The following is a 257,735-nucleotide window of genomic DNA, read 5'->3' as shown; positions in this document are numbered from 1 at the left end:
ACACATTGCATGTGTACTTGAGCAATATATTTGAATTTTATGATGCTCAAAATACAAACCCAGGGCCAGCCCGAGGTGTACCGACCCCAGGGGGAGAGAATCCGTCTATCAAGTACCGCTTAGCTCGATGAGTATAAAAGCAAATGTGGAAAATAGCATTGATCCTTACCTTCCCGTGCCGTGGAAGTGGATTCCGATGCAAAGGAAAATAACAGATTGTTATGGAGACCGGGAGACACTTTTATGGGACGGTCGTTTACGACTCGAGATAAAAGCTGCCTGCTGTCTGCCATCATTCGCCGGTATGGTGGAGTGTTTGCCAGCATATTAAAACACACCGAAACTGATATGCTAAGTGCCTGTCGTCCCATTGCGAGCAGTGCACACGGGTGAGTGTCCAAACAAGATTATGATATTAATAAATACACACGATATCGTAAAGCTGCATTGCTATCTGAGTACGGGTACCTTTGGCAGCCATGCACCACCAACAAGTATGCTCCCTGCATCGTGTTACAAATGTCCGCTTTGAAGTATTTTTTTTTTTGGCAAATTTTGTTGTTGTTTGTTGAGAAACAAATTAAATCATCGTTACCACATTATTTCTTAAATCAAGATTACAGCAAGCAATTAACACATTATCACGCTAACAAAGTTGCGTTTGGCAGCTCAGATAATCCGGCAACCGAAACACACACACTCGGTTTATTAAATTTGCTTCCCAGTACGGGCACCCTGGACCTGGACCGAATCAAAGTAAGCGCACAGCTCGATTGTTTTGCAGCAGCTACACTGTGTTAAATTTGGCTTTTGTTAAGGTTTCATTCATTATTTTCGAAGCGGAGTTTGCTTTAAATATCCTGCTCGTAAAATTGCTTGCTGTTGGTGGCTCCACGGAAGACCTTTAATAGATTGAAGTTATTAATCATTTTTTGGGTTTTTTTCTTTTGTTTAATATCCAAACAGGAGCATTATTTTTCATTAGCGTATTAAATGTGTTAACCTGCCCGTGACGCTACCTGTGACGTGAGTAATGAGTATTGTGAAGCATTGTAAACGGTATTGGTTTGAAAAATTGAGCAGGAACCAGTTTTGCACTTAAAACCATGTAAGTTTCGTTAGTTGTGCTTCACTTTCTACTCATCAAAACAGGGGTAAAATTTTATTCAAACGAACAAGAAGGTGTCGATGTAGACCGGGTGATGATGATGTTTAAACGCTCTTGAACGTTCTGAATAAAACATGAGCGATTCGAACTGAGATCATGATAAAATTTTCATGCTGCCTAACATCCGACCAAGTGACCTTTTCGGGTGAAATTAGGGTTTTCCCAACACACACCCATAATGAAGATGCCTGTTCGGATCATAGGATGGGGCTCAAAAAATAAAAAATAAAAACCACGAGCTCATCATTATACTGCTACTACTACTTGTGGGGTAATTTTAAATATTTCGATAGTCTTCATCGTTTCTGAAACCAACTGTAAGGTTTAAACACTAAAGGATACAACTTGAAATAATTTATGCAGGACACTATTTTTATTTAATTGGAAATTATTTCATTGAAATTTAATCCAAAAATATCCTAAGGTTCGTCGTGTGTGTCACAAAAGAATTTAAATTAAAAATAAGTACTTTTCACATTAAATGCGCTCTGCACGCAACTGTCTCAGCTTACATGAACCAAGTACGAGAGTCTTTACACGACTTTGCTGCGCCAGTTTTCTTTCTCCCGTGCTGTTCCACTTTGCACCGGTCGTTTCATAATGGATAAGCACTGAAATAGAAGTCAGGAATTCAATTTCAGTCCCGATGTCTTTAATGATTTATTTCGTGAGGTCATGGATGTGATCATTTCACTGTGTGCTTTCAATCGATTGTCTATACCTTTTGATCGACATCTCGCAAAGGAGCTGGAGCCAGGTAAAATTTGCTGTTACCTTCTTTTTTTAATTGCCAAAGTAGAAGAAACATTTGATATACTTTCTGCTCTTTGTTTGTCTCGTTCAAATATCAAGTTCGAGACAGCCTGCATGCTCAACCGTCTGGATGCTAGTCACTCATCTTAATACACCCATGAGATACGCGTGAGATACGTAGGAGGCATTCGGCCGATACTTCGTGCGCTGTCGGTTGAAGCTGAGTGATGGTTTATTCCACTTTACGTAGATAGAAGTTTTGAAAATAATTTGTCTGAAAGGGTCATGCCGGACATATGATGACTTGCTAGACTTATGTATACCATGAAGCTGGAGAGCCAGTTCCAAGTTGGCACTAGGGAACGATCCAGAAAGGGTTTGATGCCTTTTTCGGCCGTGTAAAGACCGTATCAACCACCAACTCGTGCGTGCCCTTAAATGAAAGAAAATAGTTTAGAAATGGACACTATAGAGCAGTTCATCAGGAAGGATAAAGTATTCTTGAAATTATATTTCGATAACAAACACCGTAGAATAGATCATTGGAATAGCTAAGCTTGCTGAATTCTAATACTATAGGTCAAACATTTTCCAGGAAGCTTTTAATGGCAGCTCAAGATCTCTCAAGACAGTTGAGATAAAAAGAGAATAATGTATGAAGAGATTAAAAAATGAGCTGTATGTTTTATAATAAAAAAATTGTGTGAGCCATAAATTATAGGATAAATAACTTCATTCTCTGTTTCCTACTCTATCGAGTCTTCTTATTCCCTAGAACAAACCATACACACACACACACACACCTTAGTAATAGCTCATTGAAAACTCTAAAGTGTGAAGTCTAGGCACGCACCTTGAAGACACATTAATTGCCACGCTGAAAGGCACTCTTCCGCACAGCTGACAGAACTATCGCCATTCTCGCCAGGGATAGGGTGCAAAGTTTTGCTGTGCAGCATTCAGATGGGTGCCAGCTCCATTACGCTGCGGAGTAGTCTGAACGACCTACATCAATTATAATTAGCCTCCGTGACAGACTGGGTTTTGTGATGTGCAAGTTGAGTAAGTTACTAATCGAAGTTAATGCGATCGCACTTACTTTGCAGATACCCTCTGGTCTTGGGCAACAATAGTCGCACCCAAAATATGCACAAAACTTTCTAATGACATTATAAAAAAAAAGTTAGGCTACGGTGGAAGACGATGGAAAAGTTTCCGTTCCTGAAGGGAGAACTTTGAAGCGTTGTATCTTTACGAGGGTCCATCGTGAATCTCATACGAACGCTGTACGATTGACAAACCATCCAGCTGTGAGAAAATTAAGTTACGGAAGCTGAAAATATGTTAACCCCTCTATCATTAAGACAGAACTTAATAATGTTTCGCACAAAAACCAAATCACCCATCCAAACTAAACGTTCAACTAACCCACCCTAACTTTTGCAGCTCCCAAAAAAGGTAAAAAATATGTTAAATCAAACAAATCGCTCGAGCAAAGTGTGTTCGTGTGATTGTGTTATTACCGTTTCGCTGCTACCACTGTGTGCAGTAATCGTCCAAAGGCGAAACTTGAAAGTACCAAGTCTGCATGACGTTGAATGATTGACTGAAATGGGTCAGACAAACAAGGAAAGCTGCTTGAAAAGAGCTGAACATTAAAGATGCATCCGCACGAAACCGTCCCGGCCCCGTGCATTGCAGCGTCCGGAAAAAAAGGGTTGTTTGCGTTGCTAAACGATAAAAACACGTATTTAAATTTGAGCAAATACAAGGACGCTGTGTGTGTGTGGGGGTGTTTTTCTTACGATTTTCACGGAGCCATCCACTGCCAATGATTACTCGTTCCGTAGTTTGGTTTTAAGCAAAACGAATCGATTTATTTTTGCATTGAATCAGGTTCAGATTTTCTTTTTAGAATAAGCTGTGTTAGAACTTTCTCGTACCTTACACCACTGCAGGTTCTTTGTTTAAAGTTTTTAGTGCCAGCGTAACTTTCTCTATTGTTACATATTGCACCGCTCAGTAGAATAGAGAAACTGAGAGTAATATTTTTGAATAGTGTGAACACAATGAACTCGCTGTTCAAACAATTCAGATTATTGTAAAAAAAAGTTCAATTCGGGTTATGTTATACTTGGGTATTCTTGATAATACTTGTAACTTAGAGATGGGAATAATCACTCTTTACAAACAGAGTGAAAGAGTGGTTATAAGAATTTGAATCTTTGATTCTTTCTTTACAGATTCATGAGAATATCTTCTTCTTCTTTCTTGGCCTAACGACCTCTTAGGTCATGCCTGCCATTTCTGGCTTACTAGACTTGATGATACCGCATGGTTGGGTAGTCAAACCTCACACTATGGGAAAACGGCCCAGATGAGATTTGAACCCCGTTCCTGCCGTATGAGGCAGGGTGTCGCTGTCGTATCTACTGCTATCAAAACATATATTGCTCGACATTGATCCTTTAATTATTCCTTTAGGATTCAACTCACTCTCACTCTCTGTGCTGACTAGTGACTCACGTCTTTTGGTTTCAACTCACTCAATAAGTGTGAGTAAGTGATTTGTTCCCCCCCTTTTTGGCTTAAAACACTCAATAAGAGTTAATAAGTGTTTCAGTACTGTTTGGGTTCCTTACATAAGTAAGTAGAGAAAGAGAGAGAGAGAGAGAGAGAGAGAGAGAGAGAAAATACAAGGGTATTGTTGCGTCCAGCAACAAGCGCTCCTCATTTAGTATGCGTTTCGGATTTTTAACAGTTTTTAACAATTCGAATGCGTTGTCATTTTAGTACAACATTTACTCAAAATTTAAAATCAGCTGCGTTCATCCGCTACGTGTTGAAAGAGGCTCATCAGGCTCATTGTGTACGCAGCTTAAGGATTATTCGCTCCGCTTGGCTGTCAAAACGTCGTGGGCCGTTTCGTACGCGACAGGTATCCTGTTTATGTATATCCCTAAAGTCGGCTGAGGTAAAAGTCTCGAGAAGGCCCCCTTCAGAATCTTTTGTGTGCAGCATTGTGGCCTATCATTTTTATCGCACAGTGGGATTTTTGTATGGTCATAACTCGTTTGATATAAACATTGTGGATTAATCCTTAATACTGTTACTAGACAGCGAGTAGAGCATGATAATCTACATTGTCAGAAGTGATGTTATTATTTATTATTTTAAATTCTATTATTCTTATTTTGGTAAAAGACTCGAGAAGGCCCCCCCCTGACAAAATTTGTTAGGCGCTGTAGGATTTACGCCTAAAGGTATGCAATCCGCAGTACACGTTGCGAGAGCTTCACAGTGAGCTTTCAGTGTGCTTTCAGTGTGGTCAAAATTGGTTGAAGAAAGTCGAATAAAATATTGTTATTACTTGATTAAAATCCCCTCTCCGCTAACTCTACCATTCATTTTGGGTTACAGGGGCTTCTTACTAGTTTTCAGTCGTACTAGGGGTGAACAATCGGGCCTAAAACATGCACGGCGTTCTCGGACGGTAACGGAACAGTAATTCGATGAATACTTGTTACCTTGCATTGATATTCAACAAAGGAGGAAACAAAAGAAAATCATATTCTCAAACCACTTGTTACAATGTATTGTATCAAGTTCTACTCGCTGTCTATTAACAGTATTAAGGGTAAAAGACTCGAGAAGGCCCCCCCTAGAATCTTTTGTGTGCAGCACTGTGGTCTGTCATTTTTGTTGTACAAAGGGATTTCTGTATGGTCAAAACCCATTTGATGTAAACATTGTGCATTGTTCCTTAATACTGTTAATAGACAGCGAGTAGAACTTGATACAATACATTGTAACAAGTGGTTTGAGAATATGATTTTCTTTTGTTTCCTCCTTTGTTGAATATCAATGCAAGGTAACAAGTATTCATCGAATTACTGTTCCGTTACCGTCCGAGAACGCCGTGCATGTTTTAGGCCCGATTGTTCACCCCTAGTACGACTGAAAACTAGTAAGAAGCCCCTGTAACCCAAAATGAATGGTAGAGTTAGCGGAGAGGGGATTTTAATCAAGTAATAACAATATTTTATTCGACTTTCTTCAACCAATTTTGACCACACTGAAAGCACACTGAAAGCTCACTGTGAAGCTCTCGCAACGTGTACTGCGGATTGCATACCTTTAGGCGTAAATCCTACAGCGCCTAACAAATTTTGTCAGGGGGGGGCCTTCTCGAGTCTTTTACCCTGGCTGATTCTTACCCGTGCACCAAAACACTATTCACTCTAATTGAGTGAGGTAAACCAAAAACAAGTGAGTCAATAGTCGGGACAGGGAATGAGATTGAGGTTAAACCCCAAAAGAGTGAGCCGCTAGTCAGCACAGAGAGTGAGAGTGAGTTACAATCAAAAGGAGTGAGTCATTAGTCAGCACAGCGAGGGAGAGTCATACAAACTTCTTATGCTGAGTTAAAGCCACTTACTCCTTTGCAGGATTAGGTTAACTCACTCCTCTTTCTTAGTCAGTGCACACATCTCTTTTCCACACCTTATAAAAATTTCTTTTTCAATGAGTTATCTGATGAAGTTCGTTCGGTTTTACAAAACATGTCAATCATGAAAAATACACATAGAGTTTCACTCGAAGACATTTTACTCTGTGATTATTTACACAAAACACAAACACATGTAATTTAGTTGCATTTTGATGGCAATATACTTGCATTACAACAAAATCATTCGCATGGCCAGAATGGCCACCAAACTTCACTAACTATTGATTAGAATCATTGACCTAATGGCTAAGTTATGGTAATTCCCATTCGAAAGCAAACGAGCGTGTGTCTCACCCATAATCGCCCTACAAATTGATATAGTGTGTGAGTGTATGTGTGTGAGTGCCCATTATTGGTATGGTGTGTGCCAAACTTTGCCACACCACACGGCAGCTAGACATATCTCGCATACGACTCCTAATGTGATGCTTCGTTCGTTTGTAAATGCAGAGAAGCAATTAGTTCGGGTGTGGTGAACACGTTACTGCTAACCGTTATGTGTAACCATTAGGGAGAGCGTAGTCAGCGTACCTTCGAAACAGAACGGGAAGCGCAGGGAGCAGCCGGAGACAGCAGGACGACAGGAACAAAACCTATCATTTTCCACACTGAAGTTTAGTACAAAAGTTTAAATAGGTAAATTACAGCTTTTAACCAAACCCCGGGTACGTGTGGGATTTGCCCGTCGGCCAGCATACATCACAAAAGCTCGACTGTTCGGCTTTCAGTAACCTACCTTGGACACGTTTGCGAAAATTGCACATCGCAGCAAGGTGCTGCGCCAAACTCAATTTACCTACTGCATTTATAATGCAGCACGTTGAACGTCCTGCCAAAAGGTAGGAGCTTATTAGTTGGCAGCTACTTTGCACAACATGGTCATCCGACCCGGGTGCATAAATCCATCCATCGTTTGTAGAGCAATAACATCAGCCGGCATCATATGTCAAGCATCCGTTTGGGACCTGGTTCTCGTTCAATATTCAGGCGGATCAATATTCAGAGTCCAAACTCGGAGCGTTCTCCCTTTCCGAAACATAGCAGCAAAACATGGTTGCATGGCCGGTAGTGTACACCACAAAGCATGATAAACATCTTGAAGCGTACTTTTTTGTCATGTTTTTGTGGGCACTGAGCAGTTGTGATTCAGTGGCTGGTTTGCGCCCTTTTACCCTGTTCTTTCGGTGTTCTCTATCCTGAAAAACAGTATCAATTCTTCTAGTCTATCATAGAGTCAATCAAAGTAATTACTAAACACTTTGTATTCCTTATACCAGCCATATTACACCAGTAAAAACGCATCATTAAACCTTCCACAATTCATCCTTCGCCTGTAGTTTCTTTAAATTTCCGCACCATTAATAACTCATTCCTGTTCCAGCGGGGTTTTCACACTCACACACACACACTAACGCATTTCCCCATCCGGGGCAGTTCGTTTGCTTTCACTTTCTTTTTTACGGACATCGTGCAGTACGGCGCGTTCATAAAGGAACGTTTTTATTACATTGCCATAAAAGCCGGGAATTAATTAATAATACAAACACGCGCCGTCTTGACGTTTGACGAGCTGACCACAGGAAATATCGATTAGTTCGCCTTTGCTTCGGCGTGCCCGGCGTACATTCATCATGCACGGCTGGAAAACGTTATTGTGTCGTTGACGACGACGACGGCATCGTCAGGGCAAACGTGTTGGCCGATTTGGCCGGCGGAGCTTAACTGGCAATGATGCATTCCTGCCGCTGAACAGCTTGCATAATTAATTTCTTCTGTCGGGATTTTTCATCCATTTTGGCACGAACAATTGGGATGGTGGAGGGATTTTTTTTCGCTGAGCAACCAGTATTCTTTTACTGTGGAACAATGGATTTTTTTAAGGAAAACTGCAACTTATTAAGCTTTTTTTAGTAGCGAACTATTTAGGTCCTTAGTTGGTAAGGCAGATTTTTAAATAAGATGACAACCAAAAAATACTTCTACCAGCTGGAATCATTTACGTGCCGTTTACGCCTGAGCACATAAACGAATTTTGGGACAAAAAATCAAGGAATTAAAGCTGCGAAAAAAATCGCCAACCATTACAAACCAATAAGTGTGCAAAAACTCAGGATCAACAATTTCGTACCTGACATATTTGCTTCGCCCGAAAAACCAACCATTTGTCATTTCTGTTCTGACCGTGTGTATGTTTATTCCTTCTTTGATGTTTCCCTCCATTTTGCTCCCTACATTCTGATACGTATAGTGCGTTCAACCAGTGCGATATGCGTAAAGAAGATGCAAATTTCTGCTCCATTGGTATGAAACATTCCTTCCTGCCAGGTTCGGGAAACGTGGCAGCTTAAACAATGTTTCCGCCAGCCACCATTTTGCATGGAAGCGTGTAAACCGTCACACTGCCGAATATTTTTACCAGCGCGAACATCCAACGTCATCCGGGACGGTTTGTCACTTAAAGCGCTCGTTTGACACCTAGGCATCCTTTTTTTTCTGAGCTCTAGCTTTGCGCCGTTCGCTGACGCCGTCCGTCTAACGTCTAGGTGTGCTGCCCACACGGGAGACACCCCATTTGGAAGTTTATTTTCCATTATTCGCCGCACGCCACGCTTAATGGGCAGCCGGTCGGTCAAGTCAAACACGAGGAAAAACATTTATTGTAGTTTTAAGGAGATAAGTTAACTGGCGCTGTTCCCTTTGTTTTATTGCTTGCGAAGAGGTTCGGCCCGGAAGATGGGAGAAGAAAAATCAATAGCCATAAAAAAAGAAGCCCCCTTCCCAGGCCGCTATCGGCCGGGAATCAGACGAAACCGGGGAACATGTTGATTCCTGCCCTTCCCGCTCTAAACCCAGCCAGCCAGTACCAAATTAAGGTCACAATTAATTACCCACTCGTGCGTTTGCGTTGCTCGTTCGCTTGGTTTTCGATCTCGGCGCTGCTGCTGCTGCTGCTGCCGGTACGGGGTAATGGTGAACGTTGTCCATTCCTGGAAGGACCGAGCCGAGCGCAGGAGCTTACGGTGGTGGTGGTGGTATGTGCGCCACGAACTCAACCCCCATTGTGGGCCGTTGGAAAATTCCATCATATCTTCTTCAAAGCGCCACGATGGCCGGTGTTCGAATTGAGTCAAATCGTTTGAGGTTTTTGAAGCATTCAATTCCTACCGGAGTATCATGGTTTGGGGGTCAAAAAAAAAAAATGGTTTGCTAATTTTACCTTCAATCACTACAGCATTAATGTTTAATTTAAATTCAACCATAAATCCACCGTTCATGTACATGTAAATGTTTGCACTTTAATTAAAAGACTTTCCCATTTTTTGTTTGTCCCAGCCTGTACGTGCTAGCTGACACATTTCTGCTTTAAAATAAGAAAGCAGGGAAAACAGGAGAGCAATACGTTTGCGTTATAATAAATACACTTTGCACCGTTAGTGATGCATCAATTTACTTAGCGACAACTTTAGCGCAGACGGATCGATGCTGATGCGGGTCAGTCTAATGGAAGGTTCAATGGCCGCCTTTGCCCGTAGCTGCTGTAATGTAGGGTTGTGCGCGATGCTGAACTAAGCAAAATCATTCCCTTTCTCCCAGTTCCACGGTACTTGGCTGGAAATAACTAAAGTGCTATACTAAACGAGCAACATGAGGCACAGCACAGCAACAACAACAGCAAAAAAGTGACCCAACACGCCCGTTTCGTGCTGTAATAGATGTGTGGAGTAGGAGGAAAAAACAAAATTATCATTTCCTGGATATGGTGCCGCAACAAAACCGGACCCGGAACGGTGGCGTGCGGTTAGCTTTTGCATTCCTTGGTTGGTTTACATTCATCGCTTAAATCACCGCGCGTTCCTTGCTGCGCTCTACATGGCTCGTGATAAGCGGCAATAAATCAGACCGCAGCGCATATAAGCAATTTCAGAGACAGAGACGAAAATGAACTTAACTAGCGGTATGGGTGAGAAAACGGTACGGTAATATCAAGTGACTGCTGGGTGGGTGGGTCACTTATGTACAATTTTGTATCAAAACATTGTCTGATTCTAGGCTTTGCTAACAATTTACTAACCTCAGTATTACATGTACATTATGATGATGATCGCATCCAAACCTCCGCATAGGCTCGAGATGGTCGAAATTATGTTTAAGATATGTGTTTATACTCTATTTCAATGTGCATTTCATATGTTTAAACAAAATTTTAACTCAAGAACAACGAACGAATGTTTGAGGATTTCAGACCAATTAGTAGCAGGAGGTCACCTCCTGCCGAGCCCTTCAGCTTTTAGTTTTATAAAAAGTTTATGTTATAACTCATTTTTTTGAACTATTAGCAATTTTATTTGCATTGTAGAGGATAAAAAAAACTTCATCATCGCCACTAAAAGTTATGTTGGTAACGTATTACAATCTTCTTCTCAGTAATTACAAACAAGAGAACAGACCATTTCTGGGACTAGGGTAACACATTTAGCCTTAAGGCATCACACGGCATCGAGATGATACGGATTTTCTTAATAAGTAGCTAAATAACTCAATAAATAAGATAAATAAGATAATATTTAAAAAAAAACTATTTATCACAAAACTGACTACTTAAAAATATAAGCCTGTTACGGTATCGAGCAGCTAAGATGAACAAAGGTTAAAAATCGAAAGATTTCTTAAGGCAGATTCGCTTCCACTTCGTTTGCATTTCCATTCGCCTTCTAATGTACGCCCAAACGAATTCCTTTTCGTTGATGAAAACTATCTGTTTGTGCTGCCGTGCAATACACCTTTATTGACTGAGCAATGCTTTACAATCCTGTTGGACAAAATCAATAAAACCACTCGCGCCGCATCCGTTACCCCGTTTGGCCCAACCACCCAGCTCCCATCGGTTCATGTTTAATTTGACTGCCGATGCTTGTTGATTCGAGGACGCGCCACATGCTAGCTGGTTAGAAATCGAAAATCAATAGATATGAATGAATAATGCCCGCACGGACAAACCGCACAGGGGAGTGATTCAGAGCGCTCGTTTTTTTTTTGCTCTTTGCTGCTGTTCCACTAAGTGGGTCATTGATGAACCTTCACTGATTATGAAGTTCATTCGGTTGCGTAGGCTAACCTTCATAATTTCAACCGATCAGCTTAATAAATTATTATTTACCGGTTTTTGTTTGCATAGTAGAAGCATGATACAATTGTGTCTGAATAACTAAAATTGTTTCATTTATTTTTGAATGCTAGAATGTGATATAGACACAAGTTAACTAATAGAAAAATAAATGAAACTCTCTTTGTTTCTCTCTCTCTCTCTCACTCTGTCTCTCATCGCACAGATAATGCTCTGGATAATTAATCACACATGAGTACTAAATTTGGGATCCTGATTCAATTCCAGTGCATAATTCTTTAATGTGCCACGAACCACCACCATGTCACGGACGACGGAGACGGTGTACGACATGTATCGATTTTGGACTCAATGGGGTCGTATATCCACGAGGTTGACCTTACCTTCCTGCCAGTGTCATCGCTGGCCAAGCGAATGATGTACCTATACCCCATTTATTATTCGTTTGTTATCCTTATCAGTCAAGCGATTCTTTGTCACGGTGTGCCGTGAATACCTTAAAGATATTTGGTTAGAAAATGATCGGTGCGCAGGAGGGAGCAACTACCGAGGACGAAGGACACACAACATTTTCTTTGGCTTCTGTAAGCCCTATTGTCCTTTGCATTGCCGACAGAACAGGCCTGTCACAACAATTGATTTAAATGTAAGCACAACCTTCATCCCATCACGCTGTACACAATTTCACGGGTGAGCTAATGCGTCTAATAGGAATCATGATTGCCTTTCAATTCCTTTCCCTGACCTACATCATGTTTCGAAATAAAATGGTGCGCAGAATTTGCCGCATTTGCATGCAGGGGTTTGGTTTAAAATTGGAATTGAGGAACAAATTGTGAAGTTCTATCTGGCTAAAAGTAATAAAAATGAATCTTTCAGAATTTGATGACGTTGAATAATTTATTTCAAAAATTAATAATAAACTCTTAATAGCATTAAAAATTGGCCCTACCTCAGCTATTAACAAACAACATTCTATCGGTTGCCCTCTATATATGATAATGTCACTCAGCCGCCACTTTCCAGGAACGGAAAACGCATCGTTGTTGACATGGTCAAAATGTCACTTCATCAAATAATCACCAAGCCGGCAACCCTTATCATGTATTGCTTGACCCCGGGGGCTTAGTCGTTAAATTTCGTGTGTAAGATAGCGAGCCGAAGAAAGCAAACAAAAAGCAAAACAAACACTACGGTCGATGGCACAAGATCATTGCACTGGGATTTCCGCCCACCAGGCCTTCAAAACGTGACTGCAGAAAGCGATAGGTTGAAAGCATCGTTTTTGGGTAGGCTTAAACAAACACGGAGACTATTAGATTACGCTCGACATAGCACTTCGAACCTTGTGGCGGATAAGAAGGGGTTACACATTTTCCGAAGGATCTCAAATCCTAGGAGAGGCGTTTAAAGTTAGCATCATCGTATGTTAGAGAAGACTTTATCATCGAATAGAAACAGCTACTTCCCATACATACCTGACATATGGGCCATTTAGACCGTACCGGTAAAAGAAGTTCGTACAAACAACCAGGCGTCTCCATCAAACGTTTGTTGTTTGAGTGTATTTAATTCAATAAGCTTTTTTCTGTTCAAATAACGACAGCATTTGCAAATTATGTTGCTGACATACCTTTTATGTAAGTAGAATAAATGGTGAGCCCACACACTCATGATAATGATTAGAAACACCTTACCGAACGCATCGGTAGATTCGCACATTGGCTTTCACCATAGAGTGTGCGATAAGCAATACGGTCAGGCCACCGGTAATGAATAAAATAAAATAAAGTGTGCGTTATATGAATGGGGTACGATAAGGGTCGGTTGAAGGAGCTGGCTACCATCAATACAAATCGTTCTCTTGAGGGTTCACAGCTCACAGAACATGTAGGTTCCCTGGTACGTAGAGTCCATCACATTTCCTTCACTGTTTGAGTTGCTTTATAGAAATCGTTCGAGGAAGTAGTAATATAGTATTATTGCTCTATACCACGAAAAAGTGGTTCGAACCATTTACTTAAAATAACTTTACTTGAGAATAGAAACACACTAGTAACTGTTCACTTATTCACGATGGTTATGCCGGTCGTGTAATGGGTTACACAGTTCAAAACGTAGCCAGAAAGTCAGTTCTGGTTAGTACAAAAATAAATAATATTAAAAACATGTGTAACTTAAACAAATATAGCTGAAAAAAATCATAAATTATCAACAATATTAATTAAAGACCACATTAGCACCACGATGAACTTTCGCACACAGTCTACACTGCAGGTGAGTTTCCATTTTTCGACGTGCCATTAAACTTACACAAAGGGTGATTGATTTCAGCATAACTTACAATTAATACAGCCGCCGGTGAGAATGCGTTACAGCTGAGAGAAGGCACCACCGTTTCGTGAGTTACTCGCGATCAACAAGCGAGGCCACCGTCCGCCTTGCGTAGAAACCATGCGTCCGTGTCTGCCGTAACAAAAGTGAAAACCAGCTGCTCACCGTCAGCCGAAGAGAGATGAGCGACTGAGCAGCGAACGGTCGAGCAATAGGAGAGTCACACAGCCAGCGGTTCACGGGTTCTACTGGCACATCCCACCCACCAGTAACCAATCTGTTCGGGTTCCCGTCAGTTTATTTTCAGTATCCGGCGAGTTGACACACAAAACGCTGCACCGTCGCAGTCCGACACCGTCAAAGGGGTTCGGTTCCTACCGCTTAGCTGCTCTGTAGCCGTCTGTCTGACATTTGTAGCGAGTGTCGTGTCGTCGTTTGCGGTGCACTGGCACTATGTTTACCGCGTTTCTGTGCTCATTATTGGACCTTTTCTGCTTCGCATACTTTTCGCCAACCTGTGCTTGATACGGCGTCCAACATCAACGATCACGCAAGCAAACGGTGCGAGCGAACGAGCGAGTGAGCCAGTAAACCCAAACCCAAGCAATAACGATCCTTTGCCGGGTAGTATAGGTAGTGGCTAGAGAAGGGTGGCGATATCACCCATCCGATACAGGATCGAAGAGTTTTCGTGCCGACAGTGGAAAACCTTTAGGGTGCCTTTACACCCTCACCCTCTCCTTCCCTATCTTCACCCTGCTGAGCATGCCCTACATTGCGTGCCCTACGTTAGCTCGTGTGTGTGTTTGTGTGTGTGTGTGTGTGTGTGTGCGGCTGTATATGTGAAACTGTGCGTGTTGGTACAACCATGGTCAATTGACCTGTTCAGGGGTTCTCTGCTTCTCAAGCTCCGGCGTATTTACACCTTCTCATCCTTTCCGGCTATAAAGGATAGTGAAGTCCTGTAGCGATGGAGCGAACGTGTAGAGTGTGCGGTCCACCCAGTCCAAAACCTGGGTGGCTTTGCAGCGGGTTAACGGGCGATGTTCGCGAGTAATGTGCAGAAATCATTGCGAGCAGGATATTGGTCAATCTGAATATTTTAGCGCCGTCCCGACCGGCACAGTCCCAGCGGCACGCTAAGTGAGACGTTTCTGTTTGCGTACGTTTGACTCTGTTCTGCAGGTGGCGGAAGGGAGCAGTTATTAAGTGGGGTGGAAAGTTTGTGTGGTGTGGGTTTTACCCACTATTGGTCGCTCAAATTGGTGCATCACGTGCAGTTATTAGGTGAAGCGTAAACAGATTGTAACAGAAAGGGCATCAATATTTTATGCAGCCCGCATAAAACAAGCGACGGCGTATCCCGCTGGCGATGGGAATGCACAAAAACAAAACCATGTGAATGTTAGTGCGCCATGTGTGAAATTACATCGTCACCAGAACCGTTCCCGGCGTTCGCTGGCGGCAAAAGCTGCTCACCTAAATGGTACGATTTCAGCTCGATTTGTGACCGTCCCGCTGTTCCGGTTCCTGCTGATCGTGCACCGGCTTTATGTGCATGTCGGTTGTTTTCCCACCGCCCATTTGGCAACATGTGTTTGTGTGCGTGTGTGTGTGTGCCGAAAGACGGATTGTCGTGCGTCGTCCGGTGTCGACCGTAGGCGCATCGTGCTTTTCGTGGTCATTTTCAATTCCAGCTCTTCCGGGGCCGACCGCTGCCCGAAAGCAATTTTCTTTCTACTCACGTCACTCAATCTGCCCCGGTGGTAAAGCCCCCCGATTCTAACTGCGCTCGTTTGCTCAGGTGGAAAATTAAATTTTTAATATAGCATTACAAAGTTAATAATTGAAAACCTTCCACGGACGTGGATTTATTTTGGCGGGTTCAGATGCCGGTGGCCGGGTAGTTTCAATGGCGCGCGATGCTTCTGTTTGCTGGACGTATAAGCTCTACGATCTGCCCTCCCCCTTTTTCCTCGTTTTCACCCCCTCTTCCAGCGAGTTCCTAACGTGCAGCGTTTATTTCCGTTTCAGCGTATTTTCTTGTGCCATTAATACCTTTTGCAAAGTGCAGCGCATATCAACCGTACGCGGCGCAGTGTGTGGTGGTGTGTGTGTGTGTGATAGGAAAATCGGCATTTTGCATGGATTGTTTTCATGACGTTTTCCACGCGAAACAACAATAGAAACCGGTGATTTAAACCTGCAAAAATTGTGTTACAACCAATGCGCAGCTTTCGTTGAGTGTAACAAAGCACAAACAAATTTATTGTTTGAATAGTTAAAGAAAGCGGAAGTGCTCTCGTGGCGAGATTAAAGTGAGGAAAACCATGTCGGTGGTGTGATCACAAAAGCTGTAATTTTCATCACACATATCGTGCTACGGCCAGTCGTACGGTGGTAAGCACTCTGTTAACCGAATCTCTATTCACCGAACCAACGAAAGTGTAGACAAGCGCTACTCCCAAGGCATAATTCGCAGGAGGTTATTACAATTTTACCGACTAATAGTGAAAGTAGTGAAAGCCGTGAAGTGCTATATAATATAATCACCAACCTAGTTGTTCGTAGTGTAGTAAGTGATCACAGTGCATTGGTACGCACACGGTAGTTGGTGCACATTAATCGGTGGTTATCGCGGCGCACAGCCGTACGCTATATTTATCGACCGTCTGGTGGATGTTTGCACCCGTCTGCACCGACCCTTTGGATGTATCTTTTTATCAGTAGATGTTGAGCAAAGCTCCAATTTTTATACTCTACACGGTAAGTTTATGTTACATTAAAATACCAATTTTCTTTAGTTAATACTGTTCAGGGATAGTGCAGAGATAAGTTTGTGCGACAAGACATCGGAAAGGTGACGTCTGACACCGTTCAATATCATGCACCGATAATTGCTACCCAACAATCCCAATCGACCCCTTTTTCTCATTAACAAATGACAGCCGTCAAGGTTCATGCGTTACTCCTCCAGAGAGGGAGAGAGAGAGAATGAGAGCGAAAAAAAAACAACCCCCGACAGCAATCGTTATGCTTTGTTTCATTATTAAACTGTTGTGCTGCCTGTGCCGTTCGTATGACCTGTCTAGCAAATCCCAAAAGGAGACAAACGACACCGCTCCAGCTGCTTTTATTTCACTAATTGGATGGCGAGAATATAACGCAAATGTGTAATTAAATCGAAAAATTATTCCACTTCTTCCAACCGGTCCGCCCGTTGCGACCGGTCTGCGTTGGTCTGCCAGCAGCAAGCATCCTTTTATGTACGTCAAACTCCTGCCAGTGAGTTGCTTATCGTGGTGAAGGAAATGGTCGATAAGAAAGGGAAAGCGAAAGAGAAACCAGCACACGCCAGTGCCAGGCTGGAACGGCACGCAAAGAGCACTGGAAGCAGCATACTCCATAAAGCACATTCTTTGGCACTCTTACACAAAACGTTGATTTGTTCCTATACCTTTTGACCTTTGCCGGATCGCGGGAGTATATTTGCCTTTCCGAGGCCCGATTCCCACTGCGCGGCAGTAAACAGCTACTCCTTTTGCTCTATTCCCCAACGGCTCATGAAATTTCATGCGCCGTGTGTTTGGAAGTGAGCGCTTCTAACCTGAAATAGATTTTCCCCACTTCTATCGGCGACGTTTCCTTTCGGGTTGGAGAACGATGTGTGCTGGGAAAAGCTTATGTTTCGCATTGTGCAAATGCGTTTGAACCGTATACGATTGAGCCCACTCGAACACGCACGACATCGGGTCGGGGCCACCTCAGGTAGGAAGCAAATGGTTGTAGTATTATTATTTATGAACAGCACCGGCTGAGCTCCCTTCAATAGTGCTCAGCTAGTTCGCGATGGAAAGCTGTTGGGTACGAATTAATTATATCGCTGATGCTGATTTATGCAGACGGGGTAATGTTCGACATGTCTAACACGTGCTTGAAGACAAACTTGCAGTTTTAGGCATTTCGTAAGAATTTTGATCACTCGATAGGCGCTCATTAGAATTTGATAGAACAGCACAATTTGAATAGTAAATGCGTTTTTAACCTACATTTCCACGTAATCCCAGTGAAGCAACACACGGCATAATCCCTTGTTTATGGAGATTATGTTCCATATCGACAGTAAACAAATCAGGGTGCTGTAGTGCACGTAATTTAACTAGTTCTATTTCTTCTTCTTCTTCCCTGGCACTACAACCTCGGGCGGTCTCGGTCTGCCATTTCTGGCTTTCTATGACTTGATTTTACCCGTAGCAAAGTAGTCAGCCCTGCGTACGGGTGGGCGGTCTGGATGGGATTTGAACCCCGGTCCTGCCGGGGTGAATGTTGTGTGAAGACCGGCGCCGTTATATTTAGTGATGGAATATTCGAGATTTGGAACATTCGAAGGCCCAATCCCTAGAAAGATTCGAAACTGAATCGGATTCTAAATGATGGTTTCGAGTCCGATTCAGATTCGATAGGGATCCAAACCCATTTTTGATTCGAAAAGGAACCGTCTTGGATTCCGATTTGGATTCGATTAGAATCCGGTCCGAAGATGAGCCAAGTTGGATTGGGATATGGTTGGGATTCGATTGAGATTTGGTTGGGATTCCCATGGGATTTGATTGGGATTCGATTATAATTCCATTGAATTACGGTTGGGATTTCATTGAGATTGATATTCGATTGAGATTCCATTGAGATTCGATTGGGATTCGATTGGGATTGGATTGGGATTTAATTGGGATTCGATTGAGATTCGATTGGGATTGGATTGGGATTCAATTGGGATTCGATTGAGATTCTATTGAGATTCCATTGGGATTCGATTGGGATTTGGTTGGGATTCTATTGAGAATAGGTTGGAATTCCATTTGGATTCGATTGAGATTCTATTGGGATTCGATTAGATTTTTTTCATTCCCAGTGAATTGTTATTCCATTGGGTTTCGATTGGGATTCCATTGGGATTATATAGGGATTCGATAAGAAATAGATTGAGATTCAATTGGAAATCGATAGGGATAGAATTGGGTTTCGATCGAGTTTTGATAGGGATACGAAAAGAGCTCGTCTAAATGAAATAATACTGTCATAACGGAAGGGATTGGGAGTCGGATTTTTCGGATCCTTTTAAGAACTGGTTCTAGAAGATTCGATTCCTTAACGAGACTCTTATTTCCCATTACTAGTTGTACTTACATAAATACAAGATTTCTATACGACACATTCATTTCGTTACATGGATCAAGCATTCATGTTAGAATGTTGCCCCCTGGGCAGAATGTGCTCCTTAGCTTATTTGCCTAGCTTTTCAACTCCATCCCTGAAATCGATAAGGCTCTGTTTCAAATGGGCACGAACAAACAAACGACAAATAGGAGACAGATTATAGAGAACTACCAGCTCTACAAAGTTCTTCAATTCACAACTGTTCATCAAACGGTCTGCCCTACTATCGCATCACGTGTTGGCCCTCGTCGAAGCCTTGTACCGCAATGCTGAAGATATTTCTATTAATAAGTAAACCCAAATACTATACACCCCGGTACCGTTCGACTGTTGACACATGCCCGTAAAACGGTGAAACAATCCCCACCCGAGAAAGAAAGGCGTATGAACATCACACGGAGCGAGCAAAGAAGCGTCGAGTTCGAGCGGCTTTTGAAGAAAATAGAACGTTCGATAGCCGACGTTGAACCGGGACCGATACACGCATTGGATCACAGGCCCGGCATTACTTTCCCTTTTCCAGGAACTGGTGCAGGTTCCGTTTTTTGTTTTTCTTTTAGATTTTCTCAATTTGACTGCGTTCGCTCTCACCCACAGCGCGCTCCCACTTTCCTGCCTCTGCGGCTACTGCTCCTGCTCACCATTTCCATCACCGTAGCGAGCAGTATTAACGTTAATCTTCTAGAACCTGGAAGTGCCCCTTTGAACCCGCGTCCTTCACAACGCACGAATTGGCTATTTATAAAGAACACAGAAATACTCGAGATCTGCCGTGCGCGGTGAGACGCGTTGGCGGTGGCGGTTCGGGTGGTAAGCCAAACGGAGAGGCAGTATCACTATCATAAGAAATTCGTAATTGGATGTTTGAAAAATAGACCTTCGGAAACACCGGCCCGCCCGCTCACCACGACACACACACACGCATGGCCTACTGTCGGGTTTTTCGGGAGAAACACAACCTTGAACTTTGCGAACATTTCACTCAATTTGATGGCCGGCTGCCGGAAAATCGACACGATCGACACGGCCCCGAACGCGTCCTCCCCTGGGGAGTGCATGTTTACTTTTTTCTTTTTTGGCTGACATTCACCAGCAAAGTGGGAGGCAGAAGTGTTCTCTCGCTCGCGTTCAGCAACAGCAAACGGTAGAGGAAATTAGTGAGCTTCATCTTGGCCCCGAGTTTCGGATTTCATTGCTTTCGGGAATCGCGTTGCTTGTTGCTTTCCCGCCACCAACAAATGGTACATCTTGAAAACCCCTATCGCTGACCAGATGGATGCATGCTCCGGCTGGCCGGAATTGACTTTCGTCTGCCGTGCCTTTCGGCGAACGGTTCTAATTATGAGCGGTCGAAGCGCGAGAAAACCGATACGACGATCAGATGAAAGTGAAACGCAAACGCGTGGTGCTTGAGAGTTATGGCGTTTTCAAAAGGTTCAATTTTTATTTTCCCACCGCCGATTAAGGTTTCAACCGTATCGTTCGTTTGAAAGTTTATGAATATTGTATGCAAAGTGCTCACTTCGCACGCGATTTCGTATTCGTGCCGGACACGAGAATGCGAGAAAGTAATTTTTTCATCGTGATATCGAACGTGTTGTTCGGTGCAGCAAACCCGTTTTGTTCACAAAAGAAACACACCCTGCCTGGTGTGTGCTCCATCTTTGCGCCACTTCTATTTTGGGTTGTCGGTATAGTTGTTGTGGGCTACGTTCCAAAATAACCTTTGGCCATATATTTCGTTTGCGATATGCAAACCATCAATGTTCATTTATCACCTGTTGATTGCATGCCACGGAGAGCTCTAATAAGCGTGGCGTAGCTTGTGTGCGCTGCCGTTTTTCGCTTTGATCACGCTGTCAATCTGTTGCTGAGGGCCGTCGCAGGGACAGCTGATAGCCCATGCCTGCCGAAACTTATGTCATAGCTGTCAAACTAAGCTTGAGAAGGATCACGGACGGCGGAGAACCTCAGTTTAATTTCCAGAGCACCTGTCAACCTGGCAATGAAACAGATCCGTCCCGTTTAAATATGATACGGGAAAGCTCCATTATCCTCTATTTACAGCTTTCCATATTTATTTGCATTTTTTTTCTGGCAGCAAAACAACAAAGGTTTTTTGGATCATTGTTATAAATATATCACCATATAAGTTCTCTTCATTTTCTGTTAGGCAAACTCTTAAAATTACACTCCTTATAGCGTGTTAATCATGGATTGAACATCTCAATCATGGTCTGTCACCACATCTAATGCTTTAAGTATTATTGACACCTCAAAGCAACCGTAGCCACACACACACACACCATCCATAACGACGCGCATGTTGACAGCTCATTAAACAGGAAGCGTCGCATCCGAAAACCCCCATCGCAAAAATTCAATTTCCCTTCGGTTAACCTTACTTTGGAGCAAAGTTGAAGATTTATTTCTTGATCCCTCGTGGTATTTCTGTCGGGCGTGTGGCTAAAGCGCGGCCGGGCTGAGATGCCGGCACGAAAATCTGATTATTTTGCATGAGCTTGTGCAAAAGCATCCCGGCAATGGGTCGTCACCCCTGGCACACATTGTACGCTCCTTCCGTCGCTTCTTTGGCTGTTGGTGGGTAGTAGCGCCCCGTATTACCGGTTGCGTGTTTATTGATTTTCCATGTGGTCGTAAAAATGGTCGATAATGCCATTTTTCATGATTAGCGCAATTCGTTCTATCCCGATCTTACCCGAGTGGAGTGGAGCACCGTCTCTGTTGCTATCGGGGGAAAGCTTTTGCATTGAGTGAAGTACAATTCGTGGAAATAACATTGGTGTTATGTATGGTTTTTCTCTTAGTTACTTACTAACGTACTTCGTTTTAGTTCTTAAGTACCTTATAAAAAAACTTATGATTAAAAAAAACACTTCATCAGCATCCTTCACTTCCCAACTCTTGGTGTAATTGATATCCCCTAGTTCAATCACTGTTTGACGTTTCTGCTAACATTCCCAACATTCGAGCCGATTTAAAGAGCAGCTTATCGAGATCATGCTTCCAGAAACACTTTGCCGGTATCTTAAGCTTATCTGTTTTGCACTGAAGAATCCTCTGAAGTGTGGACCGAAATCTACCAAACTCGTGTTACCTATGTTACCGAGTAGTACTGATGAAAACCTTTCTCAGAACACTGCTGAGCCTTGACTTGGGTAGGAAATTTCCACTGACCTTCAAGAGGCAAAAGCTTTCACAAGCTAGAGCAAATGATGGAAGCGAAGCGGTACCAGATCTTTACAAGTGGTCCGACAAAATGTGATCCTATTTCGATTGTTGTAGTATTAGGCAGCAGGTTACGACTTTATACAGTGCACGTTCTAGGCTTTAGTTTACTGTTACTCGAGAGACTAAGGTTTGATTTATTGTACTAAAACGCAAATGCAGTGCCAAACTCCAAAATTACCCATATTTTTAATGATAAACTTCCACCATTTTAGGAGATTGAAGTGTATCTTTATGTTTCCTTCCCTTCGTCAAGCTAATGTTCCCGGGCACATTCCCGGGCTGCTGGTGGAAGAGGAATAAAAAAGACACATTAATAAAGCAATATGCCATCGAGATTATCTATCCATCGTTTCGTATTGCCTGCCGTGACAAACATTACGCGATAACTGATGTGCATTCGTTTCGCATTTGTCGCAGCTCCGGAACCATTTTGCACGAGATAAAAATTAATGCTTCTGCCGATTTCACCGCATTTGCTATATTAACGACAACAGCTCCAGTGACAGCAAGAGCAATAAAAAATCATTAACCCTGTCGTTGAGCGACAGCCACGGTCGGGCTCGTTCGTTGAACGTGGCGCACCATCAAACCACAATTTTGGGAGCTCACACACATCAGCATGATTACAGGCGGCTCGAGCGCTCCGGCCACAGCTCGGACGGTTCCGTGAAACCACACCAGTGAAGCTTTTGATATTTTTCAAATCTTTGCCAAAAACTTGGGTGGGTGGTAGGGCTTCATGCTCGGAGTGGGCGTTTTTTGATATTTCAGTGCTGTGAGAGCTAGAACCATCTGTTTGAGCACCAATCCTCCACCGTCCTGTTTCCTGCAATCCAGCATAGAAAAAAAAAACCTTGACCCCCGGTGTGTGCTGTGGCTTGTGGTTGTAAATGTTTATGGGTTGTTTTTTTGAGGAATTAACTGTACACCCGCTTACACAAATCTACTCGCGCAAAGAATGGTTCTTTGACTTTACATTCACTCTAGCAATGGAAGGCAGGCAGCTTCACAACAATGCTCCAATGTGTTGTGCGACTGATTTTCTGTCTGTCGGTGATATGGTGGTCCAGGGCTGGATGATTTTGTTCCTTAAAGTTACTCCAAGGGATCCTCCAGCTCCAACCGGGAGGCTCGGGTTGAGACTGACTGAAAACAGAGCCGCCTTACGTGAAACAGTAATCATGCTTTACAGCGTAAAGGGCTGGCTTGGGTAACGTTTGTAAAATTCACGGCCATACCCGACGCGTCCTTTCCGTAAACCTCTCCATTCGTTCTGAAGCCCATCAACCAACCAGCTTTCACCTTCCGGAGCCCCTATTGAGCCATGTCTTGGTGTTTCTTCGTGCTCTTGTTCATCCTTCACTCAACAACAACAACAAAACTCGAAGGGAGACCAAGCACTCGCTTGGCAACCCATTTTTCCCTTTTTTGTCTGGCTTACAGCTTGCGATTCTTCCGCATAAATTATTTACATACACCAAGCCCCCGGACCGAGCACTTTTTACATTTTAATGTGTTATCTCTTTTTGCTGTGCTGTGTTGATGGGTGGTTTGAGTTTTTCCGCGCGCACACAACGCGGGCTGCAGACAGTGTCAGTTTGTCGTTTGGCGCTCGGTTTTTGGCCGGCCCCAGCTTGCATCCAGTCGGTGGTTTTGCGCCGCGAGGCGATGCCATTACGGTGCTGCTGTTTCCTTTTGATTGAAGTGCCCCGTTGCATGTTTGATTTTCATTAGCAGAACGCAGCCATTGCCTGCATTCCGGGGCAAAATACCGAAACAACTCACATACAACTCAGCTGATGGTTTACACCCAATTGCTGCGCAAACATGGTGTAAGCTGAAGAACGTTGTCCATGCTGAATGGATCGTTTCCTTTTTTTTCTGTGTGTGTGTGTGTTGCTGCTTTTGGGAAAACGTTTTCCGTTCTGCTTGAGCTGCTCTGGAGCAGGCGAAGAAGCTTTGTTATCTCGGGGCACTAATTGAATGTTGATGATGCTTAATGCTTGGCCAGCTTGAGCACGGGAAACACACACATTAATGCGTTGTACATTGTGGAAAGGTAAATGTTTAGCGTGATACAATTCATGGCACACAATTTGCGTGTAATTGTATTGTTTGCACAATAATTAATTGCTAACGAAGAGAATAATTGCAGGCGGGCAGACACGGCGGCTGGATTCGCATTTTAAACTGAAAATGCTCGGGTATTAATTATAGCCATATTTTTGTGTCAGTCCTTAAGGTACGCCCTAATAAAAACATCTTCGGGCTCTTCTTCTTTCTTGGTGTAAGAACTATTCCTTATAGTTTTTTCTACGTCAGGGAAGGTCGAAATGAGATTTTATACCGATCTTTTCATGTAATCAATTGGTGACTGTATCACTCTACGTTCGAGCCCCTCATAAGGTATTTTTTCCTTGGCACTATATCCTCAAAAGGTCTCAGCCTGCAATTTCTGGCTTTCTGTGACTTGATTTAACCCGTAGAAAAGTAGTCAGCCCTGCGCAGGGTGTGAGGTTGTCTGGATGGGATTTGAACCCCGGTCCTGACGTATGAAGACCGCCCTCTTCATATTCTTACTATCGCTATAATTTGAAAATAAATCATTCACTAAAGATTGTTATTAAAAAACAATGATATTTTTTAATTATATAGCACGGCCTGCCGGTATTGCTTGAAAACCAATGATCTTGCTTATAAAATCGAGCGCATATTGGAACGCGAAATTTGTGTTTTCTTCTGCGTGTGGCTCTATCATCAACAAGTTTCGGTTACCTTTGGTTCAAAACATCAACGCAAACGCGCCGCAAAGATCCCTCAGAACGGTTTCCTGGTTAAAAGCGTACGGACATAGCGAGACACATTATCGATCCAAGTCATCCGCAAGGCCGCGAGCCCGCCAACAGCACACCCCTCGTAAGATGAATAATTTACATGAAATCATCATCTTTAGGTTGAAGTTCTTGGAGAGGGGCTTGCTGTTTCGACTCCATTTCTCGGAATATGGAAATCGATAATCGGGCGCATATCTCCATGCTCCGCTCTCGCAAAGCAGCTCGCCTGGTGAAAATGCACCTCCATTCAACCTGAACCCTCATTTGTTAGATGAAGTTGAGCAGCGCAGTGGAAACTTCCCAGGAATGCATACGGGAGTTGCTCGCCAAGTGTGACGGAAAGCATTCCTAGCATTTTTTTTTTGCTATATTTTGTCATCATTCCCGAACCGATCGGTGAATAGAAATTGTGTGGACTAACGGTGAGGGGCTGTCGAAGCTTGGCGAGACCTCGCTGGCAGCTAGAATCCGGTGAAAGCCGGTTGGCCAATTTATTTCTAATCATGACGAATGGCATTTATCGCTAAACGTCTTACGTTTGTGGAGCAATTTGGCTTACCATGATCGCATGCAAAAGGTTTGGTAGCCAAAATGGAACAAAAACTGGAACACACAAACCCGGTGTAAAAAGTGGGCCACAACACACGCACACGCACATAGACAAACATTCAAACAGAACAAAAAGCAAAAGTGAGGCAAGAAAAAGTCAAATTGCGTGCGTGACTAAACGCCGTACGCCACATTGATCTGTTGGACGAGATTTGGCAAAAAGTTTTCCCTTCACCGTCAGCCACGTTAGGCTACCATTTTCATCACCCCTCCTGCGATGGAAATTACAAGTAAGCTGGCGTTCTAGTAGCACATTTCCCTTCCAATACTTCACCCGCCCTGCGAACCATGCCGTCGTGAAATTGAATCCTCAGCCCGAACTGATTTAACTTTTCCCAGTCAGGCTGATGTCGCATGTTGTCGGCCATTACCGGTTCGCTCCGCCATGTTCCGGCTGCGAAAACCTGGGCAAGCTCATAAACGCAGCGCGAGTTCTTTATGTAAGCACCCGTGGAAAGTACGCCAACGCTCGCGGTGATACAATGGTTTGCCTGATTTATATTTATACGCTCCCGCCGCTTCTTATCAGTCATCGGTTAAAACATTTCAATAAAAATGATTTCAAAATCATCAACGTTAATGCTATGGTTGTAAGCGAAAACGGTACAGAGAAAAGGGTGCTTTATGACATCTGGTTTGAAGGATCAAAGGAATAATTGCTGGGGCCGGTACACCGGACCGACAAAGGCGATAGTGACGCCAGTCTTCACATGGCAGAATCGGGAATGAAATCCTATTTAGATCGTCTCCTCGTGTGTATGAATTCAATGTCTGACCACGGGTTAAATCAAGTCAAGGAAAGCTAGAACCGGTACAGCGAGACGTTTCGAGGTTATAGTGTTCAAGGAGAAGAACGAATAATTATTAATTCCTCTTTTCAAGTGAAGTTCAAATAAGAGCAGTTCTTATGCCTTTTCAAATCCGTACACAACTCCATAGCATACGCAAAACGATTCTGAAACATTGCCGAGGCGATTGCCATGCAGGTCTTCTCACGATAGAACCTGCATCCTTGATTTAGCCCATCCATAACTGCATAGTCAGTCCTGCGAACGGGGAGACGTTCCAACCAGGATTCGATATCCAGTCAGTCTGTATAAAAACTAGTTCCTCAGATTGATATCTTCACTGGGTGTACCAATTCGTCTACACGAAGCATAAACTTCAACAGTTTGCACTTGTTTTGAAAGCGAAGTTACAATTTTCTCGTTAAAAAGTTTGTGCCTCGGATTGGGCGAATGGAATTCCAAGCCAGCGGGAAGCAAAACTAATGACTATAGAAATGAATATTCACTGTTTAACTGTAATTATCACGCCCTTTGAACATTATAATCACAACTCAAAAATGAATATTTGTGATAAATATTCATTCATACTAGTCCGCTGGACTAGTGCTGGTGGAGTTGTGTGTGAGGAGTGAGTATTGACTTTCATCCGGACCGTTCGCAGTATCTGATGCTGTACCTTCGATGCTGTGTTCTATGTCATTTAATGGCCGACATGACCTCGTTAAGCCAAGAAAAATTTTGACAGACTTTCAGCGAAGTCGAATTGTAAAGGCGCATTGTTTTTCTTAGTATGATCCATACATAGACAATCTGTATCAAAATACCACATATATCGAACACAAGGACAACTGGAAAAATGCCAAATATTTGTGACATTTCAATATTTTTGCATGAGCAAACATGGGCAAAAACACGAAGCACAGGTATTCTGTTCCGTGTACACGATCTTTATTAACATTCCAGTTCAAGTTAAAACACACCTTTGCACAATGAAGCTCCATCAGATTACTTTGACCTTTTGCGGACTACCGTCCGATGTCAGCTCTTCTCCATATGCTTACTTCAAAATTCCAATGACTGTTCCAAGTGGTTGCCGTGTGCTGTAACCGGGCCGTACGGGAAAGCCCACACTTTTACTGAATAGTAAGTACAGAGGGAAGAAGACACCGATGTATAGATGAATGTGTTTGGTTTGTTCGGCTTCCGTAACACACATTCTGCCTGCGCGATTCCCCCCTGCCGTTTGCACAGAAATCTCTCCAGGGCTCTGAAGGACCCTACAGAGCAAACAACAATGCGGAAGCTATCTTGACATGGTTCCCATGTAAGCTGTCGGTTTATTCGTACTGGTACCGTTTTCCGGCAGTACACGAGCGTCAAATTGCTGCACGTTTGGATAGTTCAAACCTGCTGAATAATTCGCTCCCCTGCATAACCGTGGCGTTTTTGTGGTCATGACGCTGGACACGACGTTATGACATTTCCGTTGGGTTTGTATCGCAGGACCTGCACAGCACTTTAGTTGAAGCATGTTTTGTGTTAGTGCCCGTGTGCGTTTATAAGACTAAACTTTTACTAATATAAAATGATACTTTTTTTATTGTAAAAGCCACTCATTCATTAATATAAAGCAAAATATTTCAATACTTAAAATATGACGAAAACTGTCTTTTTCGCAATGCTCTAAACATATTGCTCGAATAGAGGAGAGCCTTTTCCAAACCAAGAAAACAAAGGCACAAAATAACTAACATACTCACTATTTAATAACGTTTCTGTGTGTTCCTTGCCATTCAACCTCACGGGAACGTCATGGGAAAATCATTTGCCAAACTTTTAAAACATGAATGAAGCTAAAGCTCTTCCAACTAACTTTTTGTTTTCTCAATGCGTGAGCCTCAGGCATCTCTCGAGCGATGGCGACTTATTCCATCCCGCACAAAGGATATAGGAACTTTAAATGAGGTTTTAGCCGTATGTTTCTGTCCCCTTTTTCTTTGAGGCTTTCCCGGAAGAGAAGACTTTAATCATACGTATCGCTCATTAAATAAGTTTTGGTTCAAATGGCTTGCGGTAACTATTGTGCGGGCAGAAAGCTAAAATTTTCGGAACTAAATTGCTTAGGGTGAAGAAGCTCTCATTACTCTATTCAATTGCACAAATTACCAGCTAATATTCTGTATGTAACAAATAATATTTTGAAGATAATATTGCATTGAAATTGAAAAGAGGATTCTTTTGTTAATGCCGTAAATTCCTAAGCAAGCATATTTTGAAACATGAAAAAACTGGGTGACACCTGTGGAAAAGAATTCCAGCGTGATATGAATCGATTAAACGAATTTAACTTTCCTCATTCGCTTCATTCGCTTCGTTCGCGTTATCCCATCGGTGGCATAGACCCCAGAAAAGACGAGATCCCTTTTCTTTGTGCCATACAAATCTTTTATTCCTTAGCTCAGTTGTTAGACTTTCACTTCACCCTGGCACCTATGCGTTCCCTTCTTGTATCCTTATCCTAACGACCATTCCTACACCTCTATTGTTGTTACACGTATTGAAAGGATACTTCAAGCCGAGAAAAAAATATGTAAGCTGCCATGAAAGTTTCTGAAAAAGTCGAATGAATATCTTCACATGCTATATGAAAGGGATTTTAAACAACTTTCTTATTATTGTTTATTATCATTATATCCCACTTAAGAGTTATGAGGTCGGACGATTCGAATACAATTTAAAAGCGCAGCGCGTGGCATGTCCGGTTGGTGACGATTACTAATACAACTATATTCACGGCACATACGGAGAAAGGTATCAAAGGTACGAAAACGGGTTCGGTGATCTTATAAGTCAAGCAGCTTCCTTGGGCGAAGCGGCCTGGTTGGGACGTATAGATTGAGCCCAGAGAGTAGTGTTGGGGAGTCGATCCGGTAGTCCAAAAGTCCCGCAACAAATAGTATCTGAGCGTTGCAGTTACGCTGGTTCAGCGACTCAATACCCAAAAGCGCACAGCGAGCGTCGTAGTTCACTTGAACCCTTCAGAAGCGCAAAGCGAACCGGGTGAATTTGAGCTGGATGGATTCCAAACGGGCTAGGGGCTGAGCAGCAGATGGCCACCATATAATGGAGACATACTCCAGCACTGATCGAACCAAGGAGCAGTAGAGTAGTGTTCGAGTTGTTCGTGGAATCTCAACTTTTCATCGAGGACAACTTTCTTCTTAAACTATTGATAATTTTACAATCGTAGAGCATATCATTCCTTCCTTCTTCAGAAGATTTTTTATAAAGCTGTTATCACAACTAAACAATGCATACGTGTCTTTTTCTTCTTCCTTGGCACTGCAACCTCGGTAAGGTCCCGGCCTGCCATTTATGGTTTTCTGTGACTTAATTTTACCCGTAGCAAAGTACCCCGGTCTTGTCGTGTAAAGACCGGCGCCGCTGTCGCCTCGGCCACCGAACTGCCCCATACGTGCATACGGGCTGAGTCGTCCGGTGTCATTCTCATGATGTGACCAGCCCACCGGAGCCTGGCGAGTCTTATTCGCTGCACGAAGGTGAGATCATCGTACAGCTCGTAGAGCTCATCATTGTAGCGGCTCCTCCATTGTCCTTCCACGCATACGGGGCCAAAAATCCTTCTGAGCATCTTCCTCTCGAACGCGGCTAAGAGGGCTTCGTTAGTTTTGGATAGAGTCCCTGTATCAGAGGCGTATGTGAGTACTGGGACTATAAATGTTCTGTACAGTCCCAGCTTCCGTCGCGACAGGTATTTAGAGTGGAGAAGTTTCCTCAGGCTGTAGTATGACCGGTTGGCAGCCAGCAATCTTGCGCGTAACCTTCCTTTTGCTAGCCACATGATGGCTTATTAGACAGTATGATACTACGTAGTTGGATACTCAGTCCTCTCTACAGGGAAACAGTTCGGATGGGATTTGATCGCAGGTTCTCCCATATGAAGACCGGCGTCTAGAGGTCTAAAAGAACTAAATAATAGTAAGGTGTTTGAAGCCTTCCTAAATATAGCAAAGGATAGTTAAAACCTTATATTAACACTAACCCAACAAAAATAACTTAAATCAAATGTTAAAATATCGAGCGATATGCACTATTAACGGGGCATTCCGACAAACTGATGTCTTCGATTACTTTGACGGCATTCATTATCCTTCCTAGTTTATGCCACAAACGTGAGATTCCTGGTACCCTACCGACAACGAACTTCCACAAAGGTTTTTGTTTCCGAAATACGTAAAGCTGATGTTATCATCAGTTCAAAATAGTTAGTTCCATCGCATTTACAAAAACAATCTAAATGAAGCATTCGTCCCGTTCCACGAATCGTGCTCAATGTCAACTCCCACCCTAATACCACCGTTGAGCTGTTGTATCCCTAAAACCAGCGGATTACCTTTACCCATATGCTCACATGCTCAATTTTCACTAGCCTTCCCGCACTCGGCCGTTGGGTCGTAAAAATGATTTCGTACCCATTTTGGTCGACAACTGCCGATTAGCCCTCCCCCCCAAATGGCAAAGGTTAGGCGTAAAAGCGAGCGTGTTAAATCGGTTTCGCTCGTTGCTTTTGCCATTTCCTTTGCGGAGGTTTTGCCTGGCGGGTGTGAACAGCTAAAGTTCACAGTTCATGAACTTGATGCGTACAAAAAAAACGGTCCCCAAGACTTGTCGGATGCCACACGACCGCACGGACAAATGGATGCAAAGTCGGCACGATGCCAATTTTCGACACCTGATCCGTCGGCATGATAGAAAGGAGGCTTTCGATCACCCCACGCCGCTACCCCCATGCAGGTTTGCAACCGCCACACTCAGATTTGTTTGTTTCACCAAATCATTACAATCAATTGCGAGCAGATGCTAACTGTTTTGCTTTTTTCTCGCACCGATTCCATTTTCCGTACGCCAAACCGTTTACCAGCTTTTCCCATCGCCCGGGACTCATCCTTGAAGCATCCCCGCGAGCGTCTGAGGGTCAGAGATGTCTGCTGCGAAAGGAATAACGAAAGAACGAACACAAAAAAATCGACCGCACTCAAGCACCAAAGCAAAATGAAAGATCGATTCACGGCGTCATTGCCTGTTCTGGCTCACATCATTGCTGGCCGCATTTCTCGCGCGTTTTGCTGATGGATTTTGACGGTTGAAGTGATTTTGATGAAAATTTAAAATAAATATAAACAATCGCTCACTTCCTCCAGCCGGGAAGCCGATTTGAGGTATATTTCACACCATTACGGGAGTGAATCATGCGGTGCTAAAGAAGCGTGGTTGAAGCATGAATCGACATCTTTTAGGCGGATGAGAGGTTGTAATAGTAGTAGTGCGGGTCTGTGCCAACCACTAAAAAAGGTTAGAGGAATTTCTTCCGTGTTTTGGCATGGATTTCATGAAATAGATGTAACGCAAAAAAGGTAAATTATATTTAACTGAACAGCGTAAAGCTTTAGGAAAGTAATGAAATCTTTGTATTCTGTTGAGTTTTGCATTGAGCTAGCATTCGTTTAAATATTTTAAACCTTGCCACAAGCGGTGCTTTTTTGCATTATGTGTAATTGAAGCAATTTCCAGAAATATTGAGCACTTGATTCTCATCAAAGGCTGTATTTACATGATATAACTCAATGTTTATAAACGGAAGGATGTAAGTATAATCAAATATTGAATAAATTAGACCAAATTCCAGGATTACACATAGTGGGAAAAGCAGATGGGCGTATGAGAGTTCAAGCGATCTGAATTTGAAACAAAATTCAAAAGTACAATGAACTCGTGAGTTGAATCAGCTTTAATCTCAATGACAGATTACTCATTGATAACCTCATCCAAATCAATAATTATGAGTCGAGATTCGTTGAGGTGTCAAAGAGCTTCTGACGGTTAACGGTCACTTCCAACTGTTCCTTACTGACTCACACACACACGTGCACAAATTTACTTAAAAGAATCGTATCGCCCGTTTACGTGATGTAGTCCACTTCTTGGGTCAGATCTAGCTATTCAGACCAATTACATGCTACAGAACATCCTAAAGTTTGTATTGACCTACTCCAACGACACAAAATCGAATATTGCACCAACAGTTCTTTGTAAGATAGATTCTTTTTTAAATGTACCATTAAACCCAATCTGTTAGTAATCGCACAATTGGTACCGTCGAAACTGTTTTAACCACTTCGGTACACGAACTCAGAAACCTTGAAATCTCCCTCCGAAAACAAGGAATTCCTTGGTTCTCGCCAATGAATACACATGACCATCCTGTCTACGTCCTGGTGGTGGTTGGCTGTCAGAAGAGCAACAAAAGTTCTGTAATCGATATAATTTTCATTATAGCACGGAACACGTTTCACCTTCCACGAAACAAATGGAGCCGGCGCTCGGGCCTAGCTTTTGGCATAGGAAAATAAATAAATATACTGCGTGGGTGGTGGTGGGTGGTGGTGAAACACACAAAGAAAACAGTAGCATCTAACAAAGGTTAGAAATCGGAAACTTAAAAAAAAATGTTACCAATCTATCGAGCCATCGAAGCACCTACCTAATAGTAAAAGTTGTTAAACCTATTGATTTGTACTCACGGTAACTTTTCTGCCGCATGTGCCTCGCCGAGGCATATCTTGTTTCTACGGGGAGGTCATAGGGGCAACGGGGGTTTGGAACAGGGATGCGGAGTTCAGTATTTTGTTTCATTAATGGGTGTCGTGGAAATGTTTTCTCTGCATGAAATTAGATACCATATTATCAGTACCACCGTTTCAGATACATTCTGGTTGTGAAAGTTTATAGACCGCTTACCGGCTCGATACCGATCTTCCTTTGTTTAGTTTTGGTTTGGTGAATAAAACTAGGTTAGCATTTATTTGGGAGCTTTATGGAGCGTTTCTTTCATACGATAGTTCTTCTTCTCTTCTGTGGCACTACAACCTCGAGAGGTCTCGGCCTGCCATTTCGCTTTCTGTGACTTAATTTTACCCGTAGAAAAGTAGTCAGCCTTTCGTACGGGGAGGCGGTCTGGATGGGATTTGAACCCCGGCCCTGCCGTGTGAAGACCGGCGCCGCTGTCGCCTCGGCCACCGGACCGCCCCATACGATAGTTAGTAAGAGCAATAATATCTTCGATTTTACACGTGGAGATTGTGTGGATTGGAAGGATATATTGGAGTATAGAGCTCATTGGAAATATCAAACGGTGAATGATCAGATTTGAAGGACTAGTACAAGATCTGCGCGGTCTGGCAACCTTGATGGTAAGGACTCCGGTATTCACAAGGAAGGAGCAGATATCGATTCCTGTCTCGACCGTGTCAGCATGCACAGCACTGATTTCTTCTTATTATGTGGCTCTACAAACTCGAAAGGCTTTGGGCTGGCATTTCTGTGACTTGATCTCACCAGTAGCTAAATACGGGCAATAATCTATTCGAGGCCTGGTATGTGTCCTTGCAGAAGAGTAGAGAGGCTCATCAGACTAACTTGTGTAATTTTTAGAAGTACTCATTTCAACGTACTCACTGTTATTTGTTTAACAAAAGCAACAAAGCCGCAAGATGTAACTACTCCCAAACTACAATGAGTCCTTCTCCAAATACGTTTTCTCTCCACAACTTGAACCAGCTTAATGAATCAAAGTTCTTAATGCTCTTCGCGCACACAGCGCACCACCGCACCGCAAGCAAACAAGACCCGAACGCTAAAACAACCCGAAAAGAAACGCACCTTTGCTTGCCCGGTCCGTAATTAACCCTTCCTCTTTACGACTGTCATGGTTAGTTTATGAAATTTCATTAAAATTTAATTTGACATGCCGCACGCCTCTATCGGTAAAGATCGCGGAAAAATAGCGTATTTGCGGTACACCGCCTGGTACACTTCTGACAAACCGTGGCCAAGCGACGGTTAATGACAGTCAAACAAACCACTCCCCGCGTTTCACCAGCATGAGCGGCCATGGGTACAGATGGGAATTATTTAGTACTATTTTTATTCATCGTCAGACTTTTTTACGAGCACCTTCCCGCATCTTGATGCTTCGGAATGACAGGAAAAACATGTTTCCCCAGCCCCTGCCAAAAAACAACACTGTCCGAAGATGTTATCCCCTATCAAGGCGCCTAACCGCACCCGCACCAAGAAGCGGACGGACACATTTACCAAACGACAACGGTTTTAAAATCTTGCCTTTCACGTGAAAGTGATAAATTTGCAAAACATCTCCCAAAAGAAGAAACGGCTTGTCCGGACAGTGGCAAAACAATGTACCCTTTGCGTTGTTCCGAACTGGTTACAAAGTGAGTGGGATGACATCGCGCGTGGTTGTTTTTGAAAGTTATGTGGCTGCAATTTCAAACGTAGACTTCATTGCTCGTTCAATCTGTGCTAATGATGAGGCAGAATTATTTATACCGCCGAACTGGCACGGGAAGAGCAGCACCACCGTCGCCGCCGTCGATTGAATGAGACGAAGTTTGACTTGTAGCAAAGCGGCTTACCACAACATGCTCGAGCGCCTTGGCAGTAAGCGAATGTGACATTAAAACATACCGAGCGTGTTAAATGCGTACCTAAAGCCGACAAAGTCAATTAAAATCATACGCATAAATGTGCAACCGCAAGTGGCATAAAAATGGTAATTTATTTATGTTGTCACGTAAATACGGGCCCGGTTGCTTGGAAGATGAAGTTGCCAGGGCCTGTTGGTTGGAAAGTTTGTTCAAAACATTACTGTAACATTAGCTGCATCACTCAAAGCGTTACTACAGTGCGATGCATTTGTTTTATTGCATTTAAAAAAATGACTATTCGCGGTTTTGTTTCAGTGGATAAAATTTTATAACGTATGGTAAGTGACAGACTTTACCATGTTGCCAAAAACCTCCCAGCCACGGCTATCACGCTTTGAGGGCCGAAAAATGTTTTTCTGAATGAAAAATGTAGATCTTCTACTTCTGCTTCTTCATTGGCACTCACAACCTGGCGAGGTCTCGGCCTGCCATTTTTGGCTTTCTGTGACTGGAGGAGCTGGCTGCTCCCTTGCGTACGGGAAGGCGGTTTGGATGGGATTTGAACCCCGGTCTTGCCGTGTGAAGACTGATACCAATAAATGACCTTTAACAAGTCATTTTTGGCCTGAGTTAATATAGTGAGTGACCGGAGAATGATTTTTTTTTCGCCTGAAAACGGGTTTTTAGCTGCCGTGGCCGGGGACTATATATGTTGTGACAGTTATCTGATTTAAGCAATAGATTACAAAGCTTTCCTTACTTATCAGGCGCTACAACCGCTTTGCGTACTTGGCCTGCTGCAACAATCCTCGATACCGCTCACGGTTTAGTGCCGTCGTCTGCCAATCCGATATCCCGGCCGTTCTGGCGGACGCATCAACGCCATCACTCCATCTCCAGTTTGGGTCTACCACGCCTCCTCTGTACGTGTGGAAGACCTAGAAGGACTTTACGGGCTGGGTCGTCCGGTGTCATTCTCATGACGTGACTAGCCCACCGATGGTGAGATCATTGTACAGCTCGTAGAGCGCATCATTGTAGCGGATCCGCCATTGTCCTTTCACGCATACAGGGCCAACAATCCTTATAAGCATTTTCCTCTCGAACGCGGCTAAAAGGGCTTCGTCAGTTTTCAGTTCATGGACAGAGTCCATGGCTCAAAGGCGTATGTGAGTGCTGGGCCTGTAAATGTTCGGTACAGTCCCAGCTTAATCTGTCGCGACAGGTATTTAGAGTGGAGAAGTTTCCTCATGCTGTACTATGACCGGTTGGCAGCCAGCAGCCCTTGTGCGTAACTCAACATCAATGTTGTTGTCGGTGCTGACTTTTGACCCTAGATAGGTCAAGTTTTGGACGACTTCGAAGGTGCGGTCATCTGTCTGTACATCACCCCTGCGTAAATGAGTGTGCTGGTGGTGCCACTATCATTTTGGTTTTCGCCTCGTTAATCTCCAACCCGAGGTTCTGTGCCGCTCGCTCGATCCTTTGATAAGCTTCTGCTACATAGGAGAGCCTCAAATCAATGATGTCTATATCATCAGCGTATGCCAGGATCTGGATTGACTTATAGAAGATGGTCCCCGAAGTTTCCACCTCCGAGTCGCGGATGGCTCTCTCTAGCGCCAGGTTGAAAAGGAGACAGGCAAGCCCCTTCTCCCTGGCGCAAGCCCTTGGTGGTAGCAAAGGGAGCCCTGAGAGTTTTCCATCCACCTTCACCTGGCATGTGATGTTGGCCATTGTCATTCTTACAAGCCTGGTAAGCTTGGCCGGGGTCCCAAAAGAGCTCATTGCGTCGTACAATTTTACCCTGGCTATGCTGTCATAGGCGGCTTTAAAATCAATGAAGAGATGGTAGGAGTGGAGCTGTTGCTCCGCCATCTTCTCCAAGATTTGCCGCATCGTGAAGATCTGGTCCGTGGTTGATTTTCCGTTTCGGAATCCTCTCTGATAGTTTCCGACTATCTCTTCGACGAATGGGACAAAGCTTTCCTTTTCCTATCTATTCCGACTGCCATGCGTGCCGTAGACACGTACTTACGCATTATACTTACACTTACACTAATACTTATCCTAACCACTAACACTAACATAGGAATACTTATCACTAATACTTACTCTAGGTCTAATGCTAACATAATTATACTTAAAGCTTATACACTACAAAGTGGACGATGCTGAAAAGGGACGAATCCGGCATTTTGGCTTAGTTTGATCTATTTATGAGATTGTACGGAACATCAAAAGATCTGGAACGGTTGTGCGAAATTATCTAAAAAATCTCAATGAATATGGTGCGAAGCGACGTATCAAGGGATACACCAAACTGCAGCCTGACAAAAGGGAGGAAGCCGGTACGAAGCAACGCAAAATCACTTGAGTTAGCGAAAGATTATTGGTAAACTTGATATAGTGTACAAAAGTACTGTAAGTCGTGCACTCAATACGTCTTCGCAAAAAAAATGTTATGAAACATAAATTTGATCTACTGAAGTTTACACAAACCCACATGAATTGGGCTAATAAATAGGACCATTTAGTTTTTTAGGATTGTCTTGATTGCTAAGGCTATTATTAGCATGATTTGAGCATGGAGATAAAAGACGATTCAACATCAGGGAAATTTCGGAAATTAATGTTTTGTGGTACATCACTTCCTACCAGCTGGATATCAACGAAAATGAACTCAAACTCTTACTTCGAGATCCTAAAAGTTGGTCAAATTCTGGACTTTAATGGACCGTCCGCTCAACACCGTTAAAGACTTCAAAGCATGCATATGGGAATACTACAAAGTAATATTAGAATATTGTTTAATGGCAATTGGATAATTTTTTCCATTCTTGGATAGTGCGATAGAGAAATATTACAATATATTCGTGCAGCTAAAAGTATGCATCGCACTGTATCATCAATATGATAAGAAAGCCATCTGCTAAACTCTGAACTATATTTGACAATCTCGCTTCATTCTTGTGAGTTTGAATCTTCTAGCTTACTAAAATTGAAGTAATATCGATCTGCAGACTTTACTGGTGTTCGAAAAACGTTTATACCTCTTGCAAACGTCCTTGACATAAAGTTGGTTAATGTTTGCCTCACTGCAACCGATTTTACTACATCTACCAAGCCGCACTGCCACCATTCATCTTGATATTTTATCTTCGCCCTTGGACGGAAGATTCTCGGTACAAGCTACACGTTCCCGGTATGCACTATTATTTTGTGCCTCTACCTCGAAGGAGGGACCAGTCCTCCCGGGACCCGTATTGTAGGAAAAATCCGAAATTGATGCTTTTCATTTCACTTTAGTGTGAAATCTTTCGAAGTGACTTTCACTTTACATTTGGTTGCTTCGCATTCTTTCGTCCTTACGAACCTGTTTTAACGCTGTTCCATCCTCGCCGCTGATGGAAAAGATGAAAACAATAAAAATAAATAAAGAAAATGTATACCGCTCTCTCCCCGACATCCCCAGCTGGTGGTTTAACAATGATCAAGCAGTCAAGCGGCAAGGTGAGACAGGCAAACGAAATCTGAACATGCACTTAGCCGGTCGAAGGCTAAACACGCTACCATTGTGTAAGGATACGTGTGCCCTTACACCATACACGGTCGCCAGTGACAGTCGCTTCTTTCGCCTAGCGAACACACACTCGGAAACACATCAGACAACTACTTCCTGCAACGGTACGTGCTCAAGTGTGCGCTATCTTTCCGTTTCGACGTGGTCCCGTGGTGTGACTCCGAACATGCCCAGCGTGAATGTTCCAACAGAAAGTGTGTGCGCTTCGAAAGCTAGGGCGGTAAATCACATCACCGCCGGTGCCCGTACGGTTTCTCCCAATTTGAAGACGCAATTTTTTTGACAAAACACATTTCCTTCAATCCGCCACCCCATGTGCAATGGCTCTATGCAGCACGTATCGATAAGGCATTCAAAACCACTTATTGTGACGTAAAAATAGCGGTTAGAGCGGATGGCAAAACGGCTTCTTGCGAGTATCGAAAAACGAAACCAACGCTTTTTCTTCATACCGATGAGATTTATCGATTTAACATAATCAAAGTGTCTTCAGGTACCGATTGTAGCGCATGCCAAACGCTGCACGCAACATTTCTTTCTACAATTACATTTCAAAGTTTTGATTAACTGTGGATTTGACGTTTGGCTGTTTCGTCATGTCCGGTGCGTTTCCGACAGTCTTTGTCTGCAACGATCTTTAGCTGCCTTGCTCCGACTGGTGCAGAAATAACGAGCTCGAATTATCTGTCGATAAATGTGTGTCTTTGCCGTTCTTGGTTAGTAGGTTAGTCAGTTAGTCCATTGGTTTTCAATTACAACATCGCCCCGACTCAACTGTGGCGATGCAGTACTGCTAGGAGCATGGAAGCTACGCTGGACCGCAAATTAGATTTTTATCTGTGATATATTACACAACGACATCAAAATGCCACTATTTGTTAACCAATATTTGTTAACGCTATACTAATCGTTTGCTCGTTCCGTTCATGAGATCTTCTTCTTCCTTGGCACTTACAACCTCGGTAAAGTCTCGACCGGCCATTTCTGGCTTTCTGTGACTTGATTTTACTCGCAGAAAGGTAATCAAGCCTGCGTGCGGACAGCCGGTCTCGGATAGAATTTGAACCCCGGTCCAACCGTGTGAAGACCTGGGCCGTTACCTCATCTGCCATCGATAAAGGCGGTCAGTTCTCCCATGAGTTCAGTTCGGTTGTTTGATTAAGATAAGATTGACGCTGTCCAAAAAAGAATTACGCGTTATGTCCTGCATTTAACTCCGTGGCGCAATATAACCACTCGTCCTTACTCGTTGTTATTATTCGGACAGCTACTTGCCTCATACTTCATGTTTGTTATTTGGCTTTGATACACTCGCTAAGAGACTTGATAATGCCCTGTACATAATTTTGTCGGTTAGATAAATGCACCTGATCTATTGGCTAGAAGGAACCTAAATGTCCTTCCCAGAATGCTCCGTAACTATGGGCCATTTAGAATAGACCTTGGAAGACGTTCATATAGCGAGAACGATCCTTTAAAAGCGATGGATCTTAAATTTAATTAGCATTACGCGTTGTTTGACTGGCACTGACCTTTTAATTTTTTCTGAACTTATTTTAATTCTCATGCATCTGTCATCATTTTAACTATAGTTTGCCAAGATTTACTTTAACTTTACTGAGACAGTGATGTCTGGCCAACTCCCTTCTTTCTAACCTGTGGAGCTCACTGTGCTTATAACACAGTGTCTCCTCATACGGCTGGCTCAAAGTAATATTTTGATTGCAATATTTCCTTCGCATTACAACAATCGTTCTATTTTGACATCTGTTTTCTAATCATAAGAGTTACTAAACTAATCTAATTTGACCAGGGTACGGAAGGCAATTCTAAGCCATTCTTCACCGCAAACAAATCAATGTATTATTGTACGAATAATTTGTGACAGATATTTCCTAAACATTACCTGACCGTGTCACTGCCAATCCATCCATCAATACTGTGACGGAAGCCCGGTAAACTTTATCTCAGTTTCCAGTTCCACTCCATCTTCCCATGGTACGAAGATGAATGGACATTTCCTTTGCCCCCGTACCACATTGCTAGGAATCGATATTTTTGATTGAGTTATATACCATGCGATTCGCATTCACTAGCACAACTTTTCTGGCAGGTTCTTTTTTAACTTTCTCGCTCTCTCTCTTACTGTGGATCTCACTGATGGAAATTGGATTAATGTTTTGCATAATTTAATACGACCAAAAACTCCACTGCATTGTTATACCCGCAACTCACTTAAAAAGCTGTCTGCATAACTTCTGCGTAATCTTCTTGCCAGAGCCTATTAAATCATCATCACGTTGAGCATTAAACATAGTCGGAGGCTCATGGTCTCCACCTCAGGAAAGTAAATAAGACCCTTGGCAGGTCAATTATGACTTGGCTTTTTTTCTGTTACTTTCTCTAGAAAGAACGAACATTCTTTGGCAGTACCGATGGTGTGGGCTGGGCTTCCAAACAAAGTTATTGAATTACACTTTTCTTCATAAATATGGTAATTTAAACTTTCCCTGTTCTTGCTGCTGCATACATACATTCGCAAATCATTTTGATGTATAATTTCACTATGGTCGCTGTGTAGCACACACCTTCAAATGATGCTACCTTGCAAACAACCGCAATGCCATTGCTGGAACGTTCTTGTTTAGGCAACAAAATGACTAAGCTCCAGGTAGAGTTCTTTTCTAGCTCTGTTCGCTTTATTAGCAATTTGCTCTCTTTACTACACTCGAGCTTCAATCAATTCGTTTGTTCGACTCCCAACTGACGGACGTGATCGAATTATGGTCCATCAAACTGACACCGTTTCTCATTTCATCTTGCCTAAACATCCAATAGGCAGTATCGTAAACACAAGTCAAATCTTGTCCCGATTGAAATAAATTCCCCCCCAAAAAAAACGTAACTGGAGGCACATTGTGGTTGTGTTTTTACGAGACGTCCAGCACGACACAAACAGATTTTTTTTTTCGTGAAACTCTTCTAAATCGGCATTGAATTGAATGGTTCTTATCGCACAAAACAAAAAAAGGCGGCAACAAACCACAAATGTTCACCACCGTACAATTTATACCGGTCCCTCTCTCTCTCTCTCTCTCCCGAGAACCCAAATCCATCGCAGACAAGGTTTCAGTAGCAACGGAAACAGGGATTGTTATCCCAATGCCCATCGCTTTTCGACTACTCCGGCTGTCCTGACGTGTCCCCCGAGCGAAACAGCTTAATCCCACCGTTGCACCAGTGTCACGTGCGGCCCGCAAAAGGGGCGATGGGAAAATGTCAGCGCATTTAAGTGGGGATCACGGCTGGTGAAGCACCTAATACGTGGTGAAGTAGCAACCGTTTTGTGGAGACGATTGTGATCGCCTCGGATGGATTACGGGTACGGGTGAGTGCGAAATTAGGCTCAAGGACTCGTACGCTTGCTTTATTTCGACTTCCGAGAACGGGCACGCAGCTTTAGCTGACTTTTTCCTTTTGTGGATTTGTAAACTCGTCTTGAAACGTTGGTTTTTATGTAACACATAATTAGGTTTTACGTGTATGCACATAAAACTTTGCACTTGATACACGCTACCCGGTCATGCAAAGTGGCTTTTAATCTAAATTCTATATAAAAGTCAGATCGTGCTATGAGCTGCTATTAGAAATGAACCTAATTTCATGACTTCCGATTATTTTCAGAGCGTAAAGAAAATTGTCCGTAGTTTTTAATAAATTACCACCTTTAACTTCTATTACTGCACGAAAGCTCCATAAAACTTCAAGGGAGTTAAAGTATGGTCATAAATTAATTTACAACAACCATATTATGAGCGGCACGATCAGAATAGTATGCGTAGGAACCAAATTGATTAATCTTATGAAGATTATTTTATCCGTGAATGAAGAGGCACAAAGAAAACATTCTCAGTCAATGACCTTACAACTCAATACATCACACCTGACATGTTGTTACAGCTTGCAGCCCCTAATTTACTTCTTCTGCTCTATATTTGACACATTAACCTTGGTCTTGGTCTGCCATTACTAGCTTCCTTGACGCCACTAGAATGTCAGTTCTAAGTACAGGGAATTCTTCCGGATTGGATATGATGCCGCTCCCTTCATGTTAGGTAAAGCAACGCCAGCTGTCGCTCTCGTTAATTATTTTACACTTATAGTGAAATCATTTCTGAAACAAAAATAGCATAAAAGAACAGAAAATTTGCCGTACAAGTATCTGATTGTCACCGCAGAACTAGCCGCAATCTTGTACGCACTATTGATGATAGCAGCGAGACCTTCGGATCAGTACTTCATCTTTACAGATAGTCTTAACGCTATTGAAGCACTACGATTCCCGAAGGATGTAAAGAGTCAGGATTTCCTAACCATCAAAATCATAGAATTGCTTGGCTCAATGTTCGACAAGGCGTTCAGGATTTCGCTAATTTAGGTACCTTCTCATTGCGGAATATCCGGCAACGAGAAGGTAGACTCACTGACCAAAACAGGCGTCCAACGAGGCGCTTTTTACGACCGTCCAATCTCGGCCCGAGAGTTTGGAGAACTTTTCCTGTCTCGCTGGCAGAGCATGTGGGAGGCGGACGATCTCGGGCGATTCCTTTTCTCGATCTCTCCGCAAGTTTCTTTGTGGACCGGGCGTTCATACGCATGATGTCTCGACTTATGTCGAATCATTTCGCGTTGAATGCTCATTTGCAGCGTACAACTCTGGCTCAGACGAAGGTGTGTGGCTGCGCTGACGGATTTCACGATGTGGATCACCTTCTGTGGTCCTGCGTGGAGTTTGAAACCGCAAGACCCTCCTTGTTGGGCGCAGTCGAGAGCATCGGCAGACGACCGGGGAACAGAAATAAGGCAAGTGTTGGCGACTAGGGACCTCGCTTACATGCGGCTCATCTTCCGATTCGCCAGAGACAACGGTCTCATCCTTTGATTCCGCATATCCGCCACTCCTTGTTTGTTATAAGTTGTGTTGTGTTGTGTCTTTGTCTTAAGTGTTTTTTTTTTGTGTAGTACCACGGGGGGTCCGTAGACGGAGAAACTGTAACCGGGGTCAAAGTCGACTCTGTCATACGAAGGGAGGCAGAATTTTCTGTAACAGTGTTCTTCATCTCTGCCTAGCCTTGATAGAGCGAGTTCGGCCTTGCTGGTGTTGGGTTCGGAGGTGGTCGGCAAGTTCAGTCCCTTGATTAGCAGAGACCCTGCTTGTTAGTTCGATAACGAACCGTTGTTGAACCGACCACGCGAAGGAGTGATCGTTTCGGGAAATCTCCACGCAGATTCCTGGCCTTGTCAGAGTTGCTTGAATCAGGCGGCTAACCTTTTTTCCTGGATAACCAAGAGAAGTTTTTAGCGGCGGACTCGCACTTCACTAACTCGGCGTGGTCAACGAGAATGCCGTAGCTCGATCAGACGATTAACCTTTTTTCCTGGATAAACAGGAGAAGTATCTAACCGTGGTTCTTGCTTGGCTTAATTTCGCCTAATTCTTCCGACGGAGTGGGGAGACACCAAAGTGCGTAACCAATTTCCAAAGGGAAGGCAAAGGTGAAACTTTCCCGATTCTGTATGGATACCCAAACAATGAAACACAAGCTTCTTCGTTGAGGTTTGGATTACAAGTCGATTTTATTCTCAAAAAATCCTGTCTTATATACTAAAATTCTGTGGGATAAAGAACCTGAAATAGCATTACATCGATCTCCTTTTTCCTAATTCGGTATGCTGATGCGTTTGACCCCCGCCTGGCGTCGGCTAGTGTAGGAGGTCTGTAATGTTACAATATCTGGCAATTGTTACCCTATCGTTTTATGACCATGGGTAATGCATCGTGCATCTGTGGTTCAAATGCGTATGCCTATTTTCGTATTGCCTATTGCCTGCGCGCCGTTTATTCTATTCGTCAAATTGGTCTTTCCTTCACTGCCCTACGACCGTGCCTTGATCTTCGCGTTGGTCGTTTTTAATCGCGCAATGACAATGTATGCATTGTGTTCTAGTGTTAACCCTTTTCGGCCCATGTGCTTCACTTTCGTTTTTATTACATGGCTCGAGTTTATTTATAATTTTCATATGTCTGGATATTGTCCCTTTTTCGAGATGTTTTATGACATACCCTGACATGTTACCATAATTTCGTCTTTCTCACGGTATGAGGCCTCTCTGTGACTTAAGGTTGTTTTCCTAAGATAATATTTTCCGGTGAGAATTTATCCTAAACGAAAGATATTTAGTTATTTAAAATTGTTCCTCTAACTCTTGCATGCCAGTCATTTTAGCTCAATTTTATTTTGTCGCGTTCGCAACACTGCTGTTACAGGATGGAACTCACTGATAGCTTCTGAGTTCGGTGCTGGCCTGGTCGAGCTTGGGCTATCACTGCTGGGCAGTTTGAGGAACACTGTACGCAGGCAAATGTTTGTAATGCCCAGTTTACTGTTATCTGTGTTGTATTGTAACAGTCCAGATCCGCTACACGGAAGGATGTTCCGTTTCACACACCACACTACGACCAACATATCAACAGAAAGCAATAGACCTGGACCAAACCATCGATACAACCTCCACAATAGACCCAAACAACCAAACCGCAATCTCCAGACACCTACAACCGAGCACGCCCGGGATAAGGCGAAATAATAGGGAGGCATGTGCCTTGGTTATTTTTTGGACATTTGTACTTCGTCAGCACATGCGATGCTGACAATACGGCTTCAAGCCGTCATAATTAATACAAAAAAAACTCTGCTTGTTTGGAATTATAACCTTGAGATGTCTCAACCTGGCAATCCTGGCTATCTGTCACTTGTTTAACCCGCATCTGGAAAGCCGGTCCTGCGTACTAGAAAGAGGTTCGGATAGGATTTTATCCCCGCTCTAGTCGCGATATCGCCTCAGCCACCAAACCACCAAACAAATGAAGCATCGACGACAAATCTTCGTACGTTCGCCCCCCTCCATCAGCATCACGAAACGTTTAAAAGTGTATCGTAAAATATGTTATTGCAACCACCACTTTCCACACGGTGCATTCCAGCATGACGTATCACACCGTCCAAAAACCACAGCCCAGAAATAGTGCACGCTTAAGTAGAGGCTTAAGCTTTATAACCTACTAAATTCCAACCACCACGAACCATCTGCTAGATAAAACAAACATTCTGTCATGTTTGTAGCAATTTATAGTTTTGCATCTTCCCATCGGTACGGTGCACGGTGCACATCCGCATGATGATGGAAGAGTTGCCGTCGAACGGTAATATAATTCCTGACGCTGGCACACAGATTGCGCAGCAGGAAAAAGGTCTACAGCAAAACCGGGTTCCTGTGTGCATTGCAAAAACATTACAACAGATGATTTATTATGCAAAAGGCTGGTGCAAGTGTTAATAGGTGGCTTTCGCTGGGAAAACTAAATGGACAGATAATTAAACATGTTTTACGCTAGACGTATAGCTGCTTGATGTTGTTAAGCATTGAAAAGACGAAAATCATCCTCTGAACGCTGTTTATTTGCCTTTAAATATGACAGCAATAATATTCACAACAGTTTACATAAAACAGTCGAACGAATCTCGCTCTTAACTCGTTACTCAATCCTCTCGACAATCCAAATGCAACTATCGACGTAAAGACTGAACGGGCTAGTAACTTCATCAACAATGATCATCAAACATGAACGAATGATAGCGATAAAACTTTATTCTCCGCTTTACCACCCCTTTTCGCGCACTAATGATATTTTTGCTTCAATCCGAAGTTGTTCCCTAAAAACGCCAACACTGATAACTGGCGAACAAAAAGGAACCCTCCATTTTTGCTTTGTTTTTTTTTTTTCTTCTGCGCTCAATCTGTTGATGTTTCTAGCTCGCCATTTTATGAACACTGACGATGAGCTCATTTGGGTGGTTTCGGTAGAAGGAAGGCACGCATCGCTTCAGATGCTAGTGCTCGTGCCCAGGTACCCGTGGAACAATATAATCGACCCCATCCATTGGCGGATCGTTTGATGTTTGATGTGCGTTAAATCAAGCGCGTACGCATCCGATTCACCCAATGCGCCAATTCACCCAGGTCTACTAGCGCGGGATGGTATGAGCATCTATTTACCTTAGGTTGGGGCCAGAATCGACAAAAAAACCTCCAGTACGGCACGGCTCATTGCGCCGTTGAGCAGATGGTTTTGTGGTACCTGGACCTGTACGTACTCTGCACTACTGTGTGTGTGTGTGTGTGTACTGCGGCGGATCATATTCCAAGAAAAGCTGGTAGTGAAGCAAAAATCCTTGTGCCACGTTTTCCCGTCCCAAAAACACACATAGACACACTATCCAATACTGTCACTGTTGAAGAGTGTGTTCGAGGTCGCCCGGGGAACACAAACGACAACTATCGCTAAGTGAAAGGAGCTGTGTGTTGGCTGATAACCGACCAAACCGACCCTTTTTTTAAAAGCAAAATGGTGAGAAAAAGCTTTTATGCCATCAATCCTTTGCGTACCTGGTAAGACGGCTGGTAAGACTCCAATCTGTCCCGTCCCACGGTACACAGCAACCAGCCAGCCTACCAACTATCATTAACAAGAAGGGTATGGCGGGTTTTATGTTTTTCGAGCGAAAGTGGCCGCACGGAAATGAGCACAAAACGCTACCCGGCACGCGAAAAACCGCGAGCCGTTTATTAATTGAGTTTGGACCTCGTGCATTCCACCGAATGCCGAATGAACGCAAATGTCCTGTGGCCGTAATTACTTCCATTCGATACGCTGGGTGTTAGTTCGATAACGAACCGTTGTTGAACCGACCACGCGAAGGAATGATCGATTCGGAGATCTCCGCGCAGATTCCTGGCCTTGTCAGAGTTGCTTGAATCAGGCGGCTAACCTTTTTTCCTGGAAAACCAGGAGAAGTTTTTAGCGGCGGACTCGCACTACACTAACTCGGCGTGGACAACGGGAATGCCGTAGCTCGATCAGACGATTAGCCTTTTTTCCTGGATAACCAGGAGAAGTATCTAACCGTGGTTCTCGCTTGGCTTAATTTCGCCTAATTCTTCCGACGGAGTGGGGAGACACCAAAGTGCGTAACCAATTTCCGGAGGGAAGGCAAAGGTGAAACTTTCCCGATTCTGTAGGATACCCAAACAATGAAACACAAGTTTCTTCGTTGAGGTTTGGATTACAAGTCAATTTTTATTCTCAAAAAACCTGTCTTATATACTAAAATTCCGTGGGAAAAAGAACATGAAACAGCATTACATCGATCTCCTTTTTCCTAATTCGGTATGCTGATGCGTTGACCCCTGCCAGGCATCGGCTAGTGTAGGAGGTCTGTAATGTAACAATATCTGGCGATTGTTACCCTATCGTTTTATGACCATGGGTAATGCATCACGCATCTGTGGTTCAAGTGCGTATGCCTATTTTCTTATTGCCTATTGCCTGCGCGTCGTTTGTTCTATTCGTCAAGTTGGTCTTTCCTTCACTGCCCTACGACCGTGCGTTGATCGTTCTTTCATGAAACTAATCGCGCAATGACAATGTATGCATTGTGTTCTAGTGTTAACCCTTTTCGGCCCATGTTCTTCACTTTCGTTTTTATTACATGGGTTGAGTTTATTTATAATTTTCATATGTCTGGATATTGTCCCTTTTTCGAGATATTTTATGACATACCCTGACATGTTACCATAATTTCGTCTTTCTTACGGTATGGGGTCTTTCTGTGATTCAAGGTTGTTTTTCGCTGAGAATTTTATCCTAAACGAAGATATTTAGTTATTTAAAGTTTCTCATCTAACTCTTGCATGCCTGTCAGTTTAGCTCAATTTTATTTTGTCGCGTTCGCAACATTCCGGCCCTCGTAAAACTACAAGTTTTACCAAATAATCGCGACGTATTACTGCCATGATAAAATTCAAATTCTCCCTTTGAGTTAATTTTCCTAATATTTTAATCAATTGAATTGTTTAGACTCTCATTATACGACACCTGATTGTAATTGCACGCAATTTGCCGTTGATGGTTCATCGATGCTTGCAGTCGGTTGAAGAAACCAATTTACAGTTGTTTAGCCGGTGAGGATGCGTTGGTGCTCGTAGGTTGTCGAGGCGATGACGAAGCACGAAGGAGATGATAGTTGTGAGGCATAATTCACTGTTGTTTGCACATTGGACTACTCGTAGGGCTGCGCGTTGGGCGTTGAAGCTTAGGTACGACTTTGATTGACACGATTTTCAAGAATCTCTACAGGATAAGAGATGTTGTAGTTGCTCGTTGATTTCACACGTCGTCGTCTTAAAACACGATGGCTTCAGTTGGGCGATTTCTCAAGTGGCTACGATGTGAAGAATAGTCGTCATTTTGATGCTGGATTTTAAGATTTAGATATCGATAGTTGAAGATGCATTGTAATCAGCTGGTCGACCAAGATTATAGTTTAGACCGCAGTAAGGCGTTATGCGGAAACTATTGTAGATTTGGGTGTTGTTCAGCTCTGATTTAGTTGCACAGAAGAAGTGATTCTCTTACACTTTGTATAGCAGGTTTTTCATCTTCTGGAGATCTCAGCATCTTGATTTCCCTTTCCATCAGACTCGGCCTATATGACCAAACAGTAGTCTCTCGATGGCGTAAGCAAGACATACAGCATTTGTTCGACCTTGAACGTTTGATAGTTGAACATTAGCTAGCTTTCTTCGTAGATTATAGTTGTGACTTTGCACACCCTTTGAAGTTCCACTTTTTTGTTGAGATAGCCAATTTCGTATCTAAGCACTAGCCAACCGAATATTACCGCTTCGTAGTTCCCTTCGACGTTGACCGTTGTCATCTAATTGTTGATAGCAGACCAACTGTTTCTTCCGGATGAAGAATGACGCTCTGAAGACTTCTCTGATGCAGATTGAACTCAGACGTTACTGATGAAAATGCGTTGCTCTTGCGCGGGTGCGTTGCAATTACCTAACTTTTAATATATAGAGAGTCATAGTCGATTTTCGAACGTTTGAACTAATCTCTTCACTTCTACTCTTTTAGAAAACTAATGTGTATTTTTTCTCGCAATGTCCATTTGACGATCGTTTTCTACTTTGAATTTTTGAAAGTTAAAATACTTGAACGCTTCATTTGTGTCGATTGGATTTGATAGATTTTCTTGTCTTCTTATATCATTTGTGGCATGCAAGAGGCTATTTTCTTTTGCGAATAGTTTGTTGGTTGCAATCAAATATGTAATCAATCCCCTTGTCGTATTACCCAAAACTTCAGCTGAAAAGAGAAATAACATGATTAATATAAAGGTCGATAAATTGTTGAACAATACCATGAGGCCTTTGATTAAGCCAATAAACCCTTTTCCTATAGGCTTAATCGTTTGTGTGATTGCAGTAGCTTTCTTTGAGCTGGCTGTCAAAACCTCGTAGTTCCATGCATCAGGAATTATTTGCTTACTTTTCATCTTTATTGTTGGTAATTCTTTATCGATTACCTCTTCAATCATATTTTCTTCATGAATTCCTATGAAACTACATTCAATTGGTCCTTTATTGGGTAGCCTTTGTTTCTTGTTTAACGGTGGTTCAAACTTTTGTTTGCCGTTAACATTCAATTCCGCCAGTTCATTGACTGGGCGGCAGTATTTCCTGTGTAAAGTGTTTACAGGTGTAGATCCTTTTCGATCTTTTTTCATCTGTACTTCCATAAAAAAGTTGGAGTTTGCGTTGCAGGTAGAAATCCTATTTCTTTTCTTTTTTGTAGTTGGTGCCTGAACAACTGAATTTTCATTTATTAATTTGTAGCCTTTTTGACGAATCTCTCCGGATTTGTCTCTCTTTGACTGATAGCTATTGATATCTCTGCAAATTATTTTTTCAGATTTTATTTTTCGTCTTTTTGCTGATTGTTCTAAGCTTGACTTCGCAATATCCGTAGAAAGAGAAATTTTATCACCTGGTTTTAATCCACACTTTTCTACTGAAAATTGGTTGGATATTGGTTTACGAAAACTTTTTTTCTCTTGTACTATCATGGAATATTCTTCTTCTTGGCTTTCGGTTGTTTTTCCGTAAATTAGCCAACCTAATCTTGTCCTCATTGCTATCGGTTCGGTGGGTTTACCATATTTATGTTTAAACCCCATCAATAAATGATTGTTATTCAAGCCGATCATTATAGTGGGTCGAATATTTTGGAATCCTGAAACTGGAAGATTAGCAAGGTGAGGATATCTTTTGCTTAGATCATTATAATCTAAAGATTGAACAGGTAATTTCAAATCTTTAACTGTTCTCACATTCTTCAGTTGAAAACCCTTTTTAGTTGGACCCTTGATTCTTAATTCCACGTTTTGGCTTTTAACGTGTTCAGTCTGTTTGCCTTGTGTCCATAGTAATTGGAGCGGTTTTACTTCCCCATTTAGGTTAAGTTGACGCGCAACTTTTTCTTCTAATAGGGTTGAGGATGAACCAGGGTCTAAAAGCGCATAGGTTTTTATTTTGTGATTGCCGTTTATCAATTCAACTGGCAACACTTGGAAGTGCGTTGATGACGCTGCTTCTAGTTCTTGATGATTGTTTACTCCTGCGATTTCAATATTTTGAGGTACATGAAGCATTTTATGATGCTTATCGGTGCATCCATTTATCCCGCATATTTGCGCAGATCTACAATCATGTATTGTATGATTGTTAGATTTCAAGCAACCTAAACATAAACCCTTATTTTGAGCAATTTTTATTCGCTCAGATGGCACCTCATCGACCAATGCATAACATTTGATCGTTTCATGAAGCTTATTGCATATTAAGCATTTGCTAGCTTCTTTCGAATTCTGTTCGAAATCCTTACCCCTTTGGATTGGTTGTTGAAAACCTTTGTATGGGATTTTTTGCTCGTGAAGATGAACGCCTCCACGTTGGGTATGTGCGGATATTGTTTTTAACATGTTTGCCGTTTTAGCGAAAGGTCTCAACCAATCGCATAGGTTATCTAGAGTTTGAACCCTTAACGGTGATTCCGCTTCAGCCATGTACTGGGCTCTTTTTTCCTGAATTTGGTGCGGTAGCCTAGCAGTCAACTCCAATACCAGAGTGTGATCTTTCAGGTAGTCCGGTTCCCTCATCAAGTTTACTGTTTGAATGAGGTTTTCTAAAGCGTTTACCATTTCCACGACAATGCTTTTGGAATCTCCTCGGATTTTATACAGATTATTACGTAGTTCAAGATACACTAAATCTGTTCTCCCGAAGGAGTTCTTTAAGCGTGTCATTATTTCTGGCACGTTTGTAGAATCCAGCATTAATTGTTGAACGCTTTTGAGGGCTGGTCCATATAAGGCCTGTTTAAGGCGGTTTAAATTCTCTAAATTAGAGAATGTTCCCTCCTCATTAGTATCATCAAATGTTTGCTTAAAATTCGGCCATTCTGCTGGATCCCCTCCAAATCTCGGTAACTGCATAAGCGATTGTCTTTTCAATAGCGTCTCTATGTGCGGCGATCCTTGTTTGTCGCCCGCAATAGTTGTTACTGCTTTTAAAAATTCTTGTAATTGCTCCTTTGATTGTTCTTGTTGACCAATCAATAGTCTTGTGAACATAGCCTCTGTATCCTTACTAGCAGATTCTTTGGGCAATCTATTAAGTTCATATGCTATCTTTTGACATTTTACGCAAAGCCAGCATTCTTCCGGCTTTGGTTTACGTGATAGTTTGGCACATGTTAAATGAAACCATCTATCACATTCATAGCATGAAATCATGCTTTCTTCGGAAGTGTCTTCCGCCACGCAAAATCGGCAACTGCCGGATGTGTTCGTGGTAAATTTGTAAGGCATCTCGGCGGATCTTTAAAATTCCTACTCTGAGCTATAGATAAGAAAGTTCGACTTACCGTTTTCGGTGTTACCTTTCCTTGACGTGCCCGGTAGTTCAATGTGGTCTCGATCTCGCTGATAATTCACTCCGGAGTCGTACTAAAAAACCATCTGCGCCGATAGTCAACTGACTTATTCCGTTAAGATACGCCTTACGAGAACTCTTTCCCACGTGCCTATTGCTGATAAGCTTCCTTTATGCACTGGTAATTTTATGTCCTCAATTTGTTTAAACTCGAGCACTTTAATGCGATCGCAACGTCATTCACTCGGTTAACTTATTATTCCGCGGTTGTCCACGGACTGATTGTTAACCATTTATGCTATAATACGATTTCTTTCACAAGCATAGACGTCTTCACTAAAGAGTTTTTCTTTCTCAAACATTTAAAGTTACTTTCGAGTTTGTTTCGGATGTGAACTTTTTTCGCTCACTCCGGAGCCGTATTGTAACACTATTGTTCTCAAATAGTAAAATAACGTACTCCTTTTAGTTCTACCTTTTTGGAAGAACTTTATTACCCTTTGGTATGGGTTAGTTCGGAGCCGTGTTTATTGCTTATATAAAGCTTATATCACGCACTGGCACTCACTGATGCTCTCCGATTTTGTTCTGCACTTGTGCACATCGATATGATCGCAACGGCACTCGATCGGTTAACTTATAGCACTGTAGTTCTTACGTGTTTGAATTGTAAACCGTTTCACTCGCTGCAATTCACTTTATTTTTCACAAGCGCAGAATTTGAATCTGAACCTTTTTGAAGCACTGCTTGGTGCGGGTTCAGTTAGAGGCTGTTCTTTTGGCGACAGCACACCACGAACGTAAGTTCGCTCGAATGAGTTGTTAACGCGCGCGGATATTAACAACTCCTCTCTGGAGCCACCATTTGTTAGTTCGATAACGAACCGTTGTTGAACCGACCACGCGAAGGAATGATCGATTCGGAGATCTCCGCGCAGATTCCTGGCCTTGTCAGAGTTGCTTGAATCAGGCGGCTAACCTTTTTTCCTGGAAAACCAGGAGAAGTTTTTAGCGGCGGACTCGCACTACACTAACTCGGCGTGGACAACGGGAATGCCGTAGCTCGATCAGACGATTAGCCTTTTTTCCTGGATAACCAGGAGAAGTATCTAACCGTGGTTCTCGCTTGGCTTAATTTCGCCTAATTCTTCCGACGGAGTGGGGAGACACCAAAGTGCGTAACCAATTTCCGGAGGGAAGGCAAAGGTGAAACTTTCCCGATTCTGTAGGATACCCAAACAATGAAACACAAGTTTCTTCGTTGAGGTTTGGATTACAAGTCAATTTTTATTCTCAAAAAACCTGTCTTATATACTAAAATTCCGTGGGAAAAAGAACATGAAACAGCATTACATCGATCTCCTTTTTCCTAATTCGGTATGCTGATGCGTTGACCCCTGCCAGGCATCGGCTAGTGTAGGAGGTCTGTAATGTAACAATATCTGGCGATTGTTACCCTATCGTTTTATGACCATGGGTAATGCATCACGCATCTGTGGTTCAAGTGCGTATGCCTATTTTCTTATTGCCTATTGCCTGCGCGTCGTTTGTTCTATTCGTCAAGTTGGTCTTTCCTTCACTGCCCTACGACCGTGCGTTGATCGTTCTTTCATGAAACTAATCGCGCAATGACAATGTATGCATTGTGTTCTAGTGTTAACCCTTTTCGGCCCATGTTCTTCACTTTCGTTTTTATTACATGGGTTGAGTTTATTTATAATTTTCATATGTCTGGATATTGTCCCTTTTTCGAGATATTTTATGACATACCCTGACATGTTACCATAATTTCGTCTTTCTTACGGTATGGGGTCTTTCTGTGATTCAAGGTTGTTTTTCGCTGAGAATTTTATCCTAAACGAAGATATTTAGTTATTTAAAGTTTCTCATCTAACTCTTGCATGCCTGTCAGTTTAGCTCAATTTTATTTTGTCGCGTTCGCAACACTGGGGAAAATGGGGCGCCCTGTTTCCAATTAGACAATTGGAAACTTTTTACCGAAAAAACGGCCCCTTTCGGGGCTTTGGCTGCACGTCGAGATGGTGTGAACGTACGAAACGGGGGTAAAGGGTTTCTGGATGTATGGCGAGTCCCACCGGGATCGAAACAACCACCCGGACTCGGGGTAGAAGAACGCTCGAAAATCGATACTGAAAGTGGAAAGCTTTTGCACGTAATCGTATCATTCTCGTTTTGGGGAAGGGCCGGCAGGAGCGTACCGGTGGTGGTTCGGTGGTTATTTCACTTTCCATGTTTTGTTGCTGTTTTGTATTTTAGTGGTACCGTACCGTTTTGGTGTGTTTCCCGGCTTGTTCTTACTGTCCAAGTCATTCCCCTTTCGTGCGGGGAAACACAACTCCCTAATTTTCGTGTCATTTATGAGACGGTAATTTAATCTTTGCTTTCAGCGCAAAAGCGAACGGGTTCTTTGTGGCAAATAATGCAACAATGGTGGTAACGCTTGAAGAAAGTACGGTGTCGGCTTTTGTGTGTTTGTGCAGTTGATGCAGTAGACGTTTTCTGTGTTATGAACTGCAAGCGTTAACTGTATTAATCCTGTTATGGAACAGAATGGAGCATAGCCGAGGTGAAACTGTACGACGCAATTAGCTCTTTTTGGAATTATGGCCTAGCTTGGCCAGGTTTATAAGAATGACAAAGGTCAACATTACATGCCCGGTGATGGTGGATGGAAAACTCTCACAGCCCTTTCATGGGCTTGCCTGTCTCCTTTTCAATCTGGCGCTGAAGTGGGCCATCCGTGACTCAGGGGTGGAAACTTTGGAAACCATCTCCTACAAGTCGATCCAGATTCAGTTATATGCTGATGACATACGCATCATTGGTGTGAGACTCTCCTATGTAGTATAAGCTTACCAAAGGAACGAGCGAGCGGCACTAAACAACACCAACGGCCCTGCAATCAAACACTGATTTACGTAGGGTCGATGATGAGATTGAGGCGGTCGGGTGGCCGAGACGATAACGGCGCCGGTCTTCATACGGCAGGACCGGAGTTCAAATCCCATCCAGACCGCCTCCCCGTACGCAGGGCTGACTACTTTTCTACAGGTAAAATCAAGTCACAGAATGCCAGAAATTGCAGGCTGAGACCTTTCGAGGATATAGTGCCAACGAAGAAGAAGAAGAAGGTGCACAGATAAGTGATCGCACTTTTGCTGTCGCCCAAAACTCCTATCTATGGACAAAAGCCAGCACCTTCGACTACATTGCAGCTGAGTTTCGCGCAAGAATGCTAGCTGCTAACTGGTCATATGAAACAGGGACTTTGCGTACTTACTTACCTATCAAGCGCTTCAAGCGCTTTGCGGTCTTGGCCTGCTGCAACAATCCTTGATACCGTTCACGGTTTAGCGCCGTCGTCTGCCAATCCGTTATCCCGGCCGTTCTGGCGGACGCATCAACGCCATCACTCCATCTCCAGTTTGGGCCCACCACGCCTCCTTTGTCCGTGTGGACGTCCTAAAAGGACTTTACGGGCTGGGTTGTCCGGTGTCAGTCTCATGACGTGACCAGCCCACCGGAGCCTGGCGAGTCTAATGCGCAGCACGATGGTGAGATCATCGTACAGCTCGTAGAGCTCGTCATTGTAGCGGCTCCTTCACTGTTCTTCCACAATAATCCTTCTGAGCATCTTCCTCTCAAACGCGGCTAACAGGGCTTCGTCAGTCTTGGACAGAGTCCATGTCTCAGAGGCGTATGTGAGTACTGGGACTATAAATGTTCTGTACAGTCCCAGCTTCATCCGTCACGACAGGTATTTAGAGTGGAGAAGTTTCCTCAGGCTTTACTATGACCGGTTGGCAGCCAGCACCATTGCGCGAAACTCAACATCAATGTTGTTGTCGGTGCTGACTTTTGATCCCAGATAGGTGAAGTTTTGGACGACTTCGAAGGTGCTGTAACCTATCTGTACGAGCTGTGGAAGAGTTACTACAATGACGAATTCTATAAGCTGGACGGCGACCTCACCACCGTGCAGCGAATTAGATTCGTCAGGCTCCGGTGGGCTGGTCATGTCATGAGAATTGCACCGGACGACCCAGCCCGTAAATTCGAGAATAAAGGAGGCATGCTACGCCCTAATTAATAAATTAACAAACGACGGCACTAGATCGTCAGTGTTATAGAGGAATGTGTCAACAGGCTTTGTAGCGTCTGACAAGTAAGTAAGTAAGCAAAATGGAGTACCGAAAACAAAACATTTTTCACAGCTTTTATACGTTGCTCATAGTTGCTTCAACAACTTGGGTTAAACTTGCAAAAATAAAACTTCATTCTTCATGACACTTTAAATTAAGATAACATACGGCCTCACGTGCACACCATCCACGGCATTCTACCATGCATATGTTTCACCAAAACAAAACTAAAACGAAACAAGTCTGCTGGATCCATAAATTTATCCAAACTAACGAAACCTCCCCATTTCATGCGAAAACTACTCTGCAGACGTGGTGGGGTTGGGCAGGGATATACATCATCAACCATTAGGGTCATAGTGCTTTGCGATGTACGCTAGGTCTCGGCTACCGTATTTAAAACTCATGGGAGAGGTCGTGACAAAATGGTTTCATATAAGGTTCTGTAGACGTTTGACTGTAGGTCCACTTTCCATCGCTTTAGAATCGTTAATTAAGTTAATTGAATCCAATGCTATCTCTCAAAAGTTTCATCAGATGATGTTGGAGCTGTGAAATGCAAAATTCCCATAACAAATGTATCTTTTTCTTCAATCTGGGATTTTCATTGCAGACCAATACGTAACACGAAGGATTCAACGTAAGCAACGCAACCCAACCGCACGCAACCAAACAAACAAACAAAATCATTACCCAGTGGACCACAACCGTAGGCAACGAATAGTTTTGTACCTTACTGCAACAATTTGTAACCCGTAGACACTGTAGGCACTGTTCCGTCCCGAGAAGGAAAAGATGTCCCTACAGAATGATACCGATCCGGCAACAAACTCGGGCTACGGCAGCTCAGACGAGACCGCCTCGCTGTTGGTGATGGCCAGCACCAACAGTAGCAGCAGCGCGACCACCACGTCCGGCTCCAGCATCATATCCACCATCAACAAGCCCAAACTGGCGTCACACTCGTCCTTCAACGGCCCAACGATGGCCACCGGTGCAATCGCGGGTCCAAGCAGTGCCATCGTCAACCCGAGGGCACTGTCCGCCACCGGCAACAAACCGATTCTCATCCGGCAGGATCGCACCTCCACCTACCTGGCCAGCCCGCAGCTCTCCGCTACCGGGCTCGGCGGCTCGGAGGAAAGTGCCACCGGTGAGGACGACCAGCACAATGCCCGCTCGGTGCCGGATATTGAGCTGCACTGTCGGCTGGAAGCGCCGGCCATCGCCGTATCCGCGTCCTGTCACAGCGACGGCGGAAGCGGGGGCCGTATAGCCGCCTCGGATCGGGCCGCCTCCACCGGTTCCGGTACCGGCGGCTACCAGCTGATCCCGTACAACAGATGTCGCGCCTGTCGTAACTGTGATAGACGTGCCTCAACTACGCCGATGTCTTCGCTAAAGCTCACCCGCTCCGTGTCGAAGGAAAGCGTCCGGAGCGCGCTGCACAGCCGCCTGACCGTGCAGCACTCGACCATACCGCCCGTGCTCATCACCTCCTCGCCGACGTCCGGCTCACGCATCATCCGCCAAAGCTCGCAGCCCGAAGCGAGCACCCTGTCCTGCTGTGCGAACCAGTGTGCGCATGCCTGCTCCATGCCCAGCTCGTCGTTGCGGCAGCTTCGCGAACCAGGCGACGGTATCGCCGGCATAGCGGCCGACTCCATGCGCATCAACGGCGGCATGCGGCAGTTCAAACAGGTAAGCTTTGCTTGCATGCAACTCGAAACGGCTGTTCGGGTCGCTGGGCCGCCGGAGAACGGCGGCCACTATCGGGCAGCGCGTGAGAAGCGCGAACAAACACGACCGAGCACGTGTACGATTGCTCAAAAATAAACGACCCCACAAGTACGGAAATAGAACCTTCTACCCACACACACACACGGAGCACCGTCAGACATCCGTTGCCGTGGGCTAATTTTCCCATCGTTTCGAGCGGCGGAATCGTCGTGGCGACGGTGGTTTACAACATATTTTTACTTCCAACATTACGACCGGGATGAGATTCTGCCGGTTCTCGCATGTGGTTGCAGCACATTGAATGGCAGCGAAAAAGGGAAAATCATGTTTTTAATTCATCCTATCGATGCAAATCGCTGCCACGCTATCCTGGGTACCCTTCCGGCAAGCCCACCCGGCGGCAAGTGGCAAATTGAGTGACATACCATAATTCAAGGACGCCAATTTGCTCCAAAGCACACTGCACGACCGTAACAATGGAATACGCACTCTTAGCATAATGATTGATGGTGCCGTGTCGTGCCATTGTTTCTTTACCGCCGTTTCCCCGTTTTACCATCCCCAAAACCGTTCGGGAAACCCGTGGGGCAACCGTATCGATCTGAACACTGTGTCGTGGCACAGTGTGTTGCCCTATCTGTGTGTGTGTGCTGTTTATATTTGATTTCCCACTTTTTTTTTTGCTCCTTTCGTCTGCCTTTAATTCGATGACATGTTTTTTGCTCGTTATCCCAAATCACTTCATGTGACGGAACCGGGATATGACCGTGCAGGTTCGATTTGTTTTCACTGTGCGTTCTCGCTGGTAACGAGTTGATTAGCTTGATTCCGTCGTTCGGACCATCCATCGGCCCGAGATTGTTTCAACATCGCGGAAGCAAAAGGTTTTACATTATTGGTTTGGTTTTTCATTCTAAATTTAAAACAACGTCCCGTGAGGGGAAATGGATTGATATTTATCGCACCATCTCCTGGTGCCGAAATTCCTAACTTTTAATCAACTGGATTGATTTTTACGAAGACAAAACCAACCAAGAAATACTTTGCAAATGGAATAGTAAAACCGAACCAGAAGCCTATCGGCAGATGCTCTTAACAACCGATTTGTGTCCTCAGCATTCCTCAGATAATTTTAACTATAAAATACATTATATTAAGCTCCTTTTTTTATGACCATCAATATCAACATCTTCCTTACTATCTTTCAACAAACAATCCATCCATCCACGTTTTCCATCCAATTCGTATTCTTCTGTGATCGTTACCTCCACTACCTCTACTACTACTGCCGCTGTATCTACATCTACTACTACTTTCACCACTACTACTACTACTACTCCTCCTTCTTCTACTACTTCTACTACTACCGCCACTCTACATCTACTACTGTCCGGTACCACTGTCACTAGCTGGTTGCTCGTAGGCGCGAAAAGGAACAGGTGTGTGCATTTCGTGCCAACGCTTCGATTGTTTAGTGCTCCTCTACCACACGCTACTATTCTGGTGCACCCGCCTATGATCGCGCAGTTGTCAACGATCGGTTTTTGTTTTTAAATTCACCGCTGACAGAGTGTACACGCGTGTTCGGTCGAAATGCGCGTGTACCGATGTGTATTGTACTGTGTGCAGCAATATCCCGCGCGTTGGGATATAACTTTTCTTTGGTTTCTGTTTTATGTTATCATTTTCTTTTTGTGTGTCTTTATTATTATTTTAAATATAAAATTTAAAGGCTTTCATAGAGAGTAATAGTGAGCATTGTACATACAGTCTGCTAATATGATGTAAGATCTTGAGAGAAAACAGTAATTCACAACTTAGTTGTGTGTGTGTGACGTGTCAAGCAGGTAGCTAGTTTAGAGAAATAATTTTACTCTTCAAAGGAAATTAGTGCATATCCGCAGCTCTAATTTTTGTTTGCGTGTGCGTGTTTGTTTTTCTTTCATTTAATGGTAAGTAAATGCTATAAATGCAAACGATGACTTAGTACGCGCTTTTGGATGTGTGATCAAGATTACGCCACTAATGGAAGTGTGATTGCAACCGTGTTTTCCTTTAGCCAGTTTTCACTAGATCTAGAGCAAAAATCGTCTTGCAAAATATGTTTTATCTAGCGCGGATGAAGTAGATAACGTACAGGAAAGAACACTTCCACCAATGTTTCCTTTCTCTCTTTCCATTTTTTCTTTCTCTCTCTCTCTCTCTTCTTTCTCTTTCTCTTTCGATCTCGCGCGCCCTTGTTCTGTACCATCGTCGACGACAATGGCTTGTGCTTGTAACAAATCAACCTCTTCAAATCGCTATCGCCGAGCGATTCCCCGATGTCCGTTTTCCGACCTAACGTTTATCTTCTACTGACCAACTGCTCGCCGATTAACGTACCATCTGTTTTGTCGCTTCTCTATCCTTCTACTACTAACACTACTACTACTACTACTACTAAAACCACTCGCAATCGGTTTAACCATGCCCCTTTGGTCGGTGCGATGGACGACTGCCACGCTAATCCGGTTAACACTCACCGATAAACCAACGAACGCATTCCTGTTTTGTCCTGCATTGGACTGCATTAAACACATCACATCACACCACTGCAAACCCGAACCTTCGAAAGGGTGTGCTACTCTGCCCACAGACACTGTCGCAAAGCCGGAGATCGCGCTTGAGGCGTGCCTTCACGGAGGCCACGAACGAGATGACTTACGCTAGAACGGTATAGTTGGTTTATTACTACCCTAGAGCTTGCTTCAAACTTCCCAATCCCCGTACGATAGCCTACACCGGGCGATCCCAACCTGAGCTCTGTTTATGTGCATCTCTTGATCAAGTATCTCGTACCGTAGATTTGAGCGTATTTGAGCGTATGGCACGTGATTAGATCGGTAGTGAAGTATTTCGGATACCGGATACCGGTGCGCCTCGCTGGCGGTATCCGACCGGGCCGCTTAGCCTTACTTCTTTCGGTAGCGTAGCTGCTCGTTAGTTTCAATGTTACAATATACTTAGTAGAGCGTAATGTTTATTTTATTATTTGGTAGAACACTTAACTATATTCAAATACAATCTTCTTCAAGAAATTATATCAGCAAACTATCAGTTATCAAGTGGCCGACAACTTTATGCTTTCCAAGATATGTATCAGTTTGTTAATTAGTTATTATACAGCACAGAATACAAGTATGTAACATTGGATTTGCACCTTCAGGAGTAGTGTTTAGCCATTTTTTTTGGTAAAACATAAGCATGTCAGTGCTACAGAACTGTTAGCTGCCAGCTTATACAATTGCATTAGGCTCTTTACATTAGTTTTCAAGCAAAGCTGTTTGTAGTATCTTGTAAGTCATTTGTTTAACTGCAGTGCCAATAGTTTTATATAGAAAAGCATGCTTGTTGCACTTTTTTGACATAATTAACCTCAGAAGATTGGATTGTCTTATTATTTTTAGCTAGTCGCTATAACTCGGTACATAGTACCTGGTAACATTGATCAGAATACTTACTTACTTATCCGGCGCTACATCCGTTTCACATTCTTGGCTAGCTGCAACAATCCTCGATACCACGCCTCCTCGGACTGTTTGGAAGGCCTAAAAGGACTTTAGAGGCTGGGTTGTCTGGTGTCATTCCCATGACGTGACCAGCCCACCGGCGAGACTGGCGAGTCTAATTCGCTGAGATCATCGTAGAGCCTTTGTCTTTCCACACGTACAGGGGCCAAAACTCCTTCTGAACATCTTCCTCTCGAAAGCGGCGAACAGGGATTAGTCAGTTTTGGACCGAGTCTATATTTCAAATAATTTAAAGAACCGTCATGATCAACGAATTCTAAGAAATGTCGTATCTTCCAACAAAATCAAAACAATGAATCAATAAACTAGGGAGGCTAGACTTTAGCTGCCTCTTCGCCCAATGCATCACAAAGAAAGCTTCTCGTTAGTCGTCGAACTGTTGAAATTCAAACGCGACCTATAACGATTTCTTGTCTGTGTGCTTCAGCTGCAGTGTACCGTGAAGCATCACGACCTGCAGCGTACATCACAGCCACACCACCTAAAGAATCTGCCCGGTGAATTTGATTAAAAAACTTTCCTCCACCTCCACTATCGCCACCGCGGGAGCGAAGAATAAAAAGATCGAAACAAAGTTCAAAATTAATCTACTGATGCAATTTGCAGCTCTTTTACTAGCGCTCTACGACCGGGCAAAGGTTGGTCGTCAATCCTCGAAACGCAATGAAGAAATAGTATCCTCGGTCGGGCGGATTGCACTCACATCGATACACCGCCAGCAACGATCGGCAAGTGTACCGAAGCGTATCGATGCACGGATCCGTTCTTGGACAACGTCTCGAACATCTTTTTTTTTCTGACACGCAAGCAAACTGCAACATCAGCAGCAGCGGGTTGATGGCGAAAGACAAACTTTGCGATCGTGACTAATTTCCAACCAACGGCTCACCATCTCCCTTTTTTGCAAGCGATGGTTTCTGCCGCTCGTATCTGGAACGAGGGTAAAGAAACTCCGGACTGTACTGTCCCTCCTCTGCAGTCTTATTAATTGATGCCTTTTGTTGGCAGACCAGCGATGGGAAAGCAAAAGGGGAACAAAATCAACCTGCAAAGCAAGGTGGTTCATCAGTTGGCAAGGCGTAGATTAAAAAGGTTTCGAAACCCTGGCCGGTCAAGGTGAAACAGGCGGTATAGACTCAACCGTACCAGGGCCTGTGAGCATCTTCACCGCACTCACACGACAACGCGTCCATTTTAAATCCGGGGCTCATAAATAAAGAAAAGAAGGGGAAAGGATTTAGAACTTTTTGCCGATGCGGTGTGCAGCAGAGCTTATGAATTTTAGATCGAAACACGGGCCTCGCAGAGTGTGGGTCTGTTACTGCACACAAAAAGCCAAGAAGCTGAAGCTGTGGCACGGTGTCGAAATCAATTTTCAGCGCCAACGTTGCGCTACCTCTCACAGTTTTCTCATCTCATACACACCACACACGTGCCCATTTCCAGCGCGGTGGGTGGTTGAAAAGCTCTGCACGAATGCATGCATAAGTCGGTTGACGGGGGAGAATGCATTTGTAATGGAAAGGCGACATAAGCACAAGCGGTGGAGAAAAGTTTTATGCAGATTAAACGCTCTTATCAAATTATCATAAAACATGGATCAAGCAATGGCTTAGCGTTTCGGTCACACTCGGAACTATCATGGTGCAATCCAATCTAAGTCCGATCGATGTCATTGGTGTTCAATTTTGTTGAATTTTGATTACAAACCAGTCGTACACGAGCATCACAAAGACATGTCAATCTGGAGCATGAAGACAGATCAGATTATCGTACGCTAGAAAAATGTAATCCGAAGTAGATTATATCGGTTTCATTATGATTACACCGTAATAATATTGTATTTAAACTAATTTTAACTATAAAAAAAGATTCTAGCATTCTCATAACCTCTTTGCTCGTTGATTGAATTAATAAAAAATTACAATTATATGTTTCCTGGCATTGAGTTCGATCTGCCCTGCCGATTTCCGATTAATCTCTTTAATTAGACTTAATCAAGTTATGCGGTAGCTAGTAGTCGGGGTGGTAGTGGTGCAAGCCTTCGAAATGGACCTTGGATTAAACCTCATCCGGACCGTGTCTCCCTGCACGCACAGCTGAATATTGAACTACAGGGTAAAAGCAATTCACGGCCCAAGTCAAGTCACAAAATTCGAGTAAAGGCACCCTTCGAGGTCGAGGTGAACTGCCCACAGAACAAAATGAATACAAGAACATTTCGTTTATTTACATCGCTAACCAATTGATCAAACTGTCTTTTGAGGCACCATTAACTCCTAGTTCTAGACCAAATAACTCCTAGTCGCTGACAATTTACAAAAATTAGCTATTCCAAGCGCTTAACAAAGCACTTCGCTCCAGCATACCACACCACAGCATACCAAACCTACTTTACCAACTCATTGTTGAAGCTTTCACAGCGATGAAGCAGTTAATGTTAACGCCACGTGGCTTGTACGTTGTCACAAGATCCTTCACCGCCGTCCTTCGGTTGGTATTTCTGTTCCAAATCATTTCCCGTGCATGATTAATGATGTTACCGACATTCCGTGTCGGAATCGTGCCACCGATGGCATTTTACTATATGCTGGTTGGCAGTGAATTCGTCACATTCCTCTTTCACCGAAGAATGCCGATCGTCGATACATTTCAATCATAAGCTCCTTCAATCGGCGAGTGTGCATTACGCGGATGAACTTACACACAATGTCCATGTTTACCTTACGTACGTTGCAAGTCCTTGCCGTTCCGCTTGTTCCAACGGCCAATGGTGCTGGCAATGGTACTCTTTTTTGTGTTGTACTTCTTCCATTTGTAGCCAATAAGTAGAGCCAATCAAGGACAAATCGCGGATCAGGGAATGGAAATGCCAACGCACACTAACGGTATTGGAAATCGATCAGTCACTGTGGCAGCTAACCCTAATCTCGGCCAGTAAGCTTTAGTGAACATTTGTTTCGTAGCCTTCGAGTGCGGGGAACGAAGAATAGGCAAGCGACGCAAGAAATGGTTTTGAATTGTCATTGATTTTTCTGATGAACTTGAAGCAGTATGAGCTGGTCAGAAACAGGAGTGCTTTTCACGAGACTCAATAAAGCAATATGCTTGTCAAACAATTGTAAATCCTTGGTCCACGAAGTATGGAGCAACTTTTAAATTTATTTATGTTCAATGTTCAAGTTGTTCAAGCCGATTTCAAGGTTCTGGGACACATCATAAATGTAGGGAATGTTTGATAAGTTGTTATATAGTTTAAAAAAATAGTTTTATATTCATTTTTTTATAAACTCAGTTGTTGGAGTGATTTTTCAAGATATTTCCATGATGTCTTAGCTCGCCATTGTAGACCTCTGGGTAGATGTCTGAGCAGGTCCTGTTCTGGATAGAATCTACGTCTTAGAGTCGTATATGAAAGCTGATAATCTGAATGTTCTATACAGTCCCAACATCGCTCAGCTATTTCCTCTGGATACATTCTTGTTGTATCTGGTACATCATCGGCATTTAATCTAGTTGAAAAATAGCTCTTCTTCCGAAACGCCAAGATTATTGCTGATGTTGCTGATGTTGCTGATGTTGTTACCAAGCAGTCATTTGCTAATGCTGGTGATACTTTTGCTAACCAACGTGATTCTTTTTATGGCGGCCCGTTGGTAGGCCCATTAAAAAATGCGGCGTCGGTCTTCACACGGCACGACCGGGGTTCAAATCTCATCTGTAGACGACATAATGAGTACTGACTATCCAACTATGCGGCATCGATAAGCCTAATAAGCAAGAAATGACAGACATGAGCTAATAAGTCGTTAGACAAAGAAAGAAGAAGGATACTTTTATTGAAACATAGTCTAGCTATCAAAAAAAAATTTTAATTGCTGAACATCAATACACTGAAACATGGTTTGTTTTCGCTACAACACAATGAAATTGGGTAGTAATTAACACAACGCAACGATAACTGACACCACATTAGCACCAGTCTCGTCACTCAGGCATAAAACGACGCATCACTGTATCAACATAGTTTAAACATTGTGCCCATTTTTTTCCCCCTCTCTTGGCGTTGTTATGTGCCCCCGTATCCAAACACTCGCATACATATATTCTCGGCAAAATGTGTCCAATCAGCACGCTACCTCCATCTGGTGAAAAACTTGACTTTCCTTCGACCGGCATTACGGAACAGCAGGTCGTCAAACGATGCGGCCCCCGGCACGGCGCCAAGTGAGTCCTACGCAGCTGTCGATGTAAATATTTGCTGAATTTATTATTGTACGTCACATACCCGCCTCCATTCAATTTTCCTTCAGTCGGTCGTTGCCTCACTGAAGGCAACAACAAAAAACAAAGAAAACCCATGGGAAAACCTCAAAATTGTATGAATGAGTTTATTTCGGCCTTTGTTGCGCGTCATGCCATTTATCCTTGCAGTTGTTAAAGGATTTAATTTTTTATCCGCTTATGGAGGAAAGTCATCTCAGCATGCGCAATACAGCGTCAATGGTGACTAAAGCGTTCTGGGCATTTTTTTTTCTTCCCCGAGAAGTGAACTTTACCAAAGTGCCGTTGCGTGATTAACTTATGCTTCCATGTGCGGCAAGGTGCTGCTTGAACAAATTTGGTGTATCAAAAATTTACCAAAAAAACTGAAAACGTAACACGTGACCTTGCGTGACGCCTTCCTTACGGACCGAAGCGCTATAAAGAGGTCCGGAGAATATAGAATTTTTCATAATTCAGCACACCCTAGACCCTCCCAGCCTATGCCCCTGCGGAATAGGCTTGCGGTCACATCCATCTCGCCGTTGGTGACCCTAGCCACCGAGCCAACATCGATCAGCGAAAGTAAGCACCGAGCTTCATGAGCTGGCCCATTTCCCCAAAGGGGAGGCTTTCGGAACCCTGCGATAAGAGGGACCCCCGAAAATCACCAAGGAATGAACGCGAACCTGTACGTACCGCTCTCAAAGGGCTACGGTGAAATGGGGTTTGGCAAATAAAATATTTAGTTTTGCACGTAATCCATTTACCATTAATGGAACACTTGGGTCACCTGTGGCCCACACCCCGAAACGGTGCTCGTACAGTTACGTTTCTAATTAACCTTTTACTTCGAGCGGATACGATAGCATACCATAATCCAGGCTTTCGAGACTGCGTGAGTACATCATTTTCAATCATGCATACTGCATTCGCGACCAAATCCAAATAACTGCAGCTCGAATCCGTAACTGCTCGATTTGAAAAAATTGCTCGATCTCGGTGGAACTCCTTTTGACAGTCAGATACCACCTGTCGCCTGCTCATGCCAGCCTCAAGCTCAAGCGTTTTCGGTATGTTTTCCTTCCGAAGGGCTGCCGCACGCACACAGCGGCAAGCTGTCGTGTACATCTACAAATGCGCGTAGCAATGCCAAAATATATTTATTTACTGAGAGCGTGTTCCATCGTTCGGTCCGCTCCGCTCCATGCAGTGTTTGGCGATATGTTGACTTCGATCATGTGCGCCTTTACCGTCCATTATCAACACAGTTAAAGAGCCGGTGAGAGAAGAGCAGATAAAATTGGCACTCTGATGAACTGTTTTTTTGAGCCTGGTGTTTGGAAGTGTTTGAAGTTATAGTTAACTGTCATTCACCCATTCAACAAACAAGTCAAAATACTTAACTTTATACTACTGGATAACGAACGATATTGTTTGATACACACAGTTAGCACAGTGGTGAGCATTGTCTCTATATTTACTTACGTACCAACATTCACGCAACCGTTCATCTCTCGCGTTTCTTCTGGCTCGTCGATCTCTTCATCCTTGTCTGACTGACTGACAGCCAATTTTCACAGTCTCTCCCGCTCTCTTAGCAAGAGTTTTCCGGCTTTGTTGTGGAAAACGCTAGTGTGGAAATGCTTCTACTCTCCGCAAGCTGGACAAAGCAGCATAAAGAGCACAGACGTTTCCTATCGTTTCCCTTTTGATGGGATTACTGACCATGAAAGAGAGAGAGAGAGGGAGCGCGAGTTTCAAGGCGCTTGATGAGCGTGAACTTGCTGCTTTACTTACTGCGCTCAGCCATGAGCACGTTAGTCTGTCTTTAGCGTTCGGTGAGCTTCGGTGTCGGACCGTCTGTAAACATCATTTTCGGGTCTTCTAATAAAACGGAGCAGTTGCAAACACAACCACACCAGAGCAGGACTGTGTGTGTTAACGGAAAGGTGCTGATAATCTTTCCACTGGAGCATTTGTGCTTAAATCACTTATTGTAATAGCTTAAGTAACTCCAAACCTACGCAAAGGTGCTTCCATAGTCGCATCACAGTGTCCTTTTTTATTGTTCAATGCCTTAGACTTGGGTTCGCCCCTTATCAATTTCTCCTATCACTCTATGTGGTGGTGCTCTGCGATGTTTTCATACATGTCTGTGTGTGTTTGTGCGCGTGTTTGAATGTTTGAGTGAAGCGAGAGTAAGGAGAAAATGCAGCATCACAAAGCTGTTCCATTATCATCACCGTCCCAAACACCATCGCGGATCAAAAATAGTGGAAACTCTCCCTGGCTTTTTTGGGATGACTTTCCGGCAAACTGTGAAACTGTGCAAACGGTGCTGCTGTGTTCCAATGGGCAGAGCAACTATGTTTACAATAGTTCTCGTTTCATTTGAACATAACTCGTCGGCTTGAGCTGTTAGAAGTGATCTCTGTTGGAAGACGGACGATTTGAGCGAAAACTTCCTTACGCCTTACTTCACGGCGTGTGAACAGAGAACGTGTGTGAGTGTGAGTGTGTTTATGTGCTAGAGAAATCGAGACAACCGAGAGCGTGAGGTAGTCCCGACGCGAAAATTACAAAAACTAACCCGCCCAACCCAACAATATGCTGATACTGCCATTGTCCAGATCTGCAAACCATGCCATAGAATCATGGCCTTCGACGTAGGCCAGCGTAGTATGCAAATACCGTAGGGATAGTGCCCAAGATATTGTGGTAAATGCTTTGTCGTCCCTAAAGTGTTACTAAATGTGAACAAAAGCGTGGAAATGTGTAGTGTTGCCCATTTTGCATTAAGCTGACCCGCTGGCCCGTTAGATGGCACAGAGAAGCTTACTGATTGGAAGAACATTTGTTCCCTTCCTTGACGAACCCTTCGCATATTGTACTCAACGATTTTCGAACGCAATATTCCGCGCTGGTAGCTCACCAAATTTCCGTTTGTTTTCAGCAAGAGGCTAAACAGTATCTAAATTGCCCTCAAGTGGAGTGAAGTGCGCGAGTGGTGTAGTGCGTACGTAGCCATGTGTTAAAATTCGAAGGTTCGTTCTATGACCTTAACCCCCGTTCAGTGTTAATCGTGGCCGAAAAACACATATTTCTACCACTCAGAATCACAACAGCGCCATCCGAAAAAACCAACACTAATCGAATCGCTCGTCAATACGCCCTGGCGCTGGCAGTGAGTTTTTTGCTGCTTATCGGTGGGTAAAGAGCTGATACCTGGTGCCAGAAGGTGCCAGCGTACTCCTCCTTAACAGCTCTCAAGTGTTTGCCTGACCATTGCAGAGCGTGTGAAGAAAAATTCCGACGGCTTATTTTTATGGCTTAAGTGCGAGCAATCGCCTTCCGACCCCTGAAACGATAGCAACCGAAGGTATTCAATAGCGGAAACCACCGACTGGCGATCCCTTTCACCCGATAATGGCCTCCACCTTAGTCTGAGTGTCATTATTTTCTACCGCTCGTTCGATAAAGCGACACCCTTGAGAAGTGCCGCCGGTTCCCATTTGGGGGAAGGAAAAATATTTTTCAAACCAAATATCAGTGTGCTTACACATTTGCACCATCCGCAGGATTTCACTCACAGCGTGCAGTGCTGAATCGTCCGATCGGTTTGCGCAGGAAGAACACACCGAATTAAAAGTGATGCGAAAGTAAACAATGGTGCAGCCTAAAAAATAAATACGCCCTCGAAGGTGCGTTCGTGAAAGTGAAAGTGTCATCTGTCTCAGATTCGGGTTTGTGCCGTTTCATGTGTTGTGCGTGTGGTGCGGTGTGAGCTGAAAATACGCTGTTCCAAAAATTTTGCCACTAGATAAGAGAAACATCTGCAGTGGAAGAAACATCCCGTCTGTTTGGCATTCAGTAGCCGCTAAGAACGACCGGCGTTCCCATCACGTTGTTCCCCATTGTGCTCCGACCACGGCATGAGTATCGAAAGTGTTTCCAACCGATTGAATAGTGTGTGGAATTTATGATAATTACTCTGGTAATTTCACGCTCCTTTTATCCTCTTCGTAGTCTAGCTCGAGTGTGTTTTGTAGCTTTGCATAATATCATTTGTCTTTCTAACACTGCTTGGTAGCTCGTTTGGTGTTGTGCATTCTTTGCCAGAAAAAAAAACCCTCCGAGAACTATGCTGTACTATGGTGCAGTGTTTAATGCTTGAAATTCATACTAAACACTGGTCAAATAAATAATTGTTTGAAGAAATCCTGTCGATATTGCCAAATAATTGCCATACAATCGCTGCACTGGTACAAAGTACCAGGCGTCTCCATCGTTGTACGGCGCGCGTATAGTTCTCGGAGGAATACTTCATCTATCAGAAAATAACTCTTCAAAAGCGTCATCCTCATCACTGTTCATTCAATACTACGAACCAATAGCTACGATTCCGTGCTAACTTCTTACAAACCACTCATTTGCAAATGTTTCTTGCATAGCTCTGTAACGTGTCTGTGAAATCTTTTCAACTGCAGCTCCAACCAACTGCACTTCCCGGTGGGTTTTGAAACAATATGAAAATAACCAAAACCCCTGCCCGGTCAGCAACAACAGTACGCACACGAATGACATTTTCCTTACGCTAATCACGTCCGTCACGATATGCATTTTGCGATGGATTATTGATGGCCTTCAATCATCATATCCCACTGTGGCGCACTTCGTTCTGCACGGGAACCTTTCGCATGCGAGCCACGCCATCGGTCGGAACGGAACGACTCAACAAATGCAAACCATTAAAGATTCTTCTGCCAGCCGCAGCGATCCCGACGGACTGTCGCCCGCCCTCCCTGCAAAACTGCCATTCTTGCCGCGCGTTATTATTTGTGAACGGTACAGCGTGCGCCGATCCATCACTGATTTACTTACGAATTGAAATCTGATACGGGGACGTCCATTTGTTCTCATTTGGGTGCCGCTGTGCCTCGCTGTGCCCGGAGTCACTGTTGTTAAATATTCATTGTGCCTCAAGGCAAGATTGATGGATTCTGGGTGCGTTGGTCTGACGGTTCCGTCCGTACGCATCGTTTCGCAAGAAACCTGCCAATAATTGTCAGTTGAGGCTGACGATTTCCGATGAAATCTTATAACTTTAACTTCTCAAAGTTACCAGGAAAGCGTCTGTTTTCATTCCTAAATCAAGTTATTGGAAGTGTCACATCGACACACACACACGAGTCTCAAATCCCATTAAGTTTCGATGCAATTACGTACGAAACACTCGGTTTATTGTTACTGCAATCAAATATGAAAACAAACTCAAATTATAATGTACTATGACTTTGTAATTAATTCCCTTCTACGACGACGACGCCTCTTCGCTCTCATACTCGCTCTCTTGAGGAGCAGCTGTGAACGATATACACGCTTCTTGATTAAATCAACAGCAACTGTGAGGACAGTATGAGACATTCAAAGGTGTTTTCCATCACACACACACACTCCCAGCTGCTGGTTTGCCATCGGGGAAAACCAAGATCAAATGGCTTGTATCTGCAACGTTAATCGATGATGTTTACTGTGTAGCTCTGACGTGCTGAAGTCCTTCCAAGCTGACTGTAATTTCAGCTCAACCGCACCAACCCCCGGGACACACCGATCAAAAGGCTGCCCCGCCATTTTGCCCCAGTTATCTCTAATGGGCTCACACACATTTTCCCAGGGAAGAAGCGGTGGTTGTCCTGGGTGCTGCTGGTTCATCCACAGCATCCATCCAGCCAGTCTATCTCGGCCGGTAACACGCTCTTCATGTCTTTTCGCTAAAAATAACCCTTTATTAGCGACGGACCTCTCCCCTTACCCGGTCCGGTCCAGGGTGGGGAAAGCAAACGACCGGTGCGGTAAAATACTGTTTCGGTCTCATCCTAAATATACACTTTTGCGATCCAACAACTCTAAGAATGGGTTCCCGACTGACTTTACAGCTCCGATACACTTGCTTTATGGCCGCGTCCACGCCACATTCTTCAACATGTCAACAGCCATGACGACAGCAATCGTTTCCCAATTGATAAAGCCCCGTGGCTAGCGTGGCCGCAACTTCCGGAACAGTCTACGGCACCGGCGCTGTTTCAACTAATGGTCAAACTATTCCGTTGACCGTCAACGCTCAGCTCAACGACCCCTGGGTTTCCGAGCGGGCCCGTGGCGCATTAGCCCGGACTCGATCTTGCTATTCTTGGGTTGTCTGGGGGTCTTAAGCTACTTGAAGAAGTGCGATGCACGGATCGCAATCAACGGGTTAGGTAGAGCGTCCCGGGTGACGTGCGGGAATGTGCTCACACACGCCGGCACACACAAGCGCGCGCAAAGCAGATACGTTTCAAGCACAAAAAAGTTTAAAAATAACCTCCAGCATCAGCGAAACAGCAGCAATTCCGCTCTTTTAATTACTCACTTCTAATCGTAGCTAATCGCGAACTCATCCTACCCATCCGGCAGTTTCCATCGTCGTAAAGTTGGTGCTCTAAAGGAGAGAAAAGAAAATAAAAGCACACTGGGGTGGCTGTGGTCGTGAAAGAACGGACACGGTTAAATAAAATCCACGCACCGCACCAGCAGAAAAACAAGCGATCGCGCGTGTTCCGTCGAACAGGTGAGCGGTGTGGTTTCTCACCCCCCGTTTTGCGCAAACCCCCGAGGGCCGAATCGGGGCCGGGCGAGTGGATAGATTCTGGTCGCACCTGCACCCCTTGACAGGGGTATTCGCCGGACCATCCGGCAGCCAGTCCAAAGCGGAGTGGCTCAGCGTTGTGTTGTGTGCGTGAATAAAAAGTAAAGTTGCGATGGACAAGCTGTCCAACGGCACGCACTAATGACAAGTGGCAGGCTGCACTGTTTGCCGAACTCTCTCGACGTGCGTGTCTACTATGATCAGCGGCGCGTCAAACAGCGTTCCGGTTCGGAAGTGCCAGGAATGAAGCGTTCGTGTGCGATCGGTTCGTATTGATCGCGGTGTGCGGAAACAGTGCTATTTCACCAATTTCACCACGCAGGATCGATCAATGGTGCATGCGAACACTCTCAGCCGGACGCGATCGATCGAAAGCAAGCGATAAATGTCTTGACGTTGTCACATCTGCCGCACCCTATAACACAAGGTGATTACATCCTTTTTTAACCCGTTGGATTTCTCTGTTTCTCGTTTGCTAGCGTTGTTGCTGGAATCGCTTCCTTGTTTACGATTGTTTGTTCGTTCGGTTACGCTTTTTTGTTTGGACAAGTGCTAGCGAGCCTGCTGCGAGTGGAGCCCAAATTTAACCTCCATTTTAAAATTCTTCTAATTTGTTCCACATAAGCAGGTTAGCAAATTACCCTTGCTTCGGTTGATTGTTGGTTTTATTTCCTTACGGCTATCCATTCGAATTCGTTACTTTACTTCAGATAAGTTCGATGAATGTTTCCGTTTCATTAAGCTGAGTTCTTTTGTTCGTTACCCGAACCCCCATTGCCTTGCGTTTGTTACTGCATGACCTCGTTATTCGTAAAGCTTCTTGAGGATCATCAAGAATCCGATCGCTTAAGTGTTGTTCATCCCAAAACCTTGCCCATTTTGCGCTTCTTTTTTCTGAGCATGGATACATCGTTTTAACCCATCGCATAATCCCCCCCTCCTCGAACCGTACGCCCTCATCCATCAACCGGGCGCCGGTTGAGACACTCATGCTGCGCGCACTAAATGTGTAATGCTTCTGGCAGAGCAGAAAGCTCCGAGTGCCACTCCGCGTTGCAGTGATTATTAAATAAATAAACCTGTCACGAAGAGCAAGCACCAACGAGGTGTGGACATTGAAAATTCCTGTCCTTCTACACCTACCAACGAAGAAGGAAGGTGCATAAATACTTTCGAGCTTTCCGGGTGGTGCTGGAAACCGGAATGCTTTGGACCGTTTGGATCCGCTACCACGTTTTGGGTTTCTGCTGTGCGAACAGAGCGAGTCGCAAAAGAGAAGCCTTTCCTGTTCTAAGGGGGCACCGTTGGCTCGAAAACACTACCGAGATTGGGTAACACCTTCGTGTTCCTTCAAACACTGCAAAGGGCACGATTCATCCGCAACGATGCGATGCACTTGTGTTGCTTCTTATGTTCGCCATTTCTGTTTCAGTTCCTCTAGCGACAAGTCTTTCGCTAAGATGCTTATGTTAGTTTATGTATAACGTCTTAGTTCGCGTTTCCCTTGCAATATAAATTAGATAAATTTCACGGCTAGCTTTCGGAAGGAGATTTTTCGATTCAACCTAAATAAATTAAGTTATTCGAACTTGAACTGCAAAACGCAGCGTTGTCTTTTCCAGTCGGTTCCACACTTTTCAAGGTGAATTTCGTCGCAGCTGATCCGCGTCCAAGACAGGAACCCAGTTTTAATGCGCACGCAAAATCGTAAAAAGAGACCGGGATGGGTCCTTTCTTTACATAATCGAAACTAAATGAAACGAACAAGCCGTCACCGGCTAACGGCAAATATTTTATGATCTCACCAGGATCAAAGCTTTCCCCCCCAACGCCATCCTGGCTCGTTCTTGCATTCCTGCTCCTTCTCGGGTGTGCGTTCGGTTGAACTTTCCCAAGGTTTTCCCCTGACGCGGAGCGGTCAGGTTGGGTTTACGATAGGCTACACTGGCGACGGTGTCCACCTTACGAAATCGATCAGCAGTCCGGAAGGTGGAAGGTGATTTATTTCAACAGCTGCCACAGCAGAGACTGGTGGCCTGAAAATAGACCGACCGAACCACCCCACTGTGCACTATCGCACCACAAACTGGGCGAAATAATTAGTGTTCTAACGCTTACATCTAATTAATCCTTTTTTGTTTCCCTTCGTGCACAAAGCGGCTGTCGATAAAATTTTCGGACAAAACGATTCGAAGAAGAGTCTAAGGGCAATGTAAATCATCAAGCCAACACACACACACCTCCGACACTTTGAATATTAAAACCATTCACAGTGTTGCAACTTGGTACGTGATAGCAGCAGCCTTCAGCTAGTGCGTCGATACTAGCAAGCAATACCTTACTTACTCATGCGTATGGTAATCGGAAGAAAAAATCTGTGTCCCGGTGTGCTTATGCAAAAAAGTTACCAATCTTACCAACGCCATCAACGGCTTTAACCGTTGGACATTGGTTTCATGTTTTGGTTCGTTTACTGCTCTGAATTTTTACTCATACAATGCCTTCCACGGAAATGAAATACCGATCCTCTAGAAAGAAAAAAAAACCCTCTTAAAATTAAAACCAGTACATCCCACGGGTACGCAATTAGTGATGCGTGTAAGGACGCGGCAAAAGCGTATCCATTGACTAGCCGACTTAACGTGTAGACTCACTTGCCAAACGCTGTACCGAGGATTTTCTCGTTCCGTGTTGGCGGGTGTGTGTGTGTGTGTTTTTTTTTTCTTCCCCGTTTGAAACCCCTTCAACGGAAAAGAGATTATTTTACCATTCCAATTCCACACCACGGCGAAGGTCGGACGGTCGCTCACGATCCGACCGAATAAGGCAGGGCCGGAAAAGAGTACGCAATTTGACGCCTTGCCTTGCAGCTCGTCGGGCCAAAACTTGAACGACCTGGTATCTGGTACATGGGCCAAACCGTACCCAGCGGCCAGCGGCCCCAACAGCAAATCCGTTTGCCGTGGCAGTGGTATTAAATTTTATGTTTCATGTGTTTAATGTAAAATTTACGATCAATCAATGGGCCAGTTAGTTGAGGTTGCTACTGCTACTTTTTACATTTTCTTTCTGCTGACGTTCGCCCGTTTTATTTTTTCTCTCCTCCTAAACTGAAGCTGGGGTTTTCCGCACTCACAGATTGTGCCACAGTCGAGGGCAATAAAAATGCAACATCTACCGACAGCGTATTTGAAAAGAGGGACGGAGAGAGAAAAACACACGGATGCGTGATGCAATATGAGTGATGGGGATGATGGCCGTTGCCAAAGGTTGTTGTTTTTTGTTGTTGTTGGTATCAGAAATGCATTAATCGGATTCCGAGAGGAACCTAAGACCTGGTTTACCCATAACATAAAACAGTGTCGCTGAGCAATTTAATGTGAGCTGTCATTATTTATGAGCTACAAAACTGACACGTACACAATAGACGAAATGTGCGTTACAAGGCGTTACGTTACTACCTTTGATTTTGTGCCTCATTGCCACAAATAAATTGATGTTCAATCGTCATAGATCGTTTCTTTTTTCGTTGGCATTTGTTAACATTCAAGTGCATCTGTTACCTCAATTACACCTTAATATGCTGCTCTTCACCACACACCAACCAAGAAAAAACAAAAAATCCTTGAGAATGTGTTGTGTTTTGCTACTCAATTTACGTGGCTTAGTATATTATTGGAGAAGATCTTTTTCTTAGCACTTGAATAAAGCGATGATGCCAAAAATAGACACTACCAGACCGGCCGAACCTTTTCCCCCATCGAACGGAACGACCATACCACACCAAAAACATTTCGCTTTTCCCCCATCAACAATGTTCGACGATCAGCGAAATACAGCGATCGGGTGAGTGAAACGCTTCTGAGGGGCTGGGAAAACGACCAGCAAAAAAAAGCAAACAAACGGTCCATTCATTTAAAAAAGAAAACGCACCCTACGCTCACGCTAAACAGACTTACCGGAAAGTGCGATCGCGCCATGCCGTTCGGTGCCGCAGTTGGCGGTGTCCTGATGCCGGTGCGATGCGTGTGGATGAGGTTGGCTGACTGTTTAATGTTACATCGTTGCATAAGTGATGGGCAGGTCAATTAATTAATAACCAGCTCTGGGTGGGCGCACAGCAGTCACATCATACCTGGTGTGTTGGGGTTTTCGGCGAACACCATCCGGGGGGAATTAGCGACACCGCCGGTGTCTAGGGTACCCGGTGTAGGCACAATGTGGCGTTGCATAAAACGTACGTTGTGTTTTGAAGTGCTATGCACACAGTTTAGTGCCTGTTAATAGTATAACGATCAAAGCTTCTAAGTTTATGATTGAGCATATTGTCGCTTCACTTTTTGCCACCCGATTCTCAGCAATACGTTGCACATTCACTCAATTTACAATTTAAGTTAATTAAACGTGTTACAATAGTTTATTCATTCAGTATATGTCCAGCCGAAGCTAGGACAAGTGTATTCATTTCATTACACTTTTTTTTATAAAACAGTTTCAAAACAATCCCAAGACGATAACTCACTTGAGCATATCATACCACTTTACAGTCCTTAACAAAACTGTACGAACACCTGTTTTGTTTTAAAGTAAAAGAAGAACTAGATGACTTAGCTAAACATTATTTGGGAGTAAATTGTGAAGAAGAATAAAAAACACCAAATTTAAATTTTACTACCCTTCTAACCATTTTTTTTGTGTACGTTCAAAATTCATCCATATAACATTACTGCATGAACACTTAACGATAATATGTTTATCCGCTAATGTAATGGCCTAATTTTTTTTAGTAGCTTTTTTTTTGGGTAAACATATTTTTGAATAATTTTAACAATCATCTTCGCCTCCTTGCCCTACAGAAGGGAAAGAATTTATATATTTAAGATACTGAATTTGTTCATTCAATTTTTATGAATCGAAGTATGTTAATGACCTTACAAATTATTATTAAATATGAAAAACTATTGACAAACACCAGAAACACTTTGCCTTCCATTGGAACAGAAAATGAAAAACCTAGTATAAATATAAGGTAATCTATTTTGCGAAAGATTGTTTGTAAAAAAAATTAAAAAATAAAGCGAAACTGTTAGTTTTTCGTAAAGTTATGATTCATGAAAAAAAGATAGTTAACGACGCGTATTACAATTTCAAAATTGCTTCAAAACGTTTGTTTTGTTATTCTTTATGACTCACTTGAAGATTAATTTTAACCATCTCTTCGAGTTGTTCTTTTATTCAAGTTTTTTAAGCAGGTGTTTGTATAGTTGTGTTAAGGACTGTACACACATTACTAGTGTCGATAAGCAAATTATCCACAAGCTTTTAAACAAAACACTCACGCTTTTGCAACAGTCATGTTTATTACCATTATAAACTCTCTCTTTCGAATTGCACGTAAATTATAATGCATAAACCACGGCCCTGCTCGTTATCGTGAACTACAATATACAAAATATCGTACCACTACTTCGCCCGAACGAACAGCATGCGAAACAGAGTCAACAATCATTATCCATCAATACACAGCAGCGAAGACACATCGGGTTGTCGCGCACAGGCGAAAGCGATCGTTTTCAATTGCAGTACAGCTATAAACAGTTTAGATTCGTTTTTTTTACCACTCCTGCTTCCGTACCGTTCGCTCGTGAATCCGCCCCGGGTGCATCCCGTCTGAAGTGCACCCTATCCTATTTGCGTACTTGACCACGCGAAGCACGAGAATGTGGTGGAAACGATGGCACCGATACGATTGCACCGTGGCCCTGTCTACCTTTGAAGAAGACGATCCATAACGGAGCCACAGTGAGTTATGCGGTAAAATTGAACCCCACGATGACGTTTCGTAAGGCAACGGACCGAAAGTAACGTCCTGGGAATGAAGCGGGGAGGGAAGAAAAAAAAACTATAAACTGGCTGAATAATTGAGTGCACCTTACGTAATGTCGGAATCAACGAAAGCGATTCCGTAGCGATTCCGGAAGAAAAGGTAAAGATGCGGTGCGGGGCGAAACTAGAGCTCGACCTAGCATCGATCCACCATATCCACATCCATCAATGTTTGTAGTTTACTGCTCGTGAAACCTGCCCAACGAACGGGACCACCCGGCTGTAAAGTGTCTTTCGCCATTTTCTATTGATTTTCATCCAATTACGGTCGAGTGGTATCGGTGGCATCGTGAATTAATTAGTGTAGGCTCCCCCTTCCTGTAGCTTCAAAGCCGCGCCGAATATAATGGAGCTGTTTTTATCCATGCCATTCAGGCTAGCATCGAACCTGCTGATAGGTGGCGTGAAGGGTACGGAAAAGAATACTGAAGAACTTATATCAATATTATGGGTTCTCAAGTGCAAGCTACTCTCGATTGCGGTGGCGGTATGGTGTAACGTAGCAAAATTCCAAGAATAGTGCAATTTATCTTTAACAATCGCACATTAAATTTTTTTTATACTAATCACTTGAAAAGCAAGCCTAAAACTTCAGTGAATAAAAGTATAAACTCGCTCACTATTCAATAAATCATCTTCCAAGCGCATCGGCCACAATTCACGACACCAAGAGCAAACAAAAGAACCGACTGTCAATCTCAGTACCTTCCCGTTCCAAGTACATGACTTACAGGAGAAAAACTTTCCTCCTTGCCATCTGTGTCATCTTTCTAACGCACTTGGCATTCTGCTGTTTTTTTGCTTCATTTTCTCGACACCTCCGCACATTAAAAAGCTCAAACGGCCAGGCATCGCTTCCCGGCATTTCCGGATGCAGTCATTAATGGCCGTAAGGGAATGTGCGACCATTTTATGCACCATTAAACATAAAATGTGCATACTTTCCGTGTTTGTGCCGCAGGAAAATTGAATTCTTTTCACATTCCACCGGAGCACAGATAGTTTTCCCGTCCACGTAGGTCCAAGGAATGTGAGGACAACGATTTGCGTTCTTCCCTTTTGGGCGGTGAAACTTTGGTAAAGAAATATGAACAAAAGACGCTTAGGACAGCTGGAATATCGGTCAATTATGATGAATTGGGAACACCGGTTGGGATTCTAAAAAAGAAAGTCTTTTCCTTCGAAAACCATTACAACGAATATATTAACAAAGACATAATAGCCTTCAGAAGGACAACTGCTCTAGGAACTGCTCACCCCATGATGTAGACTACATCTTTATCGATTTCCGTGTTGTGTCCATCTTCACCTCGCCACAAATTTCATTTTCCAACCGGTGCGAACGTGGCACCCGTACGTACTCGGTGACCCACATTGGACGGCCTGTTTTCTCTCGATTTAACAAGCTTCCTGACATTCGTACTGTCACTGCAGTTATTCCGCACGGTTGCACGACTAAGTATCCGACCCGACGGACGCGTCGGTACCGCTGTGACATGTGTGTTATTAGCATATTGCTACCTGTCACGCACCGTTTTCGTAGTCGCACCAAACCGAGGTGCCAGATTAAGCGCAAACCGTCTGCCGTGGTCATGTGCGCAACCATGCGAAACGGCAATTGTTGTTATGCGCAAAGGACAGTCGCAGACGCATCCTCCTGCTGCTCCTCCCGAGCACCAGGATACTTGACGAAGACTAATGGCCAATCGTGATGGATCCTCCACCTAGCTTTCTTATTCGTCTCGTATTCGTCATCGTATTTATATGTGTGTCACGGCATATAGCCCGCATTAAAAGATACATAGAGAATATTATTTTTAGACCCACACCATACGTGTTCGGCGCATTCACTCCGTTGCGTCCGTGGCTGTCTCTATCACCGCCAGCAAATGCAGTGTAACGGTGCGTTCCACTGTTTACCGCATTTGCAATGCGTGGATCGTTCTGTTTGTAAATAGGACCGCCGCTGTGACTGCATTTTCACTACACGCACGCCAAACCTTTATGTCGGCCTCAGAGCTCAAGCCCCAGACAGCCGGGACAAGTAAAACGAGCTGCGACTTGGCCCCGGTGGCAAGCGGGCTGAGCCGAGAGGTAGCGCCACGAGATGAAACAAGAAGCTTCCTTAATTAAAATACTACATCTTTTCACCATTTTCTTGTGATGTTCCGATGAGCGCTGAGAAGGGTGGTAAGAATGCTGGTAGCTGGCAGAACAATGCAATGGATAGCAGGCAGGCACGAACGCCGCCTAACACTACTTACTATGTAACCGGCAACAGACGTGCAGTGTTTGTAATTAGTTTTAGTTTGTACAGGCTAACGATGATCAAATAGCTGCCAAAAAATGAAATTATAACCCCCTGCCACACCCGTCGTACCACATCGCCGTCACGTTTTTTTTTTTACGATATTCGCTCTACCGAAAGCAGGCAGGCAGTGGGGGGCCCATTGCTGGGTGCGTCACATCACCCTAATGGAATCGCCGTCGCCGAGCGATCTAAGGTACCGAGGAAGACACTATAGAACGCTGTGCCGTTGGCTAAACGAGCCCTGGGTTTGCTGGCAGTTGGGGTGCTTGTACTTACACCTGGCAAAACGGTACCGGCACCGTCTAGAAACGCACAATTAGAAGACATTCCACAGCTACATCCACCAGCTCATAATTGCTGGCAATACCGAAATTCGACGAAAGTCGCTTAATGACGTTGATTCTAGCTGATGTAACGATTTAGATTTCTCTGAACATTTTTAAACATAAAACTTAAAGGGAGTTTAATTAATTCCCTTTAAATAAAATTTAAAAGGTATTCTTTCTGAAACTCATCCCTTCTAAACTCAATGTTGCAAATGCAACAGGCAACAATCTGCGAGAATAAATGAATTAGACGCCTTCTCTACATCCGTTAATAAGTGTATTTTTTTTGTAATTTTTAGTTACACTTTTGGCAGATAAAAAACTTAACGTCTTCCTTCTCTCGCTTTATGGCTGGTACTGCCGTGTGCAACGCGGTCATTCGCCCTTTCCCTTCGCTCTCTTTCTCCGGCTCTCTCTGGCTAGGTTTTTTCTCTTCGGCTGCGCTCGTGGCTCATCCTTAAGTGGCTGCGTACTTCCGCGGTCAGCTGTCATCGCACTTGACGTTGACGTTGTATTTTGTCAACAATTAAGGTTGTCGTAGTTTGAACATCTTTCCTTCTTTTCTAAACAAACAAAGATGTAAATTCCCAATAAAAACTCGAAGTAGATGGTCGAGCTACAAGTTTTCTATCCAACTTCAAGCTAACGTAAAGTTAAAACTCCTTGGCCAACTCTAGGATGCAGTCAATTAAGCTAATGTGTCCTACTTCTTCGTCTACGGGGTAGTCCGGTGGCCGATGCGATAGCGGCGCCGGTCTTCACACGGCAGGGCCTGGGTTCAAATCCCATTCAGACCGCCTCCCCGTACACAAGGCTATCTACTTTATTTATTTTATTTATTTATTTATTAATTATCACGGCTAGGAGCCGTATTGTCAGCACCGCATGTGCTGACGAAATACAAATGTCAAAAACAAAAAATTCACAAAGAAATTACCAAAGCATTTCCTCCCTGGTATTTAGCCTTATCCCGGGCAAGCTCGGTTGGCTAACTACTTTACTCCGGGTAAAATAAAGGTAAGAGGTTGTCGTGCCAAGGAAGTAGAAGAAGTCCTACATCTTGATATATGATCATGCCATGTGGTTTACCACTTCCAAGTTAATTTTTCTTATTGACTTTTAAAGGAACCGGGTGGTCCGATGGCCGAGGCGATAGCATCGGCTCCGGTCTTCATACGGACAGGATCGGGGTTCAAATCCAATCTTGGCAGCCTAACTCAACTAAGAATAAAATGAAGTCATAGAAAGCCAGTAATGGCTGGCTGAAACCTTTCGAGGTTGCAGCGCCAAAGAAGAGAAGTTCCCTTAATTTTCTATAACATAGGTTTGACACATTTTATACATCAAGAAACATTATAAAATTTTATATCCTTCAATATTTCATTGCTATATTTAAATAATAATAGAAATGTTACACAACCATGAAAGCTTCATCATCAATTTAAAAAAAAACCCCAAGAAGAAAATCAAGTCCTCCAAGATAAAACGGAACACACTTGCACAGTTATTTTCGATGTTTCATCCAGCCGGAAACTCATCAACACAACTTTGCCCTCCCATCATTTGCTCGATGTAAATAAACACCTCAACTTCAACGACTTGTGTCCATCGTGAACATTTTTCCCAAATTTACTAAGCATAAATTCCTTTCAAAAGACACCGACACATCAACTCCAAAATAGAACGCAAAAAAAAGAAACCTCTTCCGAAATGGAAAAAGTTTGAAGAAATTAAGTTTTTGAATGAACTTTGTGTTACTGTCCCATGCCGTTCGCCTTTTCCTTCCCCAACTCAACCCCACAAACTTTCATGCTTGTGGTGATAAATTTATGGCAATAGTATTTGCCTCACCTTTCAAGCACCGTCCACACACTCGTGCCTGGGTGTGTGCGTGCGTGTGACATTTTTCTATTTCCTTTTACGGAAAATCGAGTTTAGCGGGAAGGTTACACGGCCCAGGTGATGGAAGGTGGCGTTGGTCATGAAGGTGAAAAATATTTATCATTGCGCTTCCATTTCATTTCCACACGTTTGCCCGTCACACATTACATCAAGCCTTGGCGGCGTCGACTTACGCATCAATTGTGAAGCTTTTGTCGGTTTTAACAAGACGTAAGTTCCCCATTAGCTGCTGCTGCTGGTTCATAAATCACCGGCGAACACCGTTGTCATCAAGCTTGCCCCACTTGATGAAACTGCTACACTGGAATGAAACTGCCGACGAGCTCGGTTCCAACAGCGGGTAAACGCTGTTTGAAATTTTTGTCGCTTTTCTTCACACACACAAACGAGCAGAATCTTCGGACGTGTTGGTCACATGCCCCCAACCGACGTTTGACACGTGGGCGACGTCGAATCGCACAACAACAACAACAACCACGGCATGCCTCTTCGATGTCACACGAATACACATCCTCATTTACTTCGGGCGGGAGTAGAGCGTCAGTAAAAAAAAGGGGTGGGACAGTACAGAAGCCGAAACAAAAAAAAAGCGAAAAACACAAAAAATAAGGACACCAGCAGATGGTCGATCGCAGACTCCACTCAGCGATGGCAACAGATCATTCGTTCACAACATTTTCTTACCGGTCATTGAGCACGACCGAATCGGACGACGGAATTCGCTTGCTTGCGATTCTCAACCCCAGCTACAACGTCACCATGTGAACCGTGTGTGTGTGTGTGTCTAGCTGGGATGAGATATTAATAAAACATCTTTATGTTTATTCTCACTCACTCACACACCGTTGGTCGCTCTGTCCCTTCCCCTCCGCTCTGGATGCCACTAATGCGTAAAAGGCATAAGCATAAAGAATTGCTGATCTCGTTCCGCTTTCTACGGTCAAACGAAATGTCATGTGAGCATTTTCCGGGGGTGGATAAAGTGGAGCACATTGGATCGTTACACACTCACACGTATCGGGGCGGAATGGCGTATCGTACGATAACAAATGATGTTCTTTACCGTGCTTTTGGAGCAAAAATGGACACAAATATGGAGCACAAAATGATCGTACACGTACGATATCGGGTTTCTTAAAAGTGCAAATATAGATATGTATCTTTCAAGTTATATTACGTTAAATTAAACTTTACCAGCTGTTGCAAATATTAAATCAAAGACCCAATATCCAACCAACATGAGCTTACCTCACAAACCAATTCTTCTCAAGAGGACTTACTTTACCATTTTTAACCTTCGTAGCTTCAACTATCCTTAACAGATTAGAATGGAGGCTGAGTCGCCAACTGACGCTTCAAGGTTTAAGTTCTTCGCTCCCCCAAATCACTAAGACTCTAACAGTAATTATTTGAATCGTTAAGCGAATTCACATTCAATGAGATCAACGTGACGTTTACGTCGTTGTTCCCAGTTTTATTCATCCGGTTTAGACATTGTTGGTGAACACTTTCTACGTCCGACTAACGAGCCTGTAATAATGACAAAGTATTTATCAAATCAAATCTCAATAACGCTTAAAACGCGCAACAAACTTTGCCCCTATCTTTGTCACCTGGACGCGAATAGCGTACAAGTATTTATTCGGTTTGGATTTCGGGGCACCATCTAAAGAATGTCCTGCTGCAGCAAAATAACAACTCACCGGTGGAGCAGATGAAAGAGAAGAAAAACAATGAGTAAACGATTTGGAGCAGCATTTTCCTAAATTTTCCCTCTCTTACCCACCCACCCACCCCCTACCAGCCACCTGTATGGCGATTGTTTGTCCACCCAAAAAAAACTTTCTCCGACGCTCTGGCTAAGTTTTCCACAAGCGTGACGATATTTATCTTTCGTAAGGCTTGCAGGTGCGCGCCAGCGGCCAGCAGATTAGCATAAATTTGTAGTGTTCCGTTCCGTCTTTTACCCAAAGTCAAACGCCCGCCTAGCGTCTCCTACAACCCGGTACGCTGCAGAATTATTTGTTTCACCATTTTTCCACAAACAACTACCAACGCCCACAGTCTCCAAAGCTTGATAGCTTTCCGCTGAGATATTCCAAGCTGGTCGTCGGAAGGTGCAAATCAACCAGATACTTGCTTCCTGCTCGGGCCGGGCAAGAAGAGCCCAGGAACGGGGTTACGCGTGTCCGGCACGTGCTGTTCGCTGTCAAAAGCGGTATCGCACCGTTGTCGCGCCGCACTACGGTCGGGATTCAATTAGCGCTTAAATTTATCACTCAATTATGACTTCAACTCAACGGTAAGCAAAAACAATGATACAGGAATCTTGTTGTTCTACCGGCAAGGCGCACAATGGCACCGAGTAGACCGGACAAGGATTGGGCGACGGCTAAAACGATTTATTTGTTCTTTTAGAGAATTCCCCTGTTCTTATCGTAAATCGCTTAACTTTTGGCGAGAAATCATTTACGCCTCTAATCTAGCGTGCCAGACCCGACCCCGCAACTACCCATTTTCGAGTGTAGGAAACGCCTCCCAACGGCCCAACGTCAGCAAACAAGAAACAGGGAGCGGTAACGCTTACAACAATGATCACGGGTAGGATTGCCTCTCGAGACTTTCGCCCCGTGTTTTCCTGCAGTTAATTTCCCACGAAGCAAAGGACAGTGAAAAGTTTTGCAAGTGTTGTTATTTATTTTTCATTCAGTAACAAAATTGCTGCCCAAAAGTTATTGAAGGATTTGTCAGAGGAGGGAAAATTGGGTGGTCCGCGAAAACAGGATAATTATTTAAATTATCCCACATTTTGGTTGGGCGAATCTTACGACAACCATTTATCGATGGACTTGGGCAAATGTTTAGCGAAACACATCAATTTAACCCACCGAAAAGCCGTAGTTTCAAGTCCTAACTTACTCACAGCACCACAGTCTCGAGTGGTCCCCGCAGTCCATCGCCGACTACGATAGAGTGAATGAATTAGTCAGATTATGGTTGTTTGGGCTTGGGAGGCAAACTTTTAATCAACGGATCACATGCCATCGAACTGCTTTTATTAATGATTGTCTAGCAGTGATTTAACGATCTTTCTTCTCCATTATCTAAACCTCATAAAATCAGAGCGACGTCTGCAGACGCTGATGAATTGCTTTGAATTCATAAAAACACATCGACGACGACGTTTTAATTAAGAAACGTCCTTCGCGGACGCTTTTATCGTTGTTCATTATTTATTTATGTCATTTCTTTAGTTTTCCCCAAAATTTCTTTTTTTTTGTAAAAAAACACTCCCGAATAACCTCTCAAAACCCGCCATTTGCTTGGGCAGGAATGTAATTTTCGAATCACATCAGCATGATTTTAAATAGTTAATATTGATTGTGTGTGTGTTTGTTTTGTAATCGCGAATAATACATTTCGAACCATTTCCTTTGCAAAAACAAAAAAAACCTGCGGTATCTTTTTGTATCTAAATTTTGGAGCCTTAGCTCTCTCTGAGTAGCTGTGACCAATACCTGCCGGGCACGAGAACAAGTACGCAAACGCAATCAGACATGCCGGTAATAAAACCGGTGTACACAGACCGTCGAAACGGTGGCAGGAATGGTTGATATTGGTCGGGTGTGCGCTACAATAGACACACTTACCTCGACCGTATGTGCTGCTCGACGATGGTTCCGATGGTTGCCTCCCGATTGCCGCGCAGTTTCGCTTATTGCTAACAATATTGTGCTTCCAATTTCTTCCTTCCTTCGCATCGCACAGCTTCACCATTCAATTTGCGCCATTTTATACATCAAGCCCGAGCGCCATCATCATCGTCATCATCAGCATCCGCAACCCTGCTCGAATGTCGGACAGTGCGAGCATACCCTGTGCGTCTTGGTGTGTGTGTGTGTGTGTGTGAGTGTGTGTGTGTGTGTGAGTGTGTGTGAGTGTGTTTGATCGAGCACTCTACCCGCGCGCACACACGACAGGACCTGCGGATGTGTCTGTAGCCGGTAGCAAATGTTCCTGCAGCATCAGCGCCACACAAGCTCTATTTTATCCAAGAAAACAACTTTCCGTCCTTTGCCAAATGAATGGGAGGCGAGGGCGGCGGAAGGGGGGAAGGGGGGGGCGTAAACGAATTCGGCGAACCTGATTGCGTTGCCCCGTGGGAAAATGGGTAAATGACTGGGGAACTACATTACGCCATTGTCAGATACCGGGCGATATTTGCGTTCCATGCGTGTCCCGTCCCATGTTTCTGTGGGAGCACGGCCGCCCCGCCGAACACCAGAGGCTGGAAACAATGCGTAAAGAAGCAACTGCCCAGAAACGCCAAACCGATACACACGACGCCATTTGTTATGTGCACCATTTTTCGACGATGTCGTTCGATGACAAAAATTTTACCAACTCGACAGCTTTCCGATTCCGGGGTGGAAACAATGGACGGCGACGCATCGCCTGTGGATGGGGGGGGGGGGGGGGACAGGTGGCGAGAAGCAAGGTCAACCAGCATGAAACCGATCGTGACCGCAGCTAAAATGACAGTTTTGTCCAAAAACAACAATACCGTCCAGATGAGCAGGCCCTGATCGAAACATTGCGATGGTAACGCACCGTGGAACTGTCATTTGCAATTGTTGACATTCGCTTTGACAGCTTCCAGGACACGTTTCCTGTCCCACACCGGCTGACCATCGTTCGTCATTTCCGCACCACGGTCTGACGGCCAACGGTCCGTATCGTGAAGCAATGGCCCTAGTGCCCTCCTGCAATGATCCAGCGGAAGTAAAAAGAAAAGCCCCCAAATGAATCAGAAAAACGGACCAACTGAAACCAACGAACCATAAACCATTGGCGCTGTGTGCAGTCGCTAGTATGTTTTTCTATGCTATCAACCTTCTCGTGTACACGTCACCATCATTATTCATCTCATACGCGAGCTTCTACCATAGCTGATGGCGGGACAGGTTTTTACAAGCTACAGATAAAAGGTTCAATTTCGTCTGGTTCCTTTCTCAGACAATCACTACTGACAATCTGCTCTAAGGTTACGATATTTAATGAATGCCGAGAATTCGGCCACTGGTCATTCATTGTTTCTCGACACCAGTTAGAAAATATTAAACTAGCTAGTTGTATGTGGAATGTTTGAGACTTCAGTACGCATGCCTGTATGAGCAAAAAGTTTGTGGAATGTGTTTGAATCTAGCCAAACCGAACAGCACTTGTAAAGTCTTACAGCAATTGAAAGGCTTCCGTCCGTTTGCTGGCTTCAGCAGTGTACGTACAAAACACACACACACACTCACCCCGCAGCGATTACGTGTCTTCAGTTTGAACGTACGATGCCACCCTGCCCATTCTTGCTTTTTGTTTTGGCCAAACAATACTCGCAAGATGTTGGACTGTTGTTCGCCAACGTATCTCATCTTCCGAAACCCTTGCTGATACGTAATCCGCTTTTTCGTTCGGACCACCATCTCAAGTTGCTCAAGCTAAACCCCAAACTTCCACAGTAAAACGTATTTGTGTCAACGCGCTACAGACCGGTAACTACAAACGGAACTCATCCAACTGAATGGATTATGAATTCCTGGCCAAGTTTTAGCTCACCGAAGGGAGAGAAATCCTTCCCGTGTTGTGTATCAAACCCCGTAAGTCGCCCCAACTCAACCCAATTTAGTTTGTTCGATTGTTCTGCACAATCCCGACATCCATTTTCTTTGGTAGTCCGATCAATCCGATCACCTACGTCAACTTGTGTGTGTGTGTGTTTCGTGGCCGTTGTTGTTCACTTCCTGTTCATAAGAAAAGCGGGTCGTTCCAAAAAAACCACTTCAATCAACTAAAAATAACGTCAACCACAATACCGACTTAGGATGGGGACTTGCTCCAATATTCGGTTGAACGCCCGGGAGTGTGAGCCGGTGACGGTCGAACACATTTTTCACATTCACTTTTTTCATCCAACATTGCCATTAACCCAAGGCTGTGGTAAACACCCCCCCCCCCCCCTCGGGCTTGAGGGGAAATATGTAGTTTCAGCCAACCAGTTCGAAAGCTGATAAGCACCCCACTTCATGTTTATTTAGATTAGACTTTAGTTGGTCCCTCCACTGGTCCCTTCTCTTCGCGTTGACCTCGTGTCGCCGCATATTGACACCTTCATAACCGTACACTTGCAAACAAGGTCCGTCCATGGCACCCAACCATGTTTCAGACTCGAGAATATTGCTTCATTTTCTCACAAAATCTGAACTCGACGCGTTGGACAGGCAGGCGGCCAGCAAACCCGTCTGTGGTTATGGCGCAGACCTCCTGCATATGGTGGTGGAGCAGTTTCCCCATCCCGCAAATGAGCGAAAATGAAATGTTGCTGTGGTTTGCATTACGACAACCTCTACGGACGCTAATGGACAAATTCTATGCATGGTGATTCGGGATGGAAAAGCTGTATCACAGGAGTTTAAGCTTCCAAGAATGGTGGCTAAATCAACTAGCTGGAGGTAGTTTCCATTGATGATGTACTGAAATTTTGGGTGTAGATCACCCATTCTTAAGGACCTCAGCATAAGCAATGAAGCTCGAGTGCTAGTGAAGCTGCACGAAACTAGTCCCCGACTTCTATAGCCGTTCACATATTTAAATTGCTGCATCATGCAACAAAAGCGTCCGCAATTGTGAAGCTTGTTTCGTTACTTCCTTGTGAAACACACGCTCGAGCCAATTATGGAGAAACTACTCGTGCGAATTAGGAACGTGTTAGCCATCTTCCTTGAAACAAAGCTGTGCGAACTTTTCACTCAGCGTCAAACAAGGTGACATGGTATGCTGAAGGCTCACCGGTTTTATTTCCTAAACTGAAGGGCCTTCATTGAAAAGAAAAATGTGCTAGTAATCGCTTAGCGTATCCATAGAGACCAGTCCTGCTCTTGGTGCAGTTCATTAAACGTTGTACGAGGAGTCTCAGTCTTAGTGGAATAAACAAGTAAAAGATATCACTTGCCTAAGTGATTGTATAAACTATCTTCTTTCTTCGGCCTGCCAATTCTGGCTTTTTGTGACTTGATTTTACCCGTTGCAAAGTAGTCAGCCCTGCGTACGGGAAGACGGTCTGGATGGGATTTAAACCCCGGTCCTGCCGTGTGAAGACCTCTACCACCGGAACACCCTTGTATAAACTATCAACTTGAATACTAGAACATTCTTGAGTGGAATAGCTACAATAATATATCGGCACTTATCGTAGAAGTAGCTCCTAAACAACAAAAAGTCTTTCAACGATCTCTAATATTTACTGTTAACTTAATACTCATCTTTATTCCACGTCGTCTTCTTAATCTTAAACCTTCAATCATGTCTCTCCCTGTTGATAAACTTCTGTCTTCACTGGTAGTGTGTGTGTTTTTTAAATGTCTCTTTCCCCTTTCGTGTTTGAAACTCCAAACTCAAAATGTATAACTGTCGTAGAAAATCCCTGTACTGTGCTACATACTTTCCACCCTACTTCACCTGTGCTCCTGTTGCCAATGATGTACGTTTTTCACACGTTTACTATTCCTTTTACGATTTAGCTCCCGTGTAGCTGCTCGTAACACCATGCCACTAGCTATAATTGTTCACACGAAACAGTGATGGAAGAAGCAAAACGGTATGCATGCGCCAACGCCACCGGACGCCATAATTTCTGCTCGCGAATATGATTGAATTAAAATTCAATTACCAACCTAGATTGAGTCTGGTGCATTTCAACGTGCCAGTTGCATTCGGTGGGTGTGATTTAACAGCATTACCACTTCGGTTTCCACAGTTATTGCGAGAACGTTTCTGTTTTGCTCGAAAAAACTCTGCTACTCGTTCCTGGAGAAAAAGTTATCCCTGTCACACAGTTCACAAATGGTTAAATATTAATGAGCTTCACGGAAGGTGCAAGTGTAAAGTGTGATTCTATGTTTTTTTTTTGAGCACATCGAAAATGGTACCATACGTAATAGCTGGGAAAGTTGGTGCACCTGTGAAAGCGTGAGCAAGTATCGAGGAGAAATGGCCTGGTTTCTAATAGTTTTCGATTTTTCAAACGAATGTAAGCCACAGTAAGCGCTACGCTTTTCCTTTGCCCGTGAGGCTTTCGAAACTGTTCGAATGTCCCGGCACACCACTACTTGCTGTCGCCCCAAACACGTATCATTCGCCCGCCCCTGGTTACACTATGCTGCGGCTAGAGTGGACCTGTTCGCTTTGTAGACGTTAACATACATGATTCCACGCGGGTAGTGACACAGTGCATTACTGAGCAACAGTGATCGAACTCTGTCCTGGGGCGGCAGTCCCGAGCAATAACATTGAGATCGACCGTTGACCGTTGAACGGAGCGATCGCGCTGGCGATACACTGTACACCTTATCCTCACTGATACGCCCCCAACGACGACAGACACAGACTCGTGCCATTCGACCACTGTCTGCAGTACAGTACAAAATGGCCACCAAGTACGGCACGCAAATACTCTACACCCGGTCGCGTACCACGATCAAGGTAAGTTTACTTCAACGGTAGCATACGAACGTGAAAATTCTAAACTCCCACAAGCTAAATGTTTCCCTCGTAAGGTAACTCAATGTTTGGCAGTCAAAATTTCCCCCCCGTTTTTGTGGACAGTTCAATATTATACAAAATTTTGCTCTTAAGCAAGCGGCAACGTGTATCAAGTATGCTCGTGATAGCAAAAATCATTTGTCCCGTACTCCCTTACGACCCCGAATTCGTGCTAAAGTTTATTCCAATCAGTAGCTTAGTAACTCCCAACTCAAGTGCAATGAAAGCCTGTGTGTGAGAGAGAGAAAAAAAATCGTTGTGTCACATTTCCAGTTGAAGTAAACTTAATCATATCATTTTAGCCAATCAATAGATACACAGTGTCTAGCTCGATTCAAGGTATGTAGTACACAAGCTTTGGATAGGAACTTCGGCCTTTACTTACACGTTATTCTTCACGATGCTTTAACAATGCTTTTAATTGAATATCGATTGACTGTATAACACATTTTGCTTAAAAATATTTCTAAAGATGCAAAGTATACTAATTTTTCTATCGAAAAAAGAAATAATTTATGATTTTTTTACTCTTGATTGGTTTCGTGTCCCGAGCATGTATTATTCAGTAAGTTGACCAATAAGCTATTGTAGTCCACTATTTGAACTGAAAGTTCTGAATCGTTGATTCGTTTTAAATGATTTTAAATGACGCACAACATCAAACACAAAGTGCTAAAGTAGCAGTAATGCAGGTGTTCTCTCTTTATATTCTTGGCATAGCGACTTGCTAGGTCATGTCATGCCTGGCATTTCTGGCTTCTTCTTCTTCCTTGGCACCACAACCTCGAGAGGTTTCGGCCTGCCAATATCTGGCTTTCGGTGACTTGATTTTACCTATAGCAAAGTCGGATTTTACCCGTAAAGTAGTCAGCCCTGCTTACGGGGATACGGTCGGGATGGAATTTAAACCCCGGTCTTGCCGTGTGAAGACCGGCGCTATTATCGCCTTGGCCACCGGACCCGCCCCGCCATTTCAGGCTTACTAAACTTAATGATACTGCATAGTTGGATAGTCAGTCCGTACTACGGTCTACATGGGATTTGAACTCCGGTCCTGCGGTATGAAGATCGGCGCCGTTGTCTCCTCACTAAGGCCTTGTGAGATTTATTATACGTAAAAAGTAACAGTTATTTTAAAGAAGCAAACCTACAAATAGAACCTTCACACTTTCATTTAAAAGAATCCAACCAGTTGTTTTCCTCTTGACACAATCATCACAAAACAAACCGAAGTAAAAATGCTCCACCCGAATGTTCGATCAAATTGGTTTTTAATCTACTTATAATCTAGCCGAACCCATTTTAATGTTAGCCGTACGCTCTAAAGGCTATTACCCTCTCTCTCTCTGCTCTTTTTAATTCATACCACACAGTGCCAAAAAGCGTAAAAACGTTTTAATGAAAAAATCAATACCAGTTAGTCCTAGCTAATCCGACGCGCGACCATAATGTCACGAAACTTATCGCACGTCCGTGCATTCCTTCCGCGGGTCCGCTAGCTTCAACCCGCTTCAACGCACGGTTATTTTTTCCACCGTTTAATGGACGTAAAATATTCTTGCTCAATAGCTTTCTCCATTTTACAGTCCATTTGGAACAATGAGTTTGAACGCTTGCTCGATCTGAAAGCTTTTCCATTTTGAGCCACAGAAAGGGCTAAATACTTTCCACGCTGATGCACTACGAGCGGACTTAGTGCAGTTTCCTGTCCATGGAACGGATTTTCCTGCAGTCATTTAGTTCCTTGCTCTGCAGGAATGCGTAGGAATTAGTTTTACCATTGTCATTGCCAATCAATCAATATTCATTTGGCAGACAGTGCTCCATTCTTTTGGGGCCAATGAAAACTGCCTACCCTATTGTGCGTGTTTTAACCAATGCTGGTAAAATTGGGATGAGCCCTGGGAGAAAAAGCTGGGTTTTAATTAAATTTTAACTCATTTGTTATTTGGAACGTCGTTATTTGTGTACTGCAAATCATTCGAGTTTATTTTGTTGCACTGCGATAATGGAGAGTCCTCTAGCAAATGGGGCGTCTTAAATCATTTTTAGTAGATATCATGTACAAGCTGAATGTGCATGTAAGGCTACATTTTAACTATTGAAATTTGTTTGAAATGTAGATCTCTTTAAAATTAAAATAATTTTTAATAAAATCTGCTTCAATAAAGACGATAAGCTTCAAAGCTGATATCACCACACCATTCAATGCTCATGTACCTGAACAACCCCTTAACAAAGCTACAAAGATTGCTCGTCAGGATATCGATGTTTTCTAAACAAACTACCCAAAGCACAAACTAGCTTGCAACTGGCCAAAAACTATTGCTGGCGTTATTTATCTCCCTTTTGTTTCCGAATGTCTGCAAGCGTTCAAAGCTCACAGGATGTCTGAACTGTAAAAGCATAACTAACTTGATAACACACACCCACACACCCATACAACTGGCAATCGCTTTCGAGCGTACAAAAAGGGTAACCTTTGACTGTACCATGTGCCGTGTGCCTGGAAGCCATTGGCAACTAACGAAATCTTTGCCAACTTCTGCTCACCAAAGACGTGCGGGGCAGGACGACGGAAAGTTCATAAACAATTTATTTTCCAAGCAGAGGTGACATTTTCTATTATTGCCGCTCCTGGTTCGATTTGTTTGACTTCAAACGGTCCACCATTATTTCACTCGCTTTCATTGGCTCTCTGTTTTCCCCCCACGGGAGCTGTATCCTGGTGGTTGCCATGGTGTCCCCGAGAGTGGGGATCTCCAGATTTGCAAGTCGATCCCTGTTTCCTGGAATGGTTTCGAGATTTGCCCGTGTAAGAGCGCAGCCCGACTGCTGCTCGTTTGCTGAATAATGTTGTTCCAGGATTGTGTTTTTCTCTAGCATTTGGCGATTATTTGGCGTAACGTCCATGGGGAGTTAAATCAAGCCCGGGTACAAATCGTTCGATACAAATAAAGCCACGTGTAGTCGTCCGGCGTAAGGCACCAGGCAAAATTAAAGCACCGAAGCGAAAGCGTACCAGTTTTTTAGGGTTCGCGCATGAAAGGTTTGGGTTTACGGTCTGTGCTGTGAGGCATAAGGTCGTTACGATTTATTGCTCACCGATTCCATCGGCTCTGCTCGGTTCGATTATTCACTATTTTTCGCGCCCCATTCACCGTACCACTCTAGAATGGACGACCGCTTCACATGCCGGTCGAAGGTCGCCCCCGTACTGGTCACGAAATCGTACCGAAAAGAAACCCCTTCAATAAGCTTCAATATCGTACGCAAAATCGTTACCATTTACTGCCACAATCATCATAACAATAATTTCTTCTTGCACCATAACTTTGGCCTGTTTGTTCTCGGTTCGATCGTAAGATTCGGGCTGCCGCTCGTTCCTTCGTTCGCACGGACTCACCCACGCACCCGGGCTCCGTGGCTCCGGATCGCTTTGTCATCGTCATCTTCATCCGAGCGCCCACTCCACAAAAGTTTGCTCCCGCCAAACCAAAGCTCGTAAGTCTCGCCATCGCCAGCCACACCCCTAGCGTGAAGGCGCGTACATGGCATCGCGAAGACCGACCGGCCAAGATGGAAGTTTGCTGCCAGCCCGCCTGGCTGTCCCACCGTCGAAGCATGATGCAATGAGATAGTGTGTGTGTGTGGCTTTAGAACCTCGGCCCCTTTCACGACCTATTACCATAAATTATGGCTCGAAATGAAACTCGAACCCATAGGATGCGAGGCCAACGGCGACGCGTTTCGCTTAAATTGGCGCAGACAAATGAAATTGTGGTCCCCAAGATCTGCGAATGTTTTCCAAGCAGCTTCTCGGCAGGCTTCGGACGCGGTGGCTTTCCGGTTCCGTAGTACAATGGCGGGGAGACGTTTCAGATAGCTATCGGTCCACGGCTTAAGACAGTATCAAATAATTTAATGCTTCTGCCGGTTTCTTTTCAATCCAAATGGTGCGAATACTGTTGCCAGCGCGATGGAGCCTTCTTACGCTTGGTTAGCTTTTACTTAATTGCGTTCCATTCAGCGGCAACCAGCTAGTGCTGGATTTACTTTACAATAAACAATCTTCGCTTATTAATCAGTAAATTAATCATCACTCAAGTGAGTCAAGCGCGACCAGACTTAATGCTTTTCACGGAGTAACAAAATCACAGCCACAACATTAAAAGTGCAGTTTGCACTAACCATCATCACGAAGCTTTAGCAAACTGGGTTGTCTAGAAAACTTCTCGAAAAACCACTCTACGGCAGTTACTGTAACCCCCCCCCCACCCCCCCGCGACCCAGTAGACCGACAGCGTCTTCCCACCGAAAGCGTCATGCCGAGACAAGGTGAACACAAAAAACCTTTCTCCCAGACGCTCGACTCTATCTGCGAGCGAGGGGTCTTTCATTTTCATTTTCTTTGCTAAGCTCTGCAGGGCGGTAGATCGTAGGGCGAAATAAATAAAGTCATAAATTTCTGCAACCAATTTCGTTTGGAGACGCGCGCTAGCCTCCCTCGGATAGAGGATAATGCTTCCGGACAATTCCGCAGCGGATGATGCTGGCTGGTTGTGGTGCTACTGCTGCTTTGGCTTTCGTTGTGCAGACCTTTAGCCGACGCTTCAGCAACGACTACCTACGACGATTCAATCTCCCGTGCCAAGCTTTTGTGCTTCATTGCCATTTTTTGTTGTTGTCTTTCGTCGCTCCACTCTGGCATACGAAAGACGGTGGGCGTTCTACCGCCGGTACGTCTCCGTGGCAAACGACACTCGAAACCGTCGTAGCCCGTCGACGAGTGCAGCGAAGCTCGAAATCAAAATTCAACTAATTGTATACGCAATGATGGACGCGATTTGCCACTGTCGTTGCTATTTGGCCGTTGCTTGAACTTTGCGTCCTTTCGCCAGAATTAGCTCCCGCCGCTTTAAGCGCCAGCAATGAAACTCGCTCCTGGTAGGGATCAACCCGTAAATCTATCCATCTAAAAATATCCAATTTCTCCCCAGTGCTGATCAATTGTGTCGCCCTGCTTTCGTCATCCTCGAACTTTCTTTCGTTCTTGCACATCGCAATCCTCTCGAAAGCACCAGAGACTATAAATTCAAGAAATTTAGAACTGTGTCACTGTTTATGACAAGCTGGGAAGTTTTTTTTCTCTCTCTCTTTTTGAGAGGGTGGGGTTCGAATCTTCCAACAATTGAACAATGAAGCTAGAAAGACAGGAAAAAGTCAGTAAAAATAAAACCAACGCCCATCTGAACCTTCTGAGTGCAGGAAGCAATAAACTTCACCGTCACTCCGTACTGAAGCGATGCAATCAAATGGTATAGCATAATAAAAATCATGAACCTCCTACAGGTCTCTCGCTCTCTCGAGATACTAACGGATACGAACAGTTTTATTCGGGAAATCAGGGATCGTGCATCGTAGCACGGATGAAGATATAAAACTAAAATTTCCATACCGATCCGATTCCCCGTTGACGTGAGCGTTTTCCTTGATGGAGGCTGCATAGCTTAAACCACTTTAAAAAAGGTAGCGCCACTAGACGCAAAGTGAGTCTTCCTTCACTCTATCAAAGCGAGTGTGCCCTCGCACCGCGTTTTGTACTGCCAATCATAGCGCCCTTCCGTAGCTGCTATGAGATGCCTACACTGTCGGGCTCGTAAATAAATAAAGTTGTAAGATTCAAAATTGAATTAAAACCGTGTTACATTTACATCCAATCCCCCGTTCCGCCAACGTCTGCTAAGTGCCCGGCAAATGATCTCCTCCACCCAATAACAAAGAAAGCGAAATGAGCCAATGTCGCTGGATATCCGCTACCACTATCATCAAGTGTCTCCTCGCTGGAGTCGCGAAAAAGGCCCCGTGCTCACACACACACAGAGCGCGGCTCGAAGCGATGGAAAGTTTTTCCCTTGTCCCTGCGTCCAATGCAATTACACTTGGCAAATGGAGTTTTCGGATTCCCATAATACTTCTTGTCGTTTTGCTGCAGCTTACTGAACTTCCCGCTTCACTGCTGGCCGCCTTCCCGCGCCGGCCGATCGGTTTTTGTGTCCTCGTTCTTGTAGGAAACGGTTTTCCGTGCTTGCAAAAGCAGCGGCAGCTAGTTAGGCAAAAGTTTTGCCGGATTATTACCCAAAACCCCTCCACCGAGCTGGTCGGTATGACACTGTCCAAGTTATCCAAGCCCGGAAGTAATCTATTTTGTTCCGCCCGCTTTTTTTCTTCCCTCACAAGCATTCTTCGATGGTTGCGATAGGCAACAAAACTATGCTTGGGCAAAAGCGCGCAGTTAGCTGCCCTCAGCTATTGACGAATTTCGTGTACGATATTTATGGGGCCATGGATAGCGGAGTTCTTCATTGAAAAATGGCACAGAGTTCATGTGTGTGCAATTATTAAAGATTATGTTTTATTGAGCTTCAAAGGAGCGGATGAAGACCAGTTTCCAAGATGGAGTCCAGTGGGCTATTTCTGATAGGAAAACAATTAACACGCGGAACCTTACGAGCGGATTTATAACCTGGATTTCAGCTTCATACGTCGCTTCTGTTGACCAAGAGGAAGCCCTTTCATTAGCTCCCTGGATTATGCCAAACGAAACAAAACTGACAACATACACAGCCTTCCATGTGGTGACAGTTTATCACGTGCTTAGCATCGGACTGGCGACGAAACAACAAGCCAAACCCATCGTACCCGATGGCTATTTGGCGTTCTCACTCGCACTCTCTCCATCTCTCTCTCTCTCTCTATCTCCGCCTGCACCCGTTGTTATTAGTCATTGTGACAAAAATTAATGCTCCCATCAAGTAAACCTATTAGATGCTGATATTTGCTACACCCCACTGCAGCTCGGTGTACGGACAGTGCACCGGACTAAAGGACTGCCACTGTCTGCCGCTGGTACCCGGGGACCAAAATTCGAATGAATTAATCAGCAAAAAAGCCTTCCGAAAACACCGCCACCGGACACCGAGAGGTCCTTGAGCGGTGGCCCGTAAAAGAGTGAAATAAAACCGAAACCCACTCCACCGGATCGTACTGCTGGGCGCGGTTACACTCACCCGCGGGGTTAGATAACGATTAGGCGAAGGTCAACCAGACGATGTTTAACCGTGGCCATTCATGCGAAGGATAGCAGCAATTACCGGCTTACGGCTACCGACAGGCCACCACTTACATTTACCATTACTGCTGATCGATGTACCAGACGTGCCCTTACTCGAGTACGGACTTTCTATCGATCGATCGGTGCCCGCCGTATGAAAACGAGATGCTACAGAAACCAAAGCCCAAAGTTTCGGATTCGATTGAGCCAACTGCAACCCCAGGACGATTGCACCGAGGACCTGGGATTTTTTTTTTTATTTTTGGGTATAGAATTTTTTTTCGCTTAACGCTCACTTACGACAGTGAGCTATCGTGACGGAGAAAAATGGCTCCCAAAGTTTCATTCAATCATCCCGGCGTTTTTTTTTCTTCCTTCCTACCGCATGGTGCTCATTCCTGGATAGCAGTTTTTAATCCGTTCACTTGTCACTCAATGTCAGTTTGAGCGAAAGTTCTTTTGCTCACGACATCACCTAGTGGTCGATGGCCGGCGGTCAGCACCATTCAGCTCGGACAGGGGTGCTTCAATGGCTAGAGAAATTATGATTGATTGACCAGCACCAAGACTGTATGATTAATGGGTTTGATTGAGGTAGAGCTAACGGGAGGAAACAAAAAAAAACAAGCTGATGCCCGATTCCACTCGTAGCTTTGCTGACCATTCACGCCATTCAACGTTGATTTGGCGGTTAATCGTCCGGGCGTATGCTGAAAGACAATTTTGCGCCCTTCCTGTGTTTAGGAGCGTTTTCAACTGTGGTTTGATAATGTGACTAATTGGTGATAAAATTAGGAAGAAAGATCAAGAATTGGCGTTTAATAGGCTTACCTTTCATCCAAGTTTCAATAACATAAAATTGTCATAAAAACACTTCTCAAAATATGTTCCTTTTAGAATGTCCTGTTACAAAATTTGACGGAAAACGAGTCACACAAGCTGATGCACCGGCACCGGCTCGTATCGCTTCACTTCACTTATATTTTCGGAAACACTTCACGCTCACAAATCCTCCTTTTGATCCTATCCGCAACACTTCAAACCACTCACGAAAACACACATCCCCGACCGCAGGCATGATTCATGCTGTGAAATCAATCCACAAAGCGAAACTATTTCGGTGTGCAAACTTTCCAATGATGCTGTTTCGCCCCGAACACCGTAGCACAACATTTTTGCGCTCGGTTGAGTGACTTAATAGAAACGGGAAACTATCTCCACGCTACTCATACGTGAACCTATCACCTTCACACCGTGATACCGCTCGCTACCGTTTCACACCAGCATTAGGTTTCCCCGGCCGTGCTGGGAAAGGACCCATCGCACGGTACGAGAGGATCGCAAAAACCATTTTCGACAAAGTTTCGCTGTCCTGCCACGTTGAAGATGCCAGCTGATTTTAATAATAAACATCAGCATGAAGAATGCTACGGGTAAATGGTTTATTAAATTCTCCTGCCGCTGCGCCGGACCCATCAACCGTTCACACACACACACACACAAATAGTGCGCTGCGTTCATGTGCTCTGACACTTGAGGAAACTTTTCGGGTAACTTTCTAATTAAATGAAAAGTGTTTACCACATTGCTATCAGGAAAAGTGGTGCCATTGAGGGTGGGTTTTTTTGTTGCTGTCAGAGCCGCTAGTTCCAGAAACCGAGTGGACCGAAGATAAACAATTCCTTTCCGTCTTGGAGCCTTTGATATTGGATGCTGCCCGGCGGATGTGAAGTTGGACGTTTTCCACACGCTGTCTAATTAAATCAAAACGCCTAACTACGTACGACCAAACAGGATTAGCACATGCTTGACCCGCATTAAAATTTCAACCACTGTACACACTATCGAGGTGAACAAAAAATTAACTAAATATTGTACATTTCATCAGCCCTGTTATCCCTTCCTTCAGGGCTGCCTGCTTGAAAGTTTTAAAACACAAACAGATTAAAAACCCATGGCTGACGATGCATTCATCCAGTGCCACCATCATCACCCCGAACCTGTGGCATATGTCTCCTAGGGATCACCGTTTCACCACACTTTGCTTGCGCGCTGTGACAACGTGTAAACCATATTTCACCCACCGCAATTGATCCTCCATAAATCCTGCCCGCTTAAGGCTGACCCCAGGACGAAGCTCCTTCCATGACCGCAGGCCGATGTTCATTACTTTGCATTGTGTACCATTGTGTGCGGTAGATAAGGAAGACCCACGCTTCGAGCCCCCCAAAACAGTCGTAAATTTAATTTATGTACTTAAAACCCGTACCACAGCGTTGACAACGGCTCGTTACTCGTTACGCCTTAATAACTCTGCCGGGCGGGAAGGCCCGGTGACGAGCTCCGTTGTACCGCTTGAAAGAAATTTTTATTTTCCATCCCACAGGAAACTTTTCGCCGTAAAACAATGTAGCAAAGGCGGATAGCCCACATTGCGTGTGAACGCAACATGGCGTTGCGTAGAAATTTCACTTAACAGTTTGTTTGTTTTTTACTCTCCCACATTGTCTTCATAAAAACACACACACAGACAACCACAAACCACAAACACTACTTACACTTCATGAACATTAATGCTGATCGTTAAATGATAGCTACAACGGCAATAAAAGGTTGCATCGATAAAAATTGGATTAGAAAACTCTTGAAAACATTACATTGACTAGGGTAACTGTACCAGTTTTCGGCACGTTAGTGCAGCTGATCAGAAAAAATACAAATACAATTATTAAACTTAATACTTTTGATTGAAGGTGGTATTATTTTGGTTGCAAAACTATCAAAGAATGTTTCAGCATTCATGATTTGTTGATTAAACCCAGTTTTTTAGAAATATTACTAAATTGCAAACATTGGTTTTGCTGCTATTTTGGGCAGGCTGTGTTCCTATTTTCGGCATCACGAATAGACGATTTGAAACACTCGAAAAGGTGTAATTAGTTAAAGAAAAATATTTTAAACAATTTTCTACCTTTACTTTGCTTAAATTCTTGATAGAAAATAGTTAGATAATAAACTTTATGTTGCCCATTTTGGATATGAAACTGCCAGATTTTGACGGCTCTCGAAAATCGCTCTGAAATTGCACTGGATTGAGCTGTCAAAAATCAACATTTTCCATGTACCTATTTTCGGCAGCCTTTAAAGTGAAAAAAATAATCATTTATTGGGTTTTTGAATTATCAATGAGCTTTGAATAAATTTTAAACTAATTTTATTGTTCAGAAAAATCGAAACCCCAATTTTTTCAAGCTCTAGTTTGCTAAATCTCAGAACTGCCGAGCTATCGGAACAAAGCGCAAATCTGACGAAATGTTTTGAGCTCGGCACAAATAATTCGATATTTCGGTAAATATCGATTTAAATGCGTCAAAACTTCGTATTTAAAGAATAAACAATGATTTAGTCCTTTAAAAGTAGTTGAAAGATAATTTCTTTTGCGATTTTTCTCATAATTTTGCTATTTTTGCCGACCTGCCGAAAATAGGTACACTGCCGAAAACTAGAGCAGTTTCCCCTTATGCTCATAAGGGGCGGTCCGGTGGCCGAGGCGACACCGGCGCCGATCTTCACACGGCAGGACCGAGGTTCAAATCCTATCCAGACCGCCTCTCCGTACACAGTAGTGCTGACAACTTTGCTTATGGGTAAAATTAAGTCACAGCAAGCCAGAAATGGCAGGCCGAGACCTCTCGAGGTTGTAGTGCCAAGGAAGAAGAAGAAGAAGAAGAAGAATGCTCATTTAAGTACAATTTTATTAAAACGTGCAAGCCAAAAAATTGTTTTGGCGTCCCGTCGGACAATTTTGTTGGCGTCCCTTACTCGGTACGAGAAATTTTTGGATAGTTTCGTTCACGCACGGGATCAAGTACAAGTGGAGGTTCGCTTAAGAAAATTCGAAACATTATGCAAGGACCTAGAGAGTGTTCAACAAGAATTAGAGGATTCCGCTTCCACGCTGGAAGAAACAACGCAGAATGCTGCATTTCGAGAGAATTTCGAGGATAGATTGATTCGTGTCCAATCTCAACTGCAGGCAAAGCTAGCTCCTACCGCGCACCCGAGCACTGGATCGAACTCACTCAAGGGCATCAAGCTTCCCACCATCGCGCATCATACGTCACAGGGTCACGAACTGAGTCAATCGCGGCGAATAACCTTTCCGCGTCAAACTAGTTTTGGTACCACGTCACATGAAACGCCAAATTGCATTTTATGCAATTCCTCGCATTCATTGCTAAAATGCCCACGATTTGAAGGAATGGAGCCTAAGGATCGCTATCGTTTCGCGATGACCGCGCGTTTATGCACAAATTGCTTACGCGAGAATCATGCGGCTCGTGATTGTCCGGCGCACTACAAATGCCGGTATTGTAATTTGGCACACCACACAAAACTGCACTTCACACCGAATAGCCCTAGTTACACAGCTCCGCCACATCACACACACAACACCGCTAACGATCACACAGCCACCGATAACATACAACGCACATTTGCAGCAGCACTACAGCAAGCACCCGAGCAGGTATTACTCCAAACTGCTTTCGTGAATATTATTGATGATTTCGGAATTGCTCATCCTGCGCGCGCGCTGTTGGACAGCGCATCGCAGTCGAATCTTACTAGCGACCGACTCGCTAAACGGCTAAGTTTGAAGACGAGTAACGTACACGTTACCACGCTAAATTGGATTTTGTCACCACCCAACACCTGGAAAACCGTTGTGGCTAATCGTGTTGCTGAGATCCAGAACTATTCACGTCCTCGTCAGTGGAAACGCATTCCCGGCTCAACAAATCTCGCCGGCCTGGTATCTCGTGGGATGTCAGCAGTGGACATGCTGAAAAGGTCGATATGGACTTGTGGTCCCGAGTGGTTGGGGCTACCTGCTTTTGATTGGCCAATATCGAATTCATTGCTGGCGGCCGAAGCTGATATTGAAATTCGTCGGACACGCACACAACAATCGTCACAAGTTACTTCATCCGCGATCACACCTAAATTCCTGGAAGCAGCTAAACTCACATTATGCATCCTGGCGCAACAAGACGAGTTTTTATCGGAGATCCGGTTGCTGAAAAAGGGAGAAACTATAGGGCGGCGCTCACCTCTACGGCGCTTGAATCCATTCCTCGATGAGGAAGGAATAATGCGAGTGGGTGGCCGATTGAAGCTTGCACAGCTTCCCTACCAGTTCAAACACCCTATCCTACTTCCCAAGAAACATCCGTTTGCTCGTCTCATCGCATACCACTTTCATAAAAAGCTGATGGATGGCGGGGGAAGACTATTACTTTCCCAGATTCGAGAAGAATATTGGCCGCTCGACGGACGGAGATTAGTGGAAGGAGTAGTCCGTAATTGTTTTCGTTGCATACGACAGGATCCCGCCCTAGTGCAACAACAAACCGGCCAACTTCCGTATCAACGCATCACTCCGAGCCGGCCGTTTTTTTGTTACTGGAGTGGATTACGCCGGCCCATTTTGTCTTAAGCCGACGTACAAGAGAGCTGCCGCTGCCAAGTGTTATTTGTTTTTGTTCGTTTTTTTTGCAACCAAGGCGGTTCACCTGGAGCTGGTCAGCGATCTCACCACTGCAGGGTTCTTGGCCGCTTTACTTGGCCGCTTTACGCTTGGCCGCGGGCTACCGTCGGATATACACTCCGACAACGTAAACAACTTGAAGGTTCGTCACACGCGCTAAAAGAATTTTTTGAGTTATTTCAGAGTGAGCAACAGCAAAACATCATCGCAACCAACTGCTCTGACATGGGGAAGCTTATCAATATTTATTTTACTTCAAAATAGCGTTGCGTGTTGATGCATTTTGCTAATTGATAAGTACAGAAGGGCGCTATTTAATTTACAAACAACTTTCACCCTAGTTAAGTGCAGGTTTTAACCAGTCCCTTGGATCAAACGATTGTGCAAAAAAAACCCGGTCTGACTAACCTGGCACACGTGTCCGGGTGTCAGGAGAGTACTGCTAAAGCTGCCCATCAGTTGTGTATTCGCTGCACGCTGAAGCAAATATCTAACTCATCAAAAATTGAACTCCTTCTGTCGGATTCCTTCCGTTCGCTTCGCCGCAGACACACCGAAATGGCAACAAAGCCATTTGCACCATTAAAACTCTTGCATTTTTATAACCTCCCCCATAGAGGGTTACCCCTTGGAAGCTGTAAATCGTGGCCGACAACCACACAAACGAAACCGCTGAAACTAAACAACTGATGTAAAAGTGGGAAGGCAAAGAAAAAGAAACGGGAACGTTTTCAAATTTACCAAAGTGCTTTTTAGCGTACCAAGTGACTAAGAATCGAGCGCAAGTGCAAGAAAAAATCATTTTCAACGGTAAAGAAATGAAGGGGCTTGTGATGTTGGTGGTGATGAAGAATCCAACAAATTCACCAGCGATCTAACATACCACTACATACCACAGAGGCAGCAGCAGCAGCAGCACACATACAAACAGACAAAAAAAAAAGAGTCATCTTGAGAGCTGCACGAAACTGACGGGACGTTGTAATGAATGATAACGAGATTCCACATTTTACTGGCCGTCCTTTTAAGTTGACCCTTTCCGCTATCGCCACTTGCCAAGCGCCTGTCATCACCAACCCGACCGAGAGGTGTCGCGTTTTTCCACATCCTTATCCTTCTCCCCATCTCGATTCATCGTTGTGTGGCTGTTGTGTGCCAGCGGTCCATTGCTGCCGAGCCACACAACACGCTCGATGAGCCAATGGGATAGAATAAAACTTATCAGCCCCATTCTCCAGAGGGATGTAAAAAGGAGAACGCTAAACCCAAACGAGCGATGGTGGGGTTCCCCCATTCTAGATCCCTGTTGCCCTTGCCCTTGCCCTTTCCACAAATGAATTTCATTCCGGGCTGTCCGGCAGTTTTTGCACGTTTCGCTCACAGTGCGAAATCATTGGAACGCGTGCTATCGAGGGGGGCGGAATTGTTGTAGCCACAAAGACAGGAAGACATACATATTTTCGATTCTTTTACCGGTTAGAGATAAATTTGGAGACATTCGTACAAGTTCTTAGCACTTGCTGAGCATTGGAAATTGTGTCGACGACTGGTAGGACATCCAGCCGGGACGATTGTTGTGAAGTGATAGGTGGCTTTTTGTTGTTTGCTGACGTAGCGTAGAGAATTACAACATTAGCACAGAATAATTAAAGACTGAGGTATAAAGCAGCAATGTTACCATTTTTGCAAATGTCATACAACTTTAAGATATATCGTCCTCATTGAGATTCGATATCGTCACAATCTCGGGAGGTGTCGGCTTTCCATTTAAGGCTTTCTGCGACTTGATTTTACCAGTATTCAGCCCTGCATACGGAACTTTTTCATTGTGTCAAAAGCCCCTTTGCATATTAATAACTCCCGAATTGTTTTCCTCTGTACTGGGCAGAACATCTTGGTATTATTCTATATTCCTCCTTCAAATCGATTAGATCGCGATTACACGTTTACAGAATACGTGCAAATATTTCGCCATCCGGAACGTTCTCGAACGGAACACAAGTCACTCGAGGCATCATTATGAACCACAGCTTTTACAACCATCAGGGTTTGTATTTTCTTTGCGTACGATGTGGAGTTACACGTTCACATGCAAATAATCCCACTAGACTGACCGACTGACCGACCGTGAAAGGAAATTGTAACGTCGGCTACGATTTACATCCCCCTCTCGAGAGGGTTCAATCTCAAATGACCCATTTCATTTTGGGTTGTTTGTCGATAAGCATGAATAATGAGCGGCGATAATAGCCCATGGATTATTTCTACCTTTTCAAGCTTTTATCAGTACAAATCTAAAAAGGGGTTTTGCGGCAATATTGTTGTTGCCTTGGCCTTGTTCATAAGCATGATACATGTACATAGAACATGTGTATGCTAATATTGAAGGAATTTTCTGGTTTGACAGCCTCTTTAATCACTTTGCGCATAACAGTTATTATTTGTAAGCTAAGATCAGTATCAGGCGGTCCGGTGGCCGAGGCGACAGCGGCGCCGGTCTTCACACGGCAGGGCCGGGGTTCAAATCCCATCCAGACCGTCTCCCCGTACGAAAGGCTGACTACTTTTCTACGGGTAAAATTAAGTCACAGAAAGCCAGAAATGGCAGGCCGAGACCTCTCGAGGTTGTAGTGCCACAGAAGAAGAAGAAGAAGATCAGTATTATGTTTGGGGGCGTGCCGGTGGTCGAGGCGATCCTCTAACTCATGATTGTCCAGCTACGAATGAAACCAAGTTTCTGAAGAAGACCTCTCGAGATTGTAGATCCATGGTAGAAGATGAAGACCAATATCTTCAAATATAGCAATCACAATGGGTGTAATAATTTTCCTGTCTGTTGCTTCCTATAACCAGGAAGAGGATTTCTATTCTTTCTCACCAACAATTCTACAAACTCACTGTTATTTTTACTATAACATTTTTTTTTTGCTGTATTAAGAAACCAGAAATATCTTCTACTTCTTCTTGATTTAACTACTTCCTAGGTCATGCCGAAAAACATATACTAGACTTTGTGATAACCACGTAGTTGAATACTCGGTCCTCACTACGGAGGAACGGTCCGTATGGGAGTTGATGCCCGGTTCTACCGTGTAGAGTCCGATGCCGCTATCGTCTCTGCCACCGGAACGCCGCAGACGTCCGAAAAGCCCAAAATAACCTATCTCCGAATTATCAAGAAACTCATTCAAGTACAGCCACTTTTTACCATGCTTTCTACGCAACCAATGGCGTGAGCGTGAAAACGCATTTCGAGCAAAAATGCGGAGCCACACTAGCAGCAATCCGTTACTCCCAACAAAAGAGATTCGTTACTTGGGATATAATAAAACGCAGATAGACAGAAAGAAAGGCTCCCTTTTGAATGAAAGACTTTGTTCTGGACTGTTTTTTTTTTTTTTTCGAAGCGGTAGCAACAAATTACACCAACATTTCATGATTGAGAAGCTTTTGTGCCGGGTTTCTCCACAAGGATGTAATAAACCCTCCAGTACTTTGAAAGGGAACACACTTGGTCGCCAGATTCCCAACAAAAAATAACCCAAACATTTCCAGCATACAAGCGCAACGAGCAATCTTCCTCACGTGCAGTGCTCTGAGCTGAACCAATTTACTCGGAGGTGAACAGGCTGCAGCCATTATTTGCACTTCAATAATCCACCTAGATTTGACGCGATACGATTTGCTGTATGTCAACTGCTTGAAAGTGGTCGCATAGGAAGTCTGTCACTGAGCTTTTGCTTTTCGATGCTCAGTTCCGTGTTTCAAGGTCGAATCTTGTTTCCTTTCGACCTTTTCACGACTAAAGCAGGATATAGAATAAAGATGGTGAGAGCAGAACTCAAGATCGAGTTCTTCAACCTTTGGAGATGTACACCGAATGGAGTGAAACGAATCTTACTAAGGTCTTAAATGTCAAATCAGCTACGTAATAAAATTATTTATTTATTTATTTATTTATTATGACGGCTTGAAGCCTCTATTATTGGTCCGGGTCTATTGCTGTGTTGAATGTGTTGGTGGTAAGGTTGTGTTAACACGGAACTCCATCCTTCCGTGTAGCGGATCTGGACTGAAACAAAACAGAAAAATAGACAACATTTTTGGCAGTACAAACATTTGCCTGTGAACAGTGGTCCTCAAACTGCCCAGCAGCGATAGCCCAAGCTCGACCAGGCCACCACCGAACTCAGAAGCTATCGGCGAGTTCCATCCCGTAACAGCAGGGTCTCTGGTAATCACGAGGTAGGACCCGCCGACCACCTCCGAACCCAACGCCAACAAGGTCGAACTCGCTCTATCATGATAGAGATGGAGAACACTGTTACAGAAAAGTCTGCCTCCCTTCTTACGACATTGTCGACTTTGGCCCCGGATGCTGTTGCTCCGTCAACGGATCACCCGTGGCACTACAAAGAACATTTACGACAAATACAACACAACGAATAAAGAAAAACGAATGGCGGCTATGGTTTGGAAGGATAAAGGGGATGCGGAATCAAAGGATGAGACCGTTGTCGCCGGCGAATCTGAAGATGAACCTCATGTAGGTGAGAACCCTAGTCGCAAACACTTCTCTTATTTCTGTACCCGTTCGTCTGCCGCTGCTCTCGACTGCGCCCAAAAAGGAGGGTCTTGCGGTTTCGAACTCCACGCAGGACCACAGAAGGTGATCAACACCGTGAAATCCGTCACCGCAGCCACACACCTTCATCTGAGCCAGAGTTATACGCTGAAGATGTGCATTCAACGCGAGTTGCTGTGGAAGACGAAGCAACTCTCTAGGGCCGAGATCGGACGGTCGTAAAAGGCGCCTTGTTGGACGCCTGTTTTGGCCAGTGAGTCTGCCTTCTCGTTGCCGGGAATTCCACAATGACGGATGTACCCAAATTAGTGAAATCTTGAACGCCTTGTCAAACATGGAGCCAAGCAATTATTTGATTTTAATGACATGGAAATCCTGACTCTTAACAGCCTTCGGCGATCTTAGTGCTTCAATAGCGCTAAGGCTCACTGTAATAATGAAGTACTGATCCGAAGGTCTCGCTGCTATTACAATAGTGCGTACAAGATTGCGGCTAGTTCTGCGGTGTAAACGCTCCCGCAATTTGAAAAATGTTTCAGCGGACTCACGAAAAACACCGAAGCCGGTGCCCTCCTTAGAGGACAATCCATCAGGCTTATTTGGTCTAAATGACCATTTATTAATGGTCTTAATTTCCTCGTGCAACGAGAAATCTGTTGTTAAAAGGGAACTGTATGACGTTATAAAATTATTTATTTTATATTTCTAGTTAGCAATACGGTCAGGCCGTTCTTTATGAATAAAAAAAATATTTCTAGTTAGACGGCTTGACGCCGTATTGACACGTTATAAAATGAGTCACAAGAATTTTCAAAATTAGAAACCCCCTATGATAGATCATTGTATACTGATTTCAAGCTGCTTGAGACTTCGTAAGACGGAATGATGAATTCTTCAATTGTTTTTACCCTTCTCAAGGCACAATTTAATAACAGCCTATACATATCTTCAATCATTAAATAAATCTGAACTGAAGCGGGACATCACTGAATCGCACGTTGCATGTATGGTTCGCTCCCTTGGAATGATAGTCTCACGCACTCAAAACAACAGACACCCGCTTAACCCACAACCCAGCGAAACTTTACCACAAGAGAAATCTCGTTTCCGAACAGCCGAGCACAACTTGTGGTTTTCATTGCAAAATTCTGCCATCTCTTTCCGGTATCATGCTGGTAGCGAAGAGCGCCAGAGTTTTTCCGCAACAATGATAGCAGTTGCACGAGGGCAGGTCACATTGTCTGCTTTGATAGTGCGCTTTTCTTTGCCGATTTTTGTTTGGTTAGAATAAAACACAGCTCACAGTTTTACTCATCGGACTTTGGCATTCGCCCTACGAATGTACGAATTATGGCCAGTTATGCAACGATGGCCAGTATTAGCGTAGAGAAAGAAGCTTCCGTACCGTACGAACCGCGTCAACGAGACGACTGATTACATCAGAGAGGTTTTTATGTAATCAACCTTAATACTTTCACCACAAGATTGTACCACCAACAACCTAATCGGAAAGACAAAAGCGAACTAAGACGGTGTGACATTTAGCTCAAATGCAATTGCAAAAGGAGAACTGAAGTTGCAGTTCGCACTTCACACATGGGGCTAATGAGGCGTTAATCTTCGTGATATAATTTAGAATTTAATAATTTATGCAAAGGAACCATTTAAGTGTTTTCAATAATGAAAACGCAGCATATCTACATAAAAAAGTGTTATTTTTTAATTTCAATCAGTAACACCGTTTTTATTAAAAACAGTCGCAAGTGTAACTGTTCCCAGGGTTTTTTGTTATAAGAATGACATGCATTATACATTTAATAAGAAGAAAAAATCCACAATCCAACTTGCACTTGTTGCTTCATTTCTACACGACCTAGCTTCTCAGTCACTGTTTGCAAGTGAAGCGAAAATGAAGCTCAAACTCTCACACGATTTGTACGTCCAGAATCTCAACGCAATACGTTGGTACGCTTCGTTTGTTGGTCTAGACATAATGGAGCCCAACTATAAGCCGAACGTGCTGACCATACTGGCATTGATCGTCGTCTGTCTTACGTTGTTTAGTGAATTTTACACCATCTGGTATTACTGGCCCAACTTGGTAAAGCTCATGGAATCTGCCGCCATGTATGGAATAATAATTCAGGTAACGGTCGTGTTGCTACAGCTCACTAGCAATACCGATTACCTTTCTGATTCCTTTTGCCACTTCTTTGCCAGGGTGTTGCGAAGTTCTACACGGCTCTACGCTACCGCAAGTTCTTCGAAGCAATGTACAACCGGCTGGACCGATTTCACTACGAGTATCGGCATCACGAGAAGAACAATGCCACGCTTCTCCTGCTGATGCAACGCATTCGTTTGGTGACGAAGCTAATCATGATACAGATCATCGTATCGGGTCTCATTCTAACGCTCAATCCCGTCGTGCAGTATGTACTGCAAGGCGAGCGAGTGATGCCCTATGCCATTATCCTAACCTTCACCGATCCAGAAATTACGTTACACTTTCTGCTAAACATCACCGTACAGTACTACTTGCTGCTGGTAGGGTTGGCCGGATTTATTGCTGCGGAAAGTGTGTTAATACTGTTTGTGACAAGCGTTGCTGGATTCGCGGATGTGCTGAAGAATAAGATTGATGATATGAATGCTGTACTGCTAGACATGGAGCATAACAAAGATCGAACTGCAGTCAAAACGAAGCTGCGTGAGATACTGCTGCTTCACCAGCGCGTTTTAGAGTGATTATACAACGGCTAGTATTATGGTGCGCATTCATTCATGCTCAAACCATTCTCTCCCATATTATTTTAGGTACGAAAATGATCTCGAAAAACGTTACTATCTCAACAACTGGGTACAGGTGGCGTCGATCGTTTTCAATCTGACGGGCGCTCTGTTCGGGTGCTACGTGAGCAACAGCTTTACCATGTACGCGTTGGCGATCGCTGTCGTTATACAGCTGTTTGAGCTCTGCCTGCTCGGAACCATTCTCAGCATAAAGGTTGAGATCGCTCGTGCCGTTTGATCCACCAGTTATTAACATTCGTTCCTTTTCAGAATGAGGAGATTGAGCATGCGTTCTACAATTCGCTGTGGTATCTGATGGATCGTGCAGAAAAGAAGGACTTTATGATCATGTTTCACAAAAGTCAGCATGCGATCGAAATGACCGTTGCTAGTATGGCTCCGCTGAATGTCGTCCTGTTTATTGCTGTAAGCTGCAAGGAGCTTTAAACTACTCGAATGTTTATCTAACGCTTCCGAGTGCTCTGTTTTGTAGATAATGCAAAAGATTTACGGCTATGCTATGATGCTGATGAGCTTTTTGGAGTGAGCCATCATCTCAACAACATGTCTATTGCAGTTAAGGGCACCAGATTCACCATTAACAATTATGTATCAGATGCACGTTATTTAAATTGAATTACTGGACACTTTTAGAGTCACACAGAGATGTGTCTTTAAACTTCTTTCGAAAATAAAACTGAAACCCCCATTATCTTATTTCCAATGATCTTGTAATTGATGCCCTGATGAGATGATGCGGGATGTCTAGTGGGTCCAGCTCCTACACCTTGCAACGTGATAAACTTGGAAGCATACCAACCATGCCAAATAATACCATCAAATGTTCTACTTTGTTAAATTTGTGTATTTATATTCGATCGTAAAAGTTACGACGACACCGGCTGGCATTGCAACGGTTATCTTATCGCAACTGTTTCCTACCGTAGCCAAAGCCAACAATAGCCAGCCGGTGGGCAACAAACCCACTCTGCTGCTCAAAAGGATTGTAAGTGGGATAATGGGCGCCGGGAGTTACGTTTAATTATCCAACACTCTCCACCACTCGGGGGCACCACTATCGGGAAATTGCCACTAGATTAAGCAGACTGCCGGTTAAGCATCCGCAGCCTCATCCCGGACGGCTGCGCTCCCCCCCCCCCAAACCAATTCTGCGCCGGAACGAATTTTGCTTAATCGAGCAGCGGTGAACAAAATAAAATGCTAATTTCTTTGCGCTGTTTTACCATTCCTTTGCACGATGCTTCGCACGATAGGAAGCAGCAAACCGATGATACAACCACCGGAAAACCGACGGACGCGACTAAACGTTGCCCATTAGTTCAAATTAAACTTCCACATGCGCAATGCGAGAGCGAGACGGAAAGCGAAATCAGAGTGTGTTGGCGAAAAATCACTGATGTTTTCCTGGCGACGTGGCCAACTGCCTACTTGACCTCACCGCCGTGTATTCCCTTGTGCAGGCGGGACGATGTTTTCCATTCGCGCACGGCCCACGATTGTTGAGAGGTTTGCACGGGAACGTTTCATCAAAGTCTAATCTCTACGGGGGCCTTTTTTCTTCGCTACCGATCGTCGTCGTCGTCGTCGAATGGATCGTTCCACAGTATTACGACCAGGACCATCACATCTACTGCGGTAATGGTGGCTTAGCAAGAAAAACGAATGTGCCCATCAACGCGGCGCAACTTGAGCAACGCTGTTGTCTGAAGACATTTTACTTACTACTCGGGGCGTCATATACTTAGCGTTTTACAGTTTCGTACGTTTGCTTGCGCATTTAAGGATTTTCTCGTCGCTAATTAAAAGCATCTTTCTTCTAAAAATATGGCTATTGCATTTGCATTCTGCAAGGAGTTTTATTTTTAGGAATATTTTCCTTGAGAGCATCCTGAGGACAGAGTGGCAGCCATGCTAGTGTTAACATGAAAGACTTACTTTGTCTCTCGAATTCAACTGTTGGACTCTTCAATTGTCAGTCCACACAAATCTCGACTTTAAAATTCCACAGAGAAAACAGCAAAAAGCAATTGAACCGCTCGACAAAAAAAATCTTCCAAATGAAGATTGCGGCAGTTTTTTTCCCCTTATTAAAAATGAAACCCTCAAACACCCAGCTTGCGCAGAGAATAAAAGGGAATCAAAACAGCAAATCACCACCAGCTTAACAAATAAATGAGTGACGCAAAACAGATTACGAAAAGGGAGACTCTTTTGCAATAATCCCCTCGACGCTGTTTACTTTTCGTCCCGAAATAATACCGAGGTCCCAGGGCCTGTGTGGCACCATTATCGATTTTGTAATAAGCTAAGATCAGATGTCTCTGATAACCTAAAACCACAGCTTATGCAAATAGGGAAATGGCTGTAAACAGTCATACAATTTTAAAGAGATTTGTTTCGACAATGAATCCGTAAGAAAATTAGCAATACACTAAAGCTAAAAATGGCTCAGCAAATATCCACTACTAAGAAACGACACATTTCAATAACGGAAACGTAGCAGTGAATAACCTAGGCAAAATACGAATTAAACAGCTTGAAGCTTGATCCATAAATCTTTGTTGGCGTTAACGCCACAGATGTGTTGTATCCGTGCGTGGACTCCACCAAAAACATCGACCAATGATAGATTGTACGCAGCACCAGCAGCACCATCAGCACTATCCCCGAATCAATCAATTGCGATTATCAGTCCACGTTATTCGTATCGGCACCAGACATCCCACAAAAGTTATCTCCCATTAATTTCCGAATACATTGTTCCGGGAGCCGTACGAAACGTACGCCCAGCGTGACGTTGTAAGAATGTATCGAAGTAAAATAAAAAGGCTTCCAATCCGGACGGCAAACGGTTCCGCCCGGCAGCCGCACGTGTGGCGCGAGGTGCAATGAAAAATGATCAGCATTATTTCACAGGTCAAACATTGAGACGAAATCTTCATCAAGCGGCTTCTGTTGCTATCCGATGGCGGGGCAGTTGACTGTAGGGATGATACTTCATTTTCACACAACGCTGATTGAGCAGAAATGTTACCGAAATCCTTTACTTGGAAGATCTTACGACAGCTTATAAAAGGGGACAAGAAACAGCTTCTTATTATTCCGGGGTTTTTTTTTTTGCACCATCTGATTATTCCATCTGACGAACGTTTTGTTGACTTTAGTGTCAACGCAATAAAGCAAGTGGATCGCTACATGATTTCTAGTTGCCTTGAATAAGCAAGCAAAATGTATTCTGTGCAGGTATACGCTCCGCAAATATGTATGATCAATTTGCAATCTAAACAGAGCCAATAGAATGGAGCCACGAGTCGCATCGTTCGATGTTAGGTATGTTAGTTTAAAGATGTATTTTTTAACACTGGTGGTTGTATTGTATGCTACCGTAACATTTAACTTGAACAATACTTTAAGTAAAAATTTAAAGAGTTGTTGAAACAGTAAACAATTTAAAACCCAAGTACGCAACCCAAACAGAGTTAAAAGAGCGAAAGGTCGGTAGTAGCACAATCGTACACACATCCAAAAATTACAACCCTTTGTTTTAACCCAAGATCTGTCTTTCGATCTTAAACTCCGCCCCAAATTTTGACGACTTATCACTCGGCAGCTCGTGTTTTTCGCCAGTGTCATCATTATCTTTGAGCTTGACCACCGTCAATTGCAGACGAAGCTGTTTACTAGATCAACTACTTCGTTGCTTATCAAGTCAGTTGACACTTCAAATAGACAGCACAAATATAACCAATCTTAATCCCTTGCATACCAAATATTCCATGGCCATGTATCTTGATTATATAGTAGAGCAAAAAGGAATAAAAAAAAACCTTGTTCTTGTAGCAGTTTGCTTTGCTGTCCAAAAACATTCCTCAGGCCAAGCAAACGATACAAGAAGAACATACACTCATTCATAACACTCCTTTTGAACAGATACCACCAAAAGGAGGAGTCCAACGCCGCTATAACCGGCAACGATGCGACTACCACGACTACACGAAAAAGGGAAATCATTGACAAACTCACAAGCATTCCGGTGGGCTGGGGTGATGTTGTATACCAGCCCACTCTCAGTGCGGCTCTGAATCTCGCTCGCAACATCCACCACGATGATGAAAGGTAAACCGCTGTAAGCAACTTTTTATGACGCGGAACTACGACTCGGTCCTGTTCGGTTCCCGGTTCGTGGCTGCACATAATCTCGCATATGATATTCAAAACGCCAAATTAAGAAACATACCCGGCTCGTAATTGAAACGAATGGTCTGAGAGCGTTGTTTTTGGGGGTTGATGATTGATGAATTTTTCCACCACTCAAGAGGTTCAAGTATCAGAGCACCGCATGCATCGCGTCCTACGGCGCTGGTGGTCCAGAAGGTAGTTGATTGACTCAACCACCACGTGCTGTCTTGGGCGGAACATCCGGTGAAGTGGCACATCCGCTGCTCGCTAGTGTACGGCACGCGTCGGGCACGCTCCATTTCAATAACAACAAGCTGTTGGCGGTTAGTGCGGAGGTACACGGTCGCTCACACACCCTGCCGAAATAACAACAACCACGGCAAAAACAGCAAGCAAAACAAACGTACAACCGAGCACCGGCCAAACAAGCAAACGAGCAAGCGACCAATGAAGCAAACAAACAAACAAACTTGCCCCGAGACTTCAAGACATTCGAGACCCTCGGTTTTCGTGGTACTTCCCTTTCCTTCCTGCGGGGGATAGAGGCTGCTAAATTCACACACAAACACACGAATCGAAACATGAACTTTCTGGCCACACTAATGCCACTTTATGATATCGCCAACGGAGCGCCGGCACTTTGTCTTTTCCACTATTGCTATGATTGCTTTTGCCACCGAACCCACCGCCGTGGTCAATGCTGCCGGGCGTCACCGTTTGCGGTATTGCTCACCGGGAGGCGCCCGGCATGTTGGTGAACCGAAGGAATTTCAATATAAATTCTCGCCTGCAACCCACATCATGTTGTGCGTCCGTCCCCTTTGCTGCGACGGCGCCCGCCATTGTAAGGATGTTTTATTTTTACCGAGATTCATTCGATACTGCTGCTACTACTACTACTACTAGACCCCGAATAAAACTTTCTACATTCGCACGCCGATTCGACAACAATCGCTGCGTTGGTTGGCAAAAGTGGGAGGCAAGATCGGAGGTACGGCACCGATACTTGTGGTACTTTTACCAACTCAATCGCTTCTTGGTGTCTTACTCCGGCTCGCGCTCTGTCTCTCTCTCTCTCTCTCTCTCTCTCTCTGTCACTCTTGCGATCTGAATATCCTAGGGTATGCTCTTAACCACATCTGAGAAAAGTGCTGTTTTGCCACTTTTTGCACCTAATCGGTGATCATCAATATTAAGTGAGCTGCTGTTCCGCTTAACTGGCCCCATCAGTGCGAGCTGCTATTGTCCAAACGGCTTCATTTTGTGCCTTAATACCTTATCTGATTATGGTGATGAACATTTCACCTCACAAGCGGTTTACCAGAACCATCGATGTAGAAGCTTCAGAAGGCTTACTGGGTTATGTTGCGATTGAGCTGTAAATAAAATTAATTGTGATGGTATGTAATTACAAATATCTACCTAGAGGCTACACTGATAAACGACCGGATTTATTGATGGGGATACTTGAACATTTAATCCTATGAACTGCTCGGTAACTTATTTTAAACTTCCCAATCATCAATCGTTTTTTCCACTGTATCCAGTAGTGATGTGCAAACTGAATCAGAATGAGTGAATGGCTTAAATCTTAGCAATGAATCATCACGAAGAGTTATTTCAACTCACCTTTGATTTAACCTTCCGTACCGACTAGCCACACACTCACTGCGTTTTAACTCACTCATGAGTTAAATAACTCATTGGTGATTTAACTCTCTGTGAGTGAGTTAAAACGAGGTGAGTGAGTTAAAACGCAGTGAGTGAGTGGTTAGTTGGCACGGAGAGTTAAATCACCAGTGAGTTATTTAACTCATGAGTGAGTTAAAACGCAGTGAGTGAGTGGCTAGTTGGCATGGAGAGTTAAATCATTATTCAAGAGTAAACTCTTAAAGAGTGAGTATAAGATGTAACTCACTATTACAACTCATTCCCTCTGATTTAATTCACGCTACTGAGTGGTTATTCCCATCACTAGTATCTACTCCTGATCAAAACTTTTATTCTACAAATACTACTCTCGTAACCACTAACCAAGGTTCCCACATATTTCCCAACCGGTTTGTAGTATTACAATAACCATAGCTGCTACTAGTCGCATAGGAATGCATGAAATTAGTAAAAAAAAAGCCCCTACTTTAACAATAGTGTAGCACGCGTTGGTTACTTTCACAGTAGAAATATTGTCTAGCATCGCTGTTACTCTGCAATGAATCCTGTTGCTTGTATAGTTCGGCCAAGCTTCCAATCATGGTACAAGATAGATTTAAGCTAAGCATTATGTTACACAAACAAATAGAGCTGCATTTTTTTTTCTTCTAGGTGTGTTAAAGTACGTTGCACTAGTTGTTAGTTACTGTTTCATTCATTTAGAGCGTTTAGAGCGTTTGAGTTGCTTGGTTAGAACATATTATTCAACGGTGTCACAAGAACCCCTAAAGTAGCCATGATTGCATACAATCGCCACAAGCAAACACCTAAAAGCCCAAAAATATGTAATGTGTACACATTCAAATGCTAGCTAGCATTCCGTAGAACAGCTTTTCATTTGCGATATTTAACGTATTATTTTATTATTTCAACGTCCAATGTTTGAGTTAGATTTATGTTCAGCCATAGATTACTTTACAACCCCATTACAACTTCACTGCACTAGGCTGCGGCATATAAAATGTACAGTTTACCGCTCTCGCAGCAAGCATTCAAGCAGTATCCTTCCGGATTCTTCAGATGATCGCTGACCGTTGGCCATGAAATATGCGTGAAGCATTAACCCCTTTTTTTCGCCCCGGCGCAAGCCCCCTCCCGGCCGGCGAGGGCAAACAGAAAAATATGACGGACGATGCACCATTCCCCGACGGAAACTGACCACCGAAGGTTACGGTTCACACTGTGGTTGCATGTGTGCTGCAGTCATCCGTAATATCCGTTGGCCGTACGGCCCGCAACCGATCGGGTCGGGTGTTGGTTAACGATGTTATAAACGGAAGGCTAAGGGTTACGCTTAAACCACCAAACCAGTTACCAAGCGCCCGCACCAGGGGTGGTTTTTTTTTTTGCATAGTTTTTATCTCCCACGAGAAACCACACATGAAAAGTAAAGAAAAAAAAAGTGAATAAAAATGTTTCATGCATAAAAAAAAAAACAAAAAACAACCACCAATGAAACTCGACGGCTTTCCGTTAAAAATCGTCCCGAGAAGAATGGACCTTGCACTGCAGAGCATATTTCATTCGTGTGCTGTTGAGCACGTTTCCATCCCACTTCCGGTGTCCGGTGTTTGGTGCACTGATTCACCCTGCCTTTACCGCCCGATCTGAACCTCTCACCGTAGGTGGCCCAACTTTCAATTGTTCTTCAGGCTTTTATTCATCGCTGTACTCGCAACGTATAATTTTGCTATCCGAAAGCTCGCGCCTGTATGTGATTGAATTTTGCTCATTTACTGTTCGGGTATAATTTCGTTGTTTACTCTTTAATTTCTGTTTCATTTGCTGTTGCTTACGTTGCGTCCCTTATTGCTTTTTTGCGCCTCGTCGGAGATACATGCATCCGGCTTTGCTAAGAATGCTAGCATCCTTCACCGTAGAAAACCGACTTGAACCTATGTTCACCACCAATCTTAGCCCACCAAATAACAAACAAAAAACCGCTCATGTCGTTCACACATCACCACCAACCTCACCTGCTCTCTCACCAGTGAATGCTTCCCCAGCCGTGCCGTGCCAACTAGAGTACGGTGCGCAGTACAATATTCCCTTCAGCATAGTCATACACACACACACACACCAGCAATACCGAACCCTAACGTTTGGATGCTTTCTCTTCTCTTCTTCGCTTCCTCCGTTCAGCTCCGAAAGCCTGTGTCCACGTTGTCGATTCCCGGCTCGATGAAGACACCGTGCGCCGGTAATCGGGAAACAGTATCGGCTGCATGCACAGAAGAAGCTGGCATCGCGCTCGTGGGCGTACACTCAGAGTATCCCAGGTGAGTGTTAATCAGCGGTTCGCCGGCTCATTCACTCCACACAGCATCCAACACACACACACACACACATAGAACCTCATCGTATGAAGTGGCAAACTTTCGCCGCAGCCCAACTTAATCAGCCTTTTAATTTTCCATCATCATTTTCCTCACCAATTTCCGCCGACGGCAGGTACATGGAGGAGCGAGGCCTGGGTGGTGGCGTCTGCAAAGGTCCAGGCACGATACAAGGTGGCCCCGGTCAGAAACACAAACCGAATGTAGGATACCGGTTAGGGCGGCGAAAAGCGCTGTTCGAAAAGCGGAAGCGAATCAGTGATTACGCCCTCGTCATGGGAATGTTCGGCATTATTGTGATGGTGATAGAAAACGAATTAAGTAGCGCTGGTGTATATACTAAGGTAGGTAACTATGGCGACCGCTTATCATTCTGCTGCAGCCCGACATGTTGCGCTGGTGTTGAACGGGATTTTCTTAATTTAATTATCTCCTACATACAAAGTTTGTTCAACAGGATAGTTTTCCATTTTTTTAGCAACATTGTTGCAAGTTCCTTATTTTATTTGTTCACTAAATCTAACGATCAGTTTACAGTTTAATCATGACTATTCTACCGCACATACCTTATTCAACAGACCGTGTCTCCATTCTAGCAACACTATCAAGTTCTCGTTTCCACGCGGCCACACACACACATACGAAAATAACCATTACGACGTGGTATGACTTTTATTGCTCCGTTCGGGCAGTAGCATGAATTAATCATAAGCACAACCATTCGAAAAAGGGCTAAGTGAATGCTTTCCAAAAACAAAAAACCAAAAGTGCCACCAATGGTTCAACTACTGTTTACATTTTTTATGTGTGTGGTAGGGTTAGGCAGTAAAAACGGCTGCATGAGGACGGTCCACGGAATTCCCACAACTAACAACAACAGACTACGATATGTTTTTTCTTGTTTTCTTTTCTACCAACAGTAAGCACATACACACACATACTACCTTCTTGACTGTAGCTAGATTTATAGCTTTTTAGATAAGTAAAAACCGAGCCCTTGTGAGGAATCCAACAGACTACGTCCGGCTTTTAATGTTTGCTGTGTAAGGATTAAAGTCAGGATGGATCAATCGAGCAATGGTCACCCAAAGACTTTGAGACTTTTCATTCCGTTCACACAGTTTCCATCTGCCAGCTAAAGTGCTGACAAGCGAATCTGTGCGAGACGCGAAGCGAAATCTGTGTTAGATCCTGGTACAACCCTAGCAATTACCGTTGGGACCCCCGGTTAACAAGGGGCCATAAAAGCTGTAAACTGTAGGGGGGGGCAAAGGAAAGAATGTGAAGCAAACTTTGCACTGTCGTAAAAATATACGATTATTTCCACGGTCCTGCCAAAGAGCACCACTAACCGGTGGAGATGCGACCACCTCCAGCAACAAACGACACGGTCCAGCCAGTCAGTCGCTTCTGATTCATGTCGGATAGCGTTTTGTAAGCAGCCAGAACAGAACACTAAACAAAAAAGAATGCTTTCTCGAAAAAAGGGCTCGGGTGGGACACGAAATGGCTCCTACCGAGAGTCCTGGATGACACCAACACTCCAGGTTGTGTCCGATGTTTTCAGATACCGACGATTGTTAAGTTTCGCAAGCCAAAACTGCCGAAAGAAACACCATAGAAACGGAAAGTGTTCCAACGAACGGGGTTCCCGTTCCCCGTCTGATTCACTGGATAAAGCTTTGTAAACATGGTCTTGTACAATTGTCTCTTCACAAAATCTGTTTTCGTTTCTCGCCCCCCCCCCAAGTGCCCGTTGCGATTTGCGACCCAACGGTATCGTAGCATTGGGCGAAAGGAAAGGAATTGCTCATAAACGAACACAAATTTCAACACCGGTTGTCCACCGCAACGGTACAAAATACTTACCATGGAAACCCTCTTAGTGTGATTCTTTAATCTCGGGGACCATCTACCATCTAGCCGATAGTGCTGTTAGATAGATCTCCTTTTAGGGAACCCGCCTTATCGAAACAACACATTTGGCTTCACAGAGCTTCTGTCGGCATTTTATTCTTTGCTTAAAGGCTCAGTTATACGTGAGTCAATCAACGGTGAACCAAAGTGGAACCCAATCAAGGGAAACTTATATCTGTAACAAATGACAGTAATCATTGCTCTATTATTTCTAAACAATTTCAAATAACTTCATCGTACAGTACCGGCTGGCAAAGTTCATAATAAACACTCAGGACCAAATTATCTTCATTTTCCACCCTAACAAGTGCAGTATCATAATGTTTGATCTTACCGGATGCTGATAGCCTTACCGACCATTATATTCAATTAAATACCCACGATCAATCGTGTTTTATTTATCTCCCAACGCCGGTACGGTACAAACGCCGGTTCAAATGAATTGAAATATTTGAAAATAGTGCAATTAAATCATGCCTTCCATCTACGGGCACGTTACCCTCGACGGCACATTTGTGTCTGGTGAATCGTAAAATGCAATTTATGTGCAGCATCGAGAATCGCTGCCTGCATAATTAATACAACACACCACCACACCCTGGTGGTGGTGGTGGTGGTGGTGGTGCGGGTCGTCTCTACCCTGAGAGACACCGATACGGAGAACAGCACAACAGAACGAACTTACCACATCAGAAGCTTTCCAGTCAAATCCTCCAGAGTGCATATGCACACAACATGCACACCAGAAACGATCCCATATGCACATAAAGGATGGGGATGCGGCTTCACACAGTTTGTGTTGTATATATTTAATACAATGACTAGTTTGGTATTAAATTAATACGCGTGGAAATTACGAAGGACTCGAATGGAAATTCGGACGATTGAAATGACCCTAGCGAAAGCTTAACAATATCAATTTGCAACTCTTCAGGCACAGAAGTAAAATTATTACAAGCGCACAAATATGTGTGCATATCCACCAAGCGTTAACAAAACATTCAACTTTAATGGCTGAAATATCAACACTTTTCGCGCACTGAATGGGAACGTGCGTTAAAAATGCATTCAACCCGAAATGGAAAATTGTTTTCCATTATGAAATATTCTATAGTCCAATCCAACGGTTTGGTGATGCATTACTTGCCATTGAACGTTGTTCTCACGAAAGCGCACGTGCAGCCGATTCAATTATAATAAATTTCTAATTTATTTCAATACCCATAATATTGTTCGGTCCATAGGGACATGTGACTTACTTACATACTTATCAGGCGCTACAACCGCTTTGCGGTCTTGGCATGCTGCAACAATCCTAGATACCGCTCACGGTTTAGTGCCGTCGTCTGCCAGTCCGTTATCCCGGCCGTTCTGGCTGACGCATCAACGCCATCACTCCATCTCCAGTTTGGACCTACCACGCCTCCTCTGTCCGTGTGAACGGCCTAAAAGGACTTTACGGGCTGAGTCGTCCGGCATCATTCTCATGACGTGACCAGCCCACCGGAGCCTGACGAGTCTAATTCGCTTGCACAATGGTGAGATCATCGTACAGCTCGTAGAGCTCGTCATTGTACCGGCTCCTCTATTGCCCTTCCACACATACGGGGCCAAAAATCCTTCTGAGCATCTTTCCTCTCGAACGCGGCTACGAGGGCTTCGTCAGTTTTGGACAGAGGCCATGTCTCAAAGGCGTATGTGAGTACTGGGCCTGTAAATGTTCTGTACAGTCCCAGCTTCGTCCGTCGCGACAGTTATTTAGAGTGGAGAAGCTTCTCAGGCTGTAGTATGACCGGTTGGCAGCCAACACCCTTGCGCGTATCTCAACATCAATGTTGTTGTCGGTGCTGACTTTTGACCCCAGATAGGTGAAGTTTTGGACGACTTCGAAGGGGCGGTCACCTATCTGTACATCACCCCTGCGTAAATCATTGTTTGTTAGCAGGGCCGCTGGTGGTGCCACCATCATAATGATTTTAGCCTCGTTAATCTCCAACCCGAGGTTCTGTGCCGCACGCTCGATCCTTGGCTATGTCATGATGTCATGTCATGTCATATCGATGATGTCTATGTCATCAGCGTATGCCAGAAATCTGGATTGATTTATAGAAGATGGTCCCCGAAGTTTCCACCTCCGAGTCGCGGATGGCTCTCTCTCTCTGGCACCAGGTTGAAAAGGTGACATCTGACTACTTAGTACTATATACTCTATCCATTGCCAATAACTTGACTTTGTGGGAATTGTGAATTAAAACGCTTTGTCGGTTCACCCATCGGAACCTTTAAAATTCAGACAAATCACTATTGCCTAGTGGCCAAAACCTTGCTTTCAGTTTCAACCTCTCTGAAAGCTTGATCGTCCAGACTAATGCACCACTTTGCCGCAATAGATCGATTGGATGCGGAATTTTGCTACCCAAACCCAACCCAACTGAATGTCCCAAGAAAACCCTGGTCTCATCCGTGTCGTACCGTCTACTCTCAAGCTTTCGTGTCCAATTTCAATTTGTTCACGTAATTTGGTGCAAAAAAAACACAAATCCCAACAAAAAGTTTTTGCAATAAATCTAACATACATAGTACGCCCAGCCACTACTCGCCAGCCAAGATTCGCACCGTAAATGATCCGCGTTCGCTCACGCTAGCCCGAGTGCCCTCGTTACGGTAGAGAAATTTTAGACCCATTTTCCCTTTGTCATGAGGTTCTCTTAACATCGTTATTGTTTATGTTCCTTTTTTTAATTCGCACAGGAAGGAAGAAGAGAAGGATTTCTCTCTAGGCGCCCGTAAGGTAGCGAGCTGATGATTGCGATTTTAATTTTCCAAACACGTATAACTCATAAAAGTGTGGTTTGCTTCACATTACCAGCAAATCTTGTCACATTTTTTTATTGTTGGCGAAAGATTGATTGGCGGGAGGCTACATTATTCTGCTTGTCCCTGTCAGTAGAAATGAAACGTTCGTTCATACCATATTGTCTGATGCACTCATAAAAAACTATGAAACAACATTAAAATCTGCGAGTCATTAAAAAGGCTAGCAGTGGGTTGCACAGCACAAAACTAATTAATTGTGAAAGCCGCTCTAAAGCAATTTAAATTATCGGGAGATACTTAAAACTTGGACCAATCTTCACGGTGCTTAAAATATATAGTTCGGATGAGGACTAGCTCTTTGCCGAATAATTCGTGTCAAATCTCAACTTCATTAGCGGAATATTGATGGAGATCTGATGATAGCACAACCGTACTCAAATCTTGCTTCCTCTTCACTATCTCCAACACGCACAACACGCTTCAACTTGACTAATCTTATGTTGTGAGTTAATCATTTTGACAACAACATGACGATAACTCAAAACCACGTTAAGTATGACTTAATGCCCCTTCGAAATCTGCCTCTTACCCGAACCTTTATCTCTCCCTAAGACAAATGAGTTTCCCCCCGGAGAATGCATCTGCCAACAGTGATGATTCATAATTTATGCTTCGTACCGTACCGTAAATGCAACGCTTGCACGCGCGTTCTCCATTCACGCTACCACAGCAGATAACATTTCATTCGATAAACCGCGATGTGTTTTATCTCAGCAAGCGTAATGAGCAAATGCATTCGGGGGGAGAAATTCGTGTGCGAGCAAAAAGTTAGAATAATGATACGGTAGATTAGTCTAGGAAATGTTTCGCCTTTCCCAAGAATGATTGTGCCGTCGGAGGAGCGAAAAATGGGTTCAGCGTGCAACTGTGGCTCCAGCTTCTTGCGAACAACCCCGTAACCGTAGCATAATGTAATGCAGTTTGGATAACTAGGTCACCCCCCTGACGGACGGCACGGCCACTAGAAATATGATAATAGAATAAATGGTTGTGATAAATGCAGTCCTTTCGGCCGGTACCAGGCGATGGTGCTACAATTGCGCTCCGCTCCGTGTACCGCATCGACCATCAACCTATCGAATGTGGTGGAATAAAATATGCAGAAGGAAATTTATTTACGTTAAGCTCCCTTGCAGCTGGAAACGCGATCCCACATCGATCCCGGGCACGGTGAACGCACGGAGTATGCAGTGTTTCGCACATGCTCGTAACGATTCTGCGTTCCAGCGTGCGGAAGCAGCACCACCTCGTCGGTGTGGTGGCGCTCGGAAGGAAGTATTGAAATTTCAATTACTCCTTCAGCGTGCAGTTCAGTCGCTGTGGCTGTACCGAGGTTTTTGCTGTTGCTACTTTGTGTGGATGGATGGCTCAAGGGCCCGCAAAAGGGCTGACTGCCTTCACTGCGACGGAAGTTTTGTCGAGTAGCTTAGTGGCTGACGTTTGCGTGAGGTTTGCCGGAAATAGATCATACACACTTCAACACGCACGTTTAACTACTGTGTGCGGCCGTCACACGCGGTGCTTTTGAAGCGGTAAATCAATGAAATTGAAGTGATTTTACCATTTTAACGAACAACCGTGCTATCTGTCAGCTCGTATTAGGATACATCGCTTCCTCTGGTCACAAAATCTCGGCGTGTGCTACCGCTTCCAGAAGACGCGTCTCGTGCGTCTAGCGCAGCACGACATTATTTATAAACGTCGAGTAATAAGCCAAGAGCTGTTTTGTACACACAGTAATTGCTAACGCACCGAGGAGCTGTAAACATGGGCATGACCACCGATCACCACGGTGACGATGATGTTTGGTCGCCGTCTCCCGACCCCCGCGAAACCGTTTTATGCCACCCAGCCCATCAACTTCAACCGAACCATCGGCTGCAACAATAATAAACATCCGTCCAGATGTTTGACTTGGTGGGTGGGATGCTTCCATAGTGCAACGGGCCACGGTCGGGTAGTGTCCGTCCCGACGGTCTGGTCTTGGGTTGAACTTTGTGGAAGAGTAAATATCCGGCCCTCATACATATCATAATAATTCATCGTACGAAATTTAAATTTCTCACCACAACCCCTTGTAACGGAATGCTTTAGTTGGCCGCTCCAAAAAACCCGGGCGATGTGGATTGGTGGTACAGGTGAACCAGCAATAACTAGCTGTTTTCCCTTGTGCGAGCCACGGATACGAGTGCCGCATACCGCTGCTAATGGATCGTAATCATATTCGGAAGCATAATCGCTGAAAAAGCTATCACTCTACCGGCTGCATAGTAAATAAGCATTTGTTCCGATGGAAGTGCCAGCGAGCTGTACCGGGATGTACGAGGCAATCAGGTGGAAGTAGTGTCTACTAGTTCTGCTCGTGTGAGTGATAGAGATTTGCATACATGAAAAAGGGGAACCCACCCAAACGATCAGATTAAAGCGCCCATCGCCGTGATGGAACCACGGTTTCAAGGACAGTGACACACGTCAAACGTGTGTCAGTGCCGTCATCTCGCCTCTGCCAGCCAGATGCCCTCCCACAGCTTATCTAACTCATTAAAAGTTTTTCCAGGGTAGTAGCTCATTTGCATCGTGCTACATGTTATTTCAATCGATTAAAAATACAATTAAAAGCAAAACCAAACCCCTATGACCTATGAATTTCCAGATGAGATTTGCATAATTTTAATTGATCTGTTTCGTAATGATTCGAGTAATTTATTGGTACAAATCGAGTTTAGGTGCAGAAGAGATTTATTCAAAAGTGGATTATTTTATGAAATTATTGTATTTCCCACCAATTACAATGCGTTCATTTCGTATCTCGTACGGTGCTTAATTTTTGCAACATCTACCAGGAACGACAAACACGTGTATTCTATTAGCATTACTTTCGAGCACGGTGGCTCTACTTAACCGACCTATTTCCGTACCGGTATGGTTTCCTTATGACGTATCATCCTATTAATCGCACAATCAATCTTAATGATTGTGACTTTGTGCCGATTTCTCGGAGCTAACCGCGTTACGACACAGATCCACAGATTCGCCACATAATTATATTATGGCCAATCATATCCTCCATTTAGCACCCCTATCAGTTTCCATTACAGAAACAATTAATCTTCTTCTTTTATCCCGTTCACACCGGACCAGAAGTCAAGCGATGGGCAGAAGCGCACATAATGACCTTATTTAAAAACAAAAAAACGAATAAAACTTCATCGAAAACAATAAGACGTGATATTGATTGTTTTGCTTTTGCGCTTGCTTCCTGTTTCCCCGTACCGTTTCAGGCATCTTTTTATTCGACCGCTTTAAAAACGTTAATATCCGTATCGACTGTGATTTTACTAGGGCTCATCGTAGCCTACCACGCCTTGGAAGTTCAGGTGAGTATTAATATTAACTGCAAGTAGCAGCATTAGGTTAAGACTGATTGTATTTAAATATCTCGACCAAGCTCAATTTCAACTACACTGACAAAAACAATGCACAATGAGCTTGTTAAAGCTTGATGTAAACCCAACCGCTACAACGATCTCAATGGCTCAGCCCCCACCAGTGCGAATCACGGCTCCACACACAAAAGACTGTAGTAAATCTTGTCGAACTGAGGTCTTGCGTTATTAAAATGTCTCCTGAAGTCTGATTTGTTTAGGAGTTTGCCAGCAGTCGGTGTGGTCGGCAGCCGCAACGTCCTGTCGCAGGGTGACTGCGGTTGCTGTCGTTAACACTAACGAAACCCAGCAGCAACCAGCTGACCCATCAACCGGCGCTCGTAAATAAATCTGGAAAATTTATTAGCCCTGCTTAGGGGGGCGAACTGTTGTAAAACGGTTTGCAGCAGGGTAGGCGTCCACCGTACTGACACACACCTTTCACAGTGCATCGAGACTGTAATAATTACGTCTCAGCAAATACTGAACTCTATGAAGCTGACTAAATGAAAATGCAGAACTCAACACCTCAAACCGCACAACTCCATGCTGTAGCATGGGAACGGCCGAGACGTGGCAATTGGCCGGTAGCCAACAATTATTCGCCCAACCAGAATCGGGTTTTTGTTTGCTTGTTTAGGGCTGCGTACCGGCTGCTTGCTTATGATGAATCGTAATGATTTCATAACGTAAAGAGCATACGTTCGTAAACTTTTTTCTTTCTCCCTGCTTTAAGCTATAGCTTGTGACATTGGCTGAACTGGGATGGCACGGAATGCGATCCTCGAGTGCATTAAAATTAGTTTCATGGTTCAACCAGAAGCAGCCGCAAAAACTTTGCTCTATCAGTATGGCGGTAGATAATTTTATTTCCCTTTGAGCGATAATAAGATACGACTTCTAAAACTATTTGAAAGGATATAATCAAGGGGATTTTTTTAACTCACTCAAATTTGGAACAATTTGCTAGCAACTGTACAATCTATTCTGAGTTCAGAAAAACGATATGATTCGGAGTAAATGTCGTGTTACAAATCGGACCTGATACATTATGCCATAGAGCAACGCAATGTTTAAGTTGGCTCCCAAGTTTTGCAATATTAGTTTTTTCTTGAAACAGAGAGAAGATTTGCTACTTAGCCACAACGCCAAAATCTAATATATAGGTCACGGTATCCGGTTTACGGAGCAAGGAACCCATAAATAAAAGATCAAGATATCTCGAAATAATAGTGATGGAAGAAACGAATAAGAATCTTCTTTTTTTAAGAAAAACAACGGGCAAAAACAGTTCTCGTTTTGCTACATAAACGATTGAAATAAATTAAACATCATTCGTTTGCTCAATTACTGTACCCTGCGTTTTTCTTTTGTCATCCAACAATTCCAATTAAACCTGAACCTATTGCTTTTCTTCCTTCCGTTCTCTTTCAGCTTTTTATGATAGACAACTGTGCAGATGACTGGCGAATAGCGATGACCTGGCAGCGAATGAGCCAAATAGCTTTAGAATTACTAATCTGCGCAGTGCATCCCATTCCAGGTCAATATTATTTTCTATGGACTACCAAACTAGCTAATAAGAACAAAGCCATCGGGGGTGAACTAGTACCGTACGACGTCGCGTTATCCTTGCCAATGTTCCTTCGTTTGTACCTGATATGTCGTGTGATGCTGTTACATTCGAAACTATTTACCGATGCCTCGTCACGTAGTATAGGTGCGCTAAATCGAATCAATTTCAACACTCGGTACGTACTGTGCAATTTACCCACCGCTCTCTCTCTCTCTCTGTGTGTGTTGCTGACCTGCTCACACATCCGAACGCAACCGTTTGATATATGTACATATACATTAACGTTTTCCGATTGTTACAGATTTGTGCTGAAAACACTAATGACAATATGCCCCGGGACGGTTTTACTCGTGTTCATGGTTTCACTGTGGATCATCGCATCGTGGACGCTTCGGCAGTGCGAAAGGTAGCTATCACATTTTCCGCCACTTGTTTGTTCATCATACTGTCTCCGTTCTTTCTTCTGCTCTATCTTCCTTTTCTTTCTGTCTCGCTCACTCACCCTCTCTCTCTCGCTCTCTCTCTTTATACCTCCCCTCTATCGCGCCTTTCCGCATACCTCTGTCTATCTTTTACGATCGTCTTGTACTCGCTCCTTCAGTGCGTTCATGCCATTCTGTTCACTATCACTTTCTCACCCTCTGTCTCTTTCTTTTTTGTGTCTGTGCTCTATCTCAGTGTCATTAGAATCCGTATCCGTACTACAAAATACCCCTGTCGTTTTGTGTTTTGTAAATGATTTTTTTTCCGTTTCGTTAAATATTGTTGACCCTGTCCAACTTTTTGTTTAGAAAACATTTATTAGACCGTTTACTATCCTTTCACCTGTTAAAACGCAGCCCGAAAGAAGTTCTTCACCTCGATATTCTTCTTGTCGTTCGCTCTGTTCTCTGTGTGCAGTCATTCATTGTAAACGTACAATAAATACATGGCTAGATAATGCTACACTAACACTAGTACACGAGAAATGTTATTGTAAATGTAATCAGTATCGGCCTACCAACACACGCAATGTGTCATAACTAACCAACACTGCTACTGCTACATGTAATTGTCAGTAAATGAGTAAATGAGTTAATGCTTGCGCTAAACGCTTTTTGAGCTGCAATTGTTTAATTTATTCAGATAACTCAGATAGCATTTGATATTTAACTGTACATAATTCAAAAAACAGTCTATTAGAACGTCCCACACACAGTTTCTTCCGTTAGACGGAACATTAGATATTCGATACATGCTGCCGCTTTACAAACTAAGTTAAGTTGTTGCTGACTAACCAGCTCCTAATGTTATCCTCCAACCTACTAATCCGTACACAACTAAACGCACATTCGCACGATACGGGTTTCTGCTTATTCCACGCCATTTTGCTACGACACACATACACGTCATGTCGCATGCATTTCTTTCACTATCGCTTATGTTTTTTAGTTGATTTATTTCATTCTGCTGAATTCCTCTGATATTTTCTTCGCCAACGTTTTGTCGAGAACGCTTCCGAACGCTTTCCTCTATGTACAGTTTGATCGCATACTTGTTTAACTCTTGGTGTAAGCCAATATCTTTATGCTTTTCAATAAATAAAAGCAACGTTTCAGCATAAACACATTCCTTGAAAGGTCAATCTTCTTACAATTTTGAGCAATTTTTGTTTTTGAACTAAATACTCCTTTGAAAGAAGCTTTCTAAATCTGCTTAAATTAACAAGAAGCAAAAAAGTATACCTCAAAACAATTGTTTTATACTGCCCATTACACTTTACAGTGCAGTACAAGAAGTAATGTTTGATTTGTTTTGATACTTTTGATAGTACGTTTCTCCTACGCGATGAATGATTTTGGTTTTAAGCTTTATTTTATTACTCTCCGCAACCAGCTTGCATCTTGCGACTAGCTTCAAATCTGTCGGTAGAGCGAATAATGAAACAACGAACTATTTACAACAACAAAAAATCAACCAACCAACCAACCAACCAAACAATAAATATTTATGGAAAACAAAAGCATCATATTTACATTCGCTGATCGTATCTCAGAAGTTATTCTAATGTGACAAGCAAACAGCACATTAACTGGCACTCTATATCAAACAAGCCATTCCTGCTGGCCAGTTTTATTGGCAAGCTTATCATAAAACCGGGCCATTAAATCCTTCCACCTCAGCATTCGTAATGGCGGTGAACCCACGGAAATGTATCAGCAAGTAAAGTGATATGAAATGCACTAGTGTCACACCGTTATCATGATTGTGAAAATGACTGGTTCACTGACAAAACACTGCAGCTGACTACTGCTGCCCCGTGTGATGGCACAGCACTGCATTATTTAACGCTAGAGGCAGCCGTCAGTGGCAAGCGGTTCGTGTAAGCGGTTCGTGAGTTATCATAATTGGTGTAATGTTGCATAAAATTGATTATGCATTTCCGGGTACGATTGGGGTGCCCGGTCATTCGCTGCAAGCTTCTCGTGTCCTTGGAATGGACAATGTTATTGTTCAGTTTTTGAACCAATTGGCACTATACAATGATCTCAGTCCAACGACCAACATTGCAGTGCAGCTCCCCTCGTTCGCCGTACTCCTCTGTTCAAGTACTTTTTATCACGTAATTTCTTTCTTTGCCTCTTAGTTACTCCTCGAGTATTTTCTTCTCATTCGGCCCATATGTGTTCATGGTTCTTGTGTGCGATATTCACCCAATGGCACTGTTCTTCTACCAGCACTTTGTCACAACTTCATTTGGCGCACGTTCAATGATGTTGGATCTGGAGAGCTCTCCAAGCTGGTGACCACTTTTCCGGAAAACTCCCCGTCAACTCAACTGATGCTCAACCATGTGTGTGCGTGTGTTTGTGTATGTGGTAGGCACCCACATGTATGCTCGGTTATGATTTAATGTATCATTATACAACCATCCACTTCATAAGCACAGCAACATCGCTCCCGTGTCAGACTGGACTTGCTCGCATTACGCTTGTGCCGAACATATAATGGGCTATATGTGCAGCCATTCTTTCCATTCAACACTTTTCAAGTGCTGCACAGTGTTTTCTTTAAGCATCACAAATGCAGACGCCGTTATGGAGCTAGTGCCATCACAAACTCTTCACACCACTGCCCTCCTTTGAGCCCACACAGTGAACAGTGCATCGAGCATAATTATCCTACGCCATCACCGAGAAATAACTCGCACCTCTCTGTATGCTTGACAATTATATTGTGCTCAAAGGTGTTTCTTGTGTTGATAATAATTAAAGATTTTTGTTTGCAAATTAAACATGATGCACAGATGCTCTTTGCAACTTATCGCGTTTGAATGCGACTCTGAAGTGCAAACATAAAGAGTGGCGAGTTGAAATATGTGTCGCAAATATTTTGTTTACTGTTAAAATAAAATTTAACTGTATGTTCTACAGTTTAACATTTCATTACTTGCATCAAAAATAAATTTTCTCTTTCCTTCTTCATGGCTTAACGACCTGCTTTATTAGTTTAATAAACTTGTTAATATAATATCTGGTTAATAAGTTGTTTTTAAGGCCCGAAGAGGCATAATGCCGCTTATTAGTGGCCAAAAGAAAAATTATACATTTCTAACATTTTTCTACATAAAAAGTGCCAACTTTTAACATTATCATCCACTCTCCGGCAAAGGCCAGCAGCGTGATAGCGACGTGACATTTTATGAGATAACCCGCAGCAATGCACTAACATTACATGCTCGCAACACACATACCAAACTACACTAATCCATCACCATCCATCTTTGCCATCGGCAGTCCGACATACTGCGAGATGCAATTTGTTCCTTCTAGTTTGCCTGGTGCAGCTGCAACATTTTACCAAACTGCCATTTTCTTACAACAGTCAATCTTCGTTAATGTCAGAAAAAAACGGGAACAAGAAATCAATACTTTGTGCGATTTCCCGTCTTGACAGCCAGTAGATAGGTTCCGAGCGTAAAACTTACTACCAGTGCTAAATCATGTCGGCACGACCTCATCGCCCGCCGTTACAATCTGAAGCGGTGTGAATTCTATTTTCACACTGTCAGAAAACTTGCGAAGCCAAAGGGGCGTTTTTTAATTAGATTTAAATTGCTTTCCCGCTCTATTGCAAGGCTTACAAACAGCGGAACGCGTACTAAAACAACTTTAGATTGAAATAGTTTTAAGTACAAAATCACTTGATTGTTTTATAGCTAACCATGAATACATCACGGAATGAACTTAATAATTTTACAAAATATCATGAGTATTAGGTAAAATGTAGAGTAAATAAGGGTTTGGACACTTTTTGCTTTCGAAGAAACGGTTCGGACAGAATTTGAAACACGTGTAAAACTCCAAACATCGTCTTTTGTGTAAAAATTTAAATCATTTTTTTATCACCAGATATTAATTTAAAGAGCTGTAACAGACAAATGCAATTAACGCAATGCTCATTTCTCATCAATTATGTCAAATGGAGGCGCCTGGTGCCTAATGGAGGCGCTTGGCGTATAATGGAGGCGCCTGGTGTTTTACACCTTGATTGTCTCTGATGATTAGAAATAGCAAATCGGGAATCAAGAAATATTTACCTGGCTAATTTCATTTCACTTTTTTGGAACTTTTCTTCTAACTTCCTAATAAACCATTATACCATTTTGTGTGTTTCTTTAGAAAATTCAAAAGAATAGCTAGCGACAAACTAAAATGCTTCAACAATTCACGAATCTTGGCTTCCTTATTTGAAATCCACAGTTAATTTTAGACTATAAAATTAACAATGCAAAATTTCTATTTCATTTACGAGATTTCTCTGAGGCACAATGTATGCAAATAATTAAGCCCATTTGCATTTCTGTTAATTTATTATTCTGACCACTTCATTGGTCCCACTCACAAGCGTTCTATATTTTAGAACTGCTTTGGTGCTGATTAGTTTTGCTTTTTTGTATCATCAAGGCTCATATCTATGTCCAAATTCTGAGAAAATAAAACATTAATACACGTTTCTCATGGATAAAAAACAATAATACTTTACTTAAATTTTGCAATGGTTTAATATTTGAAACACTAGGAGAAAAACTAGTACGCCACATATGCATTAACGTGATTCCTATCAATTCGTTTTATGTTTTTCAATATGTTTTAAATACACGCCTATGACTTATTTAAGCGAATAGTATTGCTTTTATTAAATTTTTAATTCAATAAAATAATAGCTTATTTATTACTTAAATAACGTTTTCTTTATAATGCATCAAAACATAACATTAGACAAGTGATCAGTAGACTTATTTATATTACCGAATTGCTATAATTTTATTAATGTAAGCAGATACTTAATTTTCAATTAAAAAATTTATTCAAAATTTATAGTTTATTATAACCATAAAGTTTAACACATTGCACAGTACCCAATGCAATCAGGGCTAGTGTGGATATATTTAATAAAATTACTAAGCCATTTCATGGCCGTTGTGGCCAAACGATCGTTCTGTCAAAAAGAAAGCAGTTAGATCAATAAACGAACGAAAGGATTAAAACGTGAACTCCATACATAAGCTGTTATGAGATCAGCTCAATTATTCAATCTTTTATAATATAAACAGGATTTTGTAGGTGTATTTTAAAATTCATTATAAAAGTATACGAAGTGAATTGACTGTTTACAAGCGCTTTTTATTCTTAATACATTCTCAATGCGAGTAACATAAAGTGCTTAATTATATAAGACAAAATAATCACAAACACTGGTTATCGGATATTCTAGGACTGATTGGGCAGCTTCGCTCACGTCATATTATCATCAATTATGGTTTATATGAGAGCAACAAGCAAAACTCGAAAGTTAAAAAAGAAAAACATTGCAAACATTATTGGTATTGCTGACAGTGTATTATGCATTCGTTAGTCAACTTGCTTCAATGCTTTAATGTAGAGCCAACCCACATAGCACATTATTCACTTACAGAAGATGTCATACTGCATCTGCCTACAGTAAAATTGTTGTTTCTTTTTATTCATCAGGAACGGCCTGATGCCGTATTGCTTTAGCGTAAAATTGTTGTCCAATATAAATTGATTGCTAATTTGTCTGTAAAACAATTTTCAAAATTGCGAAACACCTGCAGTCCAGAAAGCAGCAACACAATGTTTTACACACGGTTTTTTTAGGTTTCATCAGTTTTTTTTCACTGCTTTTTCAATTTTAATTTACAATTTAGAGATATTACAATTCAAGCATCAATTTCCTTGCAATGGTAAAGTAAAGTCTGCAAAGCCAAACACTACACAACATTTTTAAAATAGTGGTAACTGATGCTAAATAGTGTTTGCTACGAAAACAAAAACCTTTTAGAAATGGAACAACCTCACAGGCTCGTACTCTATTGAAACATTCTATATCATTGACATTTTAAACTCGAAAACATTGCCTCTTACTTCATTAAAACATTTATTAGCTAAAACGAAACATTAAACACAATAGCATTATTTTAGCATCATTTTACCTTTATTCAAATGTATTGCCCAAAACACATTATAACACAACAAAAATTAGAGAAAAAAAATTCAATGCTGTTACACATCCGGGGTCAAGTGATTCAAATTAAAACATGTTTCATTTGCTTATATTTTAAATTTTTCGATCCTATTAATATCATTTTCATAACCTTTTTACTCGATTCATATCAACATGGCTCGATTATGTTCAAACTCATGCCATGTACGTCTTTAACTTCGAACATCGTTTTTCGCCATCACTATTTCCATAGCTTAGTTTTCTTCGTTTATACTTAACGAACTGTATTTTTTTCTCTTTCTTTTCTCAACTTTCATTCCTTCCTCTCTTTCTTTCATTCTTCTCTCATCACTTCTAATGGCTTTGCTCAAACTCTGTCCTCATGACTTCACTACTTCACTTTCTATCTTCTATCTCCTACTGCTCATCGACTATAACTGTATACCTCAGAGACCACAATGTGCCGAGACATGTTGCTCGCGCCATTTGCCAATTCTGTATAGTTTTTCATATGATAATTTTAATTCAATGTTTCAATGTGTATAGCGTATCATTCGGTGTGAGAAAATGTACCGTTCAATGTGTTTCCGTTTGACTTTTGTTTTGATTTGATCGATCGACCCCGGTAACCTGCCTCGGTTGCTCGGTGGATCGTTCATCGCAGGCTCATCATACGGTCTCTTATATCATAGTCTCTGTTCGCTTAATCAGTATACTACTTGTGTGTGAAACCTCCATCTATGTGCCTAACGATGATTGTACCTACTATCTGTCTACTCTGTCCTTTATGTGTTTGTGTGTGTGTGTGTAAATCTGTAGGGCGCAACATTCGAATGAATATGTTGGTTCAGCTGGTGAGCTGCTTGGCTTGCCAAATGTACTAAATTGGCTGCTGACCGAAGTATCCTAAATCATGCGACTAATTTTGTTTATACAATTGTCATCCTTTTTTTACGAGCTTCATTTCGATTAATGATGCACTGCCAACATCGATCTGTGTTTGTTCAAGCTTTCTGTCGTAAACGTTCATTGGTTTACCAAACACCCGAAGCAAGAAGGACAACACAATACTCTCAACATATTCATTCGAATTCCTTGTTCCCGCAACATTTCCTTTTTAAAAGTATGACAAACCAATTCTACTCAGCGAAACGTTATATTACTATTCTAACATCCGTTGCTCGTTGTTTCTATATATCACAATTTTCTTCATCGTGTAAACAACACCAACCACCAACCACCACCACGACCACCACTGCTAAAATGTCCTACCAACACTCACGAAACGACGTCCCTGTCTTTATTGTTTTCTTCTTCCTTTTGCTGTGATCAATACATCTATCCAAATGTGTCAATATCCACGACACGATACGTTCTGCAATCGATTAACGGAACACAAACATAAAAAAAAACATACACACAAACACTGATACATATCTACCTGGTTTGATGCTTTTACTGGATAAATGGTGTTTCTCACTGGTTGATGCAAAACCTTATCACGTATCACTTGACAAACTTGACAAACATGTATTGCCCCCGTTTTACCGGTACGATTGTGCCAAAAATCTCGGTTCTTACGGCGAACGTGCCTGTTCGGCACGCGAAACCACACATTGCTACACAAATACACACAAACGACCTTATCACACCTGTGGCGCCTGGCGGTGGTGTGTGTGTGTTGAAAATTACACAAAATATTAAACCCTGGACGAAACGAAACAACAACCAAACGCCAACGAATAATCGCAAAACAAACAAACAAAAAACCCGCGTCCCAATCAAAATGCGTTGTGCCCGGCATTGAAAACTGACCGCGACGAAATGGGGCGGTTCGGTGGTGCGAAGGTTTCACGATGAGGAACATGCCAATTTGTTGAACTCCATGTGGCTAACCGCGATCACGTTTCTCTGTGTCGGTTATGGAGACATCGTCCCGAACACGTACTGCGGAAGGGGGATCACGCTCACCTGCGGAATGGTGGTAAGTAGAGAACGGTCCAATCAGGGTATCATTCCCACCTTACAAAAACACACACACACACACCTACAAAAACAAAAACAGCAACTGACCACCACTTACCATACACGCTGACGTACAGGACTGCGCTGACACCTTAATAGCTCCTCCACGACGGACAACCTTCCTTCTGCTCGCTGGTCAAATCAGCTGTGCCACTACACCAACGCTACTCTGCAACGAATGCCTAACACCAACAGCCAACAGATGCGTACACTAACAGTACAAAACTTCACGCGCCAAAAAAAAAACAATCACACACACACACTTAATCCAGCCGCGAACGAACGATGAACAATCTCTTCCCGGTTGGTGGCGCACGAGAGATTTCCCAATGCGCGTCCGCCGATATTCTTCCTGTTGTCGTTGTGCTGCTCTATCTTCCTCTCCACACCACAAACCACGAAGCACACACCCTCAAACTCAATTATCACGATCTTTCGCACTCTAAAATTGGTGTAATCCTGTGTGCGTGTGTGTGTGTGCGTGGCTCAACAATAACAACAAAGCGTCTATATTTTCGGTGTGATACCAGCTATCCTCTCTACAAACTTTCTTCCTGTACCTGTCGTACGACACACCTGGTTTCAACGAGGCGAAATTCAATCGCACTGTATCATCTCTCGTGCGATAATAATCAACAGCTGTTTACACACAATATGTCGGAGCTTTGGGTGGGTGAAATAAAAATTGGTAACAGGCAGGGTCTGCCAAGCAGGTAGACGGTCTACGGTAAACATTACAACGCAATACAGGTTTACAAGACCAAGTACCAAGTGCCATTTTCAAACTCATAGGAAATCTGACTCGGAAGCATTTTTCCCTGTTTTTCGGTCATACACCAAATCATCCCAGCATTTTTGCGATTTGGTAAACATTTAACGGTAAGCTATTCTGATTATTCTGGCTAACCATGCATTAGGCATACACGGTGATAATGACGAAAAACAAAACAGAGGCTTCCCCCTTCGCCTCGTTACACAAAGCTTCCAAATCAAAACCAATCTCCACTGCATCCCTCCCGACTGCTTGCACTCGTTGCTCCAGCGCCGTGTGTCCGTGTGTCACTCTTCCTGTTCCTTCTCACTCGTGGCTGCTGTTGCTGTGCCTGTGCATTGCTCCTCATCTGGTCAACATGCGCTATGTACACGCGGGCGGCTTTCTGCAGCCCCTTTGTTGACATTGTCGTGCTTCTGTTCCCATTCTAGATGGGTGTATGCTGTTTTATGTGTGCCTTTACAAATTTTCAGTACAAAGCAAGATCCAAGAGGGAAAAGAAAAATCTTCAACACACACACACACTATGATTCCACACAGGACACTAGAAATGGGGTAAAGGGCCGCTTCATTCGAGAACAATTGCAGCCAAGAAAGTTCACTGCAGTACATATCTGTTGTGGGTGTGTGTTGCTGTGTGTGGGTGTGGTTTGTTTTTACTTTCACACCGCAACAACAGCAGCCAAAAAGCTCCTCCTGCACACACTCACACACACAAAAATGTTCAAAACTCCTGTAACGAATGAAGGCGTGCTGTGCTGCTGTATCTTGTCGTGCAATTTGCAATGGTGTGGAAAAAGCTACCACAATGTACAATAGCCAGTGGCGAGCAAGATAAAAGGGGAATGGTGGGGGGGAACTAAGAGGGTAGTAAACGTCGTGCAATGGTCGCGTTTCTGTTGTCATATGTTTGTTTGTTTGTGTTGTGTTTTGTTTGTTTGTCTCATCTGCCTATGTGCTCATGTGCTTTATTCGTTTGGGTTTTCCGCTCCCCATTCCGTACGTTTTGATCAAGTGACTTTATGGTGCTTAGTGTATTGCACAGTTTGCTACTTCCGTCCTTCCTTGTGTTTCTTTTGTTTGTTCAATTAACACCGGAATAACACACACACACACACACATACACACGTACACACGTACATTGAGCTACTTGATTGCGTAACTCTTCCGTTTGATTGTTGTACGCCGCACTGCCTCAAACGAACGACGTGTTCACGGTAAAACGTGCCTTACAAAGCTTGCTGTCGTACGCTACACCTAATATTTAGAGTTAAGTCATCTGTGTGTGAAAAAATCGAAAGTCAAATCCCTGCGTCAATCGCGCCATCCGGTTCCCGCGGTTGCTCAAAAGTCAATACTGTAATGTAATGCGAATTGCTTGAACATTTGGTTGGTTGGTTGATTTCATTGCTGTAACTGTACAAACAGCGCGCTGCTCGATATTGGCTAATGCGACGGTAGAGCTCGAACACATCATCGCGTCCCGAAGGCTAGGAAAGTAGCAAGCATAAAAGCAATTTTGCGAAAAAAAAAAATCAATCCCGATTCCCTGTACTACATCAGAGACAAAACCGTTGAGAAGAAGTTCGAAAAATCTGCCTCACGTCTGGATGTTAATTTACCCAAGATTGAACCACTGTTTTTTGTTTCTCTTGATGTTTTCATTTTTCTCAAATAATCCTTTTTTTTTTTAAATGCCAGATCAGGAATAATCTGCACCTTCCAATTAGATGGCTCGATTTGTATTTATCTCGTACTCTCTTTTTTCCGTTTAGAAATCCTTCAAGACTTTACTCATATCTTTACCAGTTTTTTGTAATATATATATATTATTTCTTTCTCTTTCATGTCTTTCATCTCTTTTATCTATTTTCTTCCGTTTCACTCTACCTAATCACCCGTTTTGTTTCTCTTTCTATTTATCTAGCTGTTTGTTATTATTTTTTACTATCTTCTTCAATCACCATACCACCATACCATCCACCGTTAATGGAAGGAAGCGTTGCAAACGTATCTACCCTGGTCATAAAGCTTCTCCACTTTTCCCTATCTCTCTCTCTCTTTCTCTCACCATCCCTTCCTTTCTTTCTCTCTCTCTTTTGCTCTCTTTACTCTCCCTCTTTTTTCTCTCTGTCTCTATGTCTCTGTATCACAAAGCTCAATCCACTGCTTGCATCTCCCAACTTTTTGCAAAAAGAAGAAGAAGAAAATATCAATTACAATTTATAAAAAAAAAAAACAAAATCAAACCTACTACAAAACCATTACACAGAGAACCAAACCTCGCATAATTTGGATGTCAAACAATTTGTCTACAGGTTTCACGATGAAGAGCATGCCAATCTATTGAACGCCATGTGGTTAATCGCGATAACCTTTCTAAGTGTTGGCTTTGGCGATATCGTGCCCAACACGTACTGTGGCCGTGGTATTGCAGTCAGTACGGGCATTATGGTGAGTTTTTTAAAAGAAACAATCTTTTCGTTTTACCAACAATTGTTATACCTTCTTGCGTTTACGTTTTTGTGTTATCTTCCGCCTCTCCCCCCACCCACACGCACACATACACACATTTACTGCCCACACCGTGCAAAGATCCGGATCTCTGCTGAGGCTCCCCTATCAAGAGCCTGTTTTCTTCATTCCTTTACCACCTTTCCTTTATTTGTTTATTTGTTTGCTTTCCGAAACATATTTCTACAAACGTACCAAAGTATCGACATACTTCGATCTTTCTTATATGATCTTTCTTCTATCGATCTCACATTTAAGATTATTTTACTATCTTTCTTATTTTTAAATCATGTTTTTCTCTATCATGGAACGAATACACATTTCCGTTGGCGTGCATCACTCCATTCATTAGTACGTAATTGCGGTAAAGACGACAGAAGGTCTGCACATTTTCCTTTGATCTTACATATATTGCTATGACATATAGCTCAAAATAAATAAAGATAAAAATAGTACAAAGCGTATGCTGTTTTAAAGTTTCTCCAAGTAGAGGATTTAAAAAAAAATATTTAAAAACGTTTCACTCGTTTCACATAATTTACCCTTAAAGTTGTAACACATTATATGAATTGAGCTATGGTGCTTGAAGAACTGTAACAATGGTCTAGAAATCAGTCCCTTACCATCTGTGAGTGCAATTTTCATTTTACGTTCCCATGCATTTCAACAGCTATCTCCGAGAAGTGGCTTTGTCCCTCGTGAAACCAAAAGCTGCATTCATTTCCACCACTCTGTACGGACGAATCTTTGCCTGTGTTTATCGTGATAGTGCAAGCAAACTAGAACAACCATCCTTTGCCGCTGCCTTTGTGACGGAACGCTGTCAAACCCTATCGCGCCATACGGTGCCCACAGGACGGTGCCCCGTTTGCCGTTTGGGTGTGAATAGAGATACGGCGTGCTATTAATCTCCTTTGTACCATCACGACCACCACCACCGTTACACATACCAACAAACCGTGCCCGGCCCCGGAGATCAATCAGCACTACCTTCCAGTCGAAGTGTGTTGCTGTTTGGTCCCATCGGAAAGGCAACAGCCGCCCCCGGGGCGAACAAGACGATCATAATGATGCAAGAAACTTGCAATCATCTCCACAAGCGCCAAAGGTCACAGAAAGCGAGCTGGGAAAGAAAAACATTACTGACTGAACCAGTAAGCGAGAGAGCGAGATTCCTGCTCCGGGGGTTCGGGAAAAGGAACCAGAAGGGAACCAAGAACGCTGATGCGTCCTGAGAAATGATCCTCATTCTTCTGCTGCATACAAAGTGACCCATGTGGTACCGGCAGACAGCAAACGGTGTGTCACGTGTCCAGATGTGAAATGAATATGCATGTGCGTGCTTCTGCACTAGCTGTGTCCGTAAATTATGACTCTCGATGATGCCTTCCCACACGGACCAGTGTTGGAGGGGGGGGGGAGGATAGTCTGCTCACATCCACACCCGTTTGGCCGTATGATGGGAACAATTCCTCTCAACAAGTTGACGCCACAGCAATTCAGCTGTAACAATTGCTCGTCTACCCGGCTGTTAGATGGCGATAGTGAGCAAGTGTGCTCTGCTGTGTCTCGTTCTGCCGCGCTTTATTTTTTTTACCAAAATCCTGCATCCTAACACAGAAAAAGAGAAACAAGTTACAGGGCATTTTTATGGCTGTTCTCCCTTCCACAACGCATGTTTAATTGGCTGCTTCTAAATAATCTACTTTTATCCATACCCAACCGAACCGAACATCAGCACAATAACAATGAAAGCATAGCACTTACACAAAACACGGACACACGGACCGTGCCGGTAGCATTACAGAAACGCTGGAAATTCTACCCAAAATTGATGAGCACACATGAGCCACATGAGCAGGGCGGTTTGGAAGCCCGAGCCGAGTTTGCACTAGGTTGGAACCAATAAATTATTGAAGTAAATCTGACGTCTAGAAGACGCAACGGGCAGCAGCTATGCAAATTTATGTAAATGCTTTCCCGACAATAGCACTTACAAGAACCGACGACAGCAGGGGAACCGGTTTTGATGTGCTAGTGTCGTAAGCCTTCCCACAATCCGATGCCGGTGCGGAAGAGTGAAACGAACTCACCCATCACTTCATAACACTCGCACGGTTTCTCCACCAACATCCAGGATCAGGATCGATGCTGGGCCCTTGTGTGGCATAATTTATTGGACCACTTGAAATCGTTCCCGCCCAACGGCAAAGCACTACGCACAATAGCGCATAACTGTTATTAATGAGAGCTGATTTACGGGCGCCCGAGCACGAGTAAATTGGGCTTTTGCGAAAGGCGTAAAACTCCCCGCTCGAAAACGCACACCTAAAACTGCCGAGTGACTGATAGCTTCAAGTTTCGGGAGGCCTGGGAAAATGGAAGCTCCATTTGGTGAACTTAAAAATGAAATCAAAGGCATACCGGTGCTGTGGTTTGTAGTGAAGCAGCTTATCCTTGGAAAATGGGTGTGAAAACATTTTACCTTCATTCCAAACACACAGACACACACTCCTTCAAAGAGGTGCTTCAATGAGCCTGTTATACGATAGTGCTCTTGGGTCCAGTTTATACAGACTGTGTACAGCTTTTTAGCACTTCCCTCTGCGGGGACTGCTTTTCATTCTTCTCGCAAGCGGAGAAGAAAGAACTCATCTAATCGCTCCGAAGTGCCTTGATAAGAGGGCCGCCACATTTCAAACGATGGTACACCCGGTCGCTGTCGTTACTGACTTTGATACAACCGGCCGAATCGACCTCGGCTACCAGGCTAACTAAACGCAACCCACCTTCCTGATGCTTGATCGTTTTTGTTTTTCTTCTCCCTCTTCAACGACTTTTTGCAAACTCACGCTGACATTTTATTGGCGGCAGCAATGAATGACCACGTAAATGTGGAATAACTTTGGCAAGATAATCGCATAATGGTGTACTCGGTGCGCATTTTGATGATACCGTTGGCGAAATGTTTCCGTCATCCTGCCGGCGCCATTCGCCGGGGAGTTTGTCTTTCTTAGCCCTGCCCACTCGTAAAAACAACGATCTCATCCTGCCCGGTTTTTTGTTTACACGACCGGCCGACAAGCCGGTTCTGCGCCCATCTCCAGCCGACAAACCCGACTGCTTCAAGATTGTCGACCGAGCGGGCACACTTCTGCTGCTTATGATGCCGGTCGAAAGTGTTTGATTTATGAAACGATTTCCTATCCATAGCGGGTCGGCTTTTCCTTTGCCCATTCTTGCTTCTTATTAGTGGAATAGACGCGATAAGCGAACGGCGAAAAACGGCTTTGCCAGTGTTGTGTCGTCCCGGACAATTCCGCTCAACAATTGGAGCCAGTCAGCGCTTGAGCAACGAACGTAACCCTGCCGAACGCGAGCCAAATCTCTTCATCGTTGTAAATATTCATGGCTTCATCATGTGTGGCGCGAATGTCAAATTGTCTTAAAGCTTGCTGCCGGGCCAAAGTCTGATGCCGTCGCATTAAGGACGCGCCCAAAACTTTCCATCATACGGGCTCTGGCTGCGTTGCGTGTGCTCACCAGCTCGCTGGGGTGCTTTGGCGTCGTGGAAGGTTGACTTCCACGCCGTAGATTCTTATCGAGCGTGGTATTTATGATTCTATTAATATTCCCGTGAGATAGTGATAAATAATAAAACTGCTGTGCGCGTGTCGTTCGTTACTTGACAATTTCAATGAGATGTGAGTTTATGTGGGAACTAGGTATTGGGCGTTGGTTATTTTCCTACACACAACTCCCTACAATAATAAATACTGCTGGATTTCCTATGCAAAGCGCTCCAAAACAAAATAAACAAATGTGATTTAACTATATAAATTCAGATTGGTTTGTAATAGTTTTCTCTTAAAATTTGCCATAAAATGCATAGAATATTCAAAAGACAACAAAGGCAAAAAAAAGTAATTTTAAAAGTAGCTTCCTGGTTTAAAAAATTCAATTTAAAAAATGTTTTTCAAAGCATAATTGGAAGAACGTAACCTTAAAAAACTGGCCAAGATAACAATTGGTACCCTCAACTACTAAAAACCCCTTCAGAATCACTCCAACAAAAAAGCAACAAAAGCGTACCGGCGTAACATCAAACGACGAAACAACTTTTACATATTCAAAAAAAAAACACACTCGCACGAACTACCTCACTACACAATCTACATATATAATTTTTTCGCAAGTTTTACCCGGGTGGGTGTACTACCTAGCGTCTTAAGTCTTTTTTTCTTTTGTTTGTACTCTTCACCTCACACCGGAAACGATCGTAAATCTCTTGCACTGTCGAGCAATTTCAAACCAACGCGCACCAACCATCGCCCGGAAGTGGTGCCAAAGCCTTTCCGACGGTAGCCCAGCAAATGTTGGGCCGGAACAAAAATGAACGTACCTTCAACCATGACCACAATACCGAACGGCAGCAGCAGCAGCAGCTGCAGCACAACCCAAGATGAGATGAGTTTCGGGACGGTCGGGCAAAACAGCAACAACACCCCCAACGTTCGCTCTCACTTAACACTGTAATCTAAAAGTAAAACAAAGCAAAACAAGATTACACATTTATTCCGAAACCCCGGTTCGCACCCCCGTCCGCCAGTCAGCTCATAAGCACGGCCTCCCCGTAACCCCCCCCCCCCCCCCCCCCACACAAACCACACGGCTGCGCGAGAGACACAAAACGCCAGGACATAATCAAAAACTTTCCAACTCACCAAGCAGCATCAGCAGGCGGCAGCAGGACGAAACAGCATCGCGCTTTTATATTTACTGTATCTGTATGAATGTGTGCGTGCGTGTGTGTGCGAGTGTGAGTTTGCGTGAATGTGTCTGTGTGCGTGTGTATTGAGACAACAAAGTTCGTGCGCCCCACGTGATTTTCCAACGATTGTTTTGTTCTGTTTTTGTTTTCCTCTCTCTCTCGCTCTCTCTCTCTTGCTCCACTCTTTCTATCTCAGCATGGCGCTCGTCCATGCGTAACGTGTGCCGTTCGATTGCTCGCTTGCTCTTCCGCACGGTCGCTCACTTGCCGGCTGATATCCTGTATCACACATTAACACACGCATGCATACGTACACACTTTACACACACACACACATACACACTCACACCCACACTCCCCACACTCCCCCCTCCACCCCCCTCCAGATCTTATGTCCACCTAAACTCGAAACGAAATAAACAACCCGAAGTAAAAATACACCGAAAAACGATACAACACGATACTTTGTACGAATAGAAAAGAAGCAAAAAACAACAAAAAAAAACAAAACACCCAAAAAACTTCTAAATGGAAAAATTTAATCAACCCATCGAGATGTTTCCAAACTGCATTCATCCCTGTAACGCCGGCAAACGTCGTGCCACAGGGAAGAGTCCGGGCATCAGGCGAAATAAACCTTTACCCGGGCCACCATTACTGATCGGCGATATGTTTCGCCATTTTCTTTCCGTTCTTTTCCGTTTCATTTTGCGCCCGGTTTCCCGCTGCACGGTGGTGTACCGCCCTCCAATCACGGACATTCGATCGTCAACAAATGCTGCGCGGACGGCCATTGCTTTCGTGTGTCGCCCTCTTGTTATGTACCGCGTGCTCTCCCTCTCTCTCACACGGGTGCTTCTAATCTAATTAACTTTTAACGATCTGGATCGCGGTTGCTGGCTGGCGCAGGGCGCTGGCTGTACGGCACTGCTGGTGGCGGTCGTCTCCCGGAAGCTCGAGCTGACGCGAGCGGAAAAGCACGTGCACAACTTTATGATGGATACGCAGCTCACCAAGCGGGTAAGTGGCAACAAATTGATGCAAATGCATTTCGGTAACCGGTCTAGCGATGGGGAAGACGTGAAACATTAGCGGTTCGTTTACTAAATCCGTCAGGGGGGAAACTTTCTTCCTCGAGCTCGATTGATATGCAGCAAACAGCACCGCTGAATAAATTGATACCTTTTCTACACTTTTTCAAGTCGGCTTGAAGCAACAATTTAAACACACACACACACGCACACGTTGGGTGTGCCAAATCTGACAAATTGTCCGACATAAACAGTTTGATCGTTTGCCAACGAAACTCAATTTCTTCCCACGAGTGCCGGTGTTTAGGAGAGGGGTTTAGTCTACGCGGGAAATTGAAATGGGGAAAAAAGTGTTTGGGTTCGAGGGCCACTTCTTTACCGGCAATGCTTACATTCACATGGTTTTTTTTTGTGTGTGTGCATAAGTGCAACAATTTTTATCTTCAGAATGCTATGTCTACCAGTAATTCAATTGCTATGGTCTGCTACCCACACACACATTCAACTTCAATTAGCTTCCGCTAAATTGCAGCAAACGTGAGCAATCGATTAATTTGCAAGCAAAAAATTCAATTTCAACACTAGAGAGTGAAATGGATCCGTAAATCCACCTTGAAATTGAATAATTGCTCGACGTTGAGGACTATTTTCTTAACCTAGGATTGGACATATTTTGACTATATTTTCGCTCATATTCCAACTCCTAATACTGTACAATAGACTGCTGAGCGTTCAAAATTTGTAAACCATTTTAAAGTAATATCTTATAAAATAGATAGAAAGTCTTACTTTAAATGATTTATACAGTTTCAAGCAATAAAATCTTCGAAAATGAATCATTTGGCTAAACGGTCAGCAGTAAAAATTTCTAAATTTTTAGAGTTTTTCCTTAAAAATCTGTCAGTCAACCTTAGAGTGACAATAAATGATACTTGTACGTTCGTAAAAAGAAAATAATTTTTTACTTTGCAAGAATTGACATCATGAATGCAGACCTTTCCGTTGATTTATTCATCAAAGTATTGCTAGATCTATCTATCTAGTTATTGCACACTAAAATCACTAATGCCCCTGCTAACCAGTCGCCGGAAGCCAACAAAAAAAGGTCCAAAAATAGCTCCTTCAGTTTTGGAAAGAATATATCAGAGATAAACTAGTTATTTTGTTTTCCCAAAGGTTATAATCCTTTATAAACAAAGCTATAGAGGAGAAAAAAAATCCCAAAAGTTTAAAGGTTTAAGTAATAGTAAAAACTCGTATACGGATTTCTGGACACTAACCTTTGATAGTGGGGGTCCGGTGGCCGAGGCGACAGCGGTGCCAGTCTTCACACGGCAGGACCGGGGTTCAAATCCCATCCAAACCGCCTTCCCGTACGTAGGGCTGACTACTTTGCTACCGGTAAAATCAAGTCACAGAAAGCCAGAAATGGGGCAGGCCGAAACCTCTCGAGGTTGTAGTGCCAAGGAAGAAGAAGAAAAACCTGGAGATATACCTAGACAATGCCTTTCACTAAGACCCTTAGGACATGTGTCACCTCGGCCACCGGACCACCCTCGAGATTGTTTTCCTATCAATGCTTAAATGTTAATCAGTATTTCACCAAAGTACAACTGGAATGCTAAAGTGCACCAATTATTGCATTATTTGAGCAGTCTGCCAAACATACCAGAACTGTATAATCGTATTGTAGCAAGAGCTAACCATCCAACTATGTAGCTAATAAAAATCTTATACTGGATAATAACACACTATTCCAGTGCGTTAAAAATTAATCAATCACTTGATATAAAGCTTGGTAAATAAATCGTTAGTGGATCACGGTTAGCCAAGGAAAGACTGATCAAAAACTTATCTCGAATACGTACCAGTATGCTCGGTTCCCGAGAACCATTTCCCATCATCAACTGCTAATTATCAACTACCTTAGCAAACACGCAAGCTTCGTACGACGCTCCAAAAAACAAGTGCACATACGAAATTCGACGAACTTGAATTCAATTTTCAAAGCTTGTGGTCTTCCGTTTGTGGTTGCATGGAATCCGATGTTCATCTCCACTGTCGTTCTCCAATTTCCTGTTCATCGAACACACCGGTATCGTTCAAAGCGGTAACTCGGACGTATCTCGGTGCTGTCTTAGTACCGAGTGTGCATGCGGCAACAGTGAAGGACAACTTTTTGGCTGCATCTGCTTGTGAAAAGTTGTTGGCAAATTTTCACCTTGATCACCTTTCGATAAAGCTTTTGCGTTTTTTGCGAATCACGCCCGCACCGGACATGATCCACACTTGTCTTGTGAGCATTTCACAGTGAGTGGATTAAATTAGAAACCTACCGTATGACGCTACAGGCCTTGAGGGCGCCGTTTTGGCTTCGATCATCGGCTCTTAGTTAGACTAAACGGGGTACAGGATTTTCAACTACAGAAAACGGACACCGGCGCTGGAATGGCTTTTCTCATTAATACCTCACCAACGCGTATGGCCGGAAATCGGAAACCACGCCACACTTTGCTGAAGTTGAAAAGAAAATTCAGTCCGAGGGAGCAGTGAGTCGGCCAGCGGGACAATACTAATCGATAATTAATACGACGACTGTAAGCCGGACTAAAATCTTCTTCCTTGGCACTATACACAAACCTCGAGAGGTCTCGGTCTGCCATTTCTGACTTTCTGTGACTTGATTTTACCCGTAGCAAAGTAGTCAGCTCTGCGTACGGGGAGACGGTCCGGATGGGATTTGAACCCCGGTCGCCGTACCGTGTCGCCTCGGCCACCGGACCGTCCCCAATAATACCTAAAACTACTAAAATACCACGGCAACGCTCATTAAGTACAGCTGCTTTCAATGACCAGAATGTCAACTCATTGGTTCCTTCAGCGTACTTCCGTTGCCTGCACCGAAACGGAAACTGAACGATGTCCTACGCACGACTAGCCCCATGGGAAAGGTAGCAGAAAAATTACGTACCCATTTATCCTGCCGCACAATAATTACCTACGGCCAGGGCAGATCCCCTACGCCGGTCGTCAGAGTCGTCTTTTCATGCCGGTAAGCATTCGGACGGCGACGTACGGTTCGAACTTCAAACACCATGCCGAACGGACAGAAACCATAACCCGGGCGGAAAACCAGACCGAATGCTCCGGTGTCATCACACGCCACCACAACATATCCACACGAAACCGTCCGCTGGGTGTTTTCAAGCCAGCCAGCACGGAAGATAATTTAACAACCGTATTTTGTTCACGCTATCCCCCATCGGATGCCCGGCGTGGGGTTTCCACTTCATTATAAACTTATCACGGATCACGGCTGCTTGCCCGGGAATGCCATTTTCGGCTGATTCCTATCATCGCCGTCGTTGGGTTTAATGGTGCTATTTCACCGTCCGACCGGCTGCCCACCCACGGGATACGAAACGCTGGCCGATGTCATGCCATACGTCTTACGGGAGTAGCTTATCTGCGATGGCTTTTGGAAGTTGGCGATGGTCCGCGCCACTGCGTACCGAGCTGATCGTGCAACCAATGCTTCGCGTGCCTTGTCCATCGAAGGACAATGGGGAAACTTTTCAATGATTCAGGTGAATCTGAAATGAGGCCAGGCTTAAACGTTAAAGCATTACCGATCGAAGAATAATCCGTGGCATTTGGCATCCCCATCGCTTACGACGGTGTTTCAATTGAAAGCCAAGTTAAGGGTTTTACAATGAGCCTTGTTAGCGAGATAAATTGTTCCTAGGTCCACATCCAATAAACTCTTCAATTGAAGGGAGTACATATCAATAATATGACTCTTTTTCTTACAGTTAAAAAATGCTGCTGCCAACGTACTGCGGGAAACCTGGCTAATCTACAAACATACTCGTCTGGTGAAACGTGTCAATCCCGGGCGTGTACGAACGCATCAGAGAAAATTTCTTCTAGCGATTTACGCGTAAGTACCGCTTCACGCACCTATTTATCTTAAACCGAGTATATTCACATACACACCGTCAAATGTGTTACTAATTCTATCATCATAAAGGCGCTAACTCTTGTCGTCACCGCTGAGTTCGTCTTATCACTAATTCGCATCACAAAGTTTAGTTAGCAAACTTCGTTAAGCTTAACGCGATACTAACCGCCCACTCGTGCGAGGTGATCGTTCTAATGATTAGCCATATAATTTCCACCCTCTTAAAGGGTAGACCACCACTTGTTTGCCGTTGCATGACGCGCGGAAATCGTCTGATTGCATTTTGATCAAATCATAGCGAGTGCAATTTGCAAGCTCACACAGCGAATACAGCGTATGCTTTTGCTTTACTGTTCCATTGGTGAATGCTGTCATGAATCAGACGATAAAAAGCGCTCTTCTAGAGCTATGTGGATGTTTTGTACATTAAACTTGTGAATCCATATTTATTTTCTCTTAATAAACATTCTTTTGATGTATTTCTACTTTTTTCTCTTCAAGACTTCGAAAGGTTAAAATGGATCAGCGTAAATTGATGGACAATGCTAACACCATCACCGACATGGCAAAGGTAATTATTGTTTGTAGGATAAACAGGCACTGGCAAATAGTGGTAACAAGTTCCTGGTAGTTAGAAGTCGAAACGTTGGCTCAGGCACAGTTTGAAAATTGAAAATTGAACCCTATTGCAGGGAATATTTTGATACAATAATGTTTCTGATTTATGTTTCTCTTCTCTCAAAGACTCAAAACACTGTGTACGAGATCGTATCGGATATGTCAACCAGACAGGACGCTTTGGAGGAACGTATCACTAGTCTAGAAGATAAGTTAACATCCCTACAGGTAAATGGCAATCTGCCAGCCATCACGAGCACCTCCCCCCTGTGCATCACGCTAATGCCATAATGTGTATCCCCCCGTTTTTCCCCCCCTCTTGCTTCAGACACAAATCGAAAATCTTCCGGAAGTGTTAACGCGATGCCTAACGCAGCATCAGGAGCGGGTGGATCAGCGCCGTAACTTCCTGCACCCGGATGCAGCGGCCACGGGTTCGTCGTCCGGCTTGCCAACGCCGGCGCCACCCCTCGGCTCGCCGCTGATGCTGCCGCACTCCAGGTACCGTGAAGCATGCCGCAAAAATTTCCTATTTTCATAGAGTTCCACACCAGCGTTACCAATGTTGCTCGCTCAAACCATCCCACCTTCACCCGAACAAAACCAACCAACCAACCAACCAACCAACCAACCAATCAACTAACCAACTAGTATGCATCAGCATGGCGCATGGCGCAGAATGTCTGGACCGAATACCGGTTTGGAAGTACGAAACAGAACCGATACAGCTGTCTGATTGACATTTAAGTTAAAAAAAAAATAGCATCGGCCACTAAGCGTCGGTGGAGAAAATGGTATTTGCCAAGCGTGATTCGCGGGACATCGCTTGAAGCCTATGAAGCTCTACTCTACCAACATTACAATTACTACAACCCGCACAACAATTACTACAACAGCTACTACTACTACCCACAGCTACTGCTAACACCACCACATCACTACCACCACTACCAGTATCACTAATAACTTCTACCACAACAACAACAAAACCGAATCAACTCAACGGCGACGGCTTCTAGTTCACTTCCAAGTCGATGTTCGGTGTGTTTGTGTTGCTCATCATGTTTCGTAAACCAGTTTCTCTTTTAGGAGTGTACCGTCGACCTCGACACCGGCCTACCCGTGGCCCGCCAGCCCGATTCTGCCGCCCATCTCGAGCCGGACGCCCCACCTCGTGCCGGAAACACTGTTGCCACCGTCGACGACGAGTGCGTCGACCGTTGGTGGACCGGCGGCGTCCTCCTCGTCCACGTCGGTGGCGCTGGTGCCCGCGTCGGCCAACTCCTCGTACGGCAACAACATCGGCACACAGTCCGCGTACGGCAACACGATGGCAACACCTCCGTATGCCGCGCACAACAACGCCCAGTCATCCACCGGCGACACGCATCTGGGTAGCCATCGGACAGGCAGCTGAATCGAGCTAACCGATCCCAACCATCCCCCGCTCCTGCCACCGCCGGCCGCGTCCGACTCCATCCATTCCGACCTGTTCCTATCTTCCTCCGGCAGCTCGACCAGCTGCTACGCCACACCTTCGCTCGCCTCGGGATCGGTGGCCGGAACTGGCAGCAAGTTCACCAAGCAGCGGGAACGTGCCTCTCGATTCTAGTATCAGGCCGTGCGCAGTGCACCCACCAGTACCGGTTGGGCGGACTAGGCAACTACACAAAGATACCAACACGCAAGAACGCTCGCGATGGTACCGCGTCAGGTACGGGACAGTTGAAGTTTGGCGTGGGTTTTGGAGCTGGAACCGCCGCGAACGCCATCTGCAAGGAAAAAAGACTACTTAGTGATGTAAACGAATACTTTAGAATTTAGGCTAACAAAGGGCAACTAGCCAGTTGCGGGCTGCTGCTTTACGGGGCCCGCCGTAGAACAGCAACTAATAGAGGTGCATTATTAACCCATCACTAGCATAGTTCTTAACTCGACGACGTAGCAAGGGGAAGGGCCAGGGAACGCAGGGAGCAAAGCGGACTAACACAAAACAAACACCTGCACGTAACGCAACCAACGGGGGGGGACAACATTACTTCTACGGCGAGAGAAGTAGCGAAAGAGAGAGAGAGAGAGAGGCGTTAGTACAGAAAACCTAGTTAAGTAGTTCCCCGTTCGTCGACTTAGTTTGATGGTCGATCAAATCGGCCGGTAGTAAACTCGAGAGGTAGCAGCATAGCATTTCCATACATACATATAGTGCGGAACTCTCCACTAAACCTATGAGAACGCATTACGAACCACGAACCTTACCTGACTCATCGAGAATGTCACCATTCGTCTGGTTTGCGAGCGGAAGGCGCTCACATCTCTACCGTTCTGTAGGCGAAATAGCGGATAACGGATTGTGTTGCCTTAAAGTGCACCACAATCACTGCACTGGACGTGGTACATGGCTTTCGAGACAAGTAACGAATTTATCGCTCGATGGACCGGTCTGATTGTGTAGCATCGAACGATCACCACGATTTGTAGACCAACCACAGCATCGCAAACCAACCACCTTGAAACGGTTTCGAGCAACATGATTTCATCGAGTAGCAAACCGTAGTTGCAACTAGAAGAATGTAGCATGATAAGACACCTAAAAGACAGCACATCTCAATGATAATGAGCAGCACTGGTTGCTAACAGTGTTGAGATTTTTTAGTTTTCCCCCACTCCTGTTTCTCTCGAACGCATATGATAGAACACACTTAACTCATAGGCTTAAGCAACCGACAGCACAGCTCTGGATGGCAAACAGAGTCAAGCGTTCTGTCCAACGGAACGAACCTTGCGCCTCCACGAGATTCATCGAACAGATTTCAGCTTGCTAGCTGTGCATTTCAATGTTATTATCCTGCACCGTCAGTATAGTGTAAGCGTTAAGTTTCTTGCTTTATTTTAACTAGCGCAAACGAACAAGAAATTGCCAGCGTTGCATCTGATCTTCCTGATTCGTCCGATGGAGTTTTATACAACGAAGGTCACATTGAAACTGCGTTACCCGTTGATTATTCTAGTCGCTATGCTCACACACACACACACTGTTGTTCCTCTCTTCAATTTGTTACCCTTCAACAGCTTTAATCGTTAATTAGAAAATGTCTTTAAGATGGGAACCAAATGATTCGTTTCAAGAGACATGCTATATAAATGGCCAGGAACTCTATCTCCCTAGATGGCGCAGATTTGGCTAGTCACGAACGCCAATTTGAGCAAGGTGCAGCACGGAACAAACCCACAACACAAAGGCTTTAGCGTAAAAACGCATTATATCCTCCGCACTTCAAGGAGCGCAGTGATGGCGAACTTTTTTTTTTGGTCAAAGTGCCGCGTTCAAACACCCCACTGCGTAATGTGATAAATGATGTAGAAATTCATAGCAAAAGAAGGTGCAGCGCGCTTCTTATTTTAATCGCATATTTTACTATATTTTCGACGCAATCAAGGACCCCGACCACGAGCCCACGGGCGATGCGTTTGTTAGGAGCAAATTTGGATAAAGTTAGCTTAGGCGAAAGCAAATTTGATAATTATTAGCCAGCCACTCGAGTATGAACGATGCAAACCCTACTGATGAAACTGTACATGATTGCAGGATAGTTTAGAAACTGTTTAGTTTACTTGACTTCTGCCCCTATCCTAAGCTCCTGTTATGCTTTGCATCCTTTACTTTCTGATTTAAGTGCCTCGCTTGTGGAACAAGCAAAACATGACCGTTCCAGCTCTTCTTGCTCCTACTAATCGAACATTTTCGCTCCTTATTTTTCCCCTAAAACTTATTGTGCAACTTTTCGTCAAATTCAATGTAACCCATTGCAGGCTGTGCACAGGAAGGTAAAAAAACAAAAGCTTTAGCTTCGTCGAGCAAACGATCGAGCAAACTGTTCCCCGACCAACACTTGCATAGGCGATATGTTATTAGATGATTGCAATTGTTTTTCGAATTTTCCCCAAAAACGGCATGTGCAAACTTCATGCAAAAAGGGTAGCATTAAAGCGGGTAGCGCGACACACATGATCGTGTGATAGGTGTGCAAAGATAGTCATCACGATACTGCATCGATTAAACTCATTTCAAATTACGAAACGATCGCGATCGCTTTTAAAAAAAAGGGGGTGGAGAAAACTCGAGCACAGCAGATACATGGGGAAGGGATACATAAACCGACCATAGTTTATACAAAACCACAGTTCAATGGGCGTGCGTCCACCAGTTTGAAGCGCTTTAACTTCAACGAGAAAAAGAAAAAAAACATTCAACTATGCACAAGAAGAACGACATGATGCCCACACATGATAGGTACATATTTTCCGACGAGCTCTTCTTATCATCCATTAGCTGTAATGAATCGGTTTCCCGATAAACGCCGGAGGACGAGGCCTCTCAAAACGCCCGTAAACAGCGCACCGCATATGCGATATTAAACGGTTCTCCCCCAGTTTTACGCTCTCTCGCCGTGTGCTCCCGCGTGTTTGCACATGTTAGTGGAGAAGTAGAACAAAATTAAAACGAACTAGTTAAATATAAATCGAACAACAACAATGTCTTGGTAATATTGCTTTAAATAATGTAACGGAGGAATCAAATTTACCCCGTGCGGAAAACGACCCACCGGACGTGCGTTACCCCTGTTGGCGTTCCTTTCCGTGAGTTACCTTTGTTGTAGAGAGATGTTTTAAGTTCAGAAACGCATTTTAAATGTTTTGGTGGATTTTTCTTATCATTCCCCATATCATTTCCCTTCTTCAAAATTATTTATATTTTTAGGATTACGGCTTGACGCCGTATTGTCAAATACTTCAAAATTACTTTCGTCAATAATTTAACCAAATGTCTTATGTACGTGCCGACAGGGAAATGCTCTAAACGGTGGGTTGTTTTCGTACGGTGTTGGTAATTAAACATAGAAATACACAGAATATAAAATAAAAACCCCCAAAACCTAGGTCGTTCCTGTGAAAAAAAGAAGATTTAGACACATATAAAATTGCGTTTAAGACGCTAGGCAACAGCAAATTATAGTTCGTCATTCAAATGTACGTGTGTGTGTGTTTGTTCGGCAAAAGTTTAAAAGAAAAATTCAAACCCCATAATCCTACACCAATCGGCACCGTAACTTTCGATACAATTACGCAGCTTACAGCAAAACGTATGCAACGTATGCGGAAAATAGGGTGCTACTTAAAAGTAATCGTACCATCCAACAGCTGACTATGGAATCAAGCGTTTACTTTAACTGTAATTTGCAGGGTTTTTTTTATTCAAGTCACAATTTCGTTGTCCATGTGCAGCCGAACAATTTGCCAAAACAATGCAACACCGACCACTGTGAGAAGCAACAACAAAAAACAGTTAATGATAAGAGGTTCTCTTAAGTTTCGTAGGCTTCAGTTCTGGTTTCAGTAATCGGTTGATCGTGATTAGCAAAAAAAAAACAACCTCCCACGAAGAGCAAAGATCGATAAACTCCTGCTGTAAAACGACACTAGCAAGGTAGAAAATCTACCGCTCGTACGTACAGCTCACTTTGGAACGTTTTGATACTTCTCTCTTCTCTAGCAATACATTTAAATTATCAAAAGCTAGACACGGCGATCGCACCAACTAGATGCTAGATGGAAGGGTATAAAGGGTATAAAGTAAACACACACACACAGATCCAATTAAGCATTTGCCATCTTTGCTATTAGCGAACTGTAGATCGTCGATCGTGCATCGAAGTAGAGGTTCCCTTGCAAAAAGAAAAACAAACAACAGTACGTTGAAGTAGCCTTAATGTTTGCATTATAGTAGCAGCAAAGATTTAAAACATTTAAACCTTAAACACGTGGTGATAGTTGGAACAGGAGTTCAAGCAGCTTACCATTTGCTGCGCCAAACGTGTTGGGGCTAGGGGCTGAAGCGAAAGCGTAAATCCAACACGGAAGTCACCGAGCAACAACAAAAACTAAAAATTTATTAGGCTCAGAAAAAAGGCGAATGTATCAAATTTAAATTTATTTACTCGCGTATTCCGTTACTTTTTTAACAGAAGCCTACCAATTAAAAACAAAATTAAACAGAGAAAGCGTTAAAAGTTAATACTCAAATTTTAAAGCATATACACCATTTTTAACACATTTATTGCGTAGCTACAGGTTAGAAGCACGAAACAAGAAGGCCCACCTCCGAACGGGGTAACGAAGCTGATTGCGATGCGAGTCCCTTCCTCAGCTCAAGCACCAGCGATCAAGGGATATCGAAAAGGATATAAAACTGATACATGATCGTGCATATGCTCTCTCTCTATATCTTCATGTCGATAATTGTTGTGCACCTGCAAGTGCGAATTGTTATCTCACTCTCCAGTTAGGAACTGTCGCTCATCGGTTAACCGTACGCATGCTCTTTCCCAATCCAAGGGACAACGAACACAACAAATCGTTATTCCACTTCTGGCGATCGCGATGTAGCGTGTAACGTTGGTGATCAGCAAGCTGTCGGTGGTAATGGTGGACGATTTTTAACCCAACTTCGAATTTCCCGTTTCATCGTGTTACTACGCTAATTGGGACTGTTTCTTCGCCATTTGCTCCCAACTACCTACCTACCTACCTACCAACCTACCTACCTAACGACTTACCTTTGATGGTTATTCCTATATCTACATACTTACATAGCTATCTTTATACGAAACCTATACCCTTTTTCCGTGTTAAACTTCTTCAAGCAACATTAGCGTAGACAAAAAACCATCTACCCGTAGCTGAACGGGTAAGGCGAAAGCGAAACAATACTACGGCCATCAAAACTAATTTACTCTACACACATTGATCAAAGCAACCATATGATGCAGATAAACACACCGACTGGCGCACTATACATAACCTTCGAGGAGGTCTCTTCTTTACGAGAGCTGACGCAACATTAAAACGAACCATATTTATATATGAATCCAGCACACTGCAGGTACACTCCATACTCATCCGTGTACCGTATCCGTATCGTACCAGTCGCATTATTCACTCGCAAGAAGCCAGAAAGATGGACAGAAGGTAGAACCCCCCACAACAACAACAAAAAAAAACATAACAGAATGCCAAACGATGTAAACGAAGCAAAGAATGGCTAAATTCACTATCTCGCGCATAAGAAGATAGGCGCTCACAGCGCGCATAACTCACATAACCAACCAAGGAATCGAAATGACCAATTTCTAATGCCGGTTCTGTAGCGGTTGTAGCAGTTAGCGGGACGTTTGATATTATCGTCTGTATAGCATAAGTTTTATATTCAAATATTTGCCAGTTATTCGGATAGTAGAACTTATCTTTCACTTCTCTTTTTTTCTTCTTCTTCTAATACCTAGTACCATAGGGTTTAGGCACGTTAGTTTAGTTGCCGCTAGCTAGCGAGCTAGCGTAGGTTGCGATAGTTTGTTCAATTCGCGTTCACGTTTAGCCAGTGTTTTGTGGGCTGCCGTCTCATTCGTTTCCAAAACTGCAGCAACGACACGCACACAAAACAAATCCATACCAATACGGACGGATGCTCAGCGCAAACGCATTAGTAGGAGCAGTGTAAAGGTTATTCATTTCGTGAACCAGATGGAAGCTCTTTGCAAAACAAAGCAAAAATCAATAGCGAAAAACGGGGGACGGAAAAGGTGATCGCAGAGAATGAAAGGAGATGTATTCAACCCAATAAATGCCAACAATGGCGTGGCGTCGTACACTAAACGAAGTAACAACAAAAAAAATTCAAAATATAGCAAACAAATAAAGACACTTCTAGGAATAGTATTTAAAAGAAAACTAAAAAAACCAAATAAAACAATTCATAAAACGAAAAACCACACTTGCATAAATGTAGCTTTATAGTGTCAAAACAACCACAGTCTAATTAAAGCCTAAAAGAAGCAGTAACATAAATCCCAAGCATTACGGTAGATACTAGGTAACAGGCATGTATTATTTGGCGTTTCGGATTTTTTTTTCTTTCTTGTCTGACCACATAGTAAAACTATAAAAATACAAAACAAGACAGAACATGGACGGGGCTAAAGAAAAAAAAAATATTAAATTAGTCACAGAAAGAAAAAGAAACGAAACGAAAGTAAAGATCCACGGTAGTTTGTACAATCTGTCTAAGAAAAATCAACCCCAAACACACACACACACAACATAACAGCATAAAAGTATATCAAAGTAACTATAAAAGAATGCGCGAAGCAACAATGACAAAACACATCGATCCAATACACATACAAACAATTCTTAGTGGAGTTAGATGTCTCAAAACGGATGGGTTTGCCTTAGTTACTAGAGTTCAATTCACGTTCACTTCGCTACGTTGTCCGATCGTAGAGAGAGAGAGAGATACATTTAATGATCTTTATTGCCTACTGTATATATTGTTAAATAGTTCTAATCAAGAGAAAACTAAATAAATTATTATAAAATTGAAATAGATGCAACGGTGTGTTGATGTACCATTTCTTGCCATTGCAGCAGGTGGGGCACGATGACACGTACAATAGGTAAGAATGAAATGTGTGAGAAATAGATTAAATCATGCATACCGTGGGGGGGGAGGGGTGAACAACTCATTAAGGTGATTATCACCTCTGGAAGGTCACGGAAAATTATAGATTACACATTTGACAACCTTCCAGTACCTTGAAATCTTCCGATCGAGTGGAATCAGCACACAGCCATGTGTGCCATGTGGTGGATCATGGCCCTTTTTCTTTCGGCGGCAAAAAAAATCCCAACACACAAAACAAACATGCCACAAAGCAACATGTTTCCCATCCGGCCATTTCGATGGGTAATCGAGATCGGAACGAACAACGATCCACAACAACGCCACCGTTGACACGCAAAGGATGATTTACGCTCGTTAATAAGCCTCCACCAATTGATGATATCGGGGGTGAGAATCTCCGCGGTGTAGGTGACGCACGGTTGTGCTATAAAAACGCGGCATCCAGTTCCGAACATTAACAGTAACCCCCCTGGCATAACAGTAACCAGCATGGCTCGCTTTACTCTACTTGCAGCACTATTCGCTGGGCTAGTGTGTCTGCTGATCGATCATTCGGCAGTGTTCGCCTGGCCGAGCGCTTTACAGGCGGTAAGTGTACAAAGGCACGGGTACAGGAGGCCACCGTTAACTACAGAAAACTCATCACTTTTTTTCCCCGGTGAAATTTAGCCTTCCGATGCATCGCAAATACCTAACTTCCCCGGACCTGGTGACATTCCAAAGCCTCCCGGTATGCTGCACAGCCGGGTAAGTCAAAACAAACGGCCAACCGACCAACGATCGAAGCCCGAGGCCATTATTAACACTATTGTCACCCGCAGGTAGCACGTCAGGCACCGCCCGAAATTCCCGGACAAAATCAATTTCCACCACCGCCGCCGCCGCCGCCCCAAATGTCACAGATGCCACAGACGGTTTGATTCGTTACCCACGGCAATGTACACACTTTTTAACCGGACCCTCATCTTACGTCCTATCCAAACACGTGCTTCCTCCCTTTCTTTGCCATTACTTACAGAGATCCCGTCGAAACGCTAGGACATCGATCGAAATGGCAAACATGCTGCCGGCGCTAGCACCAGTATCGTACATCTCGTTGGCTCGTGAAAAGCGGGCCGCCAAGGGCACGGGCGGAAAGCTTCCCAGTAAGGCGGGATAGGCGACAGAGAAACGCAAACCCCGATTCTTTCGTCTATATATTGGCTGCTGAAGATATGTTATTCCGCGTTAGTCATTAATGCATAAAATAAGGGGGTGTGACACATAGCATATTCATATGTACTACAATCAAACAAATACAGTAACATGCAAGCAAACAATGCACAATCGCCTTAAGATTTCATTTCAACAGTGCTTAACAAAACAAACAAGCAATAATGAGCTGGGAAGTACTGCAAGAATACTTAATGGATCAAAGCAGTAGCGGGTTAAGGTATTTGGAGGCCCCGAGCGGTATGACAGTTGAGGCCCCTCTAATTTGATACTCAACAGGACTTACACTTACTTGACCATTACAGATCACCACTGCTTTGTGGACTTGGCCTGCTGCAACAATCCTCGATGCAGCTTACGATCCAGCGCACCCGTCTGCCAAACCATTGTCCTGGCCATCGTGATGGACGCATAAACGCCATCAATGCCATTCTCCCTCAATTTGGGCCTACCACCCCTCGTCCGGACGTCCGGTGCCATTCTCATGACATGACCATCCCACCGGAGCTTAGCGAGTCTAATGCTCGTCTTTGCAGCGTCTCCTCCATTTTTGTTCCACACATACAGGGCCAAAAAACCTTCTGAACATCTTCCTCTCGAGCGTGGCTTCGTGGGTTTCGTCAGATTTGGGCAGCGCCCATGTCTAACTATCCCATACAGTCACAGTTTCGTTCGTCGCGAAAGTTTTTACGAGTGGAGAAGATTTCTCAGGCAGCAATGTTGTTAACTGCAAAGATGCGATCAACTATCCGGACATCATACCTACGTAAATCGTATAGGTTTTCGCACCGTTAATCTCCAATCCGAGGTTTAGTGCCGCTTGCTCGATCCTATGGTAAGCTTATGCTACATAGGAAAGCCTTAAACAAATTATGTCTATGTCATCAGCGTATGAAAAGATCTGAAAAGACGTATATTAGATTGTCCCCGAAGCTTCCACCTCCGAGACCTTGGATGGCCCTTATTAGTGCAAGATTGAAGAAAAGACAAACCAATCTCCCTGGCATAGGCCAGGCCCTTAGTGGTAGAGAAAAGCCCTGACAGTTTCCCATCCGCCTGATCATTGCCATTCTTTCAAGGTTGGCCGAAATTCCCACGTAGCTCATAGCTATACGACCTTTACCCTGGCTATTCTGTCTTAAGCGGCTTTAAGATGGTTGAACAGAATGGTAGGAGTGTAGCTGCTGTTCCGCCTTCTTCTTCAAGATTTGCTGCAAATTGAAGATCTGATTGGCAAGTGGTTGATATTTCGTTACGAAATATCTGTTTCTGATTGTTTCCAACTAACTCTTCTATGCCAACAAATAGGTCAAGCCGATCTTGTAGCATCAGGGAGAAAATTTTGAAGACGGTATTTCAGGACGCAACTTTAGGCCATCTTGAGCTTGACATTATTTCTGAGGCCTCATACCTCCTATCTTGGTCATAGTGGTCTTAAAAAAAGGTTTACATTTTACAGACTACGGGCTACAGGACACAAGATCCTTCTTCATCTTCATTGGCACTACAACCTCGAGAGGTCTCGGCCTGCCATTTCTGGCTTTCTGTGACTTGATTTTACCCGTGGCAAAGTAGTCAGCCCTGCGCAGGGTGTGAGGTTGTCTGGATGGGATTTGAACCCCGGTCCTGCCGTATGAAGACCGGCGCCGTTATCGCCTCAGCCACCGACCGCCCCACGAATTTTTAAAATTCTTCTTTTAGAAAGGAAATCTTCTTTCGGTACTTACTACTTACTTATCCGAAGCTACAACCGTTACGCAGTCTTCTCTAGTTGCAACAATCCTCGATATTGCCCACAATCCAGCGTTTTCGTCAGCCAATCAATTATCCCGGCCTTTCTGGTGGACACTATCACTCCATCTCCAGTTTGGGCCTACCACTGAGCTGGGTCGCCCAGTGTTATTCTCATGACATGTGCCCAGCCCAGAGGAGCGTTGCAATTCGCTGCATGATGGAGCAACCATCGTACAGCTCGTAGAGCTCGTCATTGTAGCGGTTCTTCCATTGTCCTTCCACACATACGGGGCCAAAAAACCTTCTGAGTATCTTCCTGTCGAACGCGGCTGAGAAAGCTTCGTCGGTTTTGGACAGAGTCCATGTCTTAGAGGCATATGTGAGTGCTGGGACTATAAATGTTCTGTATAAATCTGTACAATTTTGAATGGGGATGTTTTCTCAGGCTGTAGTATGACCGGTTGGCAGCCGGCAACCAATATTCTTTCAGTACGCTAGCAACAATTTTTAAGACCACTGCAATGTACCGTGCACGATACGTTTATTGACCTAGACAGATTTCCTTACTAGACATCAACAGGCACATCGCGTGATACTCTATGTACCTTTTGCAAATGCACACGAAGCGTACACTTTTGGAAAAATTTCTTCCTGCACACGAAGCATTCGTGATTGCGCTGCTCCAAGTGCCGTTTCACGTGGTTTCGATAGCAGGCACGCGTTTGCAGACATTTCCCACACATGTCACATTTGAACGTTTTCCCTTCAATGTGCGTGTCCATGTGCGCCGTTCGCAAGCCTGGTGATTTATATGACTTATTGCAGATCGTACATACATACGGTCGTTCCCCAGTGTGCGTACCTGTAACGAAACAGAAATGTTTAGCTATTAGCTGTTCCTCTTGAGTAGCACGATATTCTTCGATCGTATTCATTATTTGTACTTACGCTCGTGTAACTTCAACGATGCCTGCGAGGAAAATGTTTTAATACATTGCGAACATTGGAACGCTTGCTGCAGTTTCTTCAAATGCTGTGACAATGATTTCCACGATAGAAATTTCTTATCTGAAACCAAACAGTGTAACAATCAGTGATCTCAAGAAACAAAAACATAAAGCAAAACAACTTACCACAATGTGTACACTCGAATTGTTTCGCTTTGCAAAAGAGTCGGACATGTTGTCTTAGATCGACCCGGTCGATTTCCTCCTTGCAGTGGGGACAGTTGGGCGAAAGGTACTCCACGTGCTGGGTGCTAATGTGAATGTTTAGCCTTGCCAGTGAGCTATACTCACACCCGCACGCTTCCAAAGGGCATGGAAACTTGTCCAAATGGGTGATGATATGCTGTTTCAGGTGTAACATATTCTCGAACCTCGCATCACAGATTCCACAGATTCCACTGCCGACATTGACCGTGCCAAGCGCCAAGCCTGTATCATTTTCTTCTCGATTGCATGCACTTCCCGCACACCGACAATTGTGTTCATTCAAATCTTCTTCCCGCAGGTACACATATTCGCAGTACTTGCAGGAAAAGAAGCGCATATGATCGAGTACGATTTTAGAGTCGGTGTGCAGCTTCATATGTTTCGCCAGCCGTGATCGACTGATCAATGCTTTCCCACATATATCGCAAACATAACGATTGATTTCGATGGTTGTGTCAACAGAAACAGCAGCAACAGTCTCGAGTTGCGATGATTCATTTCCGAAACAGGGAGAACCTGGTAAGGAAATTGATTCTGCTCCACAAACTATACTGATGTTAGGATTTTTGGACAACCGGAACGTATCAAGAGCGTATTGTGCAGCGTCACTGGCACCGCTTATCACTTCTTCCTCAATTGTTTCTTCAACATATTCATCCGATAGAGAAAGATGCTGGTTACAATTTGATGCGTCCACTAACGACGCTTCATCCTCTACGTCATATTCATTGCCTTCGATAACATGTTCATTTGGCCTAGGAACGAGGGCTGCCTTTTGCACAAACATCGACTGCAGCAAGCTTTCGGCACGACGACATTTTTGTTTAAAGACGTGAAACTGAAATACAGTCGATTTGCATGTTTGGCATATTTTGTTCGGCATCTCTGGTGTGTTTGTAACCTAAAGAAAGTAAAACCTGTCGGTTAATAATGGTTTGAACCTCTTTTGAACCACACCACTTGCCTGTATGCCGATGCAGTCCGCGATCACTTCGCGCAGCGCCACAAACGTGCCATCCACAATTGCATCCGTAAACATGTTAAACAGAAGCTCGCTCATGTCTGTTTGAGACAAACAGATGCGGCACACTTTTTGCAAATCGATGTCCAAGCAAATTTCGCTCATTTTCACCATTCCTCGGTGCCGCTATTTGAAAAACATTGCTGCTTACTAAAATTCCGCGAAAATAACTTTGTTTACAATTTTGCGCTGGTGAAATGTCAAAATGGCTCTGTTTATGTTGATCCATGCAGCCAATTAATCGGTTTTTCAAATGCTACTCAAAGTTTACGGTACTTTTGCAATAACAAAAACAATGCAACAATTAACTTTACTTAAGCACCAACAATGTCGGTATGTTGGTGCAGAAAACAACGAGTCCGAACATATTAATCTCATCTTATCAGTGTTTTCCGGTGTGCCGGTTCGTGACGTTCGAAAGAAATGCAGTGTTGAACACTCCACTATAAACCACATAAAATTAGGCTGAATCAGTTTTGGCTGCCAGACATACGGGGACAACAATACAAAAGCGCAGCAAGCACGAAAACTTTTGCATTTTCAGATTATGTGAGCGGTTTTTTACAAGTATTGTCCTGTGGTTAAAATAAACATTCAGCAGAAAAAAAAGAAACATCACGATGGAAACGCAAGACCTGGAACTTACCATCGCTGCGGAGGAGATATGCCGCACCTGTCTGGCTGCGGCCGATCGAACGCAGCTTAAACCGATATTTTGTAATGAAATTTTGGATGGACGCATAGTGCCGTTTCCGAGCGTACTGGAATTGGTGATCGGTGAAAAGGTAGGCAAATACCCTCAATACTATCGAATTATCGCCGACGAGTACATTCAACCACAATGTATTGCAGATCGTGAAGCATGAAAAACTTCCCAACAATGTATGCGCGGAGTGTAAAGGCAAGCTGCGGGATCTTTATCTCTTCGTTGGCACGGCACAAAAATCGAACAAACTTCTGTACGAAATATTTACCGTTCAACCCTCCCATCCGGTGAACGCGAAAAAACCCGAAACCAAGCATGCGGAGGCTCAAACAGATGGGGTGGAAGAATGCTTCAAGCCGGGCCCAGGTAGCATCCCATTCCCAGGGAGTGTAACTAGAATCGACGTCGGGACACAGTACGTAAACCACACGGCCGAAATGTATTGCCAAACGGACGGGGGGCAATATGTACTGCTGGAAAACATGGATGTGAAAAATGTGCCTAACGAAGTCGTTAAAGAGGATGGGAACGATTTAATTACACCGATAATTATAGATGATGAAGAGGATAAGTCATCTGAAGAAAACGAGCTTTTTCGCGAAAGTCCTATCGAATGTACGTTGATGAACTTCGGCAGTGTTGCTGACGATGCAGACGAAGATGGTGATGACGATGATGAAGAGGATGATGATGATGACGGAGACAACAAGTACGAAATGGTTCTCCTGGCAAACGAAACAAATGCGGACGATTGTTTCACACTTCGACCGATAAAGACGGATCGAAAGCAGCCAAGCGAACGATCGAAGGAGCCTGTGGCCAGCAACACATCGAAAACATCCATGCAAAGAAACCTAAGCCTGCCTAGGCCTGCAATCGATGGGGAACAAACGCAACCATCACATCGACTAAGGGGCAAAAGGGCTTACTGCAGCTACTGCAACTGGTATGGCCGACCGGCAGGGCTGGAGCAACATTTTCAAGTGCACAAAGAAACGTTCGAGCTTTGCCTGGAGTCGAACGAGTACTACCGCTGCTCCGATTGCTACACGGTATTTATCTCCCAGATACACTTCATCGAACACTTCGCCACCAGCTGCAATCCCATACCGGGCGAGCAGTACGTGCACAGCGCGGACCTCAACAAGCACGAATCGTTTTACCTTAACGGGCTCGATATATGTGTTCCGAGGCTTAAGACGTTCAAAAAGGTCGGCAACAAATATCAGTGCGGCCGGTGCGTGAAGCACGTTGCCAACAGCTTCGATGCAATGCGCCCGCACTTGCTGGCGCACGAAGCGGAGGAAGACAGAACCGACGACGTCGAGCTGCTGTGGAAGAGCAACCATCTCCACCGGATACATGTCTGCGGTATATGCAAGGTTCAGTTTCCGGACGCAACCTACATCCGGCAGCATCTCTACTTTCACCAGGACTCGTTCATCTGCATTTACGGCTGCGGTACGATCTTCGCTAGCTTCCTGCAAATGACACGGCACATCGAAAGTAAACATTTGAAAGCAGGCCACGAAAGCGTGGCGGAAGTCTGCACAGCTGGGGATAAAGCACCGGATGAATGCTACCAGTGTGCACAGTGCGGCAAAACGCTCGCCAGTGCAGAGTCACTCAAAGCGCACATGAAGAACCACTCGCGCAGATACGTGTGCACGGAGTGTAATAAGTGTTTCGGACAGAAAAGCGACCTTACCAACCATTGCCGCATCCACACGGACGATCGTCCGTACGCGTGCAAGCTGTGCGACAAGCGGTTCCGCACAAACAGCCACGTTCGGGACCACATGTTTACGCACGAAAATGTTAACAAATACGAGTGCGACGTGTGCCACAAGATGTTCAAGGCAAAGCGCATCCTGGCGGCCCACGCACGATTGCACGCCGGCGAGAAACCGTACCACTGCAAGCTGTGTAACAAATGTTTCTCGCGCAAGCAACACCTCATATCGCATCAGAAAACGCACTTCAAGCCTAGCAGCTCCGGAACGGCCACTGGAAGCGGGAAACAAATTAAACGTGCCTCGTGAACGATTGGCGAGGAGAGGAGCTACAATAAGAGTATGGTTTATATGCTTTGGGGGGGGGGCTGTTCTTCTAGCGCCCGTGAATTCCGACGATGAGATCCCATCGATGATAAGATATTAAGGCAGATGAGGCTTACGGGACGCTTGGATTAAGGGGGTATTTTTCGAGGTAGATGAGCCTTGGGCAACTGAGATAAGGCATCATGGACGCGCGAGATCTTCTGGATGACGAGAACCTTGGCGATCGCTCACTCCTCATCCACACTACTTGTATAGCTTGTAGCTGGCTAATTTTGCAAATAAAAAGCGTTGGTCAAAGAGTTTTTTTTAATAAAACAGCCTTCATTTCCCCCATGCCAAAATGGTTATAATATTTTTACAAAATTCGACTCTGAAGCATAGTTGGAGGGGAAGGCTTGCCGTGCGCAATGTTTCCTGAGCTGGACGCGGTCATATCTCAAACACAACCGTCTACATGTGCACCACCGAACGAATGCTTTTGCCTTCGTGCATCAGCGTAAACGCGTCGTTGATCTTGTCCAGGCCCATGGTGTGCGTGATGAACTCGTCCACCTTCAGCTCCTTCCGCAGATACTGCTCAACCAGCTTCGGAACGCTCTCGACGCTTTTCCATCCACCGAAGGCCGTCCCCTTCCAGGTGCGGCCCGTTACCAGCTGGAACGGACGGGTGGCGATTTCCTTGCCGGCCTCCGCTACGCCAACGATCACCGACACTCCCCAGCCCCGCGTGCAAGATTCCAGCGCAGCACGCATCGTGTTAACGTTGCCGACACACTCGAACGTGTAGTCCAGTCCGCCATCGGTTTGCGCAATCAGCACCTGTTGAATCGGTTCCTGGAAGTCGTTCGGATTGACAAACTCGGTGCAGCCGAACTGTTTCGCGATCGCAAACTTGTCCGGATTAATGTCGACGCCAATGATGCGGGTTGCGCCCGCCGCCTTACAGCCCATAACGACCGCAAGCCCAACCGCACCCAGACCCCACACAGCACAGGAGCTGCCGGGCTCTACCTTGGCGGTATTAAGGGCCGCCCCGTAGCCGGTCGGGATGCCGCACCCAAGCAGGCACACCTTCTCCAGCGCAGCGCTCGCATCAATCTTCGCCAACGACACTTCCGCCACCACGGTGTACTCGGCAAACGTGGACGTTCCCATGAAGTGGTAGATAGGCTGCCCGTTGCACGTGAACCGCGTCGTACCGTCCGGCATCACTCCCTTGCCCTGGGTCGCACGCACCTTCGGGCAGAGATTGGTTTTCGGGCTCTTGCAGAACCGGCACTTGAAGCATTGCGGAATGTACAGCGGAATGACATGGTCACCCGGCCGGAACTTGGTAACACCTTCGCCCACACTCTCCACCACGCCCGCACCCTCGTGTCCAAGGATGACGGGGAAGATGCCTTCCGAATCCAGCCCACCGAGCGTGTACGCATCCGTGTGGCACACGCCGGATGCGGTCACTTTGATGCGAACTTCGCCAGCGTTGGGTGGAGCTACCTCGACCGTTTCTATCGCGAGCGGTTGCTTCGGCTCCCAGGCAACGGCCGCCTTGCACTTGATCACCTGCGCAGCAAGAGAAAAGTGTGGCTAAGTTGCGTGTCGGCATGCCGGGCATGGGGTTGAAGCGAAGCGGTAGCCAATGCCCCATTCCTTACCTGACCAACAGTTGAAGCCATCGTGTCCGTCTATCCGTACAAACTCCGCAGATGCGAATCGGCCGTTAGTAAAATGTGTCTTATCAAACCGGAGCACGATGATAAGCCGGTTTTTCTTTATTTTTCACTGTTGGAAATGATCAAAGAAAAAGAACAAACTACCGAACTGCTTGACGTTTTGACACGGACACAGTTGCACCGCACCGAAGAAAGCCTCGCGGACATGGTGGGATACAGTGCAACGACTGATTTGCCAACCGTTCTCCTTAAATTGCATCGATTGCAGTTCAATTTACGCTAAGAAGATTGTGTTTATTGAATGTCCTATTTTTGTAGCTGAAAATCAGCTGTTTTGATGCATTTTACCAACACTGGACACACTGTACACCGCACTCGTTCCATGCGAGTTGGCTTGAAACTTACTGTAAGCGAAACAGGGTGAAGCGTTGAAGGTTATTTCATGGCATGCTTCGTCCGGTCGACGTAAAAGCGAAGGCCGGTGGAGAATCGTCCCTAGTACCGCGATGAGCACAAAAACGAAACGAAACACAAATTGAGCTACATTTAAGCGTAATGCGCATTTATTTATCCTTACATTTTCGATCAGTTAACACGTTTGCTGAAATTACTGTACCCCACACCGACACAGGTTAGCATCACCTTGTTCGATCCGGACAACTCTTCGTCCTCTCGATCGTCCCCCTCCTCGCCCTCTTCGCCGTTCGCATTCTCCAGCTTAAAAGTAATGCCGAAAAATTCCCGCAAATGCTGCAGGAAGTGAATGGTGTACTGTGACAGGGGCCCAATCAGAAACTTGGACACATCCTTCTGCGCCAACGCCATGTACAGCGCGACCAGCCACTGGAACGTAGAGTCTACGCAACCGCCGCGGAACACCTCATCCAGCAGCTTCATGCCTGCCTCCCGGCCAAGATCCTCCGGTATGGATGGATTGCCTTGTTGCTGTAGCGAAACGAAAGCCATTCAAATAAAGCACACCCTCCAGCTTCGTGCAGTACATTATTACCTCTTCCATGGTTTTGCATATAGCTTCCGCAGCAAACATGGTACCGTCGGTGGTTTCTGCCACCAGGTTGATACCGTACCCGGGACTGTTGCCCGACCGCTTGCCCTTGTGCTGGTCCGTGTTGATATAGACGTCGGGCAGAAAATTGAGCATCACGCCTTTCGCGTGCTCCACGGCACGGTTTGCCATTGCGGGACTTACTTTGCAACAGTAGGCCGTGCCACGGATGCGCTTAACCATCGTTTGCTTCGTACACTGGATAGCTTTCAGCGATTTGCGAACCGGGCACCGGAATGTGATTTCACCGCCTCCACCCGGCATAATGCCTCGCTTCAGTATTTTCAGCTCAAGGCCTTCGTCCACGACCAGGAACCGTTTCAGAGCCGGCAGTGCAGAAGCCTTGATGTGATCTACCGACGGGCTCTCCTTGCTGTTCGTTACACCGGTCAGTGTAACCTGCAGTGGTTTCTTGCAGAACGGGCCAAGCGCTACCAACATGTCCAGATAGTAACCGATGCCACGCTCAGTGCTGCAATCATGATGTATTATTCCACCGTACAGGAGCCCCGGTTGATACACGAACGAACATCCATCGCGGTCCACTCGTGTAATCGTGCCGTTGGTAACTTTGTCCAGCAGCTGCAGCAGATTCGTTTCGTACTCCTGCAGACCAGGATTAGTTTCTCGCTGAGGCCGGATTTCCCGCACTTCGATCGCTTTTCCGCTTAATGTCGATAGCAGTAGGCGTTGCTTAAGAAAATTACTCCCATGGTATATGAGACACCCGTTTTCCTTCCCTACACAGGTCATCTTCGATTAGCTGGGCGCGAACACCGGTTAAATTCAGAATCTAGTCAAGCACGCGTTTCTGTTGTTGTTTAGGGGAACTGTCAAATGATTCTGAATGACAGGGATTTGTTGTGATGATTCTTAAGCACGGTTTACACACCACGAAATGTTGAGAGTGAGCATTCGTTTCTCAAATATTGACATCGGAAGAGCCATTCGCCTTTATCTTTGGAAGTGTGTATGTTTTATCAATTTACCAGACTTTTGGCCACCTTATCGACTATCCATTTGTGCCCTTGATTTTTTTCCTTTCCTTACAATAAATTCCCCGTAAACCATTTGATCTATGCAACGCATTATGCAAACATAATTAACAAATCAGTCATCATCACCGGTAAAAATTCCGATTAAATCGTTCATGGTGGCAGGATACTTGGTGACGGGACATCTGCTTTCGGCCTGCAGATGTGTAACAATGCAACGATAACAATAAACATATCTGCAATGATGAAAAGAGAGAGAACAAAAAAAGAACACGGTTACAAACTCCACGCACGATAGCCATTTAGCTTACAAAACCATTACCCAGAAACGGATACCGCCGTAGGAATGATGTGCTTTTGCAGACAAATGGGACACACGTTTGCGTACTTCCCCGCATTGGCGTCCGGCTCGGGTGCATCCGGTATTGGCAGCTTCGAGAGATCACCGATATTCGCTTCCGTCTGCCACCACTCGATGAACTGCAGGAAAAAGGCAGACAATTCCAACCAGCGCAACAGAGCGGAGCTCAACATTGTTGCCACCCTGCAGCAAAAAGGAGAGTTAAATCGCTCAGTACCGGCAAGCAAACAAAGTTCACTGCTCACCTCACTTGCCCGTGCAGCGCATCTCTAAACGACCAACTTTCTTCCTGTTCTGGAAGGTAAGTTAACCCTAGCCTTAACATTTGCAACGAAGGCGAATGGGTCCGGGTAACGTTGGCCAAGTACGACACATAGTGAACGAGCTTCACACTTTCGTAGCATGCCTTTGCATACGGTAGCAATCGGAACAGCAGCTTACGGTTCGCCGGCACGTGTTTTCCGTTTTCATAATCCTCCCTCCACCGGTCACAGGCTTTTTCTAGCTTGCGCACGATGTACGGCACCAGCACCAGCACTACGAACGACCAGTTGCGATCCGGCGTGGTGAATGTTTTGCTGCGCAGCGATGTTCTTGCAAGTCCGTAAAATATTTCCGCCAGTGATCCACCGTAATTCTTAAGATAATACCCCTGGGTGAGGCTGTTGAACAGCAAATAAAATTCGTCATAATACCGGACGAGCCCTCCAAATGCCGTAGGTTTCACCGTGGCTAAAAACTAGTAACAGAGCAATTAAGTAGGAAACTGGGATGAAAAGCTAAGCGGTTTACTTACATCGACCACCCGTTTAATTGCAGGATAGAATGTTCCGTTCAGTGAATCTGCCGCTAAAACCTCGAATAAAGAAGGCTTTACTTCGACGTTCGGCGTTATGTGTGCGCCTCTCGCCGCCATTTTTGTGATTGTTTACGCAGAGATCATCAGCTGTCAACATTGTTATCGTTTACGAAGAGATCAGCTGTCAACATTGTTATCGTTGGAATGTTTCGTTCTTCTCAATCAGTTTAAAAAAACCAAAACTCCAGAAAATGGTTGGTTTGTTAAAATCTTACTCCTTTACTACTTTATTAGCTTAACCAGCACTCAAACTTCACTATCCATACTATTGCCTTTAATGTTGGTTGTATATAGTTTCTGTACACAAACTTAAGTGCCTGATTAATCCAGAGAGTATATAGTTGAATGTATTGCTGTGGCTTGTTTCATGATCGCGTACGGTGTACTTACGATTGAGGCGCATTTTTCCGATCTGCATTCGTTATCCACAGTGGGAGACGATTTTCCAACCAAACCAATCTTACCATCGAAAGATCCTAAGCGTGCTGCTATATCGTGATTGCAGCGCCTGCTCAGACACCGCCTTATTTCATACGCTCCTCCGCACTTTGAGCTCGGTTCGCCAGGGGGCAAAGAGGAAAGAGCGTTATTATTGCGACTATTGATTATCTTAACCATCGAGCGCGATGTGCATTATGGGCAGAACGCAACAGTCTGTACAATGGGAAGGAAGACGAACAGAAAGATGGAAAAAGATCCACTTATCCCGACTAAATCCTCTGGTACACACAGCTGCGAATGAGGAAGTAGTATACAGCGAGCAGATATTCCAGAGGGTATAACATAGAGAAGGTTATGAAATTTGGTTAAATGCTACAAGAAGGTAAAACTGGTGTTAATTGGTAAGGAAAGAAAAGAAGTTGTTTGTGTTTACCCAAGGATTGCACATCCCATTTCCAACGTCGATCCTCCAATCGCGGACATGGATACTCGAAATGCCTGTGTCCCGCTTTGATTGTATGGGCACAAGCGAAGCAGATGCGGTCCAAGGGTATGCCAGTCCACACGCTCAATGGCTACAGATACAAACGGGTACCTGGCGGAAAGTTGGATACGACGATCCGGAATATAACGCACAATCCTATTATCCACATCCCTCGTTGTCCAGCGATGGGAAAACACATTGCCCAGCCGGGTTGTGGATGATGAGAAGGGTGCAGCACTTGAATGCACAACTATTTCCAGAACCAATACAGCCTCCTCTCTTCCTTGAGATCTCCTGTCTCCAACGGTGATCCACGAGTCCAAATCACAATGCAAAACTAATTCCAAATCCACGCCTCCAAACATTTCCCGCCATTGCCTTCCTATGGTATCGCATCGCCAGTCCCTCGATGTCCAGAACTCATCAATCCATCCACTTGTCGAGGAAACTAAGTGCCGCAAATGCACATCCACGATTGTTTTGAATTTATCATGCCAAGCCAAACAAAAGGGAAATTAGATAAAATTTTACAAAACCCATTACTTTCATCACCAGGATGCATGCAGGTGCATTTCCTGACAAATTATCGTTTTGATAAAATCTTCTACTTCTCTAAGAAGCACGGCGCCAACGAGCACACGTTTGAAAATGATCACAACACTTCAGATACCATTCGGGCTGGCAGCCAAATGGTAGTATTCCTTCTGCAAAATGCACCCAGGAGCAGAACGAACGAGTCGTTCATTATCCAGACCCCACCACAAGTAGATGCCATTGGGCCAGTGCGTGCGCGCGTACGAACCGCGCGCTCCTAACACATCATCCCCGAAGGTGACCTGTTTAAGAGGTGACCAATCGTCGGACCACGGCGGCACTAATCGATACGACTCCCGTCGTGATCGATGAGCTAGTGCGCTGCTATTCCTCATCGTACATTACTATCCTCTGAGGCGCTCTTTTCAAATTTATCACATCCTATCAATCCTCTAGAGCCTGTCAGAAAAAAGAACAAAATAGTATGTTTAGTTTCACTTTGCTCCAAACAAGGGATCGCATGGATCTTCTTATCATATTGAACGTTTATCGATGTTGCGATATTTAAAAAGGAAATATGATTCCGTCCTATTTAAAAAGGCATCATCTTCCGTCCTTACTACTACTGTCGCTCTATATCGCCATGCACTATTCTGGTAGATTGACCATTCGCCACAATTCTTTAACCATCACCCTTTTCTTTTAAGCGGTAATACGGTGGGCGACGTTCTTTTGAATGTAAACACGCTCGGTTGAGTAAGTGGTGGTGGCACGACAAACTAATTAATCACGTTACATTTAGAACGGTTTTTGCTTCGGGCTGAACGAACAGCTCTACCGATATACACACACTTACTCATATGTATATATATACGCGAAATTGGGATTTCCTTTAGATTAAGCACACTACGAATTGCATCTACCAGCATCGGTTCGCTTTCCCTGATTATTACAGTATTTGCTTATAGTTTCTAGGCAGAGCTTATTTGCCTTGCGCTCACAAGGAATGCGTTGCGCACTTCCTCTGCCATGCGTCCTAACGTTCGTTTAAAGTCTATTATTGAATTGCTTGCTGTTGGTTGGTATGTGTGTGTGTCGGTGTGGCTGTGTGAGTGTTGGGCATGGGTGCAATTAAATTTTTCTTAGCTTTTAAGCTACATTTTATCAATACCAAGTTTAAGACAAACTATTCTTACACTATTGATTGTGAAAGCAACCATTAGAGGGATAGAAGAAGTTTAAAACGAACACGGCCGAATCATTCGGAGGTGTTGCAAGAAAGAAAAAAAATAACAAAATGCATGCTAAAATGAATGTTAAACTTAAAATCGAACAATAATGGCCAATCACTCTTCCGCCAGAGTCTGCTGTCAAGGCCATTGTGCATGTCTGTGTGTGTACATTGGCGTAAAACTGGAGAAAGAAGTAGATTTAGCGTTTAATTACTTTAGTCTTCTTGGGAGCATAGCCCTCCGCCAGCTCAATTGTAGGAACGGGAGCGAGATCGCGAGAAGCTCCGCTTCACCGGTGAGTAGGTCGGTGTACCCCTTCGACGGCGCGGCGAGTACGATCTGCAAGACGGAACGGAAATGACACGATTAGCATTAGTCACACGACCAGTAATATACATCCGACGGTAAGTACCTGTCTCTGTAATCCCCCCGTTTTTCATCGTTTCCAGAATCTTCCCGCACATGAATGTATGCAACTTCGCCCTGTATTCGACGTACACGATTGTGATAAAGAAAAAAAAAACACATTATCATTCCGCTTGCCGACCCATACACATACGAACCCAAACAAATGTTGCCACCATGCCATTCATTACCTCGTGTGAGCGAAAACGGGAATCGTCAAGCTTTTTGATCGCGTACTTCATGTCCTCGTGCCTTAAAAACTCCACCACTCCCGTGCCGTCCTTGTAAACATCGGCAAAGCACACGTCGCCGGCTTCCCGCATATGATCCTTCAGGTCCTGCCACGATCCGGACGATGGCAGCCCGGTTACCATCACCCGAAACTGTGAGCGGCGTGCCGGTGGTCCGCGGTTTCCACGATCGCCCCTACTGCTGCGGTCACTGTTACCTTGGCGGCTACCGCGGTAACTGCCGGGACCACCACCCCGTGGGAACTCAACCCGCAACCGGTAGCCGTCGTAATCGTATCCATCGCGTGCCTTGACCGCGTCGTCAGCGTCGCTGCAAAAAAAGAGGAAACCGGTGAACGTTTTCGGTCGTTTTGTTTTAGCACCACTTTCAGAGTGACGCTTTACCGTGCATCCTCAAACTCTACAAAAGCAAATGGCGGCCCGCGACGGTTTTTCAGATCCACGAACGTCACTTTGCCGAACTTGTGGAACAGATCCTGAATATCCTTGGTCCTGATGTCGGGCGGCAGATTACCGACGTAGATCCGGCACTCGTTACGGCCATGCGACATGCTTGCGGGTTTCCAATTACCCGTACAGTTCCTAGAAAAAAGTATAATGAACACGAGGGGGGAGACACTGTTTTCACACTGAACGCTTCACACGCTCAGTCGGTCTGCTTTGACATTCGTTTCGTTAAAAGAAGATGGATGACGTTTTCGTTAAAAAAAAGAAACACAACGATGATTGCTTTTGACGTTTCGTTTCGTTAAAAAGTGTGACTTTTCCCTGTTCCCGTTTGCGCTGGCTGAGAAGAGCGGAGAAAGAAAAGAAAAAAGAACGGCGACGAACCGTGTAATGAAGCAGCAGCAGCAGCAGCAGTAGCGCGTTTGTGTTTTCTATCAGCGAGAAACTTGTTTTTCGTTTATTATTTTTTAACTGCTCCGCTTATGAACGTGCTTAATAACCCTTTTCGTTCGAGCGTCCGCCTCCGGTGTCTGGTGCAGTGATACTGTGATAATTTATGTCTAGATTTGTGTGCGCTCGAGGCGCCCGAAATGCGAAAGTGCTCCCCCGGCGATTGTGAGTGACTTCACTACGTTTCCCACTATCGTGTGTGGTACCGTGCTCGGCGGCGAGAAGGCAGAAAGCAAGAAAAATCCAACCACCATCAGAGGAGTAGCCTACTTTGCATAAGTTTCTCCACCGTGCGTCTCGTGATATCGGTACGTTCGGATCGATCCGGGTGGCGTTTTTTGTTGCGTGATCTTGTTAGTACTGTCGCGACACCAACCCCAGGGCCGCAACCGAGCGAAGATAGTGGAAAACCCCGGATGGCCATGTACATCTCGCAGTAGAAATCGCAAAAATACACGATCGTCGTGAACCAACGGGAAAAAGGCACAGCGCGGGGCCCACACAGTATTGTTTTCCGTTCCCGTTTACATAGAGCTCCTTCTCGTTGTCCAGTTGTGCCTGTGTTTGTGTGTGCGTGTGTGTGTGTGTGATAGGATAAAGTTTTTAAATTATTAATTTGCGATTTAAATGATTGTAAATAAGTGAAGAATGTCGAAAAGCAAGACAGCCCATCCGAAAATCGATAGTGATCGTGTAGAAATTAAATCAAAGGTAAATCGGTGGAAATTGCAGCCCGTCCATACGTGGAAATCACTTTAAATTCGCCTTTTCTTTCGCCACAGTTCGACGCGGAATTTCGGCGATGGTCCGTGAAACGGTCCGAGCAACATTCCTTTGAAGAGTTCCAGTCGCTAATCGAACGGCTACACAAGCTCGACCGCTCCCAGCTCCTCGTTTCCTACATCGATCCGCGGGACAACGATTTGCTACCGATCAACAATGACGACAACTTTGGCAGGGCCCTCACGACGGCCCGACCCCTGCTGCGCGTAATCATACAGAAGAAAGGTACGGGAAGCGGGAAGGATACGGGGTTTGCAGGCGGCCGGAAGAAGGCATGAATTCCACTTGAATGCAGCTATCGACGTACAGTTGCAACCTTAGGCTAATGTCACACTGTACACACTTGGGGCGGATAAGAACGCCCTTCGAACGACTAGCCGTCCGGAATGATTCATGCACATGTGTTGGTCGGTCGGGTATGCGTAAGCCATTCCGCTTACGGCTAGCGCACCGTTAGCGCTAGCGTACCAGTGAAGCTGGTTGATTGATCGAATGCAAGAGTGGGGGCGGGGGGGAAGATGGGATGATTATCAGTATCGCACAATTCGCTGTACACCACCACCACCACCGTTCGTGCCTTGCCCGCTCACCCACATCGGCAGCGAAGCTCGCTATCGATCGAGGTCAGGTTGCGATCGTAAATCGAAGTATGTTTCGTGCGTTTCGAAAAGTGCTCCCTGCACCATCGATGTGGATCGCGGCAGTCGGCCGATTGATCCCGCTATTATTTTTCTTAATTAGTTTTGTTGCTCTCGCTTCCGCCCATTCCGCAGTTGCGTGGGGCTGTGTAATGTATCAAATACTGCCGGGAGCGAGTTAATGTCGTGCTCGTTGTGGGGAAGCATCATTGATCAGTTAAATTACAAAAGCTTTATCTACCTCTCTTTCAACTAAACACAGGTGACAGTATCGAGGAACGAACGGGGTACGGTACGATTCGACCCAGAAATCTCATCAGTAGCATTCTCGGACAAACTCCGGTGAAGCCGAAAGGATTGGCGATATCTAATCCCCACGATTTTCGGCAGGTATGCGCACACCCAAACACACAACACCTTCAGCTCCTTCGTCCTTCGTATATTGACACGTATTGGTATGTTTTATCTTGTAGGTATCCGCTATCATCGACGTCGATATTGTCCCCGAAACATGCCGACGGGTACGTTTGCTGAAACATGGCAGCGAAAAACCTTTGGGATTCTACATTCGGTAAGCTTTCCCGCTTCCCGCACGATGTGTGTACATTGTTTTCGATTCGATACATAATGAAACCTTCCTTTTTGGCTCATCAGCGATGGTACGTCGGTGCGGGTTACTGCCAATGGGCTGGAGAAGCTGCCCGGCATATTTATTTCGCGTCTCGTACCGGGCGGACTGGCCGAAAGTACGGGCCTGCTGGCGGTAAACGATGAGGTACTGGAGGTGAACGGTATCGAGGTGCTCGGCAAAACGCTCGATCAAGTGACGGACATGATGGTGGCGAACAGCTCCAATCTTATTATCACGGTAAAACCTGCCAACCAGCGAACGCTAGCTCCACCGAGGCGTGGATCGTTCTCGCGCAATAGTCAGTTATCCGGTGGGTCGCACCAGTCGCAGCACACGACGGGCTCGGACGAAAACGACCAGGATGACCAGGATGAGGTGGTCGATCTGATCGAAGCGGTCACGCTTGAGGAGAGCAATCTCATCTCGCAAAAGGACGGCGTGTTGCATCTGTAGGCACAACCGGTTTATCTACGATACCACACACTTTCCAACCTGCCTGTCTCCGGTGCCTGTCTCGTCCGCATCCTGCCCAAATCTGGAGCTTTTTTTACGTGGTCGGGGGGGGGGGGGGAAAACAAAGAGTAGAACGTGTACCGTAATGATTGCATTTGTGGGGGAAGGGCTTATGCTCGCTCTCTCTCAGTGTCACCTGCCACATGGAGTTTTAGTGGAAACAGGAAAACTACAGAAAAAGTGCCTGGCAGTTATCATCCGCTGTTGAAGTCGATAGCCTTTTTGGTTGGAGTTATATTGAAGGTGGTACAATCGTACAAGATCGTAAGAAAAGCGTTTGTTACATACTTAAAATCGATCGATTACTTAATGCAACGGAAAGACACTAGAGCGGTGAAAGGCAAAACAAAACACATTCCAATTCAGGATCTACACACACACACACACACACTGCAGTTTTGATATCGTCTATGGAATGGGTAAAAAAATTCCAGCAAACGTGTGTCGTTGATACATTGTGATAAAGCCTTAAAAACATCAAACAACAGCAGCAGCTAAGAGATACAAATTTTAACCGTATATTTGAAGTTGTAGTGTGCATACCGTGCCTTTCTAAGCTGTCTGACGGACAATCGTTCCGTACACAGGACAGAGAGATAGTGGTGCAACACATATATATATATATCTCTCCCCCATATAAGAGAGCTTACGACTCAATCAAAACAGCACGTTTGCTGTAAGTCAACAGATGTACTTCATTATACATTTAACACTAAGCAAACGACACTTTTTACCGGGCGGCGATCGGTACAATCGTCATAAAATGGGAGTAATGGCTCGAAAAAGACAAAACGACGATCCGCGCAAAGGTAGGAAAAAAGGGTTTCAGAGTGGAACCGGTGAAGGAAATTCGCCCGTCAATTATACAAGTGCACAATAATAAGCCCTGTGTGCTTCAGACTAAATTGTCCAACATCGCAACATCCCGGGTAAAATCAGTTCACAAGCTGGGTCGGCAACTTCATACACAAAACGAAACTAACAACAGCTAGCTGCTATCCAATACCAAATATGTGAAGGAATGCGCAAAGGGGTTGCACATGTACTTAAGGCTGCGAGGAGAGCGAGGAGAGGTGGTAGAGTTGCGGGGTAGGAAAAAGGGCAAAGTCACGTACACCGTCCGCGCCGGTCCAATGGTGGATCCATCCACTCACACACGTACGAAACGCAAAACTGCGAGTAATAATCAGATGGTTGGCGGAGAAAGCAAACGAAATGATGGGGCACGGCGTGGTGCAAAGTTTATATAGCCGTTACTATACTTTTATCAAACTCCCCCTCGACTGTAGAAGCCGATTCCTGCAAGCCGTTCTCGTTCCGTTTCCTTCCCCATCGGCTAGCTTGTTCGGCGGGTGTTTTGCTCCACGAACATTATTACACAGTATTTTTTTTTTCGTTATTATTCGCTTAGCTATATAGAACAATACAGCGAGACAGGCGAGCAAGAGAGCCACCGGGGTAGTACCGGAGCCCCGGAACGCATATTGCAACGCAAAACGAACACCACTGTTCGGTATTACAAGAGCAAGAATCACCCAATTTTTGTGACCTATACTCACTAGCGTAGTTTAGCATAACATACACCGGGCGGCAGCTTCACGCGATGGACGTTATTGTGCGTGGCCATCGAAAACAAAACAAGAAACAAATACCCGATTGCCTTACAAACGAACTGCGCGTTCAAACAGTCGTTTGAGGAAGCGAATAAAGCTAGAGAGGACCACACATACATACCGCTAAACATTCCCGTACTTTCAACACACATACACAGACATTCCGTGCACCAGGGTCGTAGATAAAACGTTAGGGTCTTAAAAACTGTTTACAAAGAAAAAAAATATATTATAAACTTTTTACGAATGAATCGTGGGACTTCGAATCGTTTCCCTGTTGGTGGAGTGGAATTAGTCCAGATTATACTTTTCGCCCGATTGGAGATCATGAATCTGAAACGTGGAATGAAAAGTTTACGATGAGCGCGTTTTCGTGTGACTCCACCGTTCAATGTTACCTCCTTCTCCTTGTCGTGAATCTCCATCAGCAAGCTGTCCAGCTTGTCCTGCAAACGCTGGCGCAAAGTTTGATTTTCGATCGTGCGAATTTCCTGCTCCTTTTGATTGCGCTGCGTCTTGAGCTCGCTGATCTGGCGCTGCAGCTCGTAGATGCGTGCGTTGTTGTTCGTGCTGCTGGCGGTGGCACTGTTCGCGTTACTGTGCTGGCTATTACCGTACCCACCGGATTGCGGCATGTCGGACGAATCGTTGTCGGAATCCAACCGCGAGCTGTCACCGTGAAAGAACGACATGGACTTTGATCCGCCCGCACTGCTGGTGGCAGCGGTGTCGGGCCTACGAGCCGCCCGGTAACCGCTGCCGCTCGAACCAGCCCCGCTAAACATGCTTTTGTTAAACTCCAGCGCCGGGTTCCGTTCGCTCTGCTGCTGCGTGCCCTGGTACGAGCTCGAATCGGACAGCCGGCTATCGTCGGCTTCCGCCGACAGTCGGCTGCTCTCGTCGATGTCGATGTTCTTGTTGATCGGGTTATCTTCCTCGTCCGAATCGGACACTTCCTCCCCGAAGATATCGTGCTCCCCGACGTCCTTGTTGTGGTGGTCCCCTTTTTTCGTGTTCTTCGAGGGGCTCTTGTTCGGTGCTCCCGTCTCGGTGCCCGATCCTGGCGAAGGTTTGTTCGGATCCTCGTCCTCGGTGATCAGCTCCCACTTCACATTGACCGCTTCATTGTCGACCCGCAGCAAACGCTTCACCTCCTTCTCGATCTCCGGTGCTTCGACGTATTTCTTCTTGAGCGTTTTGCGGAACCGGCGCTTCCTTATATTTTTGCAGGGCGGCGTCACCCCGTGCGGCCACAGGTACTTTTTGTCCACTTTGTTGGGGTCTTTTTTCTTGTTCTTGTTTGGCGATTCCTCTTCGGCTGATTGCTGCTCGGGCTCCTCCTTGCAAATCATCTAAGATGAAACAAATTGTTTGATTTTTTAATAAATCCAAATGGATCGTCTGCAGAGACAAGCGCCTACATACCATCTGGCATATGTCCGCAGTTTTGTAGAAATTCTTCGAGTCGATTGTTTTCAACGACTCTATTATGGTGGGAAGATCAACCACCTTTGCGTGCAGCAACCAATGGTCAAACCGGACTTCGCCATATCGCAGCTCATTTTCCAACCGTATGAACAGTCGGTCCTTCAGATTATTGGCACCGCTTTGTATCGCTTCGCGCAGCGCGGCTGCTGGTTCCTGCGTGACGACAAACAGCGTGCTCAAAACAACGCTCAACAAACGGGCTTTTTATCTAAATACAACCTTGGGCATACGCATGATAATCTGCGTTTCCAGTTCTGCTCCATCGTCCTTCTTGCTATCCTGTTTCACGGGTTTATCTGGCATTTTTACTGAATTGTTGGGAGGCTTGATGCGTTCCACATAAACTTGCACGTATGATTTTGCCTGTTTACAAATTGTAACCAAGATGTATAGATAGAGCTGTGCCCAAGTGACATACAACATAAATCATCGCACTATCATTGGCAGTCGCGTGGAAGACAAAACAAGGTTTAAAAGTGACGCACAATGCCGTTAAAGCAATCAGGGAAGGGATGTATTTTAATTTAAATCTTTTTTGTTATATTCTGTGTTGTAATTAAACTTATTATGGAAAATTCAGTTAAATCTACAACCGGGACGTAGAATGTTTCTTACCGATTTTAATATTATTTTAAATAATTAACGAATTTCTTAATATATCTCCCATGCACAGTTCAAAATGGGTCAAACAGTAGATTTATTCCTCTATTGTAAAGAATAATCATGCGGTATGATAAACTACTGCCCTGCTCAGCATTATCAATCTTCCAAATAAGTCGAACGATCGGATGCATTTTGCTTTCGGTCTGCTATCCGCGAACCGAACTGTAAAGCACGTTTCCGTAACATACATGCTTGAGTCAAACCGAGTTGATAGGCACACAATCGCAACATAAGTTTGTCGCCAATCCCCGGCCCCAACGGATGGTAACACCGTTGGTAAGCTTTCAATGAACGAACCAACGCGATGAAATCTTCTTGCAGATAAGGAGCTCTAGGTGTCACGCCATTGTCACTTATCACTCGATCATCCCGTGCCAAGTTCCTGCTTGGCAAGCGCCTCCAATCTAAATTTAATTCCTCTTCCAGCGCTGCATACGCTTTGCGGTATGAATCTTCCGGTGGTGCACCAGAGCTGTTTCGTTCGAATGCAGCCTTGTGTCTAGTGTATCCCCCAAACAGCTCGTCGGCACCAGATCCCAACAATAGAACCTGCAGTAGGAAGTGGAAGTATTCAATTAGATACAACTATTTCGCACTGTCTGCATAACGTACACGACAAGTACTGCTGTAAGATGCACCGTTTTTCTGTCCAGTTCCATTCGAAGCAAACCATAGCGCAGCGCCCAACGATTCGTCCAAAACATTCCGTAGAGGAAACACGAGATTGGCAATAGTGTTTCTCTTCTCGTTCAATTCGCTCCGTGTAACATTTATCTCTACAAACTGCCATGTCCTGCGGGATCGTGATAATGAACCCGATTAGTTGATGGTTTTTAGTTTGAGTTGCGAATATAATTACCGATTTGGCCGTAAACGGCGCAACTCGTCCAGAGAAGCGTGTCCAGTCACTCGATCAGGTACGTTCCAGTCAATTTGTGGCAGCTTTACATTCGAACGGTTTACCTTTTCAAACGCGACATTTAACAGCTCGATCGGACAGTTGGGCGGTACGAATTCGTCTGCCAACAGAGCTAGAATTGTACAGTCTATACCTCCTGAAAATAATACGCCGATTTTGGCATGGGAACAAGCTTCTTGCGTTTCTAAACACATTTTACAGTGCTGTCTGGTGTTGACAATGCGCTCCGAGACTGATTCGCGCAAAGTACAAAGTAATTGATTGCACAAATTTTTAATTTCAGGGTGCCGGAGGAGACGGTCAAAAATGTCTCCTTCCGTGGATGATTCATTTGCAAGCAGGGTATGAAAATTGAAATGGTGCTAAAAAGGAATGTACATATTTAGTAATGGTGAACAACTGCTGCTTCTGTAAGCATATCGGTTGAAAGCCGTACCTGAAAACTATCCATTTGCACTGGATAATCTTTTAATTGAACATTGGGTCGAATCGTTATTTTATTGCAGAAAATCTGCTCTAGCTGCGTACAATCATCCGTCCAAGGAAGGAGGGTAACCGAATCCGGTTCGCTTGCCATATCTAAATCGATAAAGTAAACTCCATTCGGTGGAAGTTCGTGGACGATACTGGAAGCAGCGTTTCCTGAGACGATAAGCAGGGGATTTTAATAAAAATTCTATAAACAGCAGTATATTGCCAGCGCACAACTTTACCACCAGCACTTGAAATGAAGACATTTCCGTTGCGAGTTCTCCCGAAGAGCAAAGAATTTCTACCAACAGCATCACGAGCGAAGTAAAGACGGTTTTCTTCCTTCCTTAGAAAAATTACACTGTACGGACCACGCAGGCAAGCGAAGAGATGGAACAGATCGGCCTCGTTGCGGCAGGACTCTATTCTTTCTAGGAGCCATAATGTATCGCTCTTGCTCACGTCTTCCCTAGGCTGGAATACGTCCCCATTGAATACCAGCACCGTTTGATCAGTTTCGATAGGTTGTGCGCACAGCGATGCTCCCTGATGCCATAGGACAGATCCGTAAAAGAGTACCCTCGATTCATGCCACACTGTGGACTCATGGTTGGGGCCCCGGTTTTTCAGAACGTTTCTACACGATTGCAACTAAAAAAAATCGACGAGCGTGATTAATTTAAGCGCTACACTCGACCGCACTGCTGCACCTACTGTTTCTTCACCATCAGCGGAGTTGTTGGTAAGGCAGATGTAGCAAAATATTCCACACATCGTAGAGGGCCGGCCGGATTTGGGCACACGCGCTCACATTCCATTTGTTTACGTTTGTTTGCACACCTTCCCCGTTCGTCGACTCGATCAAGAAATGTCGAGTTTCAAAACAATCGACGAACTCGATGCACTGTCAATCGCTTGCGCATTTTCCGATGAGCCACCCTGTATCTGTCAAACTGAGGGCCGCATTTGTTTTGAAAAGGAGTCCCACGTGAAACCGGCGTGGTATCGTAGTAATTCAACGAATTTACGCATTTACCGGGCAAAATGGTAAAAAAGAAGATAGATAACCGTATCCGCGTGATGATCGAAAATGGGGTGAAGCTGGGCCATCGCACGATGTTCGTCATCGTTGGCAACAAAGCTCGCGATCAGGTGCCCATTCTGTACGACATCCTGACCAAGGCATCGGTTAAGGCACGGCCGCCGGTGCTGTGGTGCTACAAGAATAAGGATGAAGCCATCTCCAAGTAACTAGAGCATCGGTTAATCGTTGAGCGCACAATAGCTAACGACCTCTCCCTTTCAGCCATGGTAAAAAGCGAGCGAAGAAGATCCAGGCCGGCAAGATCGACATCAACGAGTCGGATTTGTTCGACGCGTTTCGTGTAGCTACCACCATCCATGGCAGGTACTACAAGGACACGCATACCATCCTTGGCAAAACGTACGGTGTGTGTGTATTGCAAGATTTCGAAGCCCTCACACCCAACCTTTTGGCACGGACGATCGAAACGGTGGAAGGCGGTGGCTTGATCATTTTGCTGCTCAAAACGATCTCCTCCCTGAAGCAGCTCTACACCATGAGCATGGACGTGCACAAACGCTACCGCACGGAAGCACACCAGAACGTGACGTGTCGCTTCAACGAGCGCCTGATTCTTTCGCTAGCCGACTGCTCTCGGTGTCTGTTGGTGAACGATGATCTAACCGTGCTCCCGCTATCATCCCGCACGGCCGATGTGAAACCGATCGACGTTGCCGCCATTGAGCACGATCAAAGCGAGCAGCTGGCCGAGCTGAAGGAAAGTCTGTCCGATGCGCCACCGGCGGGACCGTTGGTGAATCTGTGCCGTACGTACGACCAGGCGAAAGCCGTGGCCCAATTCATCGATGCGCTAGCGGAAAAGCAGCTGAAACCGCCAACGTCGCTGACTGCGGGCCGTGGTCGTGGAAAGTCGGCCGCCATGGGTCTCGCGATTGCCGGTTCGATTGCGTTCGGGTACGTCAATGTGTACGTAACTTCGCCATCGCCGGAAAATTTGATCACTCTGTTCGAGTTCATACTGAAAGGGTTCGACGTGCTCGAGTACCAGGAGCACACCGACTACACGATCATACGCTCGACGAATCCGAACTTTAACAAAGCGATCATACGCATCAATGTGACACGCAACAACCGGCAAACGATCCAGTACATTTCCCCGTCGGACGCACATCTGCTGAATGCGGCTGATCTGTTGATTATCGACGAAGCGGCCGCCATCCCGCTACCGATGGTGAAAGCCATGCTCGGTTCGTACCTGGTGTTTATGGCCTCTACTATCAACGGGTATGAAGGAACAGGACGATCGCTTAGCTTGAAGCTGCTATCGCAACTACAAAAGGAAAACAATGCGCCACTGCCGGTGAGTGAATGAGAAATAGCTTACTTTTCGTACAGCCTATTATTATGTTTTTTCCTTTTTGTTGTCCTCAGATTACGCTGGAAGAATCCATCCGCTACAGTCCCGGTGATCCCGTCGAAACGTGGCTTACATCGCTGCTGTGTCTTGATGCTAAGATTGTGCAGAATTTAAATTCCGGCTGCCCACCGCCGGACGAGTGTCAGCTGTATTACGTGAACAGAGACGCCCTGTTTTCCTACCACCGAGCGGCCGAAACGTTTCTGCAGCGCATCGTTTCGATTTGCGTATCGTCGCACTACAAAAACAGTCCGAACGATTTGCAGATGATGAGCGATGCACCGGCCCATCATTTGTTCTGCCTTTTGGGTCCGATTGTGAAGAAAAATCAGCTGCCCGAAATACTGGTCGTGATTCAGGTGTGCCTCGAGGGAGAAATTTCCTCACAAACGGTGCAGAACTCGCTTGTGCGAGGCATGAAAGCTTCGGGCGATTTAATCCCGTGGAACATAACGGAACAGTTTGGTGATCATGAGTTTCCAAAGCTGTCCGGGGCGCGTATCGTGCGCATTGCAACGCATCCAAACTATCAGCGGGTAAGTAGGCGGATTGCGTTGCTTTCAGGAGCAGGAAAATTGGCTAATGGTCACTATTTTTCTTTCTCTCTCCAGATGGGCTACGGAAAGCGTGCACTGAACCAGTTGAAACTTTACTACGAAGGAAGATTTCCGATCGACACATCGAACGGTTTCGACGATGAGCAGGAAAACGACGATGATGGCATCGAAACGATCGATGATGAGGAAGTTGATTTGCTGAAAGAGGTGATAGCACCGAGGAAAAAAATTCCCACACTGCTCAAATCGCTCTCCGAGCGCAGACCCGAAATGCTCGACTACCTGGGCACTTCGTTCGGTCTAACGGGCGAGCTGTTGCGCTTTTGGAAGAGCCAAAAGTTTGTGCCCGTGTACCTAAGCCAGAAGGAAAATGAACTTACCGGAGAGCACTCGTGCATCATGCTCTGTCCGATCAGCTCCAGCGTCGAGCGAGTTGAGACGAACGAATGGCTGAACCACTACTTTGCCGATTTCCGTCGGCGCGTTCTGAAATTGCTCGGCAAGGCATTCAACAAGTTTCCTACCAGTATGGCACTTTCTTTGCTGGAAAATAAGGCGGTTAAGGTGGAGGGCAAAGGTAAGAGATGCGTTAGTGTGCGTTAGCTGCTAACGAGAGCGCTCACCTAATTCGTTTCCTATTGCAGCCTTAACGCAAACCACCATCGACGAAATGTTTCTCCCGCACGACGTACAGCGATTGGAGATGTACATCAACAACCAGGTGGAGTACAAACTGATCTGGGATCTGACGACGGATCTGGCGTCGCTGTACTTTCAAGACAAGATGGCCGGTTCCCACCTCGAAACGCTTCACAAAGCGATACTGCTGGGTTGCGGGCTGCAGCACAAGTCCATCGACGGTATGATGGAAGAGTTGAACATGCCCAGCAATCAGGTGCTGGCAAAGTTTTACGACTGCATGAAAAAGCTTACCAACTACATACTGCGCACGATGGAGCGCACGATCGAGGGCGGTATGACAAAGGCGAGCGAGCTGAACATGGGACAGCATTTGGTTCCGTTGCCGCAGAGCCTCAACGAAGAGCTGGCGGAAGATGTTAGAACGCTGAAAAAGCAGCAGAAGCAGGAGTTGACCAAGCTGAAGAAACTTAACCTTGAGCAGTACGCAATCAAGGGAACGGACGAAGAATGGAGCAAAGTGCTAGCGGCCAGCAAATCGACGATAGTCTCCATCAAAAGGTAGTAATTGGGAACGGTTGTTGGTTAACGGTATGCATAACTCTCTCTCTCTCTCTATCTCGGTTTTTCCTTCTTTACAGTGGTGAAAAGCGTCTTAATGAGTCTGTCGACGATTCCAACATGTCGTCCGGTGCGGGTGATGATGGTACGCGCCCGCAAAAGAAGAAAGCCAAATTCGGCAAGAAGCAAAAGGCGCGCAATAGTATGGTTTAGGAAAGCTATATAATGCTAATCTACAGCGTTCGAAACAGCTACATACTGTAAGGGAAATATATTGCTAGATTTAAATTCAATTTAGTGGGCTTTTAGCTAAACATGGTGCAGAGAAAGAAAAACGTCAATGCTTAGCTAGCATGTTTGTAACATTTATTGACAAGGAAATAAATAAAGCAAAAAGCAGGATAATTGTCAACAGTACCCCTACACAGGAAAAACAAGAAAACAATTCTTCCCTACAACATAGCCTTATCCTCGGATCGTATGCATGCATGGCTCTGTGTGTGAGCTTACGTATTACACATATCAGTTGCTAGTTGAATGTGACAATTCTTCTAGTAAGGCGAACAAATCAACAAAAGAACTTGACCTATTAGGCTTAACAAACCAATAAGCAAATCTAGCCACAGGTAGCTACGCGTACACTGTGTTGTGGTTGGAAAATGGAAATGGTGGTGTTTGGATGGTTGTGTGTTTGGTTTTAACCATATCTTACACATCAGTTAACGTGTGTTGCCTCTGCGCAATACTAATTGAGTTCTACTGTTCGTACGTGGTACCCCTGTTACACATGTGCTGCTGCTATGTTTCGTTTATTTGTCTGTTGCATTACTCATACATCATTTGCTCATTAAAACATTCTATATTGCGTTCTTCCCGATCAGAGTTTGTATCATATCGTGTGTGGGTGAGTATGTAGTTTTAAATTTTTATTTAGAGTGTCGGTGTTGAACGAGAAATGTTGCGCACTGTACGCGTTGTTGCTGTATATCAATGTTGCCCTTTTCGCCACAGTTACAGTTTAATATTACGTTAGTGTAGGATAGATCAAGAGTAACAATAGAGTTCATGTTTAACAATAAACCGGCCCCACCGTCCCCGGTTTCGTTCGCGGGCGGAATTTATGTAACTTTGTTTTGTTTAAATTCAATTAGAGCATCGGTCTGAAACGGTTATCGGCTTTGAGAGTAGTATCAGTAATTAAAACATTCAATGCAACATTGAAGAGCAAATCATTTGCTAGTTGGAAGGAAACAGAAAGGAAACATTATATGAAATAAATCCCAGAGCATTAAACTATCCAGCGTAACGCACAGTTGACCCTCCCGGCTGCAAACAACAGCACCCTTTTTGAACGATAAAATATTAACAGCAATACAGTGATGAACTCGTACAGGAAGAAATACTCAAGGAAATTGCAACTGATTCTGCTAAATACTAATCGATTATCGGTGCTAACTATTTAGCTTAACATTGTACATACACCCTATCCTCTTTCCATTTCATACACAGTTGCGCCACGCTCTATCTGACTGTAGGGTTTGTTTTATAATAACAGCACGCAAGTAGTACACGAACGTGTTCCGACGTGACCGTCAGTAGCTGCGAAAGTACTCCTAACAACTGCTTACTGTCTACAGTTCCGCCGCGTTGCCGATTCGATTCACGTGAGTCCGTTACTAGTCCCGAAGAAGCTACCCCATTCGCTACGTGTTCGATTATAATAGATATATATATATATGTATAGTGTACGAGGACTTGCGAGGGGAATTTAGTTTAATTTTATATGGATCCACCTTTTTGGTATAACATTATCCTTTCGATAAGCATCCTCAATATGGGTATTGTCTGCGGTATGTTGCAATCCTAGCTGTTGTGATCATCATCATTACTGTTCGGTTCAATATCCTCACAATCAAGTGCATGAGCGTAGAGTACACACACGCACCTCGGTTGAATAATTTAAATGTATGGTGTCGTATTGTTTTACTTCATCATTGTAACACTCCACCCGCTATCGGTCAGTCACATTCTGCTGCGCTTACTTTCAATCTATAGTTTTGCGATGCTAAAGATGCGGGGTCGCCCAACGCGTTAGGTCGATCAAGCTAAGAAAACAAAGGTCAGATACATATATACGGGAGCTAAATTATGTTTAAAAGCTTTCGGAATAAAAACAACAACATCATCATAAACGCTTGCCCTCTAACTCTGCCTACTAATGAGGTGTGGTTCGAACTGCGAATCCTGTGGGTTGTACGACGTCAACAGCCCAATTATTGGTTTAGGGTTTTCCCATGTTCAATTGCCTGCCCCATCATTTCATTCGTTTAATACTCGTAATGCATCTCTAAGGACTCTCATCGCTTCACTACTACTTTTAGTTTGTTTTCCTTTCCCTATTACCGTTCTCGCGAATGGCTTGCGTGACTCGTTGAAAATTCGTACACGTCTGGGAGCAAATTTAGATTAGTACAGTGAATGAACAATCGGTTCACGGTCCGGCAGCTGCCGCACCTTCATCGAACCGTCGGCACCGCACGAAAACAGGCGCCCTCCCTGATCGATTTGCAGCTGGGTAACGCCTTGACCGATGTGCTTGAAAAAGCTGCTCCGGGCATGCTCTCCCATGAAGCTGTACAGCTGGGTATGCACCGACAGGCCCCAAACCTTTCGTGTGTTTGTAAGCGTGGTGAAATCGTTCAACAACGAAAAAGAAGTGTTTAGTTTAGCTAGCTGTATATAGCTTGATATCAGTTTTAATGCGACCTTACCTTAATATCACCATCAGCCGAGCCGGTTACAAACTGTTCCTCGTTCGGATCGATGGCCAAACATTTGATTGGATGTTCATGTGCCTGTAAGCAAAACAAGAATGTGAGAATTAACTATAACAATATAACAAATTGGCGCTGTATTTATGTACCTGGAACCGATGTCTCAGGATACGTTGGCGAACATCGAAAATGCTCACATCGCCTTTCTTGCCGGCCGAAATAAGCAGCTGGTGCTGCGGAGCATACGCTAGACTAGATGCACCTTGATCATGGCATGTAAAGGCTAGAAATGGGGGGTAAAAGCATAAGCAAACCTCCTTCACCGGTGTGGTGCGCAGAAAACCCAACACTTACCAGCTACCAGAGCTTTCTTCTGTGGTAAAAGCGTATCCCATATAGCTACGTTTTTGCTTTCCGAACTGTGACCAGCTGTAGAACGAGGAGGGAGGTTAATAAAGCATTTAAAAAACGGCTTTTTTGTTGAATAATCAAATAAAAGGAACTCTAACCTGTTGCCACCAAACTGCACGATCCGAGAAACACGAAATCTGTGATTCCTTTATTATGGCATTGATACGTCTGTGGGGGAAAATGGAACAGAATCAAAATGCCGAATTTGATAGCATATCCTGTTGGTCTACGTTTTAGCATATACTTACGAAGAACGGTCGATTGTTTTGGCTTGCTAGGCCCACCTGCCACAGGCTCAGGTTACCGTCGCCATCGGCAATGCCAAACTTGTTGCCGTGCTGCGAAAACCGACAGCGAGTCACCTTGGCAAACGTGCCCGGTGAGCGGGGTGTGCAGACCACCTGCTGATGGCCCCACTCCCACATCTGCACCGAACCGTCCTGTCCGCCGGTAAGGTACAGTGGCATCAGCGGATGTGCACTCATACGTTTAATGTTATCAACTTTATGCTTCAGCACCTGAGGTTTGGAAATTGCGGAAGTGGTAAAAAGGGGTAAAGAGTGTTAACATTGTCCCGTACGCAAAAACTATTTGCTTGTAAATGATACTTGACGATAACGTGCGAAGGTTACGATAAAACACAACAATTGGACAACAGCAAACAAAACACAAGTTTTCCGCTTCAATGTATGAAGCTTAGATAATTATATTTTTTTTACATGTAATGCAATGATATTTTTTATCAAAGTAAAAGAAAATATGCAAAAAAAAGAAAGAAAATGTGTTCAATGCATGATCATAAATAACATACATGAAAAGGCTAAGGCTAAGATGCCCTCCCCCACTCACGGCACTCACTTTTCGCTGCTGAGTTACTTTAAATTTAGGTAAAAGTTAAGTAAAAGTGTTAAAAATTGGGCTAAAGTCTTAATAGATGCCCTTCCCCCTCCCCCACTCACGGACACTCATTTTTGCAACTGAGTTACCCAAAATGGTATATTTTTCAGACTTTTTACTGTAAGTATTTATTTATTTATTATTTTTAATTATTATAAATAATTATTACAAAGATTTCTCACATTTTTGCTTAACTTTTACCTAAATTTAAGGTAACTCAGTAGCGAAAAGTGAGTGCCGTGAGTGGGGGGGGGGACATCTATTCAGACTTTAGTCAAATTATTATTACAACAATTTTTGACACTTTTGCTTAATTTTGACTTAAATTTAAGGTAACTCAGTAGCGAAAAGTGAGTGCCGTGAGTGGGGGGGGGGGGCATCTATTCAGAATTTGACAAAAATTGTTGTAATAATAATTTATAATAATTATAAATAATAAATAAATAAATAATTACAGCAAAAAGTCTGAAAAAAATACACTTTGGCGTATCTCACTTGCAAACATGCACATGCAAACCCCGTGAGTGGGGGGCATTTATTCAGGCTTTAGCCTATTTTTCAGACTTTATACTGTAAGTGTTTTATTATTTATTATTTTTAATTATTATAAATAATTATTACAACGATTTCTCACATTTTTGCTTAACTTTTAACCTTAATTTAAGGTAACTCAGTAGCGAAAAGTGAGTGCCCGTGAGTGCGGGGCATCTATTCAGACTTTAGCCAAAAATTGTTGTAATAATAATTTATAATAATAATAATTGTTAAGAAATAAATAATTAGTGCAAAAAGTCTGAAAAAGATACCTTTTTGCGTAACTCGGTTGCAAACATGAGTGCCCGTGAGTGGGGGGCATTTATTCAGGCTTTAGCCTATTTTTCAGACTTTTTACTATAATTATTTATATATTTATTATTTATAATTATTTTAAATAGATATTACAACAATTTTTAACAATACGGCGTCATGCCGTAATACTGGAATTATAAATAAATAAATACAACAATTTTTAAAATTTTTGCTTAACTTTTACCTTAATTTAAGGTAACTCAGTAGCGAAAAGTGAGTACCCATGAGTGGGGGGTTGATGTATTCAGACTTTAGCCAAAAATTGTTGTAATAATAATTTATAATAATTATAAATAATAAATAAATAATTATAGCAAACAGTCTGAAAAAGATACACTTTGGCGTAACTCACTAGCAATAGTGAGTGCCCATGAGTGGGGGGTTGATCTATTCAGACTTTAGCCAAAAATTGTTGTAATAATAATTTATAATAATTATAGATAATAAATAAATAAGCAATTAGAGCAAAAAGTCTGAAAAAGATACCCTTTTGCGTATCTCACTTGCAAACATGAGTGCCCGTGAGTGGGGGGCATTTATACAGGCTTTAGCCTATTTTTCAGACTTTTTACTGTAAGTATTTTATTATTTATTATTTTTAATTATTATAAATCATTAGTACAGCGATTTCTCACATGTTTGCTTAACTTTTAACCTAAATTTGAGGTAACTCAGTAGCGAAAAGTGAGTGCCCGTGAGTGCGGGGCATCTATCCAGACTTTAGCCAAAAAATGTTGTTATAATAATTTATAATAATAATTATTAAGAAATAAATAATTAAAGCAAAAAGTCTGAAAAAGATACCTTTTTGCGTAACTCGATTGCAAAAAATGAGTGCCCGTGAGTGGGGGGCATAGATTCAGGCTTTAGCCAATTTTTCAGACTTTTTACTGTAAGTATTTTATTATTTATTATTTTTAATTATTATAAATCATTATTACAACGATTTCTCACATGTTTGCTTAACTTTTAACCTTAATTTAAGGTAACTCAGTAGCGAAAAGTGAGTGCCCGTGAAATAGTTTATGATGAACAAAAAAAAAAAAGAAACAACGACCCAATATATAAAAGCAATCTATTCGCTATAATAATCACCTAAACGTGAAGCTATTTGTAACAGGGTAAAGCAACAACGAACAAACAATGTGCGAGTTTGGCAAAACAAAAAAAAAAATCGACTTGCCGCAAGGAATAAATACCAAAAAGAAAAGAAAAAAGGGAACAGCAAATCGTTCGTTTAAGAAAATAGCTCTACTAAAAAATGGTATATACTTTAGGTAAAGAATGTACCGGTTTCAGTAAATGTTTGGAACGATCGATAACCAGCTTGCAGAACCGCGGACACTGACTACCGGGGAATGTGGCTCCTTTGATCTGCACGCATTGCATCGTGCGACCAAACCGATCGAGTAGTAATGTGGTGGCCAGCAGTGTGATTCGAGTGGATGGTTAGTTGCGAAACATTTGCCCACGGTATGCCAATTTTTCCATTTATGAATGAGGGATGTTTTATTGCCCGTAGAAAGCCGAGCAACAAATCCGCGAAAGGGCAGAATAGAATAAGAAGGGAGAGAAAATTTGTATTGTTTTAGGCGTATTGTTTTAGGTTTTAATTGCTAATTTATCTGACTATTGAAAGAAAAAAAAAATCAGAATTCACATCGGTCGATCCACAATACGGAATGTTGTTCTGCTAAGCATTTACTTCATTTGCTTATTTTGTGTGATAAAACGCATGTTTTTAAAGGAGTTTTCTGTGGCAAAACAGTGTTAGGTAAAGAACAACAAAAACAAATGCTGTAAGGACGAGACGAGACGTGGTTAAGAGCAGGACGAAAAACAGAAAGCTACTGTTATCCATAAACCCCCACGTGGTATGTAAAAATAATTTGTACATGTTTCGATGCTTTGCTTCTTATTAAACGCGCACACACACACGCACACGAGCACTGTAGCGACAATAACTTGCACACAGTGGTACACGTTAGACAAATTTCCAACATTCGCCTCCCCCCCACAGCATGATACATACCACGGAAGCTCCACGTCCTGATTGTCCTGCAATGCCAGGCTGGGGACTCGACGGTGCACCATAGTTCTGAGCGCTGCTGATGTTTTGGTTAAGCAGATGTCTGAAAGAGATCGTTGCAGAGAGTACATTATTCAACCAGCCATTCCCCGAGGGATTCGGTGGTGTTTGCTAGCGCTTACTTATCGGTAGCAGTTTGAATGACGAGAAAGCTGCTCGATGCAAGCGATTCAATGTCCTTGGACAGATTCATAATGTCCATCTCGCACTCGTCCTCCATCCAGTTGGGCGACTCGAGCAGCAGCGATATATCCATCTCCTGCACCTCCCTGGGTGTTGCGAGCGCCAGCAGGCCCGGATTTACCAGGTTGAGACAGAAGGCCGATATTTGCTCCTGGTCCTTGTGTATAATTCGCACCGGTTCGGGAATGTTTGGATTGTGCGGCTGGTGGTGAGTAGTGCCGGCTGCGCTGCCGCCATTGTGCTCGTAACCGAGAGGCGTGCCGGCATCATTGATCGAGGCAGAAGCCGATCCTGCTGCACCTACGGCAGATTCGAACGGCGCGTTGGCGGACGATTTTTTCTTGCCAAACACGGCACGTATGAAAATTTCCTGCACGGACTCAATGCGCACCAGATAGTTCCACAGTCGTCTAGCCGGTGCTGATGCCGATAAGCATGGGCTGAAGGGCGTATTGGAACGTTCCAGCAGCGATCGATACTTGTGAATGGCAGGACCCTTCGCTTCGGATTCAATGAAGCAGCCTGGGAAAACGGAACGAGAAAGGGGGTGAAACATGTCTTACTATTGGGTCCTACTACTCCACGTATGCTGGGTATGGGGACTTGTTCGTTTTCTCCATTGGCCTGACGACCTCTCTGGCTTGATGAGACTTGATGATACATCGCAGTTGGATAGGGGATTTGAACCCCGCCGGTCGACTCGACCACCGATTGCAGCAAGTAACATACCTGGAATGTAATCTACTGAAGCGGGCCCACGATTTTCCAACTCCTCCTTTAGCAAGTCCTGCCACGATGATAGTGTCCGCAGTATGCCGTGCACTAACGGACTGCTGACAGGAAGTTCTAAAGCACAAAAAAGGGAGTGAATTTTTGTTGGACTTAAAAAAAAAGCCCCCGCAAGACGCGGCTAGCACCTACCCTGCATTTCGATCCCAGCGATAGCAATAAACGATTGCAGCTGATTTTGTGCCACCCGTATCAAGGCGTAGCGCATAATACACCAGGAGTACGAATTGGGATTCGAGTGCTCGGTATTCTCCAGCCGATGCTTTCTGACGGCGGCCGACACTTGCGATGCTTTTGGGTCGTTGTTGAGCGGATCGTTAAACACGTCCTCATCGTCGTCCTCGTCGTCTAGATCGGACACGGCCGAATCGGCCGAATCGTACTCTTCCTCGTCCGCTCCCAATCCCTTCGGGATCGGTTTGGTGAGAAAGTACGAAACCATGGACATTTCCGGCGGTACAAACTGTTCCCGGTACGTAGGTTTGTCTTCCTTCATGCTCGACGCACCCTGCGGACCAGCGAACGGTCCGAGCAGCTTCATGTTCAGCTTCACACGGTGCTTCGTCAGCGAGGTGACCGCACCCCAAACGCTGCCTTCCGCACCGGTGACCGTCTCGCCGCCCGCCGCCTCCAGCGCTTCCTGCTGCATCTGTGCCTGCACCGCTTGCGCCGTTTGTGCGTGCGACGTAGCCTTGCGCAACAACTTCTTTACACCACCGCCGAACAACGTCGACCAGGAGCTGTCGGAGAAGTTTTGCCCGGCCAGGCGATACAGTATGTGGCTGTCGCAGGTGGTGAGGGCGTACACGAACAGCGCCATATAGCCCGCCACGAACGATTCGCACAGCAGCACATTCAGCCGCGGTGTATCTTCGTCCTTTTCGCGTGCCAGCAGCGCCCGGAGATTGGTTACGCCGGGCCATTTGGATGGGGGTGTGCTGACGGCCAGCGGTTCATCGGTCGAGTACTTGCGGCGCCGCTGGTGCGCGGCTGCGTTCGCCATCAGATGCGTGCTCTGGCAGCTCGCGTTCAGCTTTGCAATCGTCTCCATGCCGGGACTGTGGCAACCCTGGCTGCCACCGTCGATCGACGACGACGACTGCTTCACGCTGAACGTATCCGAGTCGCACAGGGATTGATAGATGCAGGCCGACAGTGCCACCGCCAGATCGCGCAGGACGAAGATACCGCTCGGGAACGTGTACGCACGGTTCATGTGTGGCGGCGTGCGCATGTTAACCATCGTCTGCAGCATATCGTGCGTGTGCGACTGCAGATAGCGCAACGGGTCGGCGATCACGGTTTTGTTGCCCGCCACGCAGGCACTCAGCAGTGGCAACGTAGTCGGGAACGGCAGCGGACTCAGCAGCTGTTGCTGCGTTTTCTCCTGCTGCAGCTCTTGCAGCAGCAGCACCAATTCCATCCGCACGGACGCCAAACCACCGCCACTAGCGCCGTGCAGGGAGCAGTAGCTTAGCAACGTTCGGAGCAGCGTTTCGTTAGCCTTCAGCCATCGTTTGCGCTTTGCCGCTCGCTGGACTTTTGCTTCGAAATCTTGCTTCTCCTGTATGAGGATCTCGTGCAGTGTAGGCTTATCGTGGGGGAATTTATTCGCCAGCACGGGCGTATCGCGATCCATGCCCGCTTCCGCCGCCGTTGTATCCTCGATGGCGGTGTTCTCCGAGTCGCCCGTACTGTAGTTGCACAGCTGTTTCAATGCTTCCACCTCGCGCTCCAACCACACGTACAGTTGATACCGTAACTGGCCACCGTCCACTTCGAAGCCCGTGGCAAGCGTCGACAGCTCCTCCATCAGAATCTTCAAGCAGGCAATGAACTTTAGCTGCTGTGCCATTATGTCCAGACTGCCACCACCACCACCACCACCACCAGCAGATCCGTCGTCTTCTAGTGCCGTTTCATTCTCCTTGCTGAGCGGGAGACTTTCGGGTTCCGGTTTTTTCTTTAGCTGTATACCGCCATCATCATCGCTGCTTTCATCCTCGCCCGCCCCACCATCATCTTCCCAGACAATCTTAAACTCATCGTCGCCACCATTCAGCTGCGAGGACACCGGTGCGCCCCAGTCCATGGCTGTGCTGTTACCCAAGCTGCTGCCCCACTCGAACGACGCGGCCGTTTCTTTGCCACTGGTTTGACTACTGCTCCAATCTAATGTGCCCGTCGCAATAAGCGTACTTTGCTCCTGCACCTTTCCATCCGGTCCACTGGCGGGACTCTGCGCGTTGCTCGTCTCCTGCTCGATTACCTTCGTCGGCAGTTTGCTCAACACCTCCAGCGCCAACGCTGGGCAACCGGCCTTAAAGTGTGCGTGGGCAGTGGTAAAGTAAAGCTGCCGCTCCAGCGGTGTTATCGAGTCCTCCAGCTGAATCTGTTTGTCCGTCGCTAGCGCGCTGGACGCGGTGCTGGTATCGGCACCGCCGTAACTAAAGCCGGCAATCACGACCTGTGCCCGCTTCTTGTCCTGCGCCGACGAGGCAATGTGCTGCCTTATGAGCAGTGGGTGCGTGCGCAAGTACACGTAAAAGTTGAACACGTTCGGGTTGGTTGAGTGGCCGGCGTCATGATGGGATGCATGGCCCAGGGCGGCACTTTCGTCATCGAACAGCGGATGCATGCTACCGATCTGGCTGTCCAACAGCGTGCTCAAGCTGCCGGTGTAGTCCTTCAATATCCACAGCGCCATCGAGCGCAGGAACGGATCCGGATGCGCACGGCTAAGGTCCTGATTTTCGCCGTTCTTATCGCAACCCAGCACCTCCTCGTACAGCAGCTTTTTGAAGCTGGGTGGCGTAGGATCATGCTCGCCTTCATATAATCTGGTAATAACAAGCGCCAGCTGCAAATCTTCTAACTTTGTCAAACAAACCTCCAGTGCGTCGTTGAGCGAGTTTGCAAGGAGAAAGAATGCGACGGCGTGCTCGAACCGTTGCTTCCCGAGCAGCGCGAACGCATTCTTCAGCGCCGCCTTTCGCCAGCGATCCTCGGTGAAGTTGTTTGCGAAGAACTGTGTCATCTTTTCGTCCCTTTTCGACCGGAACAGTCCCCAAACGACGGACTTTTTCTTCATCGCCATGTAGTAGATGGCAGCATCCAGCGGATCCTGATTCGCTTGGAACGAGGCCTTCGCCAGCCGTTCGATGCATTGGCGAAGTAAGTTGTTGTTGCGCAGCCACCACCCCACACCGAGCTCCTTCAGCACGTGCCACTTGGGCTGCCCTTTCACGTACGACGGTATCAGATTGAGCAGCTCTTCCTCGCTCTCCGAATGGAACGCCCACACGATGTTGGACGTGCCGACACCTTGCCTCTGGAACGAATGGCGCTGCGAAATTGGCAGGCAGCGCAGCAAATAGTTGTAGTGCTTCATTGCCAGCAAAAAGCGAAGCCCACAGTCGTCCAGCGAATCGGTGGACACGCTTTCCGTGTTCGGTACACCGGTCAAATTTTCCTTCGCAATCGCTGTTTTGGCTGCGTCGATGGCGAACCGTTCCGCGAAATCGATGTTGCACGTCGACACCGTGTCGGCCAGCGCAAGCAGATGCATCTGATCCAACGACGACAGGCCGGGCAGATGGGTGTGCGTCAGCAGTCGCGAAAGCAGTTGCCCCTGGCGGGGGCCAAAATGCGACAGGTAATGTTTTTCGGGAAGCGAGGACCGCCGATCGGTGTGTCGGTTCATCTCACCACCGCCACTCTCATCGTCCAGCAAATCGTCAAGCGATTCGTCCGCCGTGTTGCTTTCGAACAGTTCATTGTAATCCTGCAAACATTGGAGAGGAAGAATAAGTTATTATGCCTCCGCTGCGCTGCGCTGGCCAGTACCTACCTTAACTTCATCGTTTTGCTGCAAATTACTGCTAGTCGATTCCTTGTCTGCCGCCAGCAGGGTCCACAATGGTAGCGGAGGAATGGATGTGATCTCCGCATAGTCAAGCGTTAGCTCCTCTGGAATCTGTTCCGGGGGTTTTAACGGTAGGTTTAGCTTTAATGGTGTTATTACGAACAGGTGAAATACCTTTCACATTTTTCTCTTTACGTGAACGCGTGTCAAACTAATATATCGTGCTGCTTTTTAGGACGTTACATCTACTACCTCTAATCAGATTTCAACTTTGCTTCTACATAAAAGAGGATGGGAATCTTATGGCAACCAGTTTATCCTACTATGGCTAGCTAAAACATTAGTGACACATTTGGATGGCAACTCGTGAGCTCTAAATTCATCCCGGAAAGCATGTGGTTTAATACAAATATACGTACAAATTGTTTTTAAATCACTTTAAATCCAAACAAACGGCAGATGAAATCACTACCACTCATAGGAAGGAAGGAACAAGAATCATAGACCACACAGAGAACAAAAATACGTAGAGTTAGGATAAGGTTAAAACCCAACAGTAATAGTGATAAAGTGATGATAGCTAAACCGAATGATATAAACATAAGTGCATGTTTACATCGGGTGAACATATCGTAACGGAAGATAAGTCTGCTGCACATTACAGCCAGCTTCACAACTATTGATAAAGTCAGTTAAGAGAGCAGGGCAGGGCTATTCTTACACTTACACTTTGCAACTTAACACAGAAACTCGTATAGAAGAAAGATTCACGTATTGAAGGCTCATTTTATAGGAAACACTTGCGAAGTAAGGTTCATTTGCATGTAGCGCAAATAAGGGCATTGTACAAACATCCACAAACACATTCAGATAGGAAATGGAAAATACCTTTTCCGAAACGAAACACTTTGCTCGGAAATACAAATAAATAGGCAAACCGGTTTTTGAACGCTACGAATACATTCGTCTGCAAATGAAAACATTCCAAAGTACGTATAGGGGAAAAGAGCTTTACCAATACCCATACCACGTGGTAGAAGGATAAAAGGTATGTATATGTATATATCAAAAGCGCCACGTTTAAACCACGGAAAATAAAGAACCATCCGTATTACATATATATATATTAATCTGAGCAGCCGAAACAGTAGAAATGTGTGAGAGAGTAAAAGGGTTAAATAAATGAAAAACCGCACCTGTGTCGTCGATCCTCTTGGTTCAAGAGGACTAACGGTGCCTGCCGGACAGCTAATGGAAAGAGTGCGAGTTCTAGACCAACCACGCTGGAAACACACATATAAAACAAATAAAGAAAAGATAATGGAAACATGTGAAACGTGATAGAGTAGTAGTAGATAGGAAGCGAGTTCGTGCGATGGAACAGAAAAAATGCATTTGGAATAGTATAGGTGGGTAGAGTGGAACAAACTTTGATGAAATGAGTTGTGCTGTGCTTTGTATCGTGTGTATAGTCTCGCTAGAGTATGTAAATCAAGAGTGAGCGAACCAAGCAGTCGAAATGATCTACCATCTCAAATGCGTGAACGATCGAACGATCGATCCATGCCCATGGTGAGAAGAAGCGCTGGATGCAGATAGTAATAGTATGAAGCACGATCATTGGTGCAAATGATCCGAAAGCAGGATGCATCCTACGCGTTGGCGTTCAAGAAAATGCTGCCTGCTACCTACTATATTACTATCGTGAGCTGCTCGATCGAACGAAATGAGGATGAGACGGATGATACGTTGCGCACTAGCAGATTAGCAACACAAGGTAAATATTAGCGACATACACAAACACACACGCACACGCTGTTCCGTCGGTGGGTGCCAAGTATCTGTCAAGTGCCACTCTGCTTCACCCTATCGCGGAACAACAGTGAGATGGAATATGAGATCGGCGCTTTTGCCGCAAGCAGTGCCGATAATGCGATCTAATTGGGAATTTTTGGGGGGGGGGGGGGGGAAGTGAGGGGGCTGGGAAAGCTGGGGTGCGTCAGTCAGCCAAGCATACCTGTCGGTTGAGACTTTCCTCGTCTCCTCCACAGCCGCGCACAGTGTACGAACCGCTGATGCAACGGACCAGATGCGCCAGGATCGCTTTAACCCAGCGTATTTTGCCCGAGTTCAGCAGTTCCATCAGCTGTTTGGGATGGTACTGTGGAAGCACCGGGCACGCGATGCGCGAAGCCTCGAACAATCCGTAATCGGTCATGTAATCGTGCTGGCCGGGGGATGGCTGCTGATCGGCAGCGGCCGAACCCGCCACGGAACCAATCTGTCCGGTGCTGGCCGCACCGAGCGGCTTCTTTTTCTTTGCGTCCGCTGTCGACAGCATCTGGTTCAGGTTGATGGAGCTGACGCGCGATAGCACCGGCATGGACGATACATTCGCCAGCCGGCGCTGGCTGCTGTCCTGTGCCATGGAGCGAAGATCCTCATCCTTTAGGTTGCGCGTATCGTACATGTCGTCGATGTCGAGCTGATGGTTCACGTTGTACAGACTATTGCTCTGCGGTTTCCACTGCGAGTACACGTGCATCTCGGAGTCCATTCCCGCCACGAATATGCCGTCCCGTACCCAGGAGATCTGCATCGGTAGGGGCGGTAACCCGTCCGCCGTGGTAAGCTCTATCTGGCGCAGCTTCATCCACCGAATTTCGTCGTTAAAATGTGGCTGTGCTAACGAGCTCGCTTTCCGTAGCAGTGGACGGTTCGTGGATTGCGATTCCTTCATCGCTTTCATGTTGGACTGGGCCAAATCACTGCACACGGGGGTGAACAGCAGGATTTTACTGCCGACGGCCACGGTCAGAATGTGCGAACCATCCTCCTTCGATACCCAGTCCAGCTGTACCAGATGCTTTTGCGTGATCGGGCACGTATTGCCATGCTCGGTGATGCTCTTGCGCAGTGACTGCAGGGTGCTGAAGCTGGGCACGGCCAACAAGCCCGTCCCGGGCTTGGCGAGTGCCTCGGGTGTTACATCGCCATTCACCGAGCGCGGTGACCTGGCGTCGTCGTGCGAGAGCGTATGCAACACTTGATTGAGCCGTTGCTTTTTCTGCAGCGTACGCGTGTCGTACAGGTAGCTTAGATCCAAGTTATGATCCGCCTGTATGCGTGGCAGGTGGATGTTTTTCAGGTGTATCGTATCTTCCAGCACCCACTCACTGCCACCGGTCGACTCGCACTCGTAAATGGCCACACTCAGGTTCACGAACCGTGTCTCGGGATCGATGCTCTTGGTCGGTCGCGTAAACGACTTGCCGTACTTGTACGCACATGCAATCCGTCCCGAATACGCTGCACTAATGTGCAACAGCTGTCCATTCACGTCAATTGTCGATTCTTGGTCCTTGCGGATCATTTCCCACTCGCACCACTCGTACCGCGGAACCTGATTTGTTCCATCCTCACCGCCAGCCCCTCCATTGCCTTCCTTGCGCTGAATGTTTTTACACTTCCAAAAACGCACCGTTGAATCGGAACAAGCCGTCACGATTATGTACGGCGCAAAGCAGGCAGGGTAGATCGAGGACGAGCTCAGATGGCCAGCGGCTGGAGCCGCATGGATGACATCCACACCGTCCGGAAGTGGCAGCTCCTGGGTGCACACTTTTGTCGTGGAAATGTTAACGTGTGAAGCATGATCCAGCGGTGTTCGATTGTGGCCCGCACTCTTAGGTATATCGTCCGGCACTACCGAGGGGCGGTGTAGGTTTTCCGGATCGTCTAAATCCTGCACCAGATTGCTGTCGGGTACGTACATCATACTGCTGCTCATCTCATCGGAGGCAGCAGGCTGCGACGCGATAACGATACGCCACATGTGCAACGTGGTGCCGTTTTGCGTACGTTCCAATACCACCAGATAGAATGGTTGCTCGAATTGGGCGTTGCGCTGCAGATCGACCATCGCTCCCATACCACCGTCCATCAGCCCAATCGTAGGTTTTAGGTCCGGATTTAAACCATCCACATCGATGCTGGAACTGTTTCCGGGTTGAGCGGTGCCGGACACACCAAACGGATCGATCGTCGGTTCCGTCCGCTCGCCCGTAATCAGCTGTTCCTGAAACACGTGCAGAAACTGTGTGTTTTGCCAATCGTGTGTAGCATCAGCGATCGCATCCAGCTGAATAATGCACCCGGGCCGGGCGGTGGACTGTTGTGACACAATCTTGATCTTGTCGTGTAGTATCGGTGGCAACAGTCCGGCATTTTCCGACGATTCGGTTGACAACGACATCAGCGAATCCATCCTTCGACACCGTCGTTCGGAGCTGGATATTTCCGCCAGCAGCGTACGCGCGTCAATCACTGCCTGATACACCCGCAAACATTCGCCGTCGCTGGCAACGAAGCAGGCCGACGGTGAGTTGCTTAGATTGCCCAGTGTCGTGCTCGGCAGCAGGGTCGGTATCCAAGCAACGTTGCTGAACGCAGAAATTTCCGGCGAATTGATGCGCGCCAACTCGCTGACACCTCCCGACTGTGACAGCGGTCCAACTGCATCCACCCGCCACAATATCAGCTCAGAGCAAAAGCCTGACGGTGCACACACATCCTTCGAGTGGTGCATTCCCGCGGAACGGTGCTCGCCACCGCTAGCGGGCTGTGCCGTGTCACCTGTCGCCGGTATATCCGGTATGTTGTGGTGGGACGTTGTCAGCAGCAGTGGTAGTACCGGGTGGCAGGTAATATCATTCACGCGGAACCGATGTCCGGAGGCACGTGACGCGTGCCCGATGCTAAGCACTTGGGAAAACTTGCTGCGATCCGCAAATGTTAACTGCCACAAGTTAAGCGTTCCGTTCGAATGCTTCGTTACCATCGAGATGGTGGGCGAGGGCGGTGCGGTTAAAATATCGCCCTGCTCCAGCGGTGCACCGTCCGCTCCTGCATGATCCTTTTTCGATGCAGCATGATCACCGGTCGCATCACCGCCATGATCTTCCATTTCCGCATTGCTCGCCTGCTCGGCATTATCCTCCTCGTTAGCCTCATTTTCCTCCATTACGCTGGGTAGGGAAGTGACACAATCGCTAACGACATCCAGCTGGCCGGCACTGTTTGGTCCACCCGCAGTACAGGATGATTTGGGACCGCGCATAATCATATCACGGAATCCAAGATTTCCGCCGGTATTGTAGAGCGCAACGGTGGTTGACATCGACATTGCATCACCGAGCGGGAAAGCGGACGGGATTCGCGTGGAGAACGAAACCTGCGCCTGGCGGAACGATCCGGGATGATATTCATCCAACCACTCCACCACCCAGATCAGGTAACTACCGTCAATTGGGTGAATTGAAAACAGCAAATCCGGGCTGTGCTGCCAGTCACGCAGCAAGCAGTCGATCTTCATGTCCAGCGAATCCGTTACGTGCAAGTTTCCGTCATTCGCCAAAGAATTGATGGAAGTAGTGTTCGAGAGCGAATGGTGGCTCGGCAACCCGACATGCGATCCCGCACCAATCGAATGCGACCGGTGCTGCGAGTGTAACGGTGGATGTTCCTCACTGCTGTTGCTATCCTCCTGCGAGAGTGTGCTTCTCAGCTGCCCTTTACGATGGTGTTCGGTGATGGTACCCTCCTCCATTACCAGACTTCCGCCCGGGTCGTTCGCACCAACGCCTCCGCCACCTTCACTGTTGCTCCCGGAGGCATTTTGCATTTCCTCCTTTTCGATCACTTTGCGCGTCATTTCCTGTAAGATCCCTTCGGCTTGCAACGTAAAGTGCATCTCCTTGTTGTTCAACCAATGCAGTATAAAGTTGGGCTGAGTGGAAGGGTCGGTCGTATGCATCGACGGCACCAGCGGTATATCCGTCTCGGCGTTAATCGACGCCGCGAGATGAAAGTGCAGCCCGGACCGCATGCCAGTGCCGTGGTAACCGTACGAATGGAAATCATGCACACTGTATGTCGATGGCAGCGTTGGAATCGGTGCATTGCCGAACCCAGCACTCGCTCCTGGCCCTCCAAAGCCCGGACCCATGCCGTTCAATCCATTCGCCCCTCCTGTGCCGCTATGTTTCGCGTGCCGACGAATGTGAAAGCATGTCTTCATGTGCTTCAAGCGCTGCATGAACCTATGCTTGTGGCGATGGGTGCGAAACTTTGGGTTCTGGGATGCCAACGGATCGAACTGGTTCATGTTCACTAACCCATCCTCCGGCAACACGGTTTCCACCCAAATTCGGCAGATGTTGTCCAGGCACGATGTTACCAACATGTTTGACACTGAACCCTTTGGCATGTACTTGCTCGTCTTCCGCCACGACAGATGCGTAACGGCGCGCGGATGGGCAACGTACACGAAGCCATAGCTAGCTTCCGGCGCACCAACGAAGCTTTGCGATTGCGACTGATCGAAGCTCTTGTTTGGGAACAGCGCTAAAAAGGGGAATAGATTAATTTTACCAGCATGCTCGAGCATCATAGCTAAACCAAGTTCGCTGGAAACTTACTGTATTTGTTCTCGTACCACACCTTAACCAAACGATCGCTTTTGCCAGACGTTGCAAACAGCGTTCCATCGGGACTGAACGCCATGTGATGGACGGGCGTCGCGGTATGACATTTCCAAACACAGTCCCACGAGCTGCTATCGGATTCCTCTTCACCGGTGGGCGTTTTCGGATCGCGCTCTCCCCCGATCTCGAACTTAACCGCTAGAAGCAAACATTAATAGGGGGAAACCAAAAACATTAACCATGTACGGCTCGGTAGGTAGGTCAGTAGGGGTTTTCTTGTTCGTTCACATACAGCTTGGCTCGTCATCATCCTGCTTGGATAATCGTTCGTGCCATAACTGCAGAACCGTCCCTCCGGTCAGTAGTCTCGTGCCTTCCAGGTTCCACGAGAGCGAACTGATGTGTGACGAAGCCTGCAAGCTTCCGGTTTGGACCCATCTAGAAAAAAAGAAAATGTAGAAGAACGATGCCAGATGATCCGATGGAGCAGCCTCCCCGTCTCTTGATCAACAACTTACTTGTATTCCAATCCATGAGTTGACGCCCTTTCCGTGTGGATTAGCGGCGTCGGTTCAAAGATGCACACCTTGTCCTCGTACGCGGCTGCTATCTTTCCCGTATCGGTGCTGGCATCGAGTGCCGAGATGCGAATGTAGTTGTGCACCGCACCGGGAATAATTTGGACACGCTCAAAGTTGCTCGCAAGCACGACGATATTGCATCCTGCCGCGTATGCCTAGATTACGCAAAAACGGTAAGCGATATTAGCAGTGGGAAGCCGAACGGAACGTGAATTTTATTTTTCTCACGGTGCAAAGTGACAGAACAAACACCTCAAAAGAATAGATGGTAACTAGATGAATAAACAGAACAGGTCTGGTTGGCGCATACACACGGCAATCTCATCCGCCGTGGCTTATCAAAACGAACTCCATTTAATAAACAGGCATATCGCGCGATATCAACACAAACAGTGATTCACGTGCGGAAAATGTTTATTTCCTATCATGTTTGTGCAAAATATGTTGCAGTTGCTGCATTTTCGGCCATGAACCACGTGAAGTTCGCTGTGCGAATAGCAAAATAGCAACAACAACAAAAAACAACTTATACTCATTGTAATCAAAAGATTGATATCATATGGAGATAATAGTAACCGTCCTTCTATCCTCGGTAAACTCCCACCCCGCGTAATGTTGATCGTTGTTGTTTCGCGTAAGTGGTCTCACATGAAGTGTGTGCGCGTGTGCGTGCGTATATCGATGAGAACATATTGGGAGAGCGTTAACACAACTGAGAGAGTGAAAAATTATCAGTCAAGTGACTATCAAACGTCACCGTTTTTCCATTTTTCGATTATTCCACTCTTTCACTTGCAAGAAGGGTGTATTTTGGCAATGAATCAACATTTTATGATTAACAAAGTTACGACACGACCAGCCGAACCTATGTTCTCACACAACTACATTTCAATTCGCTTCAAAATTGCTTCCAACGCCTAGGAAATGGTGAAACGAAGACATTTGCACCCGTAGCGGAATCCGATTAACTTTCCCAAAAATCATTGTAACATCCTAGGCTGGTGGATAGGACATTACTGCTCTACGTTTGCCTGTATGAAAGCGAATAGTTCGTCGCCTAGTTTATTTACACAATCTCACTTAATCCAGGTTGCCAAGTGCAATCTCACGGCTCGTATCACATTACAACACATACACCATATCGCTCGGTGAAGGAAAAGGTTCCTAACCAGAGTCCTTCGCACTGGCCATGAAACGCCCGATCGCCGATCACGGGGTTTTGCGTGGCCAGACTGCCCTTTATGCTAATCAAACGAGACTTATCCAGCACGTACTGTGAAAGGAACTCCTTCGACGGATCCAACAGCAAAACAACGATCGCCAGCATTGCAAGCACCACTGAGAATCTGATGACAATTCATTTTGTTCTTTGGTTGGTTTTGTAACAACAACTGTACATAGTTTTAACGACAGATCACCCGCACGGGCATGATTTGCATCACGGACACAATTTTACTAGCCCGAAAGCACGACGAGCACGGTCGATTTTTCACACTACACACCACTAGCACCGAGCGTTGGGATATTCTTTCTCTTCTGTGGGTTTGCGTTTTTACAGCTGCAAAAAAAAAAAAAGTTCGTAGAGCTCAACTCGACCTGCACCCGCATAAACGTACCAAATGACACATTTCAAAACGCAAACGTCATCCCGATTCAATTTCGAACTTAGGCGGTGGTCTAGAACAAATTTAAATATGATATTTGACCGTTATTTAGAACTTGCAAAATGTAAGTACCAGGTAAGCGGGTTAGTGTTCTATTGCTAAAACAAAATAAATAAACAAAAAATTATTGCTCAGTTGATGAGCATAATACACGTAAAAATTGTTTAATAAATCTTTACTTCAATGAAAAATCAACAATTTTTTTTTCATCAGCTTAAAAATGCACTGAACACTTCAGTGTAAAACAAAAAAACAGAATGGAATCATTCTGTGTATCGACATTGCAATAGCTCTTGAGCGGTTTTGCAACATAAAATGATAATGCACCTGTATACTGAAAATTATGTTCCAGTTGTACGGGCCGTTTTTATTTGCATCGTCGAAGTTTGAATTACTTACATGCATTTATGTCTGCCATCATAGTAGAAAGACTCCTTTTAGAATAAGTTTAATGTCATGTAAGCCAGTTTGTTGTTATCCAATTTATTTTTATACACACTTTATTATTGTTTCAACTACACATACATGGTTCTACTGCATTAGATGCCCCTAGAAGGTTTTGTTTTGTTAGCTCAGTAATTGCCCAATGGCACACTGTGTCAACTGAATTACAGAAAGCAAGTTTAAAAAGTGTTTTATTTAATTGCCTTTCTTTAACATGAAAATATTGCTCAGAATTTTGATTGTCAATCATGTCAATTCATGGTACACAGCAAATGATTTCAGAAACGTATTTAAAGATAATTAAACTTTATCCAGTGCAATGATATTCGCTGAATGGTGATGCAAAGCATAAATTTGTTGAAAAAAGTATATTAATACGCCATAAATTGTAGTCTAAAATCTCCCAGAGCTGCGGATATGATCATCTAAGGGGATGGTAATTAAAAAGTTATAAACCTCATAACAAAGGCGCAAAATCAAAATAAATCGAAAACATGGAACAGTTTCTATACGATAGCCATACATTGGTACATTGGTTTTAATGCATGATTCATTGGAAGGCAAAAATAAGGATGTTCGGTTGGTTAAATGAACCGGAACTTCCCAGATTATCTGATTTCTTAAAAACAAAAATTGTAGAGTAAAAACAGTGATTCGACTCTGTAACCTACGCCCTGCTTCTTAAATGGTGTTAATATTGCCCACTCTGTTGATTTTCTAAGGTTTGTAATTTTGTTTAAAAAAGACGCTCTGTTATTGAAACCTTTCATCAGAAATTGTTAAAAGTTGAATGTAGACTGTAGAGATTGCACAATGTGGAATACAATCAAGGCCGGACATTAGTCAGTGGGCAATGCAACGGATTTTTTGGTGGGATTGTAGTTCGTGTATACGTTTTGATTCGCCTTCAGACTCCATATCAAAAACGATATGGCATTGATGTTGTAAATGGTACATATGTTACATACACAATTTATCAGTACGGTTAGTATATGCAACAGTCCACCGTTGCTCAATTGCATGAACTTTGCTGCACGATCCGGTTAGTGTGTTGTACGTGTATACTTGGAAAAAGGGGTACCGGAAAATTTGCGCCACAAATGGCGCCGGCGTTTAGTTTGATTTGGTACGAATATTATCTCATTTGCTGTTTAGTTTCTCTAACATTGAAACAAACCCACAGTCATAACGATGTACACAGTCATCTTAGCTCTTTTGTTGCGGTAGAAGTACAAGTAGGACGACAGTGAGAAGATATAGTTGATAGAAGATTTAGTGTTTGGAGGTGGATCCAACGTTGGCCGGTGCTGTCGCTGGCCGTTGCCCTGGAATGGTGGCGGAGTTTGTACAGTTGCAAATTGCTTCGAAAATTCGTAAAACAATCCCTCTGGTGCGTGTCACCATTCTGTGTTGCTTGATGCCAGTAAGAAGCTTGTTGCCTGCGGTGTAAAGTGAAGAAATTATTGATAAGCATACGTTTGTTAATTGTTGCGAAAGGGAAAGGCCATTCACAAGCCGTTCCTTGCTACCTCTCGCCCAATAATAATGAGTCCCGAATGTAATAATAATCGATGCTTAATACATCTTTGGTATATCTTTATTGTCTGATCCTACAAAGAGCTTAACTCCAAACCGTGTAAGTTGTGCAATCTAAACGTAAAGAACATCCCCATCAAAGACATCAGCCAATAAGAGTTCAGTAGAATCGGAGCATTATTAAAAGCAATTCCATCGGTATCGTTCCAGTAACATCGGTATCCATTTCCTTGGCGTTATTCTCATGGGAACATGAAGGTATCGGGGCTAAAGTCGGCAGCACATTTTGCAGAAAAGTATGTCTTATCACATGGATCCTTGTAGGAAGCCTCTGCAAAAGTCAGAATACCATTTGTTAACGCTCCCAGCTGGTGGTTGGGTGGAACGCTCCCCCACTTGATCACGGCTCGAGACGTACGTGTGTCTTTGCAGTGGCTTAATGCTTCCTTTGCCATCGTTTTCAGCTCGGGCGGAAGCATCGCCTCAATTTGGGCCATTGTTTTGGAGAAGCTGATTTCGCCTTTCTTCGTCATCTGGCAAAATCAAACCAGCCATTGTTAGCCAACACTGTTTGCAATCTTTGACTTGCACCAAATCGAATGGCATACTTACAGTTCCCGCCATCTGGGCAATGCACATGGTGTAACACTTTAGATCTTTATCAGGATCGGCAGGAAAAACGGATTTCCTTAACCCATGCAGATCCGCTTTTGAGCCACAGTGAGTAGAGGGCAAAAAACAAATAAACGATTAACTTTTTGCGAGGATTAACATAGAAAACCTCATTCCACAGCCACTAACCTTCTTCAATTTTAAATTTAGGAGCACAGGCTGAACGCATCATGTCCATCGAGTTAGTCAGTTGCTTCATAGTCATCTGCGCGCGAAACAAATACGCCAGTGAGTTTTCCATTCTTGTGTTGTTTTTTTTCCGCCGGTTGGAAATACTTACAGCTCCATGCGCATGTTGGACCAAAAACTGAGCACACAATGTCACCACAAACCCCACTTTGTTCATGCTACAAACAGCATCGTACGAACTGCGAACACAAACCAGCGTCTATCGGGCATGATTTGGACCGGGAAACTTTATCCCCGTACCGTAGAGCTTTCGCCTTTATACGATTGCTCGTACAAGCCGGGGGTGTAATAATAATGACCCGTTGCCATTGCATGCGTTGAATCATGACACTAAACACCACTTCATTGATTGCACTCCGGGCGGCTTAGTAATTAAACCGATACTTGCCAGTTCTGGCCAGACTTTGCGAGTGTTATAATTGCACGCGTAAGACAAACGACAGCCCAACGCTTCGCTTAACGTGTATGACAGTTACTCACCATTTTTAGGTCGTTCTTCGTCCTGTGGGAGAAAAGCGTTAAAGAAAACAGTGGGTTATCGTGCAATTACTCTAAGCAATTTTCCAATCCATTAGCGGCATGCAGCAGGCAGGCTTACCAGTTTGCTTTGCAGTTTTATTTCCGCATTTTGTTGCGCCTCCTCCAGCACACTGTCGAGGAACAGATTCAGGTCGTTCATTTTTTCCGAATCTTGCTTAAATTCTGCTATTTTGGTACCGATGTCATCGTGACAGTGCTGAACGTCGAGATTCATTTCCACGCGCATTGTGACGGAATGAGCTGCGAAGCAGAGCTGCCCTAGACTAGCCGAGATGAATGAATGGTTGTGTATGTAGGGGGGCAAGTTTTAAAAGCTGGAAGAAGGGGGAGAGCGAAAACAATAGCTATATATATACGCATGGAATCATGCCAGGTAAAGGGTGCGCACTCATCAATTAACGTTACTGTTGGCGCGAGATACTATTTGCCTAATGGGTCAGATGGTTGGGTTTTTGGTGTAGTAAGCATAACATTGGGGCGGTTCGATGGCCGAGGCGACAGCGGCGCCGGTCTTCACACGGCAAGGCCGGGGTTCAAATCCCATCTAGACCGCCTCCTCGTAGGTAAGGCTGACTACTTTACTACGGGTAAAATTAAGTCACAGAAAGCCAGAAATGGCAGGCCGAGACCTCTAGAGGTTGTAGTGCCAAGGAAGAAGAAGAAGCATAACATTGCATACTTATCTTGGTCACTTTCACAAGGTTTTATTTAAATGCCGTAGTTACTTAGCGGCCTTTGTAACATCTTAACCCACGTCCACCATTTGCACTCATGTCTTCGAAAATTAATCCCTTCATAAATTTTGCAAGAATAGTTAATTGATGTTAGGCGTAAGACTAACCGGAAAAAGGGAAATTACATCCAGGACCGAGCCTTCACAGCACACCGTCCTCACATACGCACATTCCACATTGTCCTTGACCTAGGCTACACTATTGCTCCAGATGCATGCTTTCATGTTTTGCTCAACGCTGGGCTATTTCTTCATCCCCAATGTGTGTGTCCAGCCTAGCCTTGGTAACGCTTGGACATCATATGCCAGCGACTCTCGGAAGGGGAAACGAGGGAGAAATTATCTCCCTTTTGCCTGGCCATACCACTGGCCGGAGGCTGCAACACTGGACCGGTTTTCGTTATCGAGCCTCCCACTTCGAACACGGCACGGCTGTTGGTGGACCCAAGCAGATGGGCTCGCGGGCTGATTACTTGCATGCATGTCCCAGGGATAGCGGGCAGATAGCGACAGTGCATTTGTTTTGGTTTTAAGCTTTTCTTTTTTGCTTTCCACCTCGTGTTTTTTTTTTCATTCATACGAAAATTGCTATCGCCGTCTCGTTCGCGCTTTCGGTCGCAATCCACTATTGGCTCGTTAAACAACCGTCGTGAGTTAGAAAGAAAACAGGCGTCTGTAGTACACAACACACACTCTCCGTTTTACACTCACACTCACAACTACCTGTTCATTTTTGTGATATGAGAGTCGTGTGAGTGCGATGCACCTGATGCACGGGTTGCTGCAGCAGCGCGCGTGAGAAACGGTTTATGCACAACAGTCGACCTCTGTTCGCGTAAGTGCGCCAGATTATCTACCACTGTAGCACTCTCCTGCACATTTGCTTATCTCTGCTATCATTCGCAAGCGATACCTCTCTCCCGTGTCCGGGCCGGGAATGTTAAAGCAAGTTTTGCCCTAGCTACGTACAAACTGTTGAGGCCCAACATCCTCGTCTAGGCTATTTTCGGTCCAATACTCATTCAATTATAAAAATCAATTTTCTTATCTGATTGAAAATCATCGCGTGTCAGCGCTCTCACCTCTCACGTCAAATCTGACCCGACAGGATTGCAAGCTTCGTCAATTTTATGGGCTCCGCTTTTCCTTTCCTGCGTTGGGATCCGCTTACGCACCGTCTTATTTAGGACTATATTCGCTTGGTGAAAGCATATAACGAAGCGTGGTTCATTAGGCGGCTACAAACGGTTAGGCCTGGCTGCTCGGTACACTAAAACCCCAAAAACCCGTCGATTGAACGATTAAAGCACACTAGATATACTACCTGGCACAGCACACAATTCTAGCACTACGACTACTCGCGACGAATATTCTGGCTGACTAGCTGTGCTACACATTTATCGCACGTAACCACCAGAACACGGGACGCTCAATTGCCACTAAACACAGATTTTTCTCTCGCTCCCGATTATCCGAGAACGTACCGTCAGCGTCGCTCTCGTGCATGCTCTTGCCTGGAGATCGTGGCTGTGGAAAACGAAAACAATTGCCAGCTAGTCAGCAAGCCCGTGCCCGTGGAACGATTTCCTCGCTCGCGAAGGACGAAAGGGGGAAATGCGATAAACAAGGCAAAGCTTTTGGTGAGAATCTTTGGCCATGTTCAGGGTCGTTGAAAAACATATTGAAAAGCTCTGCTTGCGCATGACATCTATACGAAACGCTTGGGAAAGCGCCGCAGGTTTGAATGAAAGCTTGGGAAGATCTAACACACAAACACACATCATCGTACGCACGCAATTGTACGCTAGAAAGCTATCAAGGTTTATCGTGATAGTTTTTTTTATTTAGCTTAAGTACTTTACAGATAATCTACGCTATATTCTTTCCATTTTGTCTTCGAAACCTCCTTTTTATCATTTATAGAATGAAGTTTAATATATTTAAAACAAGGGTAGAAGCTGTGTAGAAAGGGGGGCGGTCCGGTAGCAGAGGCGATAACGGCGCTGGTTTTCACACGACAGGACCGGGGCTCAAATCCCATCCAGACCGCCACCCCGTACATAGAGCTGACTACTTTGCTACGGGTAGAATCAAGTCACAGAGAGACAGGAATGGCAGGCCTAGACCTCTCAAAGGTAGTAATGCCAAGGAAGACGAAGAGAAGTGCAGAAAAGGATTTAATTTACTGTGTCTCATGGGCTATGCGTAGTATTACACGTTCGGCCACGTTCAGTACCTACATAAGGAACTTAGCCTAGTCCTATAAAAAAAAATGTTGGCAGCCTATACTCTTTCCTTTTTCCAACATTTTCTAATAAAGTTTCCCCTAAAATCATAAGTAAGTAAGTAAGTAAGTAAGTAAGCTAAAGGGGACTAGCTTCATGTAGCTGCAGTGTCTAATGGCAAACACTTATTTCATTTTGATACCCGTCTGTCTGCTACTTGTGCTCGGCTGCGCTCACCGAGGAGGGATTTCGAACTTAATGTCCATCGCGTCTATATCACGGGGTTTTTCAGTAGTGCTCGGTTCTCACTTGCACTGTCACAAAATAGCCATTACCCTGATCTCAACATATGGAAAAAGAAATATTCAAGGAGAGTAAGGGATAATGTCCCTAGGGCTAGGCCTCTTGGAATAAACTTCTTGGATTAGGCTAAGGGGCAGGGGGCCTAGCTCAAAGGAATTAGTGTAAGGGACCTGAGTGCATGCTCAAAAGGGCGTAGTCCTATGCCAAGGGGCTTAGTACAAGGGACCTGTTCCAAGGGGTCTAAAAACAGTGTTATGTTTCATCGCTGTGGGTCAATAAACTGGAGCCATCACAATTGTATTCAGTTAGACATGTTAGGGTGTTCCAGTAGTCAAGTTCCAATAATAGTTTTCCAAATGTTGTTGTTATTTCCAATGTTTCCAAGTTCTGATCGTATCGTGAGTCTTACCCGGTTTCCATATTCCTTGTTTACTCGGTTGCGTTTCATGTTCATACTGTTCCTTTTATTTTGAAGAGGGTTCATACCAATGGCGGATCAACCTAGGAGTGGAAGGAGCGGCTGCTTGAGGCCGCATCGGTGAGGGAAATCCTATTGTTTCCCTCTAATATCACAATTGGAGGGGCCTCAACTGCCATTCCGCTCGGGGCCTCCAAATATCTTAACCCACCACTGGTCCATACTCACACATAACTTCATCTTCATCCATACTCACACATATCTACTTCCATTCATCGATTCGTACAAGTGAGGTACAAAACAAATAGTGGAAATCTAGAGTGTAGGAATTGAAGGAAGGGAATCACACTAACAATCCATTCGTTCGATATTCAATGATAGCCCTTATCTGCGTTCCGCAAAAGGTCTCGTACCGGAGTGTTTGGTAATTCTGCAATGACTTGCACTGCATCCGAAAAGGCGGGCTGTGCCCCTTTTAATGAGGTTGAAACTCATAACAGGGCAATTGAAGATGATCTGAATATATGGCGGAATGACTAAAACCAAGTCTAAACATCGTATGAATCAATTCAAATGAATGCAGGATCTCGTATCGTAATTCCTGGATCATATGTTTAAAAAAAAAATAGTTGTGCACGAAACGGATGAGCACATCCGAAGCGTTTGTTTACAACACGAAGCGTTTTCATGCTCTTGTCAAAGTGATGTTACAACGGTACGTGTATACGCGGCCTGATGAGCTAAGCAGCATGACAGTTACCAAAATAAACCGTGCCGTAAACACACCGCAGATAAATTAAAGTCTGCAAAATGTCGCTGTTACGAAGAATTGCGCACTATCGACAACTATACAGGCTTACACCGGTTCGGTATTCTAGCAATGCTAAGGAAGAAACTATAGATCACACAAAGCAGAACGATTCGGAAACACATTTTGGATTCCAAACGGTAAAAGAAGATGAAAAATGGAAAAAAGTGCACAAAGTGTTTGAAGAGGTTGCGGCATCGTACGATTTGATGAACGATGCTATGTCCATGGGCGTTCACCGAATATGGAAAGATATCTTTATGGAACGGTTATCACCCGTCGGAAATGGAATAAGGCTTCTCGATATGGCCGGCGGTACGGGAGATATTTCATTTCGCTACATGAAATATTTACAAAAACTTCCAGCGGACGACCGAAAACCGAGTCATGTTACGGTTTGTGACATCAACCAAAACATGCTCGATGTTGGTCAAAAACGCTGGGAAAAGTACGTACATATTAATGGTGCGGGTGTTTCTGAAACATTTCTAAATTGTTCTCCATATTGCTAGGTTGAACCTGCCAACTGCCGGCGATACGATTGAATGGGTTTGTGCAGATGCTGAGAAATTACCTTTCGACGATTCTTCGTTTAGCGTATACACAATTGCGTTTGGAATCAGAAATTGTACCCATATCGATCGGGTATGTATTTTAATTATAGGATCAAGAAGAGCGGAAGTTACTATTATTGGTTTTGTCACTTTATGCAGGTGCTAGCTGAGGCTTACCGTGTTCTTAAACCAGGCGGGCGTTTCATGTGCCTTGAGTTCAGCCATGTCAGCAACGAGTACCTGAAATGGTAATATTCGGATAATTTTTTGCGAAAATATCCGATTCTGATAGTTTTATTCTCTTTCTAGGGTGTACGATCAATACTCGTTTCAAGTAATTCCTCCGATGGGCCAAATATTGGCAAACCAATGGCAGCCATATCAGTACTTGGTTGAGAGCATCCGAAAGTTTCCACCACAGCAGGAATTTAAATTGATGATTGAAAACGCTGGCTTCAAGTGTGTTCAGTATGAAAATTTGACCTTCGGTGTGGTTGCAATACATTCAGGGTTTAAGTTATGAGATGGATGTAGTTAATGAAAAATAAAACGTACCTAACTTCTCACATGGTAGACATCAAAGCGTACACTCTGTTCTGTTGTAGTTTCGCTTCATGCTGTTTGCTGGTTTTGTTTAAAAATAATATAGATTGAAATATAAACCATCGAGTACGTGTGAGATTGAACGAAACTAGCTGGCACATTTCAGAAAAATCAATGGAATACATTATTAGATTGCCCTGTAACGTCCACCCTTTTCTCAAAAAATGTTAACCTTACATTTTTAATGTCACGTGAGCTATTTAACACACCAGTTTGAAGAGTTCGGTAATGGTAAGTATCCATTCTCATTATAATAACGATAATAATACCTCTTAGATAAAAATACTCATGCGAAGGAAATAATAGGAGCAAACTCATTCTTTTAATATCAACAAAACGATTTTTACAGCAACTTAAATAAAAAATAACGCCAGCCGTGGAATATTCCCAGTACTCAGCAGAAACATGACAGACGCACAAAGAACGTCAGTTGTTTGACATTAGTTGTCAACACAAACATCGAGAAGGCTAGATGCGCACGCTCCATCGCTGGCTGCGTTCTCGATAGTAGACGGTGCATTATTGTTGTGGTTAAGCGTTTGCGAGTGATTTTTTGCCGCTAAATAAGTTCCTACGTTAGAAAATTGTGCAGTGTTATCGAGAAAGGTGTTTTCCTGCACGTAACAGGTATGTTTTGAGAACGGTGAACAACTATGCTATGGGGGCGGTCCATTCTGGAACGTCATTGAAGGTCTGTCATTTTTTTCATTTACTCGAAGGATTTGACATTTCAACAGCAGCTATTAATGCAGTGGTTGTCAATCAAACACATTGTTTTTCAGAGCCATTCAACTTTCTTTCAATAGGAAAAGAAAAATAAGCTCTAGTTAAGATTAAATGCATTCAAAACTATGTTTTCATTGGAATTAAATTTCACAAAAATTGGTGGAAGTGTGTTCAAAAGTTTCAGTGTTTCGTGGTAGCATTTGTGAGAATCGGAAACAATTTTTTTTATAAGGCTTTAACAACAAGCCATAGGCGAATTGGCGTAAGAAAATTAACTTTTTTAAAGCTGGTATCAAACACAAGCAATAACAAGGGAAACGGAATCAAAAGCGGACAACAACAAGGGTCGCAATGGGATGAGAAGTGGAGGGCGAATGCGCAAGCGGTAGGATGCGACATAAATGGGAATGGCTGCCAGGAGGGTAGAGGAGTCAATGTTGGCAATAAATAGCCTGTGCGCCTGACAATGACGATCTTTTAAGCCGATCAGTTCCAGCAACTGCACCGCACCGAGTATGGAGGAGAAGCAGCACTGGGGTCGTTTAGGAAGCGCCTTATGGCGATTCTAGTAAACTTCCGCTGTACTATCTCCAACCTATCCAAACAGGTGACACCTGCTGGGGACCAAACGACGCTGGCGTAGTCCAAAATAGGACAGACTCAGCAGCAAAACAACGCCCTCAAGCACAGCGGTTCACGGACCTTAGGTGCCATTCGGGTGATGAGGCCCAATAATTTGCTGGCCCGCTCGAGGACTGAGTTGTTATGTGGCTCAAAAGAAAGTTTCTAATCTTGTATCAATAATAACGACCTTGAGGGCTTCTTGAGCTAAAATTAAACCTCTCTGGGTTCTACTTTGAGGATAGTAAAGGAGAAAGTGATGGAATATTGATGATGTTTCATCTGCTGATCCTGCAGAATTTATTAGGATTGTTAGTAAAGCCTACGAACCGTTCTCTCGTAGCAAGGATCTATCTATCTATAAGATTGCGTAGTAAGAATAAGTAAAAAAACCGGCATAACTTTGCAGCTCGTTAAGTCAAGAAGGTGTAAAGATGGCGGGGAGTTGATTTTTACAAGGCAGAACAGAATATCAAATCCCGACCGGATCATCTTACCGAACGCAGGACTGAGAATCAAGCGACGCTTTAAATTAGGTCACGGAAGCCAGAAATGGCAGGCCGAGGTTAAAGCAAAAAATAGGAAGGAAGAGTAAAGGGTGCATCGACTTTAATACCTCTGTGTGGCTTGTTGGGAAGCATGCGAAACTAGATGGATCGTTTATGCTTATCTGGCAATATAAGAACCATACTAGATGAATTTTAATGGCTATGCAATAATGATAAGACCAATGGCCATGCAGAATAATAAGCTCAGACCTGAAGGTGGATCTCGATTTTTTTTTGTGGCTTCTGGAAAATGAAACCGGACCAATGATTAGGAGAAAGGGACGAAGGAGTAGGGTCTTGCGGACGTGTGATTATATTAAACTAAATATATGTGACAATCGCGACAGAAAGAGTTTGAATAACGAAATAAGACATCAAATTTATGGTGTCGATATTTTTATATGGTGTGATAATTGTCTCCTTCTTGCATTTTTAAATACTTAAACGATGTGGATCGATTTGACTTTTTTTAAAGCCCATAACAAGAATCTCCATGTTTGAAACTAAATGTGCGATTCGTGAAACAATTTTTGTTTGTTGGCTGCTAGCTTTGATTGTTTGTTGAACACATGAATACATTTGTTATTTGAACTCAAAAATACTATTCCTTGACTTGGTAACTGGAAATTCAGTTTTTCGGAGTCATGGTTCGGATGGGATACGTTATTCCTGCCGTGTGAAAGACAGGCGCTTACTATACCATCGGGCTTCTTCTTCTTTTTCTTCTTCTTCTTCTTCTTCTTCTTCTTCTTTAGTGTGTAGATTGTATCCTCCTATGAAATGAGTAGGCATTTCATACTCAGAAGCAAACTTCCTTGTGTGTGAAAAAGAGAGGACTGATATGTCCATTTCTCTTGTTTTTCTGTTTTCTCTTTTCTTTATTGATTGTTCCAATGTTTATGCTGTTTCCTTTGTTTCTTTGCTATGTTTTTAAGTTGATTTTGGTTTGGTTTGTATTTGATGCTTTTGTGTTTTTTTTCCTATCTGTTCTTGTTTTTTGTTTTTTGATATTTTGATATTTTATTATTTGTTTTTGGGAGTTACTACTTTCTCTGTTTTTAATTTTTTTTCTTTTCTATTGTCTGTTTTATTGCGTCCTGTCTATTTTGAATTTCAGCTATTAGTTTTGTCTTGTTCTTTGTGTTTTATCTTGTTTTGAATTCTATTTTGTATTCTATAGATATTCGATTCTATTTCGTGTCTGAGTGCGGCAGAAATGACAGTAATGTTTAACCTTATATTTGTTAATCTATATTTGCTTTTTTTTGTAAAAACCATTTGTTGTCATGTGTTGGCGGAGAATCTTTACTTAAAATGTATAGTTATTCCGGTACAAAACATATTTTAGTTATAATTTGTGATTTTCCTGTGCACTTCCTACTCGAAGGTTGGATAGTTATTATAGATTGCTATAGTTATTTCAGGAACTGCCAACATTTTTCTATTGCGAGTTCTGTATATTCAACAGACATTGAACCCTTTTTTTCGATGCGTTTAACTTTCGTTCGTTTCGTTTAATTCGTTGAACGAATCTGTCGTTAAAGAAACTTTGGACAAATATTTTGGGTTTTAAAAATAAGCGTTTGTCCTTTTTGCAGCGCCATCTGAGCCTTAGTGATCAGTAGCCTCGCCATCTTGTATACTCAAGTTTTGGTTTATTAGGTTGGTTTAAAAGTTTTATCAAGATTTTAAAATATATTAGCTTCAATCGTAGCAATTTCTCAATGTTCATTGGACTTTAATTGTTTTCACGTTGTTAGTGTATCATAAAAATGTTTTATCTCGAAAATCTTTTTTGGAAAATGTCACGAGCGAACTAATTCGTTGAAACGCTTTTTGCAACTAACCAATGCTTGTGCAAGGCTCCCCGATAAATCCGGATATCACTTATATTTGGCTATTGATTGTAGTGTTGTTAACGTCTTTAACGAAGTATGGGCCGATGGAACTTTTTGCATAAATTGCGGCACGTACAGTGGCGTTAGCGACATGTCACAGTTCTTCCAGGATTATTTCACAATTATCAATGACTTTGCTTGTGTTAATTGTACTGCATCGCTAACAACGGAATATTAAAAAAATATTAAAAGGTTCAAGTGATGTGAGAGAATATTTGTACTGGACTAACGGTTTAAAAACATAAAAAATAACACTAGACAAACGAAATAAAATATGGTATATTTCCTCAACGCAGAAGAAACATAATGATAGGATATTCAATTTAATGGAATTCACTTCATCGAATACTGGCAAGGGGTCCAGGTGCTGACACGATGGTACTGGAATGGGGATTTTTTTTTTATTTCGTGAAGGACGGCCTTGGCCGTATTGCTTGGGATCAGAATAACTCATAATAGTAAAATAAAAAAATACTTAAACCACCAAACTTATCGTTTGTTTCAGATATTGTTATACAGCTTCACCGGACTGAAACCTGTATCGTAACGATGGCATTACAACAAGCACAGACCGAAGCACAGCATATTAAAAACGTACTTAAACCCTGGACCAAAGAACCGATGACGAAATGTTGGGATTGGTGCAGCCCAATGCTCGATGGCGAGTCCTTAACGCAGCTGTACAAGTGCATGGGAAGCTATTGTAGTTTTACTACGAATGACACTTGTGCCATGGTAGTCCATCTGCAGAACCATGAAGATCTGGTGGACATTTTAAGATGCGCTTACTGTGTTGCAACATTCCCTGCGATAAATGAACTGATTGCGCACATAAAACTGGTACACGGACAGTGCCGTTACCAGTGCAGCTATTGTTTTTATCGCGCGTTGGACGCCGCAAATGTTTTTAATCACCAAAAAATATACCACAGCGAAGATCGGAGCGCTGCCAAGTCGATCATAGAGCTTGCACTGCATCACGAGATAGTTGGAGTTGACTACATGAACGCTGCCGTCAGAGGAAAAGTGCGTCAAAAGCTGTTGAAGTGTACCGGTATGTATTGTGTAGGAAAATTTTGATTGGACAGTAGTTGGTAACGAAATTGAACTAATCCCGCTTTGCTGATACTGCGACAGTATGCAATCAGCATTTTCTGGCCATATCATACTACATACAGCACATCAAAACGGTGCATCAGGGAACAACGGTATCGTGCTGTTGGTGTCAGAAGAAAATCATGAAGGATAATGCCGCATCACATTTGCTCACCCATTATATTGGGACTTACGAGTGTCTGTATTGCGACTATGCCTGCAACATCAAGCAAATGATGCAACGCCATCTAGGCAATGTGCATGCTTCTAAACCAATGTTTTGTTCCAAGAGACGGGAAGCAATGGTAGGAAAATGTTAAAAGCATACTTTATGCACTTCAATCCAATTTTAACTACTGTTTTTTTGTTTTGTTTTCCCCCCGCACAGGATTCGCATCTACCGAAGAGAAAGTATTTGCTAGATTTAAGAGAAATAGTTCCTGCTGAGTATGTGAAAAGTCTGGACAGTGGTTTCCAAACCGAGAACGCTGATACCATTAATTCTAAAACAAGTGCAAAGGAAGTCCAAGGCGAACAACCACTAATTCCAAAAATACTCAATATTCATGGTGGAATTAAGCTCACCGATAAGGGTGCGGTCCTTACCGCACAGCAAACGTTGCCGAGCGTACAAATGGACAAAACTTTGTCTGATGCAAGAGCAGGTGTAAGCATGGCTCCGGCCCGAAATGTTTCCGTCAGAGGAACAGCCGATTCGTTCACCGTACCAAAATTTAAGCGAGCCAAGTTAGATCGATCAATACAAAAATTATGTGAAAATTCGAATATAACGCTGTCGAAAAGCTCAAAACAAATGCCGCATAGCGGTGCCGGCATGGTAACACTCAGTAAAGTGCCAGAACAAAACAATGTACGAGAAAGCGAACATTCAGTTGAAGTAGGGCAATCAAGAACGGCTGAAAACAACACGAACTGCCACAACACAAAACCCACAACATTTCTCACTACGTCGTCCGCAAGGGCAAAAAGTGTGGAAGGCAAAACAACGGAAAGCAGCGCCGAACTTGTGAAGCATACCATGACGTACTCAGAGCACACACAATCCTCAGCTAATGCGAAACGCAACACTTACGTCGAAGATACGTATAAGGTGAAACAGATAAGCTTCCGGTTAACAGAATATACCGGTGATTTGGATCTATACTACCGACAATTGTCCATCTGCATGAACAAAACTAAAATAACAGCACGGGACATTAATGCGTGCGGCATTAATACTTGTGCGCTGCGGTTCGAGACTCACAACGCACTATTTCAGCACATGAAAACTGGCCACGGTATCTTGACCATAGAAACTCCGATAACAATAGTATGCACCCACTGTGCGCTGCAGTTGAACAACGTAAGCAACTACCTGTATCACCTTTCGGTACACAGCCTCAACCAGTACGCCTGCTTTGTGTGCTGTTATAAGCATTTTCTGCTAACAAACGTTGTTACCCACATGAATGAACACCATTCCTGCACTTCCGTTCAATTATCGTTTGCCCATCCGGCAAAGATGGATATACTGTCGGACATCATTCTCGTGATGCCGGGCACAATAACTGCGGAGGAAAAGCGAAACTGCATCCAGAATACAATCAAACTTGGCGATCACCTCACGCACAGTGCAAGTGCGATGAGCAAACCCCTGTTACGACCAGTGCGGACATATACGGAGCGCACGGCGAAGAGCTACACTTACAAACCGCACTTCAGCCTGCTGTACAAGTGTGGACTGTGCAGCGCGGTCGAAACTAGTAAACTGGCCTTTCAAAAGCATCTTTTGCAGGAGTGTCCCAACAACAAGCGCAGCTACTACAATTGTGCGCATTGCAACAAAATGTTCAAAGATTGGACCACCAACCTCGAATCGATTATCGAACATCTGTACTTTCATGGGGAAAATTTGTACGCCTGCGGGAACTGTGCGTACTATCACTACCTGTTTGAAAATGTGGCCGCGCACATAATCAAGAGCGCATTCCATTCGGCAAAGTGCGAGATTAAAGTGTTGCGCGAATCGGCGGAGCAGTGGGAGTGCAACGTGTGCCGGCTGAAATCTTCCTTCCGGCAAACCGTCATGGAACACATGCAGAATGTGCATGATTTGCCGGGCGAACGGTTTATGTGTTCGCTGTGCAACATGCGCATGTTAACGAAGGAGAAAAGCATTCGGCACTTTAAGGAGAACCATCCCAATCAGGACGTGGTAATGATAGAGATGTATCACGAGGCAGAGGTAGAGAACTCGTCGAACAATGACGACACGGATTCGGTTGCAGGCTCGGACGCTTCGAGTGATTTACAAATCATCGACGATGTGATAGAGTCATTTTCTTTGTCCTCGGCAAGTGATCATGGGGACGATGGGGAAGATGCGGTGTCAGAGCTCGGAAACGACGATCTTGATGATCTGGCGGAACACAACTTGCGTCGCAAATGCCCGGTGCTGCGAGAGCATAACTATTGCAGAATGGCGTGCAGCGAAATCCCGCTTACGGCAAAGGTGAAAAACGAGAACGGTAAACAGCCAACGGAATTGATGCATGATTCGAGCGCAACCGGGAATGTTGTAACGGAAAGTAATGAACCGTGCGTAGATAGCTCCGCTATTGGCGCTGATGATGGAGCGTCTAACGCTGTAGGAAATTCCACGGAAGAAATAAGCGACAGTGCGGCCGAGCCTGATGATGCAACAGCCACAGATTCGGAAATACTGCAAAGCCTGTCACCGAGCACGGTTATGAGTGTGCTGTCCATGGAGCGCCGTGCATCTAGGCGAGTTGCTGTAAAAAAAGACATTACGAGCCGCTGGATAAACAGCACCAAATATGGTTGCATCTTTTGCGATAACAGCTTCGAACACTACAAGTCACTGCACATGCACGCTCGAATTGTGCACGGTACAGTCAGCCGAAACTTCCTCCGTGACTCAAATGCCGACGGTGTGGCCAAACAAGCGGCAGGAGCTTCCTTCACCGGATTTCGGTTGTTCTGTATTGCGCGTTGCTTTTACTGCGACAAGCAGGATACGTACGCGGCGCTAAGAATGCATCACGACAAAAAGCACGACGGCAAAACGTTCGTATGCCTTGACTTTTGGAACCCCATGAAGTGTGGTCTTTGCGCGTATCTCAACGGTTCCGGCAATGAGAAGGACTTCAGCCATCACTTCCAACAGTTTCATACCACGATCAGCAAGAGGTATGCATCTCCGTACGATCACATCGACGATAGCTTTATCCAATGGGCGTTGACGCTCGGCAAGAAGCTAACCGCTGAGACTGAGGATGAGCTCAAGATTCTGAAGTACATCTGTGGCACATGCGCTGAAAAGTGCGATGATGAATTGCGCATGGGTATGCATGTAGCGAGCCATGTTTTAAAATTCCACTGCGATTACTGTACCAAAAGCTTTAGGGAGTTGAAAGCACTGTACGAGCACATCGTCATGATCCATCGCGTAGAGGAGTACGATCCGCCGGCGGCTGCCTCGACAGCATCCGAGCAAATGTTGCTTGACGTGCAGATGTGTTTCATCAATGGGTTTATTTTGTCAAAGCGCGAGGCACAGTTTACGAGCCACGGATCGTTACAGGTATTAGAAGAAGGGTACCAAAAGTACATTGAAGGCCAGCTGAGCGAATTGGATAGCTATAAAACAATGCTGTCTACCATGATAGAAGCGAACACAACATGCAAAGCTTTTCTGCAAAATCAGACCACTCATCCAGTCGTTATGCTGCTGCCGGTAGATGGTAATACTTCGGAAGAAGAGTCGTAGTTTGCTCCATGCAATTTTATTGCTTTACCGGAAATCGGTTACGTGCAAACCATGGCAGCCAGATTATTTCATTATAATTACTTTCAGGTGTTAATAGGTCTGCGAATTCAGGATTCCATAATACCATATTAGAAGAGTAAGGTACGGTCGCTGTTGTACGTTGCATTGTTAAAACGGAAAATTAAATCCAATGAAATATACGCATACGATGAATTTGTTTGAATTATTGTACAATATGTTTTTGTTTTAAATAAGGAGGCATTCATCGGTATCGGTTTTGCTTTGATTTCAACACCTAATTGCCAGCGTACTTTGTATCGAACCAAACACATTTGTACATTGATGGAAATGTAAATAAAAACACGTGAATGTTTTTCTTCGATAGTTTTTTTAATTCTCGTTCAGTTTTTCTTCAGTTTTCATGTCTGCCACTTCGGGCGTGCTTTGACATGATTCTTCCTGCAGCTGTCGGGTCAGTCCTGCGTAGGGGGGGATACAGTCAGCGTACATGATTAAAACTTAAATGCTACTTTAGGTTTTACAGTAGTGAACAGAACTACATATACGAACATTTGTTTTCGAAATAAAAATAACGAACTAGAAGAGCTTAAGACAACCTTCATGTTTAGTATTTTTGATATCGCGTGTATCCATTCCATTTTTGGGACTTGAAGTATTTTAATAACCTTTCAAATTACTATATATAAATAATTCACACATAACACTTTGACCAACATGGGTACGAAAAATCGAATATTATTTTTATTTATTTTATTTATTACAAAATTACATTACAAAAAAAATTGGAATCATATAAAGAAATTAATACTTAGTTGGTTCAGCAGCTTCCTGGTGGAATATGAGTCCGGGATCCTCTTCACTTGCCCTAACCATCCTTAAGGGCTTTGGTTACGATCAGGATAAATGCTCAAACGATAGTCCTTAGCACCCGCCGCTCGAAAATGTCGTGTACATTGTCCTCCTGTGTCGTAATAATCCCGAAGAGGGCTGTATCAGTGTGTGATATATCGTGCATTTGATATTATATCCACGAATAGAAATTGAAGAAAATGAGACAAAGAAACCAGCAAACATCAGTCTGCACCGGTGGGCTGATCATGTCATGAGAATGACACCGAACGACACAGCCCGTAAAGTGCGTAAAGGCCGTCATCGACAGAGGAGGTGTTGTAGGTCCAAACTGGAGATGGAGGTGTTCCGTGGATGCATCCGCTAGAACGGCCGGGATTGGTAGACGACGGTGCTGGTCCTGTGGCCGAAGCTACCGGGGATCAAATCTCTGCTGCACCGCCTTCCCGTACGCAGCACTGATTATCCAGCTAGGGGCAAAATTAAGTCACAGGAAGCCGAAAATAGCAGGGCTAACCCTTTCGAGGTATAAGTGTCAAGGAAGAAGAATACGACGGCGCAAGCCCGTGAGTGGTATCGAGGATTTTTGCACCAGGTCAAGACCGCTCTTGATAAGTAAGTAAGCTTTTCCTTAAAAAAAAAACATAAAATTAAGTATACCGTGCTCAAACAAATTTACGTTGTCGAAATTTATTTGCGTGTTCTCGATTTGACAACAGGAAAAAAGCCTTAATTAGTGAGAATCGGTGTTACAAAAGGACGTTCGGGAATAGCTACTGTACTTTAGATTAAGCTACAAGCATATAATGAATTTAATACCACAATTATTTTATTAACGCGATACCTAAGTATTCGGCGTTGTGGAAATCATGTCACAAGCTGTAGCTGTAGCTTAATTTTGACTAGCTTAATTGAATTATTCTTAGCTAAAATATTGGAATAGTTTAAGCTTTCTTTAAAATAGCCAATCCAGTTGATTTGCAGGTCTATGCTAGTTTAATAATTCAACGGTGAGCATGATGCCTACCCATGTTTGCCATGATGTTATTCAAAATATTTGAATGAACTTGTTTGATTGTCGAACGAACAAGAAGCTTGAGTATGGAACTGAGTATCTTTCTACGCTTAGGAGGTAACTCACCAAAAAACTCGTGTACGTTCGGGAAAATGAGTGCCACGATGTCAACGTATTAAGCTTTTCTACCATTTTAGAGATTCATTTTGACAAATTGACAAAAATCTCGTACAACTTTGCCTCATAAAAGCTTGATGCAAATTTGTGCAAAGAATTTCTGTTCAAACGTTTCTGAAACGAATGGTCAGATTTCAATTCCACGCTTCGTTCAGACCGGTCCGAACGTGAACCGACGCTTGCTGCACTCAGCACAACCTCGTGCAAACTGAGTGCCGGTTGAGGAAATGGGTGGCCGATATAGCGTTCAAAACGAGCAGTCGTATTTCCACTGTCAGCGGAACCGGTTCCACGTGTAGTAGCTCGCCGCGCTCGATGCCATACAATCGAGACGTGCGCCGAAGTTCGTTGCACGCAACAACATTAGACGCATTGTCTGTCTGAATATTACAACCGACTGCAGGCCGTTGCATATTTGCATGGGATAGCACCGTGGTGCAGCATTCCTTCCGGATTGTTGAAACAGTGGCACCGGTGGCAGGGCCAGGGGCAGTCGATAAAGTTTAGCGCTCGGTTAGTGTGTGGAAACGGAATTGGAAGTGGAATTTTCGATCACCGCGGAGGGGAGGGGGGGATGTAACGGACGAGACGAGGTGGCGTACAGCGTTGCATTAGCATTAAAAGATTCAAAGGGCCGCCGTAGGAAGCGGGGCTTTCCCGAATGCCAGCAGTTTGTGGAATGTGTGGTGCATGCTGACCGCCACTGTATCAGATGCGGGCAGTGTTTGGTGTGGCGCAGCAAACAAAACAGTGTATCATTTCGTCCGCGAAGCTGCACCAGGTTTCCTACCGTCACACAGCCACAATGTATACGGTAATTGACCGTTATCGAAGGTCCCGTCGGGATCGTTGCGCGTACCGTTAGTGTTTTGCTACTGTGTGTATGTGCGAGCCTGTGTGCGTTCCGTGTGTGGTCTTATGTGCTGGAAGATACATGTGGCGTTAGGTCGTTTGCGTTACACAGTTTTTCTTCCGACCGCCCGTGCGTATATGTTGTGAACGGAAAATGAAGAGATAATTAGCAAGTGCGCTGCAGCTGCAATGTCAACACACACACAAACGCACATGCCGTTTGTCCGCCACCTACGCCTGCACGAGTGTTGTGATGTTGCCACCGGGCACCGGGTCACTGTTTGCCGGCTTTCATCGTCTGTAACGGCCATTTCGTGATCGTTGGCCGTGCAAACCGTGGCACCACAGGAATAAAAATAAACACTAAACGAGCCGTGGGGATGCAGTTTGGATGGAATTGCACTACCAAGCAAGAGCGAGAGAGAGAGAGAGAGCGAACGAGAGCGTCAAATGGGAAAGTGCTGCAGGTTGGAAAGTGAAATGGCAACGAAAACTCAACAGTAAGTGAAAAACGCGGGAAAGTGGTGGATGGAGGGAGAAAAGGAGTAGGGGGAAGAAAAGGGACAGGGACGCGAAGCGCACACAAAAAAAAACACACAAACAAGCGCAATAACACACATAAATAGCCATCACGGGAGTATTCTTGCAAAATATTTACGATGTGTGCCGGCGATGGAAAATTTATGAGTTTTTAACGATAGCAGCATATTTTTCTGCCAAGTCTGCGCGCCTAATCGTTTGCGATCGTGCTTCACGGTTCGATGGTTCGGGTGGCACTTTCCCTGGAGTTTTGGCAGGCAAGAAGCGGCAGTAGTTGGGACCGGTCGGCGCGGGGAGAAAAGACACCCGGGAAGCCACCAGTGTTTTTGCGCTGGCTGCCGTATCATATCGGAAGAAATTCCAATTTGCAATCCGTATCAGCGAACGCGAAATTAAATCGGCACTGGAGCGCGCTTGGGGCGGGAAAATGGAAATGGAGCGTAGGTGCTGGACCGGGAACTGCCTCTTTCCCGAAGCATCTAAACAAAGTGACTCCGGCGTACAGGCGAGCCCAGAAACAGTGGTGCTTCCGCGGAGTGAATCGGTAAAAGATATTTTCAAATCGACAAGCAAAGTGCGTTGCTACGCAGCCCTCGGCAAAAGTCACGATATCCTCCCCCCCCCCCCTGCGTTGGACGCGCGTTCACATTCCAAAGGTCCTTTTGTTATGCCTACACCGGGTAGCACAAGGCTTACCGGTACGAAGGCAGTGGATGTGTGTGTGTGTGTGGCTGGTACGATTTCCAATTTGATCGATAAGAATACTTCGGCGGAAAAGTTATAAAAGCCACCCGGGAGGCACCCACCCATTACCGGATACCGGTTGTCATCGCCATTAGGCAGCCATAAATCGGTGAAATCCGTTCGCCACGGGAAGTGAACATACCACAGTGAAGCTGAGAAGCACACACAGCTACGCAGCAGCAGACAAAGGCAAGGACAGAATGATACTGTCGTAGGTACTGCCGCTACAGGTGTGTCGTCGTAACGCACACGGCTCAGCACGTGTACACGATTGTGGTGTGTGTCATTCTGTGGCGACCGGAGAGAGAGAAACCGGTGGCTTAAAAATAAGTGAGCAATTTTGAGTGGTCGATTCACGGTAGGCACAGCTTACCGGCTTGCCGTAGATGAAGATCGTCGAAGATTGCGAGTGATAATCTTCGTGCATTATGTTGAGTTGATTGAGCGAACGCCCGGATATGGATATTAACATCGGCATGGTGCCCGGTGCTTTTAGTCCGTGCTTTAAGCCGTGCCTTTAAAGGATGTTCTACGTTTGAATCATGAATTGACTTGCTTGATTTAAAATATGATCAGCTGTAACAGAGAGGCAAATAATTGTGTAGTTGGGTATCGTTCTTCGGGGTACCGTTCTTTACCAATGATTAAACGCCACCGGTTTCTAACACGACAGGACCGATGAGAATCTGACTTCTGCTTTTTTGGCGCTACAACCTCGGAAGGTCTCGGTCCTGCCTGACAGTCAGTCCTACCCACGGAGAAGAAAGGGTCTGGATGGGATTTGAATCCGAACCTTGCCGTGTGAAGTACCGGACCTCCGCGAGTATGTAACTAAGGATAGCAAAAAGTAGAGAAATGGAAAGCTCCCGTGATATTAGTGCCAAGAATGAGAATTCCCTCATATGATTTTTATTAGTTTTTAGAATTCATGAGAGCGTACATGATGTGTGCTTGATTCCAGCAGCCAGCTATCAATCATTTCTAATGGTGATGTTCACGACTTCCACCTCTTTACCAGTTTTAAGTATCAATGGGTTCTTATGAAGTTTTTCAATGGTGAAACTAAGCCTCTTAAATAGAGGGAGGCGAAGACGGAAATCCGTCGTTGTAGGATACCATGCAGCTGATAGATGCCGAAAGAACCTCCAAACCAAGCTTTTGGGAATAAAGCTTTGGCAGTTAATGACGTGAAATGAGGTTATTGTCAAGAAGTAGCATTCAGCTTGATTGAAGTTCTTTTAGTAGCAGGGTCTATTTTATGTGTTATAACTGGCGACAGCGGCTCCGGTCTTCACATGGCAGAATCGCACTCAAATCCCATCTAGATTGACTATCCTGCTACGGGTAAAATCAAGTCTCAGAAAGCCAGAAATGGCAGGTCGAGACGTTTCAAGGTTTTAGTGGCAAGGAAGAAGATAACTGGGATGTTTGAGTGTTCTTTAACAGTCTAGGTGCTTCTTTCGAGTAATAAAGTAGTTCCACCATTTTAACTCTGTGACATTTGATTCGAAGAAAATAAGAATTAGAAGACGAATCTTTTTCTGCTTTCTTGGCACTACAACCTCGAAAAGTCTCGGCCTACTATTTCTGGCTTTCTGTTTCTGGCAGCCCTACGAACGGAGAGGCGGTTTGGATTTGAACCCCGGCCCTGCCCCGTGTCAAGGCCGGCGCCGCTGTCGCCTCGGCCACCGGACCGCCCCTTGAAGACATATAACTCGTGCAAAATAGATATGTTTTTCCTTCCCTAGTATGTCACGTTGTTATCGTCAATCTGCTAATCATGCGGTACCGTGAGCGTACATTGCAGCGCTAAAGAGAATTATGTCTCAATTTATAAAATTTATTTTAAATTTTATTTTACAATGCTTTAAAGTTTTCATCGAAATCACCTACAAAATCCTTTGTATCCTTTGTTGTTAAAATAATCTCTTCATGAGAGTGAAAGCTTGTCTATGAAATAACAAACGGCTTTGGCTACATTCAGAGCGAAGATTTGCTCCGGTTTTATGTGGATTAAATGATTTTTCATAACAATTAAATTGTTTAAATTCTACACGTTGAATAATATTTTAAACATCAACATTTTTGTTGAGTTTATTTTCTTCTAATGGCCATAAAAGGTTCTGTTAACCACGAACCCAATGTGAGAGCTTTCGCTCGCTTCGTTAAAAAATCATCAACTACCAGGCGGCTCCATCACCCTGATGTGTTGTAAGATGTCCAGCGTTGCTTGGCCCTTTTGCTAACGATCACAAATCTAAATGGCAACGTGCAAAGGTGCTGCGGATGTGGAATTGTTTAGATGTTCTGCACACAGACACGCGCGCGCGTAAACACAGGCGGACATTTTTTGTGCCTCTTTTTTTCCCCGTTCTCATCCGGGCAGGTTCCATTTTACCTTTTGCTCGTTGTTTTGTTTTGCTGCTTTCTTGCAAGGTCGGCACAAGATGGTGGCAAACGCTGCTTGAAACGTCGCAAAGAATAGCACAGTCCGATTTTACCGTTTCAAGTTGCGCTCCGGCGGATGCTGCTGTGAGTGACGCGTAGCTGCTGTCTGCCACACGAAATACCGAAAGCACATTCCGTAAGCAGCTTGTGTGCTCGCGTGCGTACGAAATGGATTCGGGCCACGGTTTACACCTGTGCTGGGCAGAATTCTTTTGCTTTAATCCAAATTCCTTTCCGGTGGGGGAGTGTCGACCGGAGGGTGCGAAACGTGATGCAGCCAGCTGGTCGGCGACACTAAAAAAAAAAAAAACACAAGCGCCCAGATACGCGAGTGACCCGAGAAGATGCACTTGAAATGTGTGTGTGTGTGCAGCAGCGAGCGAGCCACGAATGGAACTCGTTCGTGCGCAGCGCTACGGTAATAATCGTAAAATTGTTTCCGTACCATCCCAACGTAAACATAGTGTGACCCAATTTCTTACCCGTTGTTTCTTACGAGCTAGTTTTTTGGGGCGGAAAATGGCTCCAGCTGGGGGAAATGGTCGTGCGGTCGGTAGGTACTGCACTGAGGGTGCACCCTGCATCTGACGCAAGTGCAGCAAGCGGGACACATAAACGTCGCCACCGTGTTGGTCCTGGCGATTCTACCGAGTGCCGCGGTTGCACTGTCCAGCCAGCTCACGAACCTCACCACCACCAACGAATGCTTTTAAGCACGTCTTCCTTGCTCTTCGCTTGTGTCCTTACGGGGACGCAGTGGGTACGGTCGCCCGGTTGGGAAAGTTAGTTCTCCACTCCGTTCGGTAACATATGGAAAATTTAAAGTTTGTTTCGTACTTTTGCTTCGAATCCGGTCTCGCTCGTGGCAGCGACCGAATGGTCTGACTGGTGGGGTGAGGGGTCACCACAGTACCGAGTGTCTCCGGGAGTGTCATTTGCGTGTGAAAAAACGAGACAAGAAATGAACAAATGGCCGTCATTTGTATGGGGAAATATTAGGGCTCTTCCAATTGCTCGCGATACACAGAAGATGCCATTAATCAATGTATTTTATCTACATCTGCCTATTGTGTGTGTGTTTTGTGCTCTAGCGGGCTTCCGGGTTTCGTTCATCTATTATGTAGATGCTATGTAATTTTGACTTAAATATCGAAAAAATCGCACAACTTGAAGTCATCCATTTAACCAAACGATTGTTATTTATAGCTTTCCAAGAGAAAACGCTGCTTGTAAATTGGTTTTGCTGACCGATGCGCGTTAGTTTAGTATTGATATGTTGAAAGAGAGAGAGAGAGAGCGAGCAAAAAACGACCACTACATTACACTATTACTAAAGTCGTTAGTCGTTGTTCTTGTGTGCTTGCACTACAAACTATTTTTTTATGGCGGCTACGTGCTAGGAAACAAAACAAAACAAACCCCCCAAACCCCCGGCGCTAAAAAAGTGAAATATGGTGCAGAAGAAAATATATTCAACATGAACTCCTTATGTTGTTACATCTACTTTATGGGCTCCTGCCGCTCTCGAGGTCCCGTCCCGTTGGATGAACAAAAAAATAACAAATGGTGAAGAGCGCGATAGGCGCAGCGTTCTCGTTCGGGACGCAGCAGCACAGCCAGATGGGGCTGCTCGAAAGATAGTGGCACGTTCTATGATGATGTTTGCAGCTTCCAGCGTGCGAACAACCGATTCGTTTGTGCGGACGGACAACAAACGAATGATGATGCTCGTCGTTCGTGGGTCACCCCATTCGACATGCTCGACAAGCTCTTTAAGGTGTGTCTTTCAAGCGCGGCACAGAACACTGTACCTACCATCTTCCTGGGTTGGGGGTCCGTCTGTTCAATGTTGAGCCGACCCCAAAAGCTTGTCATTCGATGGGTTTTGCACTTTAGCATGAACGGCTCTTCGGCTGGCAAGGAGCCTCATAGCAGTAATGGGAGTTTTTCGTCAAAGAAAATACTTTCCGTACGGCTCGTGTCGTGTCGGCGCAGAATTTGAAGCCGCCCGCAGTGGAGCACACTTGGAGAAAGCAATCTTAGTGGCACCGAAATTTGAAGAATGAACGAAAGTTGATCGAGGAAGCAAAAAAAAAACGGCACACACATTTCGAAGATAATGCCAAACAAATTCCGACATCTTCCATGCTATTGTATTGTAAGTAATAGTGTGAATGCACATTTCGTTTGGCATCGCTTTTTGTGTGCTATCAATTTGTCATAGTTATTGCAACTTGTTTCGCTACTAGAAACAAGCACTGTTTTGCGATGATTTTGCCGATTATTTTAGCATCCTCCATAGTTGAGGACATAAAGAGCCACAGCCTGCACAGTGGTGCCGGCACAAAGGAGCCGACTCGTGAGGAGTGACCGAAATTCGAACCAATAAATCATAATTTATGTCAGACGCTCTTTTGGGAACACACTTTCCACGGCTTATCGGGAGGCGGGGGGTTTGTCTGGCTTTTATTGCCCCAAAACCAGCGCACAGCATGCTTCATATGCTTGCGCGTAGTTTGACGCTAGCATCTCAGGTACCGTTGTGGCTGTGGCACACACATCCCATTTTACCATTTTATCAATTAAGGTAATTAATGTAGACAATTTTTTGTTTTCGAGTCTTATTGTTTCACTATCGTGAAAGTGCGTAGTGAAATTGGTGTTAAGCAGACAAGGGTGCGATATAAGGCGCAAGCAAGAACGAAGCTCTATGCAAAGCTGACTCCAACAGTCAAAAAAAGCTCGAGCAGAGAAGGGCCGGACACAACGTTCGTCGGCCTAAAGTGAAGCACGGACGCTTCCTTTAGGGCTAGATATTGTTTTTTGTTATGTTATTTCTTTTTTGTTTTTGTTTATGCATCGTACAGCAAACATTCATTTAGTTTGGCCCAACAGAGTAGCTAGCTGTGAAGCTCGAAGTAAAATTAACAGTTCGGTAGATGAGCAGCAAAAAGCTTCGCTCGTTTGTTTCATATACTGCAGATGCGAGAAGATTCAGCATACTCACGGTGGAACATTTGTTGCTTTTTTCTCCTTCTCTCTCTCTCTCTCTGTGTATGAGCGTGTCGTTTTTTGTTTGTTTGTGCAACATCCCAAATGACCCATTTCGGTAGGGGTTTTCGGCAGTGCTCCATAGAAGCTGGAATGTGTTTGCGAAGCTGTTTATGTACGGAATAATTGAAAGCTTCAGCGCGCGTTGTTTGGCTGTGAGATGGCCGAAACCAGAGATTTCCACGTTTGTTTGTTTCGTTGGATTTGCCGAGGTGTTTGACTTGTTCAACTTTTATTGCCACCGTTACACGGGCGGGAATGTGCAGCCCCTTTGAACGCGCCAACCAACCAATCAGCATAACAACCGGCGTTGGAGGTACTCGAGTACGGTTGAGCGTAGGTTTTACTGGTTTCCTAAAATAACACACAAATTTGAAGCATTTGTTTCGTGTTTTGAAATATATGGGATATTTAGTATCTGTCCGTAAGCACCTCTTTACGCTCTCAGAAACACTCCTAACTGCTGCCTATCATTCGAGCTCATTTGTATTATTATTCACACGTGTTTCAAGTACCTCAAGCAACGATTGCAACCCATATCGAGTGTCTAGGTTTTAAGTAGTCTTCCTTATTATTCTTTGTAGCAACAGCGTCTTTAAGTATTGGGATATCTTGCTCATGCTTTCCCGTAACTAGATATTCAGTTTTGCCTTCTTCTACTCTCTTAACACTACAACCTCGAAAGGTCTATGATGAAAGGACCTATAATTTCTACCTTTCTGTGACTTGATCTTACCTGGAAAGTAAGCTCTGCGTACGGGGAGGCAGGATTTGATGGATTTGGGAGCCTCGGTCCTGCCGCGTGAAAGCCGGAGTCAGTTTTGGCTACAATGTAACAATCCGGATGGGGTTCGATATCATTCCTGCCGTATGGAAGGCGGCAACCACTGAGTACCCTTAGTGGCCCTTTGCAGTACTTACAAATAGGTTTATAGGTTAATAAGAGGGGAATGTTTCAAATAAATAGTGGAATATTGCAAACCAGCTGTGGACCTTTGCAATCATACAATGGAATATTGCATACAGATAGGGAAGATTGTCATAGTCTGGAACTATGAAATTAATATGGAATTATTGTGATCAGTCGTGTATGGTTCAACTCTATCGATCTGGAACAATGTCATTGAATCGTTTGTTTACAAAGCGAATCATCATCGTATCATTAACATAGAATTGGATAATTTATTTAATTATTTATTGATTATTACGGACAGATGATGTACTGTCCACTCGCATATGAATTTTTGGGTAATTATTGTACAATTATTTCAAACTGTTGTTTTAAAGACCATCACCGCTAAACCGGCCGTTCTGGCGAACGCATCAACGCCATCACTCCATCTCAATTTGGGCCTACCACGCCTCCTCTGTCCGTGTGGAGGGCCTAAAAGGATTTGAAGGGCTGGGTCGTCCGGTATCATTCTCATGACGTGACCAGCTCACCGATGGTGAGATCATCGTACAGCTCGTAGAGCTCGTCATTGTAGCGGCATTGTATAAGGACATACAGGGCTAAAAATCCTTTTGAGCATCTTCCTCTCGAACGCGGCTAGTAGGGTTTCGTCAGTTTTGGACAGAGTCCATGTCTCAGAGGCGTATGTAAGTACTGGGCCTGTAAATATTCTGTACAGTCCCAGCTTCGTCCGTCGCGACTGGCATTTAGAGTGAAGAAGTTTCCTCAGGCTGTAGTATGACCGGTTGGCAGCCAGCACCCGTGCGCGTAACTCAACATCAATGTTGTTGTCGGTGCTGACTTTTGATCCCCGATAGGTGAAGTTTTGGACGACTTCGAAGGTGCGGTCACCTATCTGTACATCACCCCTGCGTAAATCAGTGTTTGTTAGCAGGGCCGCTGGTGGTGCCACCATCATTTTGGTTTTCGCCTCGTTAATCTCCAATCCGAGGTTCTGTGCCACACGTTTGATCCTTTCATAAACTTCTGTTACATAGGAGAGCCTCAAACCAATGATGTCTACGTCATCAGCGTATGCCAGGATCTGGATTGACTCGTAGAAGATGGTCCCCGAAGTTTCCACCTCCGAGTCGCGGATTGCTCTCTCTAGCGCCTGATAGCAAAGGGCCCTGAGAGATTTCCAGTTGGCCATTGTCATTCTTACAACCCTGGTAAGCTTGGCCAGGACTCCAAAAGAGCTCTTTGCGTCGCACAGTTTTACCCTGGCTATGCTGTTTTAAGCGGCTTTAAAATCAATGAAGAGATGGTAGGAGTGGAGCTGCTGCTCCGCTATCTTCTCCAAAGTTTTGCCGCATCGTGAAGATCTGATTTGGTCCAGTTCAGTTTGATTACATGATTCGAAACCCCTGTGATACGCCTATTGATCAGGATCGTCAGTATAATGACATTTTATACTCCCCATGCACCCCATGTTCGAAAATCAACTTCTGTTTAACGGCAAGTCAACTTCATCAGCCCGGTTTTTTGTTTTTTTTTGCAATCGAAACCTAATTAATTACTGTAACGAAGTAGCATGCCCCCACAGACCGACGGCAAATGTCTATTAAGCGGAAGAAAATTGTTGGTGAAAAAGGCGGATGGTGGGTCGACATAATTTTTGAATTCGGCCCAGCTGTACGTTTATGAGTGCCAATTAAAGGACGTTGCCCGTAAACCAAACCATCCCTACACCCAGGCCAGTAGGACGTTTGGCACACTCTTTCCACTGTTGATTATGAACGGTTGTTTTACGGGCTAACATTTGACCTGCCCGAACTCTATAGAAATTCAATAGTAATAAAAAACACACCTAGGCATTCCTGCGGCCGCCCAAAGGGCTTGGCATTGTATTTGCCGCCCTTTTGTCAGCAATATGCATGAAGTTTTTCGGGCACATTTTTCCTTAGCAAGCCACGGTACAAAAGTTGAACCGACGCTAGTTATAAACATCACCATCATCATCATCATCAGGAACAGACCAAAGCAAACAAAAGCCTACAGTGAGGGACAAAAAAACAGAAAGGTTCGCCAGCTCAGACGAACCTGAGGGGTGTGTGTGTGTGTGTGCTTGCTCGGTTCGGCTTTTCCTACGAAATAGCAGTGTGTGTTTGGGGAATGGTTGTAATTAAGGGTCATGGATGGTTTTCATTAACATTTTTGTTTGTTTGCTTGTTTTGTGGCACAATTTGTGCGGTGGTGGCGTGGCGTGTCGGCAAAAGTGCCATCAATAGCGTTTTGCAATATTTACATAGGGTGCAGTAAGTTTTTTCGTTTCGTTTCGTCCTATTTTCTTGTCGAAGACGTGGCCATTTTGTTTGCATTTCATTTCACAATCGAACCAGTGTCCTAGCCTGTCCTGACAGGAGAGCTTACAGTGGATTGTTGCGTTACTGTAAGTATTGCGTTAAGTGTATCATAAATTGAAATGTCCGGTACTGTGTGTGTGTGTGTGTCGTCCGTACCAAGCGTACCTGACGTCATGGACGGCCAGGCACCATTGATGAATAGTGCGGAACGTCAAAATGAACATCACTCAACTACTCTCCACACCCAGCGCGGACAATGTGCCCAAACAGTTCGGTGGTGGTGGTGGTGGTGGTGAGAGATACATTTTCCGACGTTTCATCAACCGTTAGTTTCTTCATCCCTGTGTTTTTTTTTCGTATTTGCGTGTTTGTGGGGATTTCTTTTCTTTTTTTTTGTCGGCTCTATCATACGAATCAACTTTGCTAACCACCTATGACTGTGTGCTCACCCCTCCACGGTGTACGTGCGTGCGCGGGTACACACCCGGCCCGAGTGCGCTGGCGAGAAAAGCGCACATCCGCACACCGACCGAGTCGACAGTTGTCAAAATGGACGACAGCGTGGCGGCACGGGATGGTTATTGTAATGTTTATTTTCTATATGCTAATGAGATAGCGTTTCGTCTCCGGTTCGGGACGTCGGGACAGTTTGGGATCTGAGAATAGATTTTACATTTTCCATTCGCGGTGACTAAGTACGGGGGTCGATGGTGCGCCACGCGCTGTAACGCCACCGATCGCTATCGGAATCGGTCTTCTGACAGGTCACTCGAACTCGTTTCGGGTGGATGGTAGACAGAAAATATGTGCGACAGTCGCCTTGTTGAGTGTCGAATTGATTTGGGAAAGATCATAAAATTTGAGTATGACCACGGGTAGTATTTTAATGCTTCGAGCGACAATAAGCAGCAGGTGAGCCATACTCATGAAGATCATGATCATTTGCACAGCATGAAGTCTATCTGTACAGGTTAACTTCTGGGTTTATTGCACATCATCTAAGAAACGCTTGAAATTTATCGAGCACGATTAGGCGCCTGGTTCGAGGACCTTCAATCATACCCACCGTGGTGGTTGGGTGGCTATAAAGCGAAAGGGATTAGATTAACGGGCTCGTGAAGGTTTAATAAAAACTTCTAAATCATTTATACTTCTCGGGGCACGAAGGACCGAGGCCAAGAAGTAATGGGACGATTCACCAATCCAATATTGTTGTTATCTACCATCCCCGATAAAATGCGGGCGCAGTAAAATGAGTTACAATATCCACAAACCGGCTACGATTGTGTGTCTGGTGTGTCCCCTGTACACACAGCGCTTGAATGAAGCGTGGAAAACCTTTAATTAACAGATCCACCAGCGTCGAAAGCGAACCAATCGTTACGCTTCCGACATTGCCCCGTATGCACAGATTGTTTGTTTCCGTAAAGGTAAACCGATTAGTGCCTGGCGCCATGGGATGGCGGCGGCCCGAAGGTAAACATCAGTCCCGAGGATATCTGGAACCCGTGGTTCCGCGCGCTTCAGTATCTTCGCCGGAAGATAAAATTAAAGTTCCTAAGCTGGATCCCGAAACAGGTGGTTTTACGGTTTTAATTTAATGAAAGCATGGCGCGGCTCCGCAAAAGCCATTCTGCCCCGGTCAGATCTTGATAACGTTCGCGCAAGGGGAAGGAGCGCATTATGGGGCGATGTTCGGTACGAGCGAGGGAATTATGAGCATTGCATTGCAGGGCTGTAGGGAAGCTCGTCAGAAGGTGAAGCAGTGGAGCAGTTGGGAGAGCAAGGGAGAGGCCGGGAGGGGGCCGAAGTGGGAATGTGACGCCAGCACTATGGATTTTCTCGGGTTTACAGGTTCGGTGTCATAAATCTTGCCCCGGGGTGACATAAGGCGACTGTTGCACAATCGTGCCACACCGGAAGCCAATTCCGGATCATCGGTGTAGGTCGGTCACCAGCGCTGGATGGATCGATTGCACGTGACCCAGTTCGGTGTAACGAACATTGCGGAAATGCTGGTGTGTGTCGTTTTTTTTTTTGCTTCTGTATTCGTCCAATCCATCGTTGATTCAAGCCAAATGGGAAAATATTGTTTGGATGATACGAACGCTTGAGCAAGCGTACAGTGTTATGTGTCGCCGCATTAAATTCTATCGGGACTGACAACGATGGCCAAAAAAAAGAATAGAAAGACAGATGTAGAACCCTACCTCGGACACTTGAAAAAGCGTCCGTGTAACGAGTGTTTTCCATCGCCCGAAATGTAGCCACCACCACACGTGGAACGCAATTTATGTTTATGTTTCCCCCGGACGGTTCACCCACTTGCTGGAATTAGCAACGCCCGCGCGCCGGTTGGAAGAAAATTATACACCGATAAGCAACCGGCTCAAGTGGTCTCGCTTGAAAGTTTCTTTTATTTGCTTCAGCTATTTGAAGATTTTCGTCGATAAAACTTTCCAATACCGTTCGATGTGTACGCATCTTGTTGTGGTTTTCTTTCCCCTTCTTTTCTTCGGTGTGCACCTAAACCGATTTTCTCATAAATATCATAAATATTTAATAACCACTTTACCCGCGATCGGCAATAAAAATATGAGTGCTATCGAAACCGGTTCCGTCACAGTTGATTTGCGAAGCGTTTAGCAGCAGCCAGCCAGCCATTCGTAGTCCAGTTGCAATCTCCAGCGGTGTGCAATCTCATTTTATTACCATTTCTGTTTTTGTTGTTGGTTGTTGAAAATTTCCTCAAAACTTATGATAAACTGTTGAACGAAATGGAATTTTCCCATCCACCGACGGGCTGCCAAGTTAAAGCTAAACTTAAGCTCCAGTCCAGTAGCTGTGAAGTTCCACATTGTTTGCCGGCTGCTGCTGGCGCTGGTAGAGTCACAGTCGATTTGCTGTCAGCCGATCTATGTTTGTAATCGATTTATTGAATCACGACCATTTTCTGCGGAATGTGATGAAATTGCTGAATGACAATGAAGTTTTCGACGAAATGGCGGGCGGCCGTCTACAACGCAGTCCGGGCCAGTACCCCACACCCTGTGCTGGGGCCCGCAATGCAAACGGTGGCCAAAATTAGTAGCAACTAAAAGCCTGGCACAAATATGAATAGGCATACAAACAAGCTTTCTCACTTTTCGATTGCTCGATGAAGGTCGCAGCTGTGCGGAGGGACTGTTTGTCTATGTTTGTTGTGGGACTGTTTAGATTGTGGTACGTTTCGGTATGCGATGTAGGGCTTCTCGGACTTTCAGAATCTATGAGTATAATGCCATATGGGACATTACGAAAATGCTATCTTCTATTCCATCACAAATGTAAGTAAGTGCCACACTGTTATTGCCAAAAAGGTTGAGCTATGCGACCTGAAAAGGTCTCTTGGACTGCTCTTTATTGCCTTCCTTGTCCTGCTTTACCCGTACCTCAATAATCAGTAACAGGTATGCACTGTTGAAGTATTGGCAACACGGCCACGATATTATTTTTGTTAAATGGGAAATGTCAAGTCTGACAGCTGACAGAAGATAGAATAAAGTTGTAACTACTTCTGGCTGACCACTTGTAACGAAAGGACGTGTTTCTTGATCTTTGCATAGATTATTCAACATGCACACGATTCGATATCCGGTTCTCCCGAGTTTAGGTCAGCGCCGGCACTGTCTCGACCACCGGACCGTTTGGAATAAAGTTCGCCTAATTAAGAACTCGTCATATTTTTAATATTAATGGGGCCGTTATTATTAAATGTAAATTAAATAAAAAGTCCTGCCTGTTTTAACTGGTAAATAATATGCTGTTTCACATACCTCCTCACAAGAATCGAATCTTTATCACGAAAAAGCTCTTATCTACGCGGAATCATTCGCAGTTATAGTAGACAGATGACCGATTCGATGACGCATGCTAAAAATAATTTGTTACAGCATTTCGGAACGAATGGTTAGGCACTATTAATAAGAGAAAACACAGTTTTCCGCAATCGTATCGCTTATTGATGAGAGCAAAAGAACCTTCCTCGTCCCGTGCGACACTAATTTGTCTGAAACCCCTGTAAGAAGTGGGGGGGTGGGGGGGGGGGGGGGGGTGGGGCAACCGTTCACGTTCCGTGCCAAATGAGCTACGGGTGCTGGTATCTCATAAACCAGACCAAGTAATACTATCTCATATGCCAGATGGTCGTACGGGCGGAGGAAAAATCGCAGTTCCACATCGTTACCAGCGGCACCCAATCCCAATCGCAAACCCACACAAATGAGCATCTACATACACGCACTCACATGCACGGCCCTTCCCCATTAATGGGCGCCGCCATGTGTACCCAAGGGGTTGCCGCTGGGCATAGCAAACGACCGCAAAGGATACCGTAGCACCGTAGCTCCGTACCGAACACAACCTATTATTTACCATTTATGATTGATTATCCTTGCGTGTTTCGAAAGACCATTTCCCGACCGGCCATTTAACGGTGCAACGGTAATCATTTTAAATTGCATGTAAATCCCGACCCGAACCCCCTTGTACGGTCGCCGTCATCAGCCGATCGGCCGGAAGTGGGCGTTATTTTTAGTAAAAACCGATTCAGACAGTATTTGCGAGCGATCGGTGCGCATTTGTGTCGCGGTTCAATTGTTTGTTTCTTGCTGGATCGATGACGATGGGATAGATAGTCAGTGTATCGTACGCGCCAATATGAGCCAGCGGCAACGGGCGAAGCAAAACGGCGTGTCAGGTTTATCACTGCCTGAAGACACTGTTTACGCCTCGCGGTCGGGCAAGACAGTGGGCAATTGCAGCCGGCACGAGCGTGGGGGGTTTAGGTCTATTTTTAAGGAGCAAATAAAATTGCAGCTGAGGTTTTGTTTTCGCCAGCGCCAGAACACGGGACGAAAGTACAGGGCAAACTGTGAATAAACACGAGTTCCGCCACAATCAACAATGGCGCACCAGTTGCTCGTCAAAAAACGGGTAGGATGAAGAAGTAATGTATATGTACACCATCAATCAACAAACAATTCCATTAATCGACTCCACCGATTCTTTGTTGCATCTTCAACAGGGGTCCGCACATGTTGCCCACGTGTGTGTGTGTGTGCTAGAAGAATGCCATTCAAACTGCAACTTAATCCGATTTGAAGGTAATGGTCACATCCCGTCCCACGGCACTTGTGCCTGGATGAGGAATGAATAAAGAGTGAGTTCCACCTTGCAGTCACCGTGTCAGAACAGCAGATATTACATTACGGAGAGTGTATTTGCACTGCCCGTGGAGCAGCGAGCAAATTGTTTCCGCTAGTTCCGCAGAACATTACAATGGTACAGGAACGGGTAAGCTCGCCGGTAAGCTCGCACACGTCACAGAGCAAGCTACGAGCTGGACGTCCGGTTCTATTGCTTACGGGGGAAAAGGGCTCCAATTAACCTCAAGTCGCCAGGAGCGCACCGTACCGGCCGGTCCCACAGCTCAGGGTGGCGAAAAACGGTGAATCGCATGGATGGGACAGACAATGAGAAACTAATTAATTTCGATGACTAACCGGGGCTGAATGGGTACGATGTAGCAATTGAGAGCATCAAACAATGGGGGGTTTCGTCCGCTGGTGCCGCCTCGGGAAGGGATGCTAAAACCCCTTTCCAAATAAAGCATTTTTCGTTCGCTAACCACAAAACTGTGGACATGAAAGAACCCTGCATGGGAATCGTTTAATGGCAGGTAATAATCAACTCATAATCAGATTCATTAGGACTTGTTAGGTGGTGGTAGGCACTTTTATCAATTGCTGTTGCTTCGCGCAAACAACAATAGAAAGCCTAGCCATCGAGTGTCGATCACAATGCCTTGCCGAAACTCTTTAAGGCTGACAAAAGCAATCAGCTTATGGTTTCCCAATTATGCATAAGTTTCCAAGGACGCTCACTGCCTACGCCTACATTCCGGAGAAGCTTTAGCGGTTCTGCCGGAGAATAATTAGGAAACCATTAACCGTACGGCTTTGGAGACGGTCGGAGCATATTTTACCGAAGATCTTAATTCCCTTGGGGACGGGTTCTTTCAATAAAGCGATTCGCCATTTCCATTTCGGTACGTCCTTTGTTGAAGTTTTTGTTTTCTTTATTTGTACTACAATCAACGTTTAAAAAAAGTTATTCACATATTGGTGAAAATAATGGTATTTTCTTTCTCGTTTCTTATCTGCTTGTTAGGTCAAGCTTATTGAACGACAACCACTGCGAGTGAATTTAGAATGACGCACCAAGCAAAAGCACTTTAGAAAGTCAGCAGCAAGTTCGCCCAACCCCAGAAGCTATAACCGGGCATCGCCATGTATGAGGAAAATACTACGTCATTCCTGCTCCTCGGAGAGTACGATTCATTGGCCGAGCAAAACGTATCGGCGTTCGGCCTTTACCTCGAGGATGGGGAGCCGAACGAAACGTACATGGGCAACTTTACCTGTCCCCCGACGGACATGCCGACCACCTACTATCTGTTCATGTTCCTGTACGCGGTAGTTTGCCTGGTAGGCGTGCTGGGCAACACGCTCGTCATCTACGTGGTGCTCCGGTTTTCCAACATGCAAACCGTTACGAACATGTACATATTAAATCTGGCAATCGCCGACGAATGCTTCCTGATCGGGATACCGTTCCTGATTGCCACCATGCACATGAAGCGGTGGACGCTCGGCGGTGCCATGTGCAAGGCGTACATGGTGAGCACCTCCGTCACCCAGTTCACATCGTCGATTTTCCTGTTCATCATGTCCGCCGACCGGTACATCGCCATCTGCCATCACATCTCGTCGCCCAAGTACCGGACGCCGCTGGTTTCGCGCATCGTGTCCCTGCTGGCGTGGCTTGCGTCCGCCCTGATCATGCTACCGATCATGATCTACGCCGACGTGATAGAGCAGAAGCCCAATACCTACTCGTGCCAGATACTGTGGCCCGAAACGCACGGCCATCTGCCCGGGTACACGTTCACGCTGTACTCGCTCATACTGGGCTTCGTCATTCCGCTCTGCTTCATCATGACGTTCTACTGTCTGGTGATACGCAAGCTGCGGAACGTGGGCCCCAAAACGACGGGAAAGTCGCGCGGCAAACGACGCTCCCATCGGAAGGTAACGAAGCTGGTGCTTACCGTCATCACCGTGTACATCCTCTGCTGGCTACCGTACTGGATATCGCAGGTAGCCCTCATCACGTCCGACTTTGAGACGTGCAGTACGAGGCTCGATCTGATACTGTTCCTGCTGGTCGGTTGCCTCGGCTACATCAACTCCGCCATCAACCCGATCCTGTACGCATATCTGAGTGAGAACTTCAAGAAGAGTTTCCTGAAGGCTTGCACGTGCGCGGCACGGGCCGAGGTGAACGCACAGCTGAAGCTAGAGAACAGCGTCATGCCGAAACGTTCGCGCACCCGTACCAACTCCGACACGACGCAGCTAACCACCGGTTCGAAGGTGCAGCATCGATTGCTGGTGGAGCCGACAACGACCGCCACCACCACCACGACGGCGGCTTCGTGCGTTTCGTCCCGCAATCCTAGCCCTCCGCCCGCCCAGACGCAGCGGAACAACCATCTCCTGACCGTACCTGGTACGCCTGCCGGTGCATCCACCAACGGCAGCGGCAACACTCCGTACAGCAACCACAATAACAATAATAACGATACCGGTACCACCAACCCAGTCAATGGTAATCCCAGCACGGGAAAGGGTGACCATTCGTCCGCTTCCTATAACGCGAACGACGAAGGTTTGAGCTCGCCGTGTGGAAACGGTTTAGAGGAGCAGCTTGTCAAACTAACGTAACTCGTGCATTGTGTTAAGCACAGGAGCACGCAAGCCATAATATGTAGTTTAGTGATTTTTATTTTTGAATAGAAAAATTGTCAGAATTTAGAGTAAGTAAACCCGGTGGGAGTTTGATACAGATTTCACTAAGCTGATACAGCTGCATTAGCGTACGAACGAATCTAGAACCGAATGCGTCACAAACGTCTAATGTTGGATAAACATTGCCAAATAAGAAACCAATAAGAACCGGAGGCGAAAGGTAAGCAACATTTATTTATGTGATAACTTAATGTTAACGATGTCACGAACCAGGAAAGTGTGTGCGTGCTGGTTTTGTGCTAGCGCAAGAACTGGCTCCTTCTACGCACGGCGATCAGTGAAAGATCGCTTCGAAAAATCTCTTCGGATGCGTTCAACAGCTTCTTTACGGTTCTGCCCCTGCTGTCCATTAACGTCGATCGTACGTGATCGTGCGTGAGCACGCTGGCAGCGAGCCAATCCACATCGAACGCAGCTCGTGATGCTGTGGGTGCGCTTTGCCTTTAAGGCCGACGGACGATGGAATTTTCTTCATCGATTCTGCCGCCCCGAACGATGGTTAAAATTTTGATGGATGACAGTTTGCATCTCACGCCGAGCAGCATCACGCTCTCCGTTCCTGGAGGTGATCGGGTCGGAATTCGGTTACACAAACCTGAGCTCCCGAATTCCGTACCGCACCGCGCGTGCTCTGGCACGGGGCAGAATTGGAATTCGAAAAGCCGAGCTACACCAACTGGCCAAAACAAAAAAAGGGAGAAACATCTTTCGAAGTTATAGCACTTAAAGGGGGTTAAATTACGACCACGATTACGACGATGATGATGATGATGTTGATGATGGTGTTCATTGAGTGCCTTGGTAGCACGTGAAATATTTATCGCTTTTATAAATGGGGTCGAGAAGGGGGGTTTAAGCTATGCGGATTTGTTTAATTTATTGAGTGGGATAAATGCTTTTTTTTTCTCCACGTGTATGTGTTGGTTTTGCCTTCCCCCCGAATTTCGTTTTTGTGCATCTCATCCCGCAACGTCGAATGGCCTAACCGAACTTTGCCATTCATTCTCGAATCGTAATGTTTACGTGCGATTGAGGTACGAGCGTGTTTCGATTAAAAGTGGTTGATTGAGTTGTGCCGGCACCCATGGTTTTGGGGTGTGCGAGGTTATCGAGGCGCGTTCGAATGCATTCATCATCGGAATTCATCGCATGGTTAATGGAGGTTTTGTTTGTGCCGCGCGCTGACTTACAGCAACGGCACCGAAAAAAGACATTAGGTTGTTGCCTCATCTAGCTGACCGGAAGCTGTTACAACTGGACGCGTTTAATCGGCTGCAGGAGAGAGGGGGAGGGAGAGAATAGCTGGACAGTTGGAATGTTTCGTCGGCATGTTTATGGGTGATGGAACTATATATTAATCAACGAACGGATATAGTATAGGCGCGGACGGTAGATCTATTAGGCTAGTGCATCATCATAATTCATCATTCAACACAGTGCCCGTTGGTGTGGCTCATTTCGAAAGATGGCACTTTTCTTCGTTGCTGGAACGTATTCGAAGAGATTTTTAAACCGAAACCGAATAATCCTGTTTTGTAAGCTAATCTCAAACGTTAAGGTTGAGGGGTGAATTTAGAAGAAATTTTTGGTAGCCAATGTTTCCTCCTCCCCCCCGTCAAGAATGGTCCCCCGAAGCCCAACGAATAGGTTTTTAACATTTCTTAAACAAAACCGGCATAAACGTAATGGAAGCGCGTAGGGTGTAATTAGAACTACGAAATAGGAAGGATGTTTTTTTAAATGAAACCTATCAAAACAAAAAAGCTTCGAACATTGTGATGCAACATTTTATCGGCAAGGGTAGTACGTCGCCGAGCTCTATTTGGAGAAACTATGGTTCGTTCCGATGAATTTCACCAAAGTGAGTTGAGAGGAGGTGTCGTAAAAAGCCCGTTTTGATACATGCAAAGAGGTAGAAGAACAGCACCACGTTTGACGTTTACTTGACCGCATCGAATCAGCTGGTTATATGTGTTGTTTATTATTCTCGATGCAATAACATTATTTTATGATTTGTTTTCTTCTATTTTGCTGTTCAATATCGTTTGGAAAGCTTAGATCAAGTGAAGAATACAGAATATTGTAGTGTGTCAGTGCTACCTGAGCTGATTCTGTATTATATTTATAACTTTTTGGAGTGGTAACGATGCAGCGCCTATTTGGACAGGGCGGCTTTGACTGTATCGGCGTTACAGGCGGTGCCGGGTTTGCATCCTCGAACTATTGGTTGATCCGAGGTATAGGATCGTTCCACTTTTTTGCCGATCTGCAAGCAAAAAATAGAATCCAGATACATGCTGGACATCTCGCACCCGGAATGGGTGCAGCTATTCATGAAGTTTGTGCAGAACGAAGAAAGCCGTGCTGGATTTGACGGAATCGTTTTTTTTTTTGCATCACCGTGCTCCGGCTTGGTCACTATCCATTGGGATTGTGAGTGTTATATGTGTAGGGTACGGCCTACTCCGGGAGGGGGAAGGAAAAGGATAGACAGTACGGCCTTTGGTGGTGGTGGACCGGTACCGGGAGAGAATCAGCAGCGACCGTTGGACACTGCCGAACAGATCCACTGCTGGGGAAGGAATGGCACGAGTTGATGGTGAAACCAAGCAGGCCTCGTGCCAAGGGGGGAAAGGAATGGTGAGAACCGTTGGACAATGCCGAACTGGTCACACACCAGGAGTGGAAGGAGAAGGAAGATGAAGCTCGAGCTCAAGGTGGGGTCGGAGAGCGCTAGAGAGTGTCCAATGTTGGTTGCCCGTCAAGGACCTTCAGAGGATTCTTTAGCTGGACTACCTTGGGATGCGAAATAAATTTCAACTCCTAAGCTCTTTGCCGTTTGTCTCAGTCTCCCCTGAATCGCATTTTATTTTCACATAGTCGCTCGAAGCAGCCGTGCTGTACTAGCGATGTTTAGTAAATTACATTCAGGTTCTTTATGGTTCCCTAATCGCACCATAGATGGCGCGACTCGTGTTTAAACAACCCCGGTGTAATGCGGGCGGTCTAACTTTAGGCGCGTTAAATCTCGAACATCCTGCCACCTTGAAATTGAGAAATTTCAATAATTTCCTACTGCCGTGGGTATAACGCATAGCTTTACGCGAGGCCTAACTACCTTAGTCTTGGTACTGGTTTGCAGTGTAAATACCCTAGCCTTTCCATCCTTTCCAGGATGGACCTCAACTACTCGTGCTAACAGCCAAGAAAGTGGTGGTACATTATCTTCCTTGATGATCACTAACGTACCTGGAACGATAGCCCTTTCATCATCCTTATACCATTTCGAACGCGGTTGGAGTTGCTGTAAGTACTCCTTATGCCATCGGTTCCAGAAGTGACGCATTAGTTGTTGAACATGTCGCCAATGTGTCAACCGATTTTCAGGAACGCCCGCTGTCTCGGCATCTGGAACATGTTGGAGGTGCGATCCAACCAGGAAATGTCCGGGTGTAAGGGCCGTCACGTCAGTGGGGTCATCGGTCAGCGGTGTTAATGGCCGAGAATTGAGGCATGACTCAATTTCGGTCAGCAGCGTCGCCATGTCTTCGAAGGAGAGAGACGTTTTGCCTACAACTCGTACTAGGTGGTGTTTCATCGAGCGCACAGCCGCCTCCCAAAGCCCACCGAAATGGGGAGCTCGCGGTGGAATGAAGTGCCACGTAATCCTCCTGTCCAAGGTCCATGTCCGGATGCTCCTTTGATGATGTGATGAATGCAACAGCTTGTAGACTTCATTTAGCTGGTTGCTTGCTCCCTTGAAGTTTGTTGCATTATCTGAATGCAACTCTGCTGGAAGTCCACGGCGTGCCACGAATCGACGTAACGCTGAGATGAATGCTTCCGTCGTCAAGTTGGAAACAAGTTCGATGTGAATTGCACGAGTGGCGAAACACACGAAGATGGCTACATATGCCTTTGTAGCAACTGCTCGCCGGTATGCGCCTTTCACAAAAACTGGACCGCAGTAATCAATCCCCGTGATTGAAAAAGGTCGGTTGGAAGTCACTCTCGTCGAAGGGAGATCTGCCATTAGTGTCTCTGATGAGATAGGACGGGCACGGAAACAGGTGAGGCACTGATGATAAGTCCTTCTCGCGTGGTTTCTGCCGCCCAAGATCCAATATCGTTGTCGGCTCGTACTCAGCATCAGCTGTGGTCCCGCATGTAGCAGCGTCTTGTGGAAATGATCCATCAGCAGATGGGCTAACGGATGTCCGTTGGGAACCACGATAGGATGTTTGGTGTCCTCTGATAGCAATGCGTTGCTAAGCCTGCCACCAACACGAATGATGCCGTCTGCTCCCAGCTGCGGATGCAGCCACTTCAGCTTCGATGACGAAGAAATTGATTCCTTCCGTTGTAGTGCTCTTATTTCTTGTGTGAAATAATCCCTCTGCGCTAATCGGCACATTACTTCCTCTGCTTCCTTCAGGTCTGCTGTCGTGATACCAGGGCCAGTATACGATCGACGTTTTGAACAACGGTTGAAGTATTGAACCCAATACGCCATCATTCTTCTGAGCTTCGAGAACGATGAGTATAACGTGAAGACGCGATGGTGCGGTTTCTCGACAACTGCACAGGCCACTGTAGAGGCGCGTCTTTCTGCGGCAGCGTCGTCGTCAAATGACGATATCGATGATTCCGGCCATTGCTCTTCCGGTTGATTTAGCCATGGTGGGCCCTGCCACCATAACGGATTGTTGAGGAGCTCCTTACTCAGGCAGCCGCGTGATGCAAGGTCCGCTGGGTTGTCTATTCCAGCAATGTGTCGCCAAGCACAACCAGTTGTAAGCTGTTGCACTTGCGAGACACGATTGGCGACGAACGGCTTCCAGCAGCTTGGTGATCCTCGTAGCCAATGCACCACGGTGGTTGAATCCGTCCAAAATGTAGCTGGAGATTGCAACTCGACAGCTGACTTCACACGATTATAAAGCAAGCTGGCTAATTGTGCTGCGCACAATTCCAGTCGGGCGATGGAGTGCTTGCTGCTTATTGGTGTCACCTTCGTCTTCGAGGCGAACAGTTGAATCGTGACGACTCCCTGTTCGTTGCAGCTCCTGATGTAACAGCATGCTCCATATCCCTTTTCTGACGCGTCGCAAAAGAAATGGAATTGGCTAGAGATGCTGTCAGGTCCAATTGCTACACGAGGAATGTGTAGCTCCTGTAGATGGATCAATTGGTTGTGGAAGTTGATCCATTGTCCTTGAAGGTGATGCGGTAGTTCGTCGTCCCATCCCCAGGGATGTTGCTGGTCCGTCTGAAGAGTCCAGATACGTTGGAGGAATTGCTTCGCCATGGCTTTCACTGGGTCAACAATTCCCAAAGGATCGTAGATCCTGGCGATGCAAGAAAGGACCTTCCGCTTCGTTATTGGCCCAATAACGTAGGGCGCGTTGATTTTGAAACTCATGTTGTCGGAAGATGAGTCCCAAACTAAACCAAGAGTTGCCAGAACTCCTTCGGCTCCCGATTCAGCAGATGGAGTGGCTGCTAACTGCTGTTGGTCCACATGCTGTAGCACGGATGGCTTGTTGGAAGCCCATTTTCGTAGCTCGAACCCCGTCTTCGCGTACAATTCTGCCGTTTGTACTTGTAGGGATTCAGCCTCTGCCGGCGAATCACTTCCAGACACGAAATCATCCACGTAGAAGTCACAGGATCGCGCAGCTGCAGCCGGATATTCCTTCCCATGATCTTCTACCGTTTGTTGTAATGATCGTACTGCCAGGAACGGTGCAGATGCTGTCCCATACGTCACGGTGTTGAGCTCATACTCCTCGATGGGCTCGTTTGGTGAATTCCGCCACAGGATGCGTTGCAGGGATCGATCGGTGGGATGTACCAAAACCTGCCGGTACATTTTAGCCACGTCTGCTGTGAGGGCAACAGCCCTTGTACGGAACCGCATCAAAATGGAGGTAGCATCCTGTTGAATGGTCGGCCCGACCATTAACGTATCATTCAATGATACTCCCGTTGATGATTTGCTCGATGCGTCAAAGACGACACGGCACTTGGTAGTGGTGCTGTCGGCTTTGAAGACCGGATGATGAGGTAGATAGAACGTCTCAGCGTCCATCGATGTAGCTGCCACCTTGCTCATATGACCTAAGCGAAGGTACTCGTTCATGAAATCAACATAGGCTTGTTGAGTTTCCGGTTCTCTTTGAAGTCGTCGTTCTATTGCTAAGAACCTTCTTAGTGCGCTGGTCTTTGAGTCCCCAAGTTTGCCGATCATTTCGGCTTTCCGGGGAAGTCGAACCACGTATCGACCGTTGATGTCTGTGGTAGTTGTCGCTGTATAATGCTCCTCACACGCACGTTCTTCGTTGCTCCAGCTTGGTGTGCCGCTCACCTCTTCTAGTTCGAAGAATCTCTTCATCAAAGAGTCCAGCTCGTTGGTGTGCGTGACGACTGCACACATTGAAGATGACAATGGTTCCTCGATGATGGTGTTTCCGCTGACAACCCAACCAAATTCGGTTTCTTGGAGCGTTGGCATGTTGTCACCCAACGATAGCCGTCCGGTCCTCAGGATCTCGTAGAAGAGTGATGCTCCCAGTATCAGGTCGATAGGCGCTGGGTTGTTGAACGACGGGTCAGCCAGAACACATGCTTCAGGAATACTCCAGTGGCTGATGTTGATGTACTGTCGTGGCATTTCCACCGTCAGTTTGGGAAGCACTAACATTTCCACCGTTGCATTGTAACTGGAGCATCGGGAATGAATGGTAGTAGTCACGGTGTGTCGCACGTTCGATCCTGCGCTGCCACCAATCCCTGACAAGGGAATGTTTACCAATTTGCGTGGTAAACATAGGAATTGGGCTAGCCTGCCAGTGATGAAGCTGGATTGTGCTCCGCTGTCCAGAAGAACACGTGCCGGATGGGTGACTCCTGCGCTGTCGGTGATGTTGAGCATTGCCGTCGAAAGCAACACAGTGGATGACACAACTGTGGTTAATGTTGTCGTAGCGGTTGTAGATTGTCTTCCAGTAACAGGTGATGGACCAGGTGTTACACGTGAGTTCTCCACATGAATCAACGTGTGATGCCTGCCCTTGCAGTGACGACACGACCATGGTGAGGGACATTTAGAAACTGCATGTCCGGTACCAAAACAGTTGAAGCAGCGGTTCAATGTTTTCAGCTTCTCGATCTTATCCGTAGTCGTCAGTATTAAAAACGTGGGGCACTTGTGTAATGGATGTTGCTGCTTACACAAAGCGCAACAGAGCTGCGGAGGGTTCGGAGTCGATGACACAAATGCCTTGGTGCTCGCTGGTTTTCCCGACGGTTGTCGTTGTTGAGGCTCCTTCGTTGCACAGCTTTCCAACACTTCCGTCTGCCGAGTGATGAACTCAAGAGTTTTGTACAGCTCAGGAAACTCTCCATGCTTTAACGAGCGTTCCCACAACTTCCGAGTTTCCGCATCTAGGCACGATGACAGAATGTGGGTGATGATGAGGTTGCTGGTTCCGTCGATGGGCTTCTCCATGAAGATGAGACCGTCAACATGCGCCTTACAAGTCTCGGCAAGGTGACGAAGATCCTTTGCAGACTCTCGGGGTAGCGCCTTGAGGTGTAACAACCCGGCGATGTGTTTGTCGACGATCAACCGGGGGTTCTCGAACCGCTGGACTAAGATCTCCCATACACTCTCGAAGTTGTTGCTGTTCATCATTGAGGCGTTGATTATGCCGGCAGCCTTTCCTGTCAACGCCTTGTTCAAATGATGAAGTTTCACAGCATCAGACTCATTGGCTCGGCTCATGATGTCCTGGAACATAGCCTTGAACTTTGGCCACTGTTCGTAGCTACCGTCGAACGTAGGCATCGGGATGTGGAGACGGTGTTGCGGCATTACGAGTTGTGCTGCCACCGGCGGAGGCTTGACGTCCATGCTCTGAAGAGATGCCGCTTTCACCAAATATTCGGCCTGGAACACTTCGTCCTCAGCGATGTCCTTGTCCAAATCATACGGTAGCTGCTCGATGAGTTGATTCAGCAGTGTATGTTGTTCAGCCTTCAGCTCTTCCAGCATTTTGGATTGCACTTGTGCAAGTGTTGGATCGGTCTGCATGTTGATCAGCCTTTTATGCACGACCTTCAACTTGATGCGCAACACTTGCACTTGCATGGACACTTTTGGTTGCTGCATTACTGCAGTTTCTGCTCCAGATAACTCCACGGTGTCCATGTCCTTTGTCGACGCACGTGTCACTGGCATGACGTTTCACTGCACTAGCACTGATGATGAAAATACACACTGATGCACAAACACCGATGACGAATTCGGAAACTGCTTGCAGTGCGGCTCCACCTAGTGGGCTGACGGTTGTAACCCCTCGCTGGATGAGCGCCGCTGTGGAACTAATTCGTCGGATAGTTCCTTCGATGACAATGGTGGTGCTGGATGAAGATGGCGACAGCTGGAGGGTTGGCGATGTAACTTCCCTCGCTCTCTGCGCACCGATGTGGACCCAATCTGTCCGATTGGTCCGTCGTTGAAGATGGTGACGCCTGGAGGGTTGGCGTTTGTAGCTCCCTCGCTGGACGAGCACCGTTGTGGAACTGATCCCTCGGATCGTTCCCTCGATGAAGATGGTGACGCCTGGAGGGTTGGCGTGTGTAGCTTCCCTCGCTC

At 44.7% G+C, this 257,735-nt stretch overlaps 19 protein-coding genes across 42 annotated transcripts; 8 read left to right on the top strand and 11 right to left on the bottom strand.

Moving 5' to 3' along the window:
• Window positions 1-14,180: 14,180 nt before the first annotated feature.
• On the top strand, window positions 14,181-160,762 carry LOC118506020 (small conductance calcium-activated potassium channel protein). 19 transcript variants are annotated; one of them, XR_004905474.1, is made up of 17 exons: window positions 14,181-14,255; window positions 15,925-16,656; window positions 57,377-58,464; window positions 59,913-59,942; window positions 61,139-61,216; window positions 120,133-120,269; window positions 120,442-120,670; window positions 128,402-128,497; window positions 129,980-130,296; window positions 130,423-130,527; window positions 141,744-141,879; window positions 147,620-147,730; window positions 151,554-151,681; window positions 152,204-152,273; window positions 152,447-152,548; window positions 152,649-152,970; window positions 153,398-153,524. XR_004905474.1 is itself a non-coding variant. In XM_036042610.1 (17 exons), the coding sequence occupies exons 3-17, from the start codon at window positions 57,559-57,561 to the stop codon at window positions 153,735-153,737; spliced, it is 2,946 nt and encodes a 981-aa protein (XP_035898503.1). In that variant the 5' UTR covers window positions 14,181-14,255; window positions 15,925-16,656; window positions 57,377-57,558; the 3' UTR covers window positions 153,738-160,762. The 19 variants fall into 19 exon arrangements, 17 of the variants coding, with proteins under 17 accessions (XP_035898503.1, XP_035898499.1, XP_035898504.1 ...); XR_004905475.1 differs by having other exon boundaries at window positions 153,410-153,522; XM_036042610.1 differs by having other exon boundaries at window positions 152,649-152,821; window positions 153,410-160,762.
• Window positions 160,763-161,272: 510 nt separating this feature from the next.
• LOC118506019 lies at window positions 161,273-162,157 on the top strand. Its single transcript, XM_036042605.1, has 4 exons — window positions 161,273-161,426; window positions 161,508-161,585; window positions 161,660-161,752; window positions 161,857-162,157. The coding sequence occupies exons 1-4, from the start codon at window positions 161,328-161,330 to the stop codon at window positions 161,995-161,997; spliced, it is 411 nt and encodes a 136-aa protein (XP_035898498.1). The 5' UTR covers window positions 161,273-161,327; the 3' UTR covers window positions 161,998-162,157.
• Window positions 162,158-164,308: 2,151 nt separating this feature from the next.
• Window positions 164,309-166,384, bottom strand: LOC118506011 (zinc finger protein 567-like). Its single transcript, XM_036042596.1, has 4 exons — window positions 165,963-166,384; window positions 164,918-165,899; window positions 164,733-164,852; window positions 164,309-164,646 (listed from the first exon to the last, which is right to left on the bottom strand). Exons 1-4 carry the CDS (start codon window positions 166,131-166,133, stop codon window positions 164,351-164,353), a joined length of 1,569 nt encoding a protein of 522 aa, XP_035898489.1. The 5' UTR covers window positions 166,134-166,384; the 3' UTR covers window positions 164,309-164,350.
• An 89-nt stretch (window positions 166,385-166,473) lies between these two features.
• On the top strand, window positions 166,474-169,118 carry LOC118506010 (zinc finger protein 16-like). Its single transcript, XM_036042595.1, has 2 exons — window positions 166,474-166,804; window positions 166,872-169,118. The coding sequence occupies exons 1-2, from the start codon at window positions 166,640-166,642 to the stop codon at window positions 168,765-168,767; spliced, it is 2,061 nt and encodes a 686-aa protein (XP_035898488.1). The 5' UTR covers window positions 166,474-166,639; the 3' UTR covers window positions 168,768-169,118.
• LOC118506014 (alcohol dehydrogenase class-3) lies at window positions 169,074-170,642 on the bottom strand. The gene is made up of 2 exons (XM_036042600.1): window positions 170,441-170,642; window positions 169,074-170,348 (listed from the first exon to the last, which is right to left on the bottom strand). Exons 1-2 carry the CDS (start codon window positions 170,459-170,461, stop codon window positions 169,236-169,238), a joined length of 1,134 nt encoding a protein of 377 aa, XP_035898493.1. The 5' UTR covers window positions 170,462-170,642; the 3' UTR covers window positions 169,074-169,235.
• Window positions 170,643-170,999: 357 nt separating this feature from the next.
• Window positions 171,000-172,403, bottom strand: LOC118506013 (probable RNA 3'-terminal phosphate cyclase-like protein). Its single transcript, XM_036042599.1, has 2 exons — window positions 171,468-172,403; window positions 171,000-171,403 (listed from the first exon to the last, which is right to left on the bottom strand). The coding sequence occupies exons 1-2, from the start codon at window positions 172,275-172,277 to the stop codon at window positions 171,044-171,046; spliced, it is 1,170 nt and encodes a 389-aa protein (XP_035898492.1). The 5' UTR covers window positions 172,278-172,403; the 3' UTR covers window positions 171,000-171,043.
• A 74-nt stretch (window positions 172,404-172,477) lies between these two features.
• On the bottom strand, window positions 172,478-173,837 carry LOC118506015 (peroxisome assembly protein 12). The gene is made up of 4 exons (XM_036042601.1): window positions 173,677-173,837; window positions 173,126-173,619; window positions 172,842-173,063; window positions 172,478-172,755 (listed from the first exon to the last, which is right to left on the bottom strand). The coding sequence occupies exons 1-4, from the start codon at window positions 173,794-173,796 to the stop codon at window positions 172,635-172,637; spliced, it is 957 nt and encodes a 318-aa protein (XP_035898494.1). The 5' UTR covers window positions 173,797-173,837; the 3' UTR covers window positions 172,478-172,634.
• A 97-nt stretch (window positions 173,838-173,934) lies between these two features.
• Window positions 173,935-177,762, bottom strand: LOC118506017 (serine/arginine-rich splicing factor 1A). Of its 2 annotated transcripts, XM_036042604.1 has the most exons (5): window positions 177,471-177,758; window positions 177,027-177,396; window positions 176,843-176,913; window positions 176,645-176,769; window positions 173,935-175,657 (listed from the first exon to the last, which is right to left on the bottom strand). In XM_036042604.1, the coding sequence occupies exons 1-4, from the start codon at window positions 177,635-177,637 to the stop codon at window positions 176,679-176,681; spliced, it is 699 nt and encodes a 232-aa protein (XP_035898497.1). In that variant the 5' UTR covers window positions 177,638-177,758; the 3' UTR covers window positions 173,935-175,657; window positions 176,645-176,678. The 2 variants fall into 2 exon arrangements, with proteins under 2 accessions (XP_035898497.1, XP_035898496.1); XM_036042603.1 differs by lacking the exon at window positions 173,935-175,657 and having other exon boundaries at window positions 175,682-176,769; window positions 177,471-177,762.
• Window positions 177,763-177,887: 125 nt separating this feature from the next.
• LOC118506016 (partitioning defective 6 homolog beta) lies at window positions 177,888-182,412 on the top strand. Its single transcript, XM_036042602.1, has 5 exons — window positions 177,888-178,694; window positions 178,766-178,991; window positions 179,667-179,794; window positions 179,878-179,975; window positions 180,059-182,412. The coding sequence occupies exons 1-5, from the start codon at window positions 178,632-178,634 to the stop codon at window positions 180,486-180,488; spliced, it is 945 nt and encodes a 314-aa protein (XP_035898495.1). The 5' UTR covers window positions 177,888-178,631; the 3' UTR covers window positions 180,489-182,412.
• LOC118506012 (transcription initiation factor TFIID subunit 7) lies at window positions 181,044-184,029 on the bottom strand. Its single transcript, XM_036042598.1, has 4 exons — window positions 183,869-184,029; window positions 183,587-183,802; window positions 182,560-183,513; window positions 181,044-182,494 (listed from the first exon to the last, which is right to left on the bottom strand). Exons 1-4 carry the CDS (start codon window positions 183,950-183,952, stop codon window positions 182,453-182,455), a joined length of 1,296 nt encoding a protein of 431 aa, XP_035898491.1. The 5' UTR covers window positions 183,953-184,029; the 3' UTR covers window positions 181,044-182,452.
• Window positions 184,030-184,300: 271 nt separating this feature from the next.
• LOC118506005 (asparagine synthetase domain-containing protein CG17486) lies at window positions 184,301-186,576 on the bottom strand. The gene is made up of 6 exons (XM_036042590.1): window positions 186,417-186,576; window positions 185,945-186,353; window positions 185,668-185,873; window positions 185,172-185,593; window positions 184,925-185,105; window positions 184,301-184,861 (listed from the first exon to the last, which is right to left on the bottom strand). The coding sequence occupies exons 1-6, from the start codon at window positions 186,474-186,476 to the stop codon at window positions 184,409-184,411; spliced, it is 1,731 nt and encodes a 576-aa protein (XP_035898483.1). The 5' UTR covers window positions 186,477-186,576; the 3' UTR covers window positions 184,301-184,408.
• Window positions 186,577-186,643: 67 nt separating this feature from the next.
• LOC118506004 (RNA cytidine acetyltransferase) lies at window positions 186,644-190,320 on the top strand. The gene is made up of 6 exons (XM_036042589.1): window positions 186,644-186,949; window positions 187,009-188,107; window positions 188,179-188,700; window positions 188,776-189,298; window positions 189,366-189,921; window positions 190,002-190,320. The coding sequence occupies exons 1-6, from the start codon at window positions 186,747-186,749 to the stop codon at window positions 190,132-190,134; spliced, it is 3,036 nt and encodes a 1,011-aa protein (XP_035898482.1). The 5' UTR covers window positions 186,644-186,746; the 3' UTR covers window positions 190,135-190,320.
• On the bottom strand, window positions 190,266-210,491 carry LOC118506002 (dmX-like protein 2). 3 transcript variants are annotated; one of them, XM_036042583.1, is made up of 18 exons: window positions 210,119-210,491; window positions 208,782-208,999; window positions 208,556-208,701; window positions 208,258-208,461; window positions 203,796-208,183; window positions 202,975-203,061; window positions 201,764-201,889; window positions 198,046-201,697; window positions 197,854-197,970; window positions 197,064-197,646; window positions 196,885-196,984; window positions 196,143-196,226; window positions 193,355-193,624; window positions 193,205-193,274; window positions 193,050-193,124; window positions 192,845-192,978; window positions 192,693-192,776; window positions 190,266-192,588 (listed from the first exon to the last, which is right to left on the bottom strand). In XM_036042583.1, exons 1-18 carry the CDS (start codon window positions 210,203-210,205, stop codon window positions 192,388-192,390), a joined length of 10,626 nt encoding a protein of 3,541 aa, XP_035898476.1. In that variant the 5' UTR covers window positions 210,206-210,491; the 3' UTR covers window positions 190,266-192,387. The 3 variants fall into 3 exon arrangements, with proteins under 3 accessions (XP_035898476.1, XP_035898479.1, XP_035898477.1); XM_036042586.1 differs by lacking the exon at window positions 202,975-203,061; XM_036042584.1 differs by lacking the exon at window positions 196,143-196,226 and having other exon boundaries at window positions 210,119-210,490.
• On the top strand, window positions 203,223-228,601 carry LOC118506003. 2 transcript variants are annotated; one of them, XM_036042587.1, is made up of 4 exons: window positions 203,223-203,555; window positions 223,832-224,380; window positions 224,464-224,726; window positions 224,810-228,601. In XM_036042587.1, exons 1-4 carry the CDS (start codon window positions 203,408-203,410, stop codon window positions 228,209-228,211), a joined length of 4,362 nt encoding a protein of 1,453 aa, XP_035898480.1. In that variant the 5' UTR covers window positions 203,223-203,407; the 3' UTR covers window positions 228,212-228,601. The 2 variants fall into 2 exon arrangements, with proteins under 2 accessions (XP_035898480.1, XP_035898481.1); XM_036042588.1 differs by lacking the exon at window positions 203,223-203,555 and adding an exon at window positions 219,860-220,160 and having other exon boundaries at window positions 224,810-228,418.
• LOC118506009 lies at window positions 210,956-216,098 on the bottom strand. 2 transcript variants are annotated; one of them, XM_036042594.1, is made up of 4 exons: window positions 215,947-216,098; window positions 213,948-214,203; window positions 213,830-213,851; window positions 210,956-212,391 (listed from the first exon to the last, which is right to left on the bottom strand). In XM_036042594.1, the coding sequence occupies exons 2-4, from the start codon at window positions 214,113-214,115 to the stop codon at window positions 212,225-212,227; spliced, it is 357 nt and encodes a 118-aa protein (XP_035898487.1). In that variant the 5' UTR covers window positions 214,116-214,203; window positions 215,947-216,098; the 3' UTR covers window positions 210,956-212,224. The 2 variants fall into 2 exon arrangements, with proteins under 2 accessions (XP_035898487.1, XP_035898486.1); XM_036042593.1 differs by having other exon boundaries at window positions 215,705-216,062.
• On the bottom strand, window positions 212,512-213,821 carry LOC118506007 (general odorant-binding protein lush). Its single transcript, XM_036042592.1, has 5 exons — window positions 213,441-213,821; window positions 213,290-213,365; window positions 213,101-213,195; window positions 212,907-213,021; window positions 212,512-212,819 (listed from the first exon to the last, which is right to left on the bottom strand). Exons 1-5 carry the CDS (start codon window positions 213,504-213,506, stop codon window positions 212,731-212,733), a joined length of 441 nt encoding a protein of 146 aa, XP_035898485.1. The 5' UTR covers window positions 213,507-213,821; the 3' UTR covers window positions 212,512-212,730.
• Window positions 217,964-219,517, top strand: LOC118506006 (2-methoxy-6-polyprenyl-1,4-benzoquinol methylase, mitochondrial). The gene is made up of 4 exons (XM_036042591.1): window positions 217,964-218,824; window positions 218,889-219,021; window positions 219,090-219,178; window positions 219,240-219,517. Exons 1-4 carry the CDS (start codon window positions 218,379-218,381, stop codon window positions 219,451-219,453), a joined length of 882 nt encoding a protein of 293 aa, XP_035898484.1. The 5' UTR covers window positions 217,964-218,378; the 3' UTR covers window positions 219,454-219,517.
• Window positions 228,602-230,549: 1,948 nt separating the features above from the next.
• On the top strand, window positions 230,550-251,571 carry LOC118506001 (somatostatin receptor type 2-like). Its single transcript, XM_036042582.1, has 2 exons — window positions 230,550-231,625; window positions 247,377-251,571. The coding sequence occupies exon 2, from the start codon at window positions 247,496-247,498 to the stop codon at window positions 248,990-248,992; it is 1,497 nt and encodes a 498-aa protein (XP_035898475.1). The 5' UTR covers window positions 230,550-231,625; window positions 247,377-247,495; the 3' UTR covers window positions 248,993-251,571.
• LOC118507140 lies at window positions 249,426-257,318 on the bottom strand. Its single transcript, XM_036045174.1, has 2 exons — window positions 253,220-257,318; window positions 249,426-249,556 (listed from the first exon to the last, which is right to left on the bottom strand). The coding sequence occupies exons 1-2, from the start codon at window positions 257,316-257,318 to the stop codon at window positions 249,426-249,428; spliced, it is 4,230 nt and encodes a 1,409-aa protein (XP_035901067.1).
• Window positions 257,319-257,735: the final 417 nt, after the last annotated feature.

This window comes from Anopheles stephensi, chromosome 2, assembly GCF_013141755.1.
Source record: "Anopheles stephensi strain Indian chromosome 2, UCI_ANSTEP_V1.0, whole genome shotgun sequence".
NCBI classification, from domain to species: domain Eukaryota; kingdom Metazoa; phylum Arthropoda; class Insecta; order Diptera; family Culicidae; genus Anopheles; species Anopheles stephensi.
The sequence above is the reverse complement of the archived record's forward strand: the minus strand, read 5'-3'. Positions and strand labels throughout refer to the sequence as shown.

Coding starts and splice junctions, on each gene's coding strand:
- LOC118506020 (XM_036042606.1), top strand. CDS start 57,559: ATGTCCCTACAGAATGATACCGATCCGGCAACAAACTCGGGCTACGGC. Junction 61,217..120,132: donor AGATGACTTACGCTAGAACG/GTATAGTTGGTT, acceptor TCCTCCGTTCAG/CTCCGAAAGCCTGTGTCCAC. Junction 130,297..130,422: donor CGAATCAATTTCAACACTCG/GTACGTACTGTG, acceptor CGATTGTTACAG/ATTTGTGCTGAAAACACTAA.
- LOC118506019 (XM_036042605.1), top strand. CDS start 161,328: ATGGCTCGCTTTACTCTACTTGCAGCACTATTCGCTGGGCTAGTGTGT. Junction 161,586..161,659: donor CCGGTATGCTGCACAGCCGG/GTAAGTCAAAAC, acceptor TGTCACCCGCAG/GTAGCACGTCAGGCACCGCC. Junction 161,753..161,856: donor TGTCACAGATGCCACAGACG/GTTTGATTCGTT, acceptor CATTACTTACAG/AGATCCCGTCGAAACGCTAG.
- LOC118506011 (XM_036042596.1), bottom strand. CDS start 166,133: ATGGTGAAAATGAGCGAAATTTGCTTGGACATCGATTTGCAAAAAGTG. Junction 165,900..165,962: donor CGGACTGCATCGGCATACAG/GCAAGTGGTGTG, acceptor TACTTTCTTTAG/GTTACAAACACACCAGAGAT. Junction 164,853..164,917: donor ATTCGAGTGTACACATTGTG/GTAAGTTGTTTT, acceptor GTTTGGTTTCAG/ATAAGAAATTTCTATCGTGG.
- LOC118506010 (XM_036042595.1), top strand. CDS start 166,640: ATGGAAACGCAAGACCTGGAACTTACCATCGCTGCGGAGGAGATATGC. Junction 166,805..166,871: donor AATTGGTGATCGGTGAAAAG/GTAGGCAAATAC, acceptor AATGTATTGCAG/ATCGTGAAGCATGAAAAACT.
- LOC118506014 (XM_036042600.1), bottom strand. CDS start 170,461: ATGGCTTCAACTGTTGGTCAG. Junction 170,349..170,440: donor TGGCTTCAACTGTTGGTCAG/GTAAGGAATGGG, acceptor CTTGCTGCGCAG/GTGATCAAGTGCAAGGCGGC.
- LOC118506013 (XM_036042599.1), bottom strand. CDS start 172,277: ATGACCTGTGTAGGGAAGGAAAACGGGTGTCTCATATACCATGGGAGT. Junction 171,404..171,467: donor TATGCAAAACCATGGAAGAG/GTAATAATGTAC, acceptor GTTTCGCTACAG/CAACAAGGCAATCCATCCAT.
- LOC118506015 (XM_036042601.1), bottom strand. CDS start 173,796: ATGGCGGCGAGAGGCGCACACATAACGCCGAACGTCGAAGTAAAGCCT. Junction 173,620..173,676: donor CAATTAAACGGGTGGTCGAT/GTAAGTAAACCG, acceptor CTCTGTTACTAG/TTTTTAGCCACGGTGAAACC. Junction 172,756..172,841: donor ACGGCGGTATCCGTTTCTGG/GTAATGGTTTTG, acceptor TCATCATTGCAG/ATATGTTTATTGTTATCGTT.
- LOC118506017 (XM_036042603.1), bottom strand. CDS start 177,637: ATGTCGCATGGCCGTAACGAGTGCCGGATCTACGTCGGTAATCTGCCG. Junction 177,397..177,470: donor GTAGAGTTTGAGGATGCACG/GTAAAGCGTCAC, acceptor CTTTTTTTGCAG/CGACGCTGACGACGCGGTCA. Junction 176,914..177,026: donor CCCGTTTTCGCTCACACGAG/GTAATGAATGGC, acceptor CGTCGAATACAG/GGCGAAGTTGCATACATTCA.
- LOC118506016 (XM_036042602.1), top strand. CDS start 178,632: ATGTCGAAAAGCAAGACAGCCCATCCGAAAATCGATAGTGATCGTGTA. Junction 178,695..178,765: donor GTGTAGAAATTAAATCAAAG/GTAAATCGGTGG, acceptor CTTTCGCCACAG/TTCGACGCGGAATTTCGGCG. Junction 179,976..180,058: donor CCTTTGGGATTCTACATTCG/GTAAGCTTTCCC, acceptor TTGGCTCATCAG/CGATGGTACGTCGGTGCGGG.
- LOC118506012 (XM_036042598.1), bottom strand. CDS start 183,952: ATGCCAGATAAACCCGTGAAACAGGATAGCAAGAAGGACGATGGAGCA. Junction 183,514..183,586: donor CTGCGGACATATGCCAGATG/GTATGTAGGCGC, acceptor GTTTCATCTTAG/ATGATTTGCAAGGAGGAGCC. Junction 182,495..182,559: donor TTCACGACAAGGAGAAGGAG/GTAACATTGAAC, acceptor TCCACGTTTCAG/ATTCATGATCTCCAATCGGG.
- LOC118506005 (XM_036042590.1), bottom strand. CDS start 186,476: ATGTGTGGAATATTTTGCTACATCTGCCTTACCAACAACTCCGCTGAT. Junction 185,874..185,944: donor CTTCATTTCAAGTGCTGGTG/GTAAAGTTGTGC, acceptor TTATCGTCTCAG/GAAACGCTGCTTCCAGTATC. Junction 184,862..184,924: donor CTTACAGCAGTACTTGTCGT/GTACGTTATGCA, acceptor TTCCTACTGCAG/GTTCTATTGTTGGGATCTGG.
- LOC118506004 (XM_036042589.1), top strand. CDS start 186,747: ATGGTAAAAAAGAAGATAGATAACCGTATCCGCGTGATGATCGAAAAT. Junction 188,108..188,178: donor AAAACAATGCGCCACTGCCG/GTGAGTGAATGA, acceptor TGTTGTCCTCAG/ATTACGCTGGAAGAATCCAT. Junction 189,299..189,365: donor GGTTAAGGTGGAGGGCAAAG/GTAAGAGATGCG, acceptor TTCCTATTGCAG/CCTTAACGCAAACCACCATC.
- LOC118506003 (XM_036042587.1), top strand. CDS start 203,408: ATGATCCGAAAGCAGGATGCATCCTACGCGTTGGCGTTCAAGAAAATG. Junction 203,556..223,831: donor TAGCAGATTAGCAACACAAG/GTAAATATTAGC, acceptor CGTTTGTTTCAG/ATATTGTTATACAGCTTCAC. Junction 224,727..224,809: donor CCAAGAGACGGGAAGCAATG/GTAGGAAAATGT, acceptor CCCCCCGCACAG/GATTCGCATCTACCGAAGAG.
- LOC118506002 (XM_036042583.1), bottom strand. CDS start 210,205: ATGAATTGTCATCAGATTCTCAGTGGTGCTTGCAATGCTGGCGATCGT. Junction 196,227..196,884: donor CAGGACGTGGAGCTTCCGTG/GTATGTATCATG, acceptor CAATGCGTGCAG/ATCAAAGGAGCCACATTCCC. Junction 193,125..193,204: donor GTGCAGTTTGGTGGCAACAG/GTTAGAGTTCCT, acceptor CTCGTTCTACAG/CTGGTCACAGTTCGGAAAGC.
- LOC118506007 (XM_036042592.1), bottom strand. CDS start 213,506: ATGAACAAAGTGGGGTTTGTGGTGACATTGTGTGCTCAGTTTTTGGTC. Junction 213,366..213,440: donor TCCAACATGCGCATGGAGCT/GTAAGTATTTCC, acceptor TTTCGCGCGCAG/ATGACTATGAAGCAACTGAC. Junction 212,820..212,906: donor AAGCCACTGCAAAGACACAC/GTACGTCTCGAG, acceptor TGACTTTTGCAG/AGGCTTCCTACAAGGATCCA.
- LOC118506009 (XM_036042594.1), bottom strand. CDS start 214,115: ATGCGCGTGGAAATGAATCTCGACGTTCAGCACTGTCACGATGACATC. Junction 213,852..213,947: donor TAAAACTGCAAAGCAAACTG/GTAAGCCTGCCT, acceptor TTTCTCCCACAG/GACGAAGAACGACCTAAAAA. Junction 212,392..213,829: donor CGAAGAACGACCTAAAAATG/GTGAGTAACTGT, acceptor TTTACACCGCAG/GCAACAAGCTTCTTACTGGC.
- LOC118506006 (XM_036042591.1), top strand. CDS start 218,379: ATGTCGCTGTTACGAAGAATTGCGCACTATCGACAACTATACAGGCTT. Junction 218,825..218,888: donor GGTCAAAAACGCTGGGAAAA/GTACGTACATAT, acceptor CCATATTGCTAG/GTTGAACCTGCCAACTGCCG. Junction 219,179..219,239: donor AGCAACGAGTACCTGAAATG/GTAATATTCGGA, acceptor TTCTCTTTCTAG/GGTGTACGATCAATACTCGT.
- LOC118506001 (XM_036042582.1), top strand. CDS start 247,496: ATGTATGAGGAAAATACTACGTCATTCCTGCTCCTCGGAGAGTACGAT.
- LOC118507140 (XM_036045174.1), bottom strand. CDS start 257,318: ATGCCAGTGACACGTGCGTCGACAAAGGACATGGACACCGTGGAGTTA. Junction 249,557..253,219: donor GGGACCACAGCTGATGCTGA/GTACGAGCCGAC, acceptor TCGGGGCGGCAG/AATCGATGAAGAAAATTCCA.